This window comes from Crocodylus siamensis, chromosome 1 (genome assembly GCF_052110815.1).
Source record: "Crocodylus siamensis isolate JL-2025a chromosome 1, ASM5211081v1, whole genome shotgun sequence".
NCBI classification, from domain to species: domain Eukaryota; kingdom Metazoa; phylum Chordata; order Crocodylia; family Crocodylidae; genus Crocodylus; species Crocodylus siamensis.
In genome coordinates, this window is record NC_143395.1 from 414,833,804 (window position 1) to 415,122,161 (window position 288,358).

General features: G+C 46.1%; 2 protein-coding genes and 2 long non-coding RNA genes across 9 annotated transcripts; all 4 read right to left on the reverse strand.

The window, feature by feature from the left end:
* Positions 1-1,115: 1,115 nt before the first annotated feature.
* On the reverse strand, positions 1,116-14,784 carry LOC149875415 (uncharacterized). Of its 3 annotated transcripts, XR_016439659.1 has the most exons (5): positions 14,347-14,784; positions 13,449-13,713; positions 13,078-13,157; positions 9,323-9,549; positions 1,116-8,335 (listed from the first exon to the last, which is right to left on the reverse strand). It is a non-coding gene; the product is annotated as an uncharacterized LOC149875415 (long non-coding RNA). The 3 variants fall into 3 exon arrangements; XR_016439658.1 differs by having other exon boundaries at positions 1,116-9,549; XR_016439660.1 differs by lacking the exon at positions 13,078-13,157 and having other exon boundaries at positions 1,116-9,549; positions 14,347-14,781.
* Positions 14,785-73,339: 58,555 nt separating this feature from the next.
* On the reverse strand, positions 73,340-77,798 carry LOC149875416 (uncharacterized). Of its 2 annotated transcripts, none has more exons than XR_016440032.1 (3): positions 77,319-77,798; positions 75,125-75,309; positions 73,340-74,946 (listed from the first exon to the last, which is right to left on the reverse strand). It is a non-coding gene; the product is annotated as an uncharacterized LOC149875416 (long non-coding RNA). The 2 variants fall into 2 exon arrangements; XR_016440033.1 differs by having other exon boundaries at positions 73,340-74,966.
* A 2,312-nt stretch (positions 77,799-80,110) lies between these two features.
* UVRAG (UV radiation resistance associated) lies at positions 80,111-225,678 on the reverse strand. Of its 3 annotated transcripts, none has more exons than XM_090030751.1 (15): positions 225,449-225,678; positions 207,747-207,864; positions 205,206-205,240; positions 200,817-200,978; positions 199,222-199,296; positions 195,325-195,410; positions 167,154-167,259; positions 164,707-164,833; positions 162,003-162,087; positions 161,386-161,473; positions 158,716-158,776; positions 156,213-156,378; positions 123,616-123,694; positions 102,169-102,260; positions 80,111-82,116 (listed from the first exon to the last, which is right to left on the reverse strand). In XM_090030751.1, the coding sequence occupies exons 1-15, from the start codon at positions 225,506-225,508 to the stop codon at positions 81,438-81,440; spliced, it is 2,019 nt and encodes a 672-aa protein (XP_089886877.1). In that variant the 5' UTR covers positions 225,509-225,678; the 3' UTR covers positions 80,111-81,437. The 3 variants fall into 3 exon arrangements, with proteins under 3 accessions (XP_089886877.1, XP_089886878.1, XP_089886879.1); XM_090030752.1 differs by lacking the exon at positions 225,449-225,678 and adding an exon at positions 208,539-208,660; XM_090030753.1 differs by lacking the exons at positions 205,206-205,240; positions 207,747-207,864.
* A 23,116-nt stretch (positions 225,679-248,794) lies between these two features.
* DGAT2 (diacylglycerol O-acyltransferase 2) lies at positions 248,795-279,670 on the reverse strand. Its single transcript, XM_090030754.1, has 8 exons — positions 279,520-279,670; positions 267,462-267,581; positions 266,120-266,227; positions 264,366-264,436; positions 256,530-256,734; positions 252,650-252,824; positions 251,407-251,609; positions 248,795-250,284 (listed from the first exon to the last, which is right to left on the reverse strand). The coding sequence occupies exons 1-8, from the start codon at positions 279,557-279,559 to the stop codon at positions 250,130-250,132; spliced, it is 1,077 nt and encodes a 358-aa protein (XP_089886880.1). The 5' UTR covers positions 279,560-279,670; the 3' UTR covers positions 248,795-250,129.
* Positions 279,671-288,358: the final 8,688 nt, after the last annotated feature.

Consider the following 288,358-nt stretch of genomic DNA (forward strand, 5'->3'; position numbering starts at 1 on the left):
GGCAGGACTCTTTAAACTGAAGCTCGTTCGATGAGCTTTAGTTCAAAGTGCCCCACCGCTATTTCTCAAGACGGGGACGCTGATGCATGGGATGCTCCGGGCGCTTTTAATTAGCATGGCTTTCAGAACTGCACTAATTAAAGGTCCGTCCCCCCACCACACACACACACCTCCTGGAGCATGTCTGTAAATGCCCTAAGTTCTGTCGTCAGCCCCCAGAAGCCCAAGGTAGATCTGCCTGTGCCTTGGGGAAGTTACCCACCCAATAAGCAATGTCTCCAGGGGACACATCAGCACCAGGAAAGGTTCAAATGCTACAGAGAGGCTAAGAAGGTATCTTAGGGGGCCGACCGCTTTCTCCCGGGGCAAGCCCAGCCCAGCCCTAGTGTAAGCTCCACTTGCAAGGTCTAAGATACGGGGGCAAGACAGAGGCTGTAAGCGAGGAGGGCATTTCAAGGGCAGCTCCGTCAGTACAGAGATCTTGGGCTGTGGTACAGCCCCTGGGGTAACCCTGCAGGGTTGTGTCAGCCTCAGCTGGCCCCAAATTTAGGCAGCACAAAGATGGCTCCGTTGTCCTCGTCCCCTCTCTCTTTCAGCCAGAGGCGCAGCACAGAACAAGCCCCACTGCCTTGCACAACCCAAAAAAGTGACTTGCAACCAAAAAAGTATAAAAGTCTATAAAGAGGCAAGGTAATATAAGCTGCTCCCAGCAATCACATAAACACAGACCTATAATATACATTAACAGTCCACACGTTTCTCATGTGCAGCTCTGAGGCTGGCATGCCCCCCTTCCTGCCCCCACCCCTTTTTTGTTTGACCCATAAGTCAGCATACAAATTTCCAGCCTTCCGAGAACCGACCCGATGAATCTGGGACGACATCCAAAAAACATCCGTCGTGTCAACAGAGGGTGAAGGGGGAGGTTTATGGGGAGCCGTTGGCACTGGAAACCCATCAAGCAGGATTTCTGTAGCTCTGCCAGGCCCTCGTCTTAGGGGCAGGGCAAGGTGCTGAATGGGTAACTACCTGGAATCGAGAGCAGCGGTGGTGGGGAAGACAGTGCTCTCTCACAAAGGTTTCTAAAAGCAAAAACATGTTGGACTAGCGATTTAATGAGTCAGTTGTTGAACGTTACTGGAATACAGATTGATTAGAAACACATTGGCGTCTACTCCGGCAGTAGACACGCATCCATTGCTGGTGCTGAAGTCAATCATAAAGGGTACAGTCAATAGCTGATGCATGGCTCCAGGTCCCCATCCCACAGCACGGCAGAGGGGATCGCCTTTTATCCAGAAGGGAAACAGGACTCCTGCCAAGGCCATTGGAGAGCAATGCACGCGGCAGGACGTTGGGACTGTTTGCACCTATGTAACAGCATCAAGAGAAAACGTCTAGCGGCTGGTGGGTCTGTTGGATCTAGCTCACCGAATGCACTGGCTGAAAAGAAAAGGGTAGGGAATGCACCCCTGAAACAACCTCCTTAAATTCCCACTTCAAGCCTCACCAGTTCGGTTGCTATTGGACCATGTGTGGCCACAAAATGGAGACAAGGTGGTGCCTGGGAAGCCCTGAAGCGGTACAATGCTGCATAGCAAGAAGCAATTGAATGGTGCTCAGTGGAGTCACAGCAGGGTAGAGCTGACCACACAGACTATTTCAGGAGGCACTAAAGGTAACAGGAGTTCTTTCATCAACTTCCAGAGGTGTTGAATCAAGCCCAGTGTGAGGGGAGAATCAAGCACTTAACACATTTTACCGTAAAGTGAGGAGCTAATTGAATCAGGCGCAGACCTCTGTGGAGCTGCCCCTGATCCGGACAACCATCCTTTTGTTCTTCTCCTTCTTCTTGCTTAAGGCTCTTTTGCCGTTGGGCCTGATCCAAAAGCCTGTAGGAATTCAATGAACTTCCAAACCACCAGACGCTCCAGGCCCTAACCACAGGACCAGCCCTTCCTGTCCCTCATTTCGCGTTCAATTTAAATTTACTAAGCTCAGTCCGAACTCCTGACCTTTCCCTTGCAAGCCCCCCCATCAACCCTGCTCTTTCAATCCATCATTTGTCACTTGGTCCATAAGATGGACATGTTTGATTCCTCTTTCCCTTTCCTTCCACCCATCTGAGCTATGTCCAGATCGTGACGCCTTTGCCAACCCATTCTCCTTAGGTCCCATTCTTGTCCTTATAGCTAAATCTCTCATCCAAGGCCTTTCCGCCTCCCACGGTGTTTTTTCTATGGTCCCTAGATGCAGCCATCCTAGCCAACTTCTTTGTCAGACTGACCACATCACCCTCAGGAAGTGCCTCCTACTGACCCACCTCCTCCACCCCATGCTCCAGCTTCCTACTATCATTGCCAACCCTACACAGCTTAGGGCCAACCTATTTAATTACACCTTCCTCTTGTCAACTGCCTCGCCCAGTAACATCCACCAGTTACGGCAGCCTTACTAGATACTAAAAGTGTCTATACTATACTAAATGCGTCAACTTACTCAGGTCGCTAGTGTGGGCTAGCTCACATCACAGCCTAGCTTATTTTGCAACAGCTTCTTCATGTGCAAGAGCCTAAACTAAAGAGTATAAAGGTATCCTTATAGGGCAAACAAGGACACCCAGAGAGGGTGTCAAGGGGCATAGACAGGCTTTGGTAAAGGGTAAAATCCTGAGCTGTCGCTCTATATTGGACCCTGTGTAGAGGAGTTGTGCCAGAAAGGTACTGCCCAGTGGATACTAGAAAATGTCTAGCCGTTCTCAAAAAAATGGCAGCTTCAGGCAACCCTCTCGACCTGGCATATCTATACCACGGAGGATGTTACTACTGGCTGATTATGCCAGATTCTCTCTCCATATAGACAAGCCCCAAAAGGACCTCTCATGAGGTCTCATAGGAAGGCTGTCAGAGCCAGAAAGTACAGCAGAGTCACTTGAAGGCCCATGATAAATCTGTCCATCTTCCCAGGACATTGATTTGGGTACCATAATTAATATTAATATCTACCTTCTCTTTCCTGAAGAAGCATGTATGATTTAAATATATATTTTTTTTTTTAAAAAAAAATAATAGATTAGAGACCTACAGAGAAAAGTGATTTCATTTTATGGGAGATGTGAATATTTTGACCTTTGTTTTTCTATCATTTTGAGTTGGAATAAAACCAATATTTGGAAATCCTTGAGGCAGAACCGTCCCTTGGGTAGGGTGAATCAGGGCGACCGCCCCAGGCCCCAGGCCTTGGGGGGCAAAGCGGCCACGGCCCCTCCCGCAGGGCCCGCCTGGAGCTGGCGGCTCAGCCCCGCACCGCAGAAGTGTCCGGCCGTTCACCACCCCCCAACCACGCGCCTCGAACTTTGTATCTGCTGAAGAGCGACTCATCCAGGGCGCGTGGGACCTGCTTGGCCTGGGCACCAAATGTCATCGCTACAGCACTGCCGTGCCCTGCCTTTGCAGGGGCCCCACGGCCCGTGCAGTGTTAAAGGCTGATTTGCCCCAGGCCCCGCACCCCCTTGGGGTCGGGTCTGCCTTGAGGTCCCTGGCAGTCACACACATGCAGGGTCCCGAAAGAGTCGCACACCCAAGAAGCCCGAGACACGCGGAGCCGTGAGCTGAAGAGTTAATGTTACCTGGGACTCCCAGCACCCGGCTCCCATCAGTTTGCTGGTGAGCTGCAGAGATGCTGAGACCCCCACTCTTTGGCAACCTGTCAGTGTCCAGAGGTGCTTGGGGAGCACAGATATTGGGAAGCCGCGGCCCCCGTGTTTTCAGCTCCCCAGGGTTTAGGCACACGGCTAGTTCTTTTGACTTGGACATGTGCTCCACGCCTTGCTGTTTCAAGACCCAGGAAGGCAACTTAGCTTTAAGAAGTGAGAAATGCCTCCATTATCATTTCAATGAGAATAACATTATTAAAAACATTTACAAGCCTAATCTAACATGCGCCCCTTTGCACAACCACTGAGCCCGGGGCTGGCCACCGCCGTCACTGGTTGGAACGTATCATGTGGCATTGGATGTTTATAATCCCTCTTCCATCTGGAAGTCGTTATCTCTAAATGGAGTTTATTTGAAGAAATTGTATTAAATGATTACATGTTATTTTTACCTCAGTATGAAAGCAAACTGTTATCCCATTGCTGAGAGCCTCTCTTTGGTTGGGATTTGTTTTAATATTTTCTCCAAGCTATCAGGCTCAGGGCACAGCAGCTAATTTGGCTGCTTTGCTAAAATGTTTGGTGGTCGGACATAATTTATTAAGAGTTTGACTCTTTATTTAGGTTTATTAGTTGCTGTTTCTCTTTTCTGGCCCCTGCGAGTTCTGTATGCCGCCTGGACAAATTGTTGCTTTCTTTATTTTTTGAAGTTTGTGATGAATATCTGAGCCACATATAAAAGCTCAGATAATAAAGAGCTCAAGATTCCTTGCGGGGGGGGGGAACAACCCTACAGGGATGCCAAAATATCCTCACTTGTGTTGTGTACTAGGAAAACACTGGACTAGACAGTTTGGGAAATCAAAGGACAGGGCAGGAGGGCTGGGCCCAGTGACCAGCCCTACACGTCTGTGAAGCTGTAAAATCCATGAGAGCAAAAATCTTCTGCTCTACTGGACTGACCCATACACACGGGTCAAGTCCACCCAAGAATTTCTGCATCCAGCTCAACAAGTCATGGTCCTACTGGAGTACATCTTTTAGGAGAAAACAACACCGTCCTAATGTAAATATGTCGACGGATTGAGCTCTCATCGCATTGCTTGGCTTTACATCTAAGTCTTGCGTAACATCTCTCAGATGCAACCGTCCCTGCCCGTATACACAGCTGAATTCTTGCCTAGAAACACTGTTTTCTCTGGCCTTGGCATGTAGTCTGGCCCCATTGCCATCCATCCAGAATTAACCGCAGCCTTTATTTTTCTACCCTGCTTTGATCATGTCCTCCACCGCACCACACACACGCGCACACATACAAGGCAGCCCTCGACTGGTTCCCCTCTCTCTCTCATATCAGCCGAGAGGTGCTTATCTTCCCTTTCAAAGCTCTCCACAGCTTGCCATCCCTCATTCAGTATCAAGAGGTTGAGTCCTGCCTCTGACGGACCCGCGATGCCAGCCGTCTCATCCCACTTCTAGATTTCAAGCCAGCCCCCTGTGACTGGGAGGGGCTCCCGATAAACATGCCAAAGCTACATCTTATCCTCTTTCAGCCTCCTTGTTCAGGCTTTCTTTCAGCTGGGAACACTTGGGGCCAGTTAGGCTGTGATTTGCTATGACCATTATCTGTTTGCACAACTACTAGTACTTCATGACTTCCTCGTGCTGTGCCTGTCTGCCTCCATCTGGTGCCTCTTGATTGGAGACTCTCTGGGACACAGACTACCTTTTGGTCTTGTGCTTATATCGCACGTGGCAATGGGTCTACAACTCGCGTAATAATATGTATTCAGATGTCGCTGCTTGAATGTACCCAGCTTCAGCTTCCAGCCGTTTGATCTTGGAAGATCTTGGCCAGGTAGGTCATAAAGCTCCTAGTATCAGACATCTGCTGTCTTGAGAATAACTGCATTTAGCTCCTTTAGGAGGCTGCACCTTTCTGGCTTCATGTCATCATTGTAGCTCTTCTCATTGAGCACCGAGATGCAGAAAATGCTACAACTTAGCCCAGAAGTCACACAACAAAGGGCCAGCTCCCATGCCACCTATTTGGCACCAAAATGGACCCACCCAGGCACCTCAGTGTGATCCTATTCCAGCCTGGTGTATTCCTGCAAAAATTGTAAATACAAAAAGTGGGTGGATCGTCGTTCTGGTCACAACTTCCCACAACAGGCCTCAGGCCAAAGCATTACATGAGGGTTGGTGTTCGTGGGTTTTCAGGCACTTCAGTCAGGTGGAAAAGAAATGCATTTAGGAGCATAAGGTCACTCAAGTGTTTAATAGGTAGAATTGCATTTCGCCCCAAGCACTGGACCCTACCCTACAGGTAGGATGCCTCTGTAGCAGTACAGGACACCAGATATTGTAAGACATGCTGCTTCTGCACTGGATTTTTGGATGCCTCACTTGGAGTGCTGCCTAGTTTTGGGGCCCGATCTTCAAGAAGGATGTGGGCAGACAGAGAAGAAAAAGTCCAGCAGAGAGCAGCAAGGATGATTAGGGACCTGGGCAACAAGACTTATGAGGAAAGGCTGAAAGAGCTAGGGTGATTGAGTCTGGAGAAGAGAAGACTGAGGGGGATAACAGTCTTCAGATACTGAAGAGGGATCACAAAGAAGGAAGAGGACGGGCTTTTCTTTGACTGCAGGGGACAGGACTAGGAGCAATGGCCTCAACCTGTAGCAGAGGTTGGAGATCAGGAGAAACTTTCTGACTCGGAGGGTGGTCAAGCATTGGAACAGGCTACCTAGAGACACTGTGGGACCTGCATCCCTGGAAATGTTCATGAGCTGATTAAACAGATGCTTGGCTGAGATGCTTTAGTCGGTTTGAGCGAGGGAGTGGGAGCTGGACTAGATGCGACCTCATAAGGTTCCTCCCAGTTCAAATTTCCTACGGTTGAATTGTTTGAGGAAATCTCTGGGCTGCCTTATCTGGTAAAGCTGAGCTGCACTTACTGCAATGCCCGAGAATCCCAGGTCCACCCTTGCATTCTGCTAAAGCTGAGGTTAACGGGAGACCCAACTGGTCCCTGGTATAAACTGGAGCAGCCCAAGAGCTACTGTAGTGTCACACTGTTACCCATGGTGCAAGGATACCCTTCTGGCAGTGGGGAATGGCCAGCGAACAGAGGCGTTTGTATCACAACCCCTTTCCCCTGGTTATATCCCCTGCAGCAATGGCTTGTGAGATGCTGCAGTGCGGGTTCCACATTATTTGAGGATTTCTTTTATGCAATGCCAGAATCTGGCCTGCAGCCTATATCAAAATGATGAATAACTTGAACAACAGCAGTATCCTCTCTCTGGTCCGCTTTGGCCAACACTGATTAATATCTGCTTTTTGGAATTAATTTTACTATTAAGAAAAGCTTCCCCCACTCAGGAGCACAGTCTGATCATCCCAAACTGGACTCAGTACAAACATACTAGTATCATCATTACACTTGAGAGAGATAAGACGCATTGGCCAAGGGGTTTATAGATAGTGTAATATTCCAGACAGACTGAGCACCCGCAGATCCAGCTGAAGTCGCCGGGAGCAGCAGTTTGGAAATTTAGCATCGAGTGCCCGTGATTCAGCAATAACATTGAAAAACTTCCATGCTCTGGAATTTATCTTATTGGAGGGAAAGGTTAGAGTCACATCTGCAGCTGACACATCAAATGGCTATAAAGGCACTAGAGGACATGTAAATACGTCTAAAGCTTGTATCAAAAATGGTGGTCCCCAGTAATAAATATTTTAGAAACGAGATGGAGAAAGGTGGCGTGGCTCCCTCACTGTAAGCAACTTTCAGCTTGACACCTAGGCTTCCTGCCACGATTGCACCGTCCCTATTATGGTGAAAGGCTTGCTTGAAGTTGGGATGTGCGGCAGACCTGATTTGTTAACCCCTCCTTTAAACATTCCCAAATTTTTGTAGAGTATGACCCAGACACAGCTCTGAGTTTTGCAACTGGCTCCTACTGGGTGCTACTGGGTGCCAATGGCAGCATACTTTGAAAAGCAGCACTAGCTCCAGGACACTTGGTATAGTGGTGTATCGCACCCCTGTTTGGTTCGCTAGCACTCATATTGAGTCGTCGGGTGCGCCACTACTTGCTGCAATGTGCATCACAGCTGGAGACGCCTAAATCAGTGACAATCAACAGGCTATGCACACTCTCACTCAGCACCACCTAAAATTTGGAGATGCACAATCCTGTCATGTATAGACCTGTCATGGTTAACTAGTCTACCATTACAGTGGGACATCCATAAACCACCAAACTCTCATCCAAATTCCACAAAACCACTCTGGAATCAAGCGTGTGCTTTCCGTCTTGGTGCAATCCTGTGGCACAGTGGAAGACATCCTGAGACAACGCTGATGCCCTCCAGGACGCACCTTATTGCTAACCCCTTGGAAAAGCCTCCTGGATTCGACCTCCCCCTGGGAATTTGGTGCGCTCTGAACTACAACAGCCATGGCAGGCCAGATGCTGCCCTCTCTTTCATCCGCAAAACAAGGCCCGAGTAGAAATGCAGGCACATGTCACAGACTATGAACCACGATATGCAACACTGGTGACTTCACTTGTTCGCTGGCAGTGCTTCTGACACCCACCAGATGAGTACAGGAGCTTCCCCTTGGCTCACCAGTCTTGACATAGCTATATGTGAGTTGCTGGTCACCTGCCATGCAAAGGAAGGTAAAAGAGATCATTTAAGAGTGTGCAATTGCTCTTTGGACTGTAGACACATTTAATGGCTAAACACACCTTGAAGTGCTGTGCCGAATCAAGCCCTTGGGCTTATACCACACCTGTTGCTGTACCACCCGACCCCGTGACAAATAAAGGGGATCCAAATGAAGGCCTACGTGAGACTGAGAGATGGAAATGGCTTGTCCTTCCTAGAGCATCTGAAGAGGGCTCGAACCAACCCCCCCAGCCACAAAGACCCCCTGAACTTTGGGGCCTGGACCTTGGAACTCTTCCGTCTATTCTTTGGGGCTCTCTTCCCTGAAAACTGGATTTGTCCCTTTTTGAGATGAGTAAAACAAATGTGAGTTTGGCTGACGCCAACAATAGCAGAATCCCAGCAGCAGAGAACGCACAGCTACTGGACCCAGCCCCGGGCACGGGGCTCCCTTGCTGGAAAACAGGAGCTTGGCAGCTCTTCAGATGTCATTGCCCAGTTTGCACAAAGACGAGGAAAATTATTCCCTCCTTCCCCTGCTCCCTCCCCAGATCTGTTCTTGTCTTCTCTAGGTATTACTGCCCCCTCTTTTATTTATAAAAAAAAAACAACCTCTCTATGCCTCAGCTTACAGCTTCCTCCTTTGACTACTTCTTTGATTTATTGGATTTTTGCACTTCTGAGCACCTGGAAAGTGTTTTTATACCATTAATTTTGAACTTGGAAGTTTCAAGGGTCCCCAAAAGGGAAATAAATCATTCACATTGGGCAGATGTGACCGACACAACTGCCTCCCTTGTCTGAGATATCCCTCTTCCCGCCCTCTCCTACTGTTCCCTCTTCCATGAGGAATGGGGCGTGATAAACGCTGCCGCACAGGGAATGAACTTTTCAGACGAGGAGTAACACTGTAATTCTGCCCGTCCAAACTCCACTTGTCTGAGCACCTAATTAACCCCCCCCCCCCAACCTCCGATGCACCCTCTGCAGCTGTGAAGCGACTTGGCTGCAGTGGCACATGGCTCGATGGGCCACTTCCAAACAAGCCATGCAGAGCGAGCTGCTCAGCTTGGGACTCCAAGTCAGAGCCTTTCTCCATGTTTCTCCAAAGTAGGACGGTCATCTCTCAAGATGCTTGAACGTGTTGTCCGAGACTTCCAGACGCTTCTTGAAAATCAAGGCCCTGCAAGATGCCTCCAGTTGTCTCTCTGAAAAAAAAAATAAGAAGGCATATCAAATTAAGTTATAAAAGTTCTCCTGGGTTGACATTCTCTCCAAAGCCTGATGAAGAGAGTTTGTGCCTGAAAGCTTGCAATTAAAGGCTTTTTTTTTTTTTGCAAAAATCTAATTGGTCTAATAAAAGATATCACCTCTACAACGAGTCCTGATTGCTTTATCAGATCTCTAGCACTTTGGGCAACTACGGCACTAAATGTAGTGAGAAATTCCAGGTCATGCAAACACAGATGCAGTTACATTGATGTGAACAGGACATTTCGTTTTGTCTACGCGGGCCCATATGAGAGTCTTCTGCTCTCGTAGCCTGGTTCATACCTTTCCTCTTCCTCGCGTGCTCCCTCAATTGATACCACACAGTGCAACCCCTTCAGTGCTCAGGGAAAACAAGATCCCTTATTCCCATTTTGAAGTGTGAATTCTGGTCTTATCCCGTATCTGAACAATGCTCAGCTCTGTATCAGGCTCACTGAGGCTTGTCTGTTTAAGGTATTCAGGTCGTGAAAAAAAAAGACTTATCCCCCCACCACCAGCACAACCTGCTGACTTATATTTCACTGGTGCATGTGGGAGGGATAAACTGGATTAACTTGGCATTAATAGAGCTTATTTGAAAGATCAGATCTCTTGGGCTTATCTCTTCTCTTCTACATTATCTTCATTGCAAGAGGTGGCATCAAGCTAAAATAATAATCAGACAGAGCTCTATGTTTACAATTCATAATCTTGAGTCCATCTCTGGTTTATTGAATTATTTCTTTTTACTTCTTCTTCTGATTCTCTCTACTTCTGGGTTGGGTCGGGGACAAGACATGCTGAACCCCTGCAAGAAAGGTTGAATGGTCAGCCTGTTCATTTTCAGTATACCGTTCAACCAGTAGATGTCTCTGCAAGCTGTAGAGTTGCAGGAGGCCATGCCGTCTGGCAAACAAAAGAGACCACAGTGGAAGTCAAGCTGTGTGGAAGCCTGTTTTTAGTGTGTGATGGTGTAGCTGTTTCCCTTAAATGTTTTAGTGTGTGATGGTGTAGCTGTTTCCCTTAAATGACGGCTCCTGTTTAGAACGAATTGCAATTACGGCATGACAGCAGATAAGCTGAACAGGCATCTGTATCACAAAAACAATTAGTGGAGTGGGTTGGAATAAAGTCGATGAATAAATGAGGCAGGCCAGGTTCTTTGAGTAGATGTGATATCTTTTCTTAAACCAAATGAGTAGTTAGAAGAAAGTTTTTTGCAAGCTTTTGGGTGCAATCGCCCTTCTTTGGGCATGGGGAGTCTCTGCTGGTCTGAGACTCCAAGGAGTCTATGCCTATGCATGAGGAAGGGTGATTGTGCCCAAAAGATTGCAAAGAACTTTCTTTCAGCTACTCAGTTGGTCTAATAAAAATCACATCTACCCAAAGAAACTTGCCCGCCTATATCCTTAGACCAACACGGCTGCAACCAAAAACCCAGCAATGAATACATGAGGCACAGAGACTAAGGTATTCACTTCTCTCTTCAGGAAAAGGTTGAGACGTATTGAATGGGTATCACAGGCACAGTCTGCATTACCACTCTTTGTACTGTACCTATTCAACAGTGATGGGATTGCAAGCCCCAGTGCCATCAACCCCTGTACTGTGTCCTCTGACTCTGTAAACTCATTCTTGGGCAGTGGGTTTGTCCAAGTTTCTCGGGTTGGCATCCTGTCTTGATGCCTTGCCCCATCCTACAGCCTTCACCCCCTGGTGTCGTTTCTCCATCACCATCACAATTATCTAAATTCCAGGTTCTGGCATTTAAGAGGATGGGTCCTTTTTGTCATTCTGTCAGGCTCCTCACGATTTCAGTAGGCTTTTTCCTTTCACCAACAAAGCTCTGTTATTAAAGAGAGTCTTATGACACCATCCTGAAAAAGGTATTTATTTATGTCTCAATTAAACACCCTAGGAAGACAAAAAGTAACAGCAGAGTCAAAAAGACATATGATCCACCCAAGCCCAGATAATGTGATTAAAGCATGCCAGTTTTGATAGGCAATGGCACATACATAGCCATGCTCCAATGGCACATGACAAGAAAACCAGGACGGTTCAGTGAAGCCAAACAAGCACTAGGGATCTCGCTGCAGAGAGAAAAGGGCACTATTTGCACAGTTTATTTGGGACATGGGCGAGTTTAGGGGATGGGAGGTGCTATAGAAGTCATTGACAATGAACTATTTCATCGTCAAATTACTGAAACACGGTTTAAAGCCACTAGTTAGGAAAGCCGGTGTGGAGGGAAATCATAAATAACTTCCTACTTAGCCGTTCTACGGTAGCTTTCATCCAGATCTCTCAAAACACTTTACTAACGTTAATTAAAATCCTCACTAAACTTCAGGCAAAGCAGCTAAATCTTAGCCCTGCGACAGATAAGGAAACTGAGGTTAAGTAATGTGTTCCCAGCTGGCAGTTGCAAAAGGTCGTAGAAAGCAGGTGTCTGAACTCTCAGGTCTCCTCAGCCCCGCAAAAATGACAAACAAGATTAAAAGTCAGAACGCAGGAAAAATGAAAGCAATAAAGAGATGTAGCAAGGAAACCACACTGAGGAACTGGGGTAGGCTCAGGGTTAGAAAACTGGTCCTCAGTGCGGCTGTCTGGCACTTTCACAGATTCACAGAAGTTTAGGGCTGGAAGGGACCTCGGGAGGTCAGAGGAGGATCAGCTGTTGCACCCTAGATAAGATAAAGCATTAAGTAAAATGAGTAACACCAACAACATATTTCTACAGGACTTTTCAGCAGAGGCTGACACAGCACCTATAAATACTGGGACAAATCCAGTTGTAGCTGAAGGCCAGAGTCTAACAGAAGCTGCGTCATTGGAAACCATCACTTCAAGGTTGGCAGGAATGACTACTCCCAGCTATTCCCACTTCACCGGAAACTGTATCTACAGAGCAAGGCAGCATCTATGCTAGGATTGGTATTCGGGAGTGTGGTCCTTTCTCCAGCACTCGATATCTATGTTGTGCAAGCAACCAGTGCCGTAGCAAGGAAGTTTGGCACCCAGGGCAAGCCCACAGCGGCAGCCCGCCCTCACCCCAGGTACAGATCCGGGGAGCCCCCCCACATGCTTGCCTGCAAGTGCACACAGCGGCGGGGGCCGCCTGTCCCAGCACCCCCCAAATGGTCCATCCCATGCCCTGCCCCAGCTGGGCAGCACCTATTGGCATCCCTTTGCTTCGGTGCCCAAGGTGGTTGCCCCATTCGTGCCCCCCCCCCCCCCTTGCTACGGCACTGCAAGTAACAGCAAACTATTGAAAACATTTGGGACAAGAAGTGAAAAATAACACTGCATACTGAGACTGGGGTAGGCAGAGCAATTGTCACAATTACTGATGTAAGACCATAGCTGGGAGTAAAACACCGGTTTGATATTTAGGTGTCATTAACTAAGCAGTTTTAAGGGCTCTCCCAGAAGACACTGGAAGGTCTTTAAATGAACCCGAGTTGTTAAAAAGTAGGACTCACCGATCACAAACTTTGCTAGGCCTTGACCCAGAGCGGAGGCTGCTATAACACTCCCAATGTGCTTTCAATAGGTCAGTTCCCTGGTAACCAAGAGCAGAGGAATATGTGTTTTAAAGGCTGGATTTTCAAAGGCATTCCCCCTAGGTCTGTCCCAGCTCCCACGGAAACCAATGGGGAAATTCCTGCTAGCCTCCAGTGGGTAGGGCACAAGGCCCCAACTCATCTCTGGGAGATCAAAGCATGAGGGACATCCTGTTTTCAAACTAAAGCATGGTTTCTCGAAAACTAAGACCGAAGGGTTCCTCAGTGCCATTTCCAGGACCCATTAGCGTTCTTTTAATTTAGTGTTAAGAAAACCTTTCCAGACATACCAGAGTTAGTGTGATGGACTGCTCCAAATTTTCTAGGACGCTCCTGAATTTCAACGTTGCATCCCGGTGTCCCTAGAAAACTTCACAGCGAGAAGGAGGGTGTCCTTCAGCAGCTCACGGGGCATGATCCATTCATCAGGAATGGCATTTCAAGACCAAGTATAACAGCAAGATTGAGATCCCAGTGAGCACAGCCCTGGAAATACTGGTCCAGCCATTTCAAGGCAGTGATGTTTTTCCCCCTCCAAAGTCCCAAGTTGGTAACCTTGAGTTGTTTTATTTTTAAGAGAAAAAAAATACACATTTGTTTTTTGGGGTTTTTTTATATATCTTGCTGATCACTAAAGTATTCGTTTGCCTACTTGCCTACACTTGACAAATTAGGGCAAAGTTTTAGAAGGTATTGTCCACGCTGTTGAAATTTTGCATGCGAATATAATGCAGTGTGGTCATTAAATATGTCAGGAGAGACTCCACTGGGGGTGGGGAGCAGTATTCAGCCCATTATGTTTTGTGCCCTATATCTAGCAACACATGACCCCAGGTCTCCCATTGCAACTGTAAAGTCTTGATGTTAGTGTAACATAAGATGCCAAGGAAGTGATTCTTCACAGATATTATAATGGGGTTGTCATGCAGCGGTCCATGCAGAGTGATATGCTGACTGATCCACACATGCCTGGCAGGCCCCACCGCTGTAAGACGCCTCTCCTGCCCCCCCATCCCTTCGACCGACTGAGCCAATCTATTCTGCACATGCCAGCGGGTTTCTTCAAAGAGCATCCAGACTCAGGGGGTGGAGGGATGGATATGTGAGAACAACAGGCCACTGTGTTTCAAGGGTGTAATTACCTCTTGTTCTAAATCAGGTAGTAAAAAGAAAGTTATTGGGACTTACCCTGGTCTGAGGTGAAGGTGATATACGTCTGCCAAGGCTGGAGAACAGGGAAACAAGGGTAGCTGGCTGTGTGTGCAAGAGCAGTGGGGTCACACTGCAGAGAGGAGCCCTGCCAGCAACTCTAAGCTTGTTTCCTCCACATCCGGTTCATTGGATATCCCATTTCTTTTAAAAACGAAGGCACTTGCTCTGCCAATCCACATAGCCCGGTCCCGTAACACACAAACACACAGATCCCCCCTGGAAGTCTATTGTAAAGCAAAAATGTATGTTAGCGCTGCCAAGAATGGGCCGTAAATTCATAGCGTCCGTCACACTCCTCTGGTGGTTACAGAAGTTAGGGTAGGAAAAGAGCGATGAAATCATGCAGCTCCCCGATCCAACATCCTCCCCATTATTTATGGCCATTACAGTCGGTGTTGCAGCAGTGTCCAGGAGCCAGTCGGGCTCAGGTCTCCCTGTGTTAAGGAGGGAGGCAAAACCATGCATCATCACAGCTTTCAGTTCAAGAAACTCGGACGGTCAGCTGTGCCCAGGTCTGTGTACTTTATAGTGCGCTGGCAAGGCACTGCTACCCCAGCTGTGCAGCAAATATCAAGGTATCCACCTCCCCACAAACACTTGCATTTGCAAGAGCCACCAATGGTGGGAGGAACAGAATAATCCCATCAAAGCTCCTCAACCCACATCCAACTATAGGGTCGGCATAAGCAGAGAAACTTAAGGAAGGCAAAACAAGCCTATGACAAACCTTGCGGAGAATGGGGGTCACCAGTCGCTTCCAGCGTAGCCGAACAAACCGGGCTACCTCGTTTTGTTACTCTCTGCATCATATGCACAAAAGAGCTGCCAAGAAACTAATTGCATACTGACATGATGGCAGCCCTGGGGGGGAGCATTCAAATTCCTAGAAGAAAGAGTATGCATGGGCATGGCCCAGATTAGAAGGAGAGATCTAACCGATTCCCCAGCCGGCAGAGAGCTGCCATGTGTAATGCACTCCCCGGCCATAACAAGCAGCCTAAAGAAGACTGCTGTGCCAAGACGCTCTGGCCTTCCGATCCCCTGAATATCATTTATTATCGCTGGGCCGAGGAGACACCTCTGAGATCAGCTGGTGATCTGGTCTAGGCAATGCACGGACTGCACAGTAAAACACGCTGCTCTGTCCCGCAGACCTTACAGCATAAGGAGACCAGGCAGGCAGAGGGTGTCAGCAGAGGAACGAAGCATGGAAAAGCCAAGGATCTTGTCCGAGCTCACTCGCCGTGTCAGCGACAGAGCTGGGGCTTGCTTGCTATTGCCCAGCACCTTCTCCATTAGGCTATGCCGACTCCTCTTGCACTACAGTGACGACACCATTTCCCCCACCCTCATCAGAGGCCCTTTGAAGTCGACAGGACCTATTGATTTTAGAGGGAGGTGAAGTGAGTTCTTAAAGCTTACCCGCTCCCAAGACAAGCTTTCTGGTGCACTAAAGCCTAGAAAGAACAGAAAACCCCTTTGTGGGGCAGCAGCTCATGAATCATAAAATCATAAAAAACAAGGGGTGGAAGGGACCTCAGGAGGTCACATCTAGTCCAACCCCAGCTCAAGGCAGGACCGGCCCCGACTACATCATCCCAGCCAAGGCTTTGTCTACCCGGGTCTTTAAAACCCCCAAGGATGGAGAGTTCACCACCTCTCTGGGTAACCTGTTCCAGTGCTTTGCTATACTCCTAGTGAGAAAGTTTTTCCTAATCTCTAGCCTAAACTTCCCTTGCTTCAATGGGAGCCCATTGCTCCTTGTCCTGTCATCTGCCCCCACTGAGACCAGCCCAGCTCCATCCTCTTTGCAGCCCCCCTGCAGGGAGGTGAAGGCTGCTATTCAATCCCCCTGCAGTTTTCTCCTTACTAAATAAGCCCAATTCCCTCAGCCTCTTCTCAACGTCCCCTAGCCCCCTCAGCATTTTTGTTGCCCTCTGCTGGACTCTCTCCAAGTTGCCCACATCCTTTCTGTAGTGGGGGGCCAAAACTGGACACAGGACTCCAGATGTGACCTCCCCAGTGCTGAATGGAGAGGAATAATCACTGCCCTTGACCTGCCTGCAAGGCTCCTACCAATAATGCAGCCCAGGATGCTATTAGCTTTCTTGGCACCAAGGGCACACTGCTGGCTCATATCCAGCTTCTTGTCCACTGTCACCCCCAGGTCCTTTTCTGCAGAGCTGCTGCCCAGCCAGTCACCCCCGGCCTGCACTGATGTATGGGATTGCTCCCTCCTAAGTGCAGGATGTTGCACTTGTCCTTGTTGAACCTCGTGAGATTTTTAGCCGAATCCTCGAGTTTGTCAAGGTCACTCTGAATCCTAGCCCTGCCCTGCAGCGTATCTACCACTCCCCCCAGCTTGGTGTCATCTGCAAACTTGCCGAGGGTGCGCTCCATCCTGTCTTCCAGGTCGTTAATGAAGACACTGAACAAAACCGGCCCCTGGGGCACTGCACTTGATCCTGGCTGCCAACTAGACACTGAGCCCTTGAGTACTGCTCTCTGATCCTGATGCTTCAGCCAGTTTTCCGTGTAAGAAATGGGGATGAAATATCTTGATATTTAAATTTGTTCATTTTGCAAACACGCATCACTGTGAGTTACGCTGCTTTACAGAGAGGTTTGTGCGAACAGCGTATCAGAAGCATCTCCGCTGAAACCCATGACCTGGGTGGTCTGGAGAAATGGTTCACAGTCAGTCAGATGAGATTCAATATGGACAAGTGCCATCCGTATTTGGGATGGAATAATTGCCCCTGCACAAATACAAACTGGGGAACGACTGGCTACGCCAGGGGTTGACAAAGTTTTGGGGCAGTGCTGATACACCCACAACCTCATCTTGTAGGAAAGATGTTGGCATGCCAGGGGCAGATAGCAGGGGAGCTGCAAGGGGCCTGAGACTTGTTGTGGCAGTGCAGCCCCAGCCCCTTCCCTGCCATCTGTGCCATGGTGCGTGTGCACCCACCACCAGCAACAAGCCAGGCCAGGGCTCCACGAACCTCAACGCAGCCACTTGCAGCCTCCCAGTTGCTTGCCACAACCAGCCTGAGCTCTGGGCAGGCCTCTGCTGCCCACTGAAGACCCCAAGCTGCTCACAGCAGGTGGCATGGAGGCTGCACGCAGCTGCACTAGGGTACATGGAGCCTGGGCCTTGCTCATTGCTGGCTGGGAGGGCACGTGCACCTTGAGGCGGATGCTGAGCGAGAGGCTGGGGCTGCCACAACAAAGAAGGGGCCCCTCGCAGCTCCCTCGCCATCCAGCCAAAAGTGCATGTGCCAGGCATAATGCCCTTGCATGTCATGCGTGCCAGGGATCTCTGACTCCTAAACTAGGCTGCAGAGAAAGACCTGGGGGTTACGGAAGACCATAAACTGAATATGAGCCAACATTGGGCTTTTGGTTGGGGGTGGGGAGCCAGCATTATCCTTGGTTGTATTAACAGGAGTATCACTTGCAAATCAAGAGCAGTGATTATTCCCCTCGATTCAGCATGAGTGAGGCCTCACCTGGAGCAGTGTGTCCAGTTTTGGGCCCCACACTTCAAGAAGGATGCGGACAGAAAGAATCCAGCGCAGGGCAACACACATGGCTAGGGGCCCAGGAAGCAAGTTTTATGAAGAAGGTTTGAACAAGCTAGGATTATTTAGTGTGGAAAAAAGAAGACAAAGGTGAGATTTGATAACAGCCTTCGAATGCCTGAAGGATGGTTATAGAGGATGCAGACGGGCTTTTCTCTGTAGCCACAGGGGACGGGACTAGGGGAGGACATTTAGGTTGGAGATGAGGAGGAACTGTCTGCCTCCGAGGGTGGGCAAGCATTGACACTGGCTGCCCAGAAAATATGTCCGATCTCTACCCCTGGACATTTTCAAGAGCATGTTAGACAGACACTTGGCTGGGATGGTTTAGTTGGGACGATCCTGCCTTGAGCAGGGAGCTAGATGACTTCATGAGGTCCTTTCCAGCCCTGCTTTCCTAGGATCTTAAGGTATCACAGGATAGACCCAGTGCCAGGAGTGGATGAAGCTGGGGGCACGTATAATTTACCAGAACCTACTTCACAGCTCAACTTAAACTTTGAAATACATTTTTCTCAACTAGGACTAGGAATTTTAATGTCACCCTCTTGCACCTCAAGACTTCACCGTATCACTTTGTCCCAAAGGACGTGTATGCTCTGATCTGGGTATGATATCTAGGGGGAAAAAAGATGCTGTCTGCTGTAGGGTGTATTCGAGACAGCTTGCCGATCAGCCTCCTTGACTCTTCCAGTTATACAAGCTGGGCAAAAACATCAGACACAAGCAGTGGAGAGAGCTTTGTCCACAGATGGCCAGATGCAACGGGGCGCACCTAAAGACACGCTGTCGCCCAGGTCACACGGCTCTCCTGCCAGGCTCTCTCCTACTCTCTACCCATTGCAAAAGAGAATACAGCAACGCCGAAGCACTCACCACAAGTTGTTCCTCGCCATATGGAGTTTATTGGTATTTATACTTTCTCTGGTATTTCTTTCCAGTGCCTCAGGGAATGAAGGCAGACATTGCGTGTGCAAAAGGAATTAAAGAAAAGCAAATCAGCTTCTCAGTCTCTGAAGCCTGCCTTTGTTACAGAAGGATTTCAAATAAAAAATATATATACATGTGCAATTTTCTTTCATTCCCCAGAACCGTTCTACTGATCTGGAGGGTATAAGGGCTTGGCTGAAATGGGGTACGGGGGGTAAATTCCTATGTATTTTCTGTTATTACCAATCATTTACATTTGCTGCCCTACCTGAAGGCTCGAAATGAGATTGAGCGCCCCGTGTTCAGCCTTGGCCATTTGCTTATCAACTGACAGAGCCTCGCTCCAGAGCATTCCTAGTTTAACCTGATAAGACCGACTTTCCCAAGGACTCTTTGCCTTTATATTATGGGAAAGGAGGCGTAAAGGCATCACTCTACTGTGCAGAAGTTGCAGATGGCTTTATCATCTCCTGTCTTATTCTCCTCCTTTCCAACAAAACCCACAGACATTTTAATCTCTCCTTGTCTGAACCTCCCTCCCCACCACATCACTGCCTCTAATCATTTTCATTACCCTTCTCCAGCCCTTTGCTTTATCACGGCAGTCTGGCAGGAGGATGCTGAAATGAGATCGTACTTGTATCTCCTGCTGTTTGCTAGGATGGCCTGGCATATTTCACTGGCCGGAGAGCTAGCTTAAATTCTTCTGCTTCCCAGCCAAGCCTCTGCAGATGAGCGAATCCATGTGTTGCACTGCTTTGCTTTTTGGTGCTTTGCCTCTGCTCCTCAATCTGCCATACCCCATCCCCGCCTGGCTGGTGGAGGGAGCAGGGAAGATTTGTGCAGAGTGTCTCCACAAGGTCAAATTCCCAAACCAGACAGTTTCAAGCCCCATGATTCAGACTCCTCTTTCCCACGTGTGCTTGGCTCCTTTCCTCCCGGCTTTCACACACACACACAAGCATACACATGCACACATGCATACACACACGCATGCATATACACATACACATGCACGCACATGCATACACACACACGCATGCATATACACACACGCGCACGCACACACACACACACACAAATATATATAACTCTTCCGCCTGTTTCACTGCTAGGTTATCTGAGCACAAAAAGCTCGATAAAGTATCCTTCGGGGAGTGCACCTTTCAGTCTGAGGGTTACCCAGCAAATGGCATCGTACAAGGTTATGTCCATTAGGAGGAGAAGCTGGTGGCCCAGAAATCAGGTCCTTATCTGGAGTCATTTTGTTCATTTACACAGAACACGTGCCACGTGTTTGGGAGAGGGTTGCTCACCCAGCTTCCTTTTTAAGACCAGTCAGCTCCATGCTTTGGTTTCCAGGCAGTTTATTTTACCTAAGCATCCTTGTCCCCACAGTAAAATAAAAACCACAAAACAAGCAAGTGTAGAAACAGTGAAGAAATGAACATACAGCACCCAAAACTTGTGGCCTGTCTTCAGACCCTGGGAGGAGTAACACAGGCTCCATTTCTCCTGCAGCACCACTCCTCCTCTCTCTCCCTGGCACTCTGCTCCAGGACCCGTTAGCCCACTTCATGGCTCCACCCTCATTGATTCATCACGAGTTGCAGCTGGCCAAGTTTGCCGATGACACCAAACTTTGGGGCAAAGCATCCACGCCAGAAGATAGGCGGGCGATCCAGGCTGACCTGGACAAGCTCAGCAAATGGGCAGATGAGAACCTCATGGTGTTTAACACCGATAAATGCAAGGTCCTCCACCTTGGGAGGAAAAACCTGCAGCACCCTTATAGGCTCAGCAGTGCTATGCTGGTTAGCACTACAGAAGAAAGAGACTTGGGGGTCATCATTGACCACAAGATGAACATGAGCCTGCAATGCGATGCTGCAGCTAGTAAAGCGACCAAAACGCTGGCTTGCATCCATAGCCGCTTCTCGAGCAAATCCCGGGACGTCATTCTCCCCTTGTACTCAGCCTTGGTGAGGCTGCAGCTGGAGTACTGTGTCCAGTTTTGGGCTCCACAATTCAAGAAGGATGTGAAGAAGCTTGAGAGAGTCCAGAGGAGAGCCACGCGCATGATCAGAGGTCAGGAAAACAGACCTTACGATGACAGGCTGAGAGCCACGGGACTCTTTAGCCTGGAAAAGCGCAGGCTCAGGGGTGATCTGATGGCCACCTATAAGTTTATCAGGGGTGACCACCAGGATCTGGGGGAACGTCTGTTCACCAGAGCGCCCCAAGGGATGACGAGGTCGAACGGTCACAAACTCCTGCAAGACCGTTTCAGGCTGGACATAAGGAAGAATTTCTTTACTGTCCGAGCCCACAAGGTCTGGAACAGTCTGCGAGCGGAGGTGGTTCAAGCACCTACACTGAACACCTTCAAGAGTAAATTGGATGCTTATCTTGCTGGGATCCTATGACCCCAGCTGACTTCCTGCCCCTGGAGCGGGGGGCTGGACTCGATGATCTCCCGAGGTCCCTTCCAGCCCTGATGTCTATGAAATCAACATAACAGGACCCAGAAAAGCCTGTGGCAGGCAAGCACACACACACGCACACACATTGGCACAATTGCTCTTTACTAATATACCTTTAATTTCTGCTTGTGGAAGGTGGTTTTGCTGTAGAAATGCCGAGAAGAGCTTTGCTGGTATAGCCACATTCATCGGGGGAACACTTTGCTAATGTCCCCACGTGCCCATCCTGCTTGAGAACAGGGGAAAGGCTTTCAACAAAGCCCAGGAGAGAAAACTGTCCAAATACAAGCCGCTGGCTGATACCTTGAGGGAGAAAGATACAACATGATGATGTTGGGGCACTTGGTCTCAGAGCCTGTGCTTTAAGGAGATGGACTGATTGTACCCCATCCCAACAACTGTACACCGCTTGCTAAAACCGTTGTCTAGAATGTCTTTCTACTCCACACCTCTGTACCTCTCCTTCCCTTTTTCATGTCCTTAGGACAAGCTATTTAGCAGCATTTGCAGATTCGTTGGGATCCGACAGGGATATGCCACGAGAGCTGCTGCTACAGCCTCAAACTCACCACCTCTAGGCTATCAACCCTGCATGTTAGCACCATCCTAGCTCCCACCTCTGTACCGATGGGTTTACCATGAGCGGGGTTGCTATATGACTATGTCCTAGATTGCATTAGCATACACCATCGATGTACCCATGTAGCTACCAGGCACAAGCCCCATATTTAACAACTTTGCACTTCCATGCAAATAACTGCAATTTTTCCCATTCGCTGATTAAGTTTTAAACCAGGACTAAGAAAGCACTCTTAGTGTACACAGACTAAAGGTCCCTCCTTACAAGTGCTTCTCCAGGCTTTTTGGCTGGTGACATCTGCAGCCTGCAAACCCAAGCACCTACTCTCTGCATTTGCCATCAGGAAAACCTTGTTAATCTACCTGACGTAGCTCTGATCAGGTGGGCAGGATCCTCTACTGTTTCCATCTGTCCCTACCACATAAAAGGGTTTAATTGCTCCCTCCACAGAGCCTGAATGAAGCATGCCTGGCACACTCGTTGGCTTTCAGCAGGTCTGGAAAAGTCTCAAAGCCTGATTTGGAAGCACAATGGACCTAACAGCCTGCAAAATATGGATCCGCTCATCCTTAGGAAGATGAGTTCTGCACAGATGCAAAGTCTCAGCCAGCACAAAGCACTCAGCACTGTGGGCTTCTCCCCGCTCATTCACACATGGGATTTATGTGATGCCTACGCAGGCCGACACAAGGATGAATTTCATGCAGAAGTCAGCCCACCTCCAGCAGCTGGCCCCACTGGTGTCAACAGGATAAGGCACATGAGCAAGGACTAGTCAAAGGAGCAAAAATACTTGGATCAGGCTGTACAAAGTTCACTTAAGCATGAGCTTGAATGCATCTTGCTGAAAGGTAGCCACCTCCAGAAAGAAAGGCAACAGCTGTTTAACTGCACAAAACAACCCCAGGCACAAGTTTGGCTCAGAAAGTGAAACATAATGTGTTTTACTACCAATCTCCCCAGTTGACTGGTCTAATGAATGAATCCTTTAATTTTTTTTTTCACCCTGTGGAGTCTTGTATTACTGCGGCACCGCCAAATCTCATGATTTTATTGCAAGTCTCATCTCACAGTCTTGGGTACTTCAAGCCTCTGATTCTGGAGTCCTGGGATTAGGTGAGAAACTCCGTTTCCCCTCTCCCTTCTACTTACTTATTTTGAATCAATTCATTTCTTGCCCTTATGGTCATATTGAAAAGTTTCAAACCTACACCTAGACACCACGACACCGGAAGATTAAATTTAAAGGGGCAAAAGAGTTTTTACTTCCCAAAACCTGACCGTTTTTCACCCCTTCTAATGACTTCTTTGGGAGCAGTTTTTAACCCCTGGGGTCAGCAATATTGTCCCTGTCACACACTGCTGGACACCGCTGGACACCGTGGTCACTGAGAACTGCCAAAGATCAGCATTTCAACATGTGGGGTCCTGCATGCAACCTACAGGAGGACGTCCAGGAAGCATGAGCGGAAGCAGAGCAGGATGGTATGGGGTTGAGCACTTCTGGTTCTACCCAATAGCGGACAGTGGTCATCACACACCCTAGGCAGCTCATTGCAATACCAGACTCAACTCAAAAAATCATATATATTATCATTAAAGGCATGCAGAAGGCGGTCATCCCACTGGAACTAAGCCAAGGCACCCAAGTGTATGCCCCGAGTGATGCCATGTCGATACCCCATGTAAAATAGGGAGTGCCCTCTCCCTAATTACACCCAGCTCTTACTAAGCCATATGGTGTAACCCAGTTCTCTGTGGGGAAGCTCTAGTTTATCAATCAAGCTAGACAAGAGCCTTTTGGAAATTCCTTTGTGGTAGGACATGCTCGGCTCTGGAACATGTGCGCTGCAGTCTCGGGAATGAGCAACGTATATAATCAGTCTTTTATGTCTGCTAGGGCAGCTGGCCTTTGTAATAATAAAAAGAATCTGTCCCGTGACTTCACGCCAGTCTTCCGAGATACAAGGTACGTGCGGGAAATTATTATGCCTTCGGGGCGCTTGCCCATTAACGTGCCCATATCCCGCCTCAGTTCATTGACACGTCATTTGTTCCCATGCTGCGATATTTATACAGTGAGTCACGTAAATGCTGTTATATAAATAAAAACAAACCAGTTCCCTCTTCCAATCAGAATTCACTCAGAGACGAAAAAACAAAATTAAAAAACTTTCCCCTGTGAAGTTGACCTCTGCAGTGAAGAAAAAAAGACCTGGAAAAAATGAGATGCTTGGGAGAGTTTTAAGCAAGAAAGTCAGCCAAATTCAACCAGCAGATGTACATGGAAGATCAGCTGACACCAACGGGTAGAAGGGCTGGCAACATCTTGTGGGATTCACATGTTAGCAGCGAGAGCAGGAGTTGGCCTGTTAGAAATGCAACTTGTACCGGTATTTATTTCAGGGGAAATCGTACGTATAAACGTTCAATGCAGCATCAGGAACCAAAATTGCAACTAAACTGAGCTACCCAACACATGAGAATTGGGGAAGTGAAACTGACTACGACTAGGAAGTGAAACGGACCAGCCTGGTTTTACCGCATGAAACGCACAGAGCAAATAAACTGCATCGCTGGTGAAAAAGACTGGACTTTTTAAAGGGTTGTAGCCATGTTGGTCTAAGGACTTAGGCTGACAAGCTTCTTTGGGTCAATCTGATATCTTTTATTTGACCATCTCAAATAGTTGGAACAATTCTTCTTTAGCAAGCTTTCGGGTATAAATACCCTTCGTCAGGCTGAGGAAGCATCTGCAGGCAGTGCGTGCTCTTCCTGGATGTAATGAATAGTAAAGAGGCCAGAGGCTGGTATGCATGCAAGAATGCCAGTCAGTGAAAATGTAAATTGAGGAGTCAGTGGGTGAGAGACAGGCTGGGGGGGCAGGGAATGAATGTAGCTGGTAAATAGTGGAGAGGTACCTGTCGAGTCAGATGTTAGGCAGGCTATAGTGTATCATAAATCCAATGTCTGTATTTAGTCCATGATTTTTTGTATCCAGGAGGTTGATGAAGTGAAGTTCAAAGGCTCAGCTGTGAAAAGTGTTTTGTAAATTCACTCTGAGGACTAGAATTGAGAGATTGGAGAGAGTGTGGTTTTCTTGTGAGAAATGTGCCCCCACAGGTAATTGGGTATTCTTGTCCTCGATAGATTTCCCATGTGTGTTCATTCTGGTGCGCAGCTGTTGTTTGGTGTCTCCTACGTATTTTCCATCAGGGCATATGGTGCATTGAATAAAATGTATTATTTTATGGTTCAAATATCAAAGGGTTGGCAGTATCAGAGGTAAGGGATTAAAACAATAGAAAGGATGACGTTTATGGACAGGCGGTCCTCTTAGCAGTTCACAAAATTGGAACCTAGTATTACACATCCTATAACGGGGGCTCAATACTCAGTCAGTCAATGTCTTTTTATCACTGAAAATAAACTGCAATGGTTCCATAAATGCAAATAATACGTTGAACACACAATAAGCAAAGCAACAAAAAAATCCTGAATTTTTCGGACTGCCCCTAGTTTCAGGGCCATGGCCCAAATTTCAACATCTAGTACTATTTTAGTGCCGAACAGTGTCCTCCTGTTGCATCCCCTGAGAGGACACAATACAGTGCTGCCTGGTAATGCATGAAGGCAGCCATGATGATTCTGATTCCTTCTGACTCTTGCTGTCACATTAGCCTCGCTATACTAGCTGGCCAAGGATGAAGTTGCACATTACACTTAGACTGTACTAAAGGCACTTAAAATGCAAGCGTCCACAAGTTAAAGCTCATTAACTCATGCTAAATGCCCTCTGAATGTCTCAAAGTTACATCGCTTCAAGTAAGGCTCAATTCTGGGGCATGCTACCTAGCTCATGTTAGGGTAACTTCAGCCATTGAGCATCCTAGGATGCATCGTGTCAACTTCTCCTCCCCCCTCGAAGAGCAGAAATAGAGCCCAGGTGTCCTGGCTCCTAACCACCCCTGCTTGCCAGCCCTCTAATGACAAATCAGAGGTGTGTAGGCAAAAAATGGTATTAACACTTAATGCATGACACTTAATTAACACTTAATGCATGACTGTTCACAACATGTTCTAACTTTAACACCACTCATCATTCTACAAATTTAGTATGGCCTAAGTGTAACATATAACTTTACCCTTACAAGCAGGACTAATTAGTCTGTCTGCAGCACTGCACTGTAGCTTCTATGTTACCTGAAACCAGAAATGGTGTGAACTATTAGCGGTTCCAGTCTGGGACTGTGTCCCAGATTTCACTCCCTGAAACTTGGCTGCTTTAACAAGACACATCCTCAGTCCCCAAACTGGCTTTAAGACAGACAAGACTAATAAAAGATAAGGCACAAGCCAAGAAGCAGAATAGTACTGCGTGAAAGAGAGAAGGAGGGATGCTTATTGTGGAGGGCAGCATGGCTGGAATAAAGTTGTGAAATCCAACAATGCAAATAACAGGCTGATTATCATGGCCTTGTGCTTGACACCCAGTCAGAAATGGGGCTTGACAAAGGTTACACCCGCAGTGAACATGCACTGACCAAGAGTAGCAAAGGTCTGGAATGGACCTACTGAACCATCAAGTCCAATAACCTGCTATTTCAAGTGGTCATTGGCACGGTGTAGGGGGTGCGTGCAGGTGCGCATGCACCCCCGAGATTGGCTGTGCACCCCCTGAAAGAAGCGCTGCCGATGCTGCCAATGCTGGTGGTGGCACCTGTGGGCAGTCGCCACTTGCCACCTTGCCACCCTCACCACTAACACTGCTGGCAGCATCTGCAGGCAGTCAGTGATTGCCACTGGCTGTCGCCAACACCGCCAGCGGCATCTGTGGTTGGTTGCTGACCGCCAGTCAGTGCTCACCACCCCACCTCTTCCACCACCGCCAACACCACTATGGCCACCTGCAGGAGCTGCCCTCTAGCTGCCGCCATGCCTCCGCCACTGCTGCTGCCACCTGCGGACAGTCTCCGTGCCCCCCCAGCCTCCAGGAGCACGTGCTGTTCATGCAAGTGGTCATATTGCTTCCTCCGATTCATGCATTTATCAAGCTCCAGTTTGGAACTGGTTGGCAGGTACTAGAAAGGAAGCATTCCCAGTAGGATTAAGAAGATGAATTTGCAGGAAGCAGGAGAAGGGCACTTGGCAAACAGGAAGGATGAGGACTGTGCAGGTAGTATGAATTTTTGCATATTAGTTATTATGTTTAAATGATAATAGTATCAAATTGCTCAACCTCTGTGATTGTATGAACAACTAAAACTCCACTTTGTGCTTGTTCCCTCCTTGACATGAGTAGATGAACTTTGTATGCCCTGTGTATATGAGTGTCTGTGTGAACGGGTGAATGGCGAAAGAATGGTAACTATTTGCATGAAAACAGAAGATTTAATTGAATGTGTAAGCAACAAGGTGCCATTGTATAAGTTACCAGACAGTAAACTAATTAAGCTAATTAATGGAGGGCTGAAGCAGTCATCTGTGATCAGGTGCGAAGAAGAGAGTAAGAAGAAAGAACATTGCATATTCTGCCATTTGAACTACACAGTGCTTCAAGGCAAAGGTATCGACTACACAATGCTTTAAGGTGGAGATAACCACAATGCTTTAAGGTGGAGATAACCAACCTTACTGGAATAACCTCAAGTTGAGATAACCAGAAGAAACAACCTCTAATTAAAAACTGAGCATGGAAAAACCCCAATGCTGAACGAAGACTTGAAATCCCTATAAAAGTGAGATGCAGAAAAACCAAGATGGGGAATCCACTCTCTGCAACCTCATGCAGCACGGGCATGCATGCTTGTATACCCCCGCTCATATCCTCAATAAACCTGGCCCCGGCCATCCAGTGCTAATACTGAGTAACATCTGCTTGTAACCATAACATCTTACTGGAGTGGTGTTGCCTGTAGGTCTATGTCTGCTTGGATGTACGCTTGTGTATGTCTGTTTGTATGACTCGTGTGTCCAAGCGTATGTATCTGCTTCATGTAACCAATAAACATGGCATTTTGCCTTATCCCCTTTTTAGGGTCTCACTCTTAATTTAAGCTATTCGCATTTTAGGTAACATGCATAGGGGCTGTCACAATAGAAGGTACAATCTGGAGCCCAGGGGATGGGAGGTTTAGTACAAAGGGAAATGGATCTGGGCCAGTGGATAGGTGTGGAAGCAATCCCAAATTCAATACTGATGAATAACATCAAGACATCTAGTGGAGTAGGAATTTAGAGCTTCCCTGAGAAACAGGCCCTGATAGGCTGTCCCAAGTCACATGTTCAATCCCAAACTGGATTAGGGATAAAATCATAGAAAAAGGAGGGCTGGAGGGGATCTCCGGCGATCATCTAAGTGCAGGGATAGCCAATTTACAGCACAAGTACCACAACTGATACAGGCAGCCTCTAGGGCTAAGGACAGAAGTTACACATAATCTGGTTCAAATCTGTAACACAACAGATGTTCAGCACACATAAACCGCTTTCAAAATGGCCAAAACCAGTTTAATGTAAACCTGGATGGATGTAGTATCAGACTTAACTGATTTAGGTTAAATCAGTTTATTGAATTTATCTTAGATCCCCTCCAAAGTCAAGTTAATTCTCAGCCCCCAGCATCCCAGGATGCTTTGCACCTCCTCCACAACCCCCCCCACCTCCCCAGGATGAATGGGCTAGCTTTGGCCCAAGCTGTCTGCTTCACCCAAGTAGGAAGGCATGGTATAGCGCCCCCCCCCCCCCCCCCCCACTTCTGGCCTGAGCCACTGCAGACATCGGGCTGAATTTCCAGAATCAAAAGTGAATGCCTGTTCACTTGCTTATTGGTTCAATCTGCACAGTTTAGACTAACCTGTGAAGATTGCATAGATTCAGCCTCAGGTTTTTTGACTGTCTGTCCTTAGTCTGGATGCAGCATGCTGCGGATCAGGGAAGGGACAGGCAGCACATAGGGCAGGGAGCAAAGAGCTAAGCAGCAAATTGGGCAGGGAACACAGGGAAGGAAGCAGAAAGCAAAGCAGCAAATTAGGCAGAAAGCAGAGGGCTGGGAATAGGAAGCAGAGCAGGCAGGGGAAGGGGACTGGAGAGGCATTTGTGGAGGATGTGAGGCTAATTTGGGCACTCCCTTCTAAAAGATTGGCACCCCCACTGCTCTATTCCAACCCCCTGCCTGAAGCAGGATCATCCCTAGCCAAGCCATCCATACAAATCCTCATCTAAACTATTACTGCAACTACAAGTATACAAGGCACCGCACACTAACATGTCACAGGCAAAGCAGGGGGACAACGGCAGTTGGTGTCTTGCAGCTGCAAGGGTTGTTAAAATGCATTTGAGGGATCCAGGCAGAGCCCATGCCCCCTGCTACAGAGGAAGGCAAAACCTCCATGGTCTGCACCAAACTGAGCATGGGATCAAACTCCTTCCTGATCCCAAACATGGCCATTGATCCAACCCTGAGCGGAGCAGCAAGACTCTCTAGCTAAGCACCTTCAGGTTTTAGCCCAAGCAGGAGCACTGGCACACCCCAGCCAAAATCTCCAGCCTTGGAAATGCCTCTGAGGGAGGTGAACCCCGCCCCCCCAAATAACCTGTTGAAAGAATGGGTCATCTCTGGATGAAACCTTCCCTATTAAACTGCCCACTGCAGCAGCGCTCAGCCAAACATGTGCAAGAGAGGCTGCTGTGGGAGTTTAATATATACAATAAATCAGATGGGACTGACCCAAAGCTCACTGCAGTCTGCAGGTGTCTATCCATTGGGTTCTGGGTAAGTACTGAAGAGATCAGCTTTATGTCACAGCAATAAAGGAGAAGAACGGTGTGTACCTTGGGTAGGATTTTCTGATCCTGTTTGGCACTGACCTGAGTCTGTACCACGGGCTTAAATGGGGGCAAGATTGACACAACGCTGAGTTCCCTGAAAAGCTCTGTCCATAACCTGTTTGCATCCATCGTTCCAGGCAATTTCCATAGTCTCCGACATGAAACACTTCAGGACAGAGAGCCAGAAGAAAATGCTACTGAAGTCCTGCTGCTAAAGTCTCCTTTTGAATGCTTGACAGACTTAAACGGTGCCCAGCCCTTGTGCTACGCAGAGGTGATTTTACCCCAGGTACACAACGAGAAGGACGGCAGGGCAACGAGTGATATTTATGTGAAGAGAAGAAAGCCTAATGACATGTCGGGCGCCCTGAAAAGAAACTTTGAACTCTTCTAAGGCAGAAGACGGGGGGAGCAAAGGTATTAGCAGAATATTTTAGGCTGACCGGGGTTCAACTCAGAATCCGACATATTGAAAAGGGATTTGTAGCTGAAGGTGGAGCCGAGCACAGATCTGCCCTTGGGGAGCAGTTGGAGAATGGACAGAATTGCCTCCGAGTTGGAAAAACACAGATCTACCTCTCCCTTTGCAAGTGAAAGGGACTGTGCCAGGGTGGGGAGTGCGTTAGGGAGCAAAAGAATAAACACGGAGGCGCCACGAAGCGGGAATAAATCCCCCGTCAACAAGGAAAGGAAATAAGGCTGAAAATGTTTCAAACAGACTGAACACGCCTTCGTTACTGGGAGGGTGGGGGGTGGGAAGCAGACCAAGGAGAAGGCACTCAAACAGTAGCATCCATCTCGAGTAATCATGCCAGCAAACTGCTCTGAATCTCCAGTAGCCTGATCAAACAATGGGAAGAGGGGGAAAATGTATTTAATTTGGAACAATATGTTTTTCAATGGGGTTTCCTCATAAACAGGCTCCAGACTTGCTTTTTTTTTTTATTGATAGCGTGCATGGTGCTACCTGCAGGCCCTACTGCACAAAGGCAATGGTGATCGATCTTTTGGCCGCACGAGCCAGATGAGTAGCACGAGGTCAGTCTGCAGAGCCTCTGCCTGCCCGAATCAGGCCCCATGCCACCCCTGCCTGGCCCTGCACTCCCAGATCGAGCCCTGTCTGCCAGCAATCAGGTCTCAGGTTATCTTGCATGCCTGATCTAGCATGTAGGGCCATGCTATCCAGCCCCTGGGACTCCCAACAGGTCTGCAAATTTGACAGTAGAGGATAGGCAATTAATGGTGCCACCAGTCCCCTGCTATCAAATTTTCAGACCTGTCAGGAGCTCCACGGGCCAGGTGTCAAGCACTCTTGCACAACTCCACCTACAAATTCATCAAGTGGGGGCAGCAAGGAATAGGGGATGCTCTGTTTACCAGGGCACCCCTTGGAGTCACTAGGAACAATGGCCACGAATGGGCGGAGACCAGATTTAGGTTAGACATGAGGAGGAACTTCTTTATGGTGAGGGTTGCCAGAATCTGGAACGGGCTTCCAAGGGAGGTGGTGTCCCCCTACCTTGGGGGTCTTTAAGAGGAGGCTAGACATGCACCTGGCTGGGGTCACCTGATCCCAGCACTCTTTCCTGTCCAGGACAGGGGGTTGGACTTGATGATTTACTGAGGTCCCTTCCAACCCTAGCATCTATGAAGCTATGAAAACACAGGCACTGTCCCAAAGAACTTATGATATCAATAGATAGGCAGTCCAAGGTTACACGGATGGGAATGCAGCCAAAGTCTCCTAGCTCCCCACCCAGTGCTCCCTCCACAAGATCCCACCTCCTCCTCCGCACAAGGAACAGGCAAACACATGCAATGCAAACTAATACATTTGGCCCCTAATCCTACAAGCCCATCTTGGCCTCGGCAGTGTTGGCAGCTCAGAACTGGATTGCAAGTTGGAGGAGACTGACCATTTCTCTTTAAATACCAAGGTCTGAACCCACAGAAACATCTCAGCTTTCATTACAAAAAATTAGAAGCACCCAACCAGCCCTTGTGGTTATGAAGAAAGGCTTGAAAGTAAAGCCTCAAAGAAGACGACAAATAAATAATAGCATAGAAAGCATTGGAAAGTAACAAATAAATAAATATGAGCCCAACCTCTACTTTATAACATTTGGGGAGTCATTTGATTCATAATTTTCAGTACTAGGTGCTGGTAAGAGATGATTGGAGTGTGTGTGTGTGTGTATCTATCTAGACATAGACATATAGATATACATACATATATTCTTAATGTTGAATACTAACAAACACAAGAGGCTCCCCCGCTACCTGCCCACGCTTGCCTTTACGTGTACGAACGTGCATGTGTAAGGGTGCCTGAATATGTCTGGTTATAGGGATCATGAATTTTACTAGAGCAAAAGCTTTGGGGAAGGGTTTCCTCAGTCTGTCCCTAGACCAGGCCAAGCCAAGGCAACAATATCTCATATTTTAGCCCTGCAAATTGTTGGAGAAGCCAGCTTAGAGGTGAGGTAATATCCTTTATTGGCCCAGCTTGCTTAATTGAGAGAGATAGAAGACAAGTCCCAGGGCTCCAAGTACCCTTCATCAGGTCTGAGGCAAAAGCAATCACAGTCTAAGGTTAGAACAACTACTTTAGTTATGTATTAATTAGGTTAATTAATTTGACCTCTTTCCCAGACCTGATGAAAGGTTCTTGAAGCCTGAAAGTTGTCTCCCGTCTCCTTTGCAACTGGTCCCATAAAAAAAAGTATTACCTCACCTCACAAATCTGGCTTCTCTCATCTCCACGGGCTCCCACAGCTACAACAAACCATTATCATTTCCATTACAGCAACACTTGGAGAACAAGGGCCCTGGTTCCACTTCTGGAGGCTTTGTACACTCATGGGATAACGAGAGAGCGCTTGTCCAAATAAACTTGCACATAGCAACACGTGGCCCATACCTCATACCCTTAGATTCACTCCATCCTCAATGGTACCTCCAGTCTAACCCTTAAACTACAAAAACTGGCATTTCAGGCCAAGCATTGTGCGCTGTGGGCCCCTGAACCAATTTCATGAGACCCCTTTCACGTAGGCCAACAAGCAAGTAGTTCTGGGTATAATCTTCCAGTCACTGCACACCTGGCATGGACTTGACCTGATAATCCTTGAGGGAAGATGCCCTGAGCCACCCAATTCTCAAGAGCATGGAGCAAAATGAATTCCCGGCAGCTCCTTGAAAACGAGGAGAAGTTGTGTGGAAAGTAAAGCTTTCTGAAGAGAAACAATTCCCTGGTGTGTTAGAGCGGGAAAGCCGGCCCTGCCGCAGTCAGCAGGCTAGGTCACCAAAGTCTCTCAGGATGAATGGTTTTGATCTGTTTTGCAGCTCTCCTCTAGGTGTTAAGAAGGAAAATTTTTCAAATGCAAAATAACATCCATTTATGTGCCCAACTCCTGTTGCTTCTCAATGGGAAGTAAGCAAAGGAGCTGTGTTTGTGCCTTTGGCAAAAATCACAGTGCCTAGCACCATGGGGTCTGCTACAATCTGCACAGCAAAATACAGGTACTAATTTTCTACCTATGGGGACTTTAATTTTCCCTGAGCCTGAGGAAGGGTGTGCGTGTACCCAAAAGCTTGCAAGAAAAAAAAGTTGTTTTTTCTATTTCTTAGTTGGTCTAATAAAAGGTATCATCTCTGAACCAAGAGCTCTAGAGTTTTGCATTGCTTTTTGCCTCAGACCAACAAAGCTACCAAATGCTTCCCCAATCTACGCAGCTGTCACTCATCCACCAGAAGGTATTCATTAAGGAGAACCATCTACAACCAAACCAAACACAATGGCTTCCTATGGTAACCACATCTAGATTGGGAGCCAGGTTCTGCCCTATTCCTGGTTTTGTCCCTGAACTTCTGCATGACCTTGGACAAAGTCACTTCCCTCCTATCCGTTCTCTTGTCTATTTAGGGCCTTGTCATACATTGCACTTAGCACGTGTCAACTCCACCTCAAATGCCAGCATCTGAATGTTGAAGCAGCAAAACACATGCTAAATGCCATCCCAGCATAGCAAAGGTAAGACTTTTCCAGCAGGGGGTATATCCAGATTGTATTACCTGACACATATAGAGTGAATGTCTAACTGCTCCAAAGAGGTAATATGATTGGGAGACTCCAGCGCAGCTGCTTGTCAGTCCCAGACCCCCACCACACTGCAGATGATTCAAGACACTGGTGCTGTTTTTTGGTCTCAGCCCCTGCAGCACAGTCTTCAACTGGCTTCAGTGCTGTCAGCAGTCCCTTGAAGATGAGGATGATGTCCATCAGGCTTGATGGGTCTTCAGGCGACTGAGGAGCCCGATTCTGGATGCACACGTTCTTTGGCAACGGGGGCGTGTTGTTGCACAGGGAGTGGGATGCACAGCCCTAGGTTGATCTCCTTCTCTGTCCTCCACCATCACCATTCTGCCTCAGTATCGAGTCACTGGGCCTCAAAGTGGAGCGTGCCTTGGTGGACCAAGTGGTGTCACACCAAATGCTCAGCAGCTTGTTGCTCCTGGCTGTTGGTGTTGATGCCTCCATGTTTGAGGGCAACCTTGAGTGTGCCTTTGTACCATTTCCTTTGACCACCCTTGGAGCGTTGGCCAGTGGAGAGGTGGGAAAAGAGAAACTGGCAAGGGAGGTGGTTCTCAGACATCTGGACACAGTGGCCCATCCATTGCAGCCGATGTCTCAGGATCAAGGTTTTGATGCTGGTGGACACAGCTTCATGGAAGCCACTTGCGCTGATCCAGCAGCCCTCCCATTTGATCCTCAGGATTCAACACAAGAAGTGCTGGTGAAAGCTCTCAAGGGTCTTAATGTGGTGTCAGTAGACGGTCCAGGTTTCACTGCAGTAGAGGGTGGTCAGCATGATGGCCTTGTAAACCAGGACCTTCGTCGACTTCTGAAGGTCTCTATTTTTGAAGACAAGTTGTTGCAGCTCGAAGGCGGCGGCACTGACCCGGTGCTGGACTTCTTCATCAAAGAAGTAGTGCTTCAATGGCTTCAATGCACTACAGGGGCTTCAACCAGGTCTCAGCCCTCCCACCCAACCAATGCACTGGAGATGGTTCAAAACTCCAAAGGGGGGGCAGTTAGGACCAACAAAAAAATCTCCTTAGTCTTCAGTGGCTCTGGTGCTTAGGACATGCTGTATTTAGATCACAGCCAGCATTTGACTCCTCGGAAAACTTTCTAAGTTTTAGTACTGCTTACTACACCCTAAATAAAACACATCCTAAGTGTAACATGTGACAAAGGCCCTTAGCCTGCAACCTCTCTGGAGCCTGGACTGTCACTTAATACAAGTCTACAACTCCGGGATGCAGTGAGACACTGTGCGCATTTCTAGCACTAGGCAAAGCCATGAACATTCAGAGGGCAGAGAGGGGGAGAGGGGAAGGCTAGGGGGAAGGAAAGTACTGTCAGTGCCTCAGAATAATAATTAGCAGTAAAAAATCACAACAGAGCCCACACATCCTCTCTCAAAATAAAAAGAAATGCCAGATTTAAAAAAGACCTTGCATAAAATTCCCCCTTTCCCAACTGGCCTCCTGGGAGGGGCACAGGATAGAGACACAGCTCCGTTCAGACCGCTGATTAATTAGGTACTTAATGGGTGACTGCTCCGGACAATGTGCAGGAACAGCTAATATAGTGAACAGCACTGAATTACAGGCCTGAGAATGAGCTGAACAAAAACCACAGATCGTTTTATTAAATTGTTGATATTAAATCATCTCGGCCGCGTAGGGCTGCTGTTTTAAGCAGACTCACAGGTTTAAGGATAAGGGGGAACCAGTTGTGTTTTCCCAAGCTTGGTTTCTGCTTTACAGCTGCAGCCAGTTCATTCCTGACCGCTTCCCAACAACTCTCAGTATAGCAGAAGAAAAGGCAAAAAGCTGAAGGATAAAACACAGGCTGGGGGGGTGTAACTGGGAACTGCACGTTCACTGGGGCAGGGACCAGCTTTCTCGTCTGCATTTGTATAGCAGGTTCCCAGTGAATGACTGGGGCTCCTATCTCCTACCATAATATGTTTCATAATTATATGAGCAACAGGATTCCACTGAGTGAAAGGGAAATTAAGGTTGAATATTAGGAAAGATCAAAGGCATCGTGAGCCTGAGCGCAAGTTGTTAACAGGTGCGTAGTCTGGAAAATATTTGCAGTGCGCAACTCGAATGGTGTGATTGATCCCTGCAAATATATTATTAGTAGCACAATATTGCCTAGTCTTGCTGACCAACAGGTGGTGGGTGCTCTTTGCATGAATCCTCGCACCTACATCTCTGTGTACGTCCTGTAACACCTTTCACACTAGACTGCGGACCAACGGATGGGGATAAGGGATCTCACAAGGCCAAAGCCTGGCGAAATCAGTGGAAGCCCCTTCACCATGTGGCGGGGGTATCAAGGATTTTGCCCCCTATGTTACAGGACAGCGAGCAAATACAGATGGGAGGGGCACCTTGATGAATTGAGTAACACGTCTTCCAGGATAAGAAGGTTTAAAGCAGCGATTCTCAACCAGGGTGCCCAAGCACCTGAAGGTGCCTGGACATCCTCCCAAGAGTGCCATGGGGTGCCATACAACATCAGCACTTTTAGGTTTGCAAGCAGGAATCACAAGATAAACCCAGAGATTTCCAATAGGATCCAGAGTGTTAAATACATTTTGACCAGTTGTGGTCTTTCTGGGTTCTTTACAACGGCAGACTCGCTCCGTTTTGTAGTTTAAAAAAAAGGGGGTGAAAACTAAGAGCTGGTATTTTCTATGAGGTGTCTGTCTCAAGTCTACCAAAGAGTGCCTCAGATCTATAGAAGGGCGCCTTGAGTCACAAAAGGTTGAAAATCACTGGCTGAAAGAAAAGTTCAACAATAAGGAACCAATGATTTTGAAAGCATACTAAAGTAGTGAAAAGGGGTACTCCTGCATGTGTGAAGACTGGCAACTGGTTTCCTTAGGCAATCATTAAAGTCTGACTGGTTTCTATGTATAAAAGATTTAAAAGATAACTATTCAATGATATAAAAGATAACTATTCTATCATGTTTTAGACATGTTGCCCAGCCAATCTAATTAGTCAGCTGATGGTGATTAAAGACCCTCTAAGGCATACTTACTGAACTACATACAGTAAACCAGGAATAAAAATGACCCATGTGGGGCTGGGGCCCAGCAGACCCAGCTCCTGGCAACATCCAATAACAAAAATGAACAAAGTTCTTCGTTTTCTTGTGTCCTTGTCATAAATTAGATGTTTTTTCCCCCGAATTGTGCACATCTGAGACTGCTGCTGATATGATATTTAAGCAGAATTTAGCAGATTCGTTGGAATCTCATAGGGGCCGTGATGTGAACACGTCTCCTACGGCATTCATAACATCCCTTCTGCTATGAATCAACTAAGTGACCGGAGTGAGAAGGTCTCTTATTTGTAGGCTTCATCTTGATCTGCTCCATCTTTGTAGTCTAGCTACAGATGCAATGACCAAGTAGAAAGTTCCAAACTTTAAACGGCGCAAAGATGCAACGAACTGGAGGCAGTGCAGAAAAGAACAAGATTGAGAAAAGGTTTAGGAAACATGACTACTAAGGACAAGTTGGAAGAATAGGAGTGGGTTTGCCTAAAAAGGAGAAAACTAAAGGAAATGACCGTCTTCCAACAGGAGTAAAGATTGTTATGAAGAGATGAGTGATAATTTTCTCTCACTAGTAGAAGAGCAAAAAGTAAAAGGATTGAATTGGCAGCCAAGAAGATTTAAGTTGAATATTACGAGAATCTAACAAACACTAGAATATACTAGAATAGACTATTCCTTGGACCGGTGTTAATATCTTTATCAGCGATCTGGACAAGGGTGCAGAGAGCACCCTCTTCAAGTTCACAGATGATACCAAGTTACAGAGCAAAGTTAACATACTGGAGGGCTGGGAGGAGATACAGGCCGATCTGGACAGGTTGGATCAATGGGCAGAATGAAACAGGATGCAATTCAACAAAGATAAATGCAAGGTACTCCACCTAGGGAGGAGGAATCCCCTGCACACCTGTAGGTTGGGGGACGACCTCAGCAGCTCAGTGGCTGAGAAGGATCTTGGAGTCATAATTAAGTCCAAGATGAACATAAGCCGGCAGTGCAATGGGGCCATCAACAAAGCCAATCACGCCTTGTCATGTATTAGCAGATGCATGACCAACAGATTGAGGGAGGTGATGCTCCCCCTCTATGCGGCATTGGTCAGGCCCCAGTTGGACTACTGCATCCACTTTTGGGTGCCGTGCTTCAAGAGGGACGCGGAGAATCTGGAAAGGGTCCAGGAGGGCCACTCACATGATTAGTGGCCTCCGTGAAAGACCCTACGAGGGTTGAGGGATCTGGATCTCTTCAGCCTTCACAAGAGACATCTGAGGGGAGACCTTGTATAACTTTTTATCAAGGGAAGACAACAGAGAGTTGAAGAAGCACTATTTAACAGAGCACCTTTAGGAGTAGCTAGGAATAATGGGTGCAAACTAGTGAAGAGGAGATTCAGTTTAGACATTAGGAAGAAATTTTTCACAGTAAGGGTGGCCAGAACCTGGAACAGGTTGGCAAGGGAGGTGGTGCTGTCACCTAACTTGGTGGTCTTCAAGGGGAGGCTTGATAGACACCTGGCTGGGGTCATCTGACCTCGCTCCTCTTTCCTGCCTGGGCAGGGGGTCAGACACAATAATCCTTTGTGGTCCCTTCCGACTCTACAAACTACGGATCTATGAATTATGGGAGGTTGATGCAATACACCTTAATGGAGACGTCCGAGAACGAATTAGACAAGCACGTGTCACAGGGGGGATAAGACATCCCTTGTTAACAAACTTTAAGCAGGGTGGATGGGTAAAAAACTCAAATGGCCTCTTGGGTCACTCCAACCAATGTGAGAGATTTATTGATTAACTGACAAAGCAAGATTAATAATGAAGCGTAATCTTACAGGATGGGTCCAGACTGTTGTGAAGCAAAGCTGGCCAGGCTTTCAGTCCTCCTCAGCAGGGGTCCTCCAGATGGCTCGGGAGGTATCGTGTAGAGGTCCAAGGTCTGAATCCCATCCTTTGGTTTTTATACCCTTTCCTGGTCACTTGCTCTGGCTGGGCCCTAATGAATTGAACACCAAATCATTATTTTAGTCCTGTGGCTTTTAATGACTGTTTTCTGGAGATGTCAGTCCACTTCTGCTCAGCCTGTTGACAAGTTTCATTCAAGCCCGCTCAGCGCATCTGGGGCAGCTTCTTTCCTGTTGACAAGTTTTAGTCACGTAAGCTGGTGCCAGCCAGATTTTGCTGTTTTTATCCTTACACTGATCCAGACGTAAGGGACTGGACTGGGTGATGTAAAGATCTAAGCTAAGGAAGAATGGGTTGGATGAATGGACAGCAAAGTGGGTAGAAAACTGGCTGGATCCTCAGGTTCAGAGAGTAGTAATCAATGGCTCTATGTCTAGTTGGCAGCTGGTATCAAGCGGATGCCCCCCGGGGGGTCAGTCCTGGGACCGGTTTGTTTCAATATCTTTATCAACCTATGAAGATGACCTGGAAGATGGGATGAAGTGCACCCTCAGCAAGTTTGCAGATGACACTACGGTGGGGGGCCATAGAAGATGCACTGAAGGTAGGGACAGGATTCAGCCTAGACAAATTGGAGGATTGGACCAAAAGAAATGTCATGAGGTTCAATAAGGACAAATGCAAAGTCCTGTACTTAGGATGGAGTAACCGGTAGAGGCTGGGAGCCGACTGGCTGGACAGCAGCTCTGCAGAAAACAACCTGGAGGTTATAGTGGACACTGAACTAAATAGGAGCCAGCAGTGTGTCCTTGTTGCAAAGAAGGCACATGGCATCCCGGGCTGCATTGGTAGGAGCGTTGCCAGCAGATCGAGGGAAGTGATTCTTCCCCTCGATTCAACATCTGGAGTACTACATCCGGTTTTGGGCCCTCCACCACAGAAAGGATATAGACAAGTTGGAAAGAGTCTAGTGGAGGGCAATGAAAATGGTTGGGGGACCAGGGCACATGACTTGTGAGGAGAGGCTGAGGGAACTGGGCTTGCTGAGTCTGGAGAAGAGAAGACTATGGGAGCTTTGAATAGCAGCCTTCAACTACCTGGAGAGGGGTACAAAGAGGATGGAGCTGGGCTGTTCCCAGTGGGGGCAGAGGGCAAGAGGAGTAGCAATGGTCTCCAGTTGCAGCCAGGGAAGTTGAGGTTAAATATTAGGAAAAACACTCTTGCTAGGAGGGTAATAAAGTGCTGGAACAGGTGACCCAGAGAGGCTGCAGAGTCTCCATTCTTGGAGGTTTTTAAGACCCGGGTAGACAAAGCCTTGACTGGGGTAGTCTAGTTGGGGACGGTCTTGCTTTGAGCAGGGGGTTGGACTAGCTGTGCCCTCCTGAGGTCCTTCCCACCCTCATTTTGCATGGTTCTGTGATCTCTGGAGGTCCCTTTGTTTCTATATCCACAGTCACCCTGATCTTAAAGCTCCACACCCTGTGCACACTCTGTATACTGCATTCGATACTTGTCAGATGCATCTTTAAAGAGCGAGACCTTTAACCCTACAGCTCCAAGACACGGCCCCAGCATTACCAACTTTGTGACCTTTCCCCATTGAAGTACCTGGTACTCAGCTCATCCCACACCCAGTAGCTGATCCAGGAACAGGTCAAGGCAGGTACAATCTTTTATTAGACCAACTCAAAACAATAATAAAAATTACTAATAAAAGATATCACATTTGCCCAAAGAACAGTGTCTGCCTGGTGACTTAAGGAGATTGCACACACGGACCACAGTGGCTTCTAAACCTCTTCTTCTCTTCTTCCTCTTGGCCCCAAACATTACCCTTTCCCCCCTCCGGTTTTCTTCCTGGTACAGAATACCACAGCTCCACGAGGGATGGTGTTTCAGCAGTATCCCACATTGCACCGCATTGCCTACTGCACTTATTCACAGCTAGGGTGCTGCAATATCCTTTTAAAAGGACATGCAATATTAGCATTGTTTTGTGTGCAAACACCTACACGCGATTCACAAGATCAATCCAGAGATTTCAGCTAGGAATCCAGAGTGTCCACAGTATTCTGACCTGTTATAAACTTTGTATTTTGGGGTAGAAGAATTGCTCTATTTCTTTTTCCCCACAGTGAAATGAGCTAAGGGCTGGGATTTTCTGAGGGGGGGGCCTCAAGTAATGAGGTTGAGCTGTTGGCCTACTGGAATCAGCATTTGCTTAAGTCAGGATTTACTCTTTAAAAAAAAAAAAAAAAAAGAAGTGATTTTGTGAAAAATTTCAAATTCTATGAAATTTCCATTTAAGATTATTCGAAGGGGATTCATTTTCTTTAAGCGTCTTTGCAATTTAAAACAACATTGTTATCCAATTTTTCGCTTCCGTTCTCATCAAAAGCATGGATCTATCGCAAAATCTGCAACCAGTTGTCCATTTGCTACAGAAAGCCTTCAATCGTGAGACTGAAAACATGGATAAAAAATGTATAATATTCATAAAAGGATCAGGGGAAAATTGCAAACATTTAAAACTTTCGACAGCAGCAGCAAGAGCAGCAGCTTATCAAGGCAAAGATATGTGTGTAAAAAAAAAAAAAAAAAAGGGACTCATTTTATCTCCAAGTTTTATACCTACCTTTGCCAGTTATGCAGTGAAAATTAAAACAAAGTGTTAGGCAAATATTTTCCAATATGTGTGACTAAAGTAGCCAAAATCTATATTCAGGTGTCCCAAATGATCTAAATTTTCAGAGATGAGTCCCCACAGCTCCCGTTAAAGTCAACCAGGCGGCTGGGATGGGGTAGTATTTTGCATTCGCTCTGCTCAGGTGGTAAACAGCATCAGGTGGTGAATTTGTTCACCGGCCCAGAAATGCACCTGGAAATTTTCCAAGAGCTCGTTTCCTCCTGACAATTTCCTACTTTTATTTCTCCAGCACCTGGGAATGAAGCGGGAGCCAAGATGAAACACAGCGAGAGAAGAATTGATGGAATTTATTTTTGTAAACTTCGGGGAAAAATATCAATCCATGGTTTCATAGTGTGTTTCTGCTCATGCGGTTTTCCTTTAAAACTACTTCTCTATGAAGTTAACTGTTAAAGAATGACAAGGTTGATGGCCCAAGGAAACGTTGATGTATCTAGGATTTGAGGCATCTCGGCCAGTAGGTTTCTCCCATCGCTCGGTCTCGGTTACCTTGTGCTCCCCAGTCTGCATCTGTCTCTTGCCTTTCAGCTGAAGCTTTGACTGTAAAGTCTTCGGGGCAGGAATCCTCTTTTTGTTATAAGAATTTCAAGAATTTGGGGTACAGTTCCCCCCAAACCCCTGCACCGAACTTCTTGAAAATTTGGCAGGTTTCATGCTCTCAGCAGAGGCTACCATCCCTGCAAGTTTCACCCAAATTGGACTAAAAATATAGGCATTGCACTGATTCCCCCATTATACCTTATGGCCGGATCTCAGAGGCGGAGTCGCGTTGGCCGGATCGAGGTAGAAACCCAGTCCGGAGCTCCGGATTGGATCACGGCCATCCGAAGCGGCTGGATCCGAAGCCAGATCGGATCGCTGCCGACTCGCGCAGGCCTAGTGGCTGGGCCAGGGTTGACAAGGTCTTCTACATTCGTTGAATCAATTCTTCAGTGCCCTGAGTGCCAGGTTTGCATTTAAACCATGCCAAAATCTAGGACACGACTTTTGCAAGACGGCAACCCCGAGGGATGGAAATCTCATAAGAACAATGCCACGCATTTGCAGGACTGAGTCTATGTTCCTACGAATACGAACTCGAGATGCAAAGACAGCGTGCGTAGGACTCGCCGCCTCTGCCTGCTAGCTCCTGGTTCTGTCCAGCAGCTTCCTGAAAAGATGCAGAGAGAAAGGGACCGTCCCAGCACCCAAAAAAAGCTCACAATTCAAATAGATGGAAAGCAGATGGGAACTAGGATGGATTATTATCCCCATTGTACAGATGGGGAACTGAGGCCCACAAAGGTAAAGTGGCTTTTTCTAGGTCGTACAGATGAACGTTATTTCCTGGCTCTTACCCCGGGATGGTCGCCCTCTTCTACGGTGTAAGATGCTCTCCGTCTTCTGCTTAGCAAAGTCTCTGTTGCTGGCACCATGAATAGGTTCATTACAATGGAGGAGGCTAATTGGCTCTAGCATTCTGCGGTGCAAATTCAACTGCCAGAAACAACACACAAATGTGGCCCCGCTGCTTCTGGCTTTGAAGGCAGCCCATCAGGAGCCAGGCAGCATACCTGAGGATGCCACTCTTCAGCTCTAGGTAAATGAACTGGGTTAGCCAGACCTCAGATACTCTGGGCCAGTGTCCTGGCTCCTACAACTATTGGGCTAAGGGGCAGGAGGCCTCCTCTTCCTCCGAAAAACATAAGACCATTGGTCCATCTTGCCCAGTCTCTTGAGTCACATGGTGGCAGAGAGGGGTTGCTGAAAGGGAACGTGAAGTGGGTATAATGAGGATTTTTTTCTTCTCTCACTTGCAGGCTCCAGTATTTAAGGTCTAGGAAGTTCTAATCAGAGGCTGTGCCCCAAACTCCCGTGCTACTGATGTCTCTTTCCTCCGAGAAGGCGTCCAGTCCCTTTCTGAATCTGGCTGTCAGCTGTCACAACACTAGAACAACTAGTTGCATTGGGCAATGTCTAACAATTACTAGCATGAGAATAACTCTTTGCTCTGCAGTTTCTAACAAATGCCTGGTGAAAGCGGCTGCACTGGTGAGATTTCAACCTCCGCCACAGCAGCAAGTGGCATGCTTCTGGGTTTGAATGCAACCTGGGACCAAGGTTCAGGAGCAGACGGAGAGCTGAGGACTCTGAACCAAATTCTGGACAACTCCAAGGAGTAAGGCCTTCAGGTTCTGGTTCAGCTTCCTCCTCCTGTGATGAGATGAGGCAAACCTTTGCACAAGGGCAGCCTTCCCTGGGGCGAGCAGAACCTGCAGAAATCTGTGCCCTTGTTCTCCTCCCAGAGACTGGATCACATCAGGGTACAGGGAGCAACCGCAGACACAGGAGTGGCCCCCATGCTCTATTGTGCACTGGTGAAATAGGTAGGTTTTCTTAGAGACAAGGTAGAAGTCTGGCGGCAGTCTCCTGCCCTGCACGTGAGGGACCCGCGGAGGCCCGCCCTGCTGCAGGGAAGGAGTGCACGGAAATAAAACCTTTGGGCACATCTACATTTGCATTAATACACTTTTCCTAATGTGCATTAAATGTAGTACCGCCTATGTGGGGTACTACATAAATGCGTATTAGGTTGCCCTAATGTGCTGTATGCAAAAGCGCATGCTTTTTTATTGCAAGCTTTTGGGTATAGAGACCCTTTGTCATGCTGAGGAAGCATATGAGGTTGGTCTGTGCTCTTCCTGATGCTTCCAGACACTTCCTCAGCCTGGTGAAGGATATTAATACCCACAAGCTTGCAAAGAAGAATTTTTCCAACTATTTGAGTTGGTCTAATAAAAGATATCAGGTTTTACCAAAGAACCTTGACTGCCTGTCCTTAGACCAACACAGCTACAGCCTATACCCCTGTTTTTTAATTGATGCTTAATGCACAGTAGCCTGTCTTACTGTGTATTTGCATATTTGTGTGGTTTTTTTATCCGCTGCTTTAATGTGCAGTAAAATAGGATACTGCGCATTAAAACGCATTTGTAGATGCACCCTTTGGTCCCTGAGCAAGGGGCTGTCCAGAGTTATTGCACCGCCAGCTCCCCTTGGCATCATCTGGAAGGCACGAACAACACCTACAGACAGAAAAATCAGGCCTCGGGTACTCTGCAATATTAACCACCTGACATGGCATAGGAGACATCAAGGAGAAATCTGCTTAGAATCAGGTTGGGTTGTGTTGAGAGCTCAGGTAAAATTCCCTGAGGAGATGCAGTGGATGACTGATGGGGAAGGTGAGAAGAGGCCGATCCCTAAGCATCCTTACCACGACCGTAGCAATGAGGCTGACCCCGGCAGGAATCCTAACCATCCTACCTGTTACTGTACATAAGCCCACAAGTTTCACACATCCATGAAGTAGCCGTATTGGTCTAGAGGAAAAAAAACAAATCAGGACTCATGGCAGGGGTGGTATCTTTTATTAGACCAACTAGATTTTTGCAAAAAAATTCAATGCACTCATGTTTATCTTGAAAATATAGCGACTGAGGGAAGGGACTTACTGCTGCACCTTTGAATCAGAAAGGTACCGCTCTTTCTTGACCTCCAAATGAGTTGAAGAACCCCATACATTACCTTGCTGTAAGGAAATTTCCATTTGCAGAGCGCGTTTCCCAATGACATCTAGCGGCCACGACGGGTAAGACACTAAACAAGACAAGGAGTGGAAAAACCCTAGTCTTATTACTGAGAAGATTAATTACACGCACAATAATATCCAGGCCTTCTGATGAAATATTTTGCATTATATCGGCCCCAGGGGGCTAACTCTTTTGCTGATTTATTTTAACCTTCACATTATGCAGATACATTATAGACTTGTTCAGAGATGCCACAGGTTTATTTGCCCCTTGACAGCAAATAATAAACTTGTTCTCAGCTATATAACATTTCCAAGGAAGCACTTGACGTGACTAGAAAAATATCAAGGACAATTAAGTCATATGGCACCATAATCCCGGTGGGAAAGTACTTAGCTCTGCTCCATCACGCAGCTAGCATGGGAACCCCCGGTTCAAATGGAGAAGCAAGGACCCAAGTGGTAGCAATTATAAAAGATCCTCCCAGGTCTCTATATATTTTAATAATGGTTCTAGTCAACTTTACTGCTTCCAAAGAGAAAAATGAGACGAGCCCATTAGGAACAGCAGGATTCCTCCTCCTCCCTCTTAGAGAATGACCTGCAGACCTTGGGATGGAAACCCCAGTTACCTACAAAGTATTGACTGAAGGTGGAGAGTGCATTGATGTGTTTTTGTTGGCGGTGTATCTTCTCCTCTCACTTTAGCTTTTCTTCTTATTAGCTACAGAAGGGCAATGGCACAGCTAATGACCGCAGGTCCTCATAAAGGATGGAGGCACTGGGCTGGGATTCAGGAGACATATTTTTTCCCGCCCCCAGCTCTGCTCCAGATAAGTAGAAGTCATTTTAGGCAAGTCCCTTAAGATCTCTGGACCTCAGCTTCCCCACCTGTATGACAGCAATAATTATTCTCCATTTTCCCCGACTTTAGGCAATCTTGCCTTCCTAGACTGGAAAGCTTGTGAGAGCAGAGATTCTCTTTCATCGTGGGTTTGTGCAGCCCCTAACACCGCATGGACTTGATCCTAGGTGGATCTCTAGCTGTTGCCACGATGCAAAATAGATGCGTGGCACTGAACGGCGTTTGAGGAGCAGCCGGCAGCCTCCTCGTAACCAGCCGAGCGGGGACCCCTGCAAAATGTACGCGTGACCAATGAGAGGGGAAAGAGAGACGAGAGTGTGACTCTTGCCAGCTCACACACCACCCTGTTAGCCATACAGCACGAGCAACCAGCATCACAGAGGCCATCACAGCACCAACCATGTGGCACCCAGCTGCCTGGTCCACCAGCAGGGCCTTTCAGTGCTAGGGTAATGTGAATAAGAAAGACCGCGTAATGCAGCTGTGGCTTTATCCGTATTGTGTCAGCACGAAGCATTTGTTACCTAAATGCAGGACTACAGCAAGATGGAGAGACCCCCCCTTACCGCCCCTTTGGGGAGCTTGGGTTCAATTCCAGGCCCCCAGGCTGTAGCCCATCTCGGCTCATTCGTAACGCAAACCAGGTAGCAGCAAGGAGGGTAATTTTTTCCAGGTTTCTTTCCTTTCATATTGCAAGGACCTACAGGCCTTGAAGACCACTGTCAGCTTGGGCCTGGTGCTTCCCCCTTGCTAATCCAAACCCTGCCCCAGCTATGGGCTGCAGGTGACATCTGCACTACATATTTATGGCACTGGCAGGAGAACTTCAAAGACGTGACTAAGCCCAAGTGGACCCAGAGGCAGAAAAACAGATGGCAGCGGGATGCTGAGGAAGATTTACAGGGGAATGCCTACGAGTTCCTGACTTATTTGCAATGATAAAACACGCCTCACACCCCCCCCCACCCCTTTCCAGGAAAATCCCTTCGAAATCCTTTGATAGCTATCAAAGCACCTTAACAAGATGTTGTGATTCCTCTCTGGATGGTCAAATGATACCATATCCCCCATTTCTCTAATTGCCCTTGTTATTAGTACCGTGTCATGGGGCTGACAGATTAGGCCTGCCTGCCTAACCAAAAGCCTACAGAGTGAAGCTTCACAGACCATTCATTTCCAGAAGATTTAGGGCCAAGTCTGCAAGCTAACAGCTCATATCCAAGACATCCTTCTTTCTAATTCCTAATGTAAACATTCACCTTTTTTTTTTTTTTTTTTTTTTATTCCCAGCCATAAAACTCTTTAATGGACCTGAAGCCTGTTGGGTAAACACGACTTTTGAAGGCCATCGCAATCCCCAATAGACCTGGAGTTGCTTCTTTACATTTCATAGACTCAGAGATTTCATAGACATTCAGGCTGGGAGCGACCTCGGGAGATCAGCGGGTCCAGCCCCCCACCCCAAGGGCAGGAAGTCAGCTAGGGAAGGGGTCACCATACACAGTCTTGTAAGGGCCTGGGTGCTGTAGTGATGGTGAAGGGGACAAGCAGACCGAAGCGGTAGAGAATGACCAACAGGAAAGGGGCGGGAGGTAACAGGGTGATAAGGACCGAAGAGAGGTTTCTACAAAGGGCGCTCGCTGCCTGTAGACATGCCGGATGAAGACGAGACATGCACAGACCATAAATAAATAAATTACCCCCCACTTCATCCTCCGTCCCCAATTTAGCTGAAAATGGAAACGTAGCATCTATAAGGTCTCAAAACGTAATCATTATTCAGCTCACAGTATACACCGTGCTCTTGTAGGTCATGATACTGTTACCTTGGATGTAGGATATCCTGGGACCGGCAGTGGTGACTGGACCTGGCAGTGCTGATTTGGGGGCACAGACCTTACCTGTGCAATCGCCCTCATCTTCCAGCCACCACAGCCTCTTCGAACCCCTCGCTGAGCTGTGTCAAGCTCAAACCTTTCATCTGGAGATCTGCAAGGCCCCAGTGAACCTTTCTGCTGATGGTTAAACTCTGCTTGCTGATGCTGGCATTAATGGAACGGGGGCAGTCCTCCAAACCCAGCCTGGACCTTTCTCCTGCAACCATTTTCCAATTTCTTTCATTTAACTCCTGACATACTGCCTGAGATGGACCTTCAGGCTAATACCTTCTCAACACTCACTTGCACCCACTTCAACCATGATGCTCACAAGAAATTATACCCATCATAATGGTTAGCAAGAAAATAGTTGGAGACGCTTTTATACCCATATCTATATCTCTATCGGTCTAAAATCACATAAACATAGATCGATAGATGGATCCATTCAACTCTGGCATTCACATATTTTCACACACTTCTGGCCCCAGCATTCATACATAGGCCAATATGTGTATATCCATCTGTCTAAAATAACACATGCACCCCTAGGTATACATGCTGAGAGTGCAGGAACAAGCCATCCCGTTGTGCAGGAAGACTAGCAAGTATGGTAGAAGACCAGCTTGGCTTAGCAGGGAACTCTTCAGTAAACTAAATCACAAAAAGGAAGTTTATAAGAAGTGGAAACTTGGACAAACAACTAGGGAAGAGTATAAGAGCATTGCTCAGGCATGCAGATGAGGATCAGGGAAAGCAAGGGTCCCTTACTGAATGGGGGAGGCAACCTTGTTGGATGCAGAGGATGCAGCAAAGGACGAAGCAAGAGGATGCAGAAAAGGCTGAAGTACTCAATGCCTTTTTTGTCTCAGTCTTCACAGGCAAGGTCATCTCCCACCTGGCAGCACAGTTTGGGGAGGAGGTGAGCAGCCAACAGTGGTGAAAGAACAGATTAGGGACTATTTAGAAAAGCTGGACGAGTCCATGGGGCCAGATGGGGTGCACCCAAGGGTGCTGAGGGAGTTGGCTGATGTGATTGCAGAGCCACTGGCCATTATCTTTGAAAACTCACGGTGATCAGGAGAGGTCCTGGATTATTGGAAAACAGCAAACGTAGTGCCCATATTTAAGAAAGGGAAAAAGGAGGATCCAGGGAACTACATATCAAGAAACGCTTGGAAACTTATCTTGCTGGGATCCTTTGACCCCAGCTGACTTCCTGCCCCTGGCGCGGGGGGCTGGACTCGATGACCTTCCGAGGGCCCTTCCAGCCCTAATGTCTATGAAATCTATGAAACCAGTCATCCTCTACTCAGTCCCTGGAAAAATCATGGAGCAGGTCCTCAAGGAATCGTGGATTCACCAGGGGCAAATCATGCCTGACCTACCCGATTGCCTTCTATGATAAAGTGACTGGCTCTGTGCACGTGAGGAGACCAGTGGATGTGGTGTACCTGGCTTTTAGGAAGGCTTTTGATCCAGTCTCCCACAGCATTTTCTCAGGCAAGCTAAGGAAGTACGGGCTGGATGAATGGACTCTAAAGGGATAGAAAACTGGCTGGAGCATCGGTCTCAGAGGGTAGTAATCAGTGTCTTGAGGTCTAGTTGGCAGCCAGTATCAAGTGGAGTGACTCAGGGGTCTGTCTTGGGGCCGGTTTTGTTCAGTATCTTCATCAACAACCTGGCAGACGGGATGGAGCGCATCCTCAGCAAGTCTGCAGATGACACCATGCTGGGGGGAGTAGTAGATACGCTGCAGGGCAGGGCTACAATTCAGAGACCTGGACAGGTTGGAGGATTGGGCCAAAAGGAATCTCATGAGGTTCAACAAGGACAAGTGCAAAGTCCTGCACTTAGGATGGAGCAATCCCATGCACCGGTGCAGGCTGGGGCTGCCTGGCTGGGCAACAGCTCTGCAGAAAAGGACCTGGGGGTGACAGGGGACAAGAAGCTGAATAGGAGCCAACAGTGTGCTCTGGTTGCCAACAAGGCTAGCGGCATCATAGGCTGTATTGGTAGGAGCATTACCAGCAGATTGAACGAAGTGATCCTTCCCCTCTATTCAGCACTGCTTCTGGAGTCCTGTGTCCACTTTTGGGCCCCCCTCTAAAGAAAGGATGGGGACAAGTTGGAGAGTCCAGTGAAGGACAACAAAAATGGTTGGAGGACCTGGGGGATATGACTTGTGAGGACAGACCGAGGGAAATAGACTTATTTAGTCTAAAGAAGAGAAGGCTGAGAGGGGATTTGATAGCAGCCTTCAAGCACCTGCAGGGAGGTGCAAAGAGGATGGAGCTGGGCTGTTTTCAGTGAGGGCAGATGACAGGACAAGGAGCAATGGGCTCAAGTTGCAGCCAGGGAAGTTGAGGTTAGAGATTAGGAAGAATTTCCCCACAATGAGGGTGGTAAAGCACTGCAACAGGTTACCCAGAGAGATGGTGGAAGCTCCTTCTTTGGAGGTTTTCAAAACCCAGCTAGACACAGCTTTTGCTGGGATGATCTAGTTGGGGCTGCTCCTGCTTTGAGCAGGGGTTGGACAAAATGACCTCCTGAGGTCCCTTCCACCCCTCATTTTCAGTGATTCTAAGATCTACAAACACAGACACACACATGCGTGTGCACGCGAATGAGTGAGTGATTGTAGCGAGATATATAGATATATGCACATATAGATATAGATATACAAGGATCTCCAACTGCTTTCTTCCGTTCTGGCTCAAGCTAATTCCACTAGCACTGAAGTCATGTTTATACAACCCCAGCTCTGTTGGACAGGACGTGTCATAAGGATGCCTGACAACCAGCTCCCAAAATAAGTCCTGTTCTCCCAACTCACTGATGGGTCACCACAATAGAGATGGGCAAAAGAGGAGATTCAAGGACACTTTGAAGGCCGAGCTGAAGAAATGCAATATTAACATCAGTACTTTGGAGACTCAAGCACTGAATCACCCTCAGCGGCAACGTGATGTATGACAAGGTGTCAGTCATTTTGAGCAAACTCATCTTATGGAGGCAGATAGGTGAGAGACACAAAGGGAAAGAGCTGTGATTTGCCATCACCAGGACCCAACTTCTTCCTCCCAGAACTCCACATCTGCACTTGAACATGTGGATTTCAGATTGGTCCATCTCCAGGCTCACCAATAACCCACCTATTTACTGAAAGACTGTCCCCGTATCCAGGGATCGCTGCCACGGCCATTGCTGACCTGCCAAGTCACAAATGAGATCACTGCATGGAGACATAATGAGACAAACCTAAAATTCAATTTTCGCTCAGTGAAGAGACCCCTGCACTTTCTATACAAGTAGTACTGGAGTTTGCTGTGGCCACATGTCAACTTGCATAATTGTACCCTATTTTTTGCCATTTCTCCTGAATCTTCAAAGAAGTTTTCAAGCTGAAATCATTTCTGCATTAAAATTGGTCAGAGTGTTGTCATGGAAAATATATCCTTTTCTCAAAAAAGTCTACATTATCAAATGTTTAAGTTTTTTAGGGGAAAAAAGCTCCATTTTCAAGTTCTCTCAAAAAATCATAACCAATAAAGTTATGAGAGTTTGTTGGTAACTTAAATGTTAATAGCTTTGGAAAAAAAATGGGGGGGGGGAGACACAAGTGACTTTTCCTGTTCTTCCAAAATGACAAGAGTCATCAGTTACTAGTGCCACCCTCTTTGCATGGTTGCAATGCCTAGAGACACCAGCTGTAATCAAAATCCCAGAGCACTGCAGGACTGTACAGACATGCAGAGAGAAAGAGATGGTCCCAGCCCCAAAAAGTACAGAATTAAAACAGACAAGATGGACAAAGGATGGGCCCTACGGTGGATTATTACCCTCATTTTACAGATGGGGAACAGAGGCCCACAAAGGTGAAGTGGCCTTTTCAAGGTCACCCAGGACACCTAGACAAGAGCAGATGAATGTTGACTTCCTGGCGCTCATCCCAGGATGTTCACCCTCTTCTACAGTTCAAGGCTCTCTCCAGCATCTTTTTACAATGCCTCTGCTGCTGGTACCGTGAGTAGATTCATTACCACAGAGGAGGCTAATTGGCCCTAGCAAATTCAAACACCCCACAGATACAGTCCCACTGCTTCTGGCTTTGAAAGCAGCCCATCCAGAGCCAGGCAGCACTCTTCAGCTCCTGGCAAATGAACTGGGTTGGCCTGACTACCTGTAAATTCATCATGGGGGCGCAGAGGGGAATTGGTGAGGCTCTGCTCACCAAGGTGCCCCTGGGGGTCACAAGAAACAATGGCCATAAGCTAGCAGAGAGCAGATTTAGACTGGACATTAGGAGGAACTTCTTCACAGTAAGGGTTGCCAGAAGCTGGAATGGGCTCCCAAGGGCGGTGGTGCTCTCCCCTACCCTGGGGGTCTTCAAGAGGGGGTTGGATAGATATCTGGCTGGAGTCATCTGAACCCAGCACCCTTCCCTGCCTATGCAGGGGGTCAGACTTGATGATCTACTGAGGTCCCTTCCCACCCTAACATCTATGAATCTATGACCTCAGAAACTCTGAGCCAGTGTCCTGGCTCCTAAAACTGTTGGGTTGAGAGAGCAAAGAGGCCTCCTCTTCCTCCTACGAAGGTAAGAACTGCTCTTTACTGGGTCAGACCATAGGTCCATCTCCTTGCCCAGTTTGCTGTGTCACACAGGGGCAGGGGTGGGTGCAGAAAGGGAGAAAGGACTGGGCCTGACCAGGGTTTTTCCCACTGTTCCTCTCCCACTTGCAGCCTCCAGCATTTAAGGTCTAGGAAGTTCTGATTCAGAGGCCGTGGCCCTACACTGTAGTGCTCGGTAGCTACTGATGCCCCTTTCCTCCAAGAATGCCTCTAATCCCTTTTTGCTAAATTGGCAGCTTTTGAAACATCAAGTGGCAATGGGTCCCGTGTTTTAATTACATACTGTGTGAACAAGAACTTCCCTTTGCTAGTTTTAACTGACAAAAAAGATGGTCAGTCCCTTGTTGTGGTTTTCTGGGACAGACACTTTGGAGACTTACATGGTTTAGGCACCCACCTGGGTGCAATAGGCTTGCTATGGAGCTTGCCCTGGACACTTCTGAGCCTGCGAGCTGCACAGGGCGGGCATAGATCAAAGGTTATAAACAGACATCACCAAATGAGGGGATTAACTGTGCTGGGACATGTTCTGGCACAGCTGGTTCATTTTATTGGAGAAATCAGATGTCACCTATTGTCCTCTTAGGGGGTGGCAGGGGCCTGGTCTGTGGGGCACCACTGGTGGCATGCTTGTGCAGATAGGGGGACCCCAGGGAATGCCCTGCATGCCTCTGGACATCAGGGGTCTGATCCTGCGTGCCCTGGGAATTCCCTTTAAAGCCACACACAACTCTGGGAAGCCCTGGGAGCGCCTGGAGAGCACGGGCAGCTCTGGGCTGCCTGCCGACACTCTCCTGCCTTAAAACAGCGATGTCCACCACTGACAAATTAATGCTACCCACGAATCTGAAGCATGACAAAGGGGTTGGAAGTCTCTTTGTTTGGCCTTTGTGCTGCCATAAACATTTTTATGCTGGCACAAAGACTATGTCCATTCCCAGCGGAGATGCTGCTTACCTGCCTAGAGGGGACTTGGATGTGGGCTGTGCAGGAAGCCTGGGGCCAAGCAAGGATCTGGGCCCAGTCTCTTAAAGCACCCTAATCCCTGGATGGTCTTTCCTCTCCTACCTCCATCAGCGATGGTCGGGTGACACTTCTATGCCCAGCAATGACCACGGGGCTGCACAAATGTATCCCATTGACTCCATACACTTACTGTCCCATTGTGTTGCTTCAGAATCAGATCCAGGGGCTCCAGATAGCTGCAAGGTTTTCCATAAAGCTTCGACATCTTTCATTTCCTTGAATTTAGCTTTTCCCCCTCGGATGATCAGCTCTTTTGCCTTTCATACGTTTCCAGGGCCTGCAACCTCATAAAACTTCATGGGGGAAGGTTTCTGTTTGCTTGGCATGTGCAGGAAATTACTCTCATTTTTCACTCCTTTAACCCAAGAAGCTGCTCACCGAGCCTGTTATTTGGGCAATGCAAATTGGCTCTTTGCAGAGCTGTTCCCAGAGGTCTCTCTGAGCCAGCGGCAGCCATAGAAAAGCAGCCAAGCTGTTATTTTGACTGGCGCTGACAAGGCATCTTGGGCGTTTCAGTGACAGTAACACTCCAGCTGACTCCTCATATAAACCGCACACCATCTCTGCAGCAGTTACATCTGGCAAACACCTCCGTCTCCTATGAGGCTAGCAGCAACCCAAATACACATGGTCATCCCGGTGTCAGACATAACATACCCTGCCCAAACCTATCTATTTATCTTCTCTGGGGATGGGGCCGTCGCAATACGGTCTCCGAATATCTCAACATATTTCACGTGGTGATGCTGACGACAGCCGTGGGCATCGGGAAGGGGCTTATTCTCCTTGTACAGAGAGGGGGTTGAGGGGCAAAGCAACCAAGGGAGCCAAGGTCAGAGCAGAGATTTGAACTTGAGCCTTCAAAGTCCCAACTCTTGCCAACAGACAATACTTCTCTTCCCACTCACCTTAAGCAATAAAATAAAATTTAAAAAAGGGGGGAGGCAGGGAAGGGGAAGTACTATCCCAATATTTTCTTATCTGTTCCTAGAGTACCATCCTAGTACTTGGGAGCTAAAAAGGCAAGGCTTGGAAGATACTATTAGTGTCCTAAAACCCAGCTCCTAGACAAAATATCAGATGGAAAGGGCCCCATTAGATCTCCCTGATCTCTGCTAGCATAAGTTTGTTCCCTACAGTCCTTTCCTGGATGCTTTGTCCAACCTAGTTTGGAAAGTCCCAGCCAACTGGGATTCCACTTTTTATGGCCACAGCCAGACGTGTCTGAGATATGATGGTGCTCTAGTACCAGAGCATTTGGATTAGATGGAAAGGATATTTGTGGGACATCCTACCTGACATTCATTTGTCACATTCTTCCTCTCCATTTCAGACCGTGATAATAGTCGGTAAATGTTGGTACTGTTTCTAATTGCTACGTCTGCAATCGAACACATAAATCTTGGATTGGCCTCTTCAGTCATCTACAGACACACTGATGACTTCCCTATCAACTGGAAGACTGATGTCCTTGCAGAGGAACTGCTGGCAATGACACTTTTTCATAGCAACATCATATTTCTCTGTTCTCACTGATGCTCACCACTTTTTCCCCAACGGCTTCAGCCTTTCCTGTCCATTTGCCAGCCTCTTTAAAGCAGAGACCATGCCTTCCTCAGCCTCTAGACAGTACCTAGCATCTAGTAGGCAATGCAGGAATGCAAACAGTATAATAAAGCGACAATGACTTGTCAGAGTTTGCTGGTGAACTTATTTGAGCGGACTGGGATAGCTAGAGATGAACGTTGTTCAGTAATTTTATCCTCTTTAAATTCCTAAATTCTTTCTGCGCGCACACACACACGCACCCCTGTAACAACAGCACACCAAGGTTATGGGCTTTTCACAGTACAATTTTAATGATAATAATCTCCTAAATCTGGCTGATTGACAGCCCAGGAGATGCAGGGCCTGGCAGGGAATGCAAATGAATACCATGGACCTGGCCTGCGGTGATGGGGTGAGGACACTGGGATGGCGTGGACCTGCTGCACGCTGTGGCTCATGCACTTTTCTACGTAGGACTCTGGCATCTTGCTTAAGTAGAAATTCAGTGATGCTGACTACGACATTAAAAAGTCATGGGTGAAGCCCCAAGACTCAGATGACTGGTTCTGAAGTCCTGAGATCTTTCTACAGCGATAGATGGGGAAGGCGATGGAGCTCTACACAGGGCAGATGCCTTCCACTAAAGCACGTGAGGATCTAAATTGACCCTCAGAGGGCAAAAATGTGCCCTTCCCATTGGCTGCTCTTAAGGGACCGTCCTACGGCTCTCCACCGCCCCCAGGATGGGGGAAATGGTGCTTATTCCTCTCCATCTCCAACCCCCAACTACATGGTGCTCAGGTCAGATCCTGGAAGAGTGGAAGAGGGCCATTGTCATCCCAATCTTTAAGAAGGGGAGTTAGGAGGATCCGGGGAACTATAGACTGGTCAGCCTTACCTCTATCCCTGGGAAAATCCTTGAAAAAATTATCAAGGAACATATCTGTGGGAGCCCACTGGCTAATGTGATGCGGAGGGGTAAGCAACATGGGTTTATAGCAGGCAGGTCCTGCCTGACTAACCCAGTCTCTTTTTACAACAAGGCCACCAGACATTTAGATGCAGGAGTCGAGGTGGATGCTATCTATCTGGAAATGTAAGAAGGCCTTTTAACATGGTATCCCATACCATCCTTATAAATAAGTTGAGGAGATTTGCCTTGGATGACTATACGGTAGACTGGGTAGCAAACTGGCTCAAGGGTCACACTCAGAGTGGTGGTGGATGGGTTCGTGTCAACCTGGAAAGATGCGGGCAGTGGAGTCCCTCAGGGCTTAGTTCTGGGGCCGATGCTGTTCAACATCTTCATCAGTGATCTGGACGAGGGGATGGGAAGCACCCTGTCCAAATTCACAGATGACACAAAAATATGGGGTGAAGCTAACACCCTGGAGAGGAGAAACCAGATCCAGGCTGACCTAAACAGGTTGAGGAATTGGGCAGAGAGCAACAGGATGCAATTCAATGAGGACAAATGCAAAGTGCTGCATCTGGGGAGGAAGAACTGCCATCCTACCTATAGGCTGGGGGGGCGACCTTCTCAGCTCCACTGAGGCAGAAAGAGATCTTGGAGTCACTGTTGGCTCCAGGATGAGCATGAGTCGTCAACGTGATGAAGCAGTCGGCAAAGTCAATTGCACCTTGTCATGCATCTGTAGGTGCTCCACAAGCAGGTCCCGGGAGGTGATTCTCGCTCTCTACGCGGCACTGGTCAGTCCACAGCTGGAGTACTGTGTCTGGTTCTGGACGCCGCAGTTCAAGCGGGATGCGGACAACCTGGCGAGGGTCCAAAGAAGGGCCACTCATCTGATTGGAGGCTTGCAGGGAAGGACCTACGAGGAAAGGCTAAGAGACCTTAACCTTTTTGACCTCCCCAAGAGAAGGCTGAGAGGGGACCTTGTGGCGGCGTACAAATTCATAAGGGGACAGCAACATGAAGTAGGCAACGATCTGTTTGCCAGGGCATCCCCTGGAACAACAAGGAACAATGGCCATAAGCTACTAGAGAGAAGGTTTAGACTGGATCGTGAACAACGTTTTTCTAATGTCAGGGTTGCCAGGATCTGGAATGGGCTTCCAAGGGAGGTGGTGCTCGCCCCATCCTTGGGGGTCTTCAAGAGGAGGCTGGACAAGCACCTGGCTGGGGTCACATGACCCCAGGTTTGGTGACCCTTTTCTTGCCTGTGGGGCAGGGGGTCGGACTAGGCGGCCCACTGAGGTCCCTTCCAAACCTGGAATCTGTGGATCTATGAATCCTGCATCACCCCTTGGCCTCCTGCTATTCCTCTTCTTCTTCCACTCCATTTCCTTATAACCCTGCTTCAACCTTCCTTCTTGTGACCCTTGAATGTGCCTTCCACTCCTTTCCTTAAAGCTCTTTATGTCTTAAGTGTCCCGTAATGAACCAGAGGTTGGTGGCTTTGATTGCTAGAAATGGACCTGGATGCTAATGGCCTAACTACCCACAGCTGGCCCCCAGTTGCCTACATGTGTGCAGCTGCCTTGTACACAGTAGCCCCTTCAGTGCCAATGCCTTGGAGGCTACTCAAGAGGACAGCGGTCTCTCTGACTAGCCCTGGGCTTCAGGCTCCTGGCTCCTGACTCCAGCTGGATCCCTGCTCCTGCCTTGTCAGCTCCTTGCCCCCATCTCCAGCCTGGACTGTTGCTTCCTGACCCGATAGGGTCCTGACCCCTGACTCATGGCTCTCTAGTCTGAAGCCCCAGGGTACTTACCCACCTCCCACTCATCCCTTGACACAACAGATTGACTTTTATTAGTAAATGTTTAGGATTGGGAATCCAGAAAAAAAAAATGGCAAAGCTGATATGGAAATACAGAGCACCCGAGCGCTACTCGTCTTCGTTGCCAAGGTCCTTCCTAGCCTATCACCTCCTTATCTAGCTTCTCATTTGTGACTGAAAGCCCGAGTCCTGATGGCCCCTGATGCTAGTCTCTACCTCCTCCTTTTCGTGTTTTCAAATAACCACACTTACGCGCTTCCTGCACTACCCCCCACTGCCTTTCATGCTTGGGAGAAGCTCCTCATAAATATCCACAGCACTCAGCCATTCTTTTTCAAAACTTTCCTCAAAACTCTCCATTTCTGAGACCCCCAAAGAAACTTGACAATAGTGAGATGAGCCAAGGGGGGTGCCTATCACAGCTGTCTCATTGTTTCCCCATACTCCCCAGTCTGTCTCTCATCTGTTATCGATGCTATTACTTTTGTAATGTAATCTCTGTGGGGCAGGGGCTTTTATTGCCCAAGGGGGTCCTAGTTCATAGCTAGGTCTAGGGCCAGGAGACAAGGCCAAATCAGAAGCCTAAAGCAGGAATTAAGACTAGATGACCACCAGGCACTGGGATGAACACATGCTGACTTTTAAGTGCTGCCCCAAATACCTGGCACCAGCCAACCTCTCAGGGTAACCGATCTGCATGAATCTGGGAAGACTGGCCAGTTCAGTCACTGCCCCATTGGCTGCAACTGGGGCAGGCTCTGGCCTCAGTCATCATCCAGCCCCAAGACCCTTCCCACAGAGATGCCTATTGCAATGTATCCAAGACGTGCCTACACAACAGAGTCATATGGCTCATACTGCCACGGAGCTGCTCTTGAAAAGGTCTCATTTTCTTCTTAGCCTCAACCATCCACACCTGGTGATAAGCAGCCTTGACCTAACTAGACGCATTGCATTTTCAGGGATGAAACATAATAAAGAGACTTTCCAAAAGGAAGCTGGGGGTCACGATTGACCACAAGATGAACACGAGCCACCAATGCGATGCCGCAGCCGGCCAAGCAAATAAAAGTCTGGCTTGCATCTACTGATGCATCTTAAGCAAGACCCAAGAAGTCATCTTCCCGCTGTACTCGGCCTTGGTGAGGCTGCAACTGGAGTACTGCGTCCAATTCTGGACTCTGCACTTTAGAAAGGACGTGGAGAAGTGTGAGAGAGTGCAGAGGAGAGCCACGCGCATGACCAGAGGGCAGGAAAGCAGACCTTATGAGGAGAGGCAGAAGTATGCGACTCTTCAGCCTGGAGCAGCAAAGGCTCAGGGCCGATTTGGTGGCCACCTGTAAGTACATACGGGGTGCGCATCAAGATCTGGGGGAACACCTGTTCACCAGGGCACCCCAAGAGAAGACAACATCTAATGGTCACAAACTGCTGGAAGATCATTTTAGACTGGATATTAGGAAAAACTTCTTTACTGTCCAAGTCTCCAGAGTCTGGAATAGACTCACCCCAGAAGTGGTGCAAGCACCTACTCTGGATACCTTCAAGAAATGCTCGGACATTTATCTTGCTGGGGTGATCTGACCCCAGCTGACTTCCTGCCCCTTGGGCCGGGTTGTGGACCTGATGATCTTGCAAGGTCCCTTCCAACCCTAATGTCTATGAAAATTATGAAGCCTGGATCCAAGGTCTGGCTTTGAGAAAGAACCAGCTCAACTTCTTTCTTTGGCCCTCCCTGCAAGGTACAAAGAAACCAGGGGTAGCGAGCACCGGGATTCTGCCAAGGGAACAAGAAAGCCAGCAGGCAGCCCTGCTTTAACTAATGCAGAGATCGTAGCAAGCTCCACCCTCAGTGAAATTGCTTCATTTGTTGTAATTTATGGAGAGGATGTTTACCCCCGTGGGCTTCCCAACGCATTCCAGCTTTGGTGTTCACTTGTACGTGTAATGTCCGTTTGTGCCTGGAAGAGTTTGCTGCTCCATGCACAAGTGAGCAGCATAAACAAGCTGAGATTACAAAGTGTTTCCAGTCACTCGGACGCTTTATGGAGTTCAGATGGAGGAGCTGTTCTTTGTTTTACAGAAGCACCCAGCTGAAATCAGGCTGCAGCCGTGCTAGGCAGCTGCAGCTACAGGCAGCAAGAAACTGTCACTGCCCAAAAGATGTCACAGTCTAAATGGACAAGGGCTGGGAAGGGGAACAGAAGGAGATACGGGGAAGAATTACCCCCAAAGGCACAGCAGGGATGCAGAAGAAGTGAAAATAAAACCCAGATCTTAGGCTTGTTCCATGCATTTGCAGAGTATGAAGAGAGAATGTAACAAGGTGAAAGGGAAAAGCATTTGTAAGCATTGACTTTTGTGAGTAATATTGATCTTTCTCAGGTTTTGCCAGGCATTGATACCTATCTGATTCACCTTGAGAAACCAAGGATAGTTTGTCTTGTTGAGGAGGCCCAGGATGAAGATCAGGGCTGCTGGGTTTGGGGCCCAGCTTTGCCTCCCAGCTTATATGTGACCACAGGCAAGTCCATGAATCTATTTTTATTTATTTATTTATTTATTTTATTTTTATGCTTTTTTTCCTAGCCTGTGAAGTACAAGAGGGGTGTTGTGAAACAGAGTCTAGGGCTTTGAGATCCTGGGCTGCAAGATGCTCCAAAAAGGACAAAAGTACTACACTGCAGCTATTCAATAACCCATCATCTTTGCCATTAGGGAGGACCGATGCCCTATAAACCAAATAATTTCCTCTGCAAATCAGAGCTGCTTCTCCAAATGAATGGCACATCTTGGGCACAGCCAAAGGGATTGTGATTGATCAGCTGCCAATTCAGCCACGCTAGGGGTAGGAAAAATGATATAATGAAAGACCTTTTTGCGCATCGGAGAAAAATCTGAGGGTGGACTGCAACGCCCATAAATTTTAGCCACATGAAGACAGCCATTCATCCACACACACTTGCCCTTTTCGGGGTTATCTTAATCCCATCTTCCTGTTCTGGCACCGTGCTCCATAATGCCTTCCCTCTTCAAGCAGGAACGTCAAGGTCTCTTCAGCTCATGTATGCTCTCTGCTTTGGATGCTTTGCTGGTAATTTGTTCCATATGTTTAATTACCTTCTGCACGAACCACTTTGCTGCCCAAGTTCCCTGATTAGCTCCCTACATGGCTGTGTTCGGCCCCGAAACCTCTTCCACCCTCTCTCACGTAAAGCCCAACCCTACAAGGTACCAAGTACTCTTGATTTTAATGGACTCTTTCATGATCGCGCCCTAGGACTGGAAACATCACCGGTTTGCCACGTGTTCACAATGACTGTAGTGCTTGTAACTTTGCTAACTGTTCCTAGCAGGCAAACTTGGAAGGGGATTTCACGGGCCTGAAAATGAAGGTTTTTCCAAGGGTTAAGCTCCATGATCCATTAGCCCAAAGTAAATCACAGCAATGGAGGAATAGGCCCAGGGGTATCTTAAAACCAAACCAAAGCACATGTCCCTGTCCTTGCCCAGACAGCATGGAAATGCAAAGCCAGAGAGAAGCTCCATATCCCAGACCCAACAGCTGTAGTACAAAAATGAGTTCAGCACCTGGGCTCTCCAAGACAAAGGTGGGATGACAGGATGGTGACCTGCCCTTGTGAGCAAGCCCTTGCGAAGCCTGACTGGCTTCAATAGCAATCCACAGAAACTTCTGGGTGCGTCTACACAGAGCTGAGAGCAAGAACAGGCAAGCAGTGATTCAGACCACGCAGCGTCTGGGATAAACAGGAGCTGCTGGCATCACGTGGGCAATTCAAATAAAAGGGTCTTTAACTGGTAACAACTCAGCTGCGTGGTCTTCACTGCTCTGATTCTCTTTCATGATGCATACAACGAGCAGGCTTCCTACTGAGCCACCTCCTTCTGTTGAATCCACAGTGTCTAATGGGGTGACCTTCAACGCAGCAGACTCCCTTCGACTTCCATGGCACTATACTCGGGCCCTAGCAGTGCTGAGGGAACCAGAAACCCAGCTCTGGCTGGAACATCCGGGCACTGTGGAAATACAAACACATCTTTTAGAAAAAGAAAATCAACAATTAAAACCCCAGATCTTGTTTCCAGGCAAATCACATACCCAAGATAAGCAGACAATAGACTATAGTCGAGAAGTTGCTTCTAAGTACAGTGTTTAACAGGAATACAGAGCCGGCTCTGTGCAACAGATAGTCCATAACTTCAGAGGTGGCAACTGTTTTATTTGTCCTTGTGCTGTTCCATTGCAGACAGGAGAGAAAATGCCGTGTTATCATGCCCGTTTCTCTTAGGACAGGGTCAGAGATGAACTGGGATGGATTTACATTTAAAAACCACAAGGGAAGGAATGAACGGCAACATTTTTCTAAGCCTTTTCTTGAATTCTTATAGTAACTAGAGACTCATGACACAGGTTAACAAAACCAAGTAGGATCAGCCAGACCCAGACTGTCCTTGGCCAGTGTGCGTCTAATCCTGTTCCTAGAAACTTCCAAAGAATGATGTGATGGGCTGGCTGGCAGTGACCTGGCCCAGGGGTTTTGAAAGGATAAAAGATGATTTGAGGACTTGGGATTCCCTTTCTGCACCAATCAGGCCCCAGAGACTCACCCCCCCATGTCCCAATTGGCCCCTTGGGTCACCTGGAAGGGGATAAAAGGGGCAGCGTGGGCTGACTCGGGGGAGACCAGCGAAGGACAACAAGGAAGAAGCTTCACAGAGCTGGCAAGAGCTGAGCCAGCGGGGCGGGAGCAGTGCCCCAGAAGAGCCTGAAAGAGCAGGACCTGCAGGCAGCAGTGGGACCCTATAGTTTCATAGTTTCATAGTAGCTAGAGTCAGAAGGGACCTAGGTAGATCATCTGGTCCGACCCCCTGCCTTGGCAGGAAAGAGCACCGGGGTCAGACGACCCCGGCAAGGTGCTCATCTAACTTCCTTTTAAAAATCCCCAGGCTAGGAGCCTGCACCACTTCCCCTGGAAGCTGGTTCCAGGCCCTAGCCGCCCTCAGCAGTGCGGCGCGCGGCCGGCAGGAGAGGCTCCCCGCTGGGCTCCAGGATCCCCTGGGAGAGGCTGCAGCCAGCAGGAGAGGCTCCCCCGCTCCAGCAAGGATCTGAACAGCGGCCTGAGAGGTTCCCAGCTCTGCGTCCAGCTCCTTCAATCAGAGGCCAGGCAGCTCGACATGAGGCCAGGCCTCTGGGAAGGCCAAGACCCCTAGCAGCCTGGAGCAGTGGTGGCTGTGTGGCCGTGTTCCTGCCTACCACATCGGAGTCCTGGGTTCAAGGCTCAGCTGAGGTGACTTGCAAGTTTTCTTGCAGTGGAAAGGGGCCATTGTGTTTCTCCCCCTCCAGATACCAAGGCCCTATATTTCCTTGTCACTTGACATTTTGCACCTTTTTAGATTTCACCAACCCAAATTGTTTGTTCTGCTGTTTGTGTTTTATATTTTGTTAACCCTGGTTTTTGTCAATGATGGTAAGTGTCTAACCTTTGTTGAATCCTGCCCCCTTGGGGCATTGTAGTGTCCACTATACCCTCCAATTTATGCCTATGTTCCCAGTATTAAAAGGTATCTGGTTAAGTCCCCATTGGTGGTCTGGCTCTGGTCTATAGGGGAAGGAGAGTCCCTGCACCTCCCACAGGGCTTGTGCACCTTGCTTTGATCCCTTCAAATGGAGAGGGGTTACCCCTTGGAGTACCGCCAGGGGTTACAATAAGATCCGGCACTTTGCTACCCTTTTAAAGCTTTCCATAATTCCTAATCTACGACATCTTGCTTTACCCCCAGTAGGCATGAAGGCAAACTGGTCACTGTCCTTGTTAACTACGTTTCACCTACTGGAACTATACTACCCACTTTCCACCTCAATCACCCCTTTTCTAAACTAAACAAAACCAATTCTTTCAATTATTTCCCATACATTATGTATTATAAACTCTTTTAATAGTTGCTCCTCATTCTTGTCTCTGGGCTCGCTCCAATTTGTTCACATCTTGATTAACAAAAGGATGCTCAACACTGGATGCAGAACTCTAGGCAAAGCCTTGCAAGAACTGAGTAGAGCAAAGCAGTTCCCCGCCTTTGTCTAATTTCCCGTTAATGCATTAAGGAATGACATCGCTCTTCCTTGTGACCTCACCACCGAGGAAAAGCAACGTCATTCGATAATGTTTCCAGGCAAATCACATACCCAAGATAAGCAGACAATAGAATACAGTCAAGAAATTGTTTCTAAGTACAGTGTTTAACAGGAATACAGAGCCAGCTCTATGCGACAGATAGTCCATAACTTCAACGGTGGCAGAAGTCCACCATAAGCCTGAGGGTCCTGTTCTGCATCACACCTGCCAAACCAATTATTTTGCATTTTGGATCTACCTGTACTATTCTTCCTTCTCAAGACCAGCCCTCTGCACTTGTCTTTATTGGTTTCATTGTGTGGATTTCAAGTTCCCCATTATATCAAGGTCGTTTTAAACTCTGATCCTCTTCTCCAAAGTGCTCATAGCCTCCTCCCTCTAGTGTCATCCACAAAATGCCATGACCCAGCTCACGAATTAAAACATTGATTGGTACTGGGCTCAGGACAGACACCTATAAGATCCCTCCTGCAAGCCCCTCAAGATGTCCTCTGAGGCCGACAACAAACCACGGATAATTCTGGGCGTAGTTTTTCAATCACTTGTGCACCTACTTTGAAGTCCGGATGAAATCACCACATTCCCCTAGTTAGTCTCACATGATATTCCCATAAGCGGTGCCAAAAGCCTTGCAACAGCCAAGATATGTCACACCCGCTGCTTTCTATTATCCACCAGGCCAGTTACTTGTCAAAGAGAGAGGACAAGGCTCGACCGCATTTCCAGCCTATGAAGCCACTTGAATGCAAGGATAAGGTAAGCTTCAAAAGGGAAACAGAGATAATAGGCCTCTCGGAGGCCTGGCAACAGACAGATGTCCACCTCCCCAGGAAAATCAATGGGAATTTGGCTTCTAACTCCTGGGGACAGAGAACATTTCAGTCAAAGCTGATACCAAAACTGAAAGCGAGTTTGATGCCTGCATACTGTACTGGCTTCACTAGCCTCAGTGCAACCATTCCCAAGCTGTGTTCAGCATCAGGAAAGACAGCAGGGTCTGGACACAGGATAGTGAGGTACCCAGGCTGACTGATGCACCATCATATGGAGATGCAAGTCACAGGCGAGGGCAACCTCGTGGGCCACGTTGAGATGCCCTTACTCACCCCCAAGCAGTCTCAAAGCACGCAGACTAGTCTTGCTGCCCCATGGGAACAGTGCAGGGTGCACGACTGCCCCTGTCCGCTTACGTGGATGGGTTGCAGTGGATGCCTACTGCACTTAATGCATTATTGCCTATACCCACCACTTTACCTGGATGCTGGATTCAGAACCGCTGGGCATTGGCTGCCTTGGTGACCGGACACTTAGGTTTTCCTCCCGCATGGCAGGGAGCTGGGCAGAGGCAGCTGTTTTAGACTCTGATCCAACAGAACACTTACGTACATGCTTATCATTTAAGCTCACAAATATTTCCACCGATTTCAAAAGGCTGCTCGAGTTCAGTGTTAAATGTGCGTGCATGTGTTTGTTTGGAGTAGGCCTTACATTCCCCCGTCCAGGGCAGCAGAAAGGGATAATCTACCGCTGCCCGAGGCAGTAAAACATACCCCCAGTCCGGCTGCAAGGCTCTTCTGGCACAGCTTGCTTGCTTGAATTTTTATCTGCAAACATTTTCAACCCGATACCGCTGGGAAACCCGATTTTCCAAGACTTACCAACAGGAAATCCCAGAGCCAGAGGGTTTAGCTGTAATGAATTTATTGTATATCCAAGCGCCACAAGTCAGTTTGGATTACGATGTCAAAATAAGTGCCGAGTGCATGCAGTTATACCCTTGGGCCACCTGTCAGGAACTCCAAATTGAGATTAGCCAGATATGGAGCATTGCAGCACTGATTTTTCCATGCAGAAACAAACAGTGAGGATGAAATGATCCTCAGTGCAGGCTAGAGATGCACCTCCCCGCCTCCCTTTTATTTCCTATCTGATCTTCTGGCCTAGGCACACCCACTAGTAGCCCTTTGCCAAATCAGCTCAGAATCAGAAATGTGCACTCGGGGGTTTTGCCACCCTCCTTTACCTGAGTCGCTGCAACATGCGTTACTTCGAGATGCCCACTGTCAGGGATTTCATATACGAGCTCAAGAAAACTTGGAATATAACGGATACGCTAAGGGAAGGGAACGGGAGGATAGTAGGAAATGGTTGTGGGATGGATTTGTACCCACCTCCTTAGCAAAGACTCCATGGGAGGTTGCATCTAGAAACCTAGAAGTGATGGATCATTGATGTCCCTCAGCCACCTTCCACCAGGCCTCTCCCCAGCCAAAACAGAGGAGGTTGGTGGTAAATGCACTGGACTGTGCTTGGGACATATCGGTTCAGCATCCAGCTCTGTCAGATATCACTTCTTCCCCCCAGCTTCATTCATGCTTTCTGTACAACTGGGATAACCATTTGTTTCCACCCATCTTGCCCACTGAGAAGGTCAAGTCATCAGGGCAGTGACTGGTTCCCACTCTGTGCGTCTGCATGCACCCAACCGAACAAAGCCTCAGGTGCAATGAGCACCTCTCTGTGCTACCATAATACAAACAGGTAGGGGAAAGAGTGTGAGGCATTTTGAATTTCCAGGTGTCATTCTCTGTATGTCATGAGACACTACACCCATTTCACAGAATCACAAGGCTGGAAGGGACCCCAAGAGTCATGCAGTCCACCCCCTAGGAGGACTTACTGCATCCAAGACCCTGAAGAACAAATATTTTGCAACGATGAAAAGAAAGTCCACACGTTCTTTCCTGGAATGACCTAAAATACATCAGGGACATAGCATTGCACCAATTATATTATAATTATAACGCAAGCACTATATTATAATTGTAATAATTATTCTATTATTGTAATTGCAGAGAGTAGCAAATTCCATGCATTCCCCCATGCCCCAAGAACTCTTGTCGTTATGGATTTTCACTGTGATGCTCACTCTCACACACACACCCCACAACAGAAGAGGAGAGGAAAGGAAGAATTTTTTTGCAGTCTAACTTTTATCAAGAGTTTACATCTCCATCCCTGCATCTCCCTCACTGCAGTTATTTCATTCCTTCTCCCCTCCCTTCCCCACCACCTCCCTTTGATTCCCATTCCTCTCGTGTCCCAGGTTCGTTCCATCTTATACATGAGCTTTCCCTTTACAGCTCTGCTTTCTCTGGACACAAGAGAGCAGCAAAGCCAGCAGGTAGAGGCAAGGACTTGGAGAGGTGAATGGAGCTGGTTTAGCACCTTCATTGGAAGAAGTTTGCGGCATTGACCCCCATCCATGCACAACCCCCGAAACTGTTCAAACAGGCTGAGAGTCAGACTGAGTCTACACTGAAGTGACAAAAGATCAGTCTCCAAGATCACTTACCCTCTCTCACATGCATCTATGCTAGATGGCAGCTGTGGTCTCCAAGTTGGGACCTTCACCCTCGTTTAACTGCACCTTTGTTTGCTCTAACCTACATCGCTGCATCACATCCCATGCTGGGCTACGACCAGATGTTGCAGCAAAAGCCATTTGATCCTACAGAAGATGCTGACCCACTAGAAGAGCTCACTGTATATAGCTCCTTCCCCCAGATCATGTTGGTTTCCCAGCTGCAGGAGCCATTCAAGGCGATGGCTTTGACTTAAAAATGCTTGGTTCGAGCTACTCTGGAGATTGCCTCCTAGGAAAGTAGGGCTGGAAGGGACCTCTCACAAGATCATCTAATCCAGCCCCCTTCATACTTATTTTTCAGCTGAGGCTCACGCAGTATTGCCTCCAAATCTAAATGCAAAGATGTTGTTAGTCATGACCAGGATCGTGGTTTTCTCCGATAAAAAAAAAAATCCCCAATTTTTGGATTAAAAGAAGTAACCCCAAATCCACATTTTCCATTATTAAAATTAAACCTCTCTCTCTCATTTTAATCACGGAAAAATGTGGATCGCGGGTAACTTTTTTAGATCCAAAAATTGAGGATTTTTTTATGTATTTATTTTTAATCAGAGAAAACCAGGATTCCTGGTCATGATATTTAGGAGAAATCCTTCTCAGTCACTCTACTTTCTCTAAACTTGCCAGTGCCCTACTTCCAGCCATAGGACTTTCAGGTCATTGTGCAAATACCATCCACTCACTCTGCCCTTCCCTGCAGAGGAGGAGGGAGTGAAAGTTGTAGTGAAAATGGCTTGAAGCTGCAGCAAAGCAGGTTTAGATTGGATATCAGGAAACAGCTTCTTCACAACTGGAATAGTGAGGCAGCAAAATAGCTGTGAACTCCCCATTGCTGGAGATGTTCAAGAAGAGGGTGAACAGCCACTAGTTGCAGATGATCTGGGCATAATGATGCCTGTGTTCTGCTTTGGGTGTCTCCCAGCCTTTGGGGCTTTGCTAGTTACCCCTGCCCTGCCTTTTCTGCTGCTTGCATCAGGGGATTTTATACCTCTTTCAGAGGCATTGGGTGTTGGATGCAGCCAAGGCTGGGGACTGTGCCAGTGCTCCTGCTGGGATTTAAACTCTGAGGTTCCCGGCTGGAGGGTCTTGCCCCTTCACTTGGGGTCAGACTGATGCCACATTTGGGATCAGGAAGGAATTTTACCCCATGGTCAGATTGGTACAGACTTGGGAGGTTGCCTTCCTCTGTAGCAGAGGCATGGCTCTCCTCCTGGGATCTTTTGACCATATATATAAACAGCCTTTTATACAAGCAGGAGGTTGGCTGCCGTGGCTCCCCTGCTTCACCTGTGGCAGTTGTGTCAGGGTTGATGATAGTTTTATGAAGAGTTTAGATTATGCATTCGCATAGGATGGGCCGGATAGGATTGATCCTGCTTTGGGCAGGGGTTGGACTAGATGACCCCTCTGGAAGTCCCTTCCAGCCCTACGAGTCTATGAAAGGGTGGACTCCTTCATATGGGTAGGAAGGGAGCAGCACGAACATTTGTGGGTTGGGATACGGTCTAGTCCCATTCAGTGCCCTGTAAGTCATGGCTAAGGGATGATGAAAGATGCACAGTAAAAAAAAAAAAAAAGTGCATTAACGTGCCCCGACAAACATTAATGGGCGAGAAAGAATATTCTACAGGCAATGCACAAGGGGGTACGGTTAAGGTTGAGGGGGGTCAGCCTTACTTGTATAATCTCCTTATTTCTGAGCGTTTGAAGTCTCCATTGGAGCGTTTCAGCAGTACAAGGGGAGTTGCTGCCTGGAACCAGCCTGCAGAGTCTTTTAAGAGGACAGCCTGGATAACGTGAGCGTAGTAAGAGTTAAAACACTTCCATTAGCTCATATACGTGAGCTCACGTACCGCTCCAACCAAGCTGACAGCACCTTGGATTTCTCACCCAGAAGAAATCTCATTCTGACTGGAGTCTCCTCGTCATGCTGCAGGGTAGCCAAGTGACCCCCTTCGCACGGTCACACGAGGCACTGTTGACAAAATTATCATCTGAAAAACAATCTGGAGCCAAACACAGGAGCGGCCCCTCTAGCGTGAGAGCATTTCCTGCTTGAGCTGGGGAAATATATTAGCAATATACATTAGGGGAGAGCAAAAAAAAAAAGTTGTTCTCCTGTTACTTCCATGTATAGCCTTACACTGAAGGTGCCCAAGTGGGTTCCAGGATGCCGTTTGGTGTGTAAAAGCCCTCGGTAAAATAGTCTATGCAAAGCAATCACCATTGCGAGAAGACTTCTAACGGAGGGCTCGTACACCAGACCAAAGACACAATCGATGACTGGGACCTGAAATTAGATCAATTCAAATAAGGAACTAAGGTTCAGAAACACCCCTAAGAGACAGGCAGTCTTTTTGAAAATGCAACGTTTAGGTCCAACCCTGGATCCAGAAGAAGGGACGATGAGAGCAATTCTGAGCCCCTGCATTAGTCTTAGCCTGGATTGAGTGTTTTCAGACTCGAGGAACCCCTCCATGGCTTCTGAGCTGAGCAGCACCCCATTTCATAACTGGATTTACTTATCATAGTGTTCAGGCTCAGGGGTCAGCAACGTTTTAGGGCAGAGTGCCAAAAGTACCTGCAACGTCGACTTGTAAGATGTTGGTGTGCCAGAGGCGGATGGCAGGGGAGCTGCAAGGGGCCTGATGCTTGTTGTGGCAGCTCATCCCTGGCCCTTCCCCGCTGACTGCCCCAAACTGCAACCACCGTTGTCAGGGGGCACATGCACATTGTGGATTGGGATGTGGTCTGGTCACACTCAGTGCCTTGTAAAGTCATGGCTACGGGATGGTGAAAGACGCACAGTCAAAAAGCAAGCAAAATGTCTTCACGTGCCGCACTCTGGCCCCCATGCCGGGGGTTGCTTATCCCTGGTTTAGCTCCTCATGCGGACCAGGCAGTAGGAGTTGGGGGAAAGAGTAGCTGGGTAAAGGTGAACACGCAACTCATTGCAGAGGGGCTGAGCAGTTGGGGTAGGCGAGCGGTCAGGAAAGGACGAGCCTGAGCTGTGCTTAAATCTCATCTCCTCCTCCTCAGCACCCCGGTGGGGATTCACAAGCCTAGATTATTAGGCTAGTCCTACATGGGACCTAGTGATTGATGAACTTGGAGGATAATAGTCTAATACCGTGGCTGTGTTACTGGGATTATTTCATTTGGCTCAAGTGATGCGAATCTGTGTTTTCATGCTGAAGGAGCAGAGCTGCTGACAGCTCATTACCTTGTTTCTTACTATTTCGAGTTAAAAGTCCAGCTCCATGCAGGGGAGCATTAACAAGGTGGGCTGCCAATAAACAGGGGAAATGCATTCTCTTGCAACAGATTTTGTTGCTGAAAAATAGTGCAGAAGGACAACTGGCGTTCAGTTCATGAGACCTGAAGGTCAGCAGGCTGGAGACCTGTCTGTAGAGGGGATTGGGAGATACCACCTTGACCTAAGCAGGTCCATTCCCCAAGGCAATGCTTGCATGGCATCAGTCTAAAGAGCGCTGGAGCCGGGGCTCTGCACTCCGTTGCAATAGTCTCCCGTCTCCCAGAGGTCATGGAGACAGACCTCTCCGCTTGCCGAAGCCTAGGTGCAGACACCCTGTATGACAGCACTATGATGTGAAGTCCAGAGCACGCAATGGCTGGAACAGACGTTGCACTGGGAGTCCTTTCCTTAGCATAAATGGCTTTTTCTGCACCTCGGGCCCATGATGCTGCCTTGCTGATACAAGCAGCTGGCAGGAAAGGGAGTGAGGGGACGCCAGCTACGTGAGACCTTCCAAAGCAGAGACATTTGAGAGGTTTTACAGGATGGGCAGCAATTGGGAGAGAATGCTCTGCCTTTGCTCCCCTGGGACTGGCTAAATGGAAAAGGAAGAGCAAAAACCAGTGCACTGCAAACCCCAACGAATGCCTTTCAAACTAGAATGCCGTTAGGACCCTGAGAAATGTTCTGAAATGCTAGAGAGCCACTGCAGCTCCCCGCCAAGCTGCGAGACCTTAATGCACCCAGATGCTAGTTTGCTTCCAGTGCCGCAGCTGAGACGAGAGGCCCATTACTGACCCATGTCCTCGCACCGTTTCCCTCCCACATCACACAGCCCAAGACAATCAGTCCAACTGTAAAGGGAAGCTCAGAGCCTTTCGGGGGATGATCAGCTCAGCATTGATCGCTGCAATTTGTCTGCAGCAAGAAAGTGGGGTGGGGGGGGAATATTCCAAGCGCCGTTATAAGCAGTTCATTTTAAGGTGAATTAGAAACTGTGCCGCATCAGCATGGAAAGCCTCTTTTTGTGTTTCACATTCACATTTGGTGGTGGGGAAGAGGTGATGCACAAGGCTGGGATAGCGGTCTGAAAGCAACCGAAAGGACTTGGATCACTAATTGTTGCAGCGACGCAACCCAAAGCCTTGCCTATGCTAAAGCCGTGGGTACCTCCGCTTTCAGAATGAGTCAGGGTTGACTTGGTTGCACCGCTGGAGAGCTAAGTTGTTGGCATTTTTAACATTTTGTGAAGGGGCGATGAAGTAAGACAGGGGATTGCTAAGATGATGGGAAGAGCTGAGAAAGGAAGCCCTCAGAAAGCGTCTCCTGGGCAGGTGCCCCAGGAGTGACCAGAGCAGGATTTTGGAAAGACCTTAGGAAGCCGCAGCTCCGCAGAATCTAGTCCAGACCTTCCACTAACATCAAGACTAAGATGGACAATAGGTCAATAAAGGATAAGAGCAGGGGTGGGCAAAATATGGCCTCTGGGCTGGATCCCCCTCGCACTGTCACCATCTCACGATCCCAACCCCAGCTCCGTCCACCTGTCCCCGCAGGTATGCCACTCCCCACTTGCCCGCGACCCCACCCCATCCACCCACCCTGCCCACATGGGTCTTGGGCCAGTCTGCATGGAGACCCCATCTGCCCATCCACCTGATGTGTCCAGCACCTTGCTCCCCTTTCCCCCTGCTGCGCTGGGCAGTGTAAACAGCCAGGACAGGGACTAAGTCCAGGTCAGCACCTTCCCCCACACCCTTACCAGCTCACCAAAACCCCTTTAGTGGCTCTCCAGGCCAAATAATTGTCCACCCCTGGCTAAGAGGAATACTCACGTACCACAGACCTAAGACAAGGCTGCACATATCTCAGTATCAAGGTGCCAGCACCTTAATCTGCGGCACCAAGGACCTACCAGGAAGAACAGCAAATCCTGATTAGAGCACAGGCATTGCACCGAGCACTGCATGGCCCAGTGCTATTTATAAGCTGGTAGCACCTATGAGCTATGTAGGTGGGGCCCCATCATGTGCCTACAGCAGCACCCACGGACCCCTTGGATGCCAAAAGCTTCCCACCTAACCAGATCAGACAAACAGCAGGAGTGGAAGCAGAGATAAAGGGGTGAATTCACTTGCTCAAGGTGCCACCAGTGCCAAAGGGTAAAAGCAGGATGAGAGCCCATGTCTCCCAAGGGCCCTAATCGTTGCAGCACACTGCCCCATTAAAGTACCAGGGGATTAACACTCAACTTCATGGTGGAGCTGGGAATCGGAGGCAGACTTGCCAATGTAACATGGACCTCCCAAGGCCCTCTCACCTGCGGGGGTGCTCACCAAGACCAATATCTGCGTGCCTTGCACAGCAAGATCACTATTAGCTACTCGTTCCTACTGACTGCACCTTGCAGAGCTGCTGCCTCCCTCCAGCCCATGATCTAATGCGCCATATTGCTTTCTACTCTGAACTGGAGCTCATTTTTGGCTTCAGAGTATTTCTAGCTGCCCTGAACTCCTTGTCTTGCTCCTCCAGCTCCCAGTGCTGCGGGACTTGAGAATGGCCTGGAGACTGAGTTGTAATAATCTGTAATATTTATCCATAATTTCACTCTGACATTCGGCTTCAACCACGCAATTTGATCCGTAATCACTTTTAATGGATACATGAAATAAAATACCAGGCAAGACAACTGAAAACATTGGACTTGAGCAGCCACGGATTTAGCCTTCTTTGCAGATGACATCACTGAAAGGCATTACCACTTTCCATGACATTTATTGAAGGGTAACAGCGCTCTTGCTGAGCTTGGGGAAAGGGTATCACTGGCACAACCCATTCCATAGTTAGCAGCAGGGGTGTGGAAACCCCCCTGACAGGTATGTTATGGGAATATGATGGTTAGTAGCCGTAATTACACGATCCCCTTGGCGCTCAGAGCCAGGACACGTCCCGCTGCTGGCAGGTGAATGAATGACGAAGAACTTGAGCACTGCTGCCAAGAGTCCAAAAAAATTAGGCAATAATTAGAGCAAGTGTTAGATTTACCCCCTTCCCGACAGCCTGCCCCAGCCCAGCCAAGGAAATGACATCAAACTCTGCCTAAAGAAACAGTTTGAGCTTGTTCCGATTATGGCTGGTAATCAATATGGGTGCTTCAGCTGGGAAACTCCTGCCGCCCCAGCCCGCAGCATTGCAAAAGCAGCCCTCCTCAGCTGCAGGCTTGCTGCTCAGCTTGCAGGGCTAAGGAGAAAATGCCGGCATTAAAAAATGTTCCTCTCCCCCTTGTATTCTTGATCGAACCTCCTCAGAGGAGCAGCAATGTCTGCTTTCTGCAGTCAGGGAAATACTTGCTAGTCCAAGTGGGTTACGCATGCTGGCTGACACGAGGAACCAACTCAAACCTGACAACGCATTTCTTTTGCCCGTCTGACTGTGCAAAAAATGCAGCAATGGGTTTCAATAAGATTTTGTTTTTCATTTTGGCTTTTCCTTTAAAAGAAAAAAGACGGAAGTAAAAGCAGCCACTGTAACGGAGAAGGAAATGGTCTTGGTTGTTGAACAACTTCAAAGAGACTCTAGGGGGATTTTTATTCCATACCTGTCAGTCAGTCAAGCAAAAGACACCCAAGTAAAGTGACTTAAAAATATAATTTAGCCAAAAATGATTATAGATTCATAGGTTGTTGGGGGCTGGAAGGGATCTTGTGGATCATCGGGTCCAGCCCCCTGCACTAGGCAGGAAAAGACCGTCCACAGTCTCCTCTTGATTTCCAGGATAGGCGACTGCACCACCTCTGAAGGGAGTTTATTCCACATTGTGGACACCCTGCCCGTGGAGGAGTTTTTCCTGGAATTGAGCCTGAAGCGGCCTTTCAGGAGTTTGTACCCGTCGCTCCTGGTCTTCCCCAGGTGCCCTGGTGAACAGCTAGTCACTGGGCTCTTGATGTATTCCCCTGATGTAGCGGTAAGCCACTACCAAGTCCCCTCTCACCTTCCTCTTCCACAGGCTGAAGAGGCCCAAGTCCCTCAGCCTCTCCTCCTGTGGCTTGTCTTGCAAGTCCCTGATCATATGGCTGGCTCCTCTCTGGACCCTCTCACGTTTTTCCACATCCTTGTTGAAATGTGGCGCCCAGAGCTGTTTGATTAGCCAAATGCCCAGCAAAACACACGACTGCAATGACGACGAGGAGCAAGGGAGGGACTGAAGATCAGTTGTCAAATTTCTCCATCAGTACAACTCTGCTTTAGTCCACGGGCCAGTGAAATTCATCCTGCGCGCCACACAGAGCTGCTGGATTCCCCTGAAACCAGTCTGCAGGTGGAAGGAGTTTCCTTAGGAAAAAACACGTGCTTTACAGGGTTTATTTTATAGATACAGGGGGGCACTCTACCATATAAATCGTGCTTTAGGTACCAAGAGAACAAAGTTAGAGTCCTCTTCAAGCCACACACAGTGCTTTCTAATCCCATCTCCCAGACAGCTTCCCCACCTGCTGGGCCTCTGTGCTCCCTCTTGGTCCGTGTAGCTCTCTGCTTGCAAGTGCTCTGTCCAGGTGTTGTCTGTGCTGCTGTTACAGCAAGAGCTCTCTTGGAGACCTTGAAGTTGCATCCAAAATGACTACAAGGGCTGCAAGACTCCGCCAGGCTTGTTACCTACACCGCACCTGTCCAAAGGCTTACAAGAGGTTAGACCTGGATGCTGGTGGTAAGACACAGGCACAACTCGCGTATAGTGCCCCCCCAGGCCTAATGCAAATCCCAGAGATGTCCAGTCCTTCTTTTCCCTGAGCATCAAAACATTTTTGTGGTCCTCAGGCATCTATATATAACCAACATAAACACCTTTTCCAAATAATGCTAATCCTCACACCTCCTGTCATTACCAGGTGTGTTCTGAACCAGTCTCTTTCAACCCGTGGGCTGCAACCCAAAACTGGGTTGCAAGAATATATGAAAGGGATGCAGGCAAACTTTAAAAATAGATTCTCCTTTCAAGGAGAAAAACATGGGAAACAGTGGACTTTCCCTTGGAGGCTGGCCGACTTCTAGGCTGCAAGGAGTTACTTGGGACCCCCCATATCCCACAGGCACCATCTTCTGCCCCACACACTGGGGGGCACTGGGCTAGGACTGGCTATCTATGTTTAGAAATGGGTCCTGGTACAAAAAAAAAAAAAGATTGGGAATCACTGCTCTAAAAAACTTTTAGGAACCACCCTTATCAATCAATTTAACAGCTGACTTTAACACTGCTGTCTGCCAAGTCTACTCCCACCGGCACTATGGTGCTGGGAGGCCAGCCTTTGGTAAGGCCTCTTTTGGTCTATGCTTTGGCCATAACTTCATGATTTGTACATGCATTGATCAGCACTTAGGCAGGAAAGGTTTTTTGGGTAGATGTGATATTTTATTAGCTCAACTAAACAGTTGGAACAAAGCTCTTTGCAAGCTTTTGGGCACAGACACCCTTCTTCAGGCACGGGGGGACTCCGCTGCTGTTATGTGTTCTCCTGAAAGCTTGCAAAGAACTTTTCCCCAACTATTTAGTTGGTCTGATAAAAGACATCACATCTCCATCCACAAAGAACCTGGCCTGCCTATGTCCTTAGACCAGCATGGCTACAACTAACACCCCTTAATCAGTACTTAATACTCCAGAGAGACTTACACTATGTAGTCAGTAGCAAAGTCCCTCGTGCAATCTTCGGCTCTCAATTTTTTGCAACAATTAAGCTTGGCATATTGACTTGTTTCAAAATGGATGAAACTTACTGAAAAGAAAGAGCTGCTAAAGAAGATAGCCTTGCTTTTTTTCCCCCTAGGGCTGGCCAGATTCTGAATTTGCTCAGTTTCCTCCAGAAACTCATTCAGGAGCAGATCCTCTCGGCTGAGGATACCATCACCAGCTCTCGCACGTTCCTGACCTGGTGTGTCCCTGAGAGGTCAACTGCCCGGGCAAATTAGTTTATAGCTCCACAGTCCCTATTAATGCAGCTGAAACTTGAGCGCTTTGCAAATTAGGATGTAGCCCGAGAATGGGCATCTGAAATCAGCTGGGAGTGGGGCAGGGACAAGAGCATAGGTGCTCACACAGCTCACAGGGCCCAACTAAGATTGGGTCACCGCTGTGCTAGCTACTCTCTGCCCAACAGTTTACAACTTTAACTAACCAAATGCAGACAAGGAATTTCCCCGTAGCATAGAGGAGAAATATCCAGGTTTCAGACTGGATACAAGGAAAAACTTCACAGTTTGTGTGACCAGACTCTGGAATAGACTCCTACCCTGGAGATCTTCAAAAGGAGACCGGACGCACACCTTGCTGGGGTTATTTGACCCCAGCAGTCTTTCCTGCCCACAACAAGGGGGCTGGACCTAATGATTGCACGAGGTCCTTTCCAGCCCTAAACTTCTGTAAATGGGGGAATCTTCCCAAGGGCAGCGGCAGAGTTGGGACCATGGGCAAGTCTATCTGCCTTACTTCCAGCCATCTCAGTAGTTCAAATGCAGTAATAAACTCTTTTGCACGCCCAGCACATGCAATTCATTTTACCACCATAAAAAAAAACCTCTAAGCAACTGCTTAAACACATACAATGATGAAGACAAAGTGAAGAACAGTATGGCATTCACCTCGGGGACCTTCCCATCCCAGCTGTGCTGGGTTTACAGTCTGTACATTACCAGGTTTCCAGCTTGCTCCAGTTTTCTCTTGTGCACTCCAGCTTCCCTCGCACATGCACCCTTCAGCTGGGGTCCCAGCATTTTCCTCTCTCAGGTAGGAGTGGGAGGAAGCACATTCTCCATCATTGTTGAAGCCCGGAGAGTCCCTTTGGTTCATGTTTTACACAGCCTCCATCTCACGGTGCCCCAGGTCATGGTCACTCCCTGCGTCGGGGTGGCTGTGGTGGTGTCTTGTTGAGCTGGAAAGTAAGCTCATCACACAGGCACATGGTGCTCATTAGCTTGGATCACAAGGCACTGCAAGAGTAGCACGCCTCCCCCATGCACGAACAAGGCATTTCCACAATCCCCCAAAGTTGCACAAACCCAGCTGCCCCATCACACAATGGAGATGTTATTCCAGCTGCGGTCCGTGGCGTTGAAACAATCTCAGGTGAAACAGAATTTGGATCAAATGGGACAGTACGATGTTTCCTTAACCTCAACCTGCTTTTGGAATATTCATCACATTCGAGTTACTATGAAACCAGGAACTGTAAAACTGCAGGGGTTTTTAAGAGAACGCTCAACTCGAATCTCACCCTGCCCCACAATATGAAGCAACACACCAATTAAAAACCCTTATTAGTAAAGAACCCGCACTTTGCTTTAGGTCGATATGGATTATATTTATTTTATAAATACAGATGCGAAGTACTCTTTCACAAATCACCAACAATACTTTAATGTGCCATTTACTGTGGAATATTTTACTTCCAGTTATTTAAAATATCTGGCTGGCAACGATAAGCCAACAGTCTTCTGCTTGCTATGAAAATACAGCGGCTACAATCTTCCAAGACTAATAGTCTGAAGAAAAAAAAAATCTTTGCAATTCCTTGGAAAGGAGCGGGTAGAAAAAGGCAGTGAAACATTTTGACTTGAAAACACTTGGAGGACTTTAACAGTATCACAGCTGTGCAGAAATTGAAAGGCTTTTGGCACTTTAAACGTACAATGATGGATCGTTCCCCTCCTTTTAAAATTTACTGCGGGTTTCCCTCCCATTATTATTTTTTTTAAACCTGTGCTGTTTAATAGAAAGCTGCGAGGATGCAGCAGCTCACAAAATTCATTTACTTATAACAGTCTGATTGGTTGCAATCCATCACCCCCGCTCCCCAACCATCCCACGTTGTTCTAGGTAGAATATTATAAATACTGCAAGCAAACTTACTGACAATTTAAGACTTGCAGAAGACAGGGTTGGCACCTTGCAGCCTAAGAGGTGGGAGGCAGAGGAATGGCTCACTTCTGTAATGACTGTGCGTCAGTACAAGAGCACTAAACAGCATAAGCAACACAACGTAAGGAAAGAGAACTATTAGGCTTCATTTGGTTGGGTGGAACCTGGAATAATCTATTTGTGACAAAAATAAAAAGAATTTGAAATCAGCACAGTATTCCCCGTGTCCCGTCGTGCTGCCTCATGCTTTGAGATGCCACGTTTGGTCTAAGGCAGTGGTGCTCAATCTTTTGGCCCCATGGACCAAATGAGTGGTCCACGACTCAGACGGAGCCCCACACACCAGGATCAGACCCTGAGGCTCAGTGCCACTCTCCCCCCACCCCAATTACTGAGATTGGTTCCCAGGAGCCTGCATCTCACCCCATGTGCTAAGATTGGTTCCAGGGGCCTGGGGGCACCCCTGCATGCTGGGATTGAGTGCCGGGGCAGTGCCTCTGCATGTCAGGATTCGTCCCTTGGGGCATGGATACACCCTCATATTAAGGTTGGTTCCTGGAGGTCTGGCACTGCCCTCACATGGCAGAATTGGTCCCTGGGAGGTTCAGCGCTACCCCCACACGTTGGGATTGGTTCCTGGGGATCCAGCGCTGCCCCATGTATCAGGATTGGGTCCTGGAGGCCCAGCGCTGGCCCATCCAGCCCTCCACACCAGGATTGGGCCTTGGAGTCTGACTTAAAAAGTGTTCAGTAAGCTTCCTCCATGCAGAGTAGCAGAGCTATAACAGCTGTAACCCTAATGAAAATATGGACATTCATGCAGAACGGGGAACCGTCTTTCCTTCTCTATCAGAAAGTGTTTCATTTCTAGCTGCAGATGCATCAGTTCCACAAAGCACTTGTACAGCTGCAAATTCACACACAAATCTGGGATGCTTTTGTGCTTAAAATTGGACTTGCGTGTATGCATGTTTTTGAACTGAGGACTTGGTTTCTTTCTCCAACGTGTCCTGTTGCAGTATAATAAAAATAGATGAGAAGCTGGATCCAATTATGCAGTTATAAACAACTTCAAGTGTTCATAGGTGAAAACATTACTAGAATTTCATTACAACTATTAGGATGTTATATGAAAATGGACGTACTAGACAGTCAAATGGTGCATACTGTCTCTCTCATACCCATAGATGCATTTTTAGATTATATTGGTGATTCTTACCCAGCGATAAGCAAGATATAAGGAGATGAGCAGATATGCTAAGTAGATAAACAGGCCCAGACCTGTCCCTGCCTTAATGACCCCTCACCCCCAAGTGCCCAGTACCTTTTAAGCACTACAATCTGTAAATCAGTTGTTGAAATAAGGTGCCACTCAAATCACAAAAGTTACGGAGGGGGTGTCTCAAGTCTCAGGAGATGCGTCTTGGATCCAAAAAGGTGGAGAACCACAGGATTGTACACACCTAAAAGTAACATTTAGGCTAAACTTATGGTGATGTTAGAAAGGTATAAACTAGGCTACTGATCCAAAAGAAACCTCTGAGTGGGAAAGAAGAGTCAGGCATGGTGAAGTAAATTAAATTTTTATTCTGCTATATATATTTATATTTGCGAGCTCACAACCAAGCCCGAATTCTTAGGTATACAATATAGAAAGCAAGAGCAATGAAATCTGAACCCAAACAAATACCAGGAATCACAAGCAGATGGCAAATTCTGTTTTCCCATTAGTGCAGTTGAAATACGTGCCAGTGGTAAACTACCTATCTACAATCAAACTGCGTCTCTGGTAAGCTGTTGAAAACCGCTCCATTTAAAGTAGAGATGGTACAATTAGAAGAGGTTAGGTATTTTAGATGAGAGATATGAAGTGCCCCCTTTCTACAAAAGGTGGAGTTAATAAAGTAACCTAACTCCAATGTGCTGACTGCATTTTGAGTCCGGATTACTTAAGAACATGTCCATGAAACGCATCACAGCACATTGTCTGAAATTACATGTCATAAAACACACGACAGGTGGCACCTACTGACATAGTGCATTTGTTCCCCTTTGGCCTCTGGCCTAGGCACAGTATTTTAATCCCAGATTGGGAGATGGTTCATTCTAACTGGTTAAAGATGACATTTTAAGAACAATTAAGTGTTACTTTGCCCTTGAGGTCTGTCTAAAGACTGCAGCCATTGGTAGCAAACAGTGCGTGTGAAAGGAGCGGGGAGGGAAGGGAAGTTAAGTGGTGTGGTTATCATTTGTGGGGGAAAACACTGTGGTTAGTGTGTAGATGCGCGTTCTCTGGTACACCGGGTTTTGAAGAACTAGAAACCCATCAGTGCCATCTCAGAACTTCAAAAGTCTGCGAAGCACAGCCGAATAAGACAAGCTGCTCCCGAGTACAAAAATTCATGGTATTTCTGTAACACTGACTACATTGCTCAAGAAAAATTGTATATGGGAGAAGGTAAAAAATAATGTCTGCTGGTCTTCCCATAAATGTATTTTTAAATTAAAGTTCTTTCCTCTCAAAAAGATAGAAAATAAAATATAACTCTAAATAATAATTAAAGCAGACGCATATTCATACAAGGGCCGGAGCGGCACTAGATGCTCTCTCAAGGAAAGTATTCAGAATGGATGCTGGTACCTGAAAAACAGATTATAAATACCAGACAAAGGAAGGACTGGAAGCAGAGTCAAAAATTTACCTGCACTGTGAATACACCATGATCCTGGGCTATTCGCTCTCAGTTATAAAGTCCATCTCCTAACACAATAGGAACAGCTTTAATCATTTTTGCCATAACAAATACAAATGATAAGTGCAATTTCATCATCTTCATTCCAGATCACCGATTTCACCTTGCTAACGTCTGCTACCCCACGTTCATCAAGCTTGCTTATTTGTCCGAGCTTTTGCGCGGCCTGCGAAAGCTAGACATGTTTTCATTCAGTGCATAGATCCTTCGGGAGAACTCTTCAAACTCCCCCAAAACTTGTTCATCACATTCCACAGCCACGGCGTGGTCCACCGGGATGCAGTTAAAGGCTTCTAGCTGATCTCCTGTGCTGAACCCCGTGGCTTCCATCCCAATGATTTCCTCAGCTTGCTCCACCGTGCAGCAAAGATCAGTGCCAAGGGGATGACGCAGCTCACATGGCTGTCCGCCGCTTGCAATGCCAGAGCAGTCACTAGGTAGAAATGTCCCGTTTATTGCACTCAGATGTCCCACAAAAGGCTCCTGCTGGTCCTGGACGTTGTTCAGATCCCCGTTTTCTCCATTTAAACTGTCACACAAACCCTCGGGTTTTTTGTTGGTTCCTTTCGATGAATCGATGGAGGTATCTAAGGATGAGGAGAGCGATCCTGGTTTTTTATTTGACTCTCCTGCAATGGTGACGGTCTGTGCTAACGCAGAGTGGTAACTAGGAGGGGGTGTTTTGTGCTGCAGTCTTTCACTCTCTGTGCTGGCCCGCTTCCGGTGTCCTTTGTCTGGGGAGGAGCCCATATCCAAACCCCCGAAGGTAGAACTATGTCTCTTTGGAACTGGAATTGCACTCGAAGTGTGATGCCGATCACTATAAAAAAAAAGATGAAATGAAAATTAATCAACAGGTGATCAAATAGCATAACAAGTTCTTGTCCGAGTGGCAAAGGGTCAAGTCCATGACAAATAATTGCCACTAGTCTTGGACAACCTACATCACCTGAGGAATCCTAAAAAGCAAGGCTGGTGCTCAAGTCCAACAGCCAAAAGGTACTGGCTCATTTGTTTAAGGCTGTGTAAACTGTAGACATTACCCCAAACAAAAACCCCTGGGAGAAAAACTGAGCTCAAGTGTAATGTATTTGGAGAACTGCCACTGCTAAACAGGCAAACTACCACAAGACTATCAAGACGTGTGCTAATTAGTGCACCTCTGGAAAGACAGACTGTACTTCATGAATTACTATTTCTAAGGCCCCTGACAGACATTAAAGTAATGGCACTGCCACACATGCATGGTAGGCAACATGACTGTGGGATCCTACATCAGATCCCATTGCACCATACTGCCAGGGTAGGGGGAGCCTGATCCCAGGCTTCCCTGCACCAGCAAGTAATGAGCTTGCCTCCTAGGCAGGGAGTGCACCATACTTTCCTCCCACTGGGGGCTTCCAGTAGATGACTGGGGCTTAAGGTCCACTCCCCTGATTGGGAGCCCTGATCAGCTGCGCGGCCCCCCAGCCTCTGTAATGCATGGGAGTCTTGAAAGGCCACACATTCAAATCAAAGGCGTGAAAAGAACCAGCCACAAAGTTATTACACATATTATGTGTAATCATGTTGTGGTTTATTCCCCCATTTTAACACACCATTAACTGAACGAACTTGCGGCCAGGTCACTACTTAAAATGGGATTAACCAATGAACCACATCTTAAGTATAATGTCTGCCAGGGGCCTAAGAAAACCATTCATGACCACAACCCTTCCTCCTCACCCACCTCTATGGGATTATCATAAAATCCCTAGAGAAGAAACAAAAAAATGCTGGAGACATGGTAGCAAGATCCTTCAAGCACAAGTTCTCATGGAAGCAGGGATGAGACTTATTTCATGTGGGCAGCATATGAGCTAAACCTTAAGGCTGCAATTTGTATTGGATTATTTTTGCTAAATCCTTTCCTTCTCCACATCATTTGATGCCTGTTCTGTGGCTCCGCATGGGTTTTCCCTACAAAGATTTAACACGTACCATGTATAAGCACACAAGACCCCTTAACTACTTCTGAACACGCTGTCTGTAAGTTCGCTTTCCTATCATGAAGCCTTGCAACAGGCAGCACAACTGACTGCAACTGGAAACGCTTTCAAGTGGAAACTCCCCAAAACATGGCTTATTGCAAGACTACAGGATACCCCGCACAAGGATCGTAAACTACTGTAAAATTAAGTTGTATTATTCATGTAAAGGCTCGTCTCTCCTACAGAAACACTTTGGTAGCCAGAGCTATTTAAATACTATTGTTGTTAGCAAAATGCCAGCATCATTTCCTTGCCTAGCAAAAACAGAAGTGAGTTGTGGTAAACCATGCTATGGATTAAACCAAGTCATCCTGACTGGCAGTCCATTTTTGTAAGTTGTGAACTACTATTATTTTTATTTTTTTTTGGTTTGTTTAATGAAAGGAGCACAGGCAAACCTGCCTTCACCTGTAACCCTAACAACAGCCAGATGCAGACCACCACCATAGTTTGGTAGATGCACACTGCCTAGGACACAACAATGTTGGCAACTCTGCTGACATGTCACCATGGATGGTAAATGTCAGTATATGGTACATGTCTGCTCATTAAAAAGCTTGTGGCTATACACCCATGTCCATGCAGCCAGGTCAAATACAGCCATTAGCAGCTTTCTGGGTGAATCTGTTTTCTAACATCCAATAGTTAGGTGTCTGGGGTACATGACTTGTGAGAAGAAGTTGAGGGAACTGGGCTTATTTAGACTGGAGAAGAGAAGACCTGCGCAAAAGAGAAGGGCTGCGCAAAATTTCACCTGGTGTTGAGTTTTGATTCGTCCTGAGCTCGAAACGGCGAATTTGAAATGAAACGAAAGACTTTGAAACAGCCTCGAAACAAAACGAGGGCAGCTGAAATGTTTCGAAAGTTTTGGAACACTTCAAGTTTCAAAGCTGGGCTTGCTTGCAGGGAAACAGAAACTAAGGAGAGGGGAAGGGGAAGGACTGCTCTCATTATTGACTGTGTAGCTGGCCAGTGACTATGATCCTTCCCTGAGGTCCCTTCCAATCCCAGTGCTCTGGGGGAGGGCTGAGATAACAGCATAAAAAGCATTGTTTGAACTAAGTGTTCTTTGTGCCTTCACACTTACAAGCAACACGACTTTTGCTCTGAACAGTTTGAGGTGCAGTTTCCCTAATGCCTTGAAACATGACAGGCTTTGTGACCTCAGCAGGGGCTACCCTCCCTGCTGCTCTCATTCAAATCAGGCACAAAATGATAAAGTTATAGGCATTTTCATGATTCCCCATTATAGCCTATGAACAAAACATCGAAACAGCAAAACAGTTTTGACAAAACAAAATGCAACGGTGCTTCAAAATGGACCGTCAAAATAAAACACCATCCCTTTGAAGTGGCGAAACAGAAGTCAAAATAAAACAGTTTCGACTTCCATTTGAAGGGAAGTTTAAAAGAGGATGGAGCTGGACTGTTCTCAGTGACGGCAGAAGACAAACAAGGAGCAACGGTCTCAAGTTGCAACAAGGGAAGTTGAGGTTAGCTATTAGGAACAAACTCTCACTAGGAGGGTAATAAAGCATTGGAACAGTTTACCCAGAGAGGTTGTGGAGTCTCCATCCTTGGAGGTTTTTAAGACTCAGATTGACAAAACTTTGGCTGGGATGATCTAGTTGGGGCTGGCCCTTCTTTGGGAAGGAGTTGGAATAGATGCAACCTCCTGAGCTCCCTTCCAATCCTAATAGTCTATGATTCTGTGTTTCCCCATTACCATTACCTTGTCCTCTGGGTCTCAAGGCTGTTTTAAGGCCTCCTTTAAAACAAGTTTTTTTTTACTAATGCTTTTTATTAAGGTTCTATCTTATAAATACCTTACAAGTGCTTAATAAAACGCTACAAACTTACTTTGTAGTAAGTTTATAAGGGCCACAAAAAGCAGTTTCATAGACTGACCTAAACTATTGATCTGCTGAGCTTTTAATACCTGGTTAATTGTTACAAAACATCTTAAATTATTAATGTTGTGAATGGAATTTAATACAAAAGACATGATTCCTTTTTGAAAGTGGTGTGACATATGCAGGAACCTTAATTGGGATATGCTATGGAGAGGTGGAGAACAAGCAGTGCATTTTAGTTACCCAGGTGTGCGGTAACTAGCTCCATTATATCCTTTCAGTCCTTTCACAATTTAGATTCAGTGTACAACCAAATACTCAATACTGAGAATCGGCACTGGATTCTGTTTTCATTGCATCTTAACAAGAGTCTCCTTTTTTTTTTCCATTTTCTCTGGGTTTGCTGAGCCTTCCTTGGGAAAAGATGAACTACATAAAGGGCGCATGAAATGTGAAACAGAAGAATAAAGAGACATCAACTGCTCTGATTTTAGCTTAAAGCACCCATTATATTAAAAGCAAACTTTATATTAAGTTTAAAACTGTAAAATGCTTTTAATATAAAGCATTCTGCTCTGCATTAAGTTAAAAGATATTTTCCAGATAAGTTGCATTAACCTGAAGATTTGCTCTGGGCCCAGAGGATTTATGAACGCTGAATTCCAGCCCATATTTATGGCACTCTCTAGCAACTTGTCCAGAGCTGGAGGGAAGAGGCCTGTCACTGAAACTACTTAAGCAAAATAACTAACCTCTCATAAATGATTATAACTAACGTCTTTTAAATGGCTATTAAAAAGGGGACTGACATCCAATTCCGACCATTCCCTCTTTAATTACCAGACACTTGCAACTTAAAGAAACAGACTACTTTTCAATATAAAATGTCTGTTTGTGTTTCAACAAACGTGACAAATACTAAACTTCCCCGTTTCTAAATATAAAGGGTAATTATATGGTGGACAGTTATTGTCTTTCTATTTTAACAGAAGTGTCATACATCTAGTGAAAGGCTGTCTTCATTACAAGCTGCATACCTTGCCCAACAGATGTGATCAGAGTAGCCGGCCCACCTGCCCTAGTAGGCAGAGGGAACGGGAACTCTCATTGCTGACTGAATGGTGATGACAGGCAATTGCTCAGAGCAAAAGGGAAATCGGATCAACCCAACAGGCACATCTCTCTATGGGGAGGACAAAGGAGACAGTTTGGACCTTCTCCCCATTGCAGGACTGCATGCCGCCTGGTGCAGGAATTTGAGCACAGCTACATATGGGGCACACTGTCACCTGCTTGTGCCACTGACAGCTTAAAGACTGAGGCTTATTAAGAGTCAAAAGCCAAACAAAAAATGGTAGGAGTCAGTTTGCAGAAGGAATCCATCTACGCCAGAAAGATACAGCAACTGCGCATTCAGTTTAGCCGTTTAAACAGCATAATGGCAGGCACCACAATGATTTTTACGCAGCCCAAGAGCATGCTGTGTGACCTAGAAATGGTCCTTGGAGGTATATGCGCAGCTTATCTTGTTTCCAACAAGATCCAATAAAGGGATGAAACTTCACCAGGAGTTTGCGTTCTAAAATTACTTGTGGACTTCAAGTAACGATAGGCAGTGACCGTACGTAAAATCAGAAGTGGAACACGGGCAGGCCAGGTCCTTTGGGCAGGTGTGATATCTTTCATTAGACCGACTAAGTAGTTGGAAGAAAGTTTTTTAGCAAGCTTTCAGATGCAATCACCCTTCTTCAAGCACAGGGAGTCTCTGCTGTTCACAAAAGTAGAACATGATAATTCTGCCAGTCTTACTAATAACCATGACAAATACTATCTTTTTAAGTTGTTGTTTTTTGGTTTTGTTTTTAATGTGCACAAGAGGGAATAATCATTCCTTACGTGCAGTCTGCCCTCATCATCTCACTCTCAAGAGCTAATCTTATTCCCATCCCCTCAAAAACGTAGATTCCTCCCAGAATTGATTCCAACATTAATTTCCTTTGCAAAAATCAGAGATGAAATCATTCTCCTTGGGTTCTATAACAATGTCAGGAGTCAACAGTCAAATGTGAATCTCTTCCTGTTAACTGGGACCCCGGGAGAACGGTGCTGTCCAAAGGAGGCAGAAAAACCCTGCTTCAGACAGACAGAGAGAGCACGAGCTGGCCCAGCAGTGATGGAACGAAGCCAAGACACTCAAACAAAACGAGGCCTGTCTCTTGTGGAAGGAAAGCACTGCGAGGCATGGCATATACACTGCAGAAGATTTGTTCGTGTTAGGACACTGCGATGCCAGCTGCATAAACAGATGCCACATTAACCACATTAGAGGCATTTAGCAGCTAAAGAGTGAGAAATGAATTCATTAGCAAAGCCAGCAAGGTTTTGCTTTATTTATTTATTTGAAAAGAAAACCAGGGAATACAGTTATGACTAGACTATTTAGGCCAACGTGTTATTGAGCTCCAGGACTTTAAAAAGCATAGTTCACAGACACAGAGAAGGGACCCTGTTGTCTTCCAAAGTCAGCTATTCACACAAAGAGATCTTAATAGCCAAGCACAGCAGCAGTATGAAATTAATTTCTAGTGGTTGCAAAATAGCTTCCCAATTCTTTTAAGTGCACACAGCCTGCTGCAGTTTCCAGCTCCATGGGGAAAGTCATCTCTGGCTACATTTTCTGAGTGGTAAACAGATGAACTAATGAAAAGAATTGGAGCATACTTTTACAGGGGTCAAAAGTCAAGCTAGACACATCGCAGAGTACATAAAAATGACATGACCCCATCCCTAGATCTTACAAGTTAAGGCTTGGATACTTCAATCAGATCCAAGCAGGCCAGCTCTCGAGAACCCCTCCAAAGAAGCCCTTTGGGATCCACTCCTAGGAGTCTAATTGCTGGGTCAGGTTTAGTTTCAGATACAACAAAGGAGTAACAAATCAGAGACGGAGAGGACAGAAGTTACAACAACAGAATCTCTTTTACTCAGCAAATGCCAGTGGACACACGGCTGAACAATTAACAAATGTAACTGGAATAACTCCTGCTTTTAAATGTTCAGTTTCTCTAAGCAGGAAATTGCAATCATTTCGCTGCAGGGCATTCCCGCCCCCAGCCCCTCTCCAGCAGGGAAGAAAGCAAGCTAAGCATACTGCGGTTTTATGAACAGGACCAAACAACGGCAAGGGATGACGAGGTCGAACAGTCATAAACTACTGTGAGACCATTTCAGGCTGGGCATAAGAAAGAATTTCTTTACTGTCTGAGCCCCCAAAGTCTGGAACAGCCTGCCATCAGAGGTGGTTCAAGCACCTACATTGAACACCTTCAAGAGCAAACTGGATGCTTATTTTGCTGGGATCCTATGACCCCAGCTGACTTCCTGCCCTTTGAGCACGGGGACTCGATGATCTTCCGAGGTTCCTTCCAGCCCCAATGTCTACGAAATCTATGAAATCTCTGAAAGGGGGCAGAAGGACCAACCTTAACCAATAGAGAGTGATAGGAAGAGGGGGCACTCAGGCAGACAGCATAAGCTGCAGCTACACTCCCAGACTGAAAAGATTAAGCACGGATTTTCTCCACATACTTTTTATATGGTAGTTAAGGAAAAACAACAGGTACTGTACTTCTGCAATCTGTGAATGACCATGTCATAGAAGAAATGCATCATTGGGGATAGCTAAATAAAGCAGCAAGGACAATTAATGAATTCTAAAAGTATTGGGGAAAAAAACCCATATAACTCAACATTTGTATTCTAACTGCAGCAAATTTAGGACAAATTCATCCTTGATGTCATTTCATGCAAGTGGAGATGCACCAAGGATTATTTGCTCAGGACTGAGCAACTCAGGGGGTGAGCACACACTTTTCCTATTCTCAAGTTTCCCGTTTCACTATGGCTTAGCATTTTCCTTTTACTTTACTTGCAAAATAAATACTTCCATGTTTGATCAAGTAAAGCCATCAACTGCACAGCAGCCTGCAATCATAACCTAAAAGAGAAGGTAGAGAAAACTGATTTTCTACAACCTTAAAAATAAAAGTGTTCTGCATCTAGAGAAGTATAAGTAGGTTACTGCCTACAGGAGAGTCACTGTATAAAATATCACATATGGTAGTGAGTGAATTTGCAGTATATGCCTTCCCTAACTAGGTGTTGTCCAGCAAACAATAACTGATTAGCTTTTGGATTTTAGGTAAAGAGCAAGTTAGTTATTCAAGTGATTAAGTAGTGTAGTCCATTCATGAACTCAAGCTAATGTATTGTTGAATCAGTAATGTTCGTGGACAGAATTTTTTTCTATTTGAAAAAGGTGTGAAATTTAGCTGCCTAGCAGCTTTGGAGATTGAAGTCTATTTATATAATCCATCCTTTACCATTTATATAAATGGTAAAGGATGGATGGTGACAGCATAAAAGGAATTCCTACAATGTTGTGCTAAGTTATAAACCCTAACCTGAACTACTGCTAAAGGTGAGTTGGTTTGGACTTCAACTGAAATTACTTGGCTCATCTTCAGATATTGCAAACAGATGTTGACACCTGTCTACACAAGTTGCCCAAAACCAGTGAAATGACTTGGTGAATTGCCATGTGACCATAATGACTTTCAATCATCAGCCTGGATCAGGTTGGACTCAGTGAGCTGAGGGGCAAAAAAAGAACTGGTGCTGTGAAAAGGAACTTATAAATAAAAATGCAGAAGCAGACTCACATTTACAGGGCATTACAAATACAACCTTACCTCCCTGGCAGAACCTGAATGTTTCAACTGTGTGCAAATCTCAAATGCCAAATTATAAGAAGCATTTACGCCTTACAAGCTACATGAAGTTACAGTACCAGCTGCTCAAATATAAAGCACACATCTGTGACAACCTTACTGTCTCCCTTGAAGTCTGTATAGAGTATTCTTCCTCAACTAATTGGTAGCAAAACCCTCTGGATACTCTTACAAGCAACTATTGTGCAAGAGACAGGAATTCAGCTACGGGGCAATACAAACACGAGAATTTGAAGATTTTCAAAAATCTGCTTCTCCACCATATTTCAAAGGTTCGTCTTTTTTTCCGCCCCCAGTCAAGAGATTTGAGTTGCAATCTGTTCACAGCTATATGTAAAAATGTTCCTTCAATCAGATTCACTTGTGATTATTTAATCCGCCTGCAACAGGCTCTCAGAAACTGTAAAGTATTATGAAAGATGAAATACAATTCACAGTCGCACATATGTGTCTTTCCCTCCTTACCAAATGTTTCCTCTGAGGAACATTACTAGATCACAGCTGGTCAAAATACTAAATCTTGATAGTCTGGCCAGGTGCCAAAATCCACAGCTACAGCGCTATGGTATGAGAATACTTTTAAAAAAAATAACTTAAACACCATTTGATCTTTTTTGTTGCAAATGATGACCTCATGGCAGTAAGAACTCTAAATGAAGGTGTTTAAGTTGGTTTACAGCCATTTGAAATGTTTGAAGCTCCAGCCACAGCTTGGAGCCAATATCATGTCAGCTGTGCTAAAAAGCAATAATAGTTTCTCACCTTCTTAAGGATTACTGCTTAAATAACGCACAATAAATGACAGGGATGCAAAAGGTGCCAAAAGGAGGCTGCCAATATGAGGTTAAGGTGAAATTACATCTTTGGCACCTAAGAAATCCTGACATAAGTTGTTTAAAAAGTTCATAAATTAAGCTACTAGAGTTTTCAAAACTGGGCAAACGCTACTTTTTATCTGTCTCTTGAACCCGGCAGTATAAAATGAAGAACAACTTTTAGGCACGTAATTTGATGACTAGATCACCGAGACCAAGTGATACCTTGTGGGAAAACTTGTACTAAGTGGTATAAAAGTGAGACTTCCCTAAACACCAACTAAAAAATGAATCTAAAGGAGCTTTTTGTGCTAATCAGAGGTGTTCAATGCATCGCGTTGTCTATTCGTTTACTAGACAGCATGAATCTAAACTGCATTCTTCATTAGCTGCTGGTGCTGCTTTTATGGCATCTCACCTACTTTTCTAGGGATGCTGCACAATTCGACTAAACAGAAATTGTACAGAAGAGTGAAACTCATAAGGGAAGGCTTAGATTTGATTTCAAGTCCGCAGTGCTTCAAAAGAGCCTGATCTGTGAAAGAGAAACAGCTCCATCAATGAAGAGATGAATATAAACAACTGTTCTCTCTCAAGATTATACAGTCTAAGTTTCAGTAATCCTCAGAAGCCAAAGCAAGAAAATACCCTAGAGAATGAAATCCTAAGAATAATATGGCTGTACAGGGCCCTCCACATCAGCAAAAACTGCTCTTGAAAAGAAGCTGCTTTTCTGGAAGCCCCTTAAACTCTAAGACAAAGAAAATGTGGAAATAGAAAGACTTATTTTCAAAGGAAAAAGAAGAAACTTGGAGAACCACAATGTGGATAGGTTAATCAACAGTTTTGCCTCATTGTCTTTCACCTTAAAAAAAAAAAACAGTCTTCCTCCAGCCTTATGAGAAATGCAAGTCTTGAAATGCTGTAAGCCTCACAGAAAATGAGGGTTGAAGGGACATGAGGAGGTCACATCTAGTCCAACCCCCTGCTCAAAGCAGGACCAGCCCCAACTGCATCATCCCAGCCAAGATTTGTCTACCCGGGTCTTAAAAACCTCCAAGGATGGAGACTCCACCACCACTCTGGGTAACCTGTCCCAGTGCTTTACTCCATCACTGTCATAACAGTGTGTAGACACTGCCGACTCTAGCTTGATGTTGCCTACAGACAGAAAATAAATACATAACGTATTTTATGCATCACGTATAAAAAAAAATAATGTTTTTCAGAAGAAATATGTAAACACAACAAAATACAGATGCCAGGAGAGAAGCCACTGGGGAACCTGAGAGTTTGGAAGCTTGCAAATTCAAAGCAGCAAATCATTTTTGTCGAGATGAGAAAACATGTGCATTAATCATTTGCACTCCCCTGGAGAAACCAAAGCAACACAAATCTCACCAGGCAGAGAGATGCAGAAGTAACACCATGGGGAAATTAAAGCCTGACCCACAGATACTGAAACGTGCTGTAGACTTACAACGGGGTTAAGGGCAGTCTTAGGGCTACAAGCCGAACAAAGGAATTTGTGAAACGTCATGCTAAAAAGAAGAAAAAAAAAATGCCTCTCAAACAGATACACTCAACGGGTGGTTGCCAAACTAATCCAGACAGGAATTTAGGGGAAAGGATCTTTTGCAGAAAGTTAGGTTGTTTTAAAGAGGTGACAGGTATTCTCAAATGTAAGCTGATGCCTATCTTGAGAAAAAGTGAAGCTGAATGAAGCATTTAATCTCCCCTAACACTTCCAGGGCGTCCAGGTGCTGCAATGGGATTAGTAGCAGAAGACAGCTGCACCTCTGCAAGGCTGGTTTCTCTTATAAGACTATCACAACAGTGACTAAAAGAAAGAATACGACGGCCCCTAGCGGACAACGGGGCATGCACATTATTCCAACTGCCCACAGGGGTTCGGGGCAGAGACAGGGTAGGAATACGTGCAAGTAGATATACTGGATCTTGATACACAGAAGAATTTTAAGCTAGTTGGTATAAAGCCACCCTATCACTCTGCTAAGGTGGTTTCTATAAAACGGTGCCTAATTATTTTAGGCTGCAAAGAAGTGTGGAAGACTGATGCAAACAGAATACGTGTGGCACAGGTGCAGTATTCATGAAGTAAGGTGGTACCGGACCCCAGTGCAATTCATGAAACAGATTTGTCAGAGCATTCTGACCAGAAGATGAATGGTTTTATTTAAGTGCCAAGTGCATATTTTTTTGCAATTTCTTAGTCGGTCTAATGAAAGGTATCATCTCTGAACCAAGAGTTTTGCATTTCTTTTAATCTATTAACATAGTCTCTCCATTATCATTACCGACACAATCAAAACTGGAGGCTTGGCCAATTAAAATGCAAAGACAATTCACAGGGATCTAAGCAGTACCCCTGTCGGTCTGAGCACAAAAGGCAGGTGAAGTGTTTGGGTAGAGGTGATATCTTTTATTATTAAGTTGGCCTAATAAAAGAGATTGCCTCTACCCAAAGACTTTGCAAGACAATTCACAGGTTTCCAAGAGCGTCTTAACAGAATAGTCTTCCTAAAAGGCCAAGTTAGTCTCAAGAAACCAGGCTGTGCACCAGAACAACTAGACCAATTCAGGTCCTTTCTTCCATGTACCCTAGACAGGCCCCAGTGGTGCATTAGGCATGCTTTTAATATAAAACATTTTGCCGTGCATAAAGTTAAGATATTTTAAAGATAAGGTGTATATCTTGGAGACTCCTGGTCCAATGGGTTTCTGCATGGGTGCATTAGAGATTTGCACTGATGGAGTTTACCTCCCCACCCCACCTCTCCCCCACAGTCCAGACAAATCCCAGGACTTTTAACCTACAAGGAAGAACTCCCAATAGGAATCCTGACAGAGTTAGTTATTGGCAGCAAGCAAAGAGAATTACTCGTTCACAAATGGAATACTTGAATAGATACGTTTGCTTAAGTAAACCAGATCTATAATAAAAAGTCATGGTTTCCTCTTTGAATTCATAACCGGTCCCTGTACCCTAATTTAATAGAAAAAGGCTAGCAAAAGCATTAAAACAAGAGCTAAAAAGATGGCACACTGCCAATCTTTCAATGTTCATTTATTCATTCATTCAATAGCATCTTCTGAAGACACTGTAAGACCTTTTCTTTAAGCAAGATTTAGTTTACTCTATTACACTGCATTTTATTTTTTAAAGATTTTTTATCCGTCATTATAATTGATCTTGATTTTTATTTCCAGTTATTCTGAGTCCCTCGCAGAGGGCACAAATCTAATACATTCATGTTATTCAGTTATGCCCTGAATTGTGCTCACTCAACTGAAAGCATGAAGTGGCTGCTGAAAACAATGTTGTTTAAAGAGGAATTGTAGAATCAACATGAATTAAGTCAACACGAGTCAAGTCTAGGGCAGAGGAGATCTAGAATAGCAGTAGCCACATTGAAGTGCCCTGTATGCCTTGTGGCGCAGCCAGACCGGAAAGGGCTGTGACAAGCACAAACTGCTGCTTGTGTCGGGGTTTAAGCCTAAAACAGGCAGGAGCAACCAATTCGGCTACAGCCCTCCCCAGTCTGACCCCTAACACTCCTCCCAGAAACAAGGTGTGGGGTGCAGGTTGAACCATGCCACGTGCCTCTGTTTCCAGAGGGAGTGGGGGAGATGGGGACAATGACCCAGAAGGACTGTGGCAGAAGTAGCAATTCCTGCCTGCTTATCTAGATACTCATGGAGCTGGTCCACTTTGCTGCAGTGGTGATGCCAGTATCACCCCAGTTGAGAACCACTGGGTGCTTGTACACGTGATGAAAAACCGGCTGTTGTTGCGGTTTAATTGAGTCGCGCTGTACATGTGGGGGTTTTATTACAATTTAAATGAGTTTCCTACATTGCAAACTAAACCACATCCGCAGGTAGCTTAGTTTGCAACATAGCTGTTTTTAATGTTGCAGCCTCTGACAGCTCCCCCACCACTTGGGAGAGGTGGGGTAAGGCAGAAGCAGTGAAGGGCCTGATCCCTCCCCACCACCTCCTGGTGCCTGTCCACATTTCCTGCAGCTGGGGGGGGGGCGAGCTGCCGATAGGCCAAGCAGCCCCTGAGCTGCAGAAGGCCCCAGTCCTTCCTACCGCAGCAGCGGCACCCTCTGGGGCCACCCAGGAGGGCTGCTAGTGGGAGGGTGCTCCCCAGCTTGGGCTCAAGAACCAGTTGGATCAGGCTGGGTGTTACCTGTAAGCCAGGGCAACACCCGCCTGCTAGCCACCAGCCGAGGGGGGCACCGTCACCGCCATGGAGGAAAGGACCTGGCCCCATAGCACAAGGGCTGCTTGGCCCACTGGCAGCTCGTCCCCCGCCAGCTATGGGAGAGGCAGGCAGGCTCCGTAGGGGGTGGGGGCAGGATTGGGCCCCTCACCGTAACAGCGATGGAAGCTCCTCAGTTAAAACGGTGGGTTTTTCATCATCACAATTTAAAACTCACTGTTTCAATTTAGGAAACTAAACCCCTGTCACATGTAAAGTGGCCACTGGGAGGGGGAGGGGGAGGGGAAGGGGAACCAGTAGTCTAAAACAGAAAACAAAAGACTCAATGACAATTACTGGGAAGACAAATTAAAAGAACAACTGGACCAGACATAAGGAAACGCACACTTCCAAATTAGAAACCAACAAAAAGCAACCTGGAAGTACCTTGGCAGACACCTTTGCTATGGGCGACGCAGTCAGGAGGAGACCACTCACCCCTTTTATTCTGACAATCTTCACACAGTCCTGGTGGTGTGCGTGTTTGCTTAGGCGTACAGAACCACATATTAGCCACACACATGGTATATATGCAGTCAAGTGTATATGCACACAATTGCAAATGTCTGACTTGGAAAATCTGGTCCATTATCTCCCCCTTGAGTAAGGCTCCCCGAAAAGGCCCATTTCCATTTATATTATTAGGAAGTACTAGGAAGGATTGTTTAGAATCATTAGCCCTAAAAAGAGAGAACAACTATGCATTGCAACCTCAGAGGCGAGAATGAAATGAGGCATAGACACTCTTTGGGGGAATACGATACTCCCAGAGAACTATGCCTCATATTGATACATGCTTTGAAATATCAGTAAGCCAAAAATGTGTTTCGTCTTGCTAATGACCGTATATCACTCCGAGAAATAACCATCTCTGTAAAGACAAAATCCCTAAAGGATAATGAAGGATTCCATCATTGGCACTTCAAAGCAAAGGGCGAATAAAGCAAAAAAGGAATATCTAGAATTGTGTGTCTGGTTGTAGAAAATTATTCCTGTTTAATCCATCTTAAAGAAAACTTACCCCCCTCTGTGCTGAAACACAACTGAAAATTTGACTCCCTTTACAATACTATTAGGTAGATATAAGCCTTTCAGAAATCAGGTCAGAGCCCCATTCTCTTTCTGCCAGGGCTCTAACATGCTTTCCAAAGGGTATTCAAAACAGGTTAGTCTTTAAGGGTAAATCACAGAAACAGAAAATAAGGGTTGGATGGGACCTCAGGAGGTCATCTACTCCAACCCCCTGCTCAAAGCAGGACCAGCCCCAACTAGATTAACACAGGGAAAGCTTAATCTAGCCGGGTCTTAAAAACCCCCAAGGATGGAGATTCCACAATCTCTCTGGGTGACCTGTTCCAGTGTTTTATAGTTTCATAGTTTCTAGGGTCGGAAGGGACCTGAGCAGATCATCCAGTCCAACCCCCTGCCATGGCAGGAAAGAGTGCTGGGGTCAAACGACCCCAGCAAGGTATTCATCTAACCTCCTCTTAAAGCCCCCCAGGGTAGGAGCCAGCACCGCTTCTCTTGGAAGTTGGGTCCAGATCCTAGCCGCCCTGACCGTGAAGTCGCGCCTCCTGATATCTAACCTAAACCTACCCTCTGCCAGCTTGTGACCGTTATTCCCGGTCACTCCTGGCGGTGCTCGGGGGAACAGGGACTCCCCCAATGCCTGCTGGTCCCCCCTGACTAGTTTGTAACAGGACACTAGATCCCCCCTCAGTCGTCTCTTGTGCAGGCTGAACAGGTTCAGGTCCCGTCGCCTCTCCTCGTAGGGCCTGCCCTGCTGCCCCCGATCATGTGAGTGGCCTCCTCTGGACCCTCTCCATGCTGTCCACATCCCTCCTGAAGTGTGGTGCCCAGAACTGGATGCAGTACTCCAACTGCGGCCTGACCAGTGCCGCATAGAGGGGAAGGATCACCTCCTTGGACCTGCTCGAGATGCAGCTGTGGATGCACGACAAGGTGCGGTTGGCCCTCCTGACTGCATCCCCACACTGCTGGCCCATGTTCATCTTGGAGTCAATGATGACCCCCAGATCCCTTTCCGCCTCCGCGCTGACAAGAGGGGAGTTCCCTAACTTGTAGGTATGGTGCCGGTTGTTCCTCCCGAGGTGCATCACCTTCCACTTGTCTGTGTTGAAACCCATCCTATTCTCGTCCGCCCACCCCTGTAACCTGTCTAGGTCTGATTCTAGCCTGTTGCATCCTTCCAGTGTGCCCACGTCCCCCCACATCTCAGTGTCATCAGCAAATTTGAACAGGGTGCTTTTTACCCCCTCGTCCAAATCACTGATGAGGATGAGTTGAATAGTGCGGGCCTGAGGACCGAGCCCTGGGGGACCCCACTGCCCACGTCCTTCCAGGCTGAAAATGACCCATCCACTACCACCCTCTGGGTGCGGCCCTCCAGCCAGTTGGTGACCCATTTGACCGTGTGGGTGTCTACACCACAGCCCCCAGTTTCTTAATGAGAACGGGGTGAGAGACAGTGTCAAAAGCCTTCCAGAAGTCCAGGAAGACTATATCCACTGCTACCCCTGCGTCTAACGATCTGGTTATTTGATCGTAGGCGGCCACCAGGTTGGTCTGACAGGACCTGCCACTGATGAACCCGTGTTGGTTGCCCCTAAGCATGCAGTCCCCTGCTGGCCCCTCCTGGATGTGTGCCAGCATAATTTTCTCGAACAGCTTGCCTAGGATCAAGGTAAGACTAACCGGCCTATAGTTTCCCGGGTCCTCCTTCCTGCCTTTTTTGAAGAAGGGGACCACGCTGGCCCTCTTCCAGTCCTCCGGTACCTCGCCAGAGCACCACGAGTGCTCGTACAGCCATGCCAGGGGACTTGCAATGACCTCGGCCAGTTCCTTTAGACCTCTAGGGCGGAGATCATCCGGGCCGGCTGACTTGAATACGTCCAACCCCTCCAGAAGCTCCCTAACTAAATCCTTGCTAACCTGTGGCCCAGGTGTGCCTCCCCCGGGGCCCGATGGGGGCCTAGCACGGAGGTGGCTGTTCTGGTCCCTACTTATGAAGATAGAGGCAAAGAAATCGTTAAACATGTTAGCTTTGCCATCTGGTGTGACAACCAAGTTTCCCAATGCATCCTGCAAGGGCCCCACATTACCCGGGACCTTCTTTTTACCCCCTATGTATTTAAAAAATTCTCTACTCTCCTCGTGAGAATTTTTTCCTAATATCCAACCTTAGCTTCCTTTGCTACAACTTGAGCCCATTGCTCCTTGTTCTGTCATCTGCCACCACTGAGAAAAGCCCAGCTCCATCCTCTTTCGAGCCCCTCTGCATGTAGCTGAAGGCTGCTATTAAATCTTCCCTTCTCCAGACTAAATAATCTCAGTTCTCTTAGCCTCTCCTTATAAGTCACATCTCCCAGCCCCCAAACCTTTTTCATTGCCCTCCACTGGACTCTTTCCTATTTGTCCACATCCTTTCAGTAGTGAGGGGCCCAAAACTGAACGCACTACTCCAGATGTGGCCTCACCAGTGCTGAATAGAGGGGAATAATCACTTCCCTTCACCTGCTGGTAACACTCCTACCAATGCAGCCCACAATGCCATTAGCCTTCTTGCTAATAAGGGCACACTGCTGATTCACATCCATCTCATTGTCCACTGTAACCCCAGGTCCTTTTCTGCAGAGTTGCTGACTGGCTAGTCAGTCCCCAGCCTGTACTGGTGCATGGGATTGCTTCAGCCTAAGTGCAGAACTTTGCACTTGTCTTTGTTGAGCCTCACGAGATTTCTTTTGGTCCAATCCTCCAGTTTATTTAAGTCTCTTTGAACCTTTGCCCTACTCTCCAGTGTACCTACTATTCCCCCCAGCTCAGTATCATCTGCAAACTTGCTGAGGGTGCACTCCATCCCATCTTCCAAGTCGCTAATCAAGAGATATTGAACAAAACTAGACCCAGGACTAACCTAGCTTGATACTGGCTCTCAGCTAGACGTTGTGCCATTGATTACTACCCTTTAAGCCCCATGATCCAGCCAATTTTCTATCCACTGTACAGTCTGTTCCTCTAACCCATACTTCCTTAGTGTCACGAAAGCAAGCAGGCTGGTCAGGGATGACTTGTCCTTGGTGAATCCATGCTGCTCCTAATCACCTTCTCTTCCAAGTGCTTAGAAGTGGATTCCTTGAGGACCTGCTCCAAGATTTTTCCACGGACTGGGGGAAAATCATTTTCAGTCCTGAGCAAATGCAGGGGCCCCGTAGCTCACAACCGTGGATCATTTTAGCACTTGTGTACCTCAGTGACAGTTATATAATAAGCTTAAGAAACATCTACATACTGTAGGCAACCCCTTTTTAATGTGACTTGTTACAGGATCAGAGCTAACAGAGGGAGAAAAATTCCTTAGACAAGTCAGATTCACTGCTGGAATCATTTGTGTTACATATCTGGGATTAACTGGCCCAGGGAAAATAAATCTGTATTCCATAGATTCTGCTGAGTTCTAACCCAATAATCTTTTACATCATATTGGTGTTGGTGCTTATTCCCATCCATGATGCTTATTATAATTTTGTATTTCCATATTTTTCCTTTCCATTGCCTACATTATCTTTCAAACACAACTAAATCAGATTTGAATAGCAATCTAGGTCACTTATTAAATTGGTATACCTTTCACAAACTATGCTGTATAGTGACCTGGTTTCTTGTGGGAGACAAAACAGGTAAAGACCTAGGTGTTGGCCTTAAAAAGACTAATCCTTTCCCCATGCAAAAGGCATAAAAATAAGGGCTAGGAAGGACAACTGTGTTCACAGACCATTAGTGAGGTCTCCTAGGTCTAAACTGCCAGGGAGGGTATGACAGGGGATAGATCACTCTAGATAAAAACCGTTTGTATATTCATTACTGCCACTGTCGGCAACAGCTTAAACTAGCAGGGGACAACCAGGGCAGCAACCCTGGGCACAATTTGGAGGGTTAAGGGGACAGAAAAATAACAGCAGTTGCCACAACTGTGCAATTGCACTGGCAGCACAGCAACAGCCACAAAAAGTCACTGCTGTCCCCATGCGTCCCACTGTCCCGGGCACCTGGCTGCCTTGTTACACCTGTCAGACTGGATACTGGGCTTGACAGACAGTCTGACCCAGTATGATACTTCCTATGTTCCTCTGTCTTGTCACTATTAAAGGCTGCAGGGCAGGCATGAACTTCATGGCTGAGAAAGTGAACTCCAGAAAGAAATTATCTAGAAAACTTCAAGGAAGTTTTGTAGAGGGAAGATTATTATCTGGGTTAGGCTGTTATTGTGTTAAGTCTTTCTTCCACATAGCTGATCGATCCCTTAGTAGCCCTTCCACACAAATGAAGCCAAGGTAGCGTTTGTTTCAATCCAGGACAATAGGTCCTAGAAGGAAGACACTGTGCTATGGCTGAAGGGTGACACCCTGTTTTGCAAAGACAGAGTTGAGAAACTACCCATCCAAGCCAGGGACAGTCACACAGCGTTCCCCAAGGTTTGCTTCCATCACCTCCGCTGTCCAATGTTTTATGCAAAGCTGCCGGGGCAACAGAATTAACAAGAGTCTGGAATACAGGAGCATTATTTAAACATCACAGTAAATGCCTTCACAGACAAAGAGATTTATTTGCAGTATTCTGTTCTATACAACTCTGTCTAGCTCCAGAGTGCACTGGCTTTTCTTTTCCAGTGCCAAGCTAACCTAGGGGCATTGAAAAAACCTAATGCACTTAGAAGTTGAGACCATGGCTGGAAAGAGAGTTATCTAGAGGGTTTCAAGGCAGTTCTACGATCGCCATTTATTCATGAGTTTGCAATGCATAGATTCACAGAATTTTAGGGCTGAAAGGGACCTTGTGAGGTCATCGGGTCCAGCCGCTGCACTACAGTAATGGGTTTGTTTGAGATGACAGATAGGATATTATGCTGGGCTGTGCAAAGCTTTGGTTGTTGATTCAGTTTGGCATAGATTTGGCCCGATCGAATCAGGAGACCCTTTAACCTCTCTGAATCCATTCAGAGATTTGATGATTTGGACGTAGACACAGGTTTAAATATTTTTTCTACATACCTCAAAGTACCAGACAGCTCACAAATACTGAGATGCTGGGGCAGCTAAAGCGTCTCACAGTCGGGGAGTCCTAGCATGCTTGGCAGTGGACTAGAAGCACTTCCGGTCCACTGGGGAGTGCATGGGGGACCCTCACACCCTCTGGCTTGGTGACTGGTGCCTCCTGGGTCTGGGGGGACACCTGCAGCCCTCCTGCAGCTGACTGCCGAGCTGGGCAGGCATGTGGGGGGGGCACACTCCTGTGGGATGCTCCCTCCGCCCCAGCATCACAGTGTTCACAAGCTGCACCCGGTACCTCGAGGTATGTAGAAAAAACATTTAAAGCTGTGTCTATGGCTGAATTGCTTTTTCTACAAATCAACATCGAATCTTCAGATTCAGATTCGGCCAAATCAAAAAAATCAGGACAGTGCTCTGAATCAGCAAATCAAATCACAGTCCTTGATTCAGGCCAAATCTGAATTGAATATGGCCCATTTTGCACACCCCTAACACTATCCTTGAAGGCAACTCAGGTTCAGGTATTGCACAATATGGTTGCCCATTTAATACTATGAACTGTGCTGATCTTAATTCGCCAAGTCTCCACTGGCTTCTAATGGTGCTGTATTATTTAATTGAAGGTGGTGACCAATCCAAAGACCTGTGCTACTGCAGGCATTGGCTTCCTGAATGAAGATCATCTCACTCCCTGCAAGTTACCTTACTACTGGAAAGTACTTCTTTTAGTGTCCCTAAATACAAAGAAAATGGAATGATTGAACTTCCCTGGCTGGTCCAGAGTTTTCGGGCCTAAACCTTATCTTGAAATGTTTTCCCCACCTCTGGCATATCTTGCTTAACATTCGCTGGCATATAATGCCATTACCCGTAGGAGGAAAGGAGAGTTTGCTATGATGTACTCCATGCTGACAACATTTAAGAACTTTCATTGTGAAAGGGAGCTGCAGAGCACATGCCACTAAAAAAAAAAAATCTGGATAAACTAAAATTTGCTGTAGTTTCTAACCTATAAAAGAGGCACTTACCATCTGACCATTAGCCCATGCTCCATGAAGTTTTTCAGGTTAGGAAGAGTTTGCCTGAGATCTGGAGTACCCAGTCCATGTTGATACCTAAGCTACAAAGACAGAATTATTAGAATTAGTAGGGCTTTCCAAGTTCTATGCTATATTTCAAAACTGGGTGTAGAGGATGCACAGGTTATTCACTAGCTTTCAGAATAAGAGTTAAAGGATAGCCAATTAATTCAAACTGGGGGCCGGGGGGAGGAGGAAAAAGAAGTCATAAGTTTGCTATCCTTTAGGAACATTTTAAATGCAAAGTTCCATAATAATGGATTAGCAAAAGCCCTGAGGACAATGATAAAATAATCAGTCAACCTGATCATTAATCCTTGTTATAGTATAACTGCTTTGTTTCCTGCACACTATAGGAATGTGCTCTCCCTATAAAGTGGGTTGATAAAACATGGGGGGCTTATATTTCAGTGCTGCATTCCACCACTCATTGGCTCAAAAACAGCAAAAATTGTTTACACATGGGTATCCAAGCACTGTCTGTTCTTATGAAAATATTACCCTGATCCATATGCTAAACTAAGAGGTATGTTTTTGGGATGGTGGATTAGGAATTATCCTCATAATATCCAACACTGATAATGAACTTTTACATATTAATTCCTCCATGTAACATTTATAATTTTGACTGTAGCAACTTATTTATTTAAAAAAAAAAAAAAGTCTGACTTCTATTGTATCCTTAGCTACCTACTAGTTTTGACATATTTGGCACAGCAAATAGAGATGCATTATAAACAAAGTAGTTATTATAGTTCGTGTGTGTGTGGGGAACGTTATTACATTAACTCACCTGAATCCCCTGATTAGCATACTAATTCAAAAGTGCATGCAAATACTTGCTGATGAAGGAGGCCCAACGTTCAGTGAATGAGCTTTCTTAAAAGAAGTGATATTTTTCAATCCTCCCATCTCTGAGAATAATAATCTGCTGAGGCACAGACCTAATGTAGTTGCCTCAGTGCCAGTGTCTAACTTATCTTCTGGAAATGTAGTACCTCTTAGGAGAAGTATGCTTGGAATTATGAAAAGGTAGTTACTGAAAAGTTTAAGTAGTTTAATTAGAAAATGTGTATATGTAGAACTACCATTCAGCAGTGGTAAATCAGCAGCATAATCAGTTGTTAACGCTATGACTGCGTGAGTCTGGAGGGGGAAGGGGGGGGGGAATTGAGGCCCCCATGGTGAGGGCAGGAGTTGGGCATGGCTGGGGCTGCTGCTGCCCAGCTGGGGCAGTGCAGGGGGCCTGGGGCCCAGGACCATGTGCGGCTGCAGAGCCCAGGTGGGAAGTGGGATGGAGGCACGGGTGGCTTGTCCAGAGGGCAGCCGGGGGGCGGGGAAGGAGGGGCTTCCTACTGCTGCATGCACTCCCAGGGGGAAATGAAAAGCCATACCCCCCTCCAGATATGTGCGTGGGGCAGGGGCAGGCTCCCCCACCCTGCTGCCCTCCCCCCTAGGTGAGGCCTGGCGTGGCAGGACAGTGCGGTGGGGAAGCTCAGTCCATGGCCAGAGTACCAGTATATCAGGGATGCTCAGGGCCACAAACCAGTGGGGGGAGAAGGAGTGGGGCACACAGCCAAGGCTGGATCTAAGTCCTGGTGAGCGCAGGGGGTGGAGGGGCTCTGAGTGTCCATGATAAAAACCCTCAAATTTATAGGCATTTAGAATTTATTTTATTATAGTGATTGAAGCACTGGTAGGCTTCCAAACTGCATTAAAATTGTAAATATATCAATAAAACATTGTGCTCAACTGATACTATACACACACACGTACATATACATACATGTACACATACACACATGTACATATACACACCCATACATATATGAGTGGTGTTTCATTTTAATCATGGAAAAATGCAGATTTTGGGGGTTTAATTAGAGTAGTATTTGTGATTTTGGTTTTTTTAAATCATAGAAAACCAGGATCCCTGGTCATAACACACATGCCCGTTGCAGCCCTTGTCACATTCTGCCTAGTTTAAGTATTTATGTTTACTAAAAAAACATAAGAAACAACTCTATTTCATCAATTTACTAGAAATCCATGCCCATTATTTTATTCTGCATTATAAACTTCCAGGAAGGTCTTGGAGTCAAATATATCCTCCAGCCTTTGTTCACAGTATGAAAGACATCGCTTAACACACAGCCTACTGGAATAAGCTAGGCTGAGTGTGATAAATGAATACTGCCATTAGTATAGTTCAAAGTCACAGAGAGGAAATCACTGCCATTTCTGAGAAATAACTGCTTAGCACCTGGCACAATGTACTGACCCATTTAGCCGCAGTCAGAACAACTCCTTAGCTCTTCAGGATTATACATCTACGTAACTGGTAGAGCTTGCCTGGAAATTAGCATCATTCACTGGACACAATAGAAATTGAGCACTTTATGGATATCAGAATTTATTTTTCTCCTAATCCATTGTTTTAAAACAGTGTAAACTTTAAATTTTTCAGGGAAGAAAGCCCTGGGAGTTACTTCTAGGTTTTCAAAGGAAAAAAAAAAAACTGCTTAGGAAAAATAATTCTCAGCACTGGATTGTGCAACAGGAGGCCACTTTTACACACTTTATTATTTCCATATGAACAAAACTATGTGGCATGGTGGGCTGCAATGCATATTTTCTGATACAGTGACAGAACTTGGATTAGGACAACCATACAATGTAAATTACTGCATGATCAACCAAGCTCTCCTGATGGGATTACACTGGATTTGGTTAAGCAAAGAACTAGCCTAGAGCAAAAGAAAAAGAGAAATTTACAATAAAAATCAAAGACATTGCAGTTGGGTCTTCCCACCACAGCCAAACCTCTGCAATAGCTATTTTTTTTTTAATAGTTTCTTTTAAAATTCTAAGGTTTCACGGCATGAAAAGGACAGGATTAAAGGATTTTTCCCTTTAAGGCAGTCATGCACCCATTTCAAACACAGCCAGGATCAGAGGGCTATAGATGGGGAGGAGGGGGAAGACTATGCAGTATTAAATATGAACAAGAGCCTTGTTTCTAGTCAATCAGTTTTCTATTACCAAGGAAGTTCACAAATGCCACTGAACAGCAGCTTTCATGCTGAGCTCTGTTTAAAAGTTTAGTCGTTTAAACAGATATGCTAAAATGTGAACTCCATACTGTCATGTTGGCAATGCAGAGCAGTACCAGAACTCTGATCAAATTCCACTACTTCTACAGGAGTTGTAAATGAATAGAAACCTGTATTGTTCGGATATTTATGGTTAACATCACATGAAAACAAAAGCAGAAGCTTTAGCTTGGAACACAAAAGGAGGTACTGCCTGCAGAACAGCTTTCGCTGAGCAGGCAAAGAGTTAGGCAGCGACTGCATGGATGCTTTTACAATAAAGCAGCTACCAGAATCATATTCTCCCCGTGTCTGCCGGTCCTGCGGCAATTAATTTATAGACTAACATTTGCACCCTATAACAATAGTTCCAGACACAAGATTCCTTTTTAAAACCAAAATTCAAAATGGGCTAAAAAAAGGATACACGCACAGCTTTGAGCTCAAGCAGAGACGCGCTGCTTGAACTAAGCTTGCAAAAGACAGGAGAGGTCTACGGTGCATGGCCTGAAACGAGACAGAAGCCTGCCACGTAAGCCAGAATCATTGATTATATTCTCTACTGTTAGGCAATATGCACAGGAAATAAAAATACAACTTTGAGTGCTTGTTCTGCTGCTTTTTGAATACAGAGAACGTGGCTCAAACAACACAAAAGTCACACAAAAGACCTGAAAAGTCCAGATGAAGCGACTTGCTAAGACTTTTCCTTGGAGATAACTGTTCCTACCTAGGACGTTTTACTGTGATACCAGCTATCAGTTCTGCTGTTATGATGCCAGAGTAGTTAAATATGTCTATAACAACTCATGTATGCAATGATGGAGATGAGACTGAATGGGGTCACTAAGGTAATCCCACCAGAAAGGCCAAATTCAGAATTTCCCAGTCCATTTCCCACCTCCTCCTGACAAATGTGAATTAAGTCTGATTACCACTATCAAAATTACTTATCAGCCTGGAGACAGTCTGTATCATTTCTAAAATGCTATATAAATATTTTGGTGCTGGTCTACAAAAAAGCAGCTAACCATTACAATTAAACATAAAACACATACTACAGGTAACGTTGGGGATTAGTAGGAAGAAAGGCTTTCACTTTGTGACAACAGCATTGAACTCTCTCCCCTTCAGCTAGAGTGGTTAAGCAACTAGTCCTGCTGCTGCCATTCAAAATGATAATTTGATGTTGGATGCAAGCTAACGTTTGTTCTAGTTGAGTATTATAACCCCACCACCCCAATTATCTACAGGAAAATGTGCCTGTTTTCATTTCAGCGCACAGGGTGCTTCCATATGTTTAAAAATAAAAAAAGTAAAAGTAAAAACCCAAAACACCCTGTGCTTTACTTTAAACGTGGCACATTCCCTTGCCAAGCCCTGCACGTGCCCAGAGGAGGCAGCACATTACGTCAACCTGGCTCACCCAATGTCTGTAAAAGACTGGGCACTTTGGTGGGGTTTTTTGGCATTTTTATCTAATAGCTGTTTGAATCAACTTTGGCTAAAAGCGCCATAAAGCCCTGCTGAAGTGCCCCATCTTTATAGATGCTGCAGAGCCAGGTTGTAGGATTGCATTATTTCTTCAGGTATACTGCTTTTTTTTCCTGGTTTTTGGTTTTGTTTTAACATCCGCAAGCAGTCCCAAAATACATTTAATCTCAAATTTAATGAGGATAAAACATGTATCCTCAGAAGCGAAGGTAGTTATGCTAAGGATAAAACATGTATCCTCAGCTTAAACATGTATCCTCAGTAGATAAGGGCCTTTTGGATGGCTAGTGTGCGACTGCCGATATACCAATAATAAATCATTAAATTGCACTTTCCCTGCTAATATTCGGCTTGTGTGCAGCAACTTTCTTTCCCCCTAGGTTAGCATGAACAAAAATGTGTAGCACGCATGGAGAGGAGCAATCAAGAGATAACCAAAGTCTGATCGAGGACATGAACCTGCCTCCCAGCCAAGTCACTAACAAAACCCTCCCTGGAAACCTTCCCTTTAATGGATTAAGAATACAGCTACATAATGTGCTGCAGGAGAGGAGAGGAGCCAGCTATGAACAGTGTTAAATTTGAAGAACTGTGAAGTTTTAAAAGCTTGTATTTTTTACAAGGTTTAAAACTACTTATGGCAATACTTGGATTAGAACAAACAAACACAATAATCCTAGCTCTTTTTGCTATGCTAATTTCCTTTCTGCATTTCACACTTAAGGATAGGGAGAGTTACTCGTATTTTGATTTTACTTTTTGCTTCACGTTCATTAATATAGCTATAGCACCGCTTGAAATGCAGACACAAGCAGTTATTGGTTAGTGTGAAAAGATTCAGAACAACCTTCAAGGTTTGCAAAAGGGTGTTCCTCCTCTGCCCCTCTCCTGCTTTAAAAAAAAAAAAAAAATCTGGATTTGCCCCCGTTGTTTTTAGCAGCAGGTGCCATGTTTGAGGCTCATGACAAGAAAAATCCTGAGGAAAAAAAAAAAAAAAGCAGAAATTTGAGGAAATTACCTTAGGCATTTTAGGTACAAAATCAGCACAAGAAGCACTGAGTTCTCAGGAAAGGGGCAGGGATGGACGCACACATCTCTCCCTCCCCCCGCAGAATTTATTGCTTTTCTGATGCTTTTGAGGACATCCTCCTCATTTGGGAACTGGCTGCTCTGCCTTTACCTGCGAACATGAGCTTGTTCATTGAATAACTGGATAATACTCTTCCTTGTTGCAACACACTTCCACGGCCACCCACCCTGCGTGGAAACATGCGCCTACATTGTACTAGAACCTGTCGATCCCAGATTGGCCTCGCCAGCCACCTTCGGACCCACAAATAAGGCAATCACGGAAGACGATCATCCTCGACTGCGGGGGATTGCTGAGGACTGACACTACACGTGTTCTCAGTCGTACTCTTAGAAGAACACACCGATTAATCTTTTTCTTTACTTTTAAAAAGCACAAAAAGCCCATCCGGTGTCACTGCAAGCAAAGTCAACACTTCCTACTGGTCAGAAAAACACTGGCCTAGGCGCACAACGAAAGGTAGTTGGCTGGCGTGTACACAGCATTACAGCTCTTAGCACTCTTTGATCTGTTAACGGCAATGACGGCAAACAGGCACCCAATTGTTTTCCATTCTCTACCTCCGTTACTACATCCAGTAATGATGAAGAAACACGTCAGCCGAGTGTTTCTGCTGGTAGTCAGCCATGAAATAATGCTGAAACTGGAATAGTTAGGAGCTGGGGGTGGAGGTTTTCAAAGGCACAAGAGTCAATTAGGTGCTCAAATCCCACAGAAAGTTAATAGGAGTCAGGGCCTTAACTGCCTTTGAAAGCCATACACTTTTCAGCATTAGCACCACACGGACCTCCCGCAACTCCTGCTCCAAGGTCTCTGCAGAAAGACAATAAGGTTTATTATCTGGCCGGTTCTCTTTGCAAGGTTTTGTTTTGTTTAATTTAAACGAGGCTTTACTTCCACTACCGCAATAGCAACAGAGGCTCCATGTCAGCATAGCCCCATAATAAAGGCTTAGTTCATTAACACAAAGTAGAAGCTACATCAGCTGAAAAGCTAACTGCCCTGAATCGCAAAGCACCCTGATAAAACGGGGACCAAACTCGCCTCAATCTGTAACACGCTTGCCTTCAGGAACTTCCATCTCTAGACTGCAAGGTATAATTTTGCTTTAAATTACTAGGATTTGTAGCATCGAACTAAAGGGCCCGTTGTGACCTGAAAACTAAGAGCATTGAGAAACTAGATGGTTTAAGGAAACCAACCTCTAACAGTCTGTGCTGTTCTGGTACTCTGGTCACACGCACTGGAATCAGGATGAGGGAAAAGAAAGGAGGACTTTGTTAACCATTCCAGGTGAACATGCAAAAGTTAAATCTGAAAAGTGTCGGTATAACAGCTGTCTCCATTGTAGCTGACGCCGAGTCTCCAGCTACAGGGCAGATGTGGGAATAACAGAAAACACACCAGTATCACTCCTGGTAAAGAGTAGTTTGGGCTTTCCCCAGAATGAAGGCAACTCAATCATGAACATCACCAACAAGAAAATGCAAAAGGAATTACACACTGCTACCAAGAAATGTGGTATATTTCTACCCTGCATTTAACATGCCTTCATTTTTAAAGCATATAATTTGAACCATGGCAGATTTCTCCCTCCTGCTACTAACTTCACATTGCTTATAAATGAAAGACTGATTATTAACAGTCTCCCAATTAAGGCCTGCCTTTCTAGTCTATGGAATGGCAATGGTCAAACCTGCATTGCAACCACTACTGGAATTTAATAATCTGTATGATGTTAATTAGCCTTGATGGCCAGGAATGCATCATTCCATTTAATATAATTACATCGAGCCAGACAAATAAAAAGGGCATTTATTAAAGGCTGATAATCTTTATAATTGCCATTAGGTAAGTGCTACATCAAAACAGGACGGCAAGACAGGATAACAGTTGACAGCTCTTTGCAGGCTTGTGTTTTTGTAAACACACGCTTCCATCTGCTACTTATTAGTTGCTCTTCTGCATTAGTTTCTATTTTGCATCATCTTCCAAGATGGAAATGCAAAGTGGTGAGTTGCTAGTCATAACATTTCTGTTGCTGTGTGGAGCACTCGTGACTTTTGAACTGTACTCCAGGGAAATACTAGGTTGTGTAAGCAACTGAAATAATGGCTTGTGTTGCAAAAGACGACTACAGCTTTTCAGAAGGGGATACACAGAACGAATGACAATTTAATTGCAAAGAAAGCCACTCCATTTCAATATACAAAAAATTTCAAGTGATAAACATTCAATGGTTAATTGCACCTGGCACTAAATGCCAATGTTGAACCAAGATGTGCATAGTGGCTCGATTAGTATATCTTTAGCTGACAATTCAGGATGCTCCCTTTCTAAATTTGTCTCTTAAGGAATTTCATTTGTTTCCTTTCTTCTGCCATTGATAAATTGTGGTTTCCTTATTCTTAAAAATGCAGGGGCATTCTTCCAACACAGATAAGACAACCAAATTCGCATTGCCATCCGTCTCCAACCCGTTTTGTTGAGCATAATGCCAGTCTAGACCAAAAACTCATAGCACATTTGCATTTTCGCTAGTCTCTCAGCTGGCTTGGTATTTTTAAAATAGTAGAAGCAGCACAAGTCTCCTTGTGCAAAACAAACTAACAAACAAAATGAACTGTATAACATACGTAGCATATACAGTGACTGTATCGTAGCCATTGGGCATACCAATATTAATAGACGTTAAAAACACTAATTTCAACCGCAGAGCAATATAGCAACTCTAAATCAAGGAAAAATAACTGATGACCTTGTTGGTACATACCAATTTGAAGAATAAACATATGACCCACAACTTTGAGTACACAAACTTGAGAAACAGAAGCAGAAAAATGTGTCTTTGAACTGGTTAAAAGCCAACTATCTACGTAAGGGTTTCAGAGGAGGTTAAATTCCAGGATGCAAAAAATATAAAAAGTAATTTTTAATAAAATGACATAGTTAATTGTTTTACAAGATCCTGGATGCATTTTCCTACTATGAAGGAGCAATGGCTAGGATTCAAATGACTCAACACTGCAGTAATGAAAAGAGAAAATCTTGTAATGCCTGCTGCTATATAAACAATCTTAGGGAATCAATTAAATAATGCCTGTTGCTACATAAACAGTTGTGTGTTTATACCTTTTGGGGGAAATACAAGAACTTCAGATTATTTGCACACTAGAAGGTTTCCTACCTATATTTAAATCTGTCTTAGCTCTGAAATGTAAGTTTACTAAAAAGTTACTAACCTGTAACACGATTGCAACGTTGACCTGTATTAATGGACTCCAAAATTAATTTGGAGAGAGTTGAGAAAAAGTTACACCATGCCATTTTATAAATCAAAGCAGCTGAGTTAGAAGTGGATGTTTTGCATGGAAGGATTTCTGTAGTTTTCAGAAAGTGAAACGAGAGAGGAAAGGTGGAGATAATAACTATAGTGCATCAATGCGCTAGACCTCTTTCCAACCCTGTAACAAGATGGCACTCAAGGGCCGCTATGATGCCCCATGATGCCCTGTGGCTGCTTTGATCCTGCCTGGCTCCTGTTAAAAGGCAATGAAGGGAGGCTGCCCTCAGAGGTGGGTAAGCCCATGGTGCTCTTGGTCTCTGCTCTGTCCTTCTCTTGGGCACCACTTGGCCCATCTGAATTTGGGGTTTAGATATTCTCCTGGTGGCCCACAGTCTCTTGACCTAACCCCACTGGCCCAAACTGCCTTAAGGGCTAAATTCATGGCCTCCTCCTGCCCTAGCAGCCATGCCCATGCCTTGCAGAGGTTAGTCTGTGCACAGTTCAGTCTTTCTGTAGAGACCTCAGCCCTCTTGGCTTTAGCCCCACTTTATCTGGCTTCTAGCCCTGGCCCACTGCTCAGGCTCAGCTCTCAACCTTGGCCCCCCCGTCTCGTTGGGTCCTTCATCCCTATCTTGCACTTCGTCCCAGGCCTCCTGGCATCTCTGATCCTGGAAGGGCTCTATGGTGGGTGCTCCTGCAGCATACCTGTGGCCTCCAATCCACCCCATCAGCTGCACCCAGTCTTCTGGTATTCAACAACCAATGCAAGCTTCTGCTTCACAGCTAAAAACCTACCCAAGCTCTGTCTTGTTGCCTCACTACAGGCCATCAGCTCCCAGGGAGCAGCTCAGGGGCCTGCCCATCTGTCTGCTGCAGGCATCTTGCTCAGAAGCTGCTCTCCCTGCAGCACACAGGGTCAGACTGCCTGCCCTGGATTAGGCCCTGGGCTTATACACCTTCAAGCTGTACCACATTTGTCATGTGCCTTCCCCAGCTCCACACAGGGGTTCTTTCCTTTTCATTAAGGGCCAGCCTGCAACCCAACAAGGGCAGCTTAGCCTGCTGCATCCCCCCGGCTCCAGTCCCCTCTGCTATACCCAAGGAACAGGATTTGGGTCCTCTATTACAACCGGCCTGCTGCGGTTTTAGAAAAAAGCTGAAACAGCCATATCAAGGTCTGTCCTTATCACATCAGTTATCTAGACAAGGAGAAAAAAGAAAAATACATTAGACCTTCCATTCTTTTGCGAGCACTAAATTCACAGTTAAAACAGGTACCTAACTGACAGATTGTGGAGATTAATGTTCGCGGAACAATGTCCAACATGGCAACAACAGCGTACAGTTCCTCAAGTTGGCCCGTCAATGCGTTCAGACTGTGCCTGAACAATGTGACCCGTCACCACACTTGAACAAGTGCCTAACATAACCCTTATCAGGACGGTGAAGGGCTAATCACGAACACGGCAAACGCCACAAATTAACACATGATTTGCTTCCGATAAATCCATGCTTATTGTTACTTGATCACCCTGCTGTCCTTTAGGTGCTAACAAACTGACTGGATCGATGACATGTTCCACTATCTTTCTAAATATCAACGTTCGCCTGCTGTTGTACTGTTATGGCCATGATGGTCCAGGAAATGTATGGGAGGCAAGGGTTTTTTTGTGATATTTTGTTATATCAGCTGTATGGTTGGCAGAGATGTTGGATAAGATTTCAGACAAAAGAGACTTCCTTCAGAGTTAGGCTGGTCAATCTACTTCCCTGGGCCTCCTTCCCCCCCCGCTTTATTAAAGACAGGCATTACATTTAACATTTTCTAGACTGCTGGGACCTCCCCTGACTTCTATTATGAATACACAACAATAAGTGCCAATGGTTTTGCAATTGCCTCTGTCGACTCCTTGAGTATTCATGAATGAACCTCATCAGGCCCTGCTGATATAAAAATATTTGCCTTACCTAAGCAGGCTCTAACCTCTTTCTTTCCATACTCTACACATCGAGTACCTAATCCCTCTCTTGTAATAATAATTGTGCCTGACATTAATCATTTGTCCTTATCAATACAACCTCTGTATAAAAAGTCATTAAATACTCCACCCTTTCCCATAAGATCCATTAGTAACCTCCCCTCTGCATTCAGTAAAGGACCTACTTTACTCAATCTTCCTCTTGCATTTTTACAGAATGGGTTTTGGGCGGGGGGAGAGGAAGGAAGTCAACTTTTTGGCTACTTACTAGCTTTCTCACTTTGTGCCTTGGGCTTTCTGGTCTTATCTCCAACATGGCCAAGCAACACACTTATGTATATCCTTGGTAATATGGCCAAACTTCTTTTAGGTCCTTTTTTAAGTCACTTTAAGAGCTCATGGTTTAGCTGAGCCTGTCTCTTACTACAGGCTTCCTACCCTTTTTTCACATCAGGATAGCATGTTTTTGTGCCCTTAAACTTGCCTGAGCTACAAATCAAACCTTTTTGGAGTCCTTTTCCCCCTTCTATTTGCATCCTATGGGATCCCGCCTACCAGTTCTGAGTTTGTTCAAAGGCCACGTAAGTCCATTTTTTTGGCTGAATCTTTGCTTCAAGATCACAAACACTATCAATTCATGGCACTTTCACACCAGTTGACTTCTGCCTATACACTCCCAAACAATTCCTTCTCCCAATCTGATTTTTACTAGTAAGGAAGAGCCTCCTGTAAGTTGACTGTCTTTGGATTGCTTGAAAATTGCGTACGCATCTTCAACGTACGCTTTAGTTGTACAAAAATAGCAAAGTAAAATTTGTATGGCTGCAATTTGCATGACCAGCATCCTTTTAAAATCTGTTTTTGATTGTATCCTTTTGACCCTTGACACCAATTTTACTGTTCACTTGTGGCCAAGATAAAAATACATACTTTGGGGACACTTACAGTAAAGAGAGGAAAGTTCAGCCTTAACTTCCCAATACATTTGGCATCAAAACCAAATTGAGTTAATCTGTTAATCTACAAAATATGGTAAATTCCCAGCCTTTCAACAAAGCTTTAACACTAAACCTTTGTAGAGGTCTCTTACCTCTTCGTATGTCATAAAAATAACTCCAGCACTTTACCGGTCTGTTATGCATGTCAATTGATTAAAACAAAAGAATAATTGTGATTACTTGCTTGCTTACTTTCCAATTTGTAGAATTTGGCAGTCTGCAGTAGTCACCCAGACATTAGTGGAAATTTTGTTCTATAACTCATTTAAAATTGAAGTTTGAGAAAACCTGATATTTAATACTGGACTTTGCTTTCACAGTAATTGTGTTTAGTGGAGATTTCCCACTAGAACTAACTTAAGAAAATAATGATATAGGAAATATGAGTATGCGTACATGTTAGCATGCATGCAGAACACACTGTAAACTTAAAACATTTAGATCAGCCAAAATGTGCGTTTCCTTCTAGAGCCACATACGGATGAAGCTTTCCATGACAGTAAACACAATACCCCTCCAGAGGGGCAGTATACATTAGCTTTCACAAACTGGGTTTGGTGTCCTAATAAGGATATAGAAAACCATTGTGAAAGACAGACTGGGGAAAGGACCACTTACGTAAGTGCAGTATTGCTATAAAGCCTGGAGGAGAGTGATTTCTTATTGAAAAAAAAAGAAAGAGAAAAAAAAAGAAGCAATGAAGTAGATGAGCAGGGGACCCATAAAGGTGTCTCTCATACTCCATGACTCTTTTACACAGTTTAAAATTAAAAAAGCAATTTAGAAGATAGTAACTGCACTAGCCTGAAAAAAACACAGAGTCAAATCAAGCACTGAGACTTTTCAAACTGAAAGTTTTATTGCTGCACTGTAGTCTTGCTACATTATAACCTGAAATGCAGAAGTTTATGCCTTAGTACTACTTAAACTCCTCAGGATCACTAAGTGATGTTTATTGGATTTCAAGACGGGGGCACATTCACTTCCTATGACTTCATTCATCATGAACTTCTAACATTATAATAATCAGTGCATCAGGAATTGAAAAGAGGGTCAGAAGTTCAAAAGCCTATGGAGAAACTTAAGTGACACTATCCACTCAAGCAGATCTCATTTAACATGTAAGGCAATTTCCTTTATGTGGTTAGTTCTACATTTGCAAAGTAGCATTGAAGAAAGCAAGGCTTGGGATATGGTATGCACTACCCACCATGCTCCACACTGTTCTGTTGTTTTCGGGTGAGCTAAGTCACAGGCTGGCTTCTCTTGCTTCATTTGCCAATTTTATTGCTTGGTGAAGGCCTTGGACTTGCAGCTGGTAAAGCACCCAAAGAAATCCACCACTTTGCATATGCGCCTTTCTCTACTTACATTTAACAAACATCCCAAATAATTGTGGTTAAACAAAGGACTTGTCAGTGGATAAAATATAAATGTGAAATTTGGCATTAAATTGCCCTTTAGGGTACTGATGCACCTAACATTTGGAATGGCTTAAATGAAGGTTAAACCTGAAGTGGGCAGATATGCAGACCTGTTAAACAGGCTTAAAGCCACCTGGGATGGTTTGAAGGGGAAACTGGAATATCAAGCACTCTTTGTGAACTGGGTCAATGCTATGTCTGGAAACCCAGTGTTTCACAGAAGTGGTTCAAGTATCCAGCATCCTACACTGCATTACTTCCCCTCCACAACTGTCTACACGGGTACTGGGTCAGACTCTACTTCCTGCCCTTTCTCCCTTTTCTTGGCATTTTTTTTTTAAAAGTCACTGAGCTCCCTTGCACTACTTCTTCAATAAAAGCTATCTTTTCAACAGCCATCTGTGCCCTCACATCCTATTCAATCTCAGCCCCTCATGATGCTCCCCCCTACTCTGGAAACCAGGAGTGCCCCATACCTCCCAGTCAGAAAGCACATTGCAAAGTTTGGTCAAGAAGACTAGTGAAGTTCAATGAACTCATATTTAGAAGAGAAGGGGTGCATCTACATTTGCATTAATGCACATTAAATTTAGTACCTTCAATGTGAGGTACCAAATTAATGTACATTAAGCCATTCCAATACACAGTAGTGCATGCTTTTTTAATGATGCTTCATGCACAGTAGACTATTTTACTGTGCATTAACGTAATGTCAGAGGTTTTTATGTGATGCTTTAATACGCAGTAAAATAGCTTATTGTGCATTAAAGCGTGTGTGTAGATACACCCAAGGAAAAGCAGAAAAATGAAAACACCCTCCTGGCCAAAGATCGCCCACCTTTGGGGTCCTAAAAGTATGGGTGCAAGCACCTAAAAGGTGATCATGCTTCCTGGAGTGCTAGAACACCACTTGTGGACACCTCTGATCCGTGACAGTTATGAACCGGCTCCCAATCTGTGACATTTAAGAGCAGTACAACTGTTACGAACATCCATGCCCTGAATTGGCACTTTCAGGCTGTGTGAAGTAGAACAACGTTCTGCAAATCTGTATTTCAAATGCAGTAACCAAGTCTTGTTACTTCAGTAACCAACAGGCTATCATATACGCTCTAGCCATTTTGCTGCACCTCCTTCCGATTGTGGGAATGGAACGAAAAGCCTCCCAAAAGGTTTGTAGGCTTGGGAAACCTGATGAAACTGAGCTGCTTCTCGGTAATTAATGGCACACAAGACTTTCACACAGTCTGTCCAGATCTGTGGTGTCCATCCCTTTCTACAAGCAAGGGAAACTTTCAGCTCCCAGATAGCTAGACTCAAGCAACTGGGAACGGGGCCATCCATCCCTTCAGTGGTCAGCTGATCTTCGTTCAAAGTAGGATGCTATTCTGCAAGGAACAGCTGTGCCAAGACACTGATAGGAGACAGGAGCTACTGAGCCCTGACTAGAGTCTATAGCTTGGCACAGAACTGATAAAAATGCCCATCACCTGTGCTGATCTGGATCAGTTTTATCCAGGATTGTAGAAGTTACAGTCTGGAAACGGTACTATGGTCTGTACCTTTATGATGTACTAAACTCAAAACATTTTGGGAGTATGGCAAGAGAGAGTAGAAGTGTTATACCAGCAACAATATTAATGCCTTAAAAACCCTTCCAAAGGGAAGAAAGAAGTTGTTGATTTATTGAAGCATGGCCCTGCCATTTTGACACAAGCTCAAAATAACGGTTGTTTTACAAATATTAATTGAAATCAAAACACTCTTAAATTAGCACTTAGTCCAATCGGTAGATAGGGAAATTCAGCAATGAGTTAAGTCAATGATTTACCCAAACCAACAGAGGTTGCCTAAAGAACAATTGGGAAGAAAACCTGGGAGTCTAGTTTTCACTCTCAAACTTCATTTAAGTTGCACTGCTTGTTGTGACTATCAGTAGGCAAGAAAAGCTAATTGGCTTCATTTGAACATTGGATTCTCTCTCTCTCTGGCTTACGCAGCAAAGGATGAATATTGTTAAATTAAGTTTCACATTATACCAGCTATTTTAAAGTTATAGTCTGCACAATCATACTGCTGGACTTCCAACTTGAACTGCACAAGATTTTTTTGCAAAATTAATAAGGGGTTTAGCAAGTAAGTGTCATTTGCTAGGCAACGAGTGACTCTAAACTTCAGTCCTAAAGCCTCCCATCTGAAGGAACGCAGCATAAATTTGAAAGGGTGAAAGAGCAATGTAGCACTACACCATGACTGAACATGTTTGCCAGACATCAACAATTAATGCACTACATTGAGAAATCATTTTCTGTAAATGGGGAGAAGAGGATTTCTGAGCAGGACTGGGTGCTTGGATAATGAAGAATGCTTCCTCAGCCCTTAAAGCCCTTGTGGGGAAAGAAAATACTTTTCGGCTCAGGGTTTTAAAATGTGCTGAATCGCACATCAACGGCCTGGCCAATACGCAGTTCTTCCATCGGACAGTGCTCGCATAAGAACATAACATATTGAGCTGAAGCCACAGCCTGTAATAAAGTTTGAAAAGCATTTACGTGAGATTAGCACCACAGTCCTACCCAAAGGCCTCAAAACAGGATCTAGGCCCCTTAGTGTTAAGTTCTATATGGACAAGAAAGAGACTGTTCCCCCCACCACAGAGTTTGCAATCTGCATGTAAGACGGCAAAGGGGGATTAAAAACAGACGAATGGGGCAAAAGTGTACTGGGAGGGCTGAATGGCACGGTTAGCAAAAAGCAGAAGTCACAGCTTCTCACTTGCCTTACTAATGACCAGGGATCTGGGTTTTCCATTTTCCATGGAAAAAAAATGGAGAGAAAAAAAAAGAGTGGATTTCCTCCTTTACCCAAGAAACTACAGATTTCTCATTTTAATGGAGAAACACGTGGATTTTGCAGTTTTGCAAAGAGCTCCCTGCAGGCTGGCAGCGTTCCAGCCTGCAAGGGGCTGCGGGGAGCCAGAGGAGGACAGGCAGGCAGGGCCTGCGATGTGCACGTGCGCACGTACACGAGCACATGGCTGCCAGGCAGCCTGGAGAGCACCTCTTGTAGATAAGTGAGGGTCCAGGGGGTGGAGGGGATTGAGCCCCCATAGTGAGGGAGTGAGTTGGGCAGGGCTAGGGCTAGGGCTGAGGCGGCATGTGGGGATAGGGGGGCTGCATGGCTGAGGGCCCTGGTGGGGAGTGGGACAGGGCCACAGGGCAACTCAGCTGGGGGGCAAGAGGGGAGGGGCTGGCTCCCCACCACTGTTTGCACTCCCAGGGAGGAATGGGGGCACATGTACCCCCCAGATCTGTGTGCAAGGAAGGGGTGAAAGTGCACTAATCTCTGCAGGCTTGGGCTCCCTACCCTGCTCTTCTTCCTCCAGGCCTCCACAGCCCAGCAGGTGGGACCCAGCTCAGCAGAGCAGAGCAGAGCAGAGCAGGATGGGGAAGCTCCCCGCTGCTGCAAGCCTGCATTGCCCTGGTTAGGCGTCCCCTACTCACCTGACAGCAGCGGCAGAAGTGGTGCAGGTTGTGCCCTTCATTGCTGCAGGGCAGGCAGGGAGCACGCTGCCAGGGCAGCGTGGAGCTCACAGCAGCAAGGAGCTTCCCCACATGGCCCTGCTCTGCCCTGCCACACTGGGTCACACCCACTGGACTGCAGAGGCCCCAGGGGAGGGCACCAGGGCAGGGAGCCTGAGCTTGCAGCGGGCAGCCCACACCCACCCCTGCCCTGTGCAGAGATCTGGGGGACACGGGTCCCCTTGGAAGTGCATACAGTGGTGGGGAGCCACCCACATCCCTGCACCCAAGCTCACATCCACCCTTCCATGGGCTCCACTCCAGCCGTGCTGCCCACAGAGGAGAGGGAGCCAGGCTCCATACTCTGCCACGCTGCGGCAGCACCTCCCATGGGCAGCAGATGGGACTGGGGTGTTGCTGGAGGGGCAGGGGGCTGCAGATCCAGGTCCAAGTCCCTTCCAGCAGTGTGGGGAGTGTTGAGGGGCAAGAAGCATCAGCAGGGCCAGGGGACTGTGGCTTGGGAATAAGGGGCCTGGACCTGCATACCATGAGCTAAGGGGGTGGGGAAAGCTCTGATTTTCCGTGATAAAAACCCAAAATCAAATACTAAAAAACTTATAGGTATTTAGAATGTATTTTATTATAGTGATTGAGGCAATGCTTTATTGATATATTCATTTATAAAAATAAAAATATGAGTGATTGAGGCACTGGTAGGCTTCTAAACTGCTTTGCAATTGCGTGCGTGCGTGCTGTTTCATTTTAATTGCAGATTTTGGGGTTTTTAATCAGAGAAATTGTGATTTTATCAGAGAAAACCAGGAAAGATCCAAGTAATTTGCAGGCATCCTGGCTAGGGGCAGTTTCAAGAAAGGATTTTAAAAAGATGAACCTATTGGCTTGATGAATTTTAACACAGAATTTCTCCCAGACAGAGGAAGCGGCATGGGAAAAAAAAGCGAGGAAGTGCTTTTAGGAAAAGCAGACAGCTAGACAAGTGAGGCCCATCCATTCTATACTTACTATAATATTACTGTGCCTCAAGCTTAAGTTTTCCACTCAGGTTTACATAGCATTAGTAGGAAGACAGGTAATGCTGCATATATTTTAGAAACTCTCTGTATGCCAGTTAGAAAAAAATCACTTTAAGTGCAAATTTAACTTCTCTTCTATCTTTACACAATTTAAATAAATGACATTATTAATCAAAGTACATAAAAGCAACTTATATGCACTGACATTTATTATTTTCCCTTGGGATCACTACATTTTTATCAAGTAGAATTTTAATACATCTAATTATACACAATGTACTAACCTTTCATAACGAGTTTCCATACCAAAAATTTAAGGTTGTGGGGACTGTTAAGAACGCACAGTTAAGTAGAATAATGATACCCACAAAGCCTTAATTCATTGGGAAAAAATATGAACAATGCTATACTTCACAACTTCTACAGTCTGTGCTAGCACTTGTCTTCCGAGCCACAGACACCACTGGAGGGCTCTTCAAGAGAAATTTGGATGCTTACCGTGCTGGGATCCTATGACCCCAGCTGACTTCCTGACCTTTGGGCAGGGGGCTGGACTCTATGATCTTCCAAGGTCCTTTCCAGCCCTAATGTCTATAAAATCTATGAAAACTTCAAATGGGACTATTCACTAATGTTTGCTGAGGTTTTCCTTTCATCAATGATGGTCTTACATTTTAGGAATGACACAAAAAAACCCAGAAATCCTAGATAGGTTTCTGAACAGTTGTTTGGCATAATTTTAAGGAACGAACGCATTTTTTCCTGCGATAGGAGAAAGAAAAGGATGAGGTGAAGGACGAAAAAAGATACTAGGCCTTCCTACTGGTTGGCAACCAGCAAACTTTGCCAACGAGCCAAGGGGTATAAGCCAGTCGCGTTACACTGCAGGGAAGAATTTCAAACTGGCAGTGGTATACATTATGTTGCACTTAGAGACAGTACAAAGACACACCAAGTTTTCCTCCCATTCCCGATACTCCAAAGCCCAATTGTTACGAGACCTGGACATTTTTCCTGAACAAAAAGTTTTTCTTTATCATTACTGACATTTTCTTTTATTATTAAGTTGGATAAAGGTTTGCATTTCCCAATTAAAACCCTACAAGCTAGTAATCACAATCCGCATACTTACTGACAAGGTCCTGGGAAAGAGAAAAATTATAAGGCTGCAAGAGCATTATAATTGGAGTTCAAGCGAGCTGAAATATTAACTGGAAGTTTGCAAGATTCCTAATATTAACTCTGACAAAAAAAAAAGAGAAGGGGGCTGCACCATGAATTTAGCCAAGGCTTTGATTTTGCAAATGAAAGAAAGGAGAAGTTCTGAGCCTGAAACCCATTTGAACCTAGAAGCAGAGTGAAATTGTTACGAACATCCAGAATTAAATGCATTCTTTTGAAATTGAGAATGTAACAGCAAAGCAGTTTCCCCAGATAGAGGCTCACAAACCTAGTACTGAGCTGCTTCAAATTCCATCTTAGTTCTCCGGAGTGTAAGATGTGGTTTTCATTGCGATTACCCTAATGCTTAACAAAATAGCAGTCTATCTCCAGAGAAGTTTTGATTTCAGTCATTTTTCTTAGTATGGACCAGGTCTCTCTCCCCAGCACCCAAGCTCCAAGCCTACAGGAAAGCAACAACGCAACGGCAGGAAAAACTGAGAGGAACGCGTGTCATTCTCTATTAAGCCTCTTCTCCATGCACAGGAGCTCGGGAGGGTTGGCAGGGGACTTTGCTTGCCAATCACACAACTCATGAAGAGGCACATGGAAGGACCCCGTCTCTCAGATGAATATCGGAGCTCTCTTCATGATAGCTCTAACCCAGGGGCGGGCAATTATTTTGGGCAGAGGGCCACTTACTGAGTTTTGGCAAGCCACCGAGGGCCGCATGGCAGACAGCCAGGGGCAAATTAATATTAATTTTCTAATTTTTTTTAGGGGCCCCGTGGGCCAGATGGAATGGCCTGGTGGCCCGCAAGCCACATTTTGCCCACCCCTGCTCTAACCAGTACTTCTCTTGCAGAATCACAAAGCAGAAATGAAGGGGAAAGCATTAAAGAATTGCATTTACTCCTGACAGAAAACTGTCTGGTCAACAAAATCGGTGGGGTGGAACGCAGACAACCCCATGCTCCCCGTCGTGCCTGACCCTCAAGGGGATGGTGCTGTTCCAGAGAAAAGGGGGCTGAGACAGCACTCCAGATTGAGAAGTAGAGGTTTACCCACATGGGCTCACTTCTGCACAGAGAAGACCCTCTACACTTGTACCTAGAGAGGGACCTATTTGAATAAAACTTCCAGGTGTACTAAGAGAGCTTGTAAAGACCACCTGAACTGATGATCCCCAACTCCAACCTCCAAAATAGCATTTAAAAAGATTTTAAAAATGAAATTCTTTCCCTTTAAGTTTTGGTGGTCAATTTACTGCATTTTAAAGCAAGTGTGACATTTCCTGAAACAGTTCCTCTATCTGCTGGTCTGCTGAAAGGTCCTATTGTCTATACATGCGTACAGTGCCAAGTTATGTCTTTATTGACTTTTCTTAAGCAGTTTAACACATGTCAGTTATTCTTCAACCTCAACAGCTGGGAATGAAACACTAAAAAAGTCTTTACCAGACCTCTGTTTACATACACACAACTTTCTGTGAAAGAAGAGTCCCTCTGAGTGCTAGAAAATTCAAATACAGCAGTATATGATCCAATATCTGAGGCACTTCAGTCATGTTTGGGGGCCAGATGACAACTCTAGAGCCTTGTGTCCCAAGTCTTACCTTTGTAGTGATTTCAGAAACTATACACACAAAGTACAATAAACACTGTTTGGCATAAAAATAAAGGAGAGGAGTAATTTTAACAATATACTTCAGGACAAAACAGGAATGCTCTAGTTATTCTTTTAAAAAAATAAATAAATTGGGAAGTAATCTCGTTATCCTGGAAGAGGTTAAAAAGAACTGAACACGGTATTTGGAGAATCCTATCAAGTAAAGCAGTAGACAGCTGGTTAGAGCCACAGGACAGGAAAAGAGCAGAGATGGAAAGGGATTAAGATGCAGCAACAGAAATAAAATTAGTAGTTCCTTTAGTGCATAAGACTAATGATGTGGACCGCCATGTGCAGCTTCAATTTAAAAATAAAAGAAACATTAACTCGTGAACCTGTTAAAGGGCTTTACGTGGAAGCCACTGCAAAAGGTAAGCTACAGTCCAAGGAAGTCAATGGTGTTTTGCATCCAATCCATAGGCTATTTAGAACAGTAGCCTTAGAGTAGTGCAAGCCCTAACAATACATGGAAGCTTTCTGCATGGAGCACTGCATCATCTGGACTGAAGGCTGACTTATGGGTACAGTTTGTGTTGGGAGCCAAAAACCCACAAAAATGCGTCTACTTAAGAGTCTGTGAAGCAGACAGGAGACAGCGATGGCTTAAAACCCCCCCACAACTCTATGTAACAAGTCAGTGTTTCCTTACCTGTGCTATGTTTTTGTTGAGAAGGTATACTCCATACTCAAACTGAAGTTTTTCCCCTCCTTTTGGATACAATGGAAACCTGAAGAGGAAAAGAAAAAAAAAATCTGTTTTTATCATATAAAAAAGAAGCATCAGGGTTTTGTTTTCAAAAGGCGCAGACTGATATGGAGGGGACATAAAAACAAACCTCAAACAATAAAAAAAAATGCAATTCTCCAAGATTCAAACAAGGTACATTTCCTGGATTTGTCAGAAAGCTTGTACATCATGCTACTTGGAAAGCTGTAAATAGCCAGACAAGGTGCTTTGGGTAAAGCCGATCTCTTTTATTAAAGCAACTCATACAGTTGGAAAAATTCTTCTTTGCAAGCTTTTGGGTACAAATACCCTTTGTCAGGCTGAGGAAGCATCTGCAGTTGGCGTGTACTTTTCCTGGATGGAATGAATAGTCCAACTATGATGCACATGGACTATTCTTTACCAAGGTAGGGTAGATTTGTACCATATAAATTCAAGTGTATACATATATATTATTAGCACAAGCCTTTGTGGGCTAGAGCTCACTTCTTCAGATGCAGATGATATAAGCTTGTGCTCTCTCTCTCTACTTTAGTTAGTCTATAAGGTGCAAATCTACCCTGCCTTTTACTTGGCTGCAGACTAATGTGGCTAGTTACGTCCATTCTACAAATTTCCTTTGCTTTATCTGGGTTCTGTATGTGTGAATTCACTCTGATGTGATTTCATAGACATTAGGGCTGCAAGGGACCTCGGAAGATTGAGTCCAGCCCCCCACCCAAAGGGCAGGAAGTCAGCTGGGGTCATAGGATCCCAGCAAGATAAGCAACCAATTTGCTCTTGAACCACCTCCGATGGCAGGCTGTTCCAGACCTCGGGGGCTTGGACAGTAAAGAAATTCTTCCTTATGTGCAGCCTGAAACGGCCTTGTAGTAGTCTATGACCGTTGAACCTCATCATCCCTTGGGGCACTCTGGTGAATAATCGTTCCCCCAGATACTGGTGGTCACCCTGATAAACTTATAGGTGGCCATCAGATCACCCCTGAGCCTGAGCTTTTCCAGGCTAAAGAGCCCCATGGCTCTCAGTCTTTCGCCGTAAGGTCTGTTTTTCTGACCTCTGATCACGCGCGTGGCTCTCCTCTGGACTCTCTCAAGCTTTTCCACATCCTTTTTGAATTGCGGAGCCCAAAACTGGACACAGTACTCCAGCTGCAGCCTAACCAAGGCCGAGTACAAGGGGAGAATGACGTCCCGGGATTTGCTCAAGAAGCATCTCTGGATGCAAGCCAGCATTTTGGTCGCTTTACTAGCCGCAGCACCCCACTGCAGGCTCATGTTCATCTTGTGGTCAATGATGACCCCCAAGTCTCTTTCTTCTGTAGTGCTAGCCAGCGTAGCACTGCTGAGCCTATAAGGGTGCTGCAGGTTTTCCTCCCAAGGTGGAAAGCCTTGCATTTTTCGGTGTTAAACACCATCAGGTTCTCATCCGCCCATTTACTGAGCCTGTCCAGGTCAGCCTGGATCACCCGCCTGTCTTCTGGCGTGGATGCTTTGCCCCAAAGTTTGGTGTCATCAGTGAACTTGGCCAGTCCGCTTCTGACTCCAATGTCCACATCATTAATGAAGATGGTGAACAATATGGGGCCAAGGAGAGAGCCCTGGGGGACCCCACTGGTCACAGGGCACCATGATGAGTGACTTCCATCAATTATTACCCTCTGGGTCCGACCATGGAGCCAATTCCCCAGACAGCGGATCGTGGTGGACCCAAGGCACAATTGGCCAGTTTCGCCAAGAGATGATCATGGGATACCAGATCGAAGGCTTTTTTGAAGTCAAGATATATGACATCAATCTCTTCTCCCTTGTCCAGGTGATGGGTCACCTGGTCGTAAAAAGAAATGAGAATGGTCAAGCAAGACCTACTTGCAACAAACCCTTGCTGGCTATCCCTCAGGATGTTGGCCTCAGCCAGTCCATTAAGGATGACCTCTTTAATAAACTTTTCTAACATCTTCCCTGGGATAGAAGTCAGGCCTATAGTTAGCCAAATCCACTTTCCTCCCTGTCCTGAAGATAGGCACCACATTGGCTTTCTTCCAGTCTTCGGGCACTACACCAGAGTGCCAGGAGCTCTTGAAGAACCGTGCCAGGGGCTGGGCTATGACGCTCGCCAGCTCCCTGAGTACCCTGGGGTGTAGGTTGTCAGGGCCGGCTGACTTGAAGGTATCCAGCCTCTCAAGGTGTTCCTTCACGAGGTCAGCATTAATGGAGGGCAGGGGATCTCCCTCACCGCCTTGTCCTGTGGTGGGCATGGGCATCCCATGGGACTGATGAAAGACAGACTCAAAGTACCCATTTAACAGGTTGGCTTTTTCCTGGGTGTCAGTTGTCAGTTGCCCCATCTGGTTCAGCAGGGGTCCGATGTTGCCCTTGCTTTTCCTCCAGCTCCTCACAGATCTGAAAAAGGACTTTTTATTGTCCTTGATGCTTGAAGCTAGTTGGAGTTCAGTTGCAGCCTTGGCTTTCCTGGTTTGCTCCCTGAAGGACCGGACCAGTGCAGAATAATCCTCCTTGGAGGTGAATCCCATCCTCCATCCTTTGTAGGCCTTTCTTTTTAGCCTCAGGTGGTCTGCTAGGTCCCTGGAGAGCCAGGGGGGCTGCTGTGCCTTCTTGCTGTCTTTCCTCCGAGATGGAATAGACTTAGCTTGTGCATTGAGGATCGCTTCCTTGAGGAGCAACCACTCTTCTTGAACTCACTAGGGTCGTGGTCTCTTAGGGCCTCACTGACAAGCCTCTTGAGCTTGTCAAAGTCGGCTTTCCTGAAGTCAAGGACTTCCGTATATTGCTGACTGACTTGCCAGCTTTACGGTGGATGGTGAAGGTGATCAGCTCGTGGTCACTGCCACCCAGCTTCCCATCGATCACTAGGTCGCCGATTAGGTTGTCCCCAGTAGGTAGTGCCAGGTTGAGCAGCACTTTACCTCTCATTGGCCCATAGACTTCTTGAGTCAGGTAGAGGTCATCCACGCGCGAGAGGAAGCTTTGCAACTGCTCGGATTTTGCTGAATGATCCTCCTACGAGATGTCCAGGTAATTGAAGTCACCCATGACAACCATGGTCCTGAAGCATGCGGCCTGAGCCAGCTCCCGGGTGAACTCCTGGTCAAGCTTAGGACTTTGGGTGGGAGGACTGTAGTAGACTCCCACCACTGTGTCCCCTGTGCCGTGTTCCCCATGGATTTTAACCCAGGGGGTCTCCAGGCATCCTCCCTGGTCGCCAACATCAGCTTGCAGGGACATGTAGCTTTCCATGACATAGAGAGCTACACCCCGCCCCTTTTATCTACTCGATCCCTCCTGTACAGGGTATAGCCATGTATACCCATGGTCCAATCATGGATGGAGTCCCACTAGGTCTCTGTTATCCCTATGACATCATAATTATTTGCATTGAGCAGAAGGACGAGCTCCTCCTGTTTGTTTCCCAAGCTCCTAGCATTTGTGTACAGGCAGACGAGTGTCCCCCTGGGGGGCTCTTGCCTTGCCCACAGATTGTACCAGGGCTGGGCTCCCTTAAGTGCCTTGGCCTGCTGGCTTTGCAAGGGTTGCTCAGTGGGCCAGCAGTGGCGGTAGTCCCCCCGTCCCCTGGCAGGCTTAGTTTAAAGCCCGGTGGAGCAGGTCAGCCCATCTAGCTGAGAAGAGCCTCCTCCGCAGGGGAGAGGTGGAGGCCATCTCTTCCCAACAGCTTGCTGCCTCTCTCGCCAAAGAGTGGGCAGTGGTCATGAAAGCCAAAGCCTTCCCTATGATGACCCTTTTTATACCAAAAAATGTGTTATATGTGAAGTAAATTCACTCTTATATGATTGGTTTGGTGGAAGTACGCAGTCAGCTGCTTTGTGTCGAGCATTGTGGGAATGACGTACCAAAATACAGTCTCCTGTGTGGATCTGTGCTCCTTGCTCGTCACATGCGTCTGTAGTTGCCATCCCCATTAGAATAGTGCCCTGTGCTTGTGTGCACTGCCTGCTGTTGGCGAGTACCAAAATTGTCTTGTAAAAGTGGTGGAAATGGGTCTGGGGGTCAGTAGAGTCACGGTCTTGGAACGTACGCCTATTTGTTTCACTGTAAAGTGTGAATGTGAATGCGAGTCGTGCTGTTTTCCAGGAATGCATGTACCGCATAAAGCAAAGGAAACCTGTATAGTGAGCTAGGGTTAAAAACCATCTATGGCAACATCTGACAAGATCTGGCTGATGACCTTCACTCCCACGGCCATGTTAAGCTGATAAGCCCGAAACGTGGCATCTCTCTTTACATCTCCACACCAAAGCACTCCGCAGTCGCATACAGACTCTGTATACTTTCTTCTATTAAACCTCCTTCACTTGGAACCTCAGCACCTTTCCCCATCCTGTCACTATTTCCAACAATCTCTTTCTTTGAGTTCTTCCTGTAAGCAAAGGTTTTTCCCAAGAATTATACACCCTAGCCAATCGCTCCACAGTAAACCATTGCTAAAAGATACTGGCTTCTTGTTTAGGAAAGTTAAACGAGAATTGATGACCTATGCTAGGGTTATGATACTCGAAAAGCGTTACTATAGTACATAAGGGAAGTCTCAAAAAACACGGTGAATTATTTTTAAGTGCTGAGATTTAGAGAACTGTTGATAAGAAAAATACAGCACGTTGGGAACGCTTGCACTTTGTACAAGAATTATCAAGGCTAACTGCTGGCTCTTGGCTGTGGCAGGTAACAAGAGACAGCTCTCGTGTCAGTCTCAAAGGTGTTTAGCCCGTTCAGGTGTAATACTGAAAACCAATGTAAAGGTATATCAGGAACAGCCCGAGAAAGTTCTTTAGGATGAACCAACTATCTCTGCAGTTTTAATTCTGTACTTAGACTCCTTATTTGCACTCCTCCTCACAGCCTCAGCTAGGCTTTGGCTGGCTACGTGTGCATGGAAGTTAATGAAATATTTTTAAGTAAAATGTACAACCAATTCATGCAGGAATACCACTGAGACAAGGTTTTTTTTTGTCCAGTTTTCAAAGCCAAGAGACCTGAATTCTATACTGAAATCAATAAAAATACTGTATAGGCTCATGGCATCAAATCTGTTCCATCAGAAAGTAAGATCATGCTGTACGTTAAGATTATATATATGAAAAGTTTCATGTGTCAGATCAGTAAACTGAGCAGTGTTCACTAGATGCAATTCCACATCAACTTTATTGCAACTCAAAGAGGGCTTCTTTACAGCTGACCAGACAAAGTACATTTGCAACCTTTAAATTCAGTTTTAAAGATTACTTTAAAGCCAAAGGTTAATAGGTTAACATTATGACAGATCAAATATTAAGATGCTAGCTCCAAGTTTTATGTGATTTTCAATCTCCTAATGGGTCACTTCAAGTTGAAGAGTATAAAAAACCCACTGTAACTAGGATTATCTAGATCACTTTGCTCAATAAATATATAAATCCAGTCTGTCTGCAGTGGATGAAAAAAAAAAAAAAAAATCTCCAAATACAGCATGCTTCTCACAAAAAGAAACCACCATTTAATGTTGAGTACAAGATACAGAGCAGAAGGAATTCATTTCAACATCTACTTAAACCATCCAGTTGTAGCAGAATTTAGATTATGAAGGATACAATTACAATTAACAGCAAAAAAGGCTCATTCAAGCTCGACAGTAGGCCTGAACACAAAGCATGCTTCATTACATGATGGCATTTCATTTAGCCATTAGAAATAGGACCTATATATTTTATCTTCGTAGCAGAGGAGATTAGCTATACATAGCTTTAATGAGGACAATATCAAGCACTCTTTAAAATAAATTTTCCTCCCTAGTACCAATTAAGGGCACTAACCCCACCCATTTTCCCCAATGAATCTTTAACAGGCTAAAAACAAACTTAATGTTAACTCTTTAAAAAAAATAATTTGGGAACATAGCCTAGGTACGATGAGGTGTGCATCGGTGGCATTTTACTATGAAAAAATGTTAAAAAGATTTCTGCATGATGTTATTTCCCCACCCCCTTTTCTCTCCCCACCTCTGTTGAATTCACTTATTTGGTTTGTTTATAAACTAAACTCTCCTGGGCATTTAGATCTGCAAGTACCACAAGTGACTAGTGGCCAACAGTACGGCTACTATGCTGCCTAGTTCCTATTAAAAGTGTCAGGAATAAGCTCATGCTTTTGACGTGTCACGCAGCCCAAAGTCATTAGTTTTTTTGTAATTAAATCTATTTAGCATCTCACAATAACAGCATCTATCCAGAGGCCTAGTGTTTCAATCCTTTTGAGCATGTTTTGATTATTGAATATTTTCCTAGCCATTAATCACTCACAGAAATGCCTCTCTCATCTCCATTCTTTAAACGGTCTTGACTTGAGTGCTTTCAGCTTTCTAAAAACAGAAAACGAACATTCAAAGCTGACCAAGTACTTGTGGTGATTAGACAGACTTGCTGTCCCAGGTTATGCTAGCTAGCATTGAAGGCGACATGCCTGCCCATACTGAGAGCACCAGTGCAACAAAGATCACAGTGAATACTTTAAATTCGAGAATACAGAATCTGAACTCTCGACCAGGGTGCTGCAGCAGCCTGGGGTGCCACGAGATCCTTTTAAAGGTATTAGATGCACAAACCCCTACACATGAGTCACAAGATAAACCCAGAGATTTTAAATAGGCACTGACAGTGTTAAAAATATTCTGACTTATTGCAGATTCTCCAAGTGCTCTGGAATAAAAAGAATCATTCTATTATTTTTCTGCACTCAGGCAAGGGGCGAAAGTTAAGAGCTGACAATTTCTGAGGGATGCTTTAAAAAGGTTGACAAATCAGCAATTTTGACAGTTTTCAAAAACAGTAGTGAAACCCAAAATTTCATGTAATAGCAAGTACACTCTTTGCTCTTAAGAATCATTTATTCTTCCTGCCCTGTAAGAAATAAAAGTAGCTCTGGGAGCTGGGGAGATCATGGAAGAAAATCCTCAAAATTAAAAACTTACTGACTCCGAATGCAAATAGTAAGGCAGTGAATACAGGCTTTCCAAAAGGCAAGCAAGCCAGCTTTATACAGGGCACTTTCCAGCTTCCAGCATGCTATGTGGAATAAAGCTCTCAAGATCTACAATAGCAAGCTCAAGATGATTATCTTGACAATAAAACAAAATCCAATTTGTTTGGAAAATCTCAGGTTTTGCTACTAAAACCCCTAATGGGTGTGACAAACAGGAAGATCATCGTAATTCTTTGGAAGCATCTGTGTTCTATTTCATAGAAAGGCAAGGATTTCTTAGGGTGATATCTTTTATTGGACCAACTGAATAGCTGGGATACAGTTAGACAAGTTTTCAAATGCAAGACATTCTTCATCAAGTCATCAAGCAAAACCATCACCAACTTGCAACACACTGCAGACACTGAGTCACCAAATCCATAACCAAAGGCAAAGAACTTATCACTTTTTTATTTATTTATTTTTTTTAGAGAGCAGATCATCTCTCTTCAATGACACTGTCTGAGAGAAATTACATTTTGATCGCTTTGTAGCTTTAGAGTGGTAGAATATGCTTTTCATACTGCAAACCTGACAAGTCCATGTGGGTTATGCCACAATGCAGCACACTCCAGGACCTCACAAATATGAATGAACAGTTCAGAATAGTTGGTTTCAAATACAAACTACTCTCCACTGGCTTTAAAGATGACCAGGAACAAAATCCTGCAACAACGAGGGACAGATTACCTAGAGAGACCGAGGAATTTCCAACCTTGGAAGTTCTGAGAGATAAACACTTGGCTGGAATGGTTTAAAGAAAGATGATCCTGCCTTAGATGGGCTAGACTAGACGGCTTCTTGAGGTCCCCTTCCAGCCTTATTTTCCTACAAAAAACAAACAGTCACAAAGGCAGTTACAGGTGGCTACTACGTCTGCCATTTCCTGTTTCTCTTTAGGACAGCTTTAGGATGATAGAGATGAGCAGAGATGCAGGGTTTCCATTTCCTGCAGAAAAATGCAAGTTTCCACTTTAAAGAAGAAAAAAAACCAGGAAATCATGAGTTTCCCCTTGCAGACTAGCAGAGTTTCAGTCTGCAAGGGGCTGGAGGGAGCAGGAAGAGGGCAGAGGACCATGCGCGCGCACACACACACACACACACACACACACACACACACACAGAGCAATGCAACCATGCAGCATGGTGGACAGCAGCGCCTGCAGGTCCCTGCAGGTAAATCCACGTAGGGGTGCAACAATAAAGTGCTTTTTGGCAGATGCCAATAGCCGATTGTTAACAAGCCATATTGGCCGATGCCCATCCAATAGCCAATTTACAGGAATGCACCCGGCAGCTTGGAAAGCAGCGGCCTGCCAGCAGCCTGCTTCTGCCCCATGCACAAATCCGAGGGGTGGGGGGCAGCACGTCTCCCCCAGAGGTGCGCAGCATTTATCGGTGACCTTAAATCAGCTACATCAGCCAAAAAAGCCAATATCTGATAAAGATAAATTTCCTTTTTATTGATACCAATCTTATGTGTGGCCAATATATCGGTGCACCTCTAAATCTATGGGGGTGCATAAGCAATGCATGGAGGAGGCATGAGGGATGGCACGGGCCTCTCCCAGATTTCTGTGTTCACAGCATTGTTGCAGCCTGGCTGGACCAGCAACAAGCAGGAGATACCTCGGGTGCTGATGCTGCCGTGGCTGCTGCTGGGAGTGCCAAGCTGCTACAGCCAAGGTAAGGCGCCCCCTGCCCACCTGGTAGTAGCAGGGGAGCACAACTCCAGGCCACCACAGGGCCTCACCTTGGCGTCCATGGTGACATGGGGCTCCCTGCAGCGATGATGGCAACAATGGCAGCGTAGAGTTGCGCCAGACAAGCAGGGGGTGCCTCACCTTGGTGGTCATGGTGGCACGGCACCACGCCCCATGCCAGGTCTCGCCTGCCGGGCTACAAAGGTGGCTCCTGACCAATACCGGTCCAGGCACGCTGCAGCCCCAGGCCCTGCTTTGGGTGCAGAAACCTGGAGGGAAGCGTACTCCGTCACTGTCCCCAGCGCATTGCCTACGGCATCATTTATGCACATGAACCCCCTGGCCCACACACATACCTGCTGGCCCACACATTGTGGTCTTGGGGGTACAGGGCAGCAGATCAGAAGAAAGGGGTACCAACAGGGCTGGAGGCAGGCAGAAGGTGTGGGTTGGGAGTAAGCAGCAACGGCATGGGCAGGGCCAGGGCACCGGCATAGCCAAGCTTCTCAGTACCAGAAAGCAGCAGGTGGGGGGACAGCCACAGCTGAACCTTGTGTCTTGGTGAGTGAAGGGGGCAGGGGAGCCCTGATATTCCATGATTAAAAAAAATAAAAAAATCAAATCAAATGCCTAAATATATAGGTATTTAGAATTTATTTAATTATAATGATTGAAGCACTGGTAGGCTTCCAAATTGCTAATATATCAATAAAACATTGCGTTCAACTGATGCGTGCACACACACACACAGTGACTTCATTTTAACTGTGGAAAATCAAGAATTTGGGGTTTTTAATCACAATTTTAGATTTTTTTTTTTTAACAGAGTATCCCTGGTTCCCTGGTGATGGTGAGTAACTACTCCTCTTTTGTTTACCTTTGGGGTTCAGCAGGATTATCTACTACTCCCTTAATGCTTTTTTTTCTGTCTATAGTAAGCTACCTAGACAGACAATGAGATGCCACAGTTTTATTTTCCAGGGATACAGCCACTGACTGCCGCAAGTCCCTACCAAATGTTGTCCCTTCTCCAAGTCAAAAATAGCAACAAAAGAGATCAACTATATTATACAATTGCACCACAAAATGTTTCTCTGTTTATTCTGCAAAGATTTCTTGCAACAGGAATAGCACAATGCTCCAGAAGGGTGGGATTTTGAAAGACTGAGTACACAGTTTTTGAAACTGGAAAAGTTTTCAAAGAAAGGAACAAACGACTGCCATGTTCAAAGGATTAATAAGAGTGCATGCCCCTCAGCTACTCCACAAGACAGACTCTCTGGGAGCCATTTCTTAAATACCTGTCTACATTTTTAATCAGTGTTTCTTAAGATGTAAATTTAATAACATAGTTCAGGTTGCAAGGGTGCAGCTGCATGCTTGTGTAAGCCACTAAAGAAGTTTTAGTGTATAATCTTCATATTAAACTGAGGTTAAAAATTGACAGACACCCCTACAATTTAAAGCAAAGCCTTCCAATTGTCAAGTCAAATTAAGTTAAAAAAAATTTAAAAACAACAAAAACTTTCTAGGAACACGAAGGAAATTCAATATATGCATTATAACTCACAACTCAGAAAAATCCGGGAATCTGGCTCCTGTCACTTTTACTCTAGCTGAATCATTAAGATGCAATCAATAAAAAAAATCTCAACTAAGCCAAAGCAGCTTTCAATTTAGTTTCCAATTCTTAAAATGCACCCTGTCCTGTCATGGAGAATTTGTACAAAAAGCATGTCAACTGGGGGCTGCGCTGGATCATCAGAAGACAAGAAATAGTTTTACCACCTGCACTTGGCCAGGATATTAGAGTCATTTATTCTGGATGAAGCCATGCCGTATCAGCCTGGGCTGGGCTACTGCAGTGTGCTCCAACCTTATGCTATGGGCGTACAAAATAGACCGCTGAGAATCAGGAGGACGGTTTTACCGCTGCTCAGATTAATCCAATACAAACTGTTTCCTCCATTTCGTTTAGCCCATAGTAAGCAGAAGCTAAACCCAAATAAACCTCCGACAAGATTCAGGTTTCATTCCAGGGTAAAATCCACGGTTCACTTTCCAATTAATGGAAGATGTATGTATGCAGTGGATTCAGGGGGTGCATGCTCACAAGCAACATTAACCTACCGTGTTAAAATATATACAACTGCTGGTCTGTGAACACCTGGTTCTAGACCAGTGGTTTTCAAACTTCCTATAGTTATGGAACCCATTCACATCGCTTCTTCTGCAGAACACCTACCCCTATCCTAAAGGCTGACACTGAGCCAGTGGCCCAGCCCAGCTGTGGCAGCATACCACCTCCTGGCCCACTCCTCTACTGCCACCAGTCTCTTTGCAGAACCCTGATGACCAGGAATCCTGGTTTTCTCCAATAAAAATAAATAAATAAATAAATAAATCCCCAATTTTCAGATTAAAAAAAGGAACACAAAATCCACATCTTTCCATGATTAAATTGAAACACAACTAATGTATATATATTAGTGGCGTTTCATTTTGATCACGAAAAATGTGGATTTTGAATTGCTATTTTTTTAAACTGAAAATTGGGGATTTTTTAAAACATTTTTTTTTAAAATCAGAGAAAAGCAGGATCACTGTCAATGACATATCCTGGAACCCCAGGTTATGTGGAACAGCTTGAAAACTACTGTTCTAGACTAAACCAGAAAGTTTGGCTGCTGAATTCTGATCCAATTTGACTAACGGGTGTTAGTTCCTGGCTAAAGGATCCTGCCCTTCCACTCGGGGCCAGACTGATCACTATTTGGGGTCAAGAAGGGATTCTACCCCATGGTCATACTGATACAGCATTTGGATTGACTTTCTCTGCAACGTAGAGACATGGCCCTCTTCCTTGGATCTCTCAAGCATTTTTTAACAACTCTTGCAGCAGTAGGACAGTGGCCACCATTGTCCTCCTGCTTTACAAAACTTTGGCTATACTTCACCTTGGACAGCATCTAAAACCCCATCCACAGCATCGAAAATACCTCTTCATACCAGGCAACAGCCATGCCATAAGTGAGACTGCAGTTATACTGTGGGTACAGCACCAAAAAAGTGGCTCAAGCTACATCCAAGTTATTGCCACCACCTCATCCCTACCGGCCTACATCTCACACAGTGCAGCTAATACCCACTGGCAAAGTTTCAGGTAGGCATGGGGGGTTACATACCCCCATGTCCCGATGGTGGGACATGGGGCTGCAGCCCAGCCAGAGCCAGTGCCCAGCAGCAGCGGGGGCAGCAGTGATGTGAAACTGTGCCCCCCCCATCGTCAACATTTATGTGTCTTCAATGTTAATACCACAGCCCCACACCCACCATCCATCTGAATAACATATTTTTGACTTTACTAGTCATGTTACTGGAAAGGCCATAGTCCTTCCAGGCAATACCAATACCACAGATGAGAGGGAAGATGGAAGCCATTCCTGCAGAGACTTTGTCCGTGCTTCACAAAACAAGTTTAAGACATTCTTTTTCTAAGCAGCAGGTACTTTATTTTGTACACAGAAAAAAGATTTCTGCTTAGGCCATGTCCAGGCAAGTCCAGCTGGGCAGTATATGGCACTGCAGACGCATATGCAAGGGCCATATACTGCATATTCAGTTGTTCTCCACTACAAGGGAGCAGTGCAGAGGGTTGGGGTTTTTCTACCGCTGGATATCCAGGGGTCAAAAAAGCCCACTGAAAAGAAAAAAGCAGTGGCACACACGACAGGAGCGTGAGCTGCCCAAAGCTGGTGCCTGGCCGGCCAGAACCGCACTCTGCTGCCAGCCAGCCTCCGCGTGGCAGGAGTGATGCGGCTGCAGCCCTGGGAGGCCCCCAGGACAGACTGCTGGGGCCAGCTCAGTGCTGGCTCCAGCCTCACCTACCCTGCCCGGGGTAACTTGCTGCGCGCCAAAGCACGGGTGGCACAGGCGATCCCCAGGGACAACCAGCAGCGGCACAAGGCGTGCTGCTGCTAGTTGTCCCCACAGAGCCAAACATCCCTGCACATCTGGAGGTGGCCTTGGAGTGCAGCTCATATATCTTTTAAAGACAAGTCCACCAACAGAACATTGGCTCTTGGAAAGCAGCACTTTTTGGTGTCATACCTTTCCAGACACTAAACTTGTAAAAAAGATGTTAGAGTTTCAAGCATACCTGAGCCCACCACCATTACAGCTCAGGAACACAACTCTACTGTCATACTTAATCTGTCTTAGTGTCAAGTTCACGTCCCTGGACTATCTTTTTGGGTTCACCTTAGATGAGTACTTGCCAATCATCAAAATCTTATTTTGTTCGATACAGCTCCATAGCTATAGAACACAACAGCATCACTAGGCAGCTTAAATATTTGAGCAACCTGAAGTAAATCTCAAGTCAACACGGCACCAATCCAGGAGTCCAATAAGTAAAAGAGGGCCTATATGCCATAAATGTCAGATCTTGACTTTGATCTTGTGAAAGCAAGTCCAAATATTTTGATAACTAACTGATTTATGGAGTCTTTTGTTTTTATCCAAAAATATCACCTATGCACCAATAATACAATAAAAAGCAGTCAGTCACCAGTATAACCACCTGCCTTTAATACGAACTATTTTGAAAGTTTAAGCAACTGCTTGATTTTTAACTGCCTTCACCTGCTTCCAATTTAGCACTAAAACATGCAAGTAGTTTAGAGCTTTTATTTTTTTCTAATCAATCCTTTGCTTATGTTCTTATCTGCACTGAAGGAAGTTCTCCAAGGAACCAGAAGCCTAAAAATTTAATCCCCATTAAAAAATAGAAAGAAAGAAAAAAAAGGGGGGGGGGGAAGAAGGGGAGGAGGGATGGGACAGGCCTATTGTATGGTGCTAATCACTCAAGAGTTATTTGCTCCAGACTGCATGATCAAACAGCATGCCCAGGAGCAAAAAACTGCAGAGCAGTAAGTTCTGGAGTTTATTCATGTGGACTAATGGCACAAGTAGATGCCCTCTAACACTAACAAACTGCAGCAAGCTCATTTGCAAGCTGGGGAAGAAAAAATAAAAAAGCAAAGATAGGTACAATCTCCGGCTGCCAAATTAAATGGTGCAAACTATACCATCTATAAAGATTTACCAAATACTTTCCATTACTAAGAGCATCTTTCAGATGATACCTTTGCCAAATTTTAACTCAGACTGACATTTTCCATGCCAGATGTATCCCTATGGATGATTTTGTTTTTGAAAGTGATTCAGTAGACTTAAAAGATGAGGTCAAGGGGAAATGCAATGTCTTGCCTATATTTAAAGATTCTTATAATCATTTCATTAGGCAGTTCTAGCTCCTGCATGACTTGGAGGAGGAAACCCATGTCTGGCACAGAGAATAGCCATTCTAGGCTAGGACATCAGGGGCATTCCTTCTTGTCAGGGAAAGTCTGCCAAAATTTGGAATTAGAGTCCCAAAAAGGGAGCGAGAAGGAAGATGACAAATCAAAGCACATGCGCTCAGACTACTAAAGAACTTAAAAGCTAAATTCTGGAGTGGCAGGGAGGGCTACAGGGACAGAGCAGATCTTCCCTTATCAGTGCTCCTGACTAACTACTGCTGGGCACTAAAACAGAGTGCAGAGAGATGTTCACCTGTTCTCCTGATGTTCTTCTTACTGACATTCATAGTTTCAAAGTTTGTAGGGTTGGAAGGGACCTGAGCAGATCATCGTTCAGACAGCATGCACGATGAAAAGGAAAGTATAGCAATGAAGGAATTGGCCGCTAGTATCTACTTCTCTGAACGGGACACAAAGGTCTAAGCACCTGTACTGCTCCGCTTCCAGCAGTTAACTACAATATCCACTTGGAAAGTGTTGCTAGGGGTGAATGGAGATACACAAGTCAACAAAGAGGACAGCATGCTCCCATTAACTGGTTCATTCACTCCAGTGGCAGAGGATTAATGTCATGCATCTTAATACCCCCCAAGCTCTCTATCAGCATAGCTGGCTAGAACAGAACATATACAAAGTGGGTCCCCCCACCTTTATTTTTGGTTTTAAACAAGCTACCCCTTCTCCCTCCAGACTCATGTAATTAGTTAAATACCAAAAGAAAGCTAAAAGGTTAGAGTCTCATCACTCAAAAGTTAAGAAATGAGTTTAGCCCTTCTGTTTCACTGGTATTACATAGTAGTCTTTGGGAAAAAAAAGTGTAATCATGTAACTAAAGGATTTCCCTCATTCAGTGAACGAGATGAAGGATACTTGCTGAATTGGCAAATATTCCATTTTTGAATCTACAGTTGATGCGTGTCCCCATGCAGTATTTATTCTATACTGTTCAAACCCTGCACCAAATGCTGAATTCATACTTTCCCCATGGGCTTCTCAGCTGTGTTCTCATGATTATAGAGCTGAAATACTAATTGCACATGTTGATGTTCAGACTGATTAGCCTTCACAATCAGTCCTGGGAACCAAGACAGTGAGATTAACAGCAAAAATAGACTAGCATTGGGTAATTACAAGTGCCTAAGCCTAGAGCACTTTTTTCCCCACTGCACTCAGCATTTTATGGCACTGTATTTGCATGTGGGACAGATCAGGCTGGCACCCAGGGGCCCTGACCAACAACAATAGTTCATAAAGAGCTCCCAACCCCAGACTTCCTAGTCCCAGACCACCTCTGACCCAGAGGAAATAATGGCAATCCGGCAAAAAAGTGCACAAATTTGGACCCATCAGGCATCCACCTGCTGGCACAAGGGTACAGCTAGAAACAACATATATACTGAAGCCTCAGCCTACTTAATGCCGGTGTCTCAAATAGCTGGACCACAGGCTGAAGGAGGGACTTAAATCCAGATAAGCCTCAACCAGCACAGCAGCTATGGAGTGAATGCCAGATAACCCAGCAAAGCCCAGGATTTCACAGACTTGTACCAAGCACCAGAAACCACAAGAGTTGGAAAGCACCATTTGGGATGCACTGTATTTCTGTTTACAGCTACAGCACTGTTCTTAACGACCCATTTCCTAAGTGCAAGTCTTTGGCTCAGGTTATGTGGAACGTAAGCTTTTGCTAGCTGGCCCATTGAGAGGCAAGATGAAGCCTAAGCGCTACTGAAATTCAAGGCAGGAATAAGGCAGTAACTTTAGCTACATAGTGACTGGATTAGCAGCTGATGAGTTGTAATATCAAGCATTTTGCTCCTAGGAGAGGGGAGTCGCTCATTAGGTTAGCTTGAGTGGAGTAACTAGAATGAATTAACAGGTGCAATGAAGTCAAGCTCCAAGACCAGAGCTTATTCCAACTGCTAATTAATTTTGAGACCCCAAACTGTGTAAAGGTTAAGCCCTGAGATGAGGTACTACTGCTGGGGTGCAAGTCTCACCACAGTCCTAATCCCCCAGGTTGTTCCCCAACATTATCTGAAGGAATGCACCTCCCAAAGACCCTAAATGCAGCACTGCTTCTGGGTTTGGTTCCTGCCACTTTAGGGGGTGTACGCCTTGCTGGAAGTAAGTGAGACTCTCAGATGTGTGGTTTGGGATGCAGGCATCCCTTAAAAATCAACCCAAAGTGAGCTTGGCTGAAGTTGTGAGTGCTCAGCACTCATGGAAATCTGATTTTGTGAGTATCAAAATCAGATACTTTGAAAAACAGGAACCCTGCAACTGCCTGAGAAAAGTCTAACTTATGTGAGTTTCCCAGAATTACATTATAACTCTGGTGATAGCAGCCAGGCAAGAATCCAACTATCTACAATAGCATTTAACTCCCTTAGACATAAGGCCATCTCCTTTTGTGCTTCCCTGCATCCATTACCACAGTGAAGCCAGCCTGTACAAGCAATGATGCCAAGGTCAAATCTCCTACCTTCACTGCATAACCCAGCACATTTCCAGGGCAATGTCCAGCCTGGGAGCTGTGAATGAGATGGGGATACCATGGGGGAAAACCTGTAATTAGACTAACATGACGTGTATGAGAACCAACATTTGTGAATTGAAGCAATATCTTTTATTGGACCGATGCGTGTAGCTGGGGGAGATACAAAACAAGCTTTCAGACCCAAAAAGTTTGGGCTTACATAGTTGGAGGAGACAGGAGACAAGCTTCTGGGTCCGAAAGCTTGCCTTGCATCTCTCCTAAGCATGCAAGCTGGTCCAATGAAAGATGGTCTCACCTCACAAATCTTGCTTCTCATATCCCTTTATCATCGCAGCCACAAACATTATTGCCCCCCCCCCCACCTTAATTCTGGTATTTCTTGACAGAAACAATTGACTTTGTGACCTTAATACTGTATTGGGCTTTAATAAAAAAGTAATGTATACAGGACATGTAAATGTACTACTAAATCTGAGAGGAGCATAAAAATAGTCTCCTATATGCTTTCACTTAAAAAGTGATTTAGTTTGTGGAAACTTGTCAAAACACCCCCTTAATTTGATCGAGAACAGTCGATATAGTTCTAATAGAAAAAAAACTTCTGCAGATGGTGCAACATAACCAGTTTTAAAGAAACAAAACGATGCAAACCTAAACAAATTTCAATGCAGGTCACATGCCAGTCATCTGCTGCAATCTTTTTTTTTTGTATATGCCCCACCATCACATTTTTAGAAGTCAGTTGGCAAGAACAAGAGACACAAGAAGTCTTTGGGGCAGAAGTCTTTCAGAAGTGGAGATTACAAACAAACTACGATTTTGTAGAAGTCCTGTTTCCAGGGGGTGGGAATAAATACAGTGGGAGGCTAGGAGGGAAGCACTACTTTAAAAGGCACTTCTTTCTAAAACATCCAACTCAATCCTAAGATCCTCACAAGCCTCCAGCTCTATAGCCACAAAGCTTCCTAATTTTTTCTCCCACTGAGCAATGATTTTGCAGGCGCCTGAATAGTGATATGAATTTTAAGAGCCTCTGCAGTCTGATTCTCCAACAATGAATCCAGTTTGCCGCATTGCTTCCTTATCCCAGTACACTGAATGCAGAACTTAATAGTCAACCTCGCTCTCCCTTGGAGTAAAGTGACTGTTTTTTGGATGGTACAGATACTCCAAAACATGGGTTAGTTTTAAGAGGGACTTTCTTAAGCCAATTAACTGCTCCAAAATCTGTTTTCATCTTGCTTCCCTTATGGAAAGATTTAAAAAAAAAAAAAAAAAAAAAAAGAAGCAGCTACGCTTTCCCCATTTTTCCCTACATGTAACAGACTCCTCCATTTCTACCTCAGGTCTCTCCTAGATGCCATCATTAAAATGGTACTCTTACAGAACAATCCCATGCACCAGTACAGGCAGGGGGCTGGCTGGCTAAGCAACAGCTCTGCAGAAAAGGCCCGGCGATGACAGCAGACAAGAAGCTGAATAGGAGCCAGCAGTGTGCCCTTGTTGCCAAGAAAGCTAATGGCATCCTGGACTGCACTGGTTGGTGTGTTGCCAGCAGATCAAGAGAAGTAATTATTCCCCTCTATTCAGCACCAGTAAGGCCACATCAAGTCCCGTGTCCAGTTCTGGGCCACCCACTACAGAAAGGATGTGGACACATTGGAGAGTCCAGTGGAGGGCAATGAAAATGGTTTGGGGGCTAGGGCACATGACTCCTGAGAAGAGGCTGAGGGAACTGGGCTTACTGAGTCTGGAGAAGAGGAGACTGAGTGGGAATTTAATAGCAGCCTTCAACTCCCTGAAGGAGGGTTCGAATGAAGATGGATCTGGGCTGTTCTCAGTGGTGGCAGATGAGAGAACAAGGAACAATGGGCTCAAGTTGCAGCAAGGGAAATTTGGTTAAATATTAGGAAGAACTCTCCCACTAGGAGGGTAGTAAAGCACTGAAACAGGTTACCCAGAGGGATTGTGGACTCTCCATCCTTGGAAGTTTTTAAGACTTGGATAGAAAAATGCTTGGCTGGGATGATGTAGTCGGGGCTGGTCCTGCTTTGAGCAGGGGATTGGACTAGATGTGACCTCCTGAGGTCCCTTTACCCCTCGTCTTCTATGATTCTCTAACAAGTCATTCAAAAATGGTTTCACTGCATGGTATGGAAAAAGCCATGCCCATGAGTTCCTTACCCCAGACTGACAGCATGGTTGGTGCTGTACATGTTAAGGAATCTCAGCCAAGACTTAGACCAGTGACAATCAACCTTCTGGCCTTGCTGGGTGTAGTCTGCAAACCAGATCCCTTGGGTTGGGTCAGTCTACGGACTGGATCCAGTGTGGATTTAGCATGGGGGATTGGCTTGTGGGTGCAATCTGGTGCACAGGACCAGTGTCATCCAGTCTATGGGGCTACCGAGAGATCCAGAAATCTGCTACACCTCTGAAAGCTGCAGTTGGAGCTCTCTCACCGCCAAACTTATGGACCCAGAGGAAGCCTTCGGGGCCAAATGACACAGCCCCACACACTGGAGGCTGAGCACCACTGACTGAAGACTAATACAGTCCCTAGTTGCGTAAGTGGCATGTGCTCCAGGCTGCAGTGGAGATGGACCTGCCTGTGTCAGAGCAAAAGGTAAATGGTGGCACAAGCAACAGGGGACAGGAGAGATAGTGTTGGGGGGGAGGGGTGATGCACAGGCACAGGGTGCAGGGAAGAGGGAAGGCAGGCAGCAATTGCAGCTCTGGCCCCACCTGGGTTTGGAGCCAGGGCCAGAGCTACAGCCATACAAACTGCCTGCTGCCCTGCTACCTCCTACTCAATTCCAAGACAAGGGGCTTTTCCTGCCCCACCCCCCATGTTAAATGGGAAAATTAAAAAAAAAAAAAAAAATCTCACCTTGGTATCAAGTAAATACAGTAGCTACTGATTTTGTAACCATATTTTGTGCCTAGCAAGTGCTTAATGAATAAACCAAACTATATTTTTCATATGTTTCTGCTGTGATAAATTGCATCAATTTTATTACACCTTTCACAGCAACACAGACAGGAAAAACTGACCGGGCCAACTGGTAATTATAAACAGAACAGTATTCCCCCATGACTGTCTTCCTTCTTGCCAAGGTGCTCCAACTGCCTTGTTACTTGTATGACTACTAAAACAGAGTGCTGCAATTATTGGTGCCATTGGTTATACAGTGAAGCCCCCAAAACACACGGGAACAGAGCAGAACAGCTGGTCTCCCATAGTTCGTCAAGGCTACATCCTCCCACATTTTGTGGTTGCAGATTGCAAAGTGATGTTTAAATAGTGACCGCGGTTTTCACATTAGTGAGTGCAGGTGCACCAGTGGGAGGATTGGCAAAGCTCTGAAATGCAGAGGCTGAAATTTAGAGAGTGGATTTAAGGACAGCAGGAGACACTGGACTAGTAGTGCTATTCACAGCAGTGCCATTATATACTCACATTAAAAGGCAATAAGGAAGAATGACACCAACTTAGTGAACACAGAGCAGATTTGTTGGAAAGTTGTTTCTAGCCATTCAAGTCCCAAGATTTCAGAAGTGTAAATAAAAACACCTTCCCCCCCAGCCCCAACACACACCCCCAAACACCAGCAGACACTCATGTTTCTGAAATCAGAAAGAACTAGCTAAATGCTCCCTATAGCATATTCTTTACACTGCCCATGAAGATAACACAACTAAGTCACCTGTGCTAGATGCCAGACCGGAAATCAACAGAAAGCCAAACAATAGAGTACTTAGAGCAGTCATGAAGCATGCAACAATATTTTGCTGTATTTATCATTTTGGCTAGGGACAGTCATGCACGAACTGGTTTAAGTGATAAGAAACTGGTTTAAACTTGTAACAGAAGCACAGTACACATAAACCAGCTTCAAAATGGCTGAAACTGGTTTAAGATAAACCTAGCTGAATGTAGTAATCAGACTTAACTGATTTGGGTCAAATCGGTTTATGAAACTTCTGTCCCAGATCCCTGCCTGGTTCAAGTTAAATCACAGTCCCCCAGCATCCAAGCATGCTTTCCCCTGGGCTGAGCTGTGCTGCCTGCTCCAGAGAACAGGGCTGGCCTTGCCCCTCTGCTCCCGAGCTGGAGTAGTGAGGGCTGGCTGACAAGGGAGTGGGGGAAGCAACCCCAGCTGGGGATACAGCCCAATTTGCAGGGGGACGGGGGCTGCCCCCTTCAGGCAAACCCCAGTTGGGGCCAGGGACAGAGGTTAAACATCCTTTCCCCTGCTCAAGCTTACTGCTGGCTGCAGTTATGGACTACAAATCCCAGGACGCACCTGGAAGCATGGAAAGGAAGTGATAATCAACCCTGCAGAGTCCTGCTGGTCAGATTTTGGGCAACAAATCCAAGAGACCTCAAGGGCAGCAGGAGGAGGAAGCAAACACACAGACCATACTGGCTGTGCGCCAGAGCCATGCTCTAGGGCGCCCTGGCTTCTGCCCTAAGCCACTGCAGGCATGTGGCTGCATTTCCTGAATCAGAGGTAAATGTCTGTTCACTTCTCTTTCAATTTACTCTGTGCAGCTTGGACTAACCTACAAAGACTGAATCGATTCAGCCTCAGGCTTTTTGACCGTCTGTACTTAGCCTTCATGTATAGTTACAAACAGCTGTGGTAGTAATTCTCTAGTTGCCTGCGTGATCCACAGAAGTGATGTCCAAGTCCTTATGCCTCATGTGAAAAAGCCTGCAATCATAACGAGTCAGGTTCCATCTGTGAAGAGGCAACTTGTCAGTGAATCTGTTAACAAGGGCTGATGTATATCTAGGCAGGCTCCCTTTAGGGCTTAACAGTTCAGGTCCGTCTGTCTATCCATAACATTCTTTAAATGTGAATAGCTTGAAAACGATGAGACACAGAACAGTTGTGTCTTCAGATACGTTTCTTTGCTAAATCTTAGCATTTGTTTAGTGACCATGTCGGGATGATCCTAACTTCCAGAACTGGGGAAAAAAAAGTCAGGGGCCAGGGTTGTTTCTACTGAGTTCCTCCCAGGAGGGCACCATGAGCCCAGTGTAGCGGGGAGGGAATAGGAAGGGGCCAGCTAAGGAAAAGCAGGAGCCGGGCAGAGGCACAAGGCAGTGGGCCCCAGGTAGGGAGGGAGGTGCCTGGGGCCTGTGTGGAGGAAGCTCCAGGGCACGGGTGGCTGTTGCAAGGCACAGAGCTTGCCTGCCCTTGCCCAGCAAAAAGGCATGCAGGTAGCGGCCAGGCAGCAACATGGACGGGTCTGCCTCCAGTCCACTGAACGACAGCAAGTACAGGAAGGGATTGGCATCTTCACATGTTCAGCCTATTTTATTTAAGTTTTATAAATATTTAAATTTGTTTAGTAAGTATAAAAAGTAAAATCTATCTGTCATTTGAAACTCATCTGCCATTCTTGACCAGCAATTTATGGTCTTTTAGATAAAGCGGCAGGGAACACGTACATGCAGTTCTTCCCTGCGTTTTAGGAAAATCTGCAAGACTAGCACATCTCTCAATGGCTAACCTCTGCTTCATGCACCACCTAGCCCAGGGGGGCCAGATTCAGCCCGTGTGGCCATTCTACCCGGCCCACGGAGCCCCTAAAAAAAAAAAAAAAAAATGTAGAAAATTAATATTTCTCTGCCCTTGGTTCCTGTCAAAAATGACAGAAGCCAAGGGCAGTAGGACCCAGGGGAAGCCCAGCAGGCTCCAACAACAGCAGGGCCCGCTGGGCCCTGCCCCCCAGCTGAAAGCCCCTGACTGGGCTGGGAGTATGTGGCTTGAACTGCCACACCCAAAATGCAGGTAAGTGGGGGAGGAGGGGGGGAAAAAGGGCAGGGAAAGTGTGCGGGGTGGCATGGGAAGTAACCCCTTCCCTGCCCCGTGGCCAGCACCCCATGCTGCAGCTGCTCACAGCCCATGTGGGGCTGCCTGTGCCTGCTGCAGACAGCTCCGCGTGGGTTGTGAGCAGCTGCAGCAGGAAGCGCCGGCCATGGTTCGGGGGCGGGGAGGGGCCACTCCACCCCCCGCCCCCCCACTCAGCTTTTCCCTGGGCTCCTTCCCGGCATGGAGAAAAGCAGCCGCTTGCCCGGCTCGAGGCTGGTGCTCCATGCTGGAGCCTCTTGCAGTCCACGCAGGGCTGTCTGGAGCAGGCACAGGCAGCCCCAGGCTGGCTGCAAGTGGCTGCAGTGCCAGGCACCAGGCATGGGGCAGGCAAGGGGCTGCTCCCCGCCCCCCACCCAGTGGCAGTGGGGCAGGCTACATACAAGCTGGTGCTGAGCACAGGGAAGAGCAGCCCCTCGCTCGCCGTGTGGCCGGTGCCCCGTGCTGCAGCCACTTGCACCCCACATGGGGCTGCCTGTGCCTGCTCCAGACAGCTCCACGTGGGCTGCAAGCGCCTGCAGCAGGGAGCGCTGGCCATGGGATGGGCACAGGGCTGCTTTTCCCCATGCTTAGCACCAGCTTCTTCCCTGCTGACGAGCAGGGGGTCGGGGCTGTGCGCTGCCCCCGCCTGTACCATGAGGCTGGGGGGCACTGGGTGTGAGTGAGTGGGGAGCCAGTGGGAGCACAGGGCCAGCAGCAGTGCCTGGGACCAGTCCCGGCAGGGCCCAGAGCAGGGTGGCAAGAGCATAGGGTCCCAGCCGGCAGGGACTCTATGGAGCTGAGCTAGCTCCCCACTCTCCCTGCTGGTGCAGCCCAGCCCGGCTCTACAGACCCCTGCCAGCCTGTGCCCCACTTTGGGCTCCACCGGTGCTGGCCCTGGGACATTGGTCCCAAGATAGTGACCAGGGGGCTGGGCACCTGTCAAGGGGCGGGGCTATAGCCCTCTATTGCCTGCCAAAACTGGGTAAGTGGCCCTTCGCCCAAAATAATTGCCTGCCCTGACCTAGCCCCACACTCAGCTGTTCTTGTCCCAAGTCCTGGGATGCTCCAAAATTTTTTTATGTAAATGAGGCGTAAGGCAATTTGGTCTGGCTTCACCTCTTTCTGGGGCTGGACTAATCGTATGTAACAAGCTGAGAAAGGAGCCAACAGAGGGATTAGGAATGAAATGTTTGCCAAGTATTTAAGGCTGGTGAAGAAACAGGAATCATTGGAAATGGGAAAGAAAGGCACAGTTCAGCTGTGGGAGTGAAGAGGAAGTCAAAACGCATGCAGTATAGTGGTTCACCATGGACTTGAAAAACAGTCAGTACGGAGAGGGTCCACACTCAGTGGGCACTAACATATATTTTACTTGGATGGACTACACTAACCTTTCCTTGTGGCAAGTTCCCATCGGCATCTCAGCCTTTTGGCTAAGATCAAGCATTTTTGGCACCAAGGGAGTGTGTCAAAGCAGACTCTCCAAGTGCTGGTCCGGTACTACAGTACCTCTAGGCCCAGTGCTCGTTCCCTCCTGGGGAAACTGTTTTATTATTTAAGGGCCATACACACACACACCCATGTTCCCTCATCAGCATGTTTATCCAATATGGGCCATCTATTTTATAGTCATGCTTAGTATTATCTGCCTTTAAGTCAGCTTCAGAGTTTGGTTTCTATTACTAAGCACATGCTGCTTCTGGCAGCAGTTTAATAATAAACAATGTATTTAATGAGGTTTCCTTATATGAAAATATAAAAGGGGCTTCTCCTCCCATGCTAGCTGGAAGAAAAAAACCCCTTGTATTTGAGTAAATACAGTAAGTAAGAAGATAGACATAGATATCTATACATTAGATATACCACCACTTAGCTTGGAGTGATAAAAATTCAGAACCACAAAAAGAAGGAATTGGCTGAGCTAATTTCAGAGTCGGTAGCTATCCTCTGCAAGAACCTGAAGATCCAGGTGACTGGAAAAGGGCAAATATTGTGCTCATCTTTTGAGTAGGGGAAGGAGAATCCAGGGAACTACGGACCAGCCTGACATCAATATTTGGAAAGATCACAGAGCAGGTACTGAGGGAATCTACCGTGAAACCCCTACAGAAAATGGGGATCAGCAACTCAGCATAGATTCACCAAGAGCAGTCATGCCTGACCACCTTCTCATTAGGGATTTACCCTAATCACGATTTTGTGCTTTCTCATGGAAAATCACCAAAAAAAGGTTTCTGCGAACCCTCTGAAAATGGTAATTCCCATGATTTTGGCACAGAAACACAGGGGGAGAGGGGTGAGGTGAAACAAGTTATTAAAAATACAATGCTGGCTCAGGGCCACTGTAGCCTAGCCATGCAGGGGGAAGTGGGATGGGGTGGACCACCATCATGAAGGAGAGCAACGTTGGCGGCTATCCAACCTGCTGCTAAAAACTGGCAGAAAGGGCTGCCTGTCATGTGGTCCCTCTGCCTCCACCAGGGGCAAGGCCATACAATGGGTAGCCCTCTTGGCCAAATCAGCAGCAAGGGGTGAGGCTGTCAGGACCCCATAGCCAAATCAGCAGTAGGGAACAGGGCCACCGCAAAAGACTGTGAAAATGGTGCCACAAACTGCAAACAGCCTGTGATTTTTCCTGTGCTTCAGTGCGATTTAGGTAGATCCCTACTTATCATAGGAAGACATCAAATTGACAGGCTGTATGGATGGGGGAAGAGCAGCAGATGTGATATATTTTGACTTTAGCAAGGTTTTTGGCACTGGTCACCCACAATACTCTCATTAACAAGCTAAGGAAGTGCAGAAAGTAATGCAAAGTGACTGGATCATCATGCTTAAAAAGAAGTCAATGGCTCAATTGTTTAGGTGGGAGGAGGTATAAAGTGGGGCTCCCCAAGGGTCTGGTACCATTCCACATCTTCATTAATGATTTGGATGATGGGACTGAGTGCATGCTTAGCAAATTTGAATGATGGGACAACAGAGTGGGGTGGAATTGCAGACACTGGAGGGCAGAGATGCAGAATGACATGGACAGATTAGAAAAAAAATGGTCCACAATCAATCAGACGAGATGCAATGAGAAGTGCAAAGCCCTGCACTTGGGATAGAATAATTGTGTGCACAAATATGATATAGGGCGGGGTGGCCAATTATTTGGGCTGCAGGGCCACTTAAGCAGTTTTGGTAAAGTGCTGTAGGCCTGGGGGGGAGGGGAGGTGGGGCAGTGGAGCAATGGGAAAGGGGTGCACTTGGTACTATCTGACCCCAGGCTGTCTGACTTGCACCTACCACTGGGGGCCTAGGATGGAGTGGGTAAGGAGAGTGTCTCTTGACACTGGCCTGGGACCCACACGGGCTAGGGCGTGCTTGGCCAGATGGACAGGATGGGGCCATGGGTGAGTGGAAAGCAGCATCCGGGAACAGGACAGGCAGGCAGGCAGAGCTGGGGCCACAATCACAACACAGTGACAGCATGGGGCCAGGATGGGCAGAGCTGCTCCCCAACACATCCCTGCCTCTGGAACCAGCACCCATCGCAGGGACGTGTGGGGAGTGGATCATGGTTTTGCCCAGGACCCCAGCCCCACACTGTCACCACCCCACAATCCTGGCTCCAGCCTCACCTATCCATCCTGCTCCTGGATACAGCTCCCCGCCCACCCGCAACCCCATAACATCCACCCAATCGAGTGTGCCCTGCCTGCACAGGTCCCAAGCCAATCTCCAAGGAGACCCTGCCCACTCACTACATCCAGTGCCTAATTAGTGGGTGCAAGGAGGATTGGCAATGGCAGCCGGGCAGAGAATCACTGAGTCCAGGCACCATACCGAGTCCAGAAGCCAAGTCCAGGTGCCACATCACTCCCTCACCACCACACATCTGGGGCAGTGGGACTGACTACACATGCCATGGCCCAAGCTGCCCCCATACCTGGGTGGGGTGGGGCCAACGGACCTGCCACAAGCCAAATAAAACTTGGAGGACCACATTTGGCCCATGACCTTATTTTGCCCACCCCTGGTCTAGGGAATGACTAGCTAAGCTACCGTACTATAGAGAAGAACATGGGGGTTACATAGACCACAAGCAGAACATTAGCCAACATGCTGTTCTTGTTGCAAAAAGCCAACAAAATACCGAGTTGTATTACCAGAAGGGTCATTTGCAAATCAAGGGCGATTCCTCCACTCTGAGCACCGCTAAGGCCTCACCTGGAGCACAGTGTCCAGTTTTGGGCCCCACACTTCAAGAAGGATGTGGACAGACTGGAAGGAGTCCAGTGCAGATCCACAATAACAATTGGGGGCCTAAGAGACAGGACTTATGAGGAAAGGCTTAAGACTATGGGGGGGACCGGACAACAGCTTTCAAATACCTGAAGGATGATTACACAGAAGACGGAGATGGGATTTTCTCTTTGGCATGGGGGGGACAGGAATAGCAGTGGCCTCAATCTGCAGCTGAAGAAATTTAAGATGGAGATTAGGAGGAATTCCCTGACTATGAAGGTGTTAAGTATGGGAAGAGGCTGCCTACAGGTTGTATAACCTGTGTCTCTGGAAACATTCAAGAGCAGGCTGGACACACACTTGGCTGCAACGGTTTAGGTGAGGGCTGATCTTGCCTTGAGCAGGGGGCTGGGCTAGCCCTTTCAAGCTTCTTTCAAACCCTACTCTCCTATGATCCTATCAATCTGCATGCTCAGACTGGGAGGCAGCACTGGTGAGGGTCTGCTTCTGTAAAACGACAGCATTTTAGTAGTTATTCCCTGTTTGAATTACTCCTTACCTAAAGCACCGGAGGGGGGGAGGAATTTCTTGCCAAGATGAGCATACGCTGGAAGTTTCACAGAGTCAGTGACGAATGAGTTTTAAAAAGAGTTAGCACAAAGTTTTCCAACACAAAAGATGCTGGCGTCCAACTTGAGGTAAATTAAACTAGTGATGATGGACAAAAATAAATTGCTGAATTGGAAACAGACTGTTGCCTGGAGATTAGCAACTATGACCTGTTTAGCTTTACAGAGAAAATAAGACAAGCTCATGTTATATGCACAGTATAAACCACTGAGGATATCTGCAGCTATGAGACAGCCATTTACATCATGCAAATGTACTGACCACCTGCCAAATCTTATCCATCTCAAATTTAAAAAGGCACTCTAAGCTAGTTTAAGCATGCCTGCTAATCAATAAAGGAAGAGCCTGTTCAGCTTTTCACACCTTGTTAATGCTCATTGTTACATGATTGCTTCCCTCTAATAAGAACCTAGAAATTGGCACAATCTATAAAGCTTCAGGCTGCTAAAGTGCAGAGCACTGTCAGGAGCTGAGATGGGATGGAAGGATTTGCCACCCCACCCTGTACTGCTTAACAAACTATCTGACTTAGACCCGGGTAGGCAAAATACAGTCTGTGGGCCAGATCCAGCCTGCCAACTGACTGGATCAGGCTCATCAGTGGGTGCCCACCAAATGACTGGACCTGGCCTGCAGCTGCCCCCACCCGGGACCAGCTCATGCCACAATCCCACCTGTGTGAGCCCTGACCCTGGCCCCAGCCCCAGCCAGCGGGCACAGCTTCCCAGCAGGGCAGCTCCCTGTGGAGCTGCAGCCACCTGGGTACTGCTCAGCTCCGCCCTGCCTCCAGCAGCTCCTTATCCTCCCTCTGCTGCACTGCTCCAGATAACAGGTAATGCAGGGAAGTGATGGCCACCATGGGGAGCAGATGCCCGGCTAGGTGTGGGGTGAAGCTGCAGCCAGGCAGCTCCTGCCCCAGCACAGGGGTTCCAGCTCCCAGCTACCTTCCACCTACTCAGCCACCCAGAGGTAGCTGCTTATCTTGCTGGATGGGCAAAGTAGGAGGAAGGCAGCTGGAGCCCTGTACACTGGGGCAGGAGCCACCTGCCTACAGCTTCCCCCAACCCGGCTGGGCATCTGCTGCCTGGCATGCGATCCCATGGTTTCCCCACATTGCCTGCTGCCCAGAGCAGTGCAGCAGGGGCAGAAGAGGAGGAGCCGCCACTGGAAGTAAGGGGACCAAGCAGGATCTGTGCAGCTGTGCTCACTGGCAGGGGCCACCTGCTCGGCACAAGGTGGGTGCAGGAGTGGTGTGGGCTATTCCGGGTGGAAGCAGGCAGGGTTTGGCCCCATGCAAAGTGCTGAAGGGATAGCCATGAGCTGGATGATGGGGGGGAAAGAGGGGCAGACCACACCTGCACCACACTACCAGGGCAAGCTCCGCTACATGTGCCCCTGCCCCCTCCCCAGCTAGCTCCTAGGACCTAGCACATGGGCAAATCCCACACACATGCACACAACCCACCCCACCCCCCACTCCACACAAAATACAACAGTAAGCCTTGATGTTGAGCTATCATGCAATTGTCTTTATATACACTACTCAAAAAAACATAAATCATGACAAAGATTATTTTTTAAATAAGATGTTATAGTAGGTCTTTGATTTTTTAAATATACAATTTTTACCTATAATTTGTTAAAATGATATCTTCTGAAAGATGTGCATGAAAGAGCCCTCAACAGCTCACCAAAATCTGTTAAGTGGCCCTCCAGCCAAAATAACTGCCCACCCCTGGCTTAGACCATATATATTTTGTGCTTTAAAAGAGCCAATTTGCCCCAAACAGAGAAAAATGATGAGCAAGTGATTGGGAGGAAATATTCAGAAACAAGATCTGCTACTAGATTAGTCTATAAAAGGTGCATATCTATCCTGCCTTCCAATACGAGGTTTGACTTGAGACTCACAACTCTCTCTGCTATGAGACTGACAAACAGCAAGAATTGAACAGCCAGGAAGAGGCACAGAAAACTAACACCCAAGAGTCCTTTCCTTTGGGTGAGGACAGCTCTGGCATGCTGAAGCTAATTTAATACAACTTTGAATAGAGGGGAAGTTCTAGGAGACTGGAAGAGCATCATGCTCAAAAAAAAGCAGCTGGATGACCCTGGTAACTACTGGCCAAACATCCACTCTGAGCAAAAAGGGAAAGCTGATACTGAATGTAATTAACAGTTACAATGTACAGGCATATAGAATTCATAGGAGGAAAAAAAAAAGTCACGTCAAATAATCCTGATTGCACTCCTTGAGACAGTTGCAGGCTTCACTGAAAAGGTAACTGTAGAACGGACGCTTGCGAGTTGACTGACTTAATACTGCATTATGTTCTAATTAAAAATAGCACTCTTCAGCAGGGCTGTCCAACTTCTAAAGGCCACAGGCCACACACCCTGCAGGCTGCACCACATGGACCCCTGCCCCCTACCTCAACTACAGTGCACATCCACAAGGACCCCTCCCCAACCACTGCATTGCATGGCCCCAGCCTCACACCGAGCACCACACGCCATGCCCTGCCATGCTGTCCTGCACTGCCCCCAAGGCAGGTGCAGATCACAGAAGTCAGAGGAGGTTGACAGCTTGGGCTACTGTTCCAGCCAGGGTGATAGGGGGACTGAAGGCTGGGCAAGAGCCTGAGGGCCGCAATTTAATTGCATGCGCCGCCAGATAGACAGCCCCGCTACACAGTATTACTAGAGCATAGGTGGAATGGAGTAAGAACTGGCTAAGCAACAGATCTCAGAGTACTCAGAAGACAAAACTGGATGTTTTTTGGCAGATTTCCATAAGGGATCAGTACTAGGCTCACCATTATGGAATTACTTCCAGATAACTCACAGAAATGGGGGAAGTGGGCAGAGCAGGTAGGATGGGGTGGGATGTAGACATTGCTGCTGCTAAGATTTGTGGATAGCAATATTGGTTGAAAAGTAAATAATGAGCAAGACAAAGCACATTCAGAGCTGTCTGGTTCCCTTGGTAAGCTGGACCCAAAACAAAACACATTTTAAAATGCAGCCAAAAAGTTATACATTTGGGAGAAAAAAAACCAGAACAGGGAGTACCTTGGATATTAGTGACTCAGAAAAGGATCTGGTTGCTTGTCAACTCTGACTCCAGTTTTGCGAAGAAACAAAACAATACAATGGGGAGGAGGGAGAAATGAAGGGCAAGATTTACCAGGGTTCAGCTGAACCCACTGTGAAATGTTTTGTCTGTTCGCACCTACTCTATGGTAACTCGAAGTTAAACAGGGACAGATTATTTATAGATTTTAGCATCAGAAGGGACCTATTAGATCATCGAGTCCAACCCCCTGGTCTTGGCAGGTAACACCCGAAACGTCAATGACTTACTGAAATTTAGTTTTGCCTTCTAAAGGACAGGAAGAGACAGAAGGGGAAAAAGTGTGAAAAAGAAACAAAACAAGCCAAAAAACCCAAACTTAAATCGGCTGATAAGTTTTCACGAGCTATAAATTGCTCCCCTACTTTAAAACAGGATAAATATCTGTCCACGCTCCCGATGCATCATCTTTAGCCGCAATGTTGCAATCTACTGATGCATTAATATAACAGCAGTGAGCAGAAAGGTGATTTTTGTAGTCCTGCTGTCCATATGTTAAAGTTGAAAATTTATAGAGGGTGCAAAAACATAGCTAAGGGTTATGTAAGGGAGATATGGTTCTTTGGGTAAATATGGTATCCTTTAAGGGTTATTCAAGGCTGGAGAAAATGCCTCTGAAAGGAAGCTCAACCTGTTTAGCTTATCCAATAGACACAAGGTAACTTTGCTTCACAGGGAGAAAATCCTGGATCTACTGAAACAAATCTAGCAAAGAATGGCATCTAGTCATATGGCTGGAAACTGAACCCAGACTATTTCATTTAGAAGCAAGACAAAACAAAACAAAAAGAAAGAAAAGTAAAAGTGATGCCTTGGGACAACCCATCAGAAGTGGTAGAATCTATCTAACACTTGGAAATCTAGAGCAGACCACATCTTCCAGAAAGATACCCCATCACAAAGTTACTGCTCCCAGCAAAAGCAACCAGCCAAAGTTCTGCACCCCTTTATCACACAGAAAGGCAAGCTAGGTGATTTAATAGTGTTTTTTGACCTCAAATCCAGATCTTACTCAAAAGTAACCCCCCCACCCCCTTTTGAATACATTTCATAAAGGACACTCACTTCACCAGTTTACCCTTTAAAGTCAGTTTATGTGGCATTTAAAGGGCAGTCCAGGATAGGACTTAAAGAGTTGAAACTTAAAAAAAAAAAAGCTTCATTCAGTCTAATGCTTCTGTAATCTATATTCCTATGACATTATCCTGCTGCGTTAGCCAAATGAGCAGTTATTACATGTGAAAATTTACCTTACACATACCAACAGCTGTAACACAGAGACACACTGATGAGCTCAGTATATATTTCAAAGGAGACTTGCATTAACGATGTACATCTTGAAAGATTTTGTATCAATCTTGAGAGTCAAATTAATATTGCTATTTGGACAAGGTGAATGGCAACCTTTGTGCAAAAAGTTATTTGAAGGTAGTAAAAAGCAACACAAAATTTATGCAAGTTTCCTTAAATGATCATTTCCCATCTGTTGTGTGCCAGTTGGTGGATGGTAATGCTTTAGCTTTATATTTCACTAAGAGGCAAGCCAATAGCATCAACAACCTTTAGCTTAACTAAGCTTGCGTGAAATAACTGCTGGAATCAAATTTTATAACAGAGGAGACTACAGTAATATTTTATTCCAAATAGTGAAAACAGTAAACGTATTGTTTAGGGAGCTGTCTGCTTGACATGAATGAATATGGTTAAAATGAAGATCTACAAAACAGATTCACTGCAGTCCGCCTGGTCTGTCTGTGAGGTAGTGTTAGTTTCACTATTAGAAACTGAAGTTACCAATTTTTATTTTTATTTTTTGCTGAAGACAGCAGTCCTATGTTCTCAAACTAATGGAATTAAAACAAAACCGGAGGCATTTAAACCAGTTGGCTATACATTTCAAACAAATCCCATATTTCAAACCCAGACGCCACAATGGAAAAACTCTCCTGCTAACCTGAATGCTAAAATATAACCTATATGAATATACCATGTGATTATTCTACTGGCATCTTGCTTATTCAAGGTTGTTCAGCCTTCTTGACTTATGCCTAAGTGACATACTTACTCGCGTTCTTTCTCTGTCAGTTTGTCGTTGATATTGTCTTTGATTGCAGACCTGGAGCCCTTGTGAATTATGGGATACCTGAGTGGTACTTGTAGGAAATAGGAAATCATTGAGACCAAGTGAGCAGTGTAGCCCAGAGCAACAGCAATGCTTCCATCGTCTTTTGCTGCAAAGGGAAGAAGAAAAGAAAAATGGTCTTTCCCCAGCCAAATTTTACTAACATCATATATTTCTTTAATGAACATTTGGCCTAGAAAAATCCATTGCACAAACACTGCTTCACTCATGTTATGCCTGAGCTTTTAAAGATGCAGAACTATTTAGCTGGGCACTAAACACCAAAGTTAGCAAGGATTTTACAGAAACCTTAAGGGCACTGGTTCAGGTCACTGTGTCCCAGACATACTGTTCAATAAAGGAATGTATGTTAAAGTATTCAACAAGAGAAGCAGCAATACTGTGTTTCCAACACAGTATTTAACATTTTAATAATAGTGTGATTGAGTAACTAATTACATATGAATAAATAGAAATTTTTGACTTTAAATCCGTTCATCAACTTCAGTCCATCATTTGCATGTTGAAAGGTAGCATCAGGCATGCGATGACCTGGGCCTGAAAGTCCAGACACACTTCATTTCAAACTGCCAGGGCAAGAGTTTTCAGCTCAAGTCTGAGCTGAAAGTTTTTTATAAAAATGGATTCTGAAAACAGAGTTCAAGTCTTTGGGGTTCAACATTTCTCTGCATACCTCACACTCACAGGAGAGAAAGGCTGCATTCCTGCACGCTTTTAGAGTTAGTGAGATCAACTGTTGGAAGGAGACAGAACCCAAGAACCTGAACTCTGGTCTTGGTAGCCAGAAAAGCAACATTTTTTTCAAGTTTTACATTTGTTCCAAGAACTAAACATCTCAGCCTGAAATTCTGAATTTTCATCTGCAAAGCCTCACCTCCAGTCAGTGTTTTTTGTGGCTCTTCTGCCTCCGCTCCCACCCCTTTCCTACATAAAATAGCGTACTGGTCATTTTGCAAGAATTTTTTTTTAACTGCTTATGCTGCATTAAGATTTTATTTAGGTCTAAAAAATGCACATAAATTTATGAACAGACAGAAAGACGCTATGGTCATCCAATGCTGTTCAATGACAAAAGACATTCACTGAAAGAAATGACAAAAATTGAGCAACCTAAGAACCTGAATAAGAAAAAGCACTTAATGTACATTGTCCATGACATCTATGAAATCGTGCCATACTCAGTAATACCTAATGCATCACAAAGGTTCGGATGCACATCCCTTTTCAAGGAATTATTTTGCACAAAGGGATTTAACCTCTGCAGCAAGCCTGGGTCCTATTAAATAAAATGTTGATGCCATGGAGTCCACACGTTTTCAAGTCTGATTTTCCATTAAGAGTCTGTGCTAACATGCAAGAATCATATGAACACTTTCCAAGTATAAGTCAATATATGTCATATTTTCCACTGAATTTTCAGTAATCCACAGGGTAGCCAGACTAATTCCCTGAGACAAACTTGTACAGAACAGTAATCTTTGGAGAGCAACAATAAATTATGACAACCTAAAAAAGGAGGCCAATCAGAAATAGTCATAATAAAAACGAACACAAAGGCACTTTTTACATGATTAGCAAACACGATGCATTTCTTCAGGATTAAGAAACTGAAACTGTACTGTGTAGTCTGGGAGACAATGTAATTGGTATTTATTCAGTATTAAATTTCATCTGGGTTTTTTTTTTTTGTTTTAACATTAACTCAAATTACCAGTTCACCCTCAAATATACCAGGAATTGGAACAAATGACCTGTGTGAGGAATTAGCTACTACAATGTTTTCAAGAAGCCAAATGTTTATTTGAACTGATTTTTATTTTCCCCTGTGAGGCAGCATGCCTAGCACGCTGAACAAGTGTTTGAGAGCCATGAATTTCAAAATATACATTTTATTAATTAATTTATAGTTTAAATTTTTGTCCAAGTATCTGAAAATTAGCCTGTGCAGTGAACTGCACAACTATTAGACAGGTAGGTATACAGACAGGGAAAAAAACCAAACATCATACTTCTTATATCAGTATTCATGTACTGAAGATGCAGTATAGGTATTAGTGGCAAAGTATTGCTTTACCAAGGGTGGAGATTAGTAGAGGTTGCAACAAATCCAATACCCCTGTCAGTCTATTTATACAGAGTGTACACTTGATATAAAAGGAGTCTGGGAAGCTTATGACAGCTACAGCACATTATTTTTGTGCAAACACAGAGTTTAACCAGAATGTACACACTGACCAGCTAGCTATGGTATAACAATCTGAACTTGGAATTTTATCTTTTATACGGCCATGACCAAAATAATATATCAGTGCTTCCTAGGACTCAAAAGTAGCTTCCTAACAGGCAAGCAGCCCTTTTGAGTTGGATCAGTATGCATCAGTAGTATCAAAACCATAAGTACTATATGGAAGAAACATTCAGCTACCTTGAAAGTCTTCTGAATTAGGCAGCTTGACTCCACAAACAAAGTAATCCTTTTGATCGTTCTGTGGATTTAAAGGAAAATAATGCAAAGTGAGAATGTACAGCCCATCTAAAGGAAGAGAGAAGTTGTACACTTTCCAAATAAAACTGCAGGCATGCCAAAAGCAAAATGAGAGAGAGATTTTGTAAAGACTGATTGGTACTAATCAGTAAAATAGTGTTGAAAAAATTAAAAATTATGTGAAGTCTCATTTCATTATTTTTTTTTTCCAGAAATAAGACAGGAATGCCCTTTTTCAACTGAGCATTGACTATTAACCCATGCAGGTTTCCAGTAAATTAAAATCTGAACCTGGGCAGAGCATTTAATTGTTAGCACTTCAGGGTATCGTAGTATAAGTAACTCAAAAGATAGGTACGAAATTTACTCAAATCCATGAGGTTCCTCCCTCCCCAGTCAGAAGAAGTTGAGGGGAAAGGGGGAGGGGGAGATTTGATTCAAGTACAGGTATTTCTCACTTAACGTTGTTCCATTATCACATCACTGATCTATTAGAGAACGTACCCATTTAAAGTCGTGCAACGTTTGGTTATAATGTTGTTTGGCTGCTGCCTGCTAATAGGCAACTACCGCAACATAACTGGATTCACTTAACATCGTTTCGCTTAAAGTCACATTTTTCAAGAACATGGCGACATTAAGCGAGGAGTAGCTGTGCAAGCCGAGCGCAGGTGGTGGCTCAGCTCCAGCTTTGGCCCCAAGCTCAGGGCTGAAGCCAGAGCTGAACTACAGACCTGTGTGAAGCACCTAGCATTCGCTTTGGATTCAGATTTGGCCAAGTCAGGGGACAGCGATTCGATCTGGCAATTCGAATCAGTCCCAAATCGATTTGGCCAAATCACATAGGCCCATCCCCTGCCTGCTCTCCCAGCCCGGCAATGGCTGCCCCGGCCACCTCAGTCCTTTAAGAAAAAAAGGACATGCACAACCCCCCCACCACAAAACAAGAAAATCTCCCAGACTCACCACTCCTGCCAGGTCGGGGGGATATCCACTGCCCCACGCCACATGGCTGCTGAGGCTGCTGGGTTTTTGCTTTTTTTTTTTTTTTTCCTTAAAAAGGCCAGAGCTCAGACAGGCAGGGCAGCAATGGGGGGGGCTGGGACAGTGGGCTCATGCAGAGGCCCCCATGCAGCATGGGGCAGCAGCAGCAGCAGCAGCCCGCCGCACCCCCCCCAGCAAGTGCGGCTTTTTTTTTTTTTAAGGACCAGGAGCTGGGGCAGGTGGTATACCCATGGTGGAGGCAGGCAGGGATCCTCCCATGATCCCCTCCCCTCTTCTTCAACCCCCTCTCCCTTGCCCCCTACTTACCAGCTCTGAGTCCAGCTGCAGCTCCCTGCTGTAGCAGGCGGGGACTGTCTGAATCAAAGCTCTCCGAATCTCTTCCGAAGATTCAGAGAGCTCCGAACTGATCTGGACCTTTTAAATTGGCCCCCGATTCGATCCGGATTCAGAGATTCAGCCACCACATCAGGCCAAATCTCCTCCAAATCGAATCAGCACCCAAAGCTTTGAAAAAATTTACTGAGCTGCCGCCCATGCGGTCTGGGATAGCTTGTTTGTTAGGGGAGGAGAAAGGGTTCAAAGCTTGGGGCAACCTACAGCAACTCCCAGCATTAAGCCACAGCATAAACACAGCTGTATTCTTCAGGCAGCTCAATGCAGCTCCACCAACAGTGAAAGCCATACTGCAGGCAGGCATCAGCTGAAGGGATCATGCAGACAGGCTGTGGCAGGCCAGGCTATGTCCACAGAGGTAGTATAAACTATGCTGGCATAAACTAGCAGAGAAGTTCTGGGTGTGAACACACTCAGTTTTGCCAATAAAACCAAAGTCCTTCTAGCAATACTTTGTAGCACAGAAAGATAGAAGTGAGGGCTGTTTTCAGAGTCCAAGTCAAGTGTCCAGTCTTCTGTAAAAAACTCATTTACCTGAGTAAAAAGGAGGTTGGCAAAGCAGTCCCAAAGAAACTGCTGTGCCACAGGGGAAAAGAGCATGGGTAAAGCAAGATGTGGACAAGCAAACATGAGAAGAGACTGGGAGAGGCCCAGAGGCAAAATGTTACCAAATGAGAACTCTATGCCAGGGGTAGGCAACCCCTGGTATGGGTGCCAAAGTACGATACATGAAGGCTGCTTGGCACACGCCTTGGGGCAGATGGCAGGGAACAGGGCACGCCTGCATGGCCACAAGGAGGACTGGACCCCTCTTGGCTCTCTCACCATCCACCCCTGGCACGCCAGCATCTTGGATGCTTATCTTGCTGGGATCCTATGACCCCAGCTGACTTCTTGCCCCTGGGGCAGCGGCTGGACTCGATGATCTCCCGAGGTCCCTTCCAGCCCTAATAGCTATGAAATCTTACACGTCATCATTGTAGCTGTTTTTGGCACTCTGCCCAAAAATGTTGCCAACCCCAGCTCTATGCCTTTCCGTTGCAACACGCCCTGCCCACACAGGCTTATCATTAGAAAAAGACATGCAAGAGGACTGGCATGAACATGGATCTTAACAGTATTTGGGAGAAAATTGAGTTCTACCCTGAAAAAGGTCAGCTAAGTGCATTGTAGACCAGCAAATTCTGAAGAGTTAAAAAATGCCAAGCTTACCAAATCAATAGGGTAAATATAAGAAAGCTCTGATAACAACTGTCTGCATCGAATGGTCAACTGTGCATTGGTCTTCAAAAATAGCTCTCTTCAGAGAAAAGAAAACAACATCAGTGATCTCAAACCTCCTTGCAAGTGTCAGATTCAAGCCCCTCAGGCCTTCCCAAGAAATCGTACCCCCATCTAGCAAAAAAAAAAAAAAAAAAAAAGCCCAAAATAACTTTATAAATTGGGAGGATAGCTATAAAGGCCACAGTTAACTTTCAGTTCTCATTCTACATCTACATTGTATGTATCCTCAGTTTCAAGGGTATTTTAAGTGTACTTTGGTAATACAAGGGTGCCTGAAGGCCAACCAAGACTGGGATCTGATTATTGGCCTAAGACATTCTGTCTTTACCCCAGAGAACTTACAAACCAGACAGAAGTGAGGGAGCACCACTACTTACTAATCTATGGATACAGAAACCAAAGCAGATATTCAGGGGCACAAGTACTCTGAGCGGGAGACAGATACTGAATCAAGATCTCCCAATTCTTGGATGAAAGTCTTGTTCACCAGACCACCCTTCCTCTCCAAGATTTAAAAATGCAAGTGAAACCTCAAGTCTCATTACCTCTTAGCAGTGCATTCTTTTCTTAACTCATGTAGAGATTCATTATGTATCTGAAGCCTCTGGTATTCAGTCTCAAAAGTCTTTTCTAGGAGATAAGAATTGTTAGAAAAATATGAAACCATTAACAACATTGTCTACTTTCTGGATTAACACAAAATTCAAACCTAGACTACTTCTCAGGACTGGATGAAAGTTCTGGCATGCAAACTCCACCCTGGGAAGGCATGTCTTTTCTGTAGTATGCTGCAAAAGGAGTATGAAGAAAAAATGCTCTGGGAGAAAAAGAGAACTTCAGAAACCACCACCTCTCTCCCCACGGAGAAGAAAAACTAATCCCTACACCAGGGAACGGCAACCACTGGGTACACGTGCCAGAGCATGGCACATGAGGCCATCTTCCTTGGCACGCCACCACAAGCAGCCTGAGCTCTGGGCAACTGCTGCCAGCTACAGAGCCCAAGTTGCTTGTAGCAGGCAGCCAGGAGGCTGCAGGCCCTGCTGCAAGGTAGCATCTGCCCAGAGCCCAAGCTGGCTGCAGCCAGGAGGCTGCAAACAGCTGCACAGGGCCCTGCAGCCCCAGCACCAGATCAGTGGCTGTGGTGGTTGCGCATGTACCTCTGGGCACAGGGCTGGTAAAGGGCTTGTGGCAGTGCAACCCTGGCCCCTCCCACACCACCCACTCGGAAGTGCGTATGCAGCCACTGCCACCGTAGAGCTGGTGCCAGGGCTGTGGAGCCTGACACAGCTGTTTGCAGCCTTCCCAATTCCTGCTGGCCCTCCCCAGAGCCCAGGCTGGCTGTGGCAGTCAGCTGGAAGGCTGCAAATATCTGTGCTGTGCTCTGCAGTCCTGGCACCAGCTCCACGGTGGCAGGGGCTGCACATGCACCTTTTGGCACATGGTGGGGAAGGGTCCAAAGCAGTGCCATTCTAGCCCTACATACTATGCACTGGTCAAGTAAAGCCAATCAACACCAAAGCCCAAATGTCCTCTGACAACTGTGTACAGGCAGTCCTCGACTTGCGGCGTTTTGCACTTGCAGCGCTCCTCCATTTACACCCATGTTATTACTTACGGCGCTGGATCCTCGCACTTACGGCACTACAAGGAAATTTGCAATGAGCAAAAGAGGGCAGCAAAACAAACATCCCTGGATCTGTTTCTCAAAAAGCCATCAGCTGGCCCTAAGTCCCCCAAAATTTCCCCAAAGAAACCCTTCTGAATTCCATGACCCTAATAAAGGTGTTCCTTCACCTTCCAATTAAATACATTTTTACGTGACTAGTTACTATACTGCCCTATTTAATTGATTTATGTACAGTACACTTCAGAAAGCTTTGTACTGTACAGTGTATATCATTTATAGTTGACTAAATAGTTGATTTAAAATCTGTTGTTTATGGTCATTTCTATAAAAAGCTGGGCATCAGGCTCTTGGTCAGGAACGTAACCCCCCCTATTATAACATTGTTGCTACAGGAAAATCAGATTCAACTTGCATCATTTCGACTTACAGAGCCTTTTCCAGGAACATAGCTTGCTATAAGTGTGAAGACTACCTGTATTCAAGTGATGCTCCACCTTTTTGCCTCGTAGGCTGGATGGGTGGTGCCTGATCCCTCTGTAAGCCGGATCTGGCCAGTAGGTCCAATCTGTCTGTGTGGGGGGAGGAGGGCATGGCTTGGTAGCAACTGGGCCATGCAGGGCTTGGGAATTTGGCAGTAGGGGAGGGGTAGCAGTACTGATTGTAACTGTGCCCCAACCATCAAGTTTACCAACCAATGGGGAGCCCCACAGGTTGAATGTCACAGCTCTTGCAGGCCAAATTTGGCCTGTGGGCAGGGGATTAAGTGCCCCTGGTCTATACCTCATCTCAGTTATGCAGAAAAGTAGCTCTGCCATTTGCATCAGAAGAGGCAAGGCTTTGTAAGCTATCTGTAAGTATTTAATACAGATCAAAAGGGGATTCAAGATTTCAAGCAGAGATCAAGCCATTAAATCTGTGCAGCTCATAACCTATTGATGATCTGTGGAAAAAGACTGGTATTCAGCACTACGACAAAACATTATGATTTGTGCTGTACCAACAGACAGCATTAAAACATTCAAACAGCAAGCTGCTTGTTATAGGAACAGTCTCTGCATAGGGACTAGCACAATATGCCCTGCTCTGTCACAGGAGAATCTAGGTACTATGGCAATATGAATAAATACACTGTCATTCCCCGATATGAATTTATGACATGCCTTTATTATGTTATTATTCTTTGCTACACTGTGAAGTTGTTTCAGTAACTTGCTAATTGGTTTCTTGCTTAATTCAACTATTTAGCCCAAAACGTCTTGGTATTAGCTCTCTGCAGTTCCACTGCATGTTTGTTATGCAAGATTGATATCAAGTATTTATCATCACCACCTTTCCAGCTGCATGTAGATTAACACGATCCCACTCCTCCGTATTTGGATTTCTTAACTCATAGAACCTCAACAATCACTGCCTCAAAGAATTAAATGCAAGCTTTTGAGACTGAAGAGATCACATCTGGTTACAAAACTGCAGAGAGAAAAACCATGAAAAAATAAAACACATCCTCAAGATTAGAATTTTCCCTTTTCCTAGTAATTTTCATGTGCTAAGGCAGCAGCCTGGTTGGTTTTTTGGTTGTGAATGTTGAGCAGGAAGGTTCCTGCCATCTCTACACTTACCTTTCTCATGCAACACATTTTGTTTCTTATGTAATAAGGCCATCTCTTGGCCTAGGGCTTTTCTCTGCCTCTCAAGCTCATTCCGAAGCACCAGGATCTTCAGCTGTAAACATTCATTTTCTTTTTTCTATGAAAATAAAGTGATCAATAGGTTTAAAGGAAGCTTCACCATATACCACTACTTGAAATAAATGCAGTAAGACGCAAGATATGTACATTCCTTGGCAGCACTGAAGACTGAGCTGGAAAGATCCCAAGAAATAATACCCAAATTACAGAGAAACAAAAACATGGACTTTCATCAGGACTCCCCCCACCCCCTCCCCCCTTTTTTTTCTTTTAAGGAATGTACACAGCACTTTATAGACAGAACATGCTTTGAGGGCAGCCAAGGAAAGATTATCAGTGGAGAGACAGGCTAATTTCTGAGAACTGCTGCCTATCACGTGTGGCATGTCTTTGATGTGACAAATGAAGTTTTCAGTCTGTGGGGAGACTGCAGCTGACTGGGCCAGTTCAACATAAACCTCTGAACAAACCTTGTTTGAATACTAGCAAAACAACCTTCAAAACTGCAGCCTCTCTTTGTAACCAAGTCTTTCACACTTCAAGCCTGTTTGGAAATTCTGATACAAGTAAGGCTAGAGCTCAAAGATCAGCTTCTTCTGAAGTTTTCCCTTAGATCCGTGTTTATTCCAAAAGCACCTGCTGGCTCAGCGTTTGGTTCATAAAACCAATGCAAACTATGACTCAATATTAAAGATTTAGGATACTAGCGCTCACATTTAGTAGGAGAAATTCTGGTTACCCATTTTCTTTCCTTCTGTTTATGACGACTGCAATACTGTACCACTATTCTGATTTCCTCTCTACTAGACAGTTTAGAAGCTGCATTTTGACTTGCTGAAAAATTGTTGCATGTTCTATGAACAACTTTGCTTGATGCAGTTTATTACATTCCTAACTACTGGCTTGAGTTGTTTATACATAATTTTACTTCAGTCTTCCTACGAAGTGTAGAACTCACTCTTGCCGTAGTCCCCTCCTAGTGCCGCCGCCACCATCATCCATCCTCAACCCACCAGGAAGAGCCTAACACCACCCTGCCCCCCAGCTCACAGTAGCAGCCTGCCCTGCCCCGCGCAGATCTGGGGGCACACACCTCCTGTGCCCCCACTCCCAGGATGCGCGTAGCAGCAGGAGCCACACCTCCTGGACGGGCCGCTCATGACTTAGTCCCGTGCCCTGATGGCTGTGCAGCGCCTGCACCTCCACTAACCCCAGCCCCACTCCCTCCCTTAGTACTGCCAGTGTGCCCCTCCCTACCCCTGCTTCAGGCCGAAGCTGGGCTGCCTTGAAGCCCTACTGTTGCCTCAGGTTGGGCGGGGGGCTAAGTCCTGTTAGCCCCTCCCCCTTCCACCACCTATGCTTCCTCTTCCTGGTGCCCCTGAGGTCTCTGAGATTTGCAATCCAAAATCACAGTAGCAGGACTCTGCAGGGATGTTTATCACTTCCTTTTCCTGCTTCCAGGTGCCTCTGGGATTTGTAGTAACCAGCAGTAAGGTTTTAGCAGGGCAGGGCAGTTGTCCTCAGGGGGTAGGGGGAGAGTTTAACCCCTCTCCCTGGCCCCAGACCCCAGCCAGGGTTTGCGGGGGGGGGGGGGGTAGAGGGGGGAAGGGAGGCAGTCCTTGCCTCTCCCATTCTCTGCTGGAACAGACCACACAGCCCAGCTCAGGGATGGAAAGCATGCTGGGAGACTGTGAATTAAAACTTGAACCAGAAAGGATATGGGACAGAAGTTTCATAAGCCAGTTTGAGCGAAATCAGTTAAGTCTGATACTACATTCAACCAGATTTATCTTAAACCAGTACAGCCATTCTGAAACTGGTTTACAAGCGCTGAACTTCTGTTCTCTTACAGGTTTAAACCGCTTCTGATGACTTCACCCAATTTACATGCAACTTCTGTCCCTGGCCATGCAGTGCACAAAGCTATGGCTAATGCTAATAGGTGGTTAATATTTAAAATGGACATGTCACTTGTGTGTCTGATAAGTGATTACGTGCATTCCATTCATCTCAAAAGGCTGGCCTGAAAGCAAGTACAACTAGTAGACTCAACCCAAACAACTAAAACTGCACTTCCCTTTAGTAGATCATTAATCCCAACCTCTAACAGTTTATTTTTCCTGGCAAATCCTTTTTATTCACTGTGCAGCTAATGTTTGTGCCTTTGCAAAGTAAAGCATTAATGTCCCCCTCTCAGTGAATGTATATTTAAACCAAAATCCAACACATTGTGCTTTCCAGATTAATTTCCATTTATAAAATGACAAATATTAAAATACAGGGATTTCATGTTGAAGTTTTAGAAGTTGCCCAAGTTTCCAATAGTGTTATTTAACTACATTCCGAAGCAAGAGTGAGATTTCAAAAGCAAAGCCTACCAGTTCGTTGCTTGTAGATGTAAGTCTCAGTTTTTCTTCAATCTCTCTTCCTATTTTCTGAACAGTTACCTGAGTCTGTTTAATTGCACACTGGGCTCTATGAAGCCTGCAAATAAAACACAAGTTACAGAAATTAAAATTCTTTGTATGCGGCTCTAGTGATGAGCTTGCCTGTTACTTCAGCAGCAGAATCAACACGACTGTAAGCAGACAATCAGCTGTGATAAAGAGGGATAGTACACAAATGAACTCTTTAAGCTAAGAAAGTTTAATAAGCAGTCACCCAAAAAGCAGCTCAGTAACTTGAACTGCAGCAAATGCTTAGTATTCTTCTCACTAGTTAGGTTAACAATACACAACCCTCACGTGCCTATGGCAAAAGTGAGAGGTTCAACAGATGGGACCCAACAGGCTGTCGAAGGTAAAAACACGATATAAAGGGACTGTGTCTAAAATACAGCACAATACAGAGATACTCAAGCTGGCATGAGAATACCTAGCTCAGGTGCTACCTCGCTGCAACAGCCCAGAGCTCAGTACAGTAATGGTTTACATTGCTAGCTTGGGTATCTGTACCCTATACCGCAGACCCTGTACACCCTAAAGCACAGTGTGAGTGTGCCCCAAAGAGATCAAGATCAGGATATCCAGGTTCAGCAACTGCACATTCACCACTCCTTAAATCAGGCCAAATGGAAGAGGCAGAGAGCTGAACATTTACTATGTACTTTTATGTTTCTTTAGTGAAATTTAAAGATGCAGAGGAACGCAATAGGAAAAGCAGGCCTAGGAAGCATTAAGCCGATTCTTTTCTAAGCACTTGAGAGTACCACGGTTGCCACAAATGGTTGTCACATCTTAGAGAGGGAAGAATGCAAAACTGTCTAAATTTACATCCTCCAACAACCCTACAATCCAAGGTAGTATCAGTCTATCCAACCACATCCTCAACCAATCTGAGTGTCTGTACAATCCTATGGCCTTTCTTTCTATACCATTAAACAACTCAATACAGTGCATCTGTTTGGAGACCTCAAGGCTTTCCCCCCCGGCTTAAAACTAAGGGAATACTTCCAGGACAAGGAGGAAGACAACAAATCAACCCAGCACAGGCCTAAATCATGCACTAGACAAGGACGGCTCCTGGTGGCACACCCCCAACCTGGACCTGTGTATAAACTGTTTCCACCTCGGTGCCCACGCTGAGCTCTTTAAAAAACACCACCACTTACGTTACAACCTCAGTCCTGTGGAAGCGAGCCATACACAGCCTTAAAAACAATACTGCTATCACTGGGCACTTCTACAGGTGCGCATTAATGTGCATTAGCTTATTTTAATGTACATTAAGGATTAATTTTTTAAAAAGTGCTTTTGCTAATGTTCTTTAAAATAGACTAATGCACTTTAAAACATCACTAAAAAACCACGGGGCTTTTTTTTTTTTTTTTTTTTTTTTTTTTACAGGTGCAAGTGCCGCAGTGCCAGGCACTTTGAAAAGTGCCTGGTGCCATGACGAATGCAGCTGTATAAGCAGCAAAATGCACGTCAGCACTAAGAAAATGGCAGCAATGAGCTTTCGAACTAAAACACCTTGGCAGTTCTTTAGTTCACAAGCACATTTCCTCACGTATACAACTGCACGCAGCACAGTGCAGTTCGCCTCAGCTCGCATGCGGAACAGGTTTGATTAACTGAGTCGACTCTGAAGTGGTGGATCGCTGGAGCATCGCAGGATAAAAAGGTATGTGTACAAACGGAGCCGACCCTAGGGGAGCCTGGGGCAAATCAACCTGTGCGGAGCCCCTTTAAACACTGCGTGGGGCCATGGGACCCCCTCAAAAGCAGGGTATGGCAGCACTGTAGCAATGCAGTTTGATGCCATCCAATCTGGAGGGAACATCTGGCATCAACAAAGTGGCTTTGATCCAGAGGATGGAAGCAAATCGAGAAAGAAGAAAGCAGTGCATTGTGAACTTGGACTTCACCTCAGAGAGCACCTGGATCTGTGAAACTTGTAACAAGCCGTGTCACTCTCAAATTGGGTGCGTCAGCCACAAGTGGATTCACTGGGCATCTGACTAGACCTCTTACGCATACACGACAAGTAGGATGGTCATCATAGAGGACATAGAGGGCATAAAGGCATCTGGCTTCATATTGATAGATGACAGAAGACAGCCAGACTGTCCTCTATGATGGCTACCCTAACCACGAGTCAAAGGATCAATAGTTGCCGATATAGAAGTGCAAATCTATCCTACAGGGTAATTAGCAGGCATGTGAACAGATGCCCCCATCCCTTGAACCCACAGTAAATCTGACTGTCTAAATAACATCAGGACACAGCGTTGTGTTGTTGGACAACTCAGTCCCAAAGCAACAGTGGTATTTTACTAACCAGCAACCAAACATTTTGTTTTCCTGTTTTTATAGGAGCTACAAAAAAAAAAAGGCAGGGAAGATACTACTATGGAGAATTCACTCAGTAAAAACAAGAACATGCCACTGTGTAGCACGTTTTTTCAGTCAAAGTCAGTATGAAGGAAGCAACAGACACAGGGAAACAAAAATATGATAAATCCTATACACAAAATTCATACTTCATGTTAAAAGATGCGTAATATCCGAGTGATAAGAGGGCAATTTTATAATAACTTTGATCAATTGTTCATTTCCTTTATGACACTATCCTAAAAGCCATTAACACCACGTATACCTCCAAGGACAGCTTCACATAGATTTAATTTGTATAGCCTCTCTATACAAAGCTTCAATTTCTTTATTAGAAAATTCCCAAAACTTGTATCTTAATAATTTTAATAATAGATTAGCATTATATTTACTAAAAAAGCACCTCTTGCAATTTTTTGCTATGAGTCACATAGATACAGTTGTCTATTTATCCATAAACACTAAAAACTCAATGAGTTAGCAATTTTAGGCCAAGACTTCCCTGGCACATATTAGCATTAATTATGGTAACTCCAACAGCTACGAGGGGCTGCAAAGCTACACGTGCGACTCATAATACTGAATCTTGGAGCAATAACTTAATTTCCATCTACTTCCTTTGACCCACAGAGTAAAGTCATAGACACAAGTAGGTAAATGAAATAATGCATTAATAAAACAAACACATAGCAAGTTTCTCCCAGCATCATTATAGTCCAGTATGGTTTAAATCACAGATTTAATCTGTATTAAGACCAAGTTTCTGCAACAGTAAAAAAAGAAAACACATTGTCCCAACACCACCTCAGCAGAGAAGGCAGCAAAAGCACCAACCGTACATTACTGCGGAAGCACCATCCATGCTTCAACTCTTAAAACAGTTTCATTTCAGAAATTTCAAAGGCTGGTCTCAACACACTGAAAACAAAAGTTTATTGCCTTGCAATTTTCCCTACTTTCAGCTCTTAGAACGTCAGGGAGACTAACAAAAGGCTCCTTCCAGGTTTCATAAGGCTCATTTTAAGAGTCTAGTAATTAGTTTGTTTTCTAAAAATCTCAAAGGAATCGAGATCATTAGGATTCTTCAAGACTGTCTAACTCTCCAAAATGAAATCTGACATGCCAAGTCTCGTATTGAAATCCTTATGCATAAGTTCCCACAGCTGGCTCAGGATCCAAATAGTTTGGGCAACCGGAGAGAAACTTCAGGAACAAGGTGATCCAAGACACTAGCGTAGGGAAGCCAGATTACTTAGAGAGGTGGAAAGGGGGGGAGGTAGCTCCATAGGGCATCCGCACGCAACAGGAAATCCAAGGGCTGGGAGACTCTTGATCCAGATAAAATTCTGGGCAGTTAAGCCAGGCTCTTCAAATTCTGGCCTATTACACCCCCATATACAGGAGTTCCTGCTTAGGAAAAAAAACAAGAATCCAAGACATTTTCTCTCTTCTTCAGCCTGCCCAAAGCAAGCCTGCAGGCAGCAGGGGGACCTTGCTTGGGGGAAAGAGCCTGGCAGTCGGACTGCTTTCCACCTGGTCAATAAGGAAGGGCAGGGACGCGCTCCACCAACACAGAACTGTGAACCACCTCTTTAGTACATTACAACACTATTTCTGGATGTCCGTTTGAAGCACATTATGTCGTCTCGCTGAAAAAAACCTCGTCTCCAGTTTCTTATTGTACCACAGTCATACCCAAGAGCCTCAGATCTCACACAGGTTAGGGATGGCATAAAAGGGGGTGGGGGGCAGACCATCCCTGCCTCAGAGATTTTAGGTTTTACTTAATTTAAGTACGTAGGTTTCATTCTTCTCCAAATTCCCTTTTTGTTAGGTTTGTCAGGTTTAAACCGGGGGGGGGGGGGGCCGTCAACTTTTTTGGCAAACATGCCATAAATTAGCCCCACACCCTCCAAATGCCACTCTGATCCCTTCCCCTGCCAGATTTGCTGCTCTTGTTTTTCTCCTCTCTGCCTTGTGCTCCTTGCCTGATTTGCTGCTCTGCTTCCTTCCCAACTGTTGCTATGCTGATCACCCTCTCCCTCATCTGCTCCATGTCACGCACAATATGCCTGTGCCACAAGTTCATTACTCCTAGTTTATATCATGCCAAAATGTATTCTTTAGAGATGGGAACCAGTGGCGTAATGGCGGGGGGGCAGCGTGCATCACCCTGCTTTTATCTTGTGTGGGGGGTTTTTTGACCCCAGGATCTCCTAGGGTCAAGAAACCCCTATGCTGCTACCTTGCAGCATGGAGAACACCTGAAGTGTGCAGCGTGTATCACTGCAGACGGGTCTGGAGCACCACATACTGCACACAGCCACAGGTATTGCTTTTCAACCACATCAATCCCAGCATCTGGAGCTCAGAACTGCAGGTTTCCATGTTTTATGAAACATCCGTTTCTTAAAACAACATGAATATTCTGGCAAAAATATCGTGAAGATTTTTCTCATGTCAGAAGGAAATAAATTAGTGTGCTTGTGCATAGCCACATGTGCATTCACTGGGCTGAAGCCTGGACCCAGACACCACCACTTTTCCCTGCTGTATGGGACCACAGAATAGTGTACATTAGCACATGACTCCCACAAAGCATGGTAGTGGTCACAGCGAGAGCTTGCAGGAGGAACAGGCCAAAAACAATGATCTACAAAGCATTTTAATACATCTGCACTGATTAGTTTTGACTACCGAGTCAATTCGATTTTTGCTTGTACATTTGAAAGTTTCAAGGCATTCAGAATTCACTGGTAGCCAAACCTTATGGAAAAAAAACCTCTTTCGTTCAGACTGTAGCTAGCGTCCACTTGCTTTACAAAGTGCATGTAACAAAAGCTGAATACAAAGACCCCCTATGGCAAAAAAAGAGCCCTAGTGATATTTAAGTAAATCTACTTGTATAAAAAACACATTTATACGCAGCACACAACTCTGGAAATAAATAAAATTGTACAGAATCACTAGCAAATTAAACATCATATGACATGCAGTGGGGGGGGAAGCGAGGCCTCTTTTAGAGTATACTATAGTATTCAATCTGATGGCTGAAATTTTAGCCATGTGGAAACAAACATTTACAGGAGTGGAGAAATTTACAGAAACACAGTTATGAACTTGAACCTAAAACTTACAGATAATGGAGAGCATAGTGGCTCAGTTCTCCGCTTTTCACACCCTGTAATATAAGCTCGCTAAATTCCATTCATCTGAATTGATCTAGTCCACTTAAAATAGTGGGGGTTTTGCAAAATTACAAAGTTAGCCTAACAAAGTTTGTTTTAGCTGCATCCAGATAAAACAAGGCAAATCACATTTCATGCTTCAGGATATCAGCCAATAGCCCCTTCTCTTATCCTCAAGTGAATTATGTTGGCTCGTTCAAAAGGTACATGCCATAGCAAGGGGCAAATCACCTACTACTGATCTACTTGTTTGCAGACTGCTGCTTCTTAAGCAAACAAAATTGTCTGCAACTTAAAAGTAATGTTGTACATGTCCTCCAGACCCAAGGTCAATTCCTTTAGTAACAATATCAAACGAAGATCTCAGTTCCTTGAATAATACGCACACAACTGCTCTGGCCATTTTTGAAGACCTTTGTGCCAGGATGCTATATATTATATATAGCATACTATGCTGTTCTAGATCTCATGCATTTGCATTCTTCAGCTCAAAAACATCCAAGCCTTCCAGCTCAAGGAAACCATGGGACCAAGGAAGAAATATCTGGAGGTGTACCATGAGAAACAGTCTTGTCAAGCCTAGTTTTGAATTATAGCAAAAATTAGCTGGTCCAGTTCACCAGATCAGAAGACATCTTGGAAAAGATACTTGTTGCTTGGCTCAGATATAGTGTGGTCACTGTTGAGACTACCCAGCAATGAAATGATTCTCCATGCAATTCAAAACTGTATGGACCTATTTTGTTCCTATAGCAGAGTCTTAATTTGCCACTAGTTTCCAGATTACTTCCTCTGAAAAGTCTGGGACTTTCTTATGACTCTATGAAAGTACCCTCTTTTGAAAGTAGGCCTCTCAAGGTCATCTCATCCAGCCCCCTGCTCAAGACAGCATCCGTCCTGACCTAAACCACCCCAGGCAACCACCTGTTTTTGAAAGTTTCCAGGAACAGAGATGCTATAACTTCTCTAGGCAGCCTGTTCCGTGGTCAATCATCCTCACAGTCAGCGAATTCCTCCTAATCATCAGCCTAAATTTCCTCCACTGCAGCTTGAGGCCATTGCTCCTAGTCCTATCCCCCATGGACACAGAGAAAAGCCCATCTCTATCTTCTACAATTACCCTTCAGACATTTGAAGACTTAACTCTCCCCTCAGTCTTCCCTTTTCCACACTAAATAAACCTAGCTCTTTCTGCTTTTCCTGTCTTGTCTCCCAAGCCCCTTATCATCTTTGTGGCTCCGCACTGGACTCTTTCCAGTCTGTCCATGTCCTTCATGAAGTGCGGGGCCCAAACCTAGACACTGTGCTCATCAGTGCTTGGAGCAGAAGAATCACCCTTGATTTGCAGGTGACACTCCTGTTAATACAACTTGGTATGTTGCTGGCCTTTTTTTTACATCAAGAGCACACTGTTGGCTCATGTTTTATTTACAGTTCACCATAACCCCCCAAGTCCTTCTTTGCCATACTGCAGCCATTCCCCGGTTTGTATTTGTGCATGCAATTATTCTACTCCAAGTACTGGACTGCACATTTTTCCTTGTTGAATCTCATCTATTAATTGTGGACCATTTTTTCCAGTCTATCCAGGTTATTCTGGATCCTAGCCCTGCCCTCAAGACTATCTGCAACTCACCCCAACTTACGGATGACATCAAGTTTGCTAAACATGCATCGGAGTAGATTTCATAGACCTTAGGGCTGGAAGGGACCTCGGGAGATCATCGAGTCCAGCCCCCTGCCCAAAGGGCAGGAAGTCAGCTGGGGTCATAGGATCCCAGCAAGATAAGCATCCAATTTACTCTTGAGTACCATCATCCAATTCCATTAATAAAGAAGATGGGGGAAGGACTACACCTAGGACAGACCCTTTTGCACCAATCTCTCCTGAAACTGCCTTTTTAGTTACGTGGTGACATTTGGTTTATTCCCTTGCATATTCATATGACTTAAAAACAGAGTAATTTTTGGTATAAACTCGTTTACTCGGGTCATTAATGAAGGTATCAAGTAAAGTTTTCAAAAGGACTTAAAGATTTGGGAGCTGAAGACCCCATTTTCACTTCCCCACTTTTGAAAGTGTTCAACTTAAGCACTTTTGTGAGTTTTATTCACTTAAAATTAACGAAAAATATCTGATTAAATTCAGCTTTTTTAAAGACAGCCATTTTGTAATTCAGTGGCTCTCTTGGGCAATTTGATCAATTAATAACTCTTCAAGAATTATAATGCTGCTTTAGGAACCTCCCTTCTCCCCCTGGGCCCACAAGCAAGTTTGAGAGAGGGAGAGATCCGTGCATGCTTCCTTGAGCCAGTACATAGCGTAGGAGGATTCCCCCTACATCAGTAGATCCGTGCTACATTTCAAATCCACTCAAACTAAATCACAAAGAATAATTCTGTGAGACAATTTATTTCCACAATCAAGTCTGCTTCTATTAAGCAAAGGCTTTACACTTTTAAACCAAGAACCAGGCAGTCATGCTCCTGTTGTTTCCTTGGGTTCAAGAACAAAAATAGCTTTACTGTTAAAACTCAACTGCCTGGACACTGACACAATACTATCACTTCAAGCACTTGTACTAATTGCATGGAGAGTTTGGGATGTTAGGTGCTGTGCCAAAAATTATGGCAGCAGTAACAGTAAGGTCATGTCCACAGCTGAAGCAAAGTGTTCCAGAATTGTAATTTTAAGGGACTTCTATGTCACTGAGTCAATGGTAACACTCCAGTTGGACTCTCACAAATAAAGTCATAGGATTTGTGGTCTGACACACTGGAAGTGAGATCACTCACAAAAGTGCTTGTGGGGAATTTCTTTGGCATGGGAAGGCCATGCACATAAGAACAAACTACTCCTTTAGCTTTAAACAAGAGGGGGAAAAAAGACCATACATTCCATTTTCTGCCAAGGACAGTTCATAAACCTGATGCATACTACAGGCAAATATGTCAAGCATAACAATGAAGCAAAGCCATCACTACAGGCAAAAAGACAGAAACTTATTCTCTTCTCCCACAGAACAAGAACCTGATTTTTTTTTTGGCACATGTAAATCAGCAGAATTTTAATTTCAATGAGTAACTTATGGTGTACTCCGGTGGAAGAGTAATCAAAACCTGAACCACTTATTATTATTGAATTCTAATCCAGTTTGAATTGGTTGGACAGCAATCTTGGCATCGATAGGCTGTGCATCATTTCCATTGCCAACTTGAATCAAAGTCCAGACCCCCACAGTGCTCATCTTAAAAATTAGGATGATGTGTGCTTTCAACTACAATCTACATCATTTATAGTCATGACAAGTACGAGCAAACTGATGGCAAAACATACATAACAAAAAAAGGTTGTTACGGAGCTGAGGGTGATCAACTGTTCCATATGGAGAAGGCCTGAAATTGCAGCAAGGTAGATCCATTGGATATTAAGAAGAACTTTAACTCAGAGGGTGGATGAAGGCGGTTGTCGAATCTCCATCACTGGAAGTTTAGATGCAGGTTAAACAATAGTTTTCTGGGATGATCATGAGCAGGCAGATGTGCTAGAGATGTACCAAGATTCCTTCTAGCCTTTTCTTATGATTTATGTAATTAGCCAAAACCATATTCTTCAAGAGCTGGTCTATAGATTGTTAATAAAAAAAATAGTACTTGAACTAATTCTGAAGATGCTAAGACCCACTGGCCAGTATCCTATTCCTATGTAAGTAGGAAAACACAAGTCTCTATACACACAAACAAGTTTATTGAGAAGTTTTACCCAATCACATCATCATTCAGTGTCTGGAGACTGCTCTAGGATCTCTGCAGCATTTTACAACCTGGTCAACTAACAATGGAAAGAAATATTAAAAAAAACAGGTGATGTTCATACTCAGGGTCTTAAGAACTGCAGTGCAATTCCGCCAGATCATACAAGTGTCGTGCTAAGCAAAGCATGAGAAGCACAGTAGATACTGAACCCCTTCCTTCAGATAGGTGAGCTACCTTAACATGACAGGTATGTATCTGCAAAAGCCCTTATCCTTCCTTCCCCCTTCCCTTAATCACAGCAACCAGGAGATTAGAGTTAAAAGAAGAAAGAGCAAGATTTCCTTCCCATCTTAAAGCTCAAGATATCCATTAACCCGATACTGATGCAAGAAATCATTCTTCTGAATACAGTCCATGAATAGTTTGCAAGAATAAATTCAAACTACCTCCTTTCTTCCCAAAAACTGGGGTGGCTGGCAGGTGAAGTGAGCTGCTCAGACCATTTACTTCTAACAGGAGGGCTGAAATCTTTCACTCCTGAATTTAATTAGTTTTCTTAACCAGAATCTCTATGGGTTGCAGTCTTTCACGCTGAAACTGTGAACAAAGCTATAGTTTACCATTAGCCTCACCAGTTTCATGCTTGGCATGCATTTAGAACAGGGGTGTCCAACCTTTTTGAATGTGGGGCTGGATCATGAACTTTTTAGCACCCAGTGGACTGGCGAGCCATATTCAAAGACCTCACAGGAAGCAGTATCACATCACCCCCTCTCCCTCCCCGAAACAAAAGTATAGTGTTTACTTTCATTTCCCATTGCAGCACCTCGGGCCTCAGAAAACAGCTTGGAGGGTCATATGGCAGCCCACCGGCCGCATGTTGGACAAGCCTGATTAGAATGATGACCCCATCCCGATACCCACCAAAAATCACTGGTCTTATGATATGAATAAGACCTTTATCTGCAAAACCTTTGAACTCCCTCACCACGCTATGGCTCTCTCAAAAAACTTAGGCATAATTAGTAGCAAGATCACGCTGTCTCCCTGGACTTTATGATCTCTATATGAATCAGGTTGTTGTTTTATGATTATTTCCTGGTGGGTTGTTGGTTTTTTTGGTGGAAGAAAACAGAAGTGCTCTGATAACCAACATCTTCAATTTTTAGGCAGTTGGGGATTATTTGGAGTAGTCACAATTGCCAGCTACTAACTGAGGAGCTACAGTCCATTACCTTTTTATGCTTGTTAGTGGAGACATCCAGATTTTACTATGCATTTCCTTGCTGCAAAGTTGCTGCTAGTTCTATCTGAATTGTTCTGAGTCTTTCTGGGGGGTTTTTTTTTGGTTTTGTTTTTTTTAAATCAATTTTATCTGGAGTTTTCATGGACAATACTTACTGAATTCTTGATTGCAAGCCATAAAGAAAAGTCACACATGCTACAGCTATTTTTCACAAGTGAAATAAATATGCTGAAAGGTCATATTTGCCAAAACAATTTTAGTTTACAGTAAGTTTGTTTAACTAAAGAATTGACATTGGGGATTTGGAAAATAGAACAAAATATTTTGGCAAGGAAAGAGATATGGGATACCCAAATTGCAAACATCCAATCCCATTATTAAAAGCAACTTTTCTATTAGATATTTTAAACAAACATGAAACCCAAACAAACATTTCTTTATATTTGCCCAAGGACTAGATTATAGAAAGTGCCTGCCAATTCTTTTTAAGTTTTAACAAAAGCTCCACTAAACTGTCATGTCCTTTTTTCCTACAGTTCCCTTCTCACTGAAGACAGATTTTTACGCTTAGTAATCTATTTCACTCTCACTGACTTCCTTCGGAAAAGGTGACAAGCTTTGGTGACAATCAGAGAGGCCAATAAGGCTGGATGGGGGAAGAGGAAATAAAAAGGTAAGAGACCTGGGTTCTTTAACTGAGTTAGTGTGCGACTTTGGGGAAGTCATGCAAGGATGGCGTTCCTGCAGCACACATTGCGCGCATATTTGTGAAACACTCATGGGCCCGCTAGACAAAACATGTTATGAAGAGCCAAAAATTGCGATAGTGAAGCTCAAAAATGGAAGATTTTCTGTTTGGGTGGAATAAGGTTACCCAGGAAAAGGGAGAGGCATAAGCCTCACTCTTTGAATTCAATCAAAAGTACCCACGGTAAAAAAAAGGAAATCAAAAGGAGGAACAGGAAATTGCATCTATGTTCCTCTTCAAGTCCTTTAGTAAATACCTGTTTTAACAGGGTGCTTCAAGCCTTCTTGCTTTTCTGTGCCAAAACTAGACTTAGTCACTCACAGCAGGAGGATCATGGGAAAATAAGGCTGGAAGGGACTTCAAAGTCATTTAGTCCAACCCCCTACTCAAGGTAGGATCATCCCCAACTAAGCCAGCTCAACCAAGTATTTGTCTAACCCTCTCTTGAAATTTCCAGGGATGGAGGTGCCACTTTTCTAGGTAATCTGTTCCAACGCTTGCTCACCTTCAATCAGAAAGTTCTTCCTAACAACGAAGGTGGTCAAGGATTCCTCTACTGCCACAGCCAAAATAATTTAAAAGCCTCGTCACATTTGCTTGCACCACTTGGAAGTCACTGGAATGTAGGGACCTATTATAGTAGATGTTAGAAGATAATCCTTCCCTGGAAGGAAACAACTGTGTAACACTACAAGGGCATTTAACACATGCTAAAATGCTTGAACTTGCATCTCCTTGCGTTTTAACTGTACTCGGTGTTAAACTGAAAATAGGACACTACTCTACGAGTACTTTAAGTTACCTCAACAGCTCTTACCATATAGGTAATGCATAGGTTGTTCTAAGTTCCTGCTTTCTGGCCTTCTGGTGTCAGAATAAGGTTGGGATTTGTACAAGACTCTTCTCTGGGCATTGGGAGAATATTATACCAAAAGACAAAAGACCCATCTTCTTAGAGGACACTGTAGTGAAAGTGATGGACTTGACACCAGCCAGCAGATTAAGGTTGGATTTCTTGACTGGGCACTTCACCATTTTCAGATGGAAACAGGTCTTTCACCAGCCCAAACTCACAAAACAGTCAGCAAGACATTTTTGTGTGGGAAGTACTCCGAGAATAAGAATTCAGCCATGTTTGTGTTCACCTCTCCACTGAGAAATACACATTCAGATAGGCACCTCTGCTTGGCCTGGACATCAAAATTCATCTTCTTGGGTGAAAGGTTAATTTTCTTAAGTGAGAAGCGCATGGATTCAAATGTGAAAACATGAAAGACTTTTCACTGCATTAACAAAATGTGAATATTCCCATTTTTCCAAGAAGAGGCTGCATACCCATAGCATTCATTCTCATTCAAGACCTCAGATTCCTTTCCCTGGCACATGGATTGTTCTGTATCCAAGGCTTGAATAAGTCACTGCTCTCTTTTTACAGAAAGAGATGAAGGAATACAACTTTTCTTCTTCCCTGAAGCTAATTTTACTGTTTATGCAGAATGTACATGGCAATTTATTGGGAATACAAGCTGCCATCCTTGTGTATCTTAGAAATTGTCCTCAACACATTCCCATTTTAAAGCGCTGTGAGGCACATTCCCTGTAGATGTTTCAGGCTGGGCCCACCTCCGCCCATCCCTGATTCTAAGGCTAGAAACAAGAACACTGGTTTCCATTGCTCCCATCCAAATGAGAAATAATGGATTACTTCATCCACGTTGTAGCTTTTCCATGGGTTGCGAAGACTACACATGGGACAAAGCAGTTCTGAAATCCTTGCAGGGTCTACCACACAGTACCCATTCAAGACAAAGCCAAGAGATGTTATTTAATCCAAACTAGATGGGAGTCCTTTTGGTCCCATACTGAAAGAGTCTGATGCTAAGGGTCTAACGCAGGGGTGGGCCACATGTGGCCCACCAGGCCATTCTTTCCTGCCCACCGGGCCCCTAAAAAATTTAGAAAATTAATAGTTATCTGCCCCTGGCTGCCTGTCATGCTGCTCTCGATGGATTGCCAAAACTCAGTAAGCAGCCCTCCACCTGAAATAATTGCCCACCCCTGGTCTAACACTAGGCAGCGCCAGTCAGATAGCTGAGACAGTAGAAAGCAGCTACTGTTCTTGCACTTCCATAAGAAAGGGGTCAATAGAAGTCTTTCCCTCTGTCCGTAATTCAGATGGCTTCCCTTTCCCTTCACCTGCATTCTTTTTTTTCAAAATTGGGCAGAAGCCAGGAATGCAAGTCAACTTTTCCGACAGCTTTGAAGGGCCTCAGTTTTCTGTCTCCCTGCTGTGTCGCTAACAGCTGGGAAATGAGTCTCATCCAGATGACCAGACACTCATGTGGTTGCATAAAAAAACTGCAATCCCATTTTCCTCCCTAATTCATGTTTTCATAAGGGAGAAACTTAAAATTAAAAGACAAAAAAAAGCATGACCTAAAAGTGTGCAAAATGGACCACGCTTGCAATATTGTTCACCCCCATTAAAAGTTACCTACAAAAGAAGGGTGGGAGGGGGTTCAGGATGTCAGAGGAAAGCGTCTCTTTTCAATGTCTGCCTGATGTCATCCGTTTTCAGGCCCAAATCAAAGTGACGAGGTATCTGCCTCGACAGGAAGTTTTTCTTCCAGGTTAAAAAGCAAACCAAAAGCTTCCCAAGATAAAAACATCTGACTGGTACACATGGGAATTTTCTGAGCGTATCATACAAAACAGCGAAGGAAAACTTCCATGTGAAAAAAATAAAGCTACCCTGAAGCAGTTGTTACATTTTGAACATCCCTAATTGCACAATAGCTCATCTTAGAAAAGCTTCTTGGGGTAGGTAATGATCAGAAATCCTGGTTCTCTCTGATAAAAAATCCCCAATTTTCAGTTTAAAAAAGTACCCAGAATCCACATTTTTCTGTGATTAAATCAAACAATACTAAGGATCGTTGTTTTCTCTAATATTAGTGATGACAATTCTAAACTAATGACTGGACTCCAAATAAGCAGTGGCATTTTCCTGAAAACACAGCAAAAGCCTGTAACTGCCCTCTCCCCTCCATCAAAAATCTTCTTCAGAGGAAGCTGGCCCAATTCTAAGCCGTTACTTTTAAGGGAAGCCCTTTGCACCGATTTAACACGTTCTGATTATTACACCTGTAAAACTACCTAATTTTCCTATTTTAGGCAAGACTTGATGTGATCACTATCAAAAGTCGTTAGAAGTTCCAAAAGCTCTTTCCCGGTTTCAAACTTAACTCTCTGAAATAAGTTCATTTTGCACATCTCTGAACTGATTAGGATCTCCTATGGCTTGCAGAAAGCTTAAATAAATATTCCTTTACACAAGTTAACACGAAATTCTGGAGGTAGAAGGTGTCAACTCTGCAACAAAAAACTACCTGGACCTTCCCCATAGCTAGGAGAGATTCCATAGTGTGTGAGGATCCTTCCAAATATTAAATAAGGATTTGAGTGAAAACAAGATGTACTAAAGTGATTTTCAGAGGTATGCTGATACATTGGTCCCATATCGGATCAGCACTGATGTAAGGAAAATTGACAATACTGGCAATTGGCTTTTTTTGGCCGATGTGGCCAATAAATGCTGGTGTGCATGTGCACAGTCACAGCGCACCATGCAGGCAGACAGGAGTGCAGCCCCACAGCGTGGAGAAGAGCTGCATCTGGCTGGTAAGTTTGTCATGAGGCAAGAGGTCTGAGGTGGGGGGCAGACTGAGACCCCCCACAGTATGAGAGAGAGAGGGGTTGACACTGGGGCTCACAGAACTGTGAGCAGCTTGTCCAAGGGGTACGAGGAGCGGGTGGCAGCTCCCATCCTGCACGCACCCTGGGAAGGCATGGGGGGGGGCACGTGCCCCCAGATCTGCGTGTGAAGTGAGGGCGAGCTGGCACCGAGGCCGTACCGGGATCTTCCTGGCTGGGCCAGGCTGCACTCAGGGCAGACAGGGGAGGCATTGGGAGGGAAGGTTGGGAGGGCTACAGCAAATATTGCAGGGGCTGCAGCCCCACCCCTCGCAGCCCTCCTCCCAGCGCCACCACTGCCTGCCCCGAGCGTAGCCCAGCCCCCAACCAGGAAGACCTCAGCACCACCTCGACCCCAGCCTCAGCAGCAACCCACCTTTGCCCCATGTGCAGATCCAGAGGCACACACCTCCCCTGCCCACATGCCTTTCCAGGGTGTAGTGGCAGGAGCCACCCCTCCCCCACACCCTCCCAGATGAGCCGCTCACAGCTCCATCCCACACCCTGCCCCAGCTGGGCAGCACCTGCCCCAGCCCTACTGCCTCTCTCACCATGGGGACCTTGATCTGAGCCCCTCATCCCCCACAACAGACTTTCCAACCGGTCACCTGCTCTCCATACTGCAGGGCTGCATATTGGCAATCGGATTGGTATCAGCCAATGTGGCTCGTTATCAAATCGGCCATTGGTATCGGCCCAAAAAAATCTCTATCCGTGCACTCTTAGTCATTTTGTATTTCAGACACCAACACGCATGCGTAATCAAACTAGAACTTCAGGTCTCCTCACTAGCTTTAATGTACTAAAAAATACCAGCCCCCCACGCCCCCAAAAAAAACCACTCCAAACAAAACTGCAGTTCACAAGTGGAGGCCTTGGCTACAATCAACAAACACACTTGCTTACCAGCTGGAGAATTTCAATCCTAAATCCACACCAAGCTATATCCCATGACTGTTCAGGTATCAGAGTTTAGAAATCACTGAGTGGCATTAATAAGAGGAGACAAAAAACATGGAGGAAGTATGTTACTGCTTTTCCGGTTCAGGAAAGGGTTTCTTTGTTTTAAGAAGAGGGGGGGAAAAAATCAGAGTCCGCTTGTTCAAAGCACAATGATGCCAAGGAAACATACCTGACCACAACTGAAGGAAATGGTAAGCATCCTCCAACAACCAAGGCCTACGTGTACTCTTTTATGTTTTTCATCTTTTCTTTAACATTGATACCACTATTTCAGCTTCACTTCTACTAGCTGGAGTGAACATGCACTGTTGACCAGGTATGTACTTGGTAGCCAGCTACCAAGTACATCAACATGGCTACGAAGTACATGCCTGAAACACAGAAGATGCTGAATTTTAGCCGATTTTGGCTTTAAACTTCACTGCTGAACAACAAGAAAGATTTCTACACGTCTGTCTTTTGTCATCTGACCCCACCAGGGAAGGAATTCTACCTGATCTGCACATCAATGAGCGGCTCACAAAGACACTGTCACAGACCCAGAGGGATGGACTTCCATCTTCAGCCTCCTCTGTGCAAAAATGACGTTTATTTTCTACCTAAGGGGACTTGTTACCATCTTTAAATTTTCCCTGAGCCTGAGGAAGGGTGCGTGTGCCCAAAAGCTTGCAGGAAAAGATAATTTTTGTGATTTCTTAATTGGTCTAATAAAAAAGGTACGGTCTCTGAACCAGGAGTTCAAGTGTTCTGATGACCAGGAATATTTAGTCATGCCACCAAGGCCTGCTTTGATTGGGTTACAGGACATCACCGTTAACGTCTTGGTAGCAACTTAGAGCTCTGCTCATGCTGGTGTTCCCATGGGTGAAACTGAACTAGTGCAGGAAACATTAGAAAGAGGACTTGTGCAGACACAACCCAATTGTTTTAAGTTTACACGCGCACAGTGAACTGGAACACCTGCAACCATTTGGCCATCTTCCATGTGTATCCATTTCTCAGAAATGAAGCTCCTCCGTGACATAGCTGGTTAAGCAAAACTCTCGGGGAATCAGGAGGAATAGCCTGGCTTGTACAGCAAGATGCATAGCAGCGTACGTGAGGAGAAGAAATCTCCAAAGAAGCATACTGCAATTAGCTGATCTAGTCTTTTTTTGCTAGTATTTAAGGCAACTTGAGAGTTCGATGTTTTGGAGGTCAAAGGTTTCATATAAGTCAGGAGATGCACAAATTACAGAAACGGACAGATGCAGCCCCACACATCTGTACCACCAGCAGTCTTTAGTTGCGTGGTTACAGCCATCTTCCCTCCAGCACACCTCTGAAAGATGCACAACTTATAGAAGCGCCTTTCAGGAACTGACATGCAAAGTGGCTGTCAAGCATTAAAATTATACAGACAAAATTAAAATTTTTGCAGATGTTTATGACCAATACATGTGCTAACTAGGAAGCTGTGGTTCCAGGCATCAGAAGACTAAGGCCACATGACCTCTGCATCCTGATGGACTCCACAGACCTATAAACTCAAAGGCATAAATACTAAAAAGCACAAAAGCTTGATCATATTGTAAAATGACCAATATTTGTCAACATCCATCTAATGATCCAAGATACTAAGTCCTTCTTCAGTGTTCACCTCCACCACGTGCAACTTTCCATGCATTTATTATTCAACTAGCAACTGCCTGTCAAGAATGACTGGGGGGGGGGGGGGGGGAAGACGCGTTTGGGGACAGAACCCCAGGCCCACTCCTGCTCCTCCTTCCCTTCTGCTGCTTGGGGTCTATGCCTGCAGCAGCAGGGGGAAACGGAGGACCAGGCCTGATTTTTGGGGGGGATGATGCCCCCACCATCCCGGCAGCAGGGTGCCTTCTGCCAGAACACTTTTCACACTGATTGGCTGTTTGTCAGCCAATCAGAGCATAAATAAAGCATTACAGACATACAAACTTAAGTTTTTATAATATCCAAATATTGTTGTCATTAGAAGATGACAGGATCATGCGAAAGTGGCACTGGAAGGGACCTCATGAGGTCAGCCAGTCCAGCCCAAGTTCAATTCTATTTATATTAGTACTACCTTAGTATTATCCCTCTCACCTTAAAAATGTAAACGTTTTTAAGGATTAATGGCATTGTGCTAGGAAGTGCAGAAATTGCTTCCATGCGGTTAGCTTAGCTTTGCTGCTCTTTCCTATGTGTCAGGGTAGGGCTGTCCAACTTCTGAGTGGCCAGGAGCCGCGTGTCATGTGGGCCATGCATCTCGTGGGTGTCCTCACTGGACAGGGCCCCTGGGATGCTGGACTGTACTACCCTGCCCCCAAGGGCAGCGGGGAAAGAGCAGAAGCCAGGAAGCAGGGGAAGCCCAAAGACCCCAGTGGCAGCAGCTGCCGGAGCAATGTGGCAGAGCCCACAAAGCATAAGTCAATCCCTCATGGACCACATACAGCTCACGGGCTGTCTACTGGACAGCCCTATGTTAGGGAATACAACAACATGTTTTACTTGGCCTTCTTCCTGGGATCTCTCAAGCATATTTTAACAACCTTTAAACCAGCAGGACATTGACTGCCATTGTCCCCCTGCTTTATTTGTGGCAGATTAGGGTGTTGGGTCTTGTGCTGTGCCAGGGTTGACTGTGTAGCATTGCTAAGAAGTGAGGCAACAGATTTACGCAGAATGGTTAGGATAGGGATGATCCTGCCTCAGGCAGGGGGTTGGACTAGATGACCTCCAAAGTCCTTTTCCAGCCCTACCTCTCTATAACGTTGTGACTTTCGTTTTTCTGTAGCGAATGAATCAAACCCAAGCACCTAATGAATGTTTTTAAAAAAAAAAAAAAGGCATGAGATCCTATCCCTCTGAAAAAAGGGGGCAATATAATACAGCACTCCCTGGAAAGTGAGTGGGTAGGGAAGAAGAAAATGAAGTTTCCATCTTGGGATCTTGATTTCATTTCCATTAACCAAGGAGTTTGCTCCTACTTTCAAAGGGGAGGAAGGAGAAAGGAAAAACAAAAGCAAAAAAACCACACAACAACAACAACCACCACCAACCACTGAATTGCTGGTAAATTGACCGGGGGGGGGGGGGGGGGGCAGGGGGAGGAGGAGGGGTGTTAACTTAACCCACTTAAGCAGCTCAGCAGTTCTTCAATACTATGGATCCATTGGCCCTTCAGCCTTTGGGTCTCATCTCTTCCCACCAGAACAAGATTGCTTATGGAGCTACAAAAGGGTGCTTGAAATCTCTCTAGAGCAAAGCTAAGCCCCTTCCTCCAGCTACAGTTGATTGTAAAACCCTGTAATTAAAGACCTGGCACATGTGCTCAGATACATCTCAAACATCCAGCTAACTCTTAAATGAATTTTCTATTATTCACTCTCACCCTTGACTGATTCTTAAAAACACAAATGTAACCAAGCATGTGCTTCTCATTACAGGGCTATTTCAAGTTCAAAGCTGAAGCCACTTGTTTAAGGTGCAACTCAAAGCTACAGAAGGCATTTTACTTCTACAAAAACAATTTAAATGGCAGGCAGAGACCAGGAATCAAGTCTCAGCATAAGAGTCTGAGAAGTGTGTGAAAAAATGTTAAAATGGACAGCTCTTTAAAATTTTAAGCTACAGTTGCAACTGCCCTAATCAGCCATATAAAACCATGGTATGTAGCTAAAAGTAACTGTATCAGACTACAAGCATTTTTGGATGTCGGACTTGTCTACCCTCTTCCTACCACTGAGTTGGACTGGATTTCAAAGGAGTGGTGACAGAGGCCAAAAATAGAAGTCCATTAAACTATGATGGTCCTCTATTCACAGGAAGTATACAGGGACAAACCTGGCACCCATACAGGGCAAGCCAGTTTCCCCAAGACTGAACTCAGAGGGAGGTAAGCAGGTAGTAGTCACCTTATGAAAACAATCAGGGCATCATATGACCAAGAGAATTTAAGCTATAAAATAAAAGAGCCGCAGCCATTTGAGAGGAAAAAAAAAAAAAAAAGACGAAACACCGAAAGTGACCCACAGTGGTAAGAGCGAGGGGTGCACTGACAGAATTTTGGGGCCAATACTGATGACCAATTTTTTAATGAACCATAATCAACCAATAACAATCCGATTGCCGATATGCAGCCTGGCAGCTTGGAGAGCAGCATCTGGCTGGTAAGTCTGTTGGGGTGAAAGGGTGGAGGGGAGGGCACGGGTGTGGGGCAGGGCACGGGACAGAGCCACAGCTCATCCGGAAGGCACAGCTCCCGCCTCTGCACATGCCCTGGGTGGGCATGTGTCCCTGGATCTGCGCGTGGGGTGAGGGTGGGCCGAGGCCAGGGGCTGCACAGCCAGCAGCACTGGGAAGAGTGGCACTATGGTGAACTTTGGGGTGGGTGCATTCTACCCTGCAGCCCCCATCCCAGCTCCACTGCTACCCATCCTGAGCACAGCCCTGGCCCAGGCCCTCCGCTGGGAAGAGCCTGGCACTGTCCCCAGCACCAGCCTGCAGAGCAGCCTGTCCTCACCCCACACAAATCTGGGAAGCTCCCATGCCATCCCAGTGTACATGCAGCAGCGGAATCCACCCCCCTCCTAGTGCCTCCCCCCAGACAAGCCACTCACAGCTCCATCCCATGCCCTCCCTCACTGCAGGGGCCTCATTCTGTGTCCCTGTCCTCCAACACCCCTTCTCCCCTCACAACAGACTTACCACCCAGACACCGCTCTCCACACTAGGACTGTGCTCCTGGCCAGCTGTGCGCACACACACGGCATTTACTGGTGACCTTATCAACCACATCAGCCCAAAAAAGCCGAGTTCTGCTAACATCAATTTTCCTTATATTGAAACTGATACAATATGGGACTGCTGTATCAGACTGCTAGTAAGAGCAGATTCCATCATCTAAAGGAGCAGTAGCAACATGCGAGAGAGTAAGGATCCTGACTCTTTGGGGTAGTTTTGGGAACTGATTCAGGAACTCTCCAGTGTGGTAAGGAAACTAAGTGCAGATACTCATTTTGTGCTAACATGAAGAGTCCAGAGTAGGTGTTATGTTCTTCAAATAATACATTTGCCTGGAGAGGCAAACTTGTAGAACAGACTATAAAACACTATGCCTCTAGAAAAGGATTCACTTAGCCACCTGAGATATTTTGGAGTCAGCACTGATGCTGGGAGTCTAGGGAAGATGGACTGCAAAGTATGGAAGGATTTGCATCCCAATAGTGCATAAAATTCAGAGGCAAAGACAGGACATTACTCAATAAAAACAAGCACAAGCACATGTAACCCAAACAACAACCTGGTGAATGTACAGAAGTCGGCCTTAGTAAAGGTCCCAACACCCTCATGTCCCACTGACTCAAGTTATGGACAACCAGTCACTTACAAGATCAAGTACACAATTAAAACTAGACAGGGCTACAAATGAGGCATCAGGACAGTATTCCTGGCTGATTTATATTACTGCAGTGCACTCTTGACTTGCATTGAGTCTCCTCAACCATAGTAAAACATTTATACTAAAATAAGAAGTAGGGAAAATGGGTGCAATATCTAAGCAGAGTCTCCAGGTAACTAGCAAACACTTTCTTAGTTCCAGATTAACATTATGGGTTCTACAAGTAGGGTATGGAAACAGACTCCTTTGTCTTATGAGACTACACAGTATGCTCCCAGCCAAATGTCTAGTACAGTTCTAGCAAGACAGAACTTGAGAATGCAGTTTTGACTTCAACATTCATTTTTTGTTCTATAAAACACAACAAAACACTTGTTGCTCCTTAAAAGTGCTTATAGACTTGTGCATGTTAAGTGAGTGACCTGGAGTCAACTCAAAACACTTCCCGCCTTATCTGCTGTAGCATGTAGACAGCATTATTGCCTTTAAGAAATGTCAACAGTGCCACCTGCTGGGATGATTTAAAAGGGATTTTAATTTTAGCTGTAAGAGCTTAAATCCCAAACTACTTTCAACAGAAGGGATTTTTATGTGTGGTTTTTTAAAAAGAGCTTGGACTGGTGATATGGGAAATACCACTGCCCTAGATGTAAATAATGTTCAAAACACATTCATGCAAGAAGATAATTTTTTTCAATGTTTTAATGCAAGCTTCTCAATGGACTACCATGGACATCAAGTTGCAGGTTCCGCTCCTATAACTTAAAGACATTTTACTGGATATTTCAATGGAAACTGCCAAGCAAAACAAAGCTCCTAGTTCATGGAAACACAGAAAGTTAGGACTGGAAGGGACCTCAGGAGGTCATATCTAGTCCCACCCCCTGCTCAAGGCAGGATCATCCCCAACTACATCAGCCCAGCCAAGACAGTCTAGTCAGGTTTTAAAAATCTCCAAGGATGGCGATTTCACCACCTCTCTGGGTAACCTGTTCCAGTGCTTTATTACCTTCCACAGGAGAAAGTCTTTCCCAATATCTAAACCTAAACTTCCCTTGCTGCAGCTGAAGCCCATTGCTCCTTGTCCTGTCATCTGTCACCACTAAGAACAGTCCAGCTCCATTCTCTTCGCAACCCCCCTGCACGTAGCTCAAGGCTGCTGTAAATCCCCCCTTAAGTTTGTAGGGTCGGAAGGGACCTGAGCAGATCATCAAGTCCGACCCCCTGCCTTGGCAGGAAAAATCTTAATCTGCTCTTCTCCAGACTAAATAAGCCCAGTTCCCTCAGCCTTTCCTCACAAGTCATGTCCCCTAGGTCCCTCTCCGTTTTCACTGGACTCTCCCCAATTTGTCCACGTCTTTTCTGTAAAAGGGGGGGGGGGGGGAGAAGAGGGGGGCAAACCTGGACACAGTATTACAGATGTGGCCTCACCAGTGCTTAATAGAGAGAAATAATCACTTCCTTTGATCTGCTGACAACACTCCTACCAATGCAGCCCAGGATGCCATTAGCCTTTTTGGCAAAAAGGACACACTGCTGATTCATATCAAGCTTATTGTCCACCATCACCCCCAGGTCCTTTTCTGCAGAGCTGGTGCTTAACCAGTCAGCTCCCAGCCTGCACCAGTGCATGGGATTGCTCCGTGTAACGTGTAGGGCTTTGTACTTGGTCCTTCATAGTTGGTAGGGTCGGAAGGGACTTGAGCAGATCAAAGTCCAACTTCCTATGTCAGGAAAGACTGTTGGGATCAAGTGACCTCAGCTAGGTGATTATCTTGCCTCCTTCTAAAGACCCAAGGTAGGAACCAGCACCATTTCCCTTGGAAGTTGATTCCAGCTCCTAGGCGCCCCGACTATGAAGCAGTGCCTCCTGATGTCTAGCCTGAACCTACTCTTGATCAACTTATGGCTGTTATTCCTAGTTACTCTGGGTAGTGCTCGGGGGAACAGGTCCTCTCCCATTCCCCGCTGGTCCCCCCTACTGGGTTTATAGATGTCCACCAGATCCCCTCTTAGCCTTCTCTTGTGGAGGCTGAACAGGTTCAGGTCCTGTCGCCTCTCCTCGTAGGGCCTGCCCTGTTGTTCCCTGATCATGCGAGTGGCCCTCCTCTGGACCCTTTAGATGTTGTCCACATCCCTCCTTAAGTGCGGAGCCCAGAACTGGACACAGTGCTCCAGCTGTGACTTGACCAGTGTCACAGAGGGACAGTATCACCTCCTTGGACCTGTTCATGATGCATCTGTGGATGCATGACAAGGTACAGTTAGCCTTCCTGACCGCGTCCTCACATTGGCAGCCCATGTTCATCTTTGAATCAATAACCACACCAAGCTCCTTTTCTGCCTCTGCATTGGCGAGAAGGGAGTTCCCCAGCCTGTAAGTATGCTGCTGGTTCTCCTTAGGTGCAGCACCCTGCACTTGTCAGTACTGAATCCCATCCTATTCTCATCCACCCATCCCTGTAACCTGTCCAGGTCTAGTTGTAGCCTGTCCTTCCCTTCTAGCACGCCCACGTCTCCCCACATCTTAGTGCCATCCGCTTTAGGGCCTGGAACCAGCTTCCAGGGGAAGTGGTGCAGGCTCCTAGCCTGGGGATTTTTAAAAGGAAGTTAGATGAGCACCTTGCCGGGGTCATCTGACCCCGGGGCTCTTTCCTGCTAAGGCAGGGGGTCGGACTAGATGATCTACCTAGGTCCCTTCCGACTCTAGCTACTATGAAACTATGAAACTATGACTATGAAGCAGTGCCTCCTGATGTCTAGCCTGAACCTACTCTTGATCAACTTATGGCTGTTATTCCTAGTTACTCTGGGGTAGTGCTCGGGGGAACAGGTCCTCTCCCATTCCCCGCTGGTCCCCCCTACTGGGTTTATAGATGTCCACCAGATCCCCTCTCAGCCTTCTCTTGTGGAGGCTGAACAGGTTCAGGTCCTGTCGCCTCTCCTCGTAGGGCCTGCCCTGTTGTTCCCTGATCATGCGAGTGGCCCTCCTCTGGACCCTTTAGATGTTGTCCACATCCCTCCTTAAGTGCGGAGCCCAGAACTGGACACAGTGCTCCAGCTGTGACTTGACCAGTGTCACAGAGGGACAGTATCACCTCCTTGGACCTGTTCATGATGCATCTGTGGATGCATGACAAGGTACGGTTAGCCTTCCTGACCGCGTCCTCACATTGGCAGCCCATGTTCATCTTTGAATCAATAACCACACCAAGCTCCTTTTCTGCCTCTGCATTGGCGAGAAGGGAGTTCCCCAGCCTGTAAGTATGCTGCTGGTTCTCCTTAGGTGCAGCACCCTGCACTTGTCAGTACTGAATCCCATCCTATTCTCATCCACCCATCCCTGTAACCTGTCCAGGTCTAGTTGTAGCCTGTCCCTCCCTTCTAGCACGCCCACGTCTCCCCACATCTTAGTGCCATCCGCAAATTTGAACGGGGTGCTTTTCACTCCCTTGTCCAAGTCGCTGATGAAGATGTTGAACAGTGCGGGCCCTAGGACCGAGCCCTGGGGGACTCCACTGCCCACATTCCTCCAGGTTGAAAATGACCCATCCACCACCTCTCTCTCCCTGTTGAACCTCATGAGATTTCTTTTGGCCCAATCCTCCAATTTCTCTAAGTCTTGTTGAATCCTAGCCCTACCCTCCAGCATATTTACTACTCCCCTCAGCTTGGTGTCATCTGCAAACTTGCTGAGGGTGCACTCCATCCCATCTTCCAGGTCACTGATGAAGAGATATTGAACAAAACTGCCCCCAGGTCCAACCCCTGGGTCACTCCACTTGATACCAGCTGCTGTCAACTAGACCTCAAGCCACTGATTACTACCCTCTGAGACCCATGCTCCAGCCACTTTTCTATCCACCTTACAGTCCATTCATCTAGCCAGTACTTCCTGAGCTTAGAATATTGTGAGAGACTGCAATCAAAAGCCTTGCTTAAAAAAAAAAAAAAAAAATTATAATAATTATTAAGGTACACCACATCCACAGAGCCATTAATCTCGTATAAGGCAATCAGGTTGGTCAGACATGACTTGCCCTTGGTGAATCCATGCCGACTGTTCCCAACACCTTCTGCTCCAGTGCTTAGAAATGGATTCCTTGAGGATCTGAGGTGAAGATGACTGGTCTGTAGTTCCCCAGATCTTCCTTTTCTTAAAGATAAGCACTATATTTGCCCATTTCCAATAGTGTGGGACCTCTCCCAATTGCCATGAGTTGTTAAAGATAATAGCTAGCGGCTCCGCAATCACATCAGTCAAACTCCCTCAGCACCCTCAGGTGCATCACGTCCGTCCCCATGAATTTGTACCCCTCCTGCCTTCCTAAATAGTCCCTAACCTGTTCTGTTACCACTGTCAGCTGCTCACCTCTTCCCCAAACTGTGCTGCCAGGTGCAGTAGTCTGGGACCTTTTTGCCTGTAAAAATGGAGGTAAAAAGAGGCATTGAGTACTTCAGCCTTTTCCTCATCATCTGTCACTAGGTTGTCTCCCCCAAAAGTAAGGGACCCACATTTTCCCTGACCTTCCTCTTGTTGCTGACATACTTGTAGAAACCCTTTTTGTTACCCTTCACGTCCCTTGCTAGCTGCAACCCCAATTGCACTTTGGCCTTCCCGATTTCATCCCTGCAAGCCCGAGCAATGCGCTTATATGACTCCCTAGCTATTTGTCCAAGTTTCCACTTCTTATAAGCTTCTATTTTGTGTTTTAGCTCCCTGAAGAGTTCCCTGCTATTCTTCCTGTCTTTGGGATGGTTCATTGCTGCACGCTCAGTAAGGTTTCTTTAAAATACACCCAGCTCTGCTGCAGTCCTTTCCCCCGCCCCCGAAAGCCTGGCTTACCAGGGGATCCTGCCCAACAGTTCTCTGAGGGAGCTGAAGTCTGCTTTTTTGAAGTTCAGGGTCCTTACTCAGCTGCTCTCCTCCCTTCTTTTCCTCAGGAGCCTGAGCTCAGTCATCTCATGGTCACTGTGCCCAAGTTGTCATCCACTTCTACGTTCTCCACCAAGTCTTCCCTATTTGTGAGCAGCAGGCCAAGGAGGGCATGGCTCCTAGTGGCCTCTCAGCACTTGCACTAGGAAGCAGTCTCCAACACTCTCCAAAAAACATCCTGGATTTCCTGAGCACTGCTGTATTGCCCTCCCAGCAGGTGACTGAAGCTCCCTGTGAGAATCAGGGCCTGTGATGGGGAAATGTCTGCTAGCTGTTTGAAGAAAGCCTCAACAACCTCATCCTCCTGGTCTGGTGGTCTATAGCACACACCCACCATGACACCACCGTTGTTGCTCTCCCCAGTGACCTCCAACAGCAGCACTGCTCCAGGCATGTGAGCTCCCACCAAGTCTCTGCGATCCCGATCACATCATAGTTCTGAGACTGCAGGGACTTCCCATTCGTTCTGCTTGTTTGACCTTAACTTTCCCCACTGAGTCATATAAAGTACATGATGGAAAATAAAGTTCCTGTTCTGCACTGTGATTGACAGAGGGAGACTGCTGTACCTGTACAGAGTACCTGAAATCCAAAATACTTCTTGACAGGAAATCTGTTGTGTTCATGGGGATCACTATGTGGATCCATTCCCAAAGTGAGCGCAAGTCAGTCAGTCATCAGAAGAATGCACGAACTAAACAGCACTCTTTTTCTTCTGGCTACTGCATTACCCCATCCCTCTACTAAAGGGGCTGGTAACCATTTTCAGGCCATGGGTCAGAACAATCCAGCTCTAACCTGGTGCAGAACGGTGGCTTCAGCAGTGCAGAGGTTGGGGGATTTGGGGAAAAAACAACACTGCCCCTGCTAGTCCTGCAGCTATGATCCATGTCCAAACCACGTTGACTTCTCCCAGCCCGCTGCTCCCCCTCCAAGGTGTGATCCAAGTGTAGCTTCTCCAAACCCACACTCCCCTCACCCCACTATCCAGCCCAGGACCAGCACAGCTCCCCTTTGGCTGGATGCTGTGCTCCCATCTCAGCGAAGTAGCAGGGGAGACAAGAAATGGTAGAGCGGGGTACAGTGGGAAGTGACAGCAATAGGTGCACAGCTTCCAACTCCCCCGAGGATGCAGCATAGACATGGCTGTGAAGCGGGAAGGGACAGGGATAGCAGTTGCAGCAGTGCAGGCATAACTTCCAGCTTCCTGGCCCCTGCGCTGCTTCTTACTGTTCAGCCCCAGCATAGCCATGGCTCCACAGGCTGGACTAAGCGCGCAAGTCATATGTTGCCAAGCCCTGCTTTAGAAAGAGCCAGGGTACATTTTTTATGGACAATTTTTTTTAAAAATTAGTTTCATCTGCTTTCACTTTGTAGAGCGGAGCAGACAAGGGGCTTTCTGCAGAGCTTAGCACAGGAAGTAGATTCCATAGCTGTTGGATGTGGAATGCACAGGGCTCTGGGACTGCAAGCTACACAGGCTGGCTTGATTTTAAATCTCTGTTACACAGAGGTTTAATGACACTGGGGTACAAGACAAGTGCCCTCCTGACAGATAGTGCTCCTGGGTTACTAGCAGTGATAACGCTGCACCAGTTAGGCACTTCCCTAAAGTGCATTTCAGTCCAGAAACAGTTCCCTTTTTAAAAAAGGTTATAGATTTCATTTCCTCATACACTGAGCAGTTCAAGTTGCACAGGATTATTCCAGAAATAAAAAGCCTTACCTAAGCAGAGAGAAGACATCATATGAGTTACGAACACAATTCTGATCCACCTGGAGAAGACTATTCTTTTGGGTACCTGAGTGATCCTGAAGGCAAAGAGAGAGGAGAGTCATTTCTTCCTTCTTCTTCGAAGACAAATCTGCATTTTCTGAACACCAGTGCAACTATCTAAACAGTTGTGGTGAACACGTGTGACAAGTAACCATGAGCACTGAAGAGAAAACTGCATGAACTAGACCATGCAACTTGTAGTTAAGCTCAATACATTTAGGTTGCTTGCAGACATTAACAAAGAAATAATGTGCTTTACCAGAAGCAGCAGCACATTATTTCGACCCAGCTCTGTAGCACCTACAGAGATCGGGTGCTTCAGCAGAGGTTTTTGGTGCTTTTATCTAAAGCTAATTTGGTCAGCTATTAGATAAAAAGTACCAAAAAGCCCCACTAAAAGTGCCCGATTTATACAGACATTGGGTGAGCCAGGTCCAACTAATGAGATGCTGCTTCTGGGTATCCACCGGGCTCAGTGTGGGAGCGCGTGGAGTTTAAAGTTAACAGCTAACAACAAAGGCTACTTGCAGACAAGTTCCCGTCTTCCACTGCTACTTGTATAATCCTTTGTCACACAAGTCGTCTAATACCGTTTATGCAAAGACATGTTAAACGTTCCAACGTCATTCACTGAAACCTCCAGCTTCAGCTCTGAACACTGAATTCAGTGGGACTTACAGAAAGTCTTGAAAGAAAACCTGTCCTCATATATGACACTAAAACAGCAGGCCATAAATACTCATAAGAGTCACAGAAGTAGTCTCCCAAGGAAGACATGGAAGCATCCAAGAAATGTTGGACTCCTGATGAGCCAGATCTTACTGGCACAAACTTATGCCTTTCTCATTTTGCCCATGACTGCCACATAGCTATGCTGCCTTGTGCAGCAATTGTCAGCCTTCAGACAATTTCAAGTCAGGTCAGGTCAGGCACATTCACAGCTTGTTCTGCAGAGTCAATAATAATGCAGTGCTCCCGCTCAGTATTACAGCATCGTGTTGCACAACACACAACAGTCAGAGAGCTTTGGATGAAGGGCCCGACAGTGCCATTAAATATCCTAACATTTTTGGAAATGAGGGTCAGAACTTCCAGGTCCCTGAAGCAGTTTCCATTTGATACTGAGACAGAGAGGGAAAAGGAGAGAGCCACTAGGTTTTCAGCACATGGTTAAATGCTTTCCATAACAGAAAAAGCCGTGCTTTAGTGAGGGAGATGCAGTTCTTATCTATATGCCCTCTTTTCCTCAAAAGCCCACAATATGGCTTAGCTAACAGCAAAGTGCTCTGAAGTCCTCAGGCAGAGCTGCTTTGGTCCCTAGTAAATAAGTGGAAGGGACTTCATCTTTCCACTGAAAATACACACTACACCAGAGCTCGCCCAACACTGACAATACAGCAAATCAAGATATGTTCTAAATATCTAGACACCAATACAACAAGTCTTATTGGGTAACATCTCCAAAGGAGATATTCTTTCTTCAGCTTCTCACTTTCTTTCACAAGGTGCTGCATGTTTGGAGTTTGAAGTGCAGGATCCATCTTTGGAAAGACCTTGAAAAAGAAGACCTCCTCACCCAGGTCTGTGACTGAAGGACTAACACAAAGCAAGAGACTTTCATGGCCCGACTGCCACCACATTGATGTGGTCCAGTAGGTTTTGTTTCACGTCAGTCCTCCTCAGGCATGCTATGTTTAAGAGTAGGAAGGGAACTGAGAAGCAGGAGCTTCAAAAGGGGAAAGCATCACATCAGTATGAGCATGCCAGAGTCCATCTACTCGACCCATCCTGCTACAAGACTCCATCCAGGCAACTACCTTCTGGTGCCCCGTGACAAAAAGCAGGAGCCAAAAAGAAGGCTGACTCACTACCCTTAGCTGGCTGTCTGCACAAACCACAATGTGAAAAGGAAGGGGGAACCTCCAGCTTCATTAAAGGAGGGGTCATTCCACCACTACCCTCACCCCATAAGGGCCTCCCTCTTCTATCCACTGCACTATTCAACACAGTCACCAGGTACAGCAAGTTGTGCCTGCAAGCCAGAGGAGCTCATCTTGCCTGAGATATCCTGAAACACATTCTGACAGGCTACCTTTGCAGAGTAGTCAGGACCTGACTGGTAAGATAGGCAAGTAGGGACAGGAAAAAACCCATGAGAAGTCACCTTGCATGTCTCCACGTTGGAGGGCCTGAGGCCACAACTCCAGGTGGAAGACAGAGATGAACTTTCAGTGCCCATTACCATAAGAGAAGATGGAGTAGAGGACAAGTTGGAAGATCAAAATATCTTTTTCAAGGGACTGAATAGGCATTTAGCTAGGATGGTTTAGGAAAAGCAGATCCAAAATCTCTGAAAGAGGTTGGACTAAATGACTTTTAAGGTGCCCTGCAGGCATGAAATTCTCTAACAGAATCAATTTCCAAAGTGTCTTACAGCTTGAGTCTCATTTCCAAAAAAGCTTTTACCGATTGTCATTGCTGCTTCTAATTATGCAGTGCTTAGAGCCTCCGTAAAAATAGCAAGTGGCATTTGCTTGCAGGAAACGTCTTTAAAAAACAAACCAAAACTTGAATCTAAAGTCTGTTTTAACTGGCTATTAAGCCTGAAGATTAACTTTAAATATACTTGTATATTAGATGATGATATAGCTTAACTTTTATAACTGGTGTAATCTGGTCACCTTAAAGTTTAAAACCCTTTTTCCCTAACCATAAGGGCAGTCTACACTGCCTCTACAGTGTTCTTGAGACTGCTGCCAAAAACACATGCTCCAAACCCGCCGTGAAGCTGTGAAGGTGCTCCAGGACTGCCCCCTGCTGCTAGCTTCAGTCCCTCGTGCACTAGAGCTGCAGCAGGGGCAGCTTCACCTGAGCTCTGAGTTTAGCATGTGGAAGTTTAGGTTTGTTACTGGTAGTTGTGTGTGCACTGGCAGTGATGCAGGCCTCCCAAGTGTCATGGCCATTTTTTGCCTATTGATTTAAAAACTCCAGGGTTGGGAACCACTACGTTATTAGACCAGGGGACCACTTTCATACTCAACCCTCAGGTTTTGTGGCCCACCAGGCATCTTTATCAAATTAAGTGAAAAGGGAGGCCAGGAACAGTGTAGCGTACATACCATAATTCAGCAATGACTGCTTCAATGCTTCTCCAATTAAGACAAGCAGAAGAGTTAACATTTGAAACTGTGCTGGCAACAACAGTACGTCAATACTGAAATTCCATTTAGGTACAAGATGCACAGCTGATCATTCTTGTTGTAAGGATGTTGCAACAGAAACACTTCATCGCAGACAAGTTCAGCAAAATGAATAATTGGCCTGTTCTGTAACTGTAACTTAGTGTACTAGCATGTATGCTCTGTACTGCTGTAAAGAATTTCCTGATTCAGCTGATACATGGCTACTAACAGGGAAGTTATAAGTACTTTATTTTTAACTTGCTTATTTTCCCCCTCTTCGTATACCGGGAGGAATGGTCACTTGCAAGCCAAGACCTGGTTGCAATCAGTTCCATTAAAATCACTAGGAAACTAAAGCTGGTGACTCACAAGACAAGATTAACTGGATAGCAAGACTTTGCTACAGTCTTGAAGCATGAATGTCTAAAGGTAAGCACCTGGCTAAAAAATATGGAAGACAGATAACTCAGCACTGTTGGAAATGAGGTCATCTATTCAAAACACCGTAATTTTCTAGAACAGCTGAAAGTAAATTTCCACTTTCATTTAAAGGCTTAACATTTCCACATCTGCACTAAAAATTCCAACCTAGGCTATTATTCACTTGGTGAGATTTAAATTCCAAGAGTACTAAGTAGTGTGCATAACTAGTGAGCATTATTACCTTCTGTTCAAATGAAGCGCCATAATAACCATCATTCAAACCAAAAATTATTTCATTTGGATTTCGGGCATGTATCTGTAAAACAAAAAGAGATATATTAAGGCCAACATAAATTTTCCTGAATACAATATTCAATTGCTGTTTCTGTGACAGCTAGAGGCACCTTTTCTGCTGTAAACATTATTGATTTCCCCAGTTCCAAAGCTGAGTGACCGAGTATTCAGCTATTATTTCTGGTACTCCCTTATTTTCCATGGTACAAAGTGAAAATTAATAGTTATATTAATTATTCTGCAGCATCCGGTCTCATTACAGACACCATATCTACTAACAAGCTTTCCTCCTTTCCAGGGCCAGAACACATAGCAAAAGAAAGACTGAAAATATGAAAAATAAATAAATAAATAAATAAATAAAAATTTAAAAAAAATCAAAGCAGCAGTTCAAAAGCTGCTTGGTTATAGGAGCTAGTTTTCAGAAGACTCTACTCAGAATTAGACCATATGCTCTTGCAGCTTACAGCTGAGCATAAAATTGATGCTATAGTGAGTTCTCTATAGAGAAGTAGTGACTTATAAACTAGAGCCAGTATTAGAACATTCTCCAAACATCCCTTTCCTTACTCTATTAGGACAGAAACATGAGACTGAAACTTGCATTTTGTGCAGCAAAAGAACCAGATTCCAGAACAAGTGACTTCATTTCCAACATTTTAGAAGACTGACTTTTCAAATAACTCCTTAAGTGCTCTCGTTCTAAAAAGAATCTCCTTGAAGCAACAGGAAATAGCAATATATCCATCTGAGATTACTTTAAAAACAGCACCTGTGTGCAGACACCTTCCATTCACTTCAGGAAATACAGCATTAGGTACTATTTTTCTATAAACCATTAGATGTTGTAATGCAAGCTCACATGCTCAATGACTTGCATTATACAAAAGGTCATGACTAAAAATTACACTCTACCTATAAGGTCCACGGACAGCAAGTCCACACCAGACAGCTGTTGTCTGATTGTTTCTGGCTGGGATGGTTTCGTTGGGGCTGGTCCTGCTTTGAGCAGAGGGCTGGACTAGATGTGACCTCCTGAGGTCCCTTCCACCCCTAAATTTCTATGACTAACTGACCTCTCCATCCCAATATTCCAGAAATGGACAAGCACAAGAAAAATTCTCAGGATTAGTAGCATCATCTTGTTTTATTCTTTAGAACAAAGGGCACTGTGGACATTCAATCACTGCATTAAATTAACATCTTGATGTGTACAGAAGCACAGAGATATTGAACCATATATATAACCATACCACAGTTTCTCCACTAGGGCCACTGTTAGCAGACTCACACAGACAATGCAACTTAAGTCACTTTAAGGTGTCTAACAATATGTGCCAGCCCTAATTATCGCTCCTTGCAATGGATTGAGCAATACATACTAACAGGGTTTTAATTACTAGTTTTATGCCATAATTCATTACCCATTAGCTCGCTCTTTCCCAGGCTGTTTTAGATGGCTTTTTCCACTCACCACTTCTACATAACACAAACCTTTAGCTACCCAATCTACTGGTTAAGGAAAAAATGTCTTTATTTTACCTGTTGACCCAAGTATTTCAGTCCATCCAGATTGACCTTCCACTCAATCAACAGCTGATAATGCTCTTTCTTGCCACCCCAGATCCGCACCACAAAGCACGACACCGATGTATCAAGGCGATCAGGCATTAGTCCAAAGTCAAGACTCCTCCATGTCGGATTCTGTTGGTGTCCAAAATAAAGATGTAAGAACAACCAAATAACTTGCATGTTAATATAATCTGTAGTTTTTAAACTATAAGAAGGGCTGAATACGTGAGTCCAGCTTGCACGGACTGAAGTAGAACCCTGCTAGTCTGATGTTCGAGTTATGCAAAGCCATCAGGCTCTTCTTCGTAATTCAAGCCTTCCCTCCCCATCCAGCTTCCTAGGCTGGCCCCCATATTCCTGTGCGCCAAATCCAAACATTCCAACCCGCTTCTGTTTCCTTCCAGAAGCTATGAAATTACCTCTCCAACTGCATGTTGCCAGAACAAACACAAACTTTTTCCAAATTGATGGGGAAAAATGGTATTTAAGAAAAGGGGCGTCATGAAAAGACACTGCTCCGTTCCATGTTTTATGGTTTGGTTTCGAAACAAGGCAGTGTAGTTAACTTTACAAACACTAATTTGCTCCTCACTAACTGAACATGTCACCAAATAACAGTTGTTCATTTTCCCCTTCTGCTCCTCCCCCAGAACTGTGCCACGCTGACCAAACCCCATAGGCGACTGATGGGGGGGGCATACCCCAACAGGGCTGCCCCTGCTGCCAGTGGTGGCTTCCGCGAGTGCCTACCAGCCCCATCCCTGATGGCAGTTTCTACAGGTGTTCGCCAGCCCCATACCTGCTGCCAACAGCTACTGCCCCCCCTCCGACTCAGGAGGCTCCAGTCACCCATGCCAAACCCCAAGTGCTGTCACCCTCAATAGCACTTCTTCATTTTAAAAAGGTGGAGAGGCAAGCCAGTCCAGAACTCAGTAGAAATGTGAGAACACAGATGAAATCCAGGGGAGCTATTCTGGCAGGAGTCTAAAGAATGCAGTTTCTGAAGGTTTCAGGTGTCCCATGAGCTGAATAATCATAGTGGTCTTGTTCCTAAGCAGCAATGGAAAATAGTTCCAACTGGACAAGGCACAACTTAGACAGCAGGTGAAATGAAAGCCATGCAAGCCTTGCTGTCTGGTGCTCAGGCAGTCTGACAAGTTAAACACGCACAGCTGGTTATTAGCAAGTCAGAGCAAGAAGCATCCACAGGATCCCTTTTTTTTCCCAACAAGTGATTACAGAAACATCCATCACCCCAGGGCTGTCCAGTTTCGACAGTCACCAGCCCCAGCCAAACAGCATGTGGACTGCATGCAGGGGCAGGTGCAAGCTCCCAGGACCCCAGCCATGAGAGCTGCTATCACCAGACAGCAAGTCCTCCCTCCCACCCCCCTCACAGCTGCCCCAGAAACCTCAACCATGGGGGGAAATGGTAGCCAGGCATGAGCCCACCAGCCACGTTAACCCCTTGCAAACCAGCAGCTGGACAGCCCTGCTTTACCCCATACTCACTTCAATATTTCCAAAAAAGGTGCTGTCTACAGATCTGATAGCAGCTTGTACAAAAGGAAGCATAATGCTGGTAGGGAGGGTGGCAGTTAACTAGAACTTTTTCACAGGTGCTGCTTAAGGTGCAAAGTGGAGCTTCAGTAATCAAGTGAGGCTCTAACTAAAGAAAGGCAGCAAAATGATAAATTGCTACCAATAGCATGGGATGGGTTTTCATGGGTGCTCTCCAAGCTGTGGAGCTGCATTCCTGTAAATCAACTATCAGATCGGTATTGGCCAATATGGCTTGTTAATAAGTCAGCTATCGGTGTCAGCCAAGCAAATCTTTAAATACATGCCCCTTCCCCCAGCCCCCCTGCATTCAGCACATACAGAATACTTTGTAGGAAGGTCACAGGATTAGATGCTAGTTTATAAACTTCTGGCTACACAGAAGCCATCTACAGGCTGCTGGCACTGAAACCCAAGCAATGGAAACTGTTTCTGGACCTATACGCTTCATAGCTCACTGTGCTTGCATACACAAGATAATGTTCCATAACGTTCACCTATATGCAAGGGTTTCAATGCAGTTTGCCTTTAGTGGTCAAATACTTCCAAAAGCTCTAAATCTCAAATTCCTAGAAATTATGATGAATGACATGTCTAAAGAAGCTGTTATGACCAAAAACAAAAAGTTCAACTTAAAACCTGTCTTACTGAATTCTCTCTCCACATTTGTGGATACCTATAGCATGCCATGCGAATGCTAGGCTGCTGCTTCTAATACACAGTCATTTCAGGGAGTAGAAAAATAAAGCACTGGATAGCTTGTTCTGGGAGGCTAGAAGCAATGAAAGCAAAAATGTTGTGTGGACTTCACTGCCAACCATCAAAAATACGAGCCAAGTTCTGAGTCTTGTTACTGGCTTCCTTTAAGAAAAAGGTTTTGTAGGGCTTGGCAGGTCATTACAATTGCTGGCACTGGTATGTATCATAACCATAACCAATTCTCATCTAGATAGTGAAACAGTCAGACTAGTACTAAAACCATCTGCTAGATTCACAGCTTGCCAGACAAATTTACCCTTTTCAACTCTAATAAGTTTGCAAGAAGGCTTTACTTTCTTCCAAACTAAAAGCAATTGGCCAAGAGAATGCTGTTTTGTTGATGTGACTAATATGCCAAAGCAAAAACACTTCCAAAAAGTGTAATTTGCTGAAATGTTACTGCCACTCAGTAATTCAGCTTCTAGGTATGTCAATCCATTTGAAGAGGGCTTGGAACAGGGACAAAATTGCTATTTTCTTTCCCAATTAAGCTATTTTGAAGTCTGATGCACCCCTCTTAAAGGCCTGTTGTGGAAATTAAATTACCCTAATCAAAGGGACAGCAGACGGTCACTTATCCTAAAGACAGTTAGGCCCAAGAGGAAAAAGTCAACTATTCAGGCAGAACTACCTAACCAAGAAGCCAGATCCAAGTGCTACACCTTGTCCACCTGAATCAAGAATCACCTTGGGCAGTAACAAAGAAAATCTCTTCAATATTCCAGGGTAGGACTTCAGCCTAACATGAAGCAGGAGGAGAGCTTACGTATCAAGGCTTTGGGATCATATCTCTGGAAATCAATAGGACTGAGTACCTTGCACTCAAGATCATCTCGCCATTGCTGTATATTCACAGTTGAGTGGTCAGGCAGAAGAACCCTAGCAATGCTGGATCTTAAGTGCCCAGCTAAACTTGAAAACTATGGAGCATCTAAAATGAGTTAGGTTATTTTATACATCTGCTTTATATCCCTTGACTAGTTTTCATGTTTTTCCAATTGCATTGTGGGATTTCTTTTAAAAAAAACACTTTCCTCTGCTGTTGACAGGTGCAACAACCCAACTATAAAAAAATGCTATCAAAAGGTACAAGAGATTTCTCAAACCATTCAGTTACTTACCCCCAACATGGCTTGTAACCACAGTAATGAGTTCAGATTTACATGACAGTGGGCACATCCACATGTCGCCATACAGCGACACTGCTATGGCGCCATGCTTTAGTACTTCCTTTTAGTGCTTTAGTACAGTAAAAGTTCTGTTAACCAGCATCTTACAAGCCGGCATGCTCAATTAACCGGCATGCCAGCTTGTAGGATAAAGTGAAACCGGAAGTGCCCACCATGGCATTTCTGGTTTCTCCAAGCCCCCACGATCCGGGGCAAAGCAGCCTGTGCTGCCGAGCCCCCACAGCCCAGGGGCATAACAGGCTGTGCGGAGCTCGCCTCCCTGTCCCGTGGGGCCTGCAGGAGGGGCAACAGGACACCCCAAACGCAGCGAGAAAAGCAGTAGCCCAGGCAGCTCAATTAACCGACATATTTTGTTATACAGCATCCCCCATTCCCAGGAGATGCCAGATAACAGAGCTTTTACGGTACTTCCTTTTGGAAGTACTAGAGCATGGTGCAGTAAACGCCCATACCACCGTGCCATGCACACAGTTAGATTTTGCCACTACATCATAGCGACGCGCTAAAATGGGGAAGCACGCTACTATAGCAAAACAGCCACTGATCACATGTAGACTCACGTGATCGCTATATTGCTGTAGCGCACCGTACAGAGATATAGGGTGATGTGTAGATACACTCGTTAGGTTGTTAAGGTGTTCATGATAGCCTGAAGTTATTAAAACTAAAGCACTGCCCCTTCCCCTTTATATTCTATGAATTTTCAAAAGTAAACAACACAATTACATCCCGTCTGGAAGCAAGAACTGTTTCAGGTGCTGTCTTCTGAACATAATGTAATAATAGATGTGACGAGAGACAAATGAAGCATTCAGATTTTTATGCAAAACAGTCAATATTAAAAACTTACCAGAGAGTTCTTAATCACCTCGCTCTGATAAAATTCTAGAGAGAGGAAAAAACAAGAGAGAGGATGAGCTAAGAAAAAAAAAAAAAACAACCTACTTTAAACTTGGACACAACATATTTATTCCAATTCAAACACCAGTCTTTCTAAAATGCAACAGGTTCTTTCCAAGTCCTAAACCATCCCAGTCAAGTGCCTGTCTGACCTGCTTGACAGCTTCCCAGGGTAGAAATTCCACTGCTTCTCTAGGAAGCCTGTTCCAAAGCTGAATTGCCCTCACAGTGAGGTTTCGTGACGGTACCTTCACTTTCTGGAATGGGGAAGAGCAATGGCCACGTTCCAGGATCACGCAGGACTTCTAGCACTTCTGTAGGACACCTGAAGAGCAATTCCCAGCACCAGTGTGCTGCAGGCACACTACTATTGAGGGGAAGGGGGCACATGCTGCATGTAGGGCAGGGTGCAGACAGGGACACAGTATCCCCCAGGTGCAGCTAGGGTGTGGCAGTTTGCAGATGTCCAGTCCCAGCACAGCCCACCAGGTGCAAGAGGCTGTGTATGCCCATATTCAGGGAGCACTCCACACCCCACCACAGCGGTGCTGGCACCCTGTCGTTTCTCAGAGATGCATGAACTTTGTTTCGGATGCCACTCCCCAGCCTCAGGGCGTCTGGACCAGAGACCAGACATTTGCAAGCTGCAACTGTGCTGCCACTGCTTTTCCCACTCCCTCTTTTTGGGTACAAGAGAGTGAAATGTACCACCAATTTTAATTGGAAAAAAATAAAAATAAAAATAAAAAAAAGTGCGCCCCAGGTAGCAAAAGTTTGGGAAATACTATGCAAGAACTAGGTAGCAAAAATGCAGTTGTCCCTGCCAACTCATGCTGCAACACAAAGATCTTGTCAGCTCTACCCAAACAGCTGTACAACAGTTTGGGATTTCTCTGGGTTGAGGTAATTCATGCTTGGACTGATTTAAAAAGGAAGCTCTAGCAACAGCAGAGCTGGGATAGGAGAAGGGGGTGACTGGGAAAAGGAAGGTGGGGGTGAGAGGGCAGGGAAACACCATTTTTGCCACTACATATGCCTTTGTTGCAGTGCAAGTAATAAATCAAACCATAAAAGGGGGGCAAATCTGAACTACATAGTGCAGATAAATGTTGTCTGGAGCAAGATAAGAATACCATCTGTTTGCATACTTCTAAAAAGGAAGTTTAATGTCACACAGCCAATTTAAGAGCGTATTAATTATATTACAATGACCTGCTGAATGCAACATATCTTCAACCTTAGCAGCATTAGGCAGAATCTTTTCATCAAGACTAAACTGTTTCAGTCCAGGCATATTAGTCACTCACGCTCTTTGCAGGCCACATCTGGATACGGCAGTGGGGTGAGCAGCATCAGGGAGCCATAAAGATGAAGGCACCTGTTGCTCACCCCTGACACTGACACATACCTGACTTGGCTCCATGCCCCTAAATTCAGCAGCAAGACCTGCCTCCCACTCACCTCGCCACCAAGCCAAATGACACTGCTCCACTGACCTGGTCTGGTCCATAAGACAAACATTCGACACCCCTATTTTAATCTAATAACCTATTCTAGCTATAGGTATTTAATCCTCAAATAGTGTCAGAGGTTGGGAAGGGATGTGTAGAAAGAGTCTAATTTGTTCAGTTGCCAGGTCTCATCTACGTGTATAAGAACATACGACATTAAGACCACAGCAGCTGTTCCCATTACTATTTTAAAGTAGTGCATCCTACCTAAAACAGTGATAACTAAAATGGTTTCCACGCTCCTAGCCTAGTAGGTTAAACCCATTCTTCGTTCACAGTCTTCTGAAAAGCTATGCTAAGCAGTCATGCTTCTACTAGGCTAGGAGTGGGGAAAAAATTTTCAGTGGCAGAATTCCAGCTGAAGAAAATAGTTCAAGAAGAATTCAACCAGGGTTACCACAGTGATAAGCACCCTTAGAAAAAAAAAAAACTTAAGATATATTACGCCCCAAACCCAGGCACAATAGGAGCCCAGGTCAGATGCAGGAGAAGCAGAATAGGTGTTCCAGAGCTGGCATGGCATGGCAAAGTGTGCCCGCTGCTGCTGCGTCAATAGTTTAATCTTTATCAACTGCTGAATAATGTCTGAAGCTTAGAATATACCAGCAGCAGGAGACCAGGCCTTTAAAACCATAATCTGAGTTACTGCACAGTAATGCAGTGCTCCATTATACAAGTTCTGGCTCCTTTAAACAGAACAAGCCATTGAAAGCTAATGTCAAGCTGACCAAGTTCAATGCTTGGACCACAGCAAAGAAAACTGCGTGAGCCAGATTAGAACCGGCTACAAGTTTTACTCCTTTTCCTAACAGCAGGAAGAGTTTTCTTGTACTTTCAGATGAAATACAAGTCTCCCATTGGCAGTGAGACTCATTGAAATGCTGGATTTCAATGAAAAAGACATGCCAGAGGAGAGCATTGTAGTAGTATAGAAAGATAGAGAATGAGAACATCTGTAACAGGCTTTTTTATTTTTTTACCTTTATATATCCTGGTGTTATCACACAAGTGAAGAGTGAAGTAGGTATCCAGGAGGCGAAAGCCATTCCTATTAACAATATTCCGTGCAGCAATATTCCGTAGGTGGCGAAGCCGTCGCTAAGTGGGAGGAAATAAGGGGGAAATATTGAAAAACAGGTGGTGGCAACTGGTTACGTAAACAGCCACTTTGTTCCATGAAAAGGCTGTAAGAAGCAACCTTAGAATTCAATAAAAATATCTGGTCTGAAGAAGCCTCTTGTCATTAAACCAACTCAAATATTTGGAAATTATTAATCCAGCTATGAAAATGAAGTGGATGAAATGGCAGTAATGGATTAACAACTGGATAAGTGGGTAATAAACAGTAGCCTACAAGCGCCCAAAAGTAAGACAGTAAGTCTATTCCTCGGCTGCATTCCGTTCTATGCAGCTCCTTATGCCAGGCCCATCACCATAATATCCAAGCACCTTCCAGTAACAGCGATAACAGACGTTCTGTGTTCGCTCACAACATAAGCAAAGAGTCTATTTTGGAAAGATGCTGCTGGGCACGCAGAGCATGAAATAACTGTAAAAGTGTGACCCAAACCAAATACATATGTGGCTGACTAAACAAGGCTGTCCCAGCTCATAAGAGCAACAGAAACTTGGTAACTACACCCTTAAATAAAACGGATCTCATTTTCAGCATGCACGTGTGCTTACATATACATACATATATAAATAAAAACAAGGTATACATACATACATACACACACACACACACACACACCCTCTCTTGTGTTTATTACCTTGTTTATATATGTGGTATAAATGTGTGTGCGTGTGCATGTGTGTGTGCGCACAATCATCCAAATTTTCCAGTTCTGGCAACCTGTGTTTTAGTCCTAACTTCTGGGCCAAGGTTACCCAACAGATGTCAAGACCCAGCACAGCCCCCTCAAATGCAGGCAAGCATCTCCATTTCACAAAGGCTTCTATACACCGCACCTTCCCATGCAGCTGACCGTCTGCTCAAGTCAGCATTTGCAAGAGTCTTCAGACACGTGCATGAGGCCAAACACCCTTTTTCTAGGCAGAACAAGTTATTCTGAACAAAAAAGAGAAGATTTTAAAGAAGTTCTCTATTACTGCCTGATGTTAGCTATTGCCAGCTACTGCCACTTAATGCTCAATACTGGTCAAAAAGTTCTCATTGGCTACTTTAATATGCACTCTTTAGTTTACGGTTCTTGTCCTCCCAATCCGTTACTGCTTCATCTGCCAGACCAGGGGCAGACAATTATTTTGGGTAGAAGGCCACTTTACGAGTTTTGGCAAGGTGTCCAGGGCTGCATAGGTAGCCCCGCCCCTTGACAGGTGCCCCACCCCCTCATCACCATCTTGGGACCAGAAGTCCTGCCCCTAACCACTGACCTTTGCCACTGTTAGTCCCTCCCCTTGCCCCCAGAAGTACTCCTTTTGGGAAGGGGGTTTGCAATCTTGGAACCAGAAATCAAAAACAAATTGTATACTAAAAACAAAACAAACAAACAAAACCACTGAAAATAGCATATTTTAATGTTATTAAAAATATATATTTTCATCGGGGGGGTGCGTGGTTGTATAGAGGTGATTGCATAATAGCTCAAAATGAGGCCTTATTCTTGTATATTGGGGGGAGAGAGGGTATGGGTGGGTGGGTGGGTGTGGAAGTGTGTGGGGGGGAGGGGATGTGGGGGAATGTGTAAATGGGTACGGGGAAGTTGTGGGGACATGTGGGTGGGGATGAGTAGGGACCTACCAAATTTGCCACTACATGATTTTTGTGGAAACCAAAAATTCAGGGGATCCCTACGAAAAGCAGTGGGCTCACTACACAAAAGCTTACTGAAAATAAAATGCTGTCTCCCCAGGAGCCAGGAGTCTTCATGGCGCTGCAGCCTGCCAGTAAGTGGGGGGGGCACGGAAGAAGCTGCCTGCACCCTGCCTGTTGTCCCTGGCCCCTCTCTGCCGACTGGCTGAGAGGGCTGTCTCTTATAGGGCCCCGTCCCCCTCTACCACCCGACAGTGAGGGGCAGGGTCACCAGGGCCCCTCAGCCAGAGGTATGGGGGCAACAAGGTAGGCCCCCACCACACCGAACCCGCAAAAATCGCACCTGGCCCTGGGACCTGCCCATGAGTTTGGCCAGCTGCCTCCTTGAGTTGCGTAGGGCCCTAATTACAAGGGACTACTACAGCAACAAGACTACGCTAGTCACTTCCAAGCTTCTAGTAAATTTACAACCTAGGTGAGCATCTTCTTTTGGATGACAAAAAAACAGCGTCCGTATCTTTATCTCTGCGCGCTTTGGTGTTTTTGTCAATTCAGGACGTCTCTGGCCAGAGACGTTAGCAGGGATCACTACGCGGAAGTGGCTCTCGTTGATCCCCGACATGCATCAAAATTTCAAGCAATAAACTGTGACAAGGCACAACTACCATAATACCAAGTCAAAGGAGTTATTCACTTCACCCCATAGCAACTGTTACTTCAGCAGTTTTTACACAATATATAGCAACACAAGCTTGCATACCAGAGGTCCAGTCCAAGTCTTTGGCATGCTACAGGGACAAAGGCGGTTTCTGAAGCATTGATTAGAGACCCCTCCCTAAAAGACTATTACAATTCCTCCAGAGTACAGCTCCCCCACTTCCCAACTGGAAACATAGAATTAGATTTCGAAGCTGCTGCAATGCAAATATTTTGTAAGTCCTTGAGCGCACACAGATACAATCCGCATCAATATACCTGACACCCAACAGAAAAGACAGTGATGACTAATAGCTGGTTTCCCCAACTGTCAGCAAGACCAACCTTCCAGATATTACAGGGAGACGCTAAGCAGCATGAGTAAGTAGTTTTTGGCTTTATGCAAAAAAGAGGCTTCGGCCCTGAAAGCAAAGCGTCTGGCTTGTCAGCCTTAGTGCAGCCAACATTATATCTGCCTGGGAGCTGCCATGCTTAAGTTACTCTGATTTTATCACTGCCCCACTAAGCATTCAAACTATCCAGGTGTTCCCCTTCTGATGAGATTGCTGAGCTTGGCAGATAGGACCATACAACAGGGACCATGCAGCAGTCTATCAGCTCTACCAGGTTTTGAAACGTCTTACCCAGAGCTCAAGGACCCTCCAAAGAGAAATCCGTGTGGTTTAGTCTCTGCCACATCTAGGGGAACACTCAGACCTTTTGCAAGTTTCATGAACTGTTAATATAATTTCCTAAACCTTCTTAAACTAAATGCAATTCTGAACTCTGTGCAAGCAACAATGCACCTGGTTTTACCCTTACTAAGCAAGAAAATGCCAGCCAGGGTGCACGTTTCAGACTCCCAAGTGACACGGCAAAAAAACAGGGCAGGGTGGGAGAAGATGGGACACCCTGAAAAACACCCTGGAAGCTGCGAGTCAAATAAAATGAGCGTTTCAATACAATTATAAAAAAAGAGGAGCAACTAATCCTAACTTCTTTCTTCTTGCCTTCAGATTCTTCATTACTTGTTTTCCAAAGTCATCATTCTTGCCACATTTAACTGAATAACTATTTCGCCCAATATGAAGTCATTGGCAAATAAAGCCAACATTGCTAATAGTAAAGAGGATTCCAGGAACATGAAGATATACAAATTTAAAGCCCTACTATTAAAAAAAAAAATCTGACTTCCCCCTAGATTTTTTTTTTTTTTAAACCAACTAGCATTTATTCCAGTGCTTCGCAACCTTTTCCGACTCACGGCATCCCAAAGGAAATGCACAATCTTCACTTTCACTCTTTTATTTTTCTTTTTGACTACAGAAAAACAGCAGCACAATTCTTTAGTCACAAAGAGCTCAGAAAGCCCGTAGCGGATCAGAATAGTTTAACACTATGGATTTCCATCTGAATCTCTGGATGCGACTTGGGAATCATGTTTACACACCTAAAAACAACAACACGGTGTCACCCTGTATCACCCCTAAAAGGATCTCAAGCCTCCCCAGGGTGCTGCAGCATCCCGACAGAAAATCACTGGTCTATTCCTTTGCTAGTTTCTGCCACAGTGTCTATAAAGCCTCCATCAAAGCTGGGGTGCTAATAACCCCAGCACCATACAGAGAAGGAAAGTGCTTGTTTCAGGAAGCTCATGATCTAATGAAGGATATAATGCGCTAACAATGAGTGATGAAGGCTTGGGGGAAGAGGACCAGTCGCATGATCTAGCTGAGGCCAGCTGTGTTCACAACCAGGTAGTTTAACATGAAATGAGAAACAGGAACCGTCTGTTAAAGCCAACAACTCTATTGTCAACTGATTGATTGAGGTCAGCACCATGGCAGGGAGGGAGCTAGGAGAAAGCATGAGTCATCTTAATACAGTTCTCTCATTACCAGTTATTCACTTAGTTCAGCAGAGATTGGGGGGGCTTTGGTATTCTCTCTTCCACATTAAAAAGCATATACACATATTTGAATTTAGTAGCTTTCCACCATGCTTTTGTGACCAACATAATGCTTAGATAAGTTATTCAGGCCAGGACATTTGTCCTAGTTCAGGAGTCAGCAACCTATTGCCTGCAGAGCCACTAGATTCAGCATGCAGTAGGGCAGCTTTGGCAGAAGGGAGGCTTTGACTGAGCCACGACACAGCCAGGCAGCAGAAAGACGGCAGCCGGGTCCTAGCACCAGCCCCCGCTTGCACTTGAGCTGGGTCATCTGGCCCACCACCAAAATAACATTGCCATCTCTTGTCCCAGTCTACTGCACTATCCAGGGAACCATTTGAGCAAAGGGATTAACAGCTTGACAGTCTTTAGATCAGGGGTGGGCAATTATTTAGGCCTGTGGGCCACATAGGGAGTTTGCCATCATGAGCCAAGTCAGCACACTCCTCTTTTCCCCCTAAGCAACAGCTCACCAAACCTCCCTGTGTGGGATGGGGCTGAGTGGGCAGGGAGCTGGCAGGGGCAGGCAGCAGCTTCAGCAGTGGCAGCACAGCTGGGGCCCCCACCACCACCAGCGCCACCTCCAGGCTGCCCCAGGCCCCCACACCAAGGACCCACAGTGCCAAGCAGGACCCCCCCACAAGCCAGACAAAGTCCCTCCACGGGCCAAATGCAGCCTGCAGGCCATACTCTGCCCACCCCTGCATTACATCATTTGATTCAACTCTACCCTAACCTGGGACCAAATGGAAGTGATTCCCATATTATATTTGGTTGGTGACCTATATGAAGCAAGAGTGTTACCTATTTCTCCCATAACAAGTAGCCACACCACTCAAACACACAAGTCAGGATTGTTTTATTAAGTTACTTAATAAAAACAGGCATGAAAAAGAAAACTGTGGATGTCAGGGGCCCCAAAGAGCTGTACAGAATTTAACCATGAAATATTTTAAAACTATCATAACCAGATAAATAAGCCATGCCAACAGATTCTTAACACAACTGAATTAAAAAAAAAAGAAAAGAAAAGAAAGAACCAAAACAAGACTACTAGAAATTTTACTGCACTTCCAAGTGCACAGTGCTAATAATATTCCTTCAAAGTCAGATTTTTAGTTTTATTTTCTCTCTATATATATATTATACTAATAAAGTACTTGATTTTCCTCAAGTTCAAGGACCAAATGACAAGCAGCTGAGCCGAAGGACAAAGCAGTTTGCCCAGGGTGACGCAATGAATGGCAGGATTCTCTCTTATCGAGTTATTTTTCATTCAGGATTTGATAATCCAGAACAGTACACTCATAAGAACAACCGGCACCATACCTACGGGCTGGGAACTCCCCTCTTGTCAGCACGGAGGCGGAAAGGGATCTGGGGGTCATGATTGACTCCAAGATGAACATGGGCCGGCAGTGTGGGGACGCAGTCAGGAAGGCCAAACACACTTTGTCGTGCATCCACAGATGCATCTCGAGCAGGGCCAGGGAGGTGATCCTCCCCCTCTATGCAGCACTGGTCAGGCCGCAGCTGGAGTACTGCGTCCAGTTCTGGGCGCCGCACTTCAGGAGGGATGTGGACAGTATCTAGAGGGTCCAGAGGAGGCCACTCGCATGATCAGGGGGCAGCAGGGCAGGCCCTACGAGGAGAGGCTGCGGGACCTGAACCTGTTCAGCATCCAAAAGGGAAGGCTGAGCGGGGATCTTGTGGCCTGTTACAAACTAGTCAGAGGGGAGCAGCGGGCATTGGGGAAGTCCCTGTTCCCCCGTGCACTGCCAGGAGTGACCAGGAATAACAGTCACAAGCTGGCAGAGGGCAGGTTTAGGCTAGACATCAGGAAGCGCTACTTCACGGCCAGGGCGGCTAGGATCTGGAACCAACTTCCAAGAGAGGTGGTCCTGGGGGGTTTTAAGAGGAGGTCGGATGAACATCTTGCTGGGGTCGTTTGACCCCAGCACTCTTTCCTGCCATGGCAGGGGGTCGGACTAGATGATCTACTCGGGTCCCTTCCAACCCTAGAAACTATGAAACTATAAATATACCCAATGTATTGCTAAAATACTGCCAAACACCACATTTCTACCTCCCACCTCTGGGGAGCTAACTCTGACAAACCGGTGACAGCTTGAATACCTCCATCCCTCCGAGGTATGAGCTGAGAAGCTCAAATCGTTGAAGGGTCCGATGATAGGTGAGACTTGGCTGATGGTTAACAGTGAGCCTCCACAATACCTCAACAGCTCCACACAGAGATCTTGGTCCCTTTGCAAGTTTTGGATTAGGGTTGGCTAGATGATGCCTTGTTAGACCTAGCAACAGTTTCTGCAGTGATTGATCATCAACGGGTATTGGTCGGCCTCTGAAGCAGCAGTTACAGCCACAGACCCCAATTAGATTTGGGGCCCCAATGTGCCTCTTCACAGCACACAGCCAGGGTGGATAAAAATCAATGTGTTGGGGTTTTTTTTGTTTTAAATCAAAAGCGCGGGGGTGGGGGGGGGGGGGAGAAGAGAGGTTATTTAAAAATCACTTTTTTTTTTAAATTTAAAATCATAATTTTATGATCATGATACTTTAAAAATAAAAACAAACAAACCTATATAAAAGATAGTTTTAAAAATTTAAGATGTGTTAGAGCTCAAAGATATCATTGTGGAATAGGGGTTATAAATTTCTAATTATATACTGTTTGAGACAATATATTCATGTAACCTTTTTTAGAAAAGTTTTATAAATAGGTCGCTTCCCAGAGGCTCCTCTATAAATTAGTAAAGATTAAAGAAAACCATGGGACTCAGGGCTCAGTCTAGAAGATCCCATTAAGCATCTCTGCGATGCTTAGTTTCAGTTCTCAGATGGTAGATTTGTGTCTCCAGAAATAACATTCTTGTTAACAGCAGTATGTGCAGATGAGAGAGAGCAGAGCTGATTACCTACCCATCAGCCCTCTTGTCTCTCTGCAATTTTGCATATACAGTCACGCCCTTACCTCTCTCTAAAAAAAGTACAAAGTCTCAAGAAGTTAAATGAATAGAGGATTGTTAGAGTGAAATAGATCTGGGCAAAGAAGTAGTCTAGAGATAAATGCAAAGACAGAGGAGCAGTAGAAACAGTAGAGAAACATTTTGAGCAGACTATCCCAGTAGTATTGAGGGATATGTTTATGAGGAAAGCCTCTCCGTTGATTTGAGATCTAGTGAAGTAATGGTATGATAGAAGGGAAAACTTATTGTGACAGCAATAAGTCTTTCTATACAGGCAAGGCCTATACTGGGTGAAATAATTTGAAGAGTTCTTACCTGGACTCTTCTTTGAACTTTGCCATACCAGTTATTATATCCTAACTCACCATTTGGGATTCTTAAAATTCCCTGATGGCTTGAGAAGCAATCACATTTGCTATGACAGTGGAGGGCCAGCCTTCTTGGCAGGCACTACATTCTCCCCAAGTGTCCAACACCCCTTCTCTACCCAAGCTGCTGCTCTTTTTGCTCCCTGCCCTTGTGTAATCTGCATGCCAAAGACTGCCCATGCCACTTGTGGCATGTGTGCTATGGGTTGCACACCTACGTATTATGGTACAGACCTATAGAACTGAACTTACTCAACCCTGGCTGCCCTCTCAGTTCCTTCTCTCCGCATGGCGACATCTCAACACTTTGGCTGCCTACCTATTTATCTATTTTTAAAACCTCCTCTGCTGCCCACCCCCGCTTTTTGAGAAGTCTCAGCTTTGTTTTCACTCGAAAATTCTGAAAACACTACCCTCAGCAGATATTTTTCACAAGAGATTCTTTATAAATCCTTTAAAAGAAAGGGCCAATCATGCAGCATATGCCCCAGACCAGCCTTGTGCACTACAAGGCACGCTCTGGCACCAGTCAGGGGCTTACTCACAGAAAAAGCACAGGGAGCATGCTACACGTGGCACCCCACCAAACCAGGCCTGTGCACTGGCTCTGGTACATAAGGCCACTTCATATGATCCCTGGAGCCAGTGCGCAAGGCCGGTTCAGCAAGGCGCTGCATGCAGCTCGTGCCCTGGATCAGATCCGTGTTATATGCAACGCATGCACCGGATCCAGCCTCACATACTAGATACATGCATCAAGCTAGTATGGGGCTTATGTAACACGTAGGACCGGCACAGGTCATATGCTACACTCAGAGCCCACACCAGACCAGCCCTGCATAGGCACCACATACAATACTACCCATGCCAGCCATGCACTCCACACGCAGTGCATGGGACCAGAGCCAGCACACGCAGCATGCAGGGCCCATCCAAGATTTATGGGCCACAGCATAGGACTCTATGGGTGATATCTTTAACAACCATGTGCTACAGTACAGGCTTAACTTTGTGGTTCCTGACTTGAGTCTTCAAAGGCCTGCAAAAAAAAAAATAGTAAGCTGAATTAACTAATCCTTCAGCATCTTGAGTCAGGCTCTTAAGCTCCTGTGCCTTTTTATTTATTTAATTATTTTAAAACATTTTTCTACAAATGCATCAGGTTTGCACTTACATCTGAGCTTTGTACTCTTGTACCCTCAGGAATTTAGCATGAAAACAAGTTAATACAATGTAGCATGTGAATTGCAAACAAAAAGGAGAAAAAGAATATTATTTATTTTCACAAGCATGAGTCAAGTACTCTTAAAAGACTTTTAAAAAATACAAATTGCAGCTTTCAGTCAACAAGCAGTTAACCTGCCTATTCAACAGCAGAATGCATTTCTCTCTCATTTTTGAAGAAAGCAAGATGTCTTTACATTTAAAGAATATATGAATAGTTTTTGAAAACTGAACAAAGTTCACCTTTGAACTCACAGTCTGAACTAAAGCATGTCAGAACAAGAGTAGCTGCACAGATCTCTATTGCTGTCACTGCTATTTCTTTTAACTCACATCTTTCTGTAAAGTTGCTGCAAGGGGAAGCATTTCTATTAATTCATAGGCAATTAATTGAGGGCAAGCCAACAAGAAGAATCCACCCAATTAACATACTGAAAGATTTGCCTAAGCAGACGTTCTACAAGCATCAGTAGATATTAAGTCGGATACAAAAGGAACCTGAACAGAGAAGAAAAAGTAGCTCCTGCTTAAGGAGGACCCAAGTGACAATAACAGATGAAGCAGGTACTTGGGTACATCTAAAACCTGGAAGAGCCCTTCATTGGGTCAAACCAGCATTTGTAAAGGAAGGGGATGTAAGTTTTGACACTAATGGACCTCAGAAGACCACTACCTTGGTCTTCAGCACAGATAAATGTAACCCCTAATTACAATGGAGAATTTAACACAGATTTCAAAAACTATATAGGATTGCTACCTCCTCACTGTAAAAATGAGCTATTGCATCACTTGTTCCCTTCTGTGGCCTTTGTTTAATGCCACCTTTTCTCTGTTGTACATGAACAGCTGCCCACCAGGCTATTCTTGTAAAGTTCCTCATTTTCAAATGTCTCTTTAGCACAGCACAATCTGAGCACTGATCTCTGCAGCCAACAGCAAATCATTTCCTGCCCCGCCACGACAGGCCACAAGGGATGTCCCCATGGATCCTTCTGGAGACACAATCACCTGCAAATGCACAGGACAGGACCTGAAGGGGCTTTCCAAGCCAATGTTCATAACTCTGTGAGCAGAAACCGATACGAATATATTATACACAGTATTAAAAGACTCAGATTATGTACAGCATTATATTCCCTACACGAACTGGGGATGAGAAATTAAGAACAATTTTTAGAAATATCAAAAGGTACTTATATAAGAAGAGAAACTAAAAAGATGAGCCAAAAAGAGTTTGCCACTTTCAGTACGCAAGATAGTTTACCAGGAGGAAAAAAAAAAATAAGTAAGTAATACAAAAAAACCCAACAGATCTTTGAAAACTGCAAGCTTGAACAGTGCACATGCTAAAACACTGCTTCAAGTCATTAAAACAGCATAGGCAGACAGGCATTGACAGAGAAGGTTTGGAGAGCAAATCTTATACGCAACTAGAGTAGGCTGACCTTCCCTTAGTTGTGGAACAAAGTTCAGAGGACTTGTCCTAATTATCACCCCCTTTATTCCTTTTGTTTTGCCCATGTAGTGGCTTACAAGCAGCAAGTCCAAGAAGAAATACAGGGCAAGTAAGCCAGTGGCTACAAAAAGTAACCAAGACAAGATCCATTAGCGCAAGCCCCAAATCTGCTATTAAACATGCTGTAAAACCTTAAGAAAGCCTCAAGCTTCTCCATAACTGACCTCTGATACTTTCTATCAGGTTGAAACACTTTCGTAAGGTCTATAAAGCAATGAGATACTCATCTGAAAGACACTGGAAGGGCAGGTAGACCATTTTATTGTGATCCCAGGAATCAATTGCTGGGTCAAGGTCAACCTCAGTAAAGACCCATGTTTTCAATCAGTTTTCATTATGTCATGAAAGGGAAGCACTCATATGTCTGGTATTATCAATGCATAAATAAAATGTTACAATACTGTTATGACACATAGCAAGCACATGGCTGATGAAGAAAGGCTCCCAGAGATTTTATCAATCTAATTTTTAGTTACCAACAAAATAAGAAATTGTACACACACAATTTATAACTTTCTTGTGCCTTGAGCCAGTTTCCTCAAACATCTGGATTGGACTGGAAGAAGGCCAATTTGGTGCCCATCTTCAAAAAGGGGGGAAAGTGGATCCAGCAAGCTACAGACTCATCAGCCTGACCTCTATCCTGGGGAAGGTCCTGGAGAGGCCATCCTATACAGGCTAGCTGAAGGCAATATCCTGAGGGATAGCCAGCACAGGTTTGTTGTGGGTAGGTCTTGCTTGACCAATCCCATTTCCTTTTACGACCAGGCGACCTACCACCTGGACAAGGGGGAAGAGATTGATGTCATATATCTTGACTTCAGAAAAGCCTTTGATCTGGTATCCCACGATCACCTCTCGGCTAAACTGGATAACTTCAGCCTCGACTTCACCACGATCCACTGGCTGGGGAATTGCCTCCGCAGCAGAACCCAGAGGGTGGTGGTTTACAGAAGTCAATCGTCGTGGTGCCCTGTGACCAGTGGGGTCCCTCAGGGCTCTGTCTGAGGGCCCTTACTTTTTAACATCTTCATTGATGATGTAAACCATAGTGTCAAAAGTGGACTGGCCAAGTTCGCCGATGACACCAAACTCTGGGATAAAGCATCCACATCCAAGGACGGGGGGTGATCCAGGCAGTTCTTGACAGGCTCATGCAATGAGCAGATGAGAACCTGATGGTGTTCAACACCGAAAAATGCAAGGTTCTCCACCTTGGGAGGAAAAACCTGCAGCATCCTTATAGGCTTGGCAGCGCTACTCCGGTTAGCACTACAGATGAAAGAGACTTGGGGGTCATGATTGACCACAAGATGTACGAGAGCCTTCAATGTGATGCTGCAGCTAGTAAAGTGAGCAAAATGCTGGCTTGCATCCATAGACGCTTCTCAAGCAAATCCCAAGACGTCATCCTCCCGTTGTACTTGGCCTTGGTGAGGCCGCAGCTGGAGCACTGCGTCCAGTTTCGGGCTCTGCAATTCAAAAAGGATGTGGAGAAGCTTGAGAGAGTCCAGAGGAGAGCCACGTGCGTGATCAGAGGTCAGGAAAACAGACTTTACGATGACAGGCTGAGAGCCATGGGACTCTTCAGCCTGGAAAAGTGCAGGCTCAGGGGTGATCTGGTGGCCACCTATAAGTTTATTAGGTGTGAGGGAACGCCTGTTCACCAAAGTGCCCCAAGGGATGACAAGGTCGAACAGTCACAAACTCCTCTGCGACTGTTTCAGGTTGGACATAAGGATGAACTTCTCTACTGTCCGAGCCACCAAAGTTTGGAATAGACTGCTGCCAGAGGTGGTTCAAGCACCTACTTTGAACGCCTTCAAGACACTTTATCTTGCTGGGATCCGATGATCCCTGCCAACTTCCTGCCCCTGGGCAGGGGGCTGGACTCAGCGATCCTCTGGGGTCCCTTCCAGCCCAAATGTCTATGAAATCTATTCCATCCAAAGAGCGTCTCAAACTAGCAGGCATGTTAAGACATCCAACGATACTAACAATTAGCTTATAGCTAATTATATGCACCCAACTGATACAGCACAACAGGGTACACAAAGTTTCTAGCCCCAACTGAAACAAGCAGCATTAAGAGCTAGATTAATAGCTATAATCTCCTAACACAGATGTAGCTTTGTGAGTATAAAAGACTGCTCTGTACCAATACGAAACGGCATTCCCAGAGAGCAAGAGTGATCCCAATACAGGCTACACCGATGAAACTATATCCACACCCAAGCTCTGACTGATAGGGATGTTTTAGTGAAGGCAGCTATTTTCTTCTGCAATACCTACACCACTAAAACCTTCAAAGTGCAGACCAGGCTGAAGAGAATTGAAAACTATTTAAATATGGAACTTCCTTTGTCACTCGGTCTTCCCCTCCAGGATTTAGTCCTACTTCCTCTTTCATACAAAAGCTATTCTGTCCCCGCACTAGTAGAAAGCCAAGACTATCATCTATTTTTACCAGGGGACAACAAAATTGTTATGTGACTTACAACACAGAGACTCCCTTATCCATCAGCTCTCTCTTAGACAGGCATGAAGAGCACATTACAGACTTGCTCCCAAGTAGGGACAGCATGGAAAAGTAGAGAACCTTTCATTCATGCTAATAAAGCATCCCCAAAATTTAACTGGCCAACCCACAAACTCCCCTCATTCAACTCCTTAAGAACTTTTCTGCCAATCCAATTATAAGGGAAGTAAAGTTGATCATATTATCCATCTAAAAAGAATAGCTGTGAAATATTAACCCTTGATAAAACTACTCTTTTCTTAACGTTGTCATCTATTCTTTACACCTCCTTAAGGAATCACATCCAACTTTAAACTGTACAGCCTTCAGGTTAAACAATGCACTTGCATTTTTGTCATCTGCCTAACAGATTTTTAGAGTCGGCTAGTAATACATGTAAACCCAACCAATTATTTAAACTTAAAAGGCAGAGGGAAAACTATAATTCAGGAGAACACAGACTCAAGAGTGTTGCATTTCAGCAGTAGCTTTAATAGATTAACATAACCTTTATTATACATTGTTTGAACCCAAGATCCCAGGGAATAGTTCAATAAGTATATGCTTCAGGTTTAATGCCCTCAGCAATCCTGGAACCAGAAGTGAATCCCAAAAGGCTCATGGAGTGCATACACATAACTTAACATGTTGGGGTCTAACATGACACAACAGACAAAGTGTGCTTCTCACGTCCCTTTGCAAGACAAGGGAAGGAATCAAATCTCTTGCTCACCACCAGTTCAGAACATAGGACTGGAAACAAATTTCTGGGCCAAAGAATTCAGCCTCTTGTTCCTGCAGGCAACCATGTCATGTAACTTCTTTTATAAAGTGATCAAATGCATGCCATTTTCTACTCTGATGATTAGAGACTTGGTAGTTTCCACTTTTCAGTGAGGACACCTCCAGATCTCATCCTAGAAAGTAGTTTAGGACATTTCTTAATTATGCACTACAATTCTGCACATGCAGCACATATGTTGAACCCTACTGCAAACCCCCTCTGTTGTTTGTTTCTTTGTTCATTATACAACTGACTAGAGAAATGACAACAGAATTCAAGAAACACCAACTTGAAGCTGGTGGCTCTGGCACAAAGTTAAGAGCTAGTGCTGATTTAGAGTAAATCCCTTCTCAACCAGGGCACTGTGGCACCCTGGGGTGTTGAAAGCTCTTTTGAAGGGTGCCAAGAGGTGCAAGGGGATAAGCAGATAAATGAAAGCTCAGACCTGTCCCTGCCTGACCAATCCCTTCCCTCCACAGCAAGAAGTTAAGTATTGTCATATATAAATTAAGTTTTTGAAATTGGCTGCCACTCTTTTTACAAGGCTGATGGAGGGGTGCTTCCAAGCCAATGAGGGTGAGAACCACTGCTTCAGGTTAAAAGCCTCAGCAGTGCACCTGTAGGTGCTAAACTGCTCCAGCACACTGGAGGAACACTCACCCACTACACTGATGACACCTTCCAAAATATGAACAACCACCCCTCTTCAAAACCATGAAAACAGGCAGAGAGACTTAGAAAAACTATGACCCCTTCAAAAAAAAAAAAAAAAAAAAAAAATGTTTCTCTCTCCACTTTACATAGACCCCCCCACAAAAAAAAACACACACAAGATGGACCACACTATACACCAATGTACAGACTTTAAAAAAAAATGATAGAAGTAAAGCTATTTAATATTTCTTTTACAGTAATTGTTGTTACTTAAGAAAAACAGAAACTCCAACATTAGGTTGACCACAATCCTTCAACTTGTATAAGAGAGAATCATTTACTATAAGTTACATGTTACTGTAGCTGATGACACTACCAGAAAATGAATCAAAGAAAAAAAATTGCAAGCCTTCGGCTAGCATCTCACAATTCATTAACGTTTCCAATCTTTCCATACTGAAATCAGTAACAGACCTCTCTTCAGTTTCAGCAGGAAGAGAAGTGAGCTAGAAAGGCTAGAAGTAACTGTGAAAATGGGGTTTTCCTGCCTCTAAATAACAACATGCAACATCCCTTTTGATCAAGAACCACTAATTAGTACAGAAACGTTCAACAGATCACTTGACTATAATATGACTGACTCTGGATGCTTTGTTTTGTTACTCGCGCAGCTACGTATTATTAGGGACTTTTTTGTGCCTTCCCTAACAAATGGCAGGAAAGCAGACTAAACACAAAGGACATCCTCACGTGCTCAGTCAGTCAGTGATGCAATTTGAGCCATTTATTCTTTCCCAAGATTAATAGCCATGAGTCAGATTACCACTTCTCTTGTCTTTACAATAAAAGTGTAGCACTGAGCGCACGAGTAGCACCAAAGTCCTGGAACATGAATCAGGTGCAAGCAGGTGAGAGACTATTGCCCTGAATACTACTGTACTGCACTCAAAGCAGTCAAATATCTCCCATCAGTCAGAAAGCCTTTTCCACCTTATTTCTCACCGAGAGGGTGGTTTCCACCTTATTTCTCACTGAGAGGGAGCCAACAGAACCATGAGAAGCTGGATGAGATTTAGATCTAGATTGCAAAATTGTGATTAGCAGTGTATTTGGCAGCCATGTTGGTCTGAGACAAAAAGAAATGCAAAACTCTAAAACTCTTGGTTCAGAGATGAGACCTTTTATTAAACCTGCTCAGAAATCGGAATTTTTGCACGATTTCTTAGTGGGGCTAAAAAAAGGTCTCATTTCTGAACCAAGAGTTTTAGAGTTTTGCATTTCAAAATTGTGATTAGAAATCAAGAAAAAAATTCTTCTTCACCTACCTACCAAAAAAAAACTGAGGTTTACAAGCTTCATCACTTTTGCTTATTACAACTATTGGCATTTTTGTGACGGAAACATAAGAATTTTTTTATAAGCTGTTAGCACTTTCATGAGTTATAGACAACTCTGGATATTACAATTAAGACTCTGAACCAGGATTCAGCAGCTCAGATTCAGTTCCAAGCTCCGTTACCAAATTCCTTAAGCGAGTCATTTAGCTTCTGCCTTCAAACCATCAGCTTTGGCTTCCACATTACATTGTAGTTGCTACTCTTCCAATACTTTAACTAGCTGTTAGGCCAAACACACCAGTGAATAATACCCCTCATAATCTGAGCCCTCCAAGTACCTGATTAAACAAAGGGGCATATTTCTAGGCCCATGTGATCCAAGTGGAAAAGCATAACGTGTTATCTGGTTTCTGGCATAAATCCGTTTCCCAACCCCTATCTGCCTATGAGTATTACCCAATATTTGCTTCAAATATTGTTTTTGCTGTGAATATTGCACAATGTTTCCTTAAAAGCATTGTCATTTCTGCTCCTAGAAAGCAAATACATGACACAAGTATAAGTTAATTGGAAAGGAGGGAGGGGGGAATTTCCCACCAAAATAATCAACAATTTCGAAGGATTTACTTAGTTCTGCCACTAAGCCAGAAGGGGGTGGAATCGATTTACAAGGAGGAACATCTAAAGCCACTTAACTTGCAAAGGGGTGCTAGTCCCTCCCATAAATCTCTCTTATTCAGGCTCTTATGCAGGTACCTATCTCCAGAGGAGAAGGCCATGTTCAGTCTCAGGGTAGGGTCATCATTTTTGTTATGTTCACACCCAAGTCTCCCAGTCTTTTCCTTCGGCTTCTGCCAGACCACTCAGTACAAAGTAATTATACGCTAGGGCTGGTTATCTTTTCATTCCTACTGAACTTCCCTGCATGGTATCTCGGTACCTACGGCCTTCACAAGCACCAGAAAGTGAAGTAATCCAGCTGCCTCTTCCACTTTATTTGTCAATGGCATCGACTGTGCGAACAGAAACACTCAATTCAGACTCAAGCTGAAGTAGCTTCAAATCAAAGGGCAATCTTCACTCACTAAAGACAAATCAACAAAGGAGAGCTTTGAAATTTGGCCTCTACCATCCTTCTGCAGCCGTCCTACTATTCATTAAATACAGAAGCTGCGTCAGAGAGGGAAAAGCACAGTCCTAGTTAAAAAAAATACACGCTGCTCCGCATTTATGTGCTTACAACAGAAAGGTCAGGCCTCCTTACTTAACCTTGCTTTTAGAGCTCACTCACTCGTAAAAAGAGGACCTTCGCCCAGTGAACTCGACAACCAGCTCAGCAAACAGAGGCACTGGGCAACCTTTGCCAGGGATAAAGGCCAGGCAGCGTCTAGACGCTCTCCCTATGATGAGAAGCAGCATTGCACTACTGCGCTGCTCCCCCCCTCACACAAAAGGGAAGGGAAAGGGTCGGATTTGCTCGAGCCCCACAAAGAGTCCGTCACCTTCAAGGCAAACAGGGGACCCAGGGACTGCAACTCAACACTACCCCCGCCACATACAGAGCACTGTCATCTCCAAGGGGCAAAGACCCTCCCATCCCCCAGAGACAACCCAACCCCGCGGGCAGCTCGCCGCTCCCCACCCCGTTAGCTTGTCCCACCACACTCCATTAGCCTTACCCTGCCCCATAGCCACCACACAAGCCTGCCGCATAGGCACCCCATTAGCTTTACTCTGCCCCGCTGCCACATGAGCCTGCCCCATTAGCCTGCCCTACAGCCGCCCCATTAGCCCCACGCCCTACAAGAACACCATTATCCTTACCCCATTGCCCCGGCCCCCAGCGCCCCGCGCCCGCCCAGCCCCACTACCTGCTGCGAGGGCAGCTCCACGTGCCAGGCGCGGTTGGCGGGGCCAGCGGCCGAGCTCATGGCGGTGGCAAGCAGCGGCCCGGCAGCGCCTGCGCATCAGGGCCGCCCCCGCCCCTCAGGGCCACCCGGGCAGGCGGGGGTTAATGGCGGCCGGCGCCGACACCGGGCCGAGACGCCGCTGTTGGAGCCATATTACCGCAGTGCTCAGGAAGGAGGGCGGGGCGGGGTGCGCGGCCCGCCCATTGGCCCCGCAGGAGGAGAGGCGGGACTCCGAGCCGCCGAACAGGACGGCCATTGGCGGCGCGGGGCGCCCATCGCAGGGGCTCTCAACGGGCTTTGTCGAACCGCCGAAAGCAGCCCGCCCCCGCCGGCTTCTGGATTGGCTGAGCCGCTCCTTGTGGGCGGCATCAGAAAGACGGAAACTGGCTCGGATTGGCCCGCGGGGCTGTGATGGGCAGGCACCCCGTCACGTGGGGAACTGTTTTGGTCACGTGCCTCCGAGCGCGAGCGTTTGCGGAGAGGAGGGCGGGGGTGCCGTCGCCATGGCAACGAAGGAGCGCGGGCAGCCGGGCCTGGCCGGCGAGCGCTCCCATCATGCCCTGCGCGCCAGCCCCTGAGTGATCTCACCGGCACGGGGGCCAGGATTCCCTCGGGAACGGACTGCTCCCGGCAAGCACTGCGGTCTTGAAGGGACCTGCTCACAGCATGCACTGGGCCTTGAAAAGGCCTATTCCCAGCGTGCACTGCGGCATAGAAAGTGCCTGTTGGCGGCATACACTGCAGTGTTAAAGAGGCCTGCTCCCAGCAGGCATTGGGGGCAGGGGCAGAGTTAAGGTTGTCCTTGATTATCACCTGTATTCTTATTTTTTATTCTCATCTCCAGTATAACAGGCTTTCTTGGTTCTGGTTTTCAAATGGGGAGTACTGAAAGGCAGGCTAGAGGCGCACCTTAGAGGCTAACTGAATCAGAGGTGCATAACATAAGCCACCTCACAAAGCATCTCTCCGTCTTTCTCTCTGGCTGCACACTACATTTATTATAGCATTGTGGTGACTATATAGTCAGACCCTGACATCCTAGGCCTCAGGGTCAGCATAGGGATCAGGGTGGTCAAGCTGATTCACTAATCCTGTGCTGTACCCACAGCTGTGGAGGCAGCTGCCCCCTGAGGGTAACACGTGAGCCATAACTCTGAGTCGGGGCAGCGGCACAAAGACCTAAGTGGCTGGCAAGTGGATGGGGTGTAGGCAAGGCAGAGCCCTGAGAACCACTGCGGCGAACCCGTGAGTATCCCGTTTTTGGGTCCAGGGGGAAGGAACACCACCGAACCCCTTCTTCTTTACATTTTCCATCAAGTCATGGCGGGAAAGTTGGGGGACCCAGACCACGGAGCAGGAATGTACTCACAGCACCAGCAGGGGGCGCCACAGCCACTCACTGGTGAATCATGGAATACATTTAGACCGGTCCTGGGGGCAAAGTAAGAGTGGCCACTCACGCAAAGTAATTACCACACAATTCACTGGTTAATCAGGCCATACGTTTATACCAGCCACACATGCAAAGTAATCATCACGTGCTCAAAATGACTCCAGCTATAAAAAGAGCCAACTAACTACAAAGTTAGTGCTTGAAAATGTGTGTCAGCTCTATAGGTGGTTTCTATCCAGCTTTAATTTGAGCGTGTAGTAGGGCCCTCTGGTCTCCCAGGCATATGTCTACAGCTTTCAATCTCCTCTCATCTTACACCGTCTCCTTCCACCTTGGTATATCTTCACCTAGCCCATGCCTATCACTTCTTACATTCACTTCCCATCATTGCCTTGGTCTGCCTCAAGGTCTGATACTCTCCACTGCAGCATCCAAAACCCTCCTCGCATGTCTTCTCTCATCGCTTCTTGCTATATGCCCTGCCCATGTTGTTCTCTGCGTTCCTGTCTTGCTCAGGACATCCAATCTTTTGTAAAGCTCTGCAAGCTCTTGATCACATCTTCTCTTCTATGTGCTTTTTGCTTGCACTGCACCAAATATTTTCTGGAAGTACTTTTCTATCAAGTGCTCACAGCCTTTTTCTATTTGCCTTTGTCAAGCATTCAGGATTCATATCCATAGTAAAGCACAGATTGAACAATTGTACTGTGAAGCTGGATGTTAAGATTTCTTAAGGTTTAATCCAGGCTCAACAAGCATATACGAGCACTGCACATTCTTGCCACGTATTCTTCAGCCATTTGATTGTCCTCAGCAATTATTGTTCCTAAATATTTAAATTCCTATACCTTTTCCACATTGTCAGTCCCTAGCCATACCTTCCTGAGATTTATTGATGCCTTGCTGACATTGATAGCAAGCCCAGCATCTTTGGCATTTGATTTATGATCTCTGCATGCACCTCTGATTCATTTAGTCTCTAAGATCTACCATACCTCCTGACTGACTTAAGACTAACACAACTAACTACCTCTAACCCATTTATGACCCCAGCTGACTTCCTGCCCTTTGGGCAGGGGGCCGGACTCGATGATCTCCCAAGGTCCCTTCCAGCCCTAATGTCTATGAAATCTATGAAATACAGGCAACCCCGCTTAACGCTGTTTTGCTATAACGCTTGTTTTAAATTGATACCTGATTCCACTTAGCATTCAGTGCATTTCATTATAACATTCGCAGTCACTATCTTGGGTCATTAAAAACACTTGCAGTCACCATCTTGGGTCATCAAAAACTTTTGGTTTCACTTAACACTAGTTTCGCTTAACACTCGTTTTTTCTGGAACCAATTAAGAGCGCTAAGCGGGGGTTACCTGTATGTTGAAAGGAAAACTGATAAAATATCTGAACAGGACAACAATGGGATATTATTAACAATAAGTTAACATATCCAGAAATAAGAACTTCGTGATGGGAATTCTTCTGACTTCATTGGGCTTAGTTTCTTTTTATTCTGGAAGCAGGAGCCTAAGAAACACACCCAGCAATACAAAACCTGTGACACAATTGAAACAGCTGGCTGTATAATTCAAAGACTCTGCCCTTTGCTACCTCATTTGGTCAAAGAGTGTGTTGCTGCAGGCTCCAAAACAGTCAATACATAAGATGCCTTATTACCTGTAATACTGAAATGAGCTGAAGATGGAGTTTCAGCCTTACCCATTAATTTCATGACTTTTGACAGATCAAGTCTGCCCCCATGTATTGTACATAGCTACTGGACTTGAAGAAAAATGAATACAGAGATATTTCACGTCTTGTGATTTTCTTGTTTGACCACCTACATAACAATTCTCTCTTCTGGCCTTAAAATCATGAACTTAAGATTAGATATGGCTTGGTAGACTGTGAACTAAAATAGCAAGAATACATTATGAATACATTTAATCATAGCACTTGTAAATCTCCTTGAGCAAGGACTGTGTCTTCTTCTATGTTTTGTAAAATACCAGCCACTCAGAAGGCACCTAAATAATTAACAAAACCTGATAGCACAGTACTGAAAATCTTGGCCATATATTTGACTTTACATAGGAGCCTTTGTAAAGGGTTGAAGTCTTAGCAAAGTGTAATTCTAAATTTCAACCAAACAGGGAAGTTGATTGTTATCCACTCATGTATGATTGATGATCCTGGAAATGGCTAAATTAAGAAAGGAGGCAGTGCCAGTTCTTGATCTCATTGTATCAAATCCATAGATATGCAGCACTTGCAACTTCATTCCCAAATCCTCAGTCCTGCTTTCACACAAATGCAATGTATTGCAACACCAAATATGTTTACAAAATAATCATATGACTTTCAGGCAGGGGATGGAAATGCTTAACAAGCTTATGTGTCATGTGTTCCTAGAAAATTTAAGCTCACAAAATCTCCCTGATAAGAAAGCTATTCACTTTAGTCATAAGCCTGGCCAGAAACCATTTCTTCTAGTCACTTTTTGGAAAACAAAGCCAGGAAAGAATTAGAATGATTGTTAAAAGAATTATAAGTAGCATTTTTAATGGAATAGACTATACCATTCTATAGAAGAACATATATTTCATGTCTTAAAAACTACTCAGGCAAATTGGATGATGGAGCACTGAAGTTAGCCAGAAGTGGTGTTAGGGATCTATTATGTATGGTCTTTTTCGGAGCCATTAATTGATCAGTTAGTTGACACCGTGTTGAAAGCAGAACAATCAGAGGGTTCTGTGGGGTTCCCAACCACAGGCCATTATTTACATCCCACTGCATTTTTTTGCAAGATCAGATGTGGTAATGCTAGTGTTTTAGCTAAATTCCAGTTGTACCTTTAATTCTCTGCCCACAGATTCAGTTAGATCTGATATTCTTCATTTCCTGTCTCTAAAATGTTGTATGACATTGGTGTGGGCGACGCTTCACTAGAAAGCGACTGTTTCACTGATGGATAAAATAATTACTGTGTAGGGGATCGCATACAGAATTACCCCTTTGTGCACACATTTTATTCCAAGATGTGAGGTTACTGCAACTGCTTGTGCAATTTAGGCACATGAATGTACAGATGCATCTGCTCATGGAATAGGACAAGCAGAGTTCTGAACATCTGGGCTAGGGACAGAAATCACACATAAACTGGTATAAGTAATCCATAATACAACAGAAGTTCAGTGCACATAAAATGCTTTCACAATCGATGAAACAGATTTAAGATAAACCTGGATGGATGTGTGGATGTAGTATCAGACTTAACTGATTTAAATTAAATTGGTTTATTGAACTTCTGCCCCAGATCCCCTCCAGATTCAAGTTAACTCACAGTCCCCCAGCATCCCAGGATGCTTTGTACCTCCCCCGCAACCTCCATCCCCGCCCCACAGGGTGGGCAGGCTACCCTTGGCTAAAGCTGTCTGCTGCAGCCAAGCAGGGAGGCATGTTGTAGCTCCCCCTAGCTTCTGGCCCAGGCCACTGCAGGCAGATGGCTGCCTTTCTAGAATCAAAAGTGAACATCTGTTCACTTGCTTATTGGCTCAGGACTGTATTCATTTGGCTAGAAGTCTGGAAAATGTTGATTCAGAACAAGGTAGTACTGTATAAGGAGACTGGAAAGGGAAGGCCAGGTACTTCAGATAATGAAAAGGGAGATTAAAGTCTGGAGCCAGAAAAGTAGTTCAGCATGTGTGTATAGCATTAAACCAGTGGTGCTCAACTGAAGGTACCCCTCATTAGACTCAAAGCTCCCCTTGCAAAATGCCAGCTCTTTGCTTTCACTCCTTTTTTTTAAATATAGAAAGTAATAAAGCAATTCTTCTGTTGAAAGCTCCCAACAGGTCAGAATGGTTTTGACACCATGGATTCCTATTTGAAATCTCTGGGTTTATTTTGTGAATCATGTGTAGGTGTTTACACACCTAGCAATGGTAATGTTCCAGGGTCCCCACGTAACATCTTTAAAAGGATCTCTCACAGCACCCCAGGGTTGAGAATTGCTTCTTTAAGCAGGCAAGCAGTCCTGCATCAGTAGGGCTTTGTATCTTCCTAAGGTTGGGGTTTTTTTGTAGCTGACTGAATCAGAACCTGAATACACAGTACTCTCCACTTGGAAACTTTGCTCCAACAAGGCATATGGGAACTAGGTGCTGTTTTGAATCTGATGTAAAACTGAGAAGCTGACAATCTGTAGTCATTAAAGACCCTCCAGGGCAAAAGTTGCACTATGAATATAAATCATTATTAAATTCATTTGCTGGATATATGTAACTCTGGTCATTAAGTTCACTGGATTTAATAATAAAGACTGACATTTCATTTACAAATCCCAAAGAGCAGCATGGGATATAGTTCATGGCTAGATTAGGGAATGGACAAGAATGTTCCCCCAGGTGTGTTCTCAGGGATCAAGAGGTTGTAAATTCCTGGGATGCCATGAAGATTAAGAGTCTTTGAACTATATACCTGAGAGTTTGCATGTGACTGATGCATTGCATAGATCTTACACTTGTTCATGATGCAAACATGAATTTTGTTCGCTGGAAACTGCTTGAATGTTGTGCTGATCAAAATGGGTGCAACGTTTCTCTAAAATTTCCTCCCATAGCAATGCTCATTTCCATGCTTTGTCCTCTTGGATGCTGTTACTGCTTGTACCAATGACAACATACCGCTAGCACTTTCCAGATTCTTTCCAAACAATGCCTTGCAGAAATTCCTATGGTAAATAGGAAAAGCCATTATCTACTTTTGGGATTAGCTGTTATGCATTGGGATTAACTATTATGCTTTGATAGTTTCAGTGTATGGTGGGAGAATTACATAGTTTAATATTTTCCAGTGGGATCAGCTTTTCTTTAACATGTAATTTCAATGCAACTTATTTAGAGAGCTTCATGGTTTATTGGTTTGGACAGGACTGTGAATGACCACGTTCATTTTTAATCATGCCCTGCCTCTCACTCCCTCTGTGGCCTTCAGCCAGCCACACTGGCATGGTCTGTGCTAGAGAAATTAAACCAACGATAGCTCCCAGAATGCTTATATACCATGGTTAAACATGCCCCAGACAGTCGACAAGTGGTGTTTCAATGGTTTAATCACCAGTGAAAACAGAAAACCTGCCAGCAGGTTTAAGAACCAGATAAAATTGAACCAATTCATCCTGAACCAGAGGGATGCCACTGATCATGCCAACAAGCTGAAACGGTTTGGCTAGTGCATGTTGTATTGTTTGTTCTGCGAGCTTATCCAGAAATCTTGAGATCAGCACACTGGAGGTATTGCACCTAGAAGGTTTACAAGAGCACCAGTATGCACGTGAGCATGAATTAAACTGACTCATTCTGGCTAATATGGATACATGACAGTTAACCCAATTATGTATGAATACTACAGCACGAGGTTAAATCCTCTGTTGTGGACAAGACCTCGTATACTATGAGAAAGGCAGGTATTCAACAGGTGGGGTAGCACCAATGCTCTATTCTGGTTGAATGGCATTGGATTAGAGCAGCTTTCCAAAGGGTAAAAAACAGTCCAATTTGCTAGACTACTGTCCTTCAGGGCATCCAGGCCCTTTCAAACTCGCCCAGAATCCCTTGCTGCTACACTTGCCCAACTGGAACAGTACAGAGCAGTGCTAGTCGAGAGGCAGGTCAGAGCTTGCAGTAATTCAGAACATGGGTCAACATAACTAGCGTGAAGGCATTGAACTACTAAGCCAAAATCAGTACAGTATGACTGGTTCCAGTAGCAACAGTTCAGTTCTCTGGTGCAGACACAGGCTTAAGTTTTCCTGCCTCTAAAATAATGCAAGCAGCAAGAGGCTGGGGAGGGGTGGGGATTGGTTCTGTTTTGCTCTTTGCTGACATCTCTTATTGGACCAACTGTACAGCTGGGAGAGATGTTAGATAAGCTTTTGAACACAAAGTGCCCTCCTTCCTCAGGTCTGGGAAAGAAGCAGAGACAACCTAAGCTAAATACCAGATAAAATAATGAGTTTTGGATAAAAAACGCTTGCATTTCACCTGTTCCTGGGACCCTTGTGCCTAAAAGAACACCCCAGCCCCTCCAACATGGTGATAATAAATACTTTTTTCCAACCCTTTAGTTGATCTAATAAAAGACATCACATCTACCCAAAAAACCTTGCCTGCCTGTGTCCTTAGACCAAGACAGCTGCAACCAACAACCCTGCCTACTTTGTAGAGTTTTGTGAAAATGAATTAGTTGATGTGTATAAAGGGTTTTCAAGAATAATATAGCATTACCTGGATATTGGTATGATTTTTTTTGTGATTGTGTTTTATATTCAAGGAAGACTATATTTCAACTCATGGCCGAGATGTTCAGTAATGGGTTCTCTGGTGGCTGATAAACCTGATTTTTACTTGAAATGCATGGTGACAGGCAGGATAGATGATGTGGACTAGAACGGTTGTTCTTGACATTAAGACTTCCTTTGTCGATGCATCCCTGATGTGTTGATTCTCCTGGGGTGGTGTGGGTACTAAGGTGCACAATTCATAGCCCAGAGGTAGCAAATCTGAGACCAGAGCAGAAGCACTCATGGTGTGTGTTGTCTGTTGGATTCCAAGTGAGATCTGCAAATTCTGTGAAATACGTTGTCACAAGGACATGAAACAAAGGATGATGAACTGATGTGCCTGTGTCTTGCATTTATGGGCTTTTTCCCCCCAGCTTTGAACACTGGTGCCATAGTAATGGAGGACTGTTTTTACAACAATCCTTATATCTCTTTCATTGCTCAACACTAAGCATCTGGAACAAACTCACCCCAGAGGTGGTGCAGGCACCTACTCTGGACTCATTTAAATGGCATTCGGATGCTTATTTTGTGGGGGTCATTTGACCCCAGCAGACTTCCTGCCTATGGCGGTGGGGCCGGACTCAATGATCTTGCAAGGTCCCTTCCAGATGTCTATGAATCTATGAATCAACCAGATGCCAGGATTTTCTTAAGTCTCACTTAGTCACTAGCACTTTACATGTGCTTGGGGATGGAGGGGCAGGAAGTGACGCTTTAATTAGAGCAGTTCCAAGAGCCACTGTAATTAAAACACCACAGCGTCTCGTTTATCAGTGTCCCCACACTTGAAAATGGTGGCAGAAGTGCTTGAAATAAAGCTCATTCAACCTGTTTTGATGCATGGGGATGCTGATAAACGAGACATAGGAGGTTGCTGGTCATCTTCACCATCCACCGTAAAGCTGGCAAGTCAGTCAGCAATACAGAAGTCCTCAACTTCAGGAAAGCTGACAAGCTCAGGAACCTTGTCAGTGAGGCCCTAAGGGACCACAACCCAAAGGGGAGAGGAGTTCAGGACAAGTGCTTGCTCCTCAAGGGAGCAATCCTGGATGCACAAGCAAAGTCTATTCTGTCTTGAAGGAAAGGCAGCAAAAGGGCACAGCGGCCCCCTTGGCTCGGCAGGGAACCAGTGGACCTCCTGCATCTAAAAAGAAAGACCTACAAAGGATGGAGGACTGGATCCACCTCCAAGAGGAATGGTCCCGACCTGCAGGGAGGAAACCAGGGAAGCCAAGGCTGCGATGGAACTCCAACTAGCTACAGGTATCAAGGACAATAAGTCCTTTTTTAGATATGTGGGGAGCTGGAGGAAAAACAAGGGCAACACTGGACCCCTGCTGAACCAGATAGGACAACTGAAAAGCGATGTCCAGGAAAAAGCCAACTTACTAAATGGGTACTTTGCATCAGTTTTTCACCAGTCCCAAGGGGCGCCCCTCTCCATTATGGGACAGGAATGCCTGGGTGAGCGTGATTCCTTACCCTCCATCAATGCTGACCTTATGAAGGAACACCTTAAGAGGCTGGACACCTCCAAGTCAGTTGGCCCTGACAGTTTACACCCCAGGGTGCTCAAGGACCTGGAAAGCATCATAGCTCAACCCCTGGCACAGATCTTCGAGAGCTCCTGGTGCTCTGGTGAAGTGCCCAAAGATTAGAAGAAGGCCAGTGTGGTGCCTATCTTTAAGAATGGGAGGAAAGTGGATCTGGCAAACTACAGCCCCATCAGCCTGACCTCTGTCCCAGGGAAAGTCCTAGAAAAGATTATTAAAGAGGCCATTCTTAATAGACTGGCCAATGGCAACATCCTGAGGGATAGCCAGCACGGGTTTGTTTTGGGTAGGTCTTCCTTGACAATCTTATTTCCTTTTACAACCAGGTAACTTATCACCTGGACATGGGAGAAGAGATTGATGTCATATATCTCAACTTTAAAAAAGCTTTTGATCTGGTATCCCATGATCACCTCTTGAAAAAACTGGTCAACTGTGGCCTCGGCTTCACCACGATCCCCTGGCTGGGTAATTGGCTCTGTGGTCGGACCCAGAGGGTGGTGGTTGACAGAAGTCAATCATCATGGTACCCTGTGACCAGTGGGGTCCCCCAAGGCTCTGTCCTTGGGCCAACACTATTCAACATTTTCATTAATGATGTGGACATTGGTGTCAGTGGCCAAACTCTGAGGTGAAGCTTCCACACTGGAAGACAGGAGGGCGATCCAGGCTGACCTTGACAGGCTCAGGAAATGGGCGGATGAGAACCTGATGGTGTTTAACACCAAAAAATGCAAGGTTCTCCACCTTGGGAAGAGGTTTTCCATCACCGTGGCACTGCAGCATGCTTATAGGCTCGGCAGCGCTACGCTGGCTAGCACTATGGACAAAAAGGACTTGGGGGTCATGACTGACCACAAGATGAACATGAGCCTTCAATGTGATGCTGCAGCTAGTAAAGCGAGCAAAACGCTGGCTTGCATCCATAGATGCTTCTCGAGCAAATCCCAGGACATCATTCTCCCATTGTACTCAGCTGTGTCCCGTTTTGGGCTCCACAATTCAAAAAGGATGTGGAGAAGCTTGAGAGAGTTCAGAGGAGAGCCACGCGCATGATCAGAGGTCAGGAAAACAGACCTTATGATGAGAGGCTGAGAGCTATGGGACTCTTCAGCCTGGAAAAGCACAGGCTCAGAGGTGATCTGGTGGCCACCGATAAATTTATTAGGGGTGCTCACCAGGATCTGGGGGAACGTCTGTTCACCAGAGCACCCCAAAGGAAGACAAGGTCACAAACTCCTCCATGACTGTTTCAGGCTGGAGTATAAGGAAGAACTTCTTTACTGTCTTGAGTCCCCAAGGTCTGGAATAGACTGCTGTCGGAAGTGGTTCAAGCACCTACTTTGAACGCCTTCAAGAGAAATTTGGATGTTTCTTTTGCTGGGATCCTATGACCCCAGCTGACTTCCTGCCCCTGGGGCAGGGGGCTGGACTCGATGATCTTCCGAGGTCCCTTCCAGCCCTAATGTCTGTGAAATCTATGAAAACCTTAGCTCTGCCTCCATAATCATAGCCCCTATCCCTTGGCATAGTTGCTTATTGAAGAACTTTGGTATCTAGCTTGCGAAGCACTGAGTTAGAGATTGTTTCTGGAAACCAAGTTCAGGATCAGCATGGAGGAGCATATTTCTCCTGCTAGAATGTTATAAACCATGAAGTTCATGGAAAGGAAGGAAGCTTGTGTGATGGGACATTTTTTCCCAGAACCAGTTTTAAAAGCTCAGCAGTATCTTAGGCAGGCAAGACTCTTTGAGTATCACAGAATCATAGAAGTCGGGTCGGAAGGGACCATGTAGATCTTCAAGTCCGACCCCCTACCTGGGCAGGAGAAAAACGGAGCTCAAATGACTCTAGCCAGGTAGGCATCAAGCCTCTTCTTAAAGACCCCCAGGGTAGGAGCCAGCACCACTTCCCTTGGAAGTTGGTTCCAGATCCTACCTCCCTAACTGTGAAGTAGTTCTTACGGATGTCTAATCTAAACTTCCTCTCCAACAACTTATGACCGTTATTCCTTGTTATACCAGGGAGCACAAGGGAAAACAAGGTCTCCCCCAAACCCTTCTGGTCCCCCATAGTGGGTTTATAGACAGTCACCAGGTCCTCCCTCAGCCTTCTCTTGTGAACAGGTTTAGGTCCTGCAGTCTCTCACTGTAGGGTCTGCCCTGTCGTCCCCAGATCACGTGAGTGGCCCTCCTCTGGACCCTCTCCATGTTGTCCACATCCCTGCTGAAGTGGGGCACACAGAACTGGACACGGTACTCCAGCTGTGGCCTGACCAGTGTCACATAGAGGGGGAGGATCACCGCCTTGGCCCTACTTGAGATGCACCTGTGGATGCACGACAAGGTCCGGTTAGCCCTGCCAACCGTGACCTCGCATTGTCGGCTCATGTTCATCTTGGAGTCAGTAATGACTCCAAGATCCCTTTCTGCCTCTGTGCTCTCTAGAAGGGAGTTTCCCAGCTTATAAGGGTGCTACTGGTTACTACTGCCCAAGTGCAGTACCCTGCACTTGTCAGTATCAAGACGCATCCTGTTTTTGTTAGCCCACCCCTGCAACCTGTTCAGGTCTTGCTGCAGTCTTTCCCTCCCTACTAGCGTGCTCACCTCACCCCAAATTTTGGTATCATCAGTGAATTTAAACAGGGTGCTTTTCACCCCGTCGTCCAAATCGCTGATAAAGAGATTGAACAGCGCGGGCCCAAGGACCGAGCCCTGGGGGACTCCGCTGCCCACTTCCCCCTAGATGGAATATGACCCATCCGCCACCACCCTCTGAGTACGACCCTTCAGCCAATCTGCAATCCATCTGACTGTGTAGGCATCAATGCCACAGTCGCCTAGTTTTTTAATGAGGATGGGGTGGGAGACGGTGTCAAAGGCCTTGCTGAAGTCTAGAAAGCCTACGTCCACAGCGACACCTGCATCCAATGCTTTTGTGACCTGATCATAAAAGGCAATCGGATTGGTCTGACATGACCTGCCCATAATGAAACCATGCTGGTTGCCCTTGAGCATCATTCCTGAAGCCGGCAGATGTGCTCCTTGATGATCTTCTCAAAGAGTTTCCCTAGGATTGAGGTAAGACTGACAGGCCTATAGTTGCCCAGGTCCTCCCTCCTCCCTTTTTTAAAGATGGGAACCACGTTGGTTATCTTCCAATCATCTGGCACCTGGCCCGAGCACCACGAGCGCTCGTAAAGCCATGCCAAAGGCCCTGCAATAACCCCTGCTGGCTCCCTCAACACCTTGAGGTGGAGAGCATCTGGACCCGCTGTTTTGAACACATCCAGTCCCTCCAGAAGCTCTCTAACCCGGTCTTCCCCAACCTGAGGTCTGGAGGCATTCCCCTCCAGTCCGTCTTGCATCATGGTGGGGAAGTCCCGGTCCCTGCACAAGAAAACGGAGGTGAAGAATTGGTTAAAGATGTCTGCTTTCTCCTCTGGCGCAACCACCAGATTGCCCAGAGGATCTAGCAGGGGCCCCACATTTCCCAGTGCTTTCTTCATCCTCCCTATATATTTGAAAAAGGACTTTTTATTATCTTTGATTTTGGATGCTAGTTCTAGCTCTATGTCCGCCTTAGCTCTCCTGACAGCCCCCCTACAGGCCCGAGCAGAGGAGGTACACTCCTCCTTGGAGATAGCTCCGCCCTTCCACTGGTTGTACGCTGCCTTTTTGCCAATCAGGCATTCCCGGACACCCTTGGTGAGCCGGGGGGCTTTCGGGCACTCCTGCCCCCCTTGCTTCTTGTTGGGATGGTCACCCCTTGGGCCCTGAGTATCATCTTCTTAAGGAACGACCACTCATCTTGGGCACCGAGTTCCCCTGCTCTCAAGAACCTCAGCGCCTCTCCCACTAATCTCAACTCATTGAATTTGGCCTTCTTGAAGTCTAGGGCTACCACCTTGCTGCAGGTCCTTGACACCCTGCGCTGGATGGTGAATTCCAGCAACCGATGATCACTATCACCCAGGTGGTCAAGGACCTGGAGGCCCCTTACCAGGTCATTGCCGGTGGCCAGGACCAGGTCCAACAGGGCGTTTCCTCTGGTGGGGCTGTGCACCTCCTGATTTAAGTGGAGGTCCTGTATCTTGGCCAGGAACCTCCTGGAACGGTCTGACCTGGCTGACTATTCCTCCCAGTAGATGTCATGGGTGATTTAAATTACCCGGACAACTACATCCCTTGCCTTAAATGCCTCTGCAAGCTGGCCCGAAAATTCCTGGTCCAGCTCCTCCCCTTGCTTGGGTGTCTGTAGTAGACCCCCACCATTAGATCCCTCTCCGCAAGGCCCCCTTGTATCTTGACCCAGAGCACTTCAGCTTGCCCCTCCTCTGACCCCATTTTGCTGGCAGAGGATGTGTATTGCTCCTTGACATACAGCGTCACACCCCCGCCTTTCCTTCCTTCTCTGTCCTGCCTGTAAAGCCTATAGCCCCTAATGCTAGCTGAATAGATGCGGTATCTTTTATTAGACAAACTGAGTAGCTGGAACAAAGTTCTTTGCAAGCTTTCTGGCACAGGGAGGCATAGGGAGACTCTGCTGTTCTGAGATTTCCAAGGAATGAGAGAAGCTAAAAGTGTGACAGGATGTCAGTGAGATTGTGAATAGGTAGAAATTAGGAAAACAAGAGGTAAAGCTGGAAAGGGAGGGGAAAAAAGGGGGAAAGAAAAGCCAAGGGTGAGTACATTTGGAAGAACCACGGGATACCACATGAAGAATTGCTGCAATACAAAAAGAAAATCCCCACAAATTGCACACCATTATTTATGACATATCTCCCTTCCCTGGAACCTACTTGGAATATCCTTTAAACCACTGCAACTTGTACTAGAAGAAGACCCAATTCTTAAAGAGATCTTTCCAGAACCACCCATCCTAGCTTTTAAACAAGAACCGAACCTCACTAACTTCATCACCAGAAGCAAATTTCCTACGACCCAAACCACACCAAATGGATCCAGACAATAGATTGATTGTAAAGGGCTGGAAGGGACCTCACAAGATCATTGGGTCCAGCCACCCTGCACTAGGCAAAAAATAAGGGGATGTGTTGCCCTGGAATTGAACTTGGGTCAACTATTTGGAAAGCAGCTATGCTCACCACTATACTACCAACACGAGGTTCAAAAATGGGCTCATCTGGGATTTGAACCCAGGGCCTCTCACATCCTAAGCAATACTCACACCCCTAGATCAATGAACCAACAAGCCATATGAGAACAAGAAATGTAAACCCTGCCAACACAACACCTCCCCTCCCCAGTAACTACACCCCGTAACAGAAGCATCACCATTGCTGGATTTTACACCGGCACCTCCAGAAACATTGTATGTCTCATCCAGTGCCCTAGTGGAAAATATGTAGGAGAAACCAAACAACAACTGCACACCAGAATGAACGCACACCAAAAATCTATCAAAGACAAAAACACCCAATTACCTGTAGGGGCACACTTCTCACAAGACAACCACTCCCTCTCAAATCTCTGTTCTAATCCTCAAAGGGAATTTACAAAACACCTTTCATTGACAAGCCAATGAACTTCACTTAATAAATCTACCAAATACAAAAAAATCATGGACTCAATGTAGACCTTGGATTTACGACGCAGTACAACCTGCCTGACATCTGATTCACCAGGTACCTGCCAGGCCTGACCTCTTACATCTTCTGCCCCACTTTTCCCCTTCCCTCCCCTCCCCTACTTTTCTGCCCTTTACCTTCCTAATTTCCAGCTCTTCCTGTTTTTCACAGACAGCCTCTTTCCTACCTTGAATTATTACCACTGTAGTGTCTCCCTTACTCACCTTTGGCTTTTCTTTCCCCTTCCCTTTTTCCCCTCCCTTCCTCGCTCTACCGTTTGTTTTCCTAATCCCTACCTATTCACATTCCTGTCACAGTTCTAGCTTCTCTCATTCCTTGGAATCTCAGAACAGCAGAGACTCCCCCTTACACCTGAAGAAGGGTGATTGCGCCCAAAAGCTTTCTAAGAACTTTTTTCTAACTACTCAGTTGGTCTAATAAAAGATATCACATCTACTCAAAGATCTTTGCCTGCCCATGTCCTTAGATCAACATGGTTACAAACAAAAACTTCAGCAGTATCTTTGCATTTGTTCCTTAGCTGTAAATTTGGTGTTAGTAGGTGTTGCTTTGGTATATGTCACCAGATGGCGCTTTTACACATGATCTGGGCATGGGAGGTTCATTCGGTCGTTAAAGGCATGCTGAATGTGCAGTTCGTTTTGTGATGTGACTGATAGTCTGCTGCAGACCTTCAGAGGGTATCCTCAGTGCCTTAAACTCACTTGGATTCACTTCCTTCTTGGGAATGGGGTGGTGGGGTTAGGTTCAATGTTTTGAAAGAGGTGGATTGCCAAAGTGCTGCTTGATCCTTTCTGTTTAATTGATGCATATAGTGTAAATAAGATTAATTTAGGGCTATGAGGAGACAGATTCTGTACTGCAAGGTAAAGGGGCCAACTGTATATCAGCTACTCTGTGGTAGCTGGCCAGGTACACAGGTTTAACCCATGGTAAGTGGAAGCTAAACTGGGGTAATGTACCCCTGTCTCCTTAGGGGCTAAGCCTCGGTGGGTTACCTCCCACCTGCTGCAGGGTAAGCATATGCACAAGGGCAGCTCCCACCTCCTCCAGCAAGAAATGACATTCAAGGCCCTGCCAGCTACAATATTTTCGGTTGTTAACTGCAATATGAATTCACTCGCATGTACCATGTAACAAGACCAGAGAGTCTTGTTCTAATGTTCATAAGGACTGGGACACAGAGGCTAGGGACAGACATTCAAAAAGCCTAAGCCTGAATTGATTCAATCTCTGCAGGTTAGTCTAACCTGGCTAGGCTGAATCACTTTGTAACTGCACAGACATCCCAGACATGCAGGCACATGCCTATAGTGACTCAGGCTAGAAGCTGGGAGGCGCTAGAGCAGCCCTCCCTTCCCTTCCACAGAGCTGAGCTGAGGGAGGGTGTGGCCAGGCCCTGGCAGGATTAAGGAGGGGTCCCCGCGCCCCACTTGATAACAGAGCATTTATCAGTTCTGTTATCAATTTATCAGCATTTCTCACCCCATCAGAAAACAAACAGCCTCTCTCATTAGTTCAAAATCTTCTTTAACTAAGAAGAAATGGAGGGACATTACTGACTGAGCTGTTAATTAGCTCCAAAAAGCCCTAAGCTAACACTGCTGTCTACCACAACACAGACCGTAGCCAGCATGTGGTCTGCTAGCTAATGCTGAGGTGCCTGTGTAAGGCAGAGGGGACGGGGGATCCCTGCTTAGCAGGGAGTGGTGAGGGGAGGGGGAGAGCAGGAGGAAGCCACATAGACACTGCTGTGCTTGCAAGTCTCTGCTGGAGCTGCAGCCAGGGAGCAGAGGGGAGAGACCAGCCCTGCTGTGGAGCAGAGAGCCCTACTTAGTCCAGAGAGCATGCCGGGATGCTGGGGACATCTGATTTAACTTAAACCAGCAAGGGGTCTGGGAGAGTCCACCTTCCAAGGCATCTGGGAGCTGGAGCCAGGGCTTCACACGCTAGGCAGAAGCTGTGGAGCTGAAGCTTCCTACCTGCCCACCCAGAACAGCGCAGCAGCTGCAGGTGAGGGGGACAGAACAGCCTCCCCTGCCCCGGCCAGACCGCTGCTAGTTGTGCAGCTGCAGCCCCCAGTCCTGCACAGGACAGGGGGGATGGCAGTGGCTGCCAGGCTCAGGGCCCATCGACATATCTGAGCTGGCCCAGGAAATCCGCTCCCCAGCCAGCTCCCACCTGTGCTGCCAGGTTGGGATGTCACACAGCTGCAGCCAGCTCAGAAGGGTCCTACCTCCACAGACTAGCCCCCAGGGCCTTTCCCAGTCTGGTGGGGCTCCATGACAGCCCTGCCCAGCTTGGGCATGGGGAGCTGGGAGCAATCTGGTGTACAGCCCCTCCAGCCCCAGTCCAAGCTGCAGCCTGCAGGGAAGGGTCTCGCCCTGGCAGCCCAGCCGAGGCTGCCCCTCTGCCTCCACTCACAGCGGCACCTACGGGCCGACTCGGCTCAGCCCCAGCCACAGACACAACCCCAGGCCTGAACAGATAGCAGGGTCAAGCTGGCCGGCTCTGGCCAGGCCCCCCACTGCCCGAGGAGGAGGGAAAGCTGGGCAGACCCCAACTGGGGTCCCATGCCCACCTGGAGATTGGGGAATTTAATCCCCACCCCCTCTCCCCCTTTGCCTGAGTCGCTGCCCCGGCCAGTGTCTGGCTTCAGGGACAAGCCTGGCAAGGGCTGCTTCCCCCTGTGCCCTGCAAGGCACAGCCTGGCTGGGGTCCCTACAGGCCAGGGTGGGGTTTAAACCCATCCACAATCATACTGAGCTCCTGCAGAAGCCTGGCTATGCCCCCCAGCTCGGCTTCCCTCCAGCTTTGGGGCTGCAGTAAAGAAAAGAGAAGGCTGCTCTAGCACCCCCCAGCTTCTAGCCTGAGCCACCGCAGGCATGTACTGGCATTTCCAGAATTAAATGTGAATGTCGGTGCACTTGCAAATCAGTTCAACCTTTGCAGGTTAGAGTAAAATTGAATAAATTCAGGCTCTGGCTTTTTGAATGTCTGTCCCTAGCCTCAGAGACTGGAACTGGAACTGAAGCCACAGATGCATGAATTAGAGCTGAGGCCCACATGCTTTCCCATAGCTGCATTCATTCTGCGGGCCTAGGAGAATTAGTTTTAAATAAGGGCTTGAATAACGAAAACAAGCCGCTACATCTTGAAATGCACGCAGAGGTCTCTCTCTAAAACGAGGTGTTCCTGTGTGCTTATAATCCCCACAACCCAGTTAAACCAAGGCATGGGAAGCTCAGGGAGAGTGGGATTTTCCCGAGGACAGCTTTAAAGGGCAGATTAGAAGAATGTTCTTGGCCAAAGTTCAGTTGTTGCTCATGGTTATGCTAAGGTGACTAAGCTTTTATCCACGGAGTAGGGAGAATATTTTGGTTAGCATCATAGAAAAATTGGGCTGGAAGGAAAGTCAGATCAGCTAGTTCAACTGATCCAGGCAGGATCAGGCCTGATTAAATCGTCCCAGCCAAGTGTCTGCCTAACCTTCTCCTTAAAATCTTCCAAGGATGGAGATTTCAATGCCTCTCTAGGCAGCCAGTTCCAGTGCTGAAGCACGCACAGAGTCAGAAAGTTATTTTTTAATGTCCACATTACATCACCCTTGCTGTAATTTAAGACTGCTATTCTTTGTCCTGTCCGTTACTACCACAGAGATGTCCACCACCATCCTCTTTATGACAACCCTTCAAGTACTTGGAGACTGAGGGGGGATTTGATTATCGTCTCATGTCTTCAGACTAACTAGTCTTCCAGACCTTCTTAGACCTCTAATCATGTTTATTGCTCTCCACAGGATTCTCGGTTCTTGAAGTGCAGTGTCCAAAAGTGTTTCAGGGATATAAGTTGTAGCCATGTTGGTTTGGACCCGAAAGCTTGTAAAGAAAAACATTTTTTGCTGCTATTTAGTTGGTCTAATAAAAGGTATTGCTTCTACCCCAAGAGTTCTGTCTGTGTCCAAAACTGGACACAGTGCTCCAGGTGAGGCCTCACTGGTGCCAAATAGAGAGGAAGGATCACATCCACTGACTTTCAAGTGACACTCCTGGCAATATAACCCAGTAGGCTGTTGGCTTTTTTTTCACCAAGAGCACGCATATTTAGCTTGTGGTCCACTGTGACTCCCAGGTCCTTTTCTATAGCTCTGCAGCCTCGCCAGTCCTGCCCCAGCTTCTATTCGGGCGCGTGATTATTCTGCCCTAAATGCAAGACTTTGCATTTGTCCCTAATGAATTTCATTTGCTTAATTTCAAACGATTTCAGCAGTTTATCAAGTTCATTCTGGATCATTGCCCTACCCTGTAGAGTGTTTGCAAATCCATCCAATTTGATGTCATCCACAAATTTCTAAGAATGCACTCAATCCCATCTTCCAAGTCATTACTGAAGATATTAGACAATACTGGGCCCAGGACAGATGCCTGGGGAATCCCACTTGATACCTCTTTCCGATTAGACATTGAGCTAATGATGACTACTCTTTAAGCCTGTTGATCTGACCTGTTATGAATCCACCTTATAGCAGTTTCATCTAGATTGTATTTCCTTCTCTTACTACTGAGACTGTCATGGGTGACTGTCAGAAGCCTTGCTACGGGTTTGTTCCGTCTCGTCGGCAGTCCCTCAAAGTCAAGGATGACGTGTCAGGCTTGACAGGTCCTCAGGTGACTGAGGAGCCCAATTCTGGATGCACACGTTCTTCAGCAATGGGGGCATGTTGTTACGTGGGGATTTGCAGCCTTGGGTTGGTCTCCTTCGCCTTCCTCTGCCACCGCCGTTCCACCTCGGTATTGAGTCATTAGGCCTCAAAGTGGCGAGCATCTTGACGAACCAAGCAGCACCATGTCGAACAGTCAGCAGCTTGCTCCTCCCAGCCGTTGATGTCAATGCCTCCATGCTTGAGGGCAACCTTGAGCGTGTCTCTGTACCATTTCCTTTGGCCACCCTTTGAGCGTTGGCCAATGGAGAGCTGGCCTTATGCTGTCATTAGCACCTAGCACAATAGGTCCCAATCCATAACACACCATAAGCTATACAGTATGTAACAACAGCATGATGTAGGTATTTCCTATGACCAAGTTTCTTAAAGCACATGCTTCCTCTCCAGAGACTCACCACATGAGGGCAGCACATGCATTCTCTTCCCTCCGCTGCAGAGATTTAGCTGGTTGAAAAATTCCTTTGCAGTCGAGACTGCAATATCCCTGGGCTTTGTGACATTCCCGTAGGATATCCCAAAGGTCCTTCTGATCATATGAACATTTCTCTCTCCCTTTGTGGATCTGAAACCATTTTGAAAACCTCAGTGAAATCGTTCTGCTCAAATGGGAGGTATAGGTATTAGGTATTATTAGGTATAGGAGGTATAGGTATAGGTATTATTACACTTTGCAGAGACAGAGGTAGTGCAGCTTGTACAACAGCAAGTCACTAGCAGGGACCAGAGCAAACACAGGCACCCTGCAGAACCAGTGAACCAACCCTTGTAGCAGTTCCCAAAGGATGGATAGCTTTGAACGCAAGCTATAGATTCGACTGAGCTATGTAAAAACTGTAGAAGTTGCACATCTCTACAGAGAAGCTTTAAAGCATGAATGTTCAGGGCTATGCCAACAAGGTAGATAGCATTAGCAAAAAGGAACACAAGGACAATTAATAGTTACATGAGAAACAGGAGGGGACAATGGGCAATGACTCTGTTAAGGAATAAGGCAGGCAAGGACCCCTTTTCATTACACCAACACACCAACACTATCAGAGCCAGTCACGTACAGAACAGCAAGGAAAAGGCTACAGTCTGATGCAGCATATCCCAGTAGGAATGGCTGAATCCATAGTGGGGCTTGCTGTAATTATTTCTAAGAGGGAAGACGAGGCCCCAAGAGACTGGAGGGGAGCCAAGGAAACTTTGCTTTAATATCCAAGATGTTTTTAAGACATTTAATGAATCAGCAATAGCAATAGGGAGATAAATGGAAGGCCACAGGGGCTCATCAGAAACCAGCAGGACCAGTATAGCCATAGTTTATTGTTTTCTGCCTAATGGCAGTGTCTCCAGGCCCAATGGAGATAAGGGCCCCTGAGTGCCCGGGGCTGTACATGCACATATTAGAGAACAGTCACCGATCTGAAGAGCTTAAGTAAAACCAGGGGCAGAGGCAGGAGCAGGAGCAGGCGAAATGATTTGCCTGTGACGATAAATTCAGTCAGGGTATAGCTGGGAATAGACCCCAAGCCCCTTCACGCTAGTGAAGCCCCTCACTTTTACAATCGTGGCTCTTACTGGAGGTACTCAGTTGGGAACGTTGGACTGGCTGTCTGAACCAGGGATATTAGTCTGAGGCTTTGGCCAGTCTCAACTCCCCTTCCAGGATTTTTTAGGAACATCTACTCCTGCACATGTGCAGGGGATTAGACTAGACCGGGGATGTTCAGCCCCCGATCCAGATCAAGCCCCACAGGACTTGGCCCTGTATGCTAGATCAGGGCCTATTCCCAGTGCATGGGGCTCCAAGGCCTGATCCCAGCGCACAGGAGACAGCTGAGGCCATGCAGGGCCCAATCTTGGCACACAGACTGGCCCCTTGCTACTCACCTGGCTCATGGGGTCAAAAGATGGAGTGCCACCAAAGGAGGCAAGTCTGTGGTCCCTTCCAGCTCTCCTTACATTTGCCCTTCCTACCGAACTGTGCAAGGAAGACCGATAAGAGCACACACAACACTGCGCAGCTCCTCTTGCATTGCCCTTGACTACACTCCCCAGAGCTTGATGCCTGCAAAGGGTGCAGGAGCCCAGGCTCCAGTCCTCAGGAAGGCCTTGCATCAGTGATCCAAATCCCCTATGCAAACCCCCTTCCACAAGGGCAAAGCAGGGGATGCACATCATTTCTAGAAGCAAAGCAGCATCTCAGGCACAAGCTGGCTGCTTCTTTGCACCTGCTGCCCAGAGGCAAGGGGGAGTCTAGAAGCTCTTGTGAGAGCTTTGTGCTCACTTCATGCCATCTCTGCTGTTGCTGCTCCTGCAGCAAAAGGGAGGGTAAAAGAAGAGCCCCAAGACCTAATATCCCTCACTGGCAAAGTTACCAGTGAATAAATATATTGGAATTAACAGCTTGCAGCGCAAGGCAGATGGAAGCAGCAGGCTAGGACTTCAGCCTCAGCTTCAGCTTAACTGCCTTCGTCCATGTTTGCCAGGAGAGCTCACAGGCTACCTTCTAGGATCAGAGAAGAGAGGGGCAAGACTCAGATTTGGCAGCCAACTGCCTTTCTGTCCCACTGGCACTCCTCACTACGGAGTTTATGATCCAACACTGAACCAGGCATGGGGGGGAAAGAAAAAAAAAGAAATGTTGGTTTTTAAGTATCAGCCTCCTGTTTAGTCCAGTGCCAAGGCTCAGAAACTGAAAAATGCTACAGGAGAAATCCTAGCAGTGAATCACTTGTGAGGGATGATTTGTCTAGTCTCGAGAGGGGAGTCGCTTCAGAGCAGTGGCTTAGGCAATTCTGTGCTCATAGGGATGCACTGTCCTTACCACTTGCCTCCTCCATTTCCACCAGCCCTTTGAAGGGGTGGATTTTGGTCACTCTGGCATTCCTAGGACATTCTCCTGCCCTGACTTTATCATCTCAAAAATGCCATTCCCACCCTGGTTGGAGCCAATTAACAAAGTGGGTCCTGAACAAAAAGTATTTACAGGAACGCTTTAGCCTCATGCTTAGAACTGGAAGCCAAGAGCCAAGTGACTAAGCCCAGCTCTGCTCCTTGCTGGATACACAATACGGCAATTCACTCGGATGCTAGCTTTCCAAAAATTGTTCACCAGCAACACATAAGGGACCAGCTACTGTTCTGAGGCTCATCATCTCTGAGCCTGAAAAAAACAGTGGTTCAGGACCCATGCTGCAGTAGATTGGTTCCAATACCTAACCCTATTGGCAGGAATGAAATGCTTGCAGTACAAGCTTCTTGTATTTTGTCAGTTCTCACACCAGGCAGGAAACCTGGGTGTCTAGACACCATTTCCAACTTATTATAGCTCAACTGGTAAAGCATCTCCCTAATTTGCTAGGCATTATTACCTTAATACACATGCCCAGGGATTGACCTGGCAGAGACCCCCAAGAGACTTTATGCAAGTTCACTCCAGCCATTAAATCAATTTACAGCAATGTATGGAACCCTCATGTTGATGTTCTCACTCAGTTTTAAGTCTCCTTTGATTGCAAGTTTGCAAAATTAGGGTGCCCCATTAAAGGAAAAGCCTCAAAAAGCACTGGAGCACCACTTGAGTAGAAAATGTAAATAAAAGCAAAAATTTCAAGAGACAGCTTGCAGGGAATAGAGTTGCCTGGCTGAACCCTGTACAGGGGAAGGATACAGGAACACATGCACAAGTTTTTGCTCATCTTTTATTTTTTATAAATTTTGTACAAAATGGGCGGGTGCGGTTACAACACCCCACCAAAGGATCAAACACTTTGTTTGGTCTTACGACGCAAAATTCCAGAAATAAGAAGCCTCGGCCTCTCACCCGAGACAAAGGCACAATTGCAGAGCTTCAATACACTCACCGAGGAACTGCTGAAGGCAGGTTACACATGCAGTAGTGCAACGCTCCAAACACATCAATACTTTGAACAGCAAGTCTCACTACAAGCATCAACATCCATGTAAACATTTACAGAAACATTTAAAAACCAGTTAGTGTTGGTCCTGTGCAGAAAGGCGACTCTTACATCCACTGGATTGAAGATTAGAATCAATACATCTAAAAGCTTTAAAAAAACAGGAGAAATTACTCCCAACATCATGCATCAGCCTGGACCCTGGGAACATGCACAATTTTATGTGCATGAACAAGTCTCCTTGGGTTTACTCCTACGCAGAAGTCTCAGTGGTTGCCACCGCTCGTTGCATTCACATGAAAATTACACCTCCCAATACTGCTGGAATTTAAAGTATTGCGGGCTCATTGCAAGCTTCCCAAACCTCCTTCACCACCACACATTCAAATACCATCACAAGTCAGATGCTCACAGAGGGACAGGGAGGTATTTTGGGGCAGTTAAATATCCAACACCATGTAGGGAAATAGCAAGGTTTGAGAGACAAGTTCTTTGGTTTCCAACCCCATGCGCAGCAGAAGCCACATGAGATCCCAACCAAATTGCATTATTTGTGCTTCCAGAGGGGGCATTTCTAACTCCAAATCCCTTTGTGCTCCAACTAAAGAGGGCTGTTATTGTGCAATGAACCTGATCTAGTTAAGGCCATGATCTAAAAATCAGGCAAGTGCTTCATTTTTTTTTCGCTGCAAAATGGGCCCTACCATCCCAGCAGAATCTGTGCCACTGCTGGGGCGATGTAGACTCAGTACTCCCCACGCTGTCACTGGCTGTCAAGAGTATGAGAACAGTATACATGAAGCCAGCACATTTCCCATCCCCCCCCCCATCCCATTCCAACTTCTGGGGACATGGGAAACAGGAGAGAGGGTTTTTTGTTTCATTTTTTTGATAGCAAGAGTCATGTATTAAGGGATGCATCTGAAGCAAGATTTATTTTAAAAACTGTCGATCTGGAGATTAAACAGTTGCTTTCCTTTAAAACCAACACTGCCATCTGCACCCACGCGCACTTTTAGATTTATCGAACAGACATCTGGAGTCCTGGAGAAAATGTCTGTGGGGCCAGTTCCAAGAGGGAGCACCCAACAAGTCAAATGTCACCCTTTCAGTCGACTTCCAAGACCTCCGTCTCTGGCAGGCCAAACTTAGCCTTGTACTTGTCAAAGAGCTTACTCAGCGAGCTCACGTACATGCTGTGATAAAGGTCGACTTCCTTCTGGGTGGGATGAGCTGTTTTTGGGACGGTGATCGCCTCCCCAACTGAAAGAGGGTGAAAATACAAGGAAAGTTAGAGTTTAGTCCGCCCCAAAAGAAAAAACAACACAAAACAAGACACAGCAGCAGTTTTATTCTCTGTAAATAAGAACGAAGTCGAGTTTGTGCATACTGTAGCCGAATTATTCTCATTCAATGCTCCAGTTACAACAACGTAGATGCAGCTCACTTCCGAATCATCTACCCCAGCAAGAGGCTCATCCTCCACCGGCTTCAACAGGCACCGGATCAGAAATGAAGTTACCATGGCAAAATAACCATACCACAGAATCCCCTTCTTGCAGCAAAGCATGCAGCATCTACACCATACTTGCACAAAGCTACCCTGTAGCACATGGTGCCTCTGGCACCAAGACAAGAGGTTATAAATTTGCTGCCATTACAGGCCAGTGGTTGCTCCCAACCATGTCCCCAGCAAGGGGCAGGAGTGATGCTGCGTTATACAGGGTGGAGAGTCAGAGCTTGGTGCTTCCTGGGACTTGACATGCCGAACCACGCTGGCAGGTCTGACTGACTAGTACACACTGTTCATGAATGGGCCACACCAAATCAAACAAGCCTTGTGCATGCTAGAGTTGGCTACTGATTCACCAGGTGTTCACACCATGTTCCCAAGAGCCACTGCCATACACTACTAAGTGGGATACTAGATAGGCTCCACGTGGAGAGAGGAAGCGGAGAAGTCTGAGGGCTCTAGACTTAAAGCAGCGCTTGGGGAATTGCATGGTTACCTAGATTCTGTGCATCCTTCAGCAAGAGCTTTATTCCTGGTAGATCCAATTAGGAGCAGAGTTAAAGTGCATTAGTCACCCAGCATCTACCCTAAAGTGACTCCTGGAAAGACGCTGGTTGTTTCTCCCTCCTGAAGGGCTTTGCTACTTTAGGATGAGATTAAGGGGCTTGGGCCCATGTCACATTCATCTAGAAAGCCACCTAGAATAATAGCCTCTAGCTGGACAAATCAGAGTGAACAAGCAAGGGACTCAGTTCATCTTGGAAAGAAGGGTTCTCAGCCCTGCTCCAAACCCCAGTACAGGTAACTGAATTGGCCTCCTCCACCTAGAAATGCAACAGCTCAGCACCGTGAGGGCTAACAGCAGGACTCACCAACTGTAGTGATGGGGTTAGGGTAAGGGATCAAACCCCAGGTGTTGGAAGAGAAGAGGCCACGGCCATGAAAGACGCATGGAGCAAAGCCGATGTACTTCTGAAACTTCTTCTGGACCCATCTGCCCCAGCAGCCCTCCTCAAAGATCACCTGCTTGTATACCTCGTTCTCACCAAATGAGTACACAGGAACTAGATCTGCCCTAGAAGGAGGGAAGGCAAAGGGGTGTTAGAACTGGATAGAGGTCAGGGTCCCAGCTCCATGCAGACATGCAGCCGAGTAAGAAGAAAAAAAGTGGAGAGTGTAGGCAGCGTCTCCAACAGCATTTTGCAGGCTGTATTTACTGGAACTTTTGACCTGAAGCATACCAACAAGCTCCTGCTATGGCTGGCAGCTGCTGTGGTCAGCCAGATCCCACCTGCTACAGTGGGTCCTATGGTGTTGGTCAAGACATCAAACACTTAGGAGATCTGGGTTGGATTCCTGCTCTGCCACAAACTCAGTGTTACCCTAAGTTAGTCCCTTGCCCTTCTGGTTTCCAGTTTAGAAGCACAGGACAAACTGCTCCTACCAGACTTGATAAGGCTGGGGCATTTACCCTCATTTTCTTGTGCAGCTATTGGTCACTTCAGATTGCAATGTCTTTAGAGAAGGGACTGCTTACATTTATGAAGCGTCTGTAGCCCAAGGGGCTCTGATCTCAGCTGGGACCATTTGGCGCTACTATAATATACAGTAAGAGAAACAGTATGCTTTAATGTGTACAAAAAAAAAGAAAAAAGCAGCACACAGGGATGTGAACTCTGTAAATCCCTTGCATAAGGAGGGGGAAGGGAAGCCAGCACTTCAGCTGCTTGCTGGTTCATATATTTCAGGACAGGACAACACTGTGGAACTGGCCCTGGATGAAGAACGAGTCAAAGCTCTGGAAATGCAAAGGCTTCCTCCTTTGGTGCAGGTGGCAGAGCAGCCACAGCCTGTGCCGCAGAAGCTGGGAGGGAAGGGGGCACTAACAGAAGGATTTCTGCTCTGGGATGGGTTGCTTCCACCGCAAATCATGTCACATGCCTCTGCCAAAGCAACAGCAAGGACACTCCCGTGCCTGAAATTTCTCCGATGCAGACAGTGGGAAGGCTCCATTATATCAGCAGGGAGGAGTGAACCGAACGACGGAAAGAACATGGGAAGTGGGTCCTGGATGCAGAAGGCTGACAGAGACACCAACCTGAGCCCACCTCTTACCCATGCCGAAGAGCCAGCTTTACAAATCCTTTCCGATTTTTCAGAGTCACCGAGTTCTTCCCAGGCGTGCAGTTCAGGGACTCTGCTGCTCCCCCCACCACAATGATCACTGCGTTGCCAGTGCCATTCTTGGATAGGATGAAATCTATGGAGTGACGGTTCACAGGGCAAATACCTATGTAATCCAGAATAAGCAGGGGGGAGAAGTCAGGCTATGAGGTACTGAGGACCTACAGGTTTCTAGTGACTAAGGAGTCAATACAAGGATTTACCATTTTAATTCTAGAAAGGCACAAGCAGCTCAGTACTGCCCCCAAATGCTATACAAACCTAAAAACAGCAACCTCAGGGAAAAAAAAAAAAAACACCCAAAAACCAGTCGCTTAAACCCAGCCCTTGCTATATGCATTAGCTGAACCTACCGAGACTTGTGCATGGTATGACATTAGGCCAAGCACCCTCTTAAGATTTCATAGACATTTGGGCTGGAAGGGACCCCGGAGGATCATCGAGTCCAGCTCCCTGCCCCAAGGGCAGGAAGTCAGCAGAGATCATAGGAACCCAGTAAGACAAGCATCCAAATGCGTCTTGAAGGCGTTCAAAGTGGGCGCTTGAACTGCCTCTGGCAGCAATCTATTCCAGAACTTGGGGGGCTCGGACAGTGAAGAAGTTCTTTCTTATGTCCAGCCTGAATCGGTCACAGTGGAGTTTGTGACCGTCCGATCTTGTCGTCCCTTGGGGTGCTCTGGTGAACAGATGTTCCCCTAGATCCTGGTGAACACCCCTGATAAAAAAAAAAAAAAACTTATAGGTGGTCACTAGATCAGCCTAGAAAAGCACAGGCTCAGGGGTGAAGAGTCCCATGGCTCTCAGCCTCTCGTCATAAGGCCTGTCTTCCTGACCTCTGATCATGCGCGTGGCTCTCCTCTGCACCCTCAAACTTTTCAAAAGGGACGTGGAGTTGTGGAGCCCAAAACTGGACACAGTACTCCAGCTGCGGCCTCACCAAACCCAAGTACAGCAGGAAAATGACATCCCGGGATCTGCTTGAGAAGCATCTATGGATGCAAGCCAGCGTTTTGCTTGCTTTACTAGCCACAGCATCACACTGAAGGCTCACGTTCATCTTGTGGTCAACCATGACCCCCAAGTCCTTTTCATCTGTAGTGCCAGCCAGCATAGCACTACCAAGCCTATAAGCATGGCACAGGTTTTTCCTCCCAAGGTGGAGAACCTTGCATTTTTCGGTGTTGAACACTATCAGGCTCTCATCTGCCCATTTCATGAGTCTGTCCAGATCCACCTGGATCACCCTCCTGTCCTTGGATGTGGATGCTTTACCCCAGAGCTTGGTGTTGTTGGTGAACTTGGCCAGTCCACTTCTGACACCAACATCCACATCACTGATGAAGATGTAAACAGTATAGGCCCTAGGACAGAGCCCTGTGGGACCCCACTGGTCACAGCGCACCAAGACGATCGGCTCCTGTCAACCACCACCCTCTGGGTCCTACCGCAGAGCCAGGTCCCCAGCCAGCGGATCATGGTGAGGTCGAGGCTGCAGTTAGCCAGTCTAGCCAAGAGGTGATCATGGGATACCAGATCGAAGGCTTTTTTAAAGTCAAGGTATATGACCATCTCTTCCCCTTTGTCCAGGTGATTGGTCAAGCAAGACCTACCCGCATTTCCTTTTATGACCAGGTGACCCATCTCAACAAACCCATGCTGGGTATCCCTCAGGATACTGCCTTCAGCTAGTCTGTTAAGGATGGCCTCCTTGATAATCTTTTCCAAAACCTTCCTCAGGATAGAGGTCAGGCTGATGGGCCTGTAGTTTGCCAGATCTACTTTCCGCCCTTTCTTGAAGATAGGCACCACATTGGCCCTCCTCCAATCATCGGGCACTTCAGAGCACCAAGAGCTCTCAAAGATCCGTGCCCTTAACAGAAGGAAAACCCCACAGGCCAAAATTTATAATCTAAAAAGGTGCCCAATTCTCGCAAGAGCTCATAGAAAGCATCTTGTGATCCTTCCCAGTGAGCTGGGGAGACCACCTGCTAGGTGAGCAGATTGGGTTTTAGTTATTTAAAAATCAAACCAAAAAAAATCCCCCTGAAAAACAACCCCCTCCCCCTACAGCTGCAGTACTGATTTTTAAAGTCAAAGCCCCTCCACCCCTAAGCCCACAGCTCTTCCTTATTATTACAGGGCACAGTCGCATGACCACCTGAGCTGAATCTAGCCCTCTTCAGTTAGTGGCACAGGGCTGTCCATCTTTAGAGCAAAAGGAGCCAAAAGCCTCTGGACTGCACCAAGCCAAGCTAAGCTGTGCCCCTGGGGTGGAGGCTGGCAAGGGAAGCCAGAAGGAAGGGGAGCCTGAAGACCATCTGCTGTTGCACCCAGAGTTGGGGGGGCCCTGCAGCCTGGAGGCTGCCATTTAATTCCTCAGAGACCACACAGCTTGGGGGCTCCAAATTAGAGAGTCCCACTTTTGAGACTGGAATGAAATGGAGTAAATTAGTGAAAGTCAGCTTGGTTCCACAGGTTAATCCCTCCCTGCCCCATCTACAAAAAACAGAGCTCTTTAAAAAAAAAAAAGAGGAAGAGTGCTCTGTGAACAGCTGTGTGGGCACAAGTGCTCCAAGCACTTGCATCTGTATCCCCACTAGGCAACTAATTAAAGCAAATAAGCCAAGCAAATAGCATAGCAAGGTGAGCAGGCACAGCAAGGGACCAGCCCTCTTGGGTGTTTAATCTAAATGAAACCTCCTTACCACCTCCTGTCAAACAGAGCCGCTTTCTAACTATCCAAGGCTAGCATCTATCGCCCTCCTACTTGACAAAGTATTTAGGCTTTTGGAAGGGAAGACCTGGACTGCTAATAAAAACTTCTGAAAAGAAATGCAAAAAAACTCTAGGACTCTTGGTTCAGAGATTCTCTCTCTGTTAGACCAACTAAGTTGGTTTAATAAAAAGGTATCATCTCCAAACCAAGAGTCCTAGAGTTTTTGCATTTCTTTGCATCTCAGACTAGCACAGCTACCAAATACATCCCTAATAACTTCCTAAAACATCTGTGAAGTGCCCCCTCTGGTAATGACTGTGGGTATCAGGGCAGAGAAGCAAAGTGTATTAGTGACAAGTACTAAAGGGAAGGCTTGCATCCGTTTGCTGGAGAGATCTGGCCTGTTTCATAGACATTAGGGCTGGAAGGGACCGCAGAAGATCGAGTCCAGCCCCCCCGCCCAAAGGGCAGGAAGTCAGATGGGGTCATAGGATCCCAGCAAGATAAGCATCCAACTTGCTCTTGGAGGTGGTTCAAGCACCTACTCTGAACACCTCCGCTGGCAGACTGTTCCAGACCTTGGGGGCTCAGACAGTAAAGAAATTCTTCCTTATGTCCAGCCTGAAACCGTCTCGCAGTAGTTTATGACCGTTTGACCTTGTCATCCCTTGGGGCACTCTGGTGATGAAATGTTCCCCCAGATCCTGGAATAGATTGTCAGGGCCGGCTGACTTGAAGGAACATCTTGAGAAGCTGGATACCTTCACGAGGTCAGCATTTATGGAGGGCAGGGGATCTCCCCCACCCGGACCTCCCTGTCCCGTAGTGGGCATGGGCATCCCATGGAACTGATGAAAGACCAACTGTTCTCTCATTAACACCACTAGGCTACAGATAACTCTGCTTCAAAGCAGATCAGGACAAGCTGCTCTTGGGAAAGGATCGATTCGGCAAGGAAAGGGATCTTGCATCAAGTTTCTAGCAGGCAGAGCCAACACTTCCAGAACTGTTTTCTGACATTATTATGTGCTGAAAGAGACTAGGAGAACTGCTCTGGAGGAGCTAAGCGAAGGGAAGAAGGGAGTTTGTTCTTACCACCAGACATCAAGTAGTCCCTCAAAACTGGTATCCGGAAGTTCCCAGCCAATGTAGCAAGGTATGGTCTAATACCAGGAAACTTCTGGCTGACCCCAGTGGCTTCCGTGCCAAAGTTGCAGAATGCGCCAAAGCTCATGATCCCATGCGGGTGGTAGCCAAATATGTAATTCCGATTGTTCGGCAGGTTGTGGGTCTTCACCAGCTGCAACAAAGAGGAGAGTCTTGGCTTAGAGCATCAGAGAAGATGTGTGCAGCAGCTCTTACGTGATGTCACTAGAGGGTCAAAAGGAAGTCAGCGTGACATCAAGTCCCAAAACCCACGACACAGTCATGACCATTACTGTCCCAGTCACCTCCTGCCAAGGATGTGCACATCATGCACCTTTCAGTTCAGCAAGATTCATGGAAAAGACTATTCAAAAAAAAAAAAAAAAAAAAAAAAAAAAAAAAAAATCAAGAGAATCCTTCTGGCTCCTTACCTTTAAACAAACACATGCTGTGCAAAGGAATATATTCATAGTCATTGAAGCAGGACAGGAGACAAGTCAGTCCAAGGAGGAAATACCTTTTCCCCCTTAGCATGTTGTCTGCCCATTTCAGGTGCACTTTAAAACCTGAAGCAGGAAGGCATGCAGGCTTGTTCACCCAGTTTAAGTCTGCCTGGAAGGGCTTAAATTCATTCACTGAATTGATTCTGCATTACATGGGGACACAGTGCTCCAACATGGGTCCGGCTGGTCCTCAAGACATCCCACACTGTTTCTTCTCAAACCACAGCAGGTTTGCACCTCCTTTCTTCATGTCACTCGGACCTTTGCCCTTTGTAGTTTTACCCTATCACAGGCTTTCAACCATGCCAAAACAGGGCATGGTAGGCCCCTGCAGCCAGTATTCCATTCCTGGAGGGATTGTATGGGAACCCAAGTGACAAGACTTTGATTCATGGCTGAAAGTATTTAGTGTTTTTTTTGACCACTTGGAAAAAAAAAAAAAAAAAATGGGTAGAAGCAAGCCTGGCACAGAACCAATCCCTCCTGGACAAGCCGACATGTCATGGATGCATCTCAGTTCCCACCCGTGGGCACAGTGCAGAGGAACATGTCTTGGCTGAGTCTGTGCCAGCTGCCTGGTATGGCAGACTGGGTCCCCTTACAGAGCAGAAAGAGCCATGAAAGGTGGTTCGACTGGGAAAGGCAACCCAATACTTGGGCTGCAGCTTGGTTTACCTGTAATCAGTGTGGGAAGAACTGCCTGGCATCGCTTCCCTCAGTCCTCTGGTCTACCATGAAAGCCCGGACAGCATGCACAAGCTGCCAGCTAGCCTTTCACAAAGCAGAGGGGAATGCAGAGTTCAATTCCTCGGTGGTTGTAAGAGCAGAGACGTGCTTGGTTTCCCTGCATTCAGAGGCAGGCTTTAGGGGCTGTCAGGTTCAGAAAAAGCAGAGGCTTTATCTGCTCTGTAACAGATGCTCCAATGTACCTCAGGCAGCTGGACTAGTTTCTGCCCAAAACTCATGCATTTAAACTGTGGTACCCCCAGTGTGACCCAGGACCATCCCCAGAGAACCTGCAGGCCCCCCCATCTAGAGGCAGAACCTGGCCCTTTAGACACATGCCTAATAGTGCATATTTGTGCTAGAAAGCGTAGAGCAGCTTTCCCCAAAAGGTAGGTCAGTAGCACTGTGCTGTTGCAAGCTTAAGCCAAAAGCTTTCTTGGCAAGAGAAGGTAACATGTGACAACATCACTGCACATGGCTGAAATGGGCTTCCAGTGTCCCCAATGCATTGCAGTTAATCAAATAACTATGTTTGAAGGACTGATGGGATAGCACTTGCTAATGTGTTTCCTACAGCTCATTAGTGTTTCTTCCTGAAAAGCACGTGCAGTAGTATAGCACGTCAGTCAACAGATCACCCCCTACCCTGTGGACCAGCAGCCAATCCTTATAACTTTTTGTACAGGAGTTGACTGCCAGTCCATAGTATACCAATCACTTCTGGTCTGTGATCTAAAAAGTTTAGGAACCACTGTGCTAGGGGATGTACAAACAGATCAAATCAAGACAGCTTTATTATGATACCTCCTACCCCTGAGAAGTCAGGAATGGTGTGCTTTTCAGATTAAAAACACTGTGCTCCAGGTAAAGGGCTGTGACCTTTTCCCCTGCCTTCATCTTAATTGCTAGACAAGCCTAATACATCTCAAGCAATTAGAGCTGCACGGCATGTTCCTGGTTGTGGACGGAGAAAGTGGCACATTCATGTGGCTACAGCTTTGCCAGGTAAGAACAGGCAGAGTTCTCAGTGCCAGGAATGCAGACTGCTTCACAGGCAGAGATAGAGAGGGAGGAGACCGGCTTAAAAAAAAGGACTTTTCTTCCCTTCAAAATAATCAGATTCATCTTGCACACACAGCACTAGATGTCAGTCTGAACGTCATGCTGAGCTTGCCAATTTAGGGCATGTCGGAGCCATCTCTGGGCCTCGCTGCACCCACAAGCAGCCAGTTGAAAACTAGTCTCATCCTCTCCTCCTGCTCCACACCAAACCACAAGGCCTAAGACAGTGTGGCTGCCTTAGAGCAGCTCCAGGTGTGTGCTCAGCATCACCCCCAAAAACAGCTTTCCCCAAGCAGTGCAGAAGATGTACAGGCTTGACTGAACAGGGGAGGGGAAGACAGCTGATTTGTCCCAGCAGATTACCTTGGTCAGCTCAAATCCTGTGCACCTGGGTTTACTACAGAAAGGAGTTCACACCCTTTACTGTGAAGGGACATTCTTGATTGGACTCTTCAATCTGTCACCGCTTTCAAAGTCTTTAGACTAATGCCACAACCCTGCTTGCCTTCTGGGGATAGAAGCAGCAAGCACCACCAAGAATCACCCTATTCCCTTGTGCAGGCACAGACCCAGCTAAGAAAACCCAAGGCTGAGTGCAGCTCCAGGCTGGACCAAGCTAGTCCCTCTGGTGCAGCACGGCAAGTAACAGCTCTCCTGCATGCTGTCCATGGCTGGGCTACTGGCAGTGGCTCCAGCCTGGCAGAGGGCTAAATAGGATGGGCACACAGACAGCATTGGCTTTACAAGACGGACACTCTTCCATTCTTTCCTCCACAGCTTAACACAGGCTTTGGGGCCAAAGTAGGGCGGACTTATGAGTCGCAGTTGCCATGCCTGGAAGGTGTGCTCAGTGCCTGTCCGAGCAGCCCAGGCTTCCAGGGACCAAGTGTCAAACAGATGGAGGGAAAACATAAGCAGCCCCAAGTGGGCTAACTGGGAGATGGAGAGTGAAGGAATACAGCACAGCCAAGGCAACAGGGCCGGGGGGCAGAATGCAGCAAGAGATGCTGCTGCCCAACAGGAAGAAGTGAACAGGAACAATCAAGAAAAGCCAGACTGAAGAGCAAACATGCATGTATAAGAAAGGGCACCAAGGACAAAAGGCAGGAGTGCCGGGAGTGTGCAGGAAAGGCTGGGGTTAGGGGTTTGTTTGTTTTGCCTTTTCCCCAGCAGAGTAAGACCTGGCCAGAGGCTGCTGCCACCTGGACCCACAGGCTGCAAAGTCTCTGCAGAGAGCCCTCCACTGCTCCACACAACATAGCCCTACCTTCCTGAAAAACAGTCTACAGGGTTGTATTCATTTTTGCTTCAACCCTAAACCAAACAATGCAACCTCAAGCCCCTGGCATTTTAGTATAGTTTCTAGGTTATTTTTAACTGGAGAAAAAACATGCATTTTACACATGGTGATGCACCTTGCACACCTAGAGCTCTGGGAGCAGCGTAGATGGCCTCTGGCTGGTTGCAAGCCTCAGATCTGAACCACCCAAGTTTATCTGTATCGTTTCAGCAGAAAGAGCTGCCTGTGGAACTGAACGTTATTGGAAGCAGGTATTATGGCAAGACCCATGGGCCCTTGCTAACCTACCGATACACAAAAGCAGCTGAAAAAAGAGAAAAAAAGCTTTTCCTGAATGCCAGTGAGGTCAGCCAGAGCCAACCTGTTCAGCAGCAAGTAGGAAAGAGCTCCTTACAAGGCTCGGCCCCTGGCAGGGATACGTACTCTGGCTGTAACCACTGCAACTCCGCTAAAGTGTTGGCAAGTGTTTATAGAGTGCCAAGATAAAGTTTAGGTCCCAGGACATCTCTTGACCAGTTCTAGCAGAACTTGAGGGAATTAGCACTTACCACACCCACGCATCTAGGCATGGCTTATCACCAGCATGCTTGCTTAGCAAGAGAAGCAGTGCAAGCACGCACATGCACAGATCCTGGCTCATTGGGAGTTTCCCCAACTGTAATTAAGACCTTTACAATTTGATACTTACCATCATCATAAAGAGATAAGTACGGATCAGTAGGGCATACCCATACCTGGACTCTGGAGATGGACTACATCCTGCACTTGAGCCATTACTAGCCAGCTGGATGTTTGCCGCTGCACTCCACCCAAAGGGCTGCATCAAAAGATCAGGCCTCGCTACTCCTACAGGGCTGTTGTGCACCGACCTGTAGATCTCTGCAATCCTCCTTCAAAGCCCAGTTACCCATATTACTGTGGGTACTTAAAGAGCTCCAAGCCCTTGGCAATGATAGTCATGAAGTCACAGGAGACTGGTCAGGTACCAGAGGACTAGAAGAGGGGCCAGTGTAGAGAAAAAGAGGAGGACCCAGGGAACTACAGACTGGTTAGCTTCACCGCAATACCCAGGAAGTTAGTGGAGCATCTCTTAAGGAAGGTAGTGTGCAAGCATCTAGAGGAAAGACTGGTCACAAGCAGCCAGCATGGATTTGTCAAACCCCTACTCACCAAACCCGGAGCAGGAAGCACAAGCCTAGGAAGCTACTGGCTTGATGAAATTCTTCTCTCACTCCACCCGGTGAGATGATCAGCTCTCTTGCTTGCTACCCCCACTAACTGCACTGCTGGCTATGCTTTCAGCAGGGCTTTTCTGTCCCCTGCATGGGCTCTAAACAAGGGGAATGACGCTCAGGAAGCACACTCCAGCTCTGAGCACGCAATGCAAGATTAGTGCCCCAGGCTTAGTTTGTCAACATTGTATTTTCTGTAACCTAGTTGCATTCCTCTGCTCACCCTCATCTCTCTTATGTTAGTCCCCTCACTCGAGCGCTCAGTATTTTCCTACTGGCTTTGTTCTCTTTTTGGTTCAAAACTTTTAATATAAAAGATTAGCAACTACATTGTCCAGGTAACCAAGCTGCTAGTGTCTGCTCCCAGACCGGGACCTTAACAGGTCTAAGTTGTGGCAGACCCAAGCCACCTGGCTTTCTACTGCTTCAGGGAACACAGCAGCTTCGTCTCATTTCTCAAAGAATCAAGAAGCTCAGGCAAGTTGTGTGCTTAAGTTGTCAGAGGAAAGACACTAAGCAGAGGCCAGGGCTGAAAGCTGAAGCAATTTGTTGCATGTCCCAGAGGTGGTGACAGGCCCATTTTACTCGCTTCTCAGCTGAGATCACTAGATCAGTCTGGGCCAGTACCCATTTGTTTAAATGCCCCATCTTGTAACACATGCTAGTTTGCTTGCTGTTTCAATTGCACTCATAGAGCTGCCTGGGAGTTTTTCCAAGCTGCAGATTTGCTCAAAACCTAAGAAGTTCATGAAAACACATTAGTTACATTAACGCCCAACTAGGAACACTAGCATTGCTGATGAAGCCCGAGTTTCCAGGGTGTGGAGGGGGCAGCTATGCCACATAGGCTGGGGAACCTACAGGCCCCATCACAGCCGAACAGCTTGACTCCAGACTGGTGGAGATCCCAGGAGCTTTCCAAGCCACAGGTTAACTAAGAGCCCAAAGTCTTGCGATATAGCCGCTTTAACATTTCCCCTGCCCCCCTTAAAAAAAAATTGCTTAGGTCACTTCTAAGATGAACTCAGATCCCTCCCCCTGTGGAAAGCTTCTCCTCTTCAATCCAAAATGAAGAGGCAATTTTGCAATCTCCTGTGGACAGGGATTGCAATTTCCGCCTCCCTTGCTGCAACTGCACCCTCCCTAGAGCATATATGGACTTAACCAGGTGTTGCATCAATGCATTGGTGTCTTGCACTGCTAGAGAAGTTCAGTGTTCAAACCAGCTGCTGGACTCTGTCTAGGACACACTAGCAGATACAGAAGGGAAATTAAGCTATTTTGCTTCTGTTGTAAATCACGAAGCCCAGCTTAGTTGCTCAACACCTATGAGAAAGAGCCAGGCAGGCAGGGCAGAGTCCTGCCATAAGAGTGTAAATTTTCCCCAACTGCAGCAAGGGGTTGTGTGGTTTCAAGAGTCCAGCCCACCTCCCTGTTTTGCACTTTACAAGTTCCAAGAGCCAGACAGACCAATATCAGTTTATGTAATTATACAAAGCCTGGAAAGACAGAAGCATGAAACACCCATATGCTCCTCAGTTCTTTTGACACACCAGAAGTCATTTATAGTCAGGTTAGAGCAAAGAATTTAAAAGCCAGCACCCCCCTGGCATCAAAGTTGTAGCACTTGTCCCTCCGTGCAATGAGAGGTACCACTTGTGCTTCCTCCAGTGCACATGCCAGGCCCATCTCCAACACCTTCCAGCAGAAGCCGACCATCCATGAGCACAGGAGCAGCTTTGAATACAGGACCTGCCAGGGACTGGTCTTTGCTAAGGGCGTGCACAGCTTCCAGCCTCTGCTGGTACCCTCTACCCACCTTGCCCTTCCTTCAACATACATACTGAGTACAGTCTGGGGGTAAAGTTAGGACAGGATTGAGCTGGGTCAGGGCAAAGACCTAGGAGTAGTTTGTTTGAAACAAACCACATTACCCCCTCATGCCAGTGCCCAGAATGGCAAGCAAGCCTGTGCTCTTTTCCTAGGAGAAGTAGTCATGGCATATGCATTCAGCTATGTTTGCTAATAGGCAAGCCTCATTTTCTCCTCCCTTTGGCCTGTGCAAGGCCTCCATATACACACCCCACCTCCACACCTGGCTATGTAGGTCCTATGAGCCTGAAAGATGTGCTTAGACATGCTATGCACCTTTATGGGACAAAGAATGCAATTTCTAGTTACCTGGCTACAGTAAGGGGAAGGGAGGGTGGGGGGTCTGATCCATGAGAAGGGTTCACCATCTCAGTTTGCTTAGAACAGCTTATGCTCCACAGTACAGCACCAAGTTGCAGGCTCCATGTCAATACTCCTGTGTGTCTGGAAAAAAAATCCCAAGGCTGTAGGTTTGACAGCCTGCCTGAACCAACTCTGCCCTCCCCTTCAGCCATGCTGTTGTACAAGAGGCAGGAGCATGGGGCTGCAGAGGGGAGTTCAGCCAAGACCAGCATTCATGCAGACAGGCAGCAAGAAGCAGCCAGCATCTTCCCACCCCCCCCCCAGCTTCCCAACTGCATCATAATTTTGGTACTGGCTCCGAATCGGCAGCTGAGCATGTGTCTGGCTGGTTGTGGGCGATAAGCACTTATTTGCATTCTCCCTTTGTACACAGGAGCCAGAGATAAGTGGTAGGACACATCCTCCCTCTTGAGATGCTTTTGTTGAAGAGCATCCACACAAAGCAGTGGACCAATCAATGCCTTCAGGTCACTGGGGAGTCATCTCAAGAAGCATATGACAGTCCTATTGATAGGGGTGTAACAGGTTTGCAAGGCAACAGAATTCCAGAGAAACGTGATAGATAAGTAAAGCAGACTGGCTTTAACAAAAAGGAGATCAACAGAAGGGAAATAGTAGTAGTCCTGTCCAAACTCTGCTTCCTAGAGAGTGTCTAAGAGAGTCACAAAGTCAAAACACTTAAAAGAGCAATGAGATTAAGAGGCGACTGAAGAGAAAAGTAGTTTACCCGTATTGGAAAATAATCTCTGAAGTACCGCCACATGGCCCAGTTTCTGACCCACGGGGATCTTCTTCCACCTTAAAATAAGAAAATGTATTGTGAAAAGAAAAAAAAAAAAAAGTTCAGAAGGAAGGATCTGTCAATGCCAACACCAACCAGAAACCTCAGAACATCCCATGTTACAACTGTGAGAAGCACCAAGTGTGCAGCACCTGCATCACCCCCCAACTTCAGACAGGAGCAGCTCGTCTATAGCAGAGTTGCAACTACTGCAGAAATGCCAGACAAGAGAACCCAGGAGTCAAGTTTTAGAGCTGTATTGACACAAGGACTTTAAAAGAGAAGAGGTGGTCAAACCATTTTCTTTCAAGTCAGGACTGCCAGAATGAGGACTCAATCTTGTCAAAAAGTTTTGGTTTTTTTTTCTCCTCAGACCCAAAAAAAATCAGGGCAATGGGTTGCCGAGATTCCGATGTGCCCAGCATCTAATCTCCTGCTAAAAAAAAAAATCTTACTTTTGACCAAGAGGATTATTTGCAATCACTACCTAGACAAGAATTTCATACAAATTTTTTATACCTCAAGGCATAAGCCAGCCACACTTATTCAGAACCAAGCCTGCCTATGAAAGTTAGGGGAAACTTGTTTGGCATTCTTCCAGATATGGTAGTTTGGATGTACAGTAGGGCTGTACAAAGTTTTGCCAGCAGTTTTGTTTCAAGCTTGAAACAGCAAAAAAAAAAAAAAAAAAAAAAAGCCAAAACAAAACAAGAGCTTCAAAAAAAAAAAAAAAACAAAAAAAAAAACACAGCCTTGAAATGAAACAAGGCAAGTCAAAATGTTTCGAAATTTTCAAAAACGTATAGAGTTTCAAAGCTCAAGCTGGGCTTGCCTGCAGGGAAACAAACCAAAAGTAAGGAGGGGGAGGGGGAGGGGGAAGGAGCCCTCTCATTATTGACCATGTAGCTGGTCAGTGACTGGCACCCTTTCCTGGGGTCCCTTCCAAGCCCACTGCTCTGCAGGAGGGATGGAAAAACTGCATTAAAAAAGGGCAGCATTGTTGAAACTGCCCTGCTTTCTGCCTTGGGGTCAGCTGAGTGAGAGCACACCTTAACAGTGTCACCCACCCATATCACAAGTTTTGCCTGTCAGCAGCTAGGGGTGCATGGCCCCAGAACTCAGACTCTCCCTGCACCCATCTCCTTGACAGCTTGCAAGCTTCATGGCCACAGCAGGGCCTGACAGGCCTGCTGTTTTCACCCCCTCTGCCCCAAGACAGTCCCACAAGCATCCATGACATGAGTTTTGCCTGTCAGCAGCTAGAGATGCAGGCCTCAGAACCCCTGCACCGATTTCCTTGAAAGCTGGCAGGCTTCATGGCTTCACCAGGGGCTAGCAGGCCTGCTGCACCTTAACAATGTCACCCATACCATGAGTTTTGCTAGTCTGCAGCCTGGAGGTGCAGTTTCCCCCCAAACCCCTGCACTTATCTCCTTGAAACTTGGCAGGCTTCATGCCCTCAGAAGGGACTACCATCCCTGCAAGTTTAATCCAAATCAGGCCAGAAGTGAAAAAGTTATAGGCTGTTTTGAGCTTCCCCATTGTAGCCTATGGGCAAGATGTCAAAACAGCAAAACTGTTTCGATAAATACGAAACACAACAGCAGTTTCAAATCAAAATAGTGCCATTTCGCACAGCCTTTATGCACAGCCCCCAACACAGGAGCAAGCAGGAGTGTTCAATGTTTTGTAATACTTACCCTTCATTGGAGTATCCCAGTCAAACACCAGCCATGCCAAGTACAGTGCTGCAATTGCCCAACAGTCTGTGCAGAGGATGTACACGAGTAAGACAGAACAAGCAACACCTGGGAGTTGCCAAAAATGGAGAGGAGAGCAAAATGTCAAGTCACTGTGGAGAGGCTGCACATTACTACAAACATGCCTTGCCTGATGCTTTCCATACTTAACGACCTCACATTTGAGACTAAGCCTTAAGGATTAATGACTGAACTCTCCCTCCTCCAGATCAACAGGTTCTCCAGCTATCACAGCTGGGTCACTGGATCTCATGAGAGCGCTTTACCCACAGCAGGATATCCTTCCCTGTCATATGAAAGCCTCTCAGGGTACAGGATGTTTCCCCAAGACATGCTTTTTCTTTGCAACTGGGTCAGTTCCAAGCCCTTCAAACTCATGGCAGAAGTCATGTTAAATCTAGCATCGGTGAGAAAGGAAAGGAAAGGATGGTTCACTTGATGTCCCAGAGTCTGGGATGAGCCAGCAGTAGTTCAGACAAGCCTGTTAGTTTTTGCCTTACCCAATTGCATCTCTAGTAGTGCAACCAACTGGCCCGCTGGTTCGAGTGTGGTTTGAGCTGCTATGAAACAGAAAAGATGAGCCATCTTTGGTGCTTTAAACAAGGATTTTTGTGCCTGTTAGTAAAAAGAGTCCTGTGTCCTACTCAAAACTTTCTGTTATCAATCAGCTCAAAGGATGAGGGAAAAACCAACTGCAGCCCACCAGCCAGTTGCATTAAAGCATCATGTGCAAGATAGCCTGCAACAACTGCAGCTAGTTCTCTCAGTTGAGCACCAGCCATGCCAAATAGTGCTGCAGGAAAAAAAAAAAAAAAAAAAAAAAAAAACACAAAAAAAAAAAAAAAAAACCAAACACCCAGTAGACAGGAATCCAAGTTCATGTTGCTAGCACCATGTAAAAGACAGGGCTGGAGGAAAAAAAAAAGCACTGGAGAATATGCTGTGGGCAGCAGCCCTGCAGCTATAAAGGAAACCAGGTGAATTTCCCCCCACCTTGGTAGCATGGTCTTAGTGGCCAACAGTAAACTTTTCCAGACACTTTGAACAGTAATGGCAATGGAAAGCTCACTAGTTGATCCAGGTCAGCCATTCAAAGAAGTGATCCTCCAAACACTGCAAGCCACTTCTCACCATGCTTATGTGCAACACACACGCAGCACATATGATGGGTTAGCCAAGCCATTCAACTTACTATTCCCAAGGAATGGGAAACCTAGGGTTAAACCCAACTGTTAGAACAAGCTCTCTCCCCCATTGATTGTAGACTAAGAGCATTACTTACCCAGGACAAGGAAAGACACAACCCACTGCAGCACAGATATAATCTGGAGCTGTTTCTCAAACTTGGACTTTGAGAACCAGAATACATCCTGAAGGGCAGAGAGGAAGTTTGACCCAGTACCTATGGGAAGAAAAAAAAAAAGCTTTACTTTGTAGGCATTTAGAACAAAGCCTTATTTCAAAAAGAATTAAAGGACAAAACATTCAGTTCTGTGCTTTCTGCTGGGGGGGAGGGCAGCACGGCATGCTTCCAGGTTGAGATCAAAGGATTACCAGTGTCAAAACTTGGATGAGGCAGCCAAGAGAACTGCAGATCAAAGCAATACATTAGAGGGAGTTTTTAAACCCACTGCTTCTCCAAAGCATAGACAAAATTTAAAGACAGACTAATCTAGAAAGGAGGTGTTACTACTGTATGGATGCCCAGTTCTTATAGGAATGGCCACTTGTCCAGATTGCTGGACAGAAGTTAGCTCAGGGTTATCGATCTATGCTGGAGTGAGAATGGAGGCACAAATCACATGGGACATGCAATCCAAGCTGGGTTGGTTCGTTTAAAAACCAAATAAAAACAAACACAAAATAAAAACAAAACCCAAAGACTTCAAATACCCATGCCGCTTCCATTCAAAAAGACTACACACCACATAGTGAGGCAGTCACATAATAGAAGAATTAAGTTCTCCTGTCTGATCCTGTGCATCTTAGTTCAGAACGCATGCACTACGGGAACTGTGCTTACAAAAGTAACCACATCCATTTTTTCTGCACTTGGTTTTGTCATTCGATTTCTTGTTTGACAAGTGCATGTTACAGCAGATCACCGCCATTTAGATGGGGAAAAGCTTACAGAACTCAGCAAGTTACTCCATATCATTTGCCCTTGAAACATTTGCATCTTGGTTGAGCCAATGAAGGAAGCAGCTCAAGAGTCCTATGTTTAAAAGGAAAAAAAAAAAAAAAAAAAAAACAAACAAAAAAACAACCTTGCTTGTAAACAATTTGACTGCCAATTAACTATTCACAACCTGCCAACAAGCTTTTGTGTTTATAATGTGGTATTTGGGAAGGCTCCAAAGTCTTACTGCTTGCAGCAAATACCAATATCAAAATGGGTTTCTAGTTGGTGCTTTCAACTATGACAAGCAACTGAAGTTTAAAGAAGAAAAAAAAAAATTCTGTACCGTGACAGCCTGCATGTGTTAACTGGACATGCAGCTGCACTTTAAGCCACATGGCTCATTCTAGACCCATTTAACAAGCTAAGGCCAACTGTTAGCAGCATGCCAAAAACCCCGCTGTGAGGACCCAGCATCTTCCATTATCCCAGTTCAGAACACGACTACATTGGAGCATCACTTGTGTTTACCAAGAGCTTGAGATTGAGTTTACTGTGCAACTGTTTCGGCTCCAGTATATTAGTGACTACAGCCTACCATCACATGATGTTAAGTCTCTGGTTAAAATGAAGCCTCATTGTATAGGACTGCAAATTGCCCAGGAGATTTTAGAAAGGATGATAGTTTGTACTGGAGCTATTCCAGACCATGGAAGTTCATAGCTAGATCAGCAGCTTTCCTCCTACTGCCATCCATCAGCCTGAAAGTGGCTTGAGACTGTTGCAAGGCTGACCAGCTTTTTGACACAGAAATTAAGTGAATTTTAGTTCCCTTTTAGAGGATACAGACTGCAAAGGCATAGTTATGAGAGCACGAATTGGTCCCTCTTGGCTAGGGACAGAAGTTACACGTAAACCAGTTTAAGTGATCAGAAACTGGTTTAAAACCTGTAACAGAACAGAAATTTAGTGCACATCAGCCAGTTTTGCTCATCCTGGTTTAAGATGAGCCTGATACTACATGTCAACCAGGTTTCACTGATTTAGGTCAAACCAGCTTAGCGAACTTCTGTCCTAAAGTTGAAGTTAAATCAGAATTCCCCAGCAACCCTGGGCTGGGCTGGGCAGTGCCATCTGTGCTCCAGAGATCAGGGCTGGCTCTGCCCCTCTGCTCTCTAGCTGACAAAGGGTGTGGGGGAAGCCCCTGCCAGACTCCCCCCCTCCCCCAGAAACAGAGCGGGTGGGAGCATGGAGCAGGAAGGGGTAACAGCTTGAGATGGACTGCCCCCCTATCTGGGGTCTGGGAGGGGCTTTAAGTTGCTGTTCAATCCAGGAACCTTCTTACTGATATACGAGCCTATTTACCTACAGAGGTAGAAATAAAAAACACACCTCTGGCTATTTGTGATGTGCTACCAGCCACAACATTTAGTGGATGGTTATTCTCTCACTTACTATGAGACGCCGATCTTACTTACACGGCTGGAAACCATACCCTACAACAGGGGTTGGCAACCTACAGCCCATCAAGGATTTGGATCTGGTCTGCAACATCTGGGAGATTTCAGCTTCCCATAGCAGCTGGATCAGTGGAGTATTCTTATGCCATGCTCTGCCTCTGCCTTCCTGAGTTGCTTCTCCAACATAAATCACAATTTGTCCCCCCCCCCCCCCCCCCCCATGCGGGGTCATTAGCTACATGGGCCTGTGGCTCTTCATGGCAGGAGTAAGCAGAAAGACTGCAGGGTGCATGCATACACACGCAAGAGAAGGCAGTTGGCTGCTCACCATGGAGGCCAGGTCACCAGCGCTGTTTGTAGGAGGTTGCCCACCCCTGCCCTAAGAGAAAGTTAACCCCAGGCTGTTTAGCAATGTGCAGGGAACGCCATTAAACCTGACCAGCAAGGTCCAGCCACCCTACCATCACATAAGGGAAACACCCCTAACAATAAGCCACCAAGGGCTCAGTAAACACATCCAAGATAAGAACCAAGGAGTTAAGGGCGACTTCCACTGAAGGAAAGATCAAAAAGGGAAATTCAATTGCTGCTTAGCCACTAAAAGCTAACTGAACTGAGCATAAAAAGGAATTCATTTTACTGCCAGAGGTCTGAACACAGAAGAAAAAAAATTAAACCAAGGACTAGGTACATCTAGGACAGCAGATAATAAATAGCTTGATTTAGAGAGAAGGGCCCTTTCTCCAGCAGTCATCAGAAGGGAGAGGCATCAGTAAGTTGGTCACCAGTTAGGGCCAGCTTCATTTTTAAAAACCAGGCTGAAGAGGGAGAACAGCAACACAGTAGAGGTGCTCCCCTCAAAAAGATTGGCCCCCCAAATGCCCTTAAACTACTCCCTAGAGCCAACTACCACGGCTGTTTTATAGGAAGCCAAAACAGCGTTAAACATGCCTTGATAGAAGACTGGCAAGATACCCCAACCGCTCCTATGCAATGGAGGTGGAAAACCCCTCTTCTGAAACACAGAAGGGGTCAGTACAGCTCCTGCAATGTAGTCTTTCCCCACTCCTCTTCCCCTCCAAAGATTGGTCAACTTGATGCAAAAGTTTACTATGGGGCAATTTTGGGTCTGAAAACTAACTCAAGTGACCTTGCTCTAGTGCGAAACAGGTTTGTGTTTTGCAAAGCTAGCAGCTTCAGCATATGAAACTGCAAAATCCTGTACAACTGTTTGTTACCTTGCTGTTGTAGCTTACCCCTTCCTTCAGGCACCCAGTTATACCTATCTGGTCCCAAAAAAAGCCCATGATGGGGAGTTTTTACACACAAATCATTGATCCAGATTTCTGTGGATCAGAGCCGGATGAGCAATCCTGAATCATGGAGAGGAGTGGTACTGAATTTCTGGCAATCAGTGTGCTAGAAAAAAAAAATCTTTGTAAGAAGCCCCCAAGTGTCCTGGACTCACAAGGGTAGAGGGAAATTGCTCACTGTATTAGTTGCACCGACCCGGAGGGAGGAGAACAATGCCAGCCTCCATGAAAGCTCTCAAGGAACCACTTGCAAGGGACTGACCGGCCACAGCCTCAGCATGAGCTTGTTATAAGTCCTAGTGAAGAAGGAACCTTAATATTTTTGCATCTAAAAGAAACCCTCCCAGGGCTGCTGAACAAAAGCCAAGTTAACACCAGTAAGAGATTAGACAAGCAGAACCAAGTATAAAGAAAGTCGCGCCAAACCTAAACCACTTTTAGAAAGTGCTGAGCAAGCCCGGCCTGTCCTGTCCTAGTGCCTCTGGCCTTGGAGAATAGCATACAAGCCTCTTGGCCAATGGGCCAATACCCCGCATTAGGATGGCCATCTTCCCGAGGAGACAAGGTGACTGGTTTCTGCTCCAAAGCATGACAGCCAAATGCACATAAATCATGACATAATGAATAGCTGCAGGTGCTACTATTCTAGTTCCTTTCCATTAAGGAAACTCTCTCCATCTTTGGAATAGGCAAACCCCAATCCCCACCCCAGCAAGCACATGTTTAATCCCCAAGTCAAATTTGTATTTTGCAAAGGACCCCATACACACGGGCTGTTTACACCATTAACCCCCTAGTACTGGTCATTTCTGGTCTGCAACCTGCTATCATGCTCTTGCTCCCCATGTCTGGAACCGCATTAAGCGCACCAGGGCTCCTGCAGCCCTGTGAAGCCACACGCTCTCCAAAGCAATAGCCCAGTAATGAAGAGCCGTTCAGAGGCAGATTTAACAGGTTGCCAAGCGTCTGGATCTTAGCAAGCAGTTCCTGTGCAAGTTAATCACAGCAACCATTAATCTGCAAATAAAAGCCTAGCTTTACATATTTACTAAAGGGTTTTAGCAGTGTTCTGGGACAAATTTTAAGGTTCAAACTGCAAAACAGAGACAGCTTCCACACAAGTTTCTATGCTGTACCTGAGTCAGTGGTAATGTTCAAGTTCATTCAACATGCAATGCTTTGAGTGCTTGAGTGAACTGGAAGGTAGCACTATGTTTAAAAGATCAGGGTGATGCCATTTTAAAAATTTAGCATAAAGTACATAGCATCTCTGGGACCTTACATATCCACGTAGGGTGTACCAATAACTGATGGAGATGGCGTTTGTTGAAAGGCATCCCGGAACAGATCAGAAGGGAACAGGATTGGGGAAGGACAGACATCTTTACTGATCCAAGCTAGGGGTTGGCAAGCTTTTAAGCTTGCCAAGTTTTTCACACTACCTCCCAATCCTCAACAGGCTGGCCCAGCTTCACACCTCCCCTTGAGAGAAGTCACTGGAGCAGCAGGAAATGTCAATGTGGCCAGTCACCTGGGTTAACCCAGCCACTAGTAGGTGCAAGGACCCTTCTCACTCCCTACACAACACCCACCACTGATTGTCACTGAATGCAACAATTAAAAAGGTAAATTCAGCAGTAAGAAAGGCAGCAGCTGCAACTGATCCAAACAGTTTAGCAGCGATTTTTCTTCTGCTCATGGTAAGACCCAACAACAAGGCAGTCCACCAAGAAGCCCCCTCCCTTGCTTCAAGTATTGGGTATAGAGCAAGGTAGATAACAGATGCCATAGCTTCTGGACTTACCTAGACTGTCTGGTAGCCTGTAGTCTGCACGGAAGTCACATACTGCTGGCATTAAATCTAGAAGTGATCATATGCATTGCCCCAAGGATCAAGTCATAGTAGTAATAACACTAATATTAGAGACAAGGGTGTACATTCCAGTCCCTATTTCTCATAAGTCAAATCATCTATGACTATAGAGCAATTTTCTTTTAGATCCCCAATCAACAGTAGGAAGGCTGACCTGGTCTTCAATGTCAAGTTCAATTTGGTTCCTGGGAAAAGGCCAATCTGAGCCCTGCAAAAGTTTCATAGACATTAGGGCTGGAAGGGACCTCAGAAGATTGAGTCCAGCCCCCTGCCCTAGGGGCAGGAAGTCACCTGGGGTCATAGGATCCCAGAAAGAAAAAAAAAAAAAAAAAATCTAGGTTTCTCCTGAAGGCATTGAAAGTAGGTGCTTGAATCACCTCCAGTGGGATTACCCCCCCTGCCCCAGTCCTCAGGTGTGGATGCTTTACCCCAAAGTTTGGTGTCATGGTGCATTTCCATGGTCTGCTTCAGGAAGGGGACAGACCAACTGCTCTCCAGTGGCACCTGGGACCTGCCCTACGAAACATGCCAGAACCCAGGAAGGGCCAGCACATTATCCCCTGCAATATTCCAGACAGTGTACATGGCAGTGCCTGCCTACGAGACCACTTTCTCATTCCAATGGGCAAGGCCCCATCCAGGAAGCAAACAAGCTTGACCAGCGCTTACAGCCCCAACTCCAGGTCCCAGGGAATTTCCCTGCTTCATGCCAAGTTAACTTGGATCCAAGTGAAGAACATTTACCTTTGCCCAAGACCGATCCTCAACCAGGGCCTGCAAGATCCTTAAGGGTGCTACAGACTTCAGTAATAAATGCTTTCCTTGCCCTGCATCCACCCCAGCACCCTGTAGGCCAAGTGGCATCCACTGGGCTCTTTGGAGGACTCCTGCTGCTGCCCCCGCAACTTCTGTGCCAACTGCCCTCATGCCGAGCAGTGGAGGTGGGTGGTTGTGGGGCCACAGCACCATGCTTTTAAGCCCAGCTCATCCCTCCCACAACCAGCAAGGGGCTGTGAGGGCAGGCGTTTCAGGTGCACATCCCTGAAGGAGCAGCTTCAGCTGCACCAGCCCTTTTGGGTACAGAGCAAGGGCAGATGATGTGGCTGGATGCACCAGCTAGATTCTGCCTCTGACTCGGCCAGGGAGCTGCTAAATTCACAAGACTTATGGAAGGTGCCTTGAGGCTCAAAAGGTTGAAGTGAAAACCACTGAACCAAGAGATGCCTTCCAGTGTCATCATGAACTATACCCAGCCGACCTATAGCTCACTCGTCCTTCATGTGGATCCCACCCTCCAAAACAGATCTGGACATTTCCACAGCTGCCTTTAGAGGCAGTAGTCTTCCCAAAGCTTTCAGGTACCACTTTCTGCCTCTCTCCAGGCTTCAGCAGTAACTTCAAGGATGCCGCCATTAGTCAAAAAGTTTCTTTTGGAAGCAGTGAGCAAGTTATTCCCCTTAAGTGGGAAGCAGACCATGGTACAGCCAGCCACTAAGGGGACTGCAGGGCTAGCCATGTGGGGGACAGCCAGGCAACACCTTGTACACATTTCCAAGTTGACTGGCTGGAACTAACCTGGTTCAAACAATGCAGCCACTTTCCATTTGTGATTTGGTACTAGAAACGAGGCCAGCAACTGCCCTTAAAAAGCCTTATCCTGCTCGGGTTTGCAAGCATTACTGCAAACCCTCAGCAAAGGCCTAATTCATACTAGGGCAGGGTCACCTTTATGCTCACACTGACAGTGAACTTGGATAAAATGTGGTGGTATGTGTGCCTGCTAGAGGCAAAGACAGCAAAAGCAGTCAAAAAAAGTTTACAGCAAAAAAGGAAGAACAAAAACCCCATAAAGTTGATTAAGCAGCTGACTTTTTTTTTTTTTAAGACCTGGAAGGGGCTCAACCAGGTCATGACAGGCTACGGCACAGGACCCACTAGCTAGAGTCCAGCATAAAACAAGACCTCAGGATGCCAGCCAGGCTCTGACATCAGGCACATGAAGTCAAAGAATCTGCAGCAGTTCATTAAAAAGCAAGAGCATTTGCTAGAAAAACTATACTGTTGCTATAGGCAATTCGTACATGCTGAATACTTATTAAAAAGCAAACATCAGCTACAGAATCCAAGTATAATTTCTAAGAGCAATTTGTATTTTTAAAATCGTTGAGACTACTGCACCGCAGGGCTTGTGCAGGGGCAAAAAATGAGACCTGGGCTTCAGTTTATATTTGACCTAGTAGCTATAGAGCACGAAGCTTAGTTTGGATACCAGGGCAAGTTCCTCAGCAGGTGTCAACTGGTATCACTCCACTGAACTATGCATTTACATTAACCATTTCAAAGTAAAATATTTCAGTTCCCATGCAGTGCAGATCTGGCCCCACCAGTTCTGGTGCTCTTCACTGCTGTTTGTTCATTAGCATCAAGCAGATGGGTTTAGAGGTGCCTTGCAAAGCAGCAGCAACAACAATGTACAAGTTAGTAGCCAACTGGGCAGACCCCTGAAGATTAGGCTGCAGAGTCAGTCCTACATGTGGAGATGACCAAGCAGAGAGCAAGGTACCACCCACTGCTACTTCTGGCCCTGTTAAGAGTCCCACCTGCATCCACGCAATGAGTTATTTTGCTTTAATTCTCAATGTTTGCTTCCCAAGAGTGTGCCCTTGGATCAAGCAACTGCAAACCAAGGACAGTCATGTCTGAGCAAGAACTGGAGGCGCTCAGAGCAGGAGCCACATGGGTTGATGTGTGCTAGTTGAATGACTGATATGTATTTCAAGTTAAGCACAGAACAAGGGAATGCTTGGAGAGAAAAGGGCTGCTGGAGTACCCAAGTGGCAAACAGGACCAGACTAGCCAGAAGGGGCCATCAAAATCAGACAGATGAAGGCTGTACAACAGATCCCATCCCCAACAATGCTATGCTCCAGCAAGCCCCAAGCAGGTGGCTAATGGCAGTACAGCTGCAAGGACAGGTTAACTAGCCCAGTCACTCTGCAGTGACAAGTAGATAACTCCAAGCACCACAATGCAGCAGCTGCACTGCTCCCAGCATAGAAAGACAGCTCCTTATCCTTAAGGCTACACGCAGGCAGCTAGTCCTGGGAGACAGAAGGGCAGAGATCTACAGCCCACAACCATGGCCTAGTCAAGTGGCCAGCTTGCATTTACAAAAGACTGCCAAACCTTGCTAGAAACAAATGTTCTTGGCCTTATTAGGCTCAAGGCCCTGGTTGGAAAGCGCCAGCCCTGAGCTTTCACTTGTTTCTTGACTGTAAGGGAGGTGCAGGGGGTGAGAAAGAAGTCACAAATCAATTCTGCTGCAAACAACTGAAAGACCTCAACAGGTCAGATTTGATACTCCAGATTCCTATTTGCAATCTCTGGGCTTATCTTCAGAAGTCACATGTAGGTATTTGCACACTCAGCAGTGCTAATATTGTGCAGCACCCCCACAGTATCCAAAGGATCTCATGGCATGCTGTCCAAGAGCTACTAGGATAGAGGAAACCAAAGCGACTTTATCCTGGTAATCAGGACACTTGCCTGGGAGCTGGGACACCGGGGTCCCAGGCCTTATTCCAGCACTTTCCCAGTCTAAAATGGAACAGACTCAGCAGCAGACATGGAAAGCCTCCCCTCCTGCCCGAACAAATACAGCATTATGGTGGGGGGCAGGGGCAGGCATTCTCCCAGAAGGGGGGAGATGCAGGTTTTAATCCCCCTTGGACACCAAGATTGAACCCAGGCCTGCAACACATTGGCCTGTGCTCCAACTATGAAGCTTAGATGGGACCAGGTTCACTCTGCTAGGGACCACTCGCACACCTAGCAAGGCAGACCCTCACCAGCAAAAAGACTACACTCTCTACACTGACCGTGACATCCTAGTCACAGCAGGGAACTCAAAGTCAGGGAGGTTAAATAGCTTGCCCAAGGTCATGCAGCAGGTAAGTGGCAGAGCCATGATCCAATTCTAGCACACCCAGTCTCCACAGATCATGTTACTTCCGGCAAGGTGAATCCCACTGATTAAACCCCCTCCTACAGGACAGGAGCTGCAAGGCACCGGGGACTCTGTGCAGATGGAGACTTTGAAGTTCTCATTAGTCCCAGCTTCAGTCCCTCATGACAAATGGCAGAGCTGCAAGCAGTCTGCCAGCTTCCCAAGTGGTACTATTTAATTAACTTGTGTGCATGGAGGGAGGGGGTGGAAACTGCAGTTACCAAGGCAATGCCTTCTATGCCTGCATCCCAGCTTTCTGGATAGACAAGGCACACGCCTGGAAGATTACATGCAAGTATGTCAGGCTGCAGGACTGTTGAGACAGGCCTCAAGAGGGGAAAACTGACCTGCATAGAAAATTAAGTCATCTTTCCACCTCCAAGCAGGAGTTCAGGGCAGCTGCGCCATCCCCTAAATTACAGGCCATTTTAAATTATGCACATGTCCTAAATACATTATTAACATTCTGGCTCAGAACAGGCCTCTGCAAAGGGAGGGCTGTTGAGTCCATCAGCTCAGTGCTACATATTTGATGTCTCAAATGAATGATTTATTCTTTTTGATTTAACAAGGCAAGTTACCTCTAAACCCTGCACATGGAGTGAGTGAATTTGTCAAGTGGCACCTGGGATTCTCTCAGCTCCTGCCAGACTGACCCTTTAATGAGCAAGAGGGGAGTGTTATTGGTACCAACAAGCCAGTGCAGTCTCTTCCCCTCTGCCCTGAAGTCTGCAGCCTCCAGCTCCCCGGGCATGGACAGATGAACAAGTTGTGAAGTCTGACAGTTTGCTCCATCGTGGGGTAAATTAAGCCAAGGTTGTTCACACCCAAGCAGGGCAGGGTTACGTTACTGTGGGATGGGGGCAGACAGATGAAATATTAGCCAAAGCGCATGCAGTTGCCACACTCACTCCAACATGACCACTTGAATAAACCAGTGTAATCATTGATCTGTCCATGCCAGTTAGATCTTGCAACACAGACCTCACTCCCACTACACTATGCTTACACTGGATAAGTTCTTTCCCATCCTTTACCCAGTACATCCTTGCCATCTTGGCTAAAACCAGCCTCTCCCCAAAATACGCATGTAGCACTCAAGGGTTCTGCTCCCAGTCAAGCATCCAAACTCCTCTGCAATACGGACAGATTTGACACTTTAAAATTCACTGAAGTTTAGCAAGACCGTAGATGCGTAGGAACCCTGCACTGCTAAGATGTGCTTTTCTAAGCATGTCTCCAGAGTGAAGACAGGCTGCACAGAGTAAATATTTGCACTTGCAAAGCTTTTTCCCTGTTGTACCACAGCAAACCTTTCCAGTGACACTCAAGGCAACTGCAATGCAAGTTTCCCTGCACTCCAGCAACATCAGCCCCCGACCAACAAGTTCACCCCTGTCTGGATGGCATGCACGGCATTACCAGGTACCCCTGAGAGAGCCTCACAGCACAGTTGACTGTTGCATGTCAAATCGCCGGCACCAAGATGGAGTCAAGACCCACCAAGACTCATTTCACTAAGGGAAGGTGAGGAGCTCTGTACAGAAAGCAGAGGAGGATACCTTTGTTATTCTGCCCTGCATAAAAGCTTATTTAAAAAAAATCTAGTCTTCAACATGATTTAGGGAGACCAGTAAGAAGTCAGCCATATACATCTCCCTTCACCCACAGCCACAGGTGGAACAAAGGTGGCATTTAGGAAGCAGAACCAAGTTTGCATGGCCAGTTTCAGATGAATTATCACTGCACCAATAATACCAGCTATTGTCCTTCAGCCATACAAGGCCTTGTTTGTATTTATGGAAATAAAAAAAAAAAAAAAAAAAAAAAGAGCCAGAGGCATTTTGCCAAGAAATGTTAAAATATAAAACACTTGCTAACAGCTTTGAGGAGCCAAAGGGCAATAAAAGCACTTGTTTTCCAAAGCTCACTGAAGGGCATCGCACCAACGGATCACGGCGGGAGCCTTCCCAAGCCCATGCACGCCCGGAGAGTTAACAAGAATAAGCACTATTTGCTATTAAACACTGCTCTGCCCACCAATACTTGCTCACGCTGCATTTGCCTCCTTCCCAGACCTGGGGCAGCAGACTGGACAAGGTGGACGGATGGTCTGAGTCAGGAAAGGGCAATTCTTGCATCCCTGGGTGCTGTAAGATGGGTCCCTTGCCCCACAAAAGCTTGCAAAGAACATTTCCCCCTCCCCCCCACAGCTATGTAGCTGACCTAATAAAAAGGTAAATCACACCTACCCAAAGCGCCTCATTTGCCCACATCCTTCAACCAACACCCAACCCCAGCCGATGCAATAAGACATGCCCCAACCCCCAATCCTTTCCCCTCCACTCTCTGGAGTATCACAGCTACATCGTGCATCCCTCCAACATCACTAAGTTTAAGCCTTCAGCCATTCCCCTCCCCTTCTCTCCTCCAAATGCAACCATGGAGGGATGCAGATTGCAGCATCATGGCCCCCTCCTCCCCCTGCAGTGCATGCTGAGACCCCGCCAGCTCACTGCACCCAAGAGGGCGCAGGCAACTGCCCCCGCCGGCGGAGAGGCGGCAATACCTCGCAGGACGCCCGAGTAAGCGGCAATGAGCGTCTTCATGGTGCAAAAGCTACGCTCCGCTCCCAGCACCGAAAGCCCTCCCACACGGAATGAGCGTTAAGGGCTGCCCGCTCGCCTTTTTATAGGCGCCTGGCAAGGCAGGCGCAAGCCCTGCGCATGCGCCCTGAGCTCCCGCCCGCGAGGCTCTGTGAGGTAGGGCTGTTAACCGGCGGTGCGAGCGGGACCATTCATGGATGCCAAGGTGGGGGGGGTAGTGGGGAACTTTGCTCCCACCTTAATTTCGCCATACTAAAATACGCGTTTAAAAAAGAAATGACATTGCGTGTTGCAATCGCAGGGGATTTCAGTGGTGAGAGGGAGGGAAAAGCTTTCTCTCCTCAATTCTCTCCGCCCCCCCGAAGACGCGGAGTGGTAGATGCCAAGGGCAAGAATAACACTTGGTGCTGTGGACGGTACCATTGCACGGGTTTATGCAGGGGGGGTCGCCACTGCCCCCCCCCAGCGAGCTACATCAGTGTTCCAGCCGCTGGTTCCGCCCATCCTCTGCCACTGACTCATTGTGGGGCCCTGGGCGTGTTCTTTTGCACGTCAGCACCTCTATGGTGGCAGCAGCTGCTGGCTGTGGCTGCACCTGTGATTCATTCCCTGGTGCAATGAGGAACAAAATGATTTAGGAGGGTGCTGGGCCCCAGGGTGCAGGGAAAGGGCAGTAGTATCCCAACATGCAAAGGTTATGTGCAACCAATGCTCCCCCTCCAAGAGCTGCTACTTTGGTGACTCTCAACCAGGGCTCTGCAACACCCTGGGGTGCTGCAGGATCCTTTTAAGGACACCTCAGGGTGCTAGACAATGTCAGCACTGTTGGGTGTGCAAAAAACCCAGTGATAAACCCAGAAATGGCGACTAGTGAGGGATCCAGGTTGTAGCTGTAGTAGTCCAGTGGCAAAAGCAATCAGGACTCGTGATGGAGGCGAAGTCTTTTATTAAACCAACTCTATTTTTGCAAAAAAAAATTGTATTTTTTTTTTGCAAAAAGCGAGTTGACCTAATAAAAGATATCACCTTTACCATGAGTCCTGATTGAAATGGCAAATAGGGATCTGGAGGATCAAAACCCCTATGCCCCGTTGTGGTCTGAGTTCTTTGCTCTAGTTTCTTCCGTGGTCAAGAAATGAGTGAAAACTAAAACCTGGCATTTTTGGAGGCGACCCTGGAGACTTGAATCACAAAAGCTTGAGACCCACTGTTGCAAAGGCACGGCAGAGAAGCGTGTCCGAGAGCCAGCAATGAAAAGCAAAGGGCGTGTGTTGAGCATCACTATGCTTATTTTTCCCCTGAGTACTTCTCAGGCATACGGCACAGGTGGTGCCCATGCAAAACTTCCTCAAACAAGTTCAACCTTTACCTAGAAGCAACTGCCTTTTGGGCGTGTTGTAGTCTTGCTTGCGTGGTTACTGCTCTGGTGCCAGCAAAGATGCCAGCTGTAACAGTAAGTTCCAGGCCCCAGGAGACTTGTCTGCTGGGATCTGAATTTAAACCAAGAAATCATTTCTCAAAAGGGTCAAACGGTTGTCAGACTGATACACCTTCTGGTCAGTAGCAGCTGGTAATTGGACTTGAATCAGTGACCTAGAGGGGAAACTTTTCATTTCCCTCTACTATTACCAATCCATTGACCCATCACTGTATAAACCCTTCTGTGCCAAAAGGGCATTTGTATTGTCCCATTAACAGTTTTAGACCCCTGTTGTAATATGGACCAAAATGGAAAATTGCAACAGCCTGTCTGGAAAATGTGTCTTGCCCAACCACGCCTGGTACAGAGATAACGCCAGGATGGAAAAAAAAAACCCATAATTAAATGGACTTGTGTATTATCAGCTAGAAAGGAGAATGGGCAAGAGGAGGGATGGTCACAGTCAGCAAAGCCAGAAGAGCACAGATGTTACCCTGCGTGATGTACACGTGACAAAGGGAAATGCAGGTGAGAGCGCTGCTGTGGAGACAGGGGTGAATTTCCTGTCCTAGCCTGGCTTGTATCCGGGTTCTCCTCGTGCACCCACAATGACCATGAATGCAAATTACAGCAGGTATAATTTTGCACCCCAAGTTGTTCACGGGAATACTTCAGGTGCACTGAACATCCAAGGACTTGGTTGCAGTCAAATTAAGAAATATGCAATGCAAGCTATGAGCCGCTGTTTTCTCCCTGTAAACATCCGCAGAGCTGCCTCTTCCTGCTCATCCAAATCCCTTCTTCAAACTGAGCTCCTCTGCTGTGATGCCAATAGTTGGCCATGCTTTGGCTACTGATGCATAGACCCCTGCCTGTTGATCCATCTACTACTGTTTCTCTGTGTTCCTCCATCAGTCTGTATCAACCCTGTGTCTCCTGTTTTTGACTGTAAGCCCTTCAACCATCTTTTTGCTCTGTATTAGTACAGAACCAAGCTAACAGGGTCCTTGTCCATAACAAGGGCTCCTAGATCAGGGATGCTCAAGCTCCAGCCCATGGACAAGATCACAGAGCCACGTCATCCAGCTTGCAGGACCTCCCACAGGTCCAGATGTTTGGTGGCAGGGGAGTGGTGGTAATTAATGATGCCACCAGTTCTCTGTTTTCATCTTTCCAAACCCTATAACCAGATAGCATCTGCTGGATGGGGCCAATGTGCTAAACCAGGACATGGGCCCAATCCCATACACACAAGGCCAGGGACAGGGCAACAAGCCCAATCTGAAGCTAAGACTGGAGCTGGGACTAGGATGGTGGACTTGATCTAACATGTGGGGCTGGGGTTCAATCTGCCACCCGCTAAATTGTACCCACATGCCAATCCCACTCTGGATTGGGCCTATGGATTGACCCCCAGGCACCAAATGCAGCCCACAGAGCAGCACAACCCCACTCATCCAACCCAAAGTGCAGATAAATCGGGCACCACTGTCCTAGATGCTATGGTAATACAAACAGTGATTCATACCGCAAACCAGGTATGTAGCTAGTCAAGTGACAGTCCCGCCTGTAAGTATTTGAATGCACAGTTTGCAGCAGCTAATCCTCAAATCAGCTTTTGTAAAGTGAAATCTGGCCCCAAATCTCATCCAGCCCTATGAAATCCTGTGTTGCAAGATCTTTGCAGCAAGACTGGTCTGGCCATGGCTTGCATAATAGTACCGTGGTCCAAGGGAACCTCAGTTCTCTAGGGTACAGTGGGATCCTTTCAAGGGCCCTGTTAGGTGTGCAAGTACCTACACATGATTGACAAGGTAAACCCAGAGATTTCAAACAGGAGTCCGTAGTGTCAAAACCATAATGACCTTTCTGAGCTCTTTGCAGCAGTAAATTGCTGTTATTTTTACATGAGTGAAAGCAAAGAGCTGACGTTTTCCAAGGGGGCCTGAGTCTAGCGGGGTTGGGATTGAGTCTCAAAAGGTTGAGAACCACTGCCTCCTGTAGCAGGTTGCTTTCTGACTTGACCAATTTGTGGGGTAATGTCCATTCATTGCAAGGAAAAGCAGCAGATGCATAGCCTAGGTTAGAAAAATCATAGCTTTTGTATCACACTTGGTGGCTGTTTTGTTTTTTTATCTGAAGCATTGCTTTGTGCTTGCGTTCTGGCTTGGGTACAGAGAAAATATTCCCCTACCAATTATTAACTTGAATCTCCAGCGTGATCTTCCTTGAAGAATACCACTCTTTTAAATAATGTACTGTTAGTTCCCTTCAGCCTGCACGCGGGTTTGGAAAAGCGGACGGCGGGGTCTGTATGACAGTGTTTGCAGAATCCGAGTCAGCAGCATGTTCATCTCTTTGCAAAACAGATGAATCTCAGGAACAAAAATGAGCCACAATGCAGCTTTGTGCCGTGGCATTTTTTAAGCTACGCACTGAATTTTTGGGGCTGTGCTCATTGAATCTCAAATGCCTTCCCATTGCACAAAGTTCTTGGTGCCGTTCAGAAACAGCTCTTTTTTTTCCCGTTACAGTCGGCGACTTCAATAATTAAATCAATTTTAAAAAAGTGGGGGAGAGGGTGTTGGAAATCACTGGACCAGAATACAAGGTTTTGAGTTAGCAACTCTGTGGGTCTCTCCCTCTCTGAATACAGCATGATCAAGCCGTATTTTCAAGGTCAGGCAGGAGGCACCATCTGATGTTTTTGGCCAAAGATCAAGCATTTGAATATGCACCTGTAGTGTAAGAGCGATGTTGTAGCCCTGATGGTCCCAAAATTATGCAAGAGGCAAGGATTTCTTAGGGTGATGTCTTTTACTGGGCCAACTATGCGGCTGGGATAAAGTTAGACAAGCTTTTGAACGCAAGATGTTCTTCCTCAGGTCTTTGATTGTAGGAAGCCAGGCAAAGCAAGTGAAGGATGTACAGGAGAGGGACTGAGAGAAATGATCAGGTGTAGCAGAGATATAGGTTGTAGCCGCATGCAAACTGGCCTCTGGCTTCGCATCCAGGAAGAGCACAGACCTATTGCAGACGCTTCCTCAACCTGACAAAGGGTACTTGTACTCAAAAAAGATTTTTTCCAACTATTTGAGCAGGTCTAATAAAAGATCATTGAATTTACCGTGCCCCAGAAACTTGTCTGCCAGGTGTAGCTGATACATAATTAGCAGAAGAAAAGAATCTGATTACTAGGAAATCAAGGCCTGTCAAAAGGGGAAATGGGTGGGGGGTGGGGGGTGGGGGTCAGTCTCACCTTCATTGAGTGGAAAGAATTCAGGAATTGGATAAATTATAATGGGCCATAAATCCAATATCACTGTTTAGTCCTTGGTCCTTAGCATGCACCTGGTCAGAAAGACCTGCTTCTATTATGGATATTCACGTGCACGCACAGTTGAGCCCAGCTGCCTCAGAAAGCCTTGTCTGCAATTTATATATTTAAAATGTAGTTAGTAATGAGCATAGAAATAACACGATCTTCTTTAATATATTTTACAGGTTTTTGTTTACAGGGGGGGACATTGTTCCTAGTAGACTCTGTTTCCAGAGCAGCTTGGTGAATGTATAACCCATCTTACATGGGCAAGCGCCAGGGTTTGAACTTCCAACTGGTAGCTGAAATGCACTAAGATCAGACATGGGTTTCCTGTTATAAGATACAAATACAGCACATGTGAAAGGCCTCTTAACCACAGCTTTCCTCCTGTTTCTACTGCCAGGGTGCAACCACTTCGACCTGGAGAGACCTCCTGTATGGAGCAGAAAGTTGCACTATCTTTATGTTTGTTCACATCTTGGCACGTCTTCAAAGCTCATTCCACCTAGTCCCAGTTCCAGCTGCAGTGGAAGTACTTTAATAAAAAAGGACTAAGACAACTAAACTTGGAAAAGGACTAGAAGGATACAAAGGCGATCAGGAACAGGCAGCATAGATTCACCAAGGGCAAGTCATGCCTGACCAACCTGATTGCCTTCTGGGATGAGACGGGTGGCTCTGTGGATGCGGGGAAGGCAGTGGATGTGATATGCCTTGACTTTAGCTAGGCTTTTGATGCTGTCTCCCACAGCACTCTTGCAAGCAAACTGAGGAAGTACGGGTTGGATGAATGGACTGTAACGTGGATGGAAAGCTGGTTGAATCATCAGGCTCAATTAGTAGTGATCAATGGCTCGATGTCCAGTATCAAGTGGGGTGCCCCAGGGGTCGGTCCTGGGGCTGGTTTTGTTCAATGTCTTCATCAGCGACCTGGAAGACGGGATGGAGCGCACCCTCGGCAAGTTTGCAGATGACACCGTGCTGCGGGGAGTAGTAGGATTCAGTGACCTAGACTAGTGTTTCCCAACCGGTGTGCTGCGGCATTTTGGGCTGGAGCCACCTCCCCTGCCTGCTGCTGCTGCTGCAGACAGCCAGACAGATTTGGGGAGGGGGGCGAGTCTCCAGCCAGTGATTCAAGGGCAGCGCCACCCACTTCCTGCCACTTGGCTGTTTGCCCCCTCCACCCTCAGCGTTTGGCTTGCTACCCCCTCTCCACGCCACATTTGGCCACTGTGCCGTGTGGTGGGAGAGGCCATGTAAGTGTGCCATGGGGTGAAAAAGGTTGGGAAACACTGCCCTAGACAGATTGGAGGATTGGGCCAAAAGAAATTTCATGAGGTTCAATAAGGACAAATGCAAAGTCCACACTTAGGACAGAGCAATCCCATGCACCGGTATAGGCTGGGGGTGACTGGGTGGGCAGCAGCTCTGCAGAAAAGGACCTGGGGATACAGTGGACAGTAAGCTTAATATGAGCCAGCAGTGTGCCCTCATTGCCAAGAAGGCTAGCAACATCCTGGGCTACATTGGTAGGAGTGTTGCCATCAGGTCAAGGGCAGTGATTATTCCCCTCTATTCAGCACTGGTGAGACCACATCTGGAGTCCTGTGTTCAGTTTTGGGGCCCCCACTACAGAAACAATGTGGAAAAACTGGAGTCCGGCAGAGGGCAATGAAAATGGTTCAGGAACCAAGGCACATGATTTCTGAGGACAGACTGAGGGAACTGGACTTATTTAGTTTGGAGAAGAGAAGGCTGAGAGAGGATTTAATAGCAGCCTTCAAGTACGTGAAGGGAGGCTGCAAAGAGGATGGAGCTGGGCTGTTCTCGGCGGTGGCAGGTGACAGGACAAGGAGCAATGGGCTCAAGTTGCAGCAAGGAAGGTTTAAGTTGGATATTAGGAAAAGCTGTCTCACTAGGAGGGTGGTGAAGCACTGGAACAGAAAGGTGGTGCGATCTCCATCCCTGGAGGTTTTTCAGGACCAGCTCAACTAAACCCTGCCTGGCATGATGTAGTTGGGGCAGGTCCTGCTTTAAGCAGGCAGTTTGGACTAGATGTGACCTCCTGAGGTCCCTTCAACCCTCATTTTCTATGATCCTGTGACTATGCCTGCAGGTAAGGTTACTGGGTAAGGTTGTCTAGGAGCAAATATATTTGTGACTTTGTTCTGTCGGAAGCTCAGAATCCTGATCTCATTTATACAAAACCACAACTCTTCTAGTAGTTGAATAACTGGATCTACACCTAGATAACTAAGAGCAGAACCGGGGACAAGTGAAGATGTTCACCTGCGACTTGCTCCCTTCCATGATGGCCACGCTTACCCTGTGAAGCAAATCCTCCCCACCTGGGTTAGTTGCATGACACAGGCGAGCAGGATCCATCCCAACATCTACAGTGCAATTAGCTTCCTTCTAGCTGGAAATAAAGAGGCATCAACCAGATGGAAGGACCCAGCTCCGAGGGCGGATGAGGGCATGGGTGCAAGGGGGCATTTTAGAACAAGGGTTACGCTGGGGAGTGCTAAGGTCAAGCCGTGCAAGGTATCAATCTGGGGGTCACAAGGATTTTGTGGTCATGGCAAGGCACTGATGGTACTGAAAGGTCTGAGCCATGGATAGAAGCCCTCAGGAGCAGGCAGGGCAGGAACAAGATAGAGGGCAATCAGGGTGGCACCATCTGCAAGGGTGAGGCTCATTGCTTGCAGGATAGCCTGGGCTTAACACATAAAAGCAGGCCCTGTAATTGGACCATCTGATGTCTGCTTGGGACTTCAAAGGCCTGAATGGGTTGCCCCTCTTCCTGCAGGTCCAGGGGATGACTCAACCTGCAGCCCCAGCCAGCACCCCAAGTGCCTCAGCCCCAGCTGGACCTCAACTCATGACACCAACATGGTCATGCATTGGGTTAAGCACAGCCCAGGCTCTGTGAAACAGCTAGAGCGGTGAAGCACTGCAGTTAGCTAGGCCGTCTGTCAGAGGAGAAGCAGCATCCTATTCTAATCACACCGCGTCTACCGTTGTCACCACCAGTTGTGTGCCACAGGCATGTTGCCACTGACTGCATGGGGAGGGGGGTCTGAACCTTTCAGGCGCCGGGTACAGTGCAATGCATCCACTATCCTTGGACTTCCATATCAGTCCTACTTTGCTCCTAGCATCCTTGGTGGATGCCAAGAATAGGCGTGCATTTACCCCGGATAATGCAAACCTTATTATCAGGTCTCTAACACACTCACTGGAAGATAAGAGCGAAGATAGAAATACGGAGTTTGAACTTAGCTCAAAGGCCTAGAAAGGCTTGCTTTCCCACATGCCACGCAGGCAGGGCACACGCTGAAAAGATTCATAACAACGGCTGCTGGGGGGTATTTATGGCCTGCCACTCATTCTCCATCCGCCCTGGTACACAGAGTCCCTGGCCAGGCTGATCAAATGGGTGGAAGAAAGAGTGCATCACATTCATTGCAGGCAACTTCAGAAGGATCTGCGCCTCTTCTGCCATTCATGACTTTGGCAGAGTCCGGCTGTCACTCATGCAAGCATGAGTGTAACATGGCTCGTAAGATGCTGTCGGGAGAAAATGCCCTTTCTGGTGCCACCTGGGTGAGAGTATAGCCTAAAAAAAGAGAGCTTTTATGGCATCTGAGTTAAAAACTAGGAAATATGCTGGAGGCTGCTATCTAACAACATTACTTCTTTCCTCTCTTTTTCTTCATTGTAGGCCCCACTGTAGACATGCCAAACTGGACAGGTGAAGTCCAGAACATCTCTGGAAGCAGGAGAGAAAGCTTTCATGCTGCATGTGAACGGACCTGAGCTTTAAGCTGGAAAGACTTTCTGGTGAAGGGGAGAAGAAAGAGTGTTTTGTTAAGTCTGTTAAGTCAGTTCACTTATACAGTGCCTGCTTGTGTGCAGATCTCCTAAGAACATTACAGGGTAGGGATGCACCCGTGTCCCTACTTACAGAAGAGGAAAATAAGGCCCAAAGAGGTGATGTAACATGACCATGACCATTCTGCATGTCAGTGGCAGAGCTGACTCTACAACCCTGCTGTCT

Excerpts from the sequence above, each read along its gene's own strand:
- UVRAG (XM_090030751.1), bottom strand. The coding sequence starts at position 225,508 with ATGAGCTCGGCCGCTGGCCCCGCCAACCGCGCCTGGCACGTGGAGCTG. Across the intron at positions 205,241-207,746 it reads TAACACCAGGATATATAAAG|AATTTTATCAGAGCGAGGTG; the intron begins GTAAAAAAATAA and ends TCCTCTCTCTAG. Across the intron at positions 82,117-102,168 it reads CATGGGCTAATGGTCAGATG|TGATCGGCATCACACTTCGA; the intron begins GTAAGTGCCTCT and ends TTTTTTTTATAG.
- DGAT2 (XM_090030754.1), bottom strand. The coding sequence starts at position 279,559 with ATGAAGACGCTCATTGCCGCTTACTCGGGCGTCCTGCGAG. Across the intron at positions 267,582-279,519 it reads TTACTCGGGCGTCCTGCGAG|GTACTGGGTCAAACTTCCTC; the intron begins GTATTGCCGCCT and ends TTCTTCCCATAG. Across the intron at positions 251,610-252,649 it reads AAGCTGGCTCTTCGGCATGG|GGCAGATCTAGTTCCTGTGT; the intron begins GTAAGAGGTGGG and ends CCCTCCTTCTAG.